The sequence below is a fragment of the Cinclus cinclus genome, chromosome 25 (assembly GCF_963662255.1).
Source record: "Cinclus cinclus chromosome 25, bCinCin1.1, whole genome shotgun sequence".
In the NCBI taxonomy this organism is placed as follows: Eukaryota; Metazoa; Chordata; class Aves; order Passeriformes; family Cinclidae; genus Cinclus; species Cinclus cinclus.
In genome coordinates, this window is record NC_085070.1 from 4,967,916 (window position 1) to 5,188,258 (window position 220,343).

The window sequence follows — 220,343 nt, forward strand, 5'->3', positions numbered from 1 at the left end:
CTGCTGTTTCTCACCTTGATGTGGCGGCTCCCGGGGGTTCCTCTCGCCAAGTGTGGGTTTTACTCCCCGCTCTCGTTAGGGTGGATTAGTAAATTATCACAGGGGCTGCCCGTGCACTCAGCCTTTCCCTCTGTAAACCAAACCCCACAGCCTCATATCCATCCATGTGGGAACATGGAAAACCTTGGCTCAGAGGAGCTGCAGACACCCCAAAATCCAAAGGTCTCTATCAGAATTCCAGGCTGGAAGAGGGGAGTCACTGCCCAGACGCAGCCACAGGTCCCCGTGGCTTTGACCTGCTGCAGCACAGCCCCATCCTGGGAGCCAAACCAGCTCCAGAATCCCAATCCCAGCAGTGCCAGGACACCCCTGCTCCTGCCAGGATCAAATCTGCCACTCCAGGACCACGGTGTTCCCAGCAGAGCATCTCCCAGGACGCAGCGCCAGGTCCGGCACAGCTCATGCCAGACCCTCCTTCCCAAACCATGCTCCCACTTCCCTGACTCCAACAGGATTTTGGGAGCTGGGAAAGGCCCTGGCCCCGCTCCCCCCAGCCCCCCAGGTGCGTTTTGGGCAGTGCTTCCAGCGCATTGCAGGCTCACAGATGCCAGATGGAAACTGCAAACTCATCCAGGATCTGCACCCAGGGGCTTGCTCCAGCATCTTCCCCTCTTCCCTACCCCCAGCCCCACCAGTTGGGAGTTCATCTGTCTGGATTTTCTCACCCACAGTCAGGGAAAAAAAAAAAAAATTGTCATAGAAAATGTGCGAGCACTGACATCTTAAGACAAAAAAAGATGCAGATTTCTCAACTGTTCACAGCACATTATGGAAATACATTCTCAGGGACTATTAAATATGGGATTATTGACTAGATGAGCAGCAGCTCAATGGACTGGCTTGCAAATATGTCTTTAGACAATTCTTAAAATGCAGATTAATTATCTAACAGACAAGAGTATTTTTTTTTCCTACAGACTTCCTAATGATCTGTTGCATAAACAAATATCCAGACAGTTTTGTTTGCGCTTATGGTGGCTGTGATGTTCTTCAATAACTAAATAGTGAATGAGGAGATTTAAATCTTACTTAACATCCAGCAGGAACACAACAAAAGGCATGTCAGTCCGAATCACTGAAAGCCACATCTCCTGAGAGACCCGTGGGAGGTCCAGCTGCCAAAAGATGCCAATTCCCAAACTCCTGATATTCCACAAAGCATTAAATTCTTGCCGTGTTTATGTCATTAAAACAACTGCATGAATGTCCATCATTAACCCCCAGCCCCTTTGGAAATGAGCAAGGCATGTTGGACTAATGAGATATTTTTCAGTGCTCTGCAGATTCAGGAAAATATCCCTGCTGGAATTCCATTTAAAGAACGTAGTTGAAGTTGGGGGAACCATTGCACTGAGCTCTGCCCTCACCTGCAGATTCCTTCTGACCTGTTAAACCAGAATTTTAAAATCCCATTTTGATGTGCAGTTTATCGTGGGTGTAACACGAGCACTGTGGTCATTTCCTCACTGAAGGTAATTAACTTATTTGCCAGCTCCCAACCCCTCCATTGCCTGGTGCCTTTTGTGATCCCTTCAAATGCTGTTTGCTATCAAACCCAACGCAAAGCAAGTGTGAAACATTATTATTCCAGCTTCACACCCACTTTCCCTCGGTGTGAACAATAATGCAAAGTGTGAGACAGTGATGAATGGGACCTGGAGAGGACCAGATGCTCGATGAGCATCAGCACAGGCTCTGCCCCAAACGTTTCTCAGGCTAAAAAGAGATGTGATAGCAGAGCTGCACACACAGTCCTGAACAGCAGTCAGGAGCTGGAGCAGGAAATGGGAAATAGGCAAAGGGCGAACAAGAAAACAGCGAGTAGAGGGACAGTAGAGGGACAGATTCTTTGATTATCCCATTTTAGGGGTGGAAAAAAAAAGCAGTTTTGGCGCATGTAAGAGTTTGCAGATCAGCAGTGGTTGCAAGGAACTGAGTTTGCAGCCCCTGGCTCAGCCAGTTCACCCAAAGCAAGGCACATTTAGAGCAGCAATTTGCTGCTTCATCACAGCCTACAAAGGCAAAGCTGCCCGGCATGGATCCCAGCAGCAGTGACAAGGAGCCCTGCAGTCCCCGTGTCTCTGAGCAGGGACAGAGAGCCATCAAACAAACCCTCAGCATCAAAACGCCCCACGGTCCCTCAAAACACAGCAACTCCTGCCACCCAGCTGGAAACCCTGTGCTTTGAGAGGGAAGTTTACACAGAGGTCAAGGCTGAACAAGGGGTGTTCAGGAATTCACCCCCTCCCGAGGGGGCACAGATGATCTCTGTTATCAGAGCCAGCTGTAGGAAAGGGGGACAGGAAAGCAGATTTTCTGCTGAAGCAGCTGAGGTGTGAGCACACAGATCATCAGGATGTGAGGTTCAGGAGGTGAAGCTCTTCCAGCAAGAGGCAGGCAGGGACCCAGGGATGCTCCCAAGGGGATCTGGTGTCACACAGCTCAGGGAGAGCTGCTCCCCACCCGTTCTTCTCCTCCTCCCCAACACACGCATCGTAACAGTCCCCAAAAGGTGAAAAAAAACGCTTTTTAAAAATAGCAAACTCTTTAAGGAGCGGAGCACATGTGCTTGAGTGGGTGGGAAATCAGTGTTATTATTATGACTTTGTGCTCACAGGGTCTGAGACCTCAGATGACTTTTTTGCGCCCTGCGAGGATTTTTGCAGACTCATTATAAACCCTGGCAAAGAGGGGTCACAGGAGAATTTCCATTAACTGGAACCTGGCTGGGGGTTGCCAGCATGATCTATGTCTCCCATTTATGCATCTACAGGGAGGCCAAGAGGAAGCTCCTTTGCTTTATTTCCACGTCATTGTGCTGATGCTGAGCTCACCAAATAAACAAACTGAAAAGCCAGTGGGGAAGCAGAGGGGAGGAACATTAGGGAAAAAAAAATACAAAATGCTTTGCCTGCCTGTCTCCCTCATGAAAGATGCAAATAAATTCTGCAGACTTTGAAGCCAGGAGATCTCAGCAGAGATGAAAATCCCCCAGGGCTGGATGGCTCAGCAGGTGAGGCACTGTGTGGGTATTTTGTGACAGAGCTGCTCACGTGCGGTGGGTACAAGGAATAAATATTGTTATGGGGATGAGAGCTGGCTCAGGGAGGTGCAATCCAGCAGCAACAGAACTCTCTGGGCTCTCCAATCACCCCCAGCACCGAGACACCAGGGACCCTTCCAACACGGAACATCCCCAAGGCTCTGGGCTGGAGGCACCACGGACCTGGGGAGGGAATCACCCCGGAGATGGACACCTTATCTCACCTCCTTCATCCCTGAGCCATCATCTACCCCTTGGAAAATCCAGGGGATGGCCCCACCAGGAGGTCAGTACTCAGCAAAGTTCCCCTTGATTGATTCCGAGGCAGCAATTCCAGTGGGATGCTGGCACAGACCAGACACCCAGAGCCCCTGCTCCAGCAGCAGCAAATCCCTGAGCTGGGAGGCTTTGGGAAGGACAGATGTCACTGCAGAGCCCTCTCTGAAGAGCAGAGAGGTGAAGAGAGTCCCGTGTGCCCAGCAGAGCATCCCCTGGGGCTCCCCAGCACCTGCAGCTCGTCCACACAGCCCAGAGACCTCAGCTGCACACAGTCCACACCAACTCTTCATGTCCCTGCGTATTCTCCTGCTAGAATCCCACAGAAACAGCCAGCATTCGTTAGTAGGGAAGGGTTCACTCAGGTTTTCCCTTTTTTTCACGTGCTCAAATCTGAGTTACACCAACTGCTGCTGCAGTGGCCGAACGGCCGCACGCTCCAACCCAGCAGCTTTCCCTCTTAATTCTTGCAAAAGCAACCCCTTCCTGTTAGCATGTTCACAGTCCCTAACCCAGCTCTGATCCATTTCCACCTCCAAATCATTAAAGATAATAAATAAGCCCAGCCTCAGTGTGAGGAACCTTCACACAATCACATATCTACGCTCCCATCAGCACTTGGCCATTACACTTCTATTTTCTGCAGCTTAACTAGGAAAGCCAGCACTGAACTCTGCCCCTTATCCCACAGCTATTTATTGCCCACATTCTGCTATTTATTTCCTAAAATAGTCTCTTTTGGGTGGATTTAATGAAATATCCAAATAAATTAGGCCCGTTGGAAGATGTTGAACTCTTATTTCCTCAGCCTCAGGAAGGAAGGTTTCCCTACTGGGCAGCCATCCTCTGCATATAAACTGTGGTGATTTGACCCCCAGGGATAGAAAATCCAAGTATTTGAGGCATAATTAGGTTCTCCCAGCAGGCACAGAAGCAAAAACTCACTTGCCTGATATCCCTGCTCTTCCTCAGGTTTGGTTTCTATACAGGCAGAGCGTGACAAAAATTCCTGCTGCACCATCAGGTCCCTCTGCCCACTGGGCTTCCTGCCTTGGAAATAGCCAGGGAGGAAGAGGAGGAGAAAGAAGGGGAGGCATCCTCCCCTTTATGTTTACACCTGCTGGGATTTTACATCTGATTTACGTGGGGTCTATGAGGTCTATGTCTCTTTGAACAACCCAGTCACTGCTGTTCCCACAGCTGGGCACTGCCAGCTCTGTCCTGCCCAGCATGGAAATGATCCTGGTTTATCCTCTGCGAGGTGTCCCTGTCCAAGGAATGAGGCGAGCTTTATGTTCCCTTCCAACCCAAACCCTTCTGGGGTTCTCCAATCTTCTCCTCACTACATTTTCCTCCTCCCTCATCACAACCAAGTCCCACATCCATTAGCAAACCAAATCTTCCAGAGGCACCAGGACAAACACAGAAATCCCTGTGTGTTACCACCACAATCTGTCCTTGCAAGCTCCATCCCATAAATGAAGTTATGATGGGCATCCTTAAAACTGCTCCATTACCTCCTCACACATTTTACACCTTCTTTTATCTCTCCAAGTCCCCCATTTTTCCTGTCAGGGAACCCAGGACAGCGTTAGTGGCTGCCCTGAGGTGACAAAGTGGAGCTCGGTGTCTCCTGTGCACAGGCACAGCTCCAGCAATCCCATAATCTCCTTTCTGGACAACTTTTTCTTCCCGGAGCTGCTGATACCCCACTGATTCCTCCCTCAGGTCTAAGCAACACCCTCCAAGCTGTTCTCATCCTGCTCAGCCACAATTTCACTGCTCCTCCTGTTCACACACAGCAAGAGGTGCCTTGTTTTAACAGATTCCTCACCTTTTATGTGCTGCCTTAGAAACCTCTTGCCCCAGAACAAGAAACATTTCTGAGGAGGCTTGCAAAACTTCTGTCTTGCCTTCTGCCTGCCTAGAAGCATGAAAAATAAATAAAATCTGACCCCAACAAGTGCTGCCCACGAAGATCTCTTCCCCAAAGTCAGTGAAAATCAATATCCACACCTTAGGAACATCAGCAAGCCTTTAAAAAGGGCAAGACATCCACTGTCTGCACATGCTGAGTTCTGAGCAAAACCAGAATAAAGCTTAGATTGCCTTCAAAAAAATGAAGTTTCTTGGCAGAGAGTGTTCTCCTCAGCCATGTCTGAGCCTAAGGATGTATCTGCTCCTTCATCTCTCTTGTCAGCCCTTGCTCCTCCTCTCCCCTGCTTTTCCTCCTTCCTCTGTTCACCCCAAAGCCTCTCCCTTCCACCTCCCCCAACCCAGTGAAAACACCCCGCTTCTCCTCCGGCCGAACCTCTCCTTCTGCCGTGTTCCACATGGAAAACCAGCGGGTTCCTCCATGAGGAACAGGAATCTGATCCCACCTGAGATCCCACAGCACAGCCAGGTGCTTTCCCACCAGAATTTCCCATGCAAGCAGCCAGGATTTAGCTGAGGATCCTCCCAGCTCCTGGGTGAGTTTGGAGTTCACCCTCTGCTTTTCCATCAAGCAGAGACATCAATGTGAACGCACACACACACACACAGAGAGAGAGAGAGAGAGGAGATGAGATTTCCTGGCACACTGAAGCTTTCAGGGTGGTTTGGACACAGCACTGCCCCTTCCTTGCCTCGCTGCTCCTTGGATGAGCTCTCAGAAGCCCAAGGTCCCTCAAATCCTGCCCCGTTCACCCCCACATTGCTGAGTGCTCCTTGGCACCGACATATCCAGACCTCTGCCAGCCCACATGACTCCTTGGCTGATTTTCCTTGCACAGCTTGCAAAAGAAACCTCCAGCAAGAAACTTGCACCAGCAGCAGCAGCAGCATCTCTGTGCCCCTCAAAGCTGCAGGCAGCTGCTCCAAATCAGCCACTTAGAACCAATCTTTTCAAGGAGATGTTCATGTCTTTATGCCAAGATTTTGGGATAAAGTCCTTCATTTTGGGGTTCACCTTCCTCAGGCAGCCTGTTCCCACCACACAGGAGCCAGATCACAAAGGGTCTAAGAGAAATGGCCATTTAAAGGAATTTTTTTAAAAGAGCCTTCTCCTTCCCTGCACTACCACTCTCTGCTCGGCACAGACTGTCAGCGGCTCCCTCTTCTCCCAAAATTCCAGATGTCTCATCCCAGGATATTAATTCCTGCCAGGTGCAGGGGAAAGCACCACCTGCGAACCACAGAGAGCCACACAGCAACTTTCCCAACTTCTGCCTCTGCTCATCAGGCCCAGCCCTGAAATGGAAACCGAGAGGGGAAGCTTCTGCCTCTCACCATCGATTTCTCCACGCAGATGGTTCCCTTCCAATCCCCAGCTTCGCACACATCGATACCGAAGGAGTCTCGCACCGAGACACTTTCAACACGCCTTGGCGCGGTGGGAGCCTCACTGCGGATCGCTTCTCCCCCTCCGTGAAAGAAGACAGAGCAAAGCACGGCAGGGAAAGCCCCGGCACGGCCACATCCCCTCCTACCTGCGAGCACACCCGGCTGAGCACCCCGGAGCTGTGAGGCTCTGGCAGCTCCTCAGCAGAGCCGGGGACTCGCGGGGGATGCTCCTGGCTCTCTCCGATGCCGTAGGCTCCCGAGTGGCCGCCCAGGGAGGCGGGGAGGGCTCAGCTCCCGGCTGCCCGCAGCGCTCACATCCAGCCGGGATGTGGCTGCCCGGAGGAAAGGCTGCCTTGCCTCGCCGAAACAAAGGGGTTTGCTCCTCTTGGGAGGGATCTACCGTGGTGCGGGGGCTGCAGGAGCCCCGTCAGAGCGGCCGGGATGCGGTGGCAGAGCGAGCTGAGCTGTCCCTCGGCATCCCTCGCTAGTGGCAGGTCCCCGGGGAGGCGGGCACGGCGCTGGATCCTCCGGCCAGCAGCACCGCCCCACGAAGGACACGCGTGTGGGGACAAAGCCGGCCCCACGGGGGTCCGGTTAACTCCGCCAGGGCCACAGTCTTGGGGTCTCGGTCCTTTAAAGCGAAAGAATCCAGCCCGGTGGACGGCGAGAGCCGAGCAGCACTTGCAGCATCTCGCACCTACGCAGGGCCCCGGCCCGAGCCGCAGCTAAACCAAACCGGAGTTTGGGCATAAATCAACCGGAATAAAGTTGGGCCTAGGATGAGGTTTTCTGCACGGAGTTTTCCCCGCACACCGCCCGGGCTCGGCGCTGCCGGTTCACCAGAGGAGTCTGCCAGCATCAGCCCCGCACGTCTGCGCACACCACGAGCACCTCAGCGATCCTCACGCCAATTACTGCCCAGCACAACTCCGCACAAACGCCTTCCAGAACAATGCACCTTTCCTTCCCCATCCACAGCCCGAGCGAAATCCGAGTTACGGAGCGTTTTCCTCGCCGCCACCGAGCGTGGCACGCAGGCTGCGAGCGCAGCACCCCCCGAGCCCGCGGGGAGCATCCCTGCCCGCCGCACCGGGAACCGCTCCCGGGTGATCCGCTCGAGTTGGAGCCGCACCGAGTGCCCCCCTCCCCGCGCTCTTTGAACTTCAGCTCTGCTAAGAACCCGAGCGTGGCGTTTTTCAACTCTTGATGCGCTAAAACACCGCAAAGGGCTGGTCCCAAAGTCCTTCAGCGAGTCGGGTGGCACCGGCCGTGTCCGGGGTGGGGGGCTGAATGTGAGCGGGGAGGGATGGATGTGACCGGGCAGGGATGGATGTGACCGGGCAGGGATGGATGTGACCGGGCAGGGCGAGCGGGGGACCGAGTGCCGGCCGGGGGCACCGCCAGCGAGCGGCGGCTGCGGCTCCGAGCGCTCCCGGCCCCGCGGCTCCGCAGCGGCGGCCACGGCTCTGCCGAGCGTCCCGCGGGGGTCCCGGGGGAGCCGTGCCCGCCCCCCGCCCCCGCCGCCATCCCCCCCACCCCGCACCCCGCATCTCCCCATCGCTGCCCGCGGCTCGTACCTGGGCTGGGCTCTGCCCGCGGCTGCTCCGGCCCCGCTCCGGCAGCGGCGGCCGCGGGTCCCCGGCGGCGGGCGGGGGAACTGCAGGGGGCGGGGGGCGGCTGCCGGGGCACCGGGACCGCCGGGCGGCGGAGGAGCCCCCCCCGCGGGCAGGGCAGGGGATGGAGCGAGCGGGGAGAGCGGCGTGGATGGAGGGATGAGAGGAGAGAGGGACAGGGAGGGATGGAGGGATGAGAGGAGAGAGGGACAGGGAGGGATGGAGGGATGGAGGGATGGAGGGATGGATGGATGGATGGATGGATGGATGGATGGATGGATGGATGGATGAGAGGAGAGAGGGACAGGGATGGATGGAGGGATGGAGGGATGGATGGATGGATGGATGGATGGATGAGAGGAGAGAGGGACAGGGATGGATGGAGGGATGGAAGGATGGAGGGATGGATGGAGGGATGGAGGGATGGATGGATGGATGGATGGATGGATGGATGAGAGGAGAGAGGGACAGGGATGGATGGATAGATGGAGGGATGGATGGAGAGCAGAGAACAGGAATAGATGGAGGGATGGGAGGAGAACAGAGGACCAGGATGAATGGAGGGATGTGGAGGTGGCAGGGGAGTGGGATGCATCAGGGGATACAGGGAGAACGGGGGGCTAAGGATGGAAAGAGGACCAGGCAGGATGGAGGGATGCAGAGGGGATGGGGCACTAAGCTGGACCAGGGGAGGCTTGGGATGGATCTCAGGGAAAGGTTCTTTCCCCAGAAGGTGCTGGGCACTGCCCAGGGTCCCCAGGGAATGGGTACAGCCCTGAGGCTGCCAGAGCTCCAGGAGGGGTTGGACACCATTCCCAGAGATGCCCAGGGTGGGGCTTGGGTGTGTGTGTGCAGGGCCAGGAGCTGCACTGGATGATCCTGGTGGGTCCCTTCCAGCTCAGCCTACTCTATGGTTTGATGATTCTAAGGATGGAGGGGACTGAGGAGGGAGGGCAAGGACCAGTGTGGCACTGGAATTATTGCTTTCAACTGTGACCAGCTTTCTTAACCCAGACTAAACGCCCCTGATTGGGACAGTTGAGTTTGGGAAAGCTGTGCTTGCTCCCCACACGTCCCAAATCCTCAACTGCCCTGGGATTCCCTGCCGAGTCTCTCTCCTTGTCCCCTCCCTGAGAAGGACACAGGGTGAGACAATTTTGCTCCCAGCTGTTAAAATCTTCATATTAAAGGTTGATCTCCTGGTACCCTGAGCAGCAACACAGGCTGGGAAAAGACATCAACCAGCACTGGGAAGCAGGAGTGGGACAGAGCCATCCCATGGTGTGAGGCTGGGAAATGCCAGGCAGGATCCTGATCCCCGTGATGCTCCAGCCTTTCCTGCAGTGCTGCAGTCCTGTCCTCCTCCTCTTGTTTGTTTGTAACGGCAAGGAGAGCAGATTTTAAACCATCAATTAATTGGACTCTCGCATTAAGAGCAATGAACTATTATTTGACGGAAATTCATCTTCCCCTCCTGCTGAGAAGAAACAAACTGGAGGAAAAGAATCAGCTTCACAAGAGAAAAATAAAACGCCTCTGCCTCAGAGACAAATTGCTCATGAGATACACAGGTAGCAGGCCTGGGGTGTTTGAGCTCATCCCTTTTACACATCATTTCCCTCAGGACAACAGCTACAAGTCAGTGGCTTTGTGACTGATTCCTGGGCCTTTGTCCCAGTGTCCCTGCCCAGCAGGCCATTCCCAGCATTTATTATTCCTGGAATTGATGAGCATTTCCCTCATCTGGGCTGCATCTGCTTCTAATTAACGCCTGTGGCCCTGCAGGTCCAGGTTCAGCCCTGCCTGGGTGAGCAGAGGTTTGGCTGCCAGAGCTGGGATTCCTCCTTGGCAGCCTCTGTGCCAGCTCCAGGAGTGGGAGAGGGACAGATCCCACCTCAGCTGAGCTCTGACCACACCTGGCCGGGCAGGGCTCCCCCATCCACCTTGATCCAGGTGGATTCTCCATCCTCCTCATGGCCCCTGCCTTGTGCCAGCACCCCACTCTCTTTTAGAAGTTTATTTTTTTTGTGTGTGTGTGTGGTTCAGATCTATTTCTGCCATATCCTCAGTATTTCATGCAATGATTGAATCCTCAGCTCTGCTGTTGTACACTTAGAAGGCAACTCAAGGAATTCTGGAGACTCAGAATTTCTCCAAAATCTCCATGGCATAGCACAAATCAGAGCAGGACCACAAGTTAAAGCACCCTGGCAGCCAACAGGGTGAGCTGGAAGAAGGAGACAGCTCCAGAAACTGCCTGCAAATAAAGCTGGTTTGGTTTGGGGGGGAAATAAACAGGATTCTAAGCACGAGAGAGAGGTTTCCAAAGTGCCTTCTGCTGGAAGTGTTACGTGGGGAGAGGAGGGGAGGAGGAGGGAAGGCACCCAGCTAGGTTTAAAATAGAGTTTGGTCATTTTATGAATGAGGTGATGTGACACAGTTCCCTGCCAAAGCTGGAGGGTTTGATGACCTAGAAAATGCTGTTTGGGGAAGGAGCTGTTGTTGATGTGAGGCTGCAAATCCGAGTGTTACGGAGCGGGTGGGATCCCACTCACGCTCAGGGCACTTGGAGACGGGGACGAGATGCTGAGGGAGGATTCCAGAAGCCCTGGGGGGTGCTCAGGGCAGGGCACCGGTCCCCCCCAGCCAGCCCTGGATGCTCCTTCCCGAGGAATCACTGCCAGGATGTTCCCTGAGGTCACCAGGGCACAGGGGGAGAGCAGCAGGGCTTGGAAATTGAGTTCATTGTCCAAAACTGCAGCACAAACCCATGGGGCCAGGGCAGGTCCAGCTCAGGGCAGACCTGTTTTGGGGTCTCAATCCAGACCCAAAACTGTTTTGGGGTCTCAGTCTAGTCCCAAACCTGTTTTGGGGTCTCAATCCAGACCCAAACCTTTCAGAGATCTCAATCCAGACCCAAAACTGTTTTGGGGGGTCTCAATTCAGAGCCAAACGAACTTTGAGGTATCAATTCAGACCCAAACACTTTATGGGGTCTCCATCCAGTCACAAACACGTTTTGAGGTCTAAATCCAGACCCAAACAATTTTTGGTGCCTCAATCCAGCCCCAAACCCCTTTTCCCAGCAGCAGGAGGGTGATGGAAATCCTGTGGTGCTGCACGTGGATCAATCTGCCCCAGTTTCCCCAAACTTGAGGCTCTTTGTTCTGGGAATAATCCCACAGCTCCAGCTCCTGACATCCAGGACAAAGAGCCCCCAGCAATGCCCATTGCTTCCCTATTTATCCAAGCAATTAAATTCCCTTTTCTCTCTCAGCTTCACAGAAAGGGGCTCTGATCTCAAACTGATGTGGAGGTGAGCAGTGAATCATTTTAAAAAACTGCTACATTTATCTTCATAGGTGGTTGTATTTCAGCAGAACAGCAAATAACAGCCCCAATGAAAAAAAAAAAAGTCACATTCAGGCAGAGCTGAGAGATTTCTTGACTGAAAATCAAGATTTGACTGAGACACAAAGAATAAATCTATTATGAGTGTGTTTCTTTTCAGCCAGGTTCATAACAAGTTTTTATTGGTAATTGAAGATTTCCAAATGAGATAATTTTATAGATAAGAGCTGCTCTGAAGAAAGCAGTGAGAGGAGCAAGTAGCCTGTGGTAGTTACATAAAAAAGCCCAGCTAATTATAAATATATATTTAGATAGCTCCAAGAAGTTGGTAGGATGAGTTAGATAAATAAGGAACATTTTGTGGAACAGTTTGTTTGCCTTCTCTTCCATGCAAAAAGGAAAATGTGTGTGAATTTCAACGAGCTGGAGAGTCAGGAGTGGCATCTGCCAAATCCTGATGCAGGATTTGAGAGGATATTCCTGGGCCCAGCTGAAGAGGCTGCTCCACACGCCCTGATTCCCGATTTGGGGAGCCTTTAAGTGCCAGCTAATCCCAGAAATACACGAGGGATTGGGGGTTTTAGTGCCTAAAGCTTCCCAAAAATGGATCCCACCCCCTCTCAGGTGCTGAACACGCAGTGAGAGAACCCTGGGACATCAGAGCACATAAAGAAGGTGTGGATTTAAGGATTTGGGGATTTTTGCCACTTTAGGGACAGGGAACAGAGGGTGGGAGCGGTGACAGGATCTCAGGGAGGTCACACAGAACATCTCAGCTGCCACAGGATCAATCCCTCAGACAATCAGCAATATTGGACTGATCATTTCCAGCCTATCTTTCCTTCCATCACACTTTTCCTTGCTCTTTGTAATTTTTTTTTTTTTGTTCTCCCCCTCGTAATTACTGCCATCAAAGGATGTTTTCTCCTCTGTGCATTCCATTCACACCCCAAAGAGAAAGGAAAGCAGTCATTTAATTGAGGCAGGAAAAAAAAAAATCCAACCCAAACCCAACCTCTCTTTGAAATGTGGGGAAAATAAAAGATGAAGAGACAAAAGATGAGGAGACTTTCAAGTGAGGAATGATTAAGAAAAGGGAGGAACGAATGAAATGAGTCATGGGCAGGCTGGGCCAAGGACTCGGGAGGAGACCTCTCATTTTTACAGCAGGTTCAGGGAATTCCAGCCAGCCCTGGCTGTGATTTTGGGGCTAATTCACCTTGGCAAAGAGAGGTCAGAGGTGCAGAGCCACCTTTTATCCCCGGAGCTGCAGAACTCCAGGCCTGACTTTTCCCATCAGCACAATGCACCACATTTCCCAGCTCTCGTAATTCCACGGAGAGTTCCAGCTCTCGGAATTCCAGCTCTCCTAATCCCAGAGAATTTCCAGAGTTAGGAAAGGAAAGCAGACGAGGATAGACTCAGGGAGATTTGGATGTGCCGAGAGCCCAAGCCCTGATTTTGTAAGGGAATTGCAAGCACGGAGCCCTGGAGGAGCAGCTGGAGCAGAGACCACGCTGCTGCCGTGGATTTTGGGGCAGGGATTGGTGCCTAAAGCAGAGAATGGGGTTTGCTGAGAGGGAGAAGCCAAGGCTGGAGTCATTCCCTGCTCCTTTGCTGGTCCTGGTCGAGCTCTCTGTGACTGAGCAGGGACATCCACGGCCACTGCTGTGCCTGGGGGGCTCTCACAGCAGCACAAAATGACTTTGGGGAGAATTTTCCCCAGTTTTCTGACCCAGTCCAACCTCACCAGAGCATTTTCTCTCAGCTCCCATCTCGCAGAGGGAGATGGATGAGGCAGAGCTCAGCAGTGACAGGGGCAGCTTTATTATGGCACAATAAAGAAATTGCAGAGGAGAAAAGATGAGTTCAATAGAAGCTGCAATCGAGGCTATTTGACTTCTGCTGCATGCACGCCCCAAAATGATGGTGATGAATCACTCAGGGGGGCTTCTGAAATGTTGTGAGACTGTTTAATCCAGGAGAAGAGTCCCCGACAAACCGAACAAGAAAAAAAAAAAATTAAAAATCAGTATTTGGAGGTGAAAGCAGAAGGCTAAGGGCAGGCATGGGGAACATGGAACAGTTCTGGCATGGAAATTTTTGGTGAAGAGCAAACAGCAGAACTGCCAGAGAAATGGGATTAAACTTCAGAGTTTTGGAAGATGGTAGAAGGATTTAAAAATGCCACCAAGAAGGGTTTAATCTCCCCCTCATCACAAGGCCCAAGCAGCTGGAGTTGCATCAAAACCATCTTTATAAAACTCGAGAGAAATGGGTTTTTTTCAAAGCGAGCTGACAAAAGAAAAGCACAAAGCTCTCTCCTCTAATTCAGAGCTGAGAAGTTGTTTCAGCACCAGAAGTGGGCTCTGAATTGAATTTTGGAGAGACAGAAGGAAGGGAGATGTGCTCATTAATATCCCAGCATAACAATAACCCCGGATAATGTGAATTATTGCCAAAGCTCCAGAGAGCTGAGAGAAATGGAGACTCACTCTGGAGCTCCACTCCACGGAGTTTATTCAGCAGCACTGAGTAAATATCAACAAGAAGGTTAAAATATTGATCAGGGGAGATGCTCCACGCTGAATAAGCTGCAGACATCTGGAAACAAACAAATTGCTGCAAGAAAGGAAGAGGCTGGGATATTTTGGGGTTTTTATTCTGCCAAAAGCCCAGCTCGATGATTTGCAGCTGTAAACTGCCAGCTGCTGATGAAGAGGGGGAGAAAAAAAAAATAAATTTAGCTTCCTGACTGAAGGAAAGGCTGGTGGATTTTTGGTTTGGGATATGGAGAAATGCAGGGGGGTTCAAGCAAGGAATGCACCTGAAACCATGGAATTTTTAAGGCTGGAAAAGCCCTTTAGGATCATTAAATGATAATATGAACCCCATCACCCACAGTGTCACCACCAAACCACACCCCCAGGTTTTTTGGGCATTTCCAGGGATGCTGACTCCACCAATGCCTGACCACCCTTTCCATGGAGAAATATCAGAAATATCCAACTTCAATCTCACCTGGAACAAGTCAAGGCCATTTCCTCTCATTCCTGATTTCCTTCTCCCAGGATTATTTTCCAGGGAGTGAGGAAATCAGTGAATGGGGCTGGAATCCAACTTGCAGCTCTGCAGAAAGGCTCTGAAATCCCTCACAAATCACAGCTTTATTTTCCTGCTTGGCTGCTCCTTTCTCCCTGCCTGACCTCACCAGTGGGGAGCTGAAACTGAAAACGGGATCAAAACTTTTCTGGCTCCTTCAAGAACTCCCCTGAGCCTCCTTTTTTTAGTAACAGGTGTCTAAAAATTTTGGAAGATTTGTTAAACCAACATTTTAACCCAGGCATATGCTTGGTGTTAAAGGCTCTTTCCCAGCTCAGTTTTGGATCACACTTTGAAGGAAACACATCCAAGTTTTTGTTGGTTTTGGTTTTTTTTTTTTGTTTTTTTTTCATTCTGGGAGTGCTGGGCCCAGCTCTGATGGGAAAACATTTCCCCCCAAAATGCTCAGCCCAACTGGCAAAGAACTCGTGCCAGGGACTGGACAATTTCCATCCTACACCAACCTCTCATCAATATTTTGAAAGAACAAAAACAATCTAAAAATCCATTAAAGAGTTGACAAAAAGAAAAAAAAAAAAAGGGGGAAAATTAGGAATATTTTTCAGCAAATACCAAAGGGATCTTTGCTGAGAGAACAAAAGGATTAAACCGTTTGTTTGTCATTTAGGGAGGTGGATAGATAGAATGCCACCCTAATTGCTCAGAAACCCCTGGAATCATGGAATGGTTTGGGTTGGAAAGGACCCTAAAGCTCCTATAATCCAAAAAATGACTCAAAATTATCCAAAAACGACTCAAAATGATCCAAAATGACCCAAAACCCACCTGCAATGAGTCCTTGAATCCCCCTCATGTCTTCTCTTGCCTGTGGAGAGATGAATTCCAGGATTGTGGATGTGAAACAACCCCAGAACTGCAGCACAGCTCTTCCCCATCCCCAGCTGGGATTCCAGGGCAGGAGCCACAAAGCTCAGATTTCTCAGAGCTGCTGAGTTTTTGAATCATTTATTTACATCAAGGCGGTAAAGGGAATAAATAAAATAACATTTAAATAGGCAAAACACGAAGAGCATCATTAGGAAAGTGTAACACAGCTCAGATTACCAATTATAATAAAGCAATAAAGAAATCTCTCAAGGAGCTTCATGTACATAATGCAGACAGGGAAGGGGAAAGGAAAAAAAAAAAAAAGGAAAAACTCCCAAGTTTTCAGGAATAAACCTGATTTGTTTTCTATTTTGGTGCTCTTAATTCATTTATTTTTGCCAGCTTGTCTGTCAGGAATCATCACCTTCCAGGGAAGCTAAAGACAGGAATGTCACCAATGCCAGGCATTCAGGGAGAGCAGCCCCTGCTCAGAAATCACCAAAATCTCAGCACAGATGTTCCCTGCTCAAAAATGCACAGGTTCCCTCAACAGCCGAGCTTTAATTTCACTTCTCTTTTACATTTCTGGGTCCGTCCCAGCGGAGGGAAAACGATCCAGCAGAAAAAAATGGGAATGCAAATCAATATTTGCAAGGTGCTGAGGTGAAGTATCCCATGGAAGGGTTGGATAGCAAACCTTCAAAACAAATTCCCTTAAAAAAAAAAAAAAGACAATAAATTAATAGGATCAATTAATTCATTTAACTGAATAATGGTTCTGGTTGGATTTAAAAGGACAAAGAAGACAAAAATGATTTGGGATTGGAAGCAGAATTTCCTGCTCAGGTTGAATTGTCTCAGAGCATCAGCTGAGCCAGTGGCAGCTCCTTGAACTTCTCCCAGCATTCATGAAATTGCTGTCTGTGAGCAGGGCAAGCAGAAATTCCTTAAACAGGGCAAAAATTCCCTTTATAATCTCACCTGGCAGCTGCAGGAGGGCCCCAGGTGTGCAGGACACACCGAGGCTTCAATTCCTGCAGGGAACGTCCTGAAGGATCAGCTCAGCTTGGGGCAAGTGGGGGGGATTTCTTTTCCTTTAGTCAATCAATTAATTAATTTATTAATGATTCGTGAACTCTGAGCAGCAAAAATACAATCGAGGTACCTCAATCTCTGCAAAAAATTCATTATCCCCCAAGGAAAATTTCCTTTGCCATCATTTGTCCTTTAAACACTCCAGGTAATTACAGCCAAACCACCCCAAAAAATCCACCAGACAAAGCTCATTTTCCTTTAAGCTTATTTAATGATATTTGAAACGCTTAAATTTTCTATTTCCCAGGTCCTGAAAACAGATTTCTTTTTTTTTTTTTAAGTGACCAATATTTAATTCCAGAAACATACAACCCGATCAGCTAAGTCATAAAAGAGCTATTTTACAAACATACATCTGGATAATTAGAACAATAAAGTCTTTTTAGACATTCAAACATGATCAGTAAAAATACAGGATTATTAATAAAGATTTTTGTGTATTTTTTTTAAAGAATACTTCCAGATTTTTTTTTTCTTCTCTTTAAAGTAAATCTCTGTTAAGAGTACATGATTGTATGTTGTACAAAGAAAATAAAAATATTCTAGTATGAAGAGAGCTCCACAAGACTTAATTCAAAATAAAACAGCAGTGTTTTGGCTGCAGTATCCCTTTTGCAGTACATCTGCTTGTCAGTTGGCACCTTTGAGGATGGGGAGGGAATCCAGGGATTTCTTTGGGGAACAGGGAGAAAAAACTGGGTACAGGAGAGTGAAATCTAACAGCAGGGAGACAGAAATCAGAATATTGAATTTTAGAACACTGGAACAGGCCAGCCTCGTCCTGCTGACCCCACCTCCCTACAGAGCAGGGGTGCTCAGGAATCTTCTGCAGGAAAAGGGAATTCCCACCCCAGAAAAATTCCATCTGAGCTTTTGGCTTGTCCACGAGCTGTGTGACAGCAGAAGGGAAACGACCTCTCAGAAGATGTTCTTATATCCCATCCTTGTTCCCAAAACAAGAAATTCTTGTTGTTCTATTCGGGGAAGGGGGAAAAGAAATGTTTTTGGGACGAGGGGCTGGGATGAAAAACTCCAGAGAAGTGTTTAGGTAAGGGAATGCCCAACCCATCACCAATCAGGGGTAAATTAAAATGAAAGATTAATTTTAATATAATGGGAATCTTATGGCTTAAAGGAGGAAAAAAACCGTGGGAATCCCAAATAGCACATTTGAGCTGCAGCTCCTTCCTGCAGCACGAGCTGTGTGGTGCAGCAGATGTGCCAGGGAGGAAAAAGGAATTCCCTGCCCCAATTCCAGGTGAAGGGATCCCTGAGCCACCATCACTTCCCTGTTGGTGAGGATGACCCAGAGCTGAAAGCACAGCCAGGACAGAGCCCAGAGCAGGGTTTATGTCACCCATAAAACTGGGGTCACACGAGCTGGGCTCCTCCAAGGCTCCTGAAGCTCTCTGTGCCCTGCAGCTGCTCCTCTGCCACCCCAGCCTGCCTCTGGGGGGATTCTCCCTCCATCCACCCCAGAAGTGACAGGGACACAGCTGCCCCTCACCCCAGAGGGTTACCCCAAGGCAGAATTTAGGGATCTGGGGCAAAATCCACTCCAGCAGGTAAAAACATCACTTCACACACACGCTGCATTCCCAGCTTCTCACTGCCACAACCACCAGAGGCGAGGCCAGGAACCAGCACAGACCTTGGAGTTCTGGCAGCCTGGAGAGACTCACCAAGGATTTTGTGTTCAACCACGAGCAAAGAGCAGGGAACACCCAGGTGTCCCCAAGCCCCAGGTTGGCAGCTCCTCCAGAAACAGCCCAGCCCCACCTCTGCTCCTCTTCCAGCACGTTCTTCCAAAGGCAGACTGAGCTCCCTCTGTTCTGCAGCTCAGGGATGATTTCCTGCCAACCACGGAAGCCTCTGGGAAGATTTTAGCCCACTGAGGTCACAGAACTGCTCCTGGTTTTGGAGTGGGACAGCGGGAAAGGGGTCCAACACCAGGTCTGGCTCTTGGCCAGTTCTGTTCTCTTCCTGGCAGAATGCCAGGCTGGGGGGTGTCAGAGGAAACTTGGATGTCTACAACCCAGGGAACTGTGGGGCTGAGGGGAGGAGAGCCCACCCTTGAGCTAATACTGACATTAATCCCACACAACAGGACAGCCCTTGGTGCATCCCCAAAACCAGGGAGCTGCTGGCAGCTCTGGCTGGTGATGCTCCTCAAGGAACGGGAATTCCTCCCCACCCTCCAAGGGCTCCTGGCTCCAACTCCCACACCAAAACCACCTCTGCTCCCTCTCCTGTCATCTGAACTCATCCCCCACAGGTTTCTGGGGGAGGAACACGAGCTGGGATTTTTCTGACAAGGGACAGAGTTGATTTCTTAGCCAGCAGCTAAAGGGAAAACGTTTGGTTTAGAGGAGCAGGAGGAACCTGGTGCTGAGCAAAGGCAGGCTGGTCTCACTGTCCATGGGATGTGCAGGGTGCTCAGTTTGGCTTCCTTAGAGAGCTTGAAACTTGGGAAGAAGGTGTGTTCCTCACACAGCTCACAGGAACAGCCCAGCCCAGTGACACTGGGGTCAGCTTGAACCACCCCGTGCCAAGCAGGACAGCAAAATTCATCATCACCCTCATCTGATACACAAAAACCCAGAAATCAAGGAGATGCCTAAAGCCCGGGGAAGGGGCAGTGCATGGATGCAGAACTCTGCTGTCAGATCCATCTTGTGTGAAATCCAGCACGGGGGGAGTGGAGAATGAATGGAAATGGGCTCAGGGCACAGCTCTGCCCAGCGTTACCCTAATTCCCATCCTGTCCCCATCCTGGCAGCAATTCCAGCAGCAAACCCCACCAGCACAGGACTCAGGAAGTGCCCAAGAGCTGCTTCAGCCTTCTGGGGTTGTCAAACTCCGTTTGGGTGAGAACACATTGGCACGAATGATTTAAAAAAAAATAAAAAGGAAAAATTCAACAACAACAACAACAAAAAAAAAAGTAACCCCACCCCAAAAAAACAACCCCAAACCCTACCCCGAGCCCTCAGCAAGACATACTCCAGGTACTAAAAGTTACTGGCCCTATAATCAGCAGTACCTGTGGCTAACTCCATGGCAGCCCTTTTTCATTCAGTAGTGAATCAGGGACAGAGCTGCCCCATATCTTTGAAACACTTCTGGGTTTGCATTTTTTCTCTCTCTTTTTTTTTTTTTTTTTTTTTTTGATCCAGAGAAGAGTTACAAAAGTGCTGCAGGTCCAAGTATTTTTATCACTTTACAAAGGAGACAATGATCAAAGCCAACAAAGTCAAGAAAAAAAAAAACAAAAAAAAAACAAACAAACAAAATTCAACCTCTCTCTCCTCTCCCAGCAAAGGAATGGGAAAGGGGAAAAGGAAAATTTGCCCATCTCAAGTGCCTGGCTGTTTAGTGCATGGAAAATTCCTGTTCCACACGTGGTGACATGAGCAATCCCCATGCAGCTAGTTGGATACAGACAAATTCCAGCCATAAATTCCATCCTAACACCTTCATGAGTAGCTCTTGGTAGTCTGAGTGCCAGCAGGGAGTGCAGAGTCCAGTCCAGTGAGGAAACACCTGCACTCAGGTCCCCCTGTCCCCTCACCAGGCAGGGTGGGCCACATGCAGGGGGTCAGAACTGTCACTACCCAAAAATAGAACCAAAAACAAAAAGGCAGATTAAAAAATTAAAATGTGCTTTTGATACACGGAATGAAGTCAAATAAATACATTGATTTTTTTTTTCTTTTAAATGTCTAAATACATTTTTTTTATATCCTACACCCAAAGCTCTGTACATTTGGTTTGGTTTTTTTTTTTTTCTGTTCTGAAAAAAAAAAAAAAAAAGAATTTCTGGTAGCAAGGAGAGGAGCAGAATAGAATAGACTCCCTCACTGACAAGATAGTGCAGATGCCCCACAGGAAAAGCACCCCATGCCCACTTTGCTAGAGAATGGTTCCTGTTTGGATGCTCCAAACCCTCATCCCAGAATCCACAGGGGAGACAGCGGGTGCTGTGTCCTGATTCTCTTCATCCAATCTTCAGCCACTCCTGGGAACACAACTAGCTTTTGTCTGAAGGAGGGGAAAAGGGAAGAAAAAAAAAAAAAAAAAAAGGGAAAAAGGTGGTGAGAGAAAGGGATGCACTGAGAGATGAGTGTGTGGCTTTGTGAGCACTCCTCCAGGCACAGAGCTGTTCAGTGAGAGCTCCACTCCCAGTTCCACCTCCAAACCTCTGGCAGGAGTTCAGAGATTCCATCTGGAGGGCTCCAGAGCCATCCCAGGGACAGCAGAGCCAGGCTCAGCATCTCAGGAATGTCCCTTTGGGAATTCCCATCACTCTGGCCTTGCCTGGAGGAGCAGCTTCCCCCTGGGATGAAGGTGTGGGGCAGCTGGAACCAACTCATTTTCAGTCCAAATCCCAGCCTGCTCACCTATTCCACCTAGTCTCTGCTTGCCAGGTTTTTCAGCCCACTCATATTCCATTAAAAATTAGTGGAAACTTTTTCTGAGCATGAGAGAGAGGCCTTAGGATTTCAGCTTTTTTATTTTTTTTCCATCTATCTGGAACCCTGCAGTTCTTTAGTGTAGAACTCTGAACTCCATACCCAGTGTGAGCTGCTGCTCTCCCATTTTGGGCACACACAACAATTCCTCTCCAGGCCTGGCAGTCAAGGACACCTCACTGTCCCAGCCCTGAGAGATGGAAACAAAAGTGACTGGGGGGAGCAAACTTGGGCTAAATGACTTCATTACCTGGAGCTGTCATTGGAAGATGAACCCCAATCTGCAAATGGACCAAACTTATCAAAGTGTGAAACCCTGTGAGCCATTGTCCATTTTGGGTGTAGCCCCTGGGGGCTTTGTCTGCCCTAAATGTACCTGAATAATTCAATAAACAGAACTGCTTTTTGTTCTCTGAATTTTGTCTGTTTTTAGGTAAGCCCAAAAAGGCATCACCTCCAACACTTGACTCTGTGCTCTGGGTTTGAATTTGGGGTGCTCCTACCTGAGTGCTCTCCTGTGGAGGCTGAGCCAGCCAGCCCCTGGCGTCGCAGAACGCTGTAATCCTCCTCAACCTCCTGCAAAACAACAACAACAGCCCCAAAATTCAACTGCTTCTCCATTTACCAAGCTAACAAAAGAGGGGTTCAAACAGGAAAAGAGAAGTTTCAGTACTGCAAACACCCAGGATGGAGTGAGCCCCCTCAACTCCTTTATTAGCAATACTCTGATTTCAGTGGAATTAAAGGCTGGCTACTGGATGTTTCACACATCAAACCTTCTACAGTTATTCTATAAAGAGAATCCCCATCCCAGGCAAAAATCATTTGGAATGTATAGAGCCTGAAGACCTCATTAGTGGTCAGATATCCTTGGTGCAACTGAGCATCTTCACTGGACACCATGAGCAGCAGCACACGAGAGATTTCACAGAATTACCAAGGCTGGAAAAGACCTTTGAGATCTTTTGAGTCCAACCTGTGCCCAAGACCACCTTGTCACCAAGTGCCACATCCAGTCTTGAACACCTCCAGGGATGGGCACTCCAACCCACCCACCTCTCTGTGAAGAGCTTCACCCTAATCCACATTCCTCAGGCCAATGTCTTGTTGAAAACTATTTTTACAGGCTTGTCCTATCCCTCAGTAATTTTTTAATATCAAAATCAAAGCAATGAAGAGCTCTCCAGTCCAGCAGAACTATTGGTCTGTCATGATCCACAACTCAATGCACACAAAACAGCAAAAAAGCAAAAGATTCTGCTTTAAAAAGGCTTCCAGGAGTAGGAGCCAGAGATAAAGAGAAACATTGCTGTGTTCTTGCCCATCAAAATTATTTTAAAACCTTCTTCTAACCCAACACTTAATGGGTATGGAAATAGTGGAAACGCTCAGGTAACGACCAAACCTTCTACGCGCCAGTAAAAATAATAATAAAAAAAAAATTTAAAATAAATAAATAAAAAAAGCAACGCACCTTTAGCTTCTCCAGGGCATCCTGGATGTTGTGGATGTACTGCATGAGCTGCACTCGGGTCTGCAGAGGGAGCTGGGGGCTGCCCAGGAAGGGGCAGGGCTCCTCCAGCCCCGGCCAGCGCGAGCCCAGCAGCTCCTCGGGGAACGGGGAGCTGCCCCCGTCCGAGCGGGTGTCCCTTGGGGACAGGGGCTGCTGCTGCTGCTGGGGACAGCCCAGGGGGGCTCTGCTGTGGGAGGTGCACTGCAGGACCAGGGCTGACACCTCCTCGTCCGTGGAGCTCTCCTGCACCGCGCCGTATCCGTCGAGGATCAAATAATTTCCTGCGGAGACAACGAGGTTGGACCCAAACGTTCCCCAAGGAGCTTCAGGGCTGAGGGAGGGGGGCTGGAGGAGATTTTCAGAGACAGAAGTGGGGGTGTCCCACAGCCCAGCTCCTGAGAAAAAGCATTTGTGAAAACCCCAAAGATTAGTGGAGACTCAGCAGGCTCAGGGATGGTTTTAACACTGTACATTGAAAAAAAAAAAAACAAACCCATAATTAAAGGGACAGGACCTGGACTCAATGATCCTTCTGGCTCCTCTCCTGCTCAGGATATTCTGTGAGTTCACCACCTCCCCTCCCACTTGCCCAAAATCTCTGTTTCTATAATAATATCTGAAAATCCTGCTCTTGCACTAATGGCACCTGACAAATCCAGCTGCTGGATTCCCCAACTCCAGTCCCCAGCCCTTGGCTCCAAGGATGCTTTTAGATGGGTGAGGTTTAAAACAGAGCTTGCTGATATGCTAAAAAGAGAAAGTAATTACAGCCAGAAAATGCTTTCACAACCTGCACCCAGCAATAGGAGTCTATTTAATGAATTTCTCTGCAATACTACAGCAAAGCCAGCACTGGGGACTCAGAACTGACTACAAACAGATCAATCTCATTCTGATGTCCCTGTACAGTTAAAAAAGTAAACAGTGGAAGAGGTGACAAATAAATCAGATGCCCCAAGTTGTTGGATCAGTTTTAATAATTTAAAATGTCTCAGTGAGAAAAACTATTTGCAATATATAATTGGAAAGCAGCATTGGGGCAGTCACAAATTGGCTTATGCACGTGGATATAATCCAATTTTAAAATAAGAGCTTATTTATGGATAAGAGACTTCTGTGGGGCTATTAGTGTTGAATCCACCTGATAGCAGCTGCTTCTACTACAAAATGCACACGAGATAAACCTCAGTTTCTGTGCTAAGTCTGGTGTGCTCAGGTAGCTGTCAGTCCATGTGCAGAACAATAATACAAATAATAAAATGATAAACTTTTAAGTGGTTCAGAGTGTGGCAAGGTTACAGAAGACTATTAAGAATGTAGAATTAATGTCTTGAGTTTCTTTCCTGAAGCTTGCTCAGGAAAAGGGCTTTAAAAAGCACTTTGCCTCCAGGGAAAACCTTTTCCCTACAGCTCCCTATAGGCAGTGAAGAGATAAAATGATCCAGGACAGCGACAACGGAGGGCTTGGCTTGTGCCTGGTGCCTCTGCAATTCCAGCCTGGCACAGGCTGCGTCCCCCAGCATTTCAGCTTCTCCTCCACCACGTGAAGAATTAACCAGGCTCGTGTTTGCACAGGGCTAAAATGACTCCTTGAGAGCTGGGAGCTGACTGTCCTGTGCACAGGGCTAAAATGACTCCTTGAGAGCTGGGAGCTGACTGTCCTGTGCACAGGGCTAAAATGACTCCTTGAGAGCTGGGAGCTGACTGTCCTGTGCACAGGGCTAAAATGACTCGTGGAGAGCTGGGAGCTGACTGTCCTGTGCACAGGGCTAAAATGACTCCTTGAGAGCTGGGAGCTGACTGTTCTATGCACAGGGCTAAAATGACTCCTTGAGAGCTGGGAGCTGACTGTCCTATGCACAGGGCTAAAATGACTCGTGGAGAGCTGGGAGCTGACTGTCCTGTGCACAGGGCTAAAATGACTCCTTGAGAGCTGGGAGCTGACTGTCCTATCAAGTGTAGAACGGAGATGGCCCCCGAGCGAGCCCCAGGCTCACCTGAGATCCGAATTTGCACCTCTTCCTCTTCCTCTTCCTCCTCCTCTTCCTCCTCCTCCTCCTCCTCCTCCTTCCCGTGCAGCAGCTCGCTCTCGCCGGCGTTCTCGTCGCTGTGAGCCTCCCGAGCATCGAAGAAATGCTCCCCGCTCTCCTCGGCCCCCAGCCCGTCCAGCTCCGAGCCAGAGCCCTCCAGGTTCATGCTGTCCATGGGCAAAGAGCCCCTGGCAGCGGGCTCTGTGCCCAGCAGCTGCACGGCTTCCCCCGAGGCCGGGCGCTCCGCTGCAGTCCGGGCGCCGTGCCCGGCCGCGGGCTCTCGAGTTCTGCCGAGGCTCCTGCCCTCTCGGGGCTGCTGCACTTTGCTGTCAGGGGGCTGCGGCTCCTTCCCTCTCTCTGTCTGGGCTTCCTGGGACACGCTCCTGAACCTGGGCACGCGCTGTCTGTCCTCCAGGGTCCCCTTGTCAGCCAGGCCGAGCTGCTGCACCAAGAGCTGCCTGAGCAGCCCCACTGCAAGGACAGGCAAGGTTCAGGCAAAAACTCCGGAATGAGATGGACAGGACCTGGACTCAGTGATCCTTCTGGCTCTTCTCCTGCTCAGGATATTCTGTGAGATCGTCACCTCCCTAAACGCTCGCCCAAAAAATCTCTGTTTCTATGAAGATGTCTGGAAATCCTGCTCTTGCACTAATGGCACCTGACAAATCCAGGCAACGCTCACAGGGCACAGGAGGGATTAGAGGAGACACAAAGGTCACCCTCTGACAGAGGTGTGACTCCTCTCCTTGCTCTTGGTTGGAAAAACAGGGATAAAAATAAATGTATTAAAGGCTCCAGCGTCGCTCCCCTGTTTTACCTTACAGTATGTCAGGACATGTTGCATCTCCTTGCAGAAAACCAAAGAAATTGTCTCCAGATATTATCCTGAGTGTCTGGGTTTTACCCTGCAAAGGAGCTCACAGCTGTGGTTATAGCAGGGGATTCCCAGCTCAAGGAAATTGGGAATATTCTACTCAGGTTTGAAATGACAGAGCAAAAATAAAAAAGAGAAAAAAATCCAAGAAACATTTTTCCTAAAATTCGATGCAAATTTATGCCTGGTTGAACTTCAACCCACATTCCTTTAGTTCCCAAATTATCCCAACCAAACACTTCGTAATAGGGACATATTGTTCCAAACAAAAACGTGCTGCTGTCAAGAGCCTCAGATTGTTCCTCCTCACCACAAAATGCTCTTGCAACACCCAAAAAAAGCTGTGATGTCACACAGCAGAGCTGTCACTCAGCTCAGGCTCTTGTCTCAATGTTGGAGAGCTGCTCTTTTAAATCCCAACACTCAGGAGATGCTTTAGGGTCACTAAAACTGTCCTTACACACCCCCAGACTAAGATTATTTTAGCTGTGGTCTCTTAAAACAAGTACCAAGAATATCTGTCCAATATTCAGAACTAGAAAAGAACTTTAAATCCTCTAAGAAGGAGAATAAATGGATTTAAAGATCTGAGAACTCTGAGACTGCAGAGAACTGTCCTTGCTTGGACACAGAAATGGGAGAGGCAACTGGGGCCAAGGATGTGAGAGTTCTGCATTTTGGTAAAAGCAGAAATTCCACAGACTCTTCCCTCCAAGTACAACTCAAGGACTTTGTGTCCCTTCCAGAGTTGCCAAGGAGAGATCTATGCATTAATGAATTCATTCGAATTTTAGGGAGTTATATTTAGGAGTTGCAGTGCCAGAGCTGATCCAGCAGGTTGCAGAGTCCTGCATTCCTCCTCTGAAAGGAGAGCAGAGGAAGTGATTAAAAACTTTAAAAACAATGATCTGTCCATCAGGAAAACCTCTCAACACACACAAATGTTGATCTAATTAGACCCAACCACCTCCCAAGTACTCAGCAAATCTGAGCCAGGGCTTTGGACATAAGTGAGATTAACAACTTGCAGGATTTTACCAAATGAAAAAAAAAGGAAAATTGTATTCTGCAACACAAGCAACATCTCCAGTTCTGCTCCAGTGCTGTGGAAGTAAGTCCAGGGCTGACTGCCTTGTCTTTAAAAACTGCTGACCACCAGTGGCACTGTGCACTAAGCTCTGCAACAGAATTTTGCCATCAAGGCACTTCATGGATGGTAAAAAATTCATTATCACTCTCGTTTGATACCTAAAACCCCTGAGAAACAAGGAGATGCCTAAAGCCCAGGCAAGGGGCAGTGCATGGATGCACAACTCCTCTCTGCCAGACCCATCTTGTGTGAAAGGGACACGGCGGGGGTGGATAAGGAATGGAAATGGGCTGTTGGAACAAACTCCACCTCCAGATCCCACCCCAGGGGCAGTGCCCGTGGGTACTCACAGTTCCTCAGGGCATCCTGTGCCCACTGCCCCTCTGGCACCGAGGCTGAGCTGCTGGCTGGGTGTTCATAGCAGGCAGAGGAGTCCTTCAGTGCCAGCTCTGCCTGCTGCACCTTCTCAAACTGTCCCTCAGCCCCCAGCAGCCCTTCCACCTTGGCCTTTTCTGACATGATGGGTGAAGACGACTGAGGGTTCAGTATTAAGGGAGACTCCAGGGCCATATCTTTATCTAGAGGACAGAAAACAAAAATTCAGGTGAAACAACAATAATAAAACTGCTGAAAAATCCACTCTGGAAACACTAAAATTCTTGAGTGTGGCTTTGGTAAAAGGCCAGCTCTTTCCAGGGTTAAAAAAAGACTCTCCCAACAGTTTATAAATCAGATGGAAACAGTAAAAGGTGCATTTCCAAGGAATTCAGCATGACTTCTCTTAATGGCTTGCAAAGAAACCATCCCCTTCCAGATAAATCTCAAAGCTGCTCTAGGATCCCCAAGCCCCCAGGACCATGGCTGGGCACTCCTGCACTCTGTGGAGCAAATCTCCTGCTCCCACCTCCCTGAATCCCTGTTTTACCTGGACTTTGCAGGCTGCTGGCAGGAATGTCATGCTGCTCTTTGAGCTTCTGCTGCTCCTCTTCTTCACGCTCCTCTCTGCAGGGAGGGAAGAACAAACACATCCTTTCAGTCACATTGATCTGCAGGACAATCCGTGCTTTGGAGGGCAAGTTTTGAGCAGGAAAAGGGGTGCTGGAGAAAGAAAAATCAGCTTTTCTCCTTCCTGCAGCTTTGACTTACTCGCCAGGGCCTGACTGAGGCAGTGGGATCACTCTCCTGCTGCTCCCCATCTTCACAGTTCCTGCCATCTGAGCTATAAGGTCCTGCCAGCTGCAGCAGAAACAGCAAATAAAACCATGCAGCAAGTGAAACAGAATGAGCACTTCTCTATTTAATCCTCTTAAATTCTGTTGATACTATTACTGCTCTTTTTTTTAACCAAAAGAAATGTCTTTTTCTAGAAGTTCTGTTACATTCAGTCCCCCCAGGAACACCCTGAAATCACCACAGCATAAAGCTCAGCTCACCTGGATGCTCTTCAGCAGACAGAAATGACAGACAGGACCTAATCACTTATCAGATCAATCAGTTAATATGTAAATACATAAAAAAATTATTTCACACTTCACTGAAGTGTGCAACATGCAACAACAGTCATGTATCCCACAAACACATCTCTCCCTGCATATTCTTTAGGAGAAAAGAGTTTCTCCCAATAAAACTTTTAGCCATGGAATCCAATTCCTGCACTGGGTTGTTTATGATGCCAGAATGTAAATCTGCAAATATCTCTGGTGCTGCATGACGATGAAGGATGATTTCTGTGTCTGATCTGGCAGTCAGGCCCAAAACAACCAGAATTTTAAGGGTAAATGAAAGAATTTTGGAGGTCAGGAAAGAGTCTGGAGAGCCAGTTGGGAGGGACTACTCATGGATGCTTCCTGCAGAGACCACCACGTTTCCAGCTAAGTTTGGAGAAGGAACTCAGGGAATTCATGGGATAAAGGTTTCTCAGGTCCAACAAACCCAGCAGCAGCTGGAATTGACCCCAGGACAGGACTTACACATTCTTCTCTGAGACAGTCTGTGCCACCAGCTCGTAGATGTGAGCCCCCGTTGCCGACATGGAGATGACGAAGAAAGCTTTGTTATCTGCACCAACACAGGAAGGGAGCTCTGAAATAGCTGCCAGGTCTCACACAGCTTCCCAAAAACCCCTAGAACAAGCCACAACCCCAGCCCAAAGCAAGGAGAAAGTCCATGAGATAACTCTCTAACACTGACACAGACACACTGACCTTGTCCTATCAAAGAAATGTGCCCTCAAAGGAAAAAAACCCATTTCAACCCATCCTGAAAAAGCTCCATTTCTTCTCTTTTCCCTTCTAATAGTTTCCAGAGTGCTCTTCCTCTTAACACCATCAGAGTACTTTCATTTAGAAGTCTATTTAAAACTCAAGCAATGCCTATTACTGATGCAAAGAAGTAAAACAGCTCATCCATACGAAGCACAATGTTGGACAACCAAGAATTAAGCCTACGCAGTTTTCCATGTTCTACTCTGCAAATCTACACAAAATCAGCTTCCTCAGCTGAGCTCATCTTTATTTTTGGCTTCTCTTTTTGCTTTCTCAGTGGGCTGCACTGACCTGTGGCCACCTGGCGAACCAGCACAGTGTTGAGTTTGATGATGGGGCTGAAGGTGTGTTTGCTGTCAGCTGTGGATGCCAGGATCTTGCTGTGGCACTTCAGCACCAGTTTGTCATCTTGTTTCTGCAGCAGCACCAGGATGTCCTCCAGCAGCAGGGTGTACAGATCTGCCCAGAGTGCAAAAAAAGCCCAGAACGAGTTAAATTATTGCCACCAGAAAGAAAGCAGAAAGCTGCATTTCTGATTACTCATGCAGAGGCAGCAATCAGTGCTGTGCCATCCCAGGCAAAGCTTGCAAATCTTCCTCGTGAAAACTCCAGCAGAAAGCTACAGATGGAATTGGATCAGCTCATGACTGACTGCTGTGTCCCTGCATGGCCCTAATGATGCTCCAGCACATTTCAGAATTGACAAGAATAATTTAATCAGCTCAGAGAAGCACACAGGCATTATTAGAGGTGGCAGTAAGAAGCATAATTGGGAGCTGCAGCAGAGCTTTTCCCTCCTCTCCTTCCCAGCAAACTCACCCAGAGCCAGGGCAGTGAGGGGATGGCCCAGACTCACCGATGGTTTTGTCACGATTCACTTTCCAGGTCAGGGGCCCTTCGTGGAGCATTTTTCTCTTTGTTAAATCCAGGTTCTGTCACCAGGGGAAAGAAAAAAAAAAAAAAAGAAATTTCTAGGGAAGCAAGTCATGAAAACACAGGGATGCCACAGGGACTCCAGTTTGGAGCTAAGCACTAAACCCAGACTGGGAAAAGAAACACAGAGCAGGGAACCCCAAATGTTGCCAGAGATGCTGTTGATCACTTTTCCACATGCCAAGTGCCACAGGGTGGGGAATTGTCCCACCAAGTCAAGCTCCTGGGACATTAGGATGTCACCTGTTTCCTAGCAGGAGTTTTTCCAACACCCCACGTGCAGTTCCAGCATTACAGCTGATTAATGCTGCAGCGCTCAATTTGCAAGTCAAGTGTGCCTACAAATTATTTACAAATCATCCCGAAGATCTGATGGGACTTGTAATGTCAATGGATTCTTCAGGCACTTCAGTGCTTGTGACATTTAGATCTGCAGGCAAGCAGAAGTGACAATTTTCACAATTCATCCCTTCCAAGTCTCAGAGTCTACAATCAATGACAGTGAGATTTCGTAGCTGCCATGAAGTTCTTCCTTTCCTCACTCAGTGCTTGCAGGTTTATTTGGGGAAGGATAAATGACACAGTTTTAGAGAAAAGATTTTTTATTTTTTTTTTTGTTTTGGTTCACACTGACTTTGAGGGAGATGGGGAAGCAACCAGCAGGTAACCAGCTTCCAGCAGAACTGCAGGGATTTACAGGAGCTGTGAAACAGAATATTTTAAATACTGGACTTCAGGCTTTACTTGGCTGTGTGGATCTCCCATGTTTTTGTAGAAGCTCTCCTTTTAAAGCCAATTCCACTGTTACACATCAGGGCTCTCCAAGGCCTCCCCAGTTCCAAGACATGCACTCACATGAGATAAATATCCACAATAATCTCATTACCCATCAGATATACCTTCTGGGATACAGTGGTTGAGCCTGCAGGCCATAAAGGTTTGTTGCACAGAGCTGACAAGCCTCATCAGCACCATGATGTGCAGAACTGGGCTGTTAGAACCACAGAAATCTTCAGGAAGGTGGCAAAACTCACATTTCTGAGACTAATTGCTTTCATTTTCATACAGAAATATTTATCTCCAAAGACCACTTGACTGTGCATCAGAAGCAGCACAAAGTGAACGACAGGGCTGTAAACTCAATTCACACAGGGCTGGTTTTAATGCTGTCACTCACCCTGAACTCATCCATCATGGGATCCTCTGACTGCTTCAAGTAGGAGAGGTCGAGTCGCCGCTGATAATCCTCCAGATGCTGCAGGAAATGTGAGGAGATGATCACTTGGAGCAGCAGAACTCCCCAGGGTGCAGCTTTGGTGCTGTCCCCAGCCCTGCAAGCTCACCGTGCCCCTCCCTCCCTCCCACCTGCTTGTTCTCTGACTCTTTGACAGCCTGGTTCACGTGGTTGAGGATCTGGCGACAATGATCTGCTGCTTTCTTCACCTTCTCCTTCTCCTCTGGCAGCTCTGCAAGAACAAAACCAAGTGGGACTGTGCTTCTCAGCCAAGGTTTGGCCAGTCAGCCCTCCAGTGCTGTCTGCTGACCTCAAATCAGACAAACTGCAGTTAAACTGACAAAGAAGTCTACCAACAAAAGCACTGCACTGCAAAAGTGATAAAAATGAGACTTGTGACAGGAGAGAATTCACTGCGACCTGCAGATCATTATACATAATACAATTGTTACTCTTCCTTTTTCAGGGCCTTGTGACAACTGTTCACAATAATCTGAGAAACCTAAAATCCTTACTAAGAGTACAGGCACAGGTGAACCCATCAATCCTCACCAGCACCAGCAGCCACACTGAGAACTCAGTTAACAGGAACATAAACCAGTACATCAAAGATAATGGAGTATCACATGCTTTCCTAATTAGGATTAGAGGGAACTTGTAGCTGCAGTCCATTTTTATGAGTAATGAAATTACTCTGCAGCAGGTATCAGATAGTAAAGCTGGGAAGGCATTTTGTGCTATTATTTATCAAATTTTTACCTGTTGTGCTGGAAGTATCTTTCAGTGTAACACCTCCTAATTAAACCCACCCTCTGCAAGAGCATGAGGACATTCTGTGCTGCTTTGGAGGTTTCACAGATTCACTTATTCACACTGATTTTCCTTTTTATTTTCCTAAGGAGGAACGAACACTGGATTTTTCTTCTTATTATTATTTTTTACACCTCCTGTGCAGAAGGCAGCAGTGAGGTCGCAATTAAAACAGAGAGAGACACATAAAATCAAAGTGTTATTTAACACATTTACCTAAAAGCACCTGCTGAGGTGGGTGCCCAAAGCCCAGTGGAAAGGCTTTACCTGTGTATTTAGCAATGTTATCCAGCAGAAGGGGGTATTTAGTCAACCTCTGCATCTCTGTGGGGATGATATCCTTGAGCTGCAGCCGCCGGCACAGGGGATTGCTCTCAGCATCCTAAATTTCAACAGCACAATATCTGCATTTGTCATTTTTATTAAGGCCATAATTACCTGAATGCACAACATCTATTCATCACTTAAACATCTATTACTTCACTTTCCAGTAATTAAATACAAGACAAGAGATGCCAAGATCTATCACCCAGACAACACATCCCCTCTCCATCTGCAATTACCCAGAGGAAAAAGCTCATCACAGCAGCAGTGCCTTCCTCCCCTCATTACTCCCCATGGGCTTGGGCCCATCCCCAATCAATCTCAGTCAGCAGCACCCAGGGAAAGCATCAGTTTGGGCTTTCACATCGCAGCAAAGCACAGGACATTTGTCAAGATAATCTCCCCTTGTACTCCCAGAGCTCCACCCAGCCTGTGCTAATGGAGATAATGTTCTCCTGCAAATGCCACAAGGACCCAAACCCCACTCGTGGCAGGCAGAGCAGCTGTGCAGCATCTGTCTCCTGCCCCTGGCACTCTGAGCACTCTGTCCCACAGATTTTGGCATCCTTGGGCAGCAGCCACCTTGAGGGAGGTGGCACCTCCTGCCTGGGACACCGTGTGCTGCCCACAGCTGAGAGTTCCTCCCTCCAGAAACCACCAGGAGAGATAAACACAGTGCTGGAAATGATCCCTAGCTGAAGGCAGCATTAGGCATGACGTCATAAATTAATGTCATTAATTACCAGAACTTTATCTAGGAGGAATGACTGGGCTGTGCTGAGGCAATGAAAACCTGGTGGAGAAAACTCAAGAGAGTTTGGTGGAGAAACTCAAAAGAGCCTGGTGGAGAAAACTCAGAGAGTCTGGTGGAGAAAACTCAAAAGAGTCTGGTAGAGAAACTTAAAAGAGTCTGGTGGAGAAAACTCAAAAGAGTCTGGTAGAGAAAACTCAAAAGAGTCTGGTGGAGAAAACTCAAAAGAGTCTGGTGGAGAAAACTCAGAGCTTAGGGGTAATAACTTAGAACCTGGTGGAGAAAACTCCAGGAGTCTGGTGGAGAAAACTCAAAAGAGCATGGTAGAGAAACTCAAAAGAGACTGGTAGAGAAACTCAAAGAGTCTGGTGGAGAAACTCAAAAGCCTGGTGGAGAAACTCAAAAGCCCTGTGCCAAACTCACCTGCACAAAGGTCTGGAAGCGTGAGTCCTTCTTCTGGCGGGACTTGATGACCTCCAGAGCAAAGGGCTGGTTGCTGCAGAAGGTGGCAGTGGCAAGTTTCAGCTTCTCCTCTGCTGCTCCACTAAACTGTGCCAGAAAGGTAAAAAAGCCAAGTTTAGACAGGCTGGAGCCACCCTGAGCAGGCAGAGCCACACGGGACTGAGCTCACCAGGGAACAAAGGAATTATTGACAAAAATGAGGAGTCGTTTCTGCCCTGGTTTAAGGCTTTGTCTTCCCAGAGGAGACCTTTACATCTCAAACTCTTCAGTTCACCTGAATCCACCCCTCCCACATCACAGAATCCCAGACTGGGTTGTGTTGAAAGGCATTTTAAAGCTCATCTCCATCATGGACACCTTCCACTATCCCAAAACATCCTTAAACACTTCCACGGATGGGGCAGCCAAATCTTTCCATCAAGATCTCAAAAGTGAAGTCTGCAACAGCACTATAAACTCCTAATTTATACATTCTAAGATTAGAAATCAGTATTTTTAACCATCCTCTAACTGCACCACAGGCAACACCAAGCTCACATTTCAGTGTTACTGAAATAAATCATGCCACTGCATTTTTCAAAATCCCACTCTCACCTTTATGTACCCAAAAGTACCTTTCTATTCTACCCACACATCCTAAGGAAATTATTCCTATGCTTTAAATGACTTATCTCCAGTCAGATGAAAATCCTCTGAGTTGTTCCTGCTTTCCTTCCCCCATCATCCTCCAGACCTGTTTTGGCTCCAGAACTCCCAACCCTTCAGCTCCCATTGCTGGGAATTACTTCTTCCAATCTCTGGCTCTATTGGTCATTCTATGACACATTATTCTCAAATATAAGAAATATTAAAAGAATTTTACCCAGGAGAGCAAATCTTCCCCAATTTGGCCAATGACAGAAGTCTCGTTCCTTTTTCGGACAGATTTCATCTGATCGTTCAGTGCAACTTAAAAACAAGAAAAAAAAAAGCAGATTTTATTAACAGTGGTCAAATTGCTGGTTTAATTTCCAGCATTTAACATAAAAGCTATTCTAGGAAAAGATTAGATTTGAAATAATTTTAATTAGCTAATAAACAATATCCTGCAACTTAATAAATGTAGAATATCTAATAAAATGTGATCTAACTCCTTTGCATTTGTGTTTCACCTGTCTTCAAATGGCCCCTAAGAACCATTCCAAACTTATCTTTCCTGAGCCTGAATATAATTTTTCTATAAACAGCAATAATGCAGAAGCCATAAAACCACACAAGTCATTATTCAGTGGCTGAAATTCCCATTGTGAGTAAATTCCCTAAACAATGAGCAAGCGCCACCCTTCAGAAACAAAGAGACATCAATCTTTAGAAAACTGGTATCTGCTCCCTTCAGGAACAGTTGTGCCATCTCAAATGCTGGCAAATAAATCTCATTACTCCTTTTATCAAGCATGAATCAACACAGATAAGGACAAGCAACACTGGACATGTGATTCCTTATCAAAATATCTTTGTGAATCAGCAATGGAACAAAAGCAGATCCAGGGCAGTGTCCTGAAGAATTCTGCTTTATCTCAAGCTCGTGTTCCACGGTCCCTTTGCTTCAATTTTTCAGCCACTGGAAGCCAGAATTCCAGCATCCAGCTGCTCCTACCATGCAGCCCAAGGATATCCTCCAGGTTGGAGAAGATTTTCCTCTTGTCACTGGAGCTGAGGATGCCCTCCCTGGTGACCCTCTGGTAGAAGACGTTGTGCAGGACCTTCAGCGTGCGCACGTGGGCTCGCTCCGTGTAGAACAGCTCTGGGGAGACAGGGGAGGCAGGATTGCAACTGAGGAGCCAGAGATGAGCTCATAAAGGGTCCCTCAGAAGCATTTCCCTCCCTGGTCCATATTCCAAGCTCTGCTGCAATTCCATGTTTGAATTGTTTGCAAAATTCTATTGTTTACCCCAAATCAACAGCGAGCTCAGAGCTCACAAATCCACACAGAGAATTCTGCAGGAGCTGCAACTCAAATCTGCTGAAGTTTGGGAGTTACATTTCCATCACCCTGCTTTCCTAAAAAACAAGCTTTTCTTGTTTTCTTTGATAGGACATATTTAAAACTGGCCTTTCAGTGCCTTAATATTGTTTAATAACCACTTGGTATTGCTTGTTTCTCCTCTGAGGACTGGATCAGACTCACCTCATGTTATTTCCCAGGAACAAACACAGGTTTCACACCTAAGAACTCTTCAAACCAAAAGTTCTACAATTTTCCAGCCACTACTTCACAAAATCAGTGAAGAAAATCCTAATTGTGAATTTTAAGAACTTCAAAGCTCCAGGGAAAGGTTTCAACTCTGAGCTTGGCCAGGTAGGAAAGAACTTCCATCTCACCATTTATCACTTCTTGACGCTTGATTTCGTAGGGTTTGAGCCCCATCAGCACCTCCCTGCTCACGAGCTGCTGCCAGTTGGGAGGGTCCATGTCCATGTCAAAGTCATAGAGCTCATCCTCACTCTGCACATCTGCAAAGCCAACACTGTCCATCCTGATGGGAGGAGGGAAAAGGTGAGCAAATTCCCATTTCAGGCAAAAGCTGAGTACATAAATCAGCTTTATGAATACACTGTCCCTGCCAGCTGGAGGATGTTTGATCCTGAACCTCTGGGCACATTCTCTAACTTTGCCCTTTACAGAGTGACTGCCTGTCCTGAGAGTGAACATTTTAATGACACAGATCCAATCATTTGCAGTCAGGTATCAAGGCAGTGAAAAGGGCAGGTTACAGTTTCTTGTCTCTGTTTGTCTGCAGGTACAGAACCAACAGCAAGACAGGTTGAAAAGGAAAACAAGGATATCTCTACTCCCTAACCCAACTCCCATCCATTCAAATCAGTGGATAAAGCAATCACTGCACTTCACTCACAGATCAAAGGGGAATTTTTGCATATGATTCACTCCACCTGCCCTACAAATGGCTGCCAGTGCCTGATTTCATGTGTTCTTAAAGAAAAAAGATCATGCAGACAACTGTGCTGGCTCAGAGCAATGAGCACTGCTGCAATCTGCTTCATAACCTCTTGAAATCCAAACAAATTCAGTCAAGTTCAGACATTTCCAGGCACACTCACTTGCGAAAAGGCTTTGGTGTTCCCATGTCAACCATCCTGGAAGGAAGGAAGGAAGGAAGGAAATCATCAGGGAAGCTTGTGCTTGAATTTCTCCCTGCTCAGACATTCAGCAGGACTTCAAAATGCTGGTCTGAGCTCCAAACCAGAGCATTTTGTCCCCTCCCCTGACAGTTTTCCATCACAGCACAGACCAAAGTCTCCTAATCTAACAACAATATTTTAACACAAACATCATTATAATTTTACGTACTAAATTTCAACAGCCACTGACACATTGACAAAGGAGTCTCTACAATGATCTTTTCCAACCCATTCCAAGATTTCCTGACTCTCTCTCAAGGCTCCCTCAAGCACCCAGAGTTACCTCTCTGATTCTCCCTCCTCCTCCTGCAGGTTTTCCAAAGGAGATGGGAACTCAAAGGTGGTGTTGGGTGTGCGGGGGGTGCCATCCAAGGAGTCACTGGCAGGTGGGGCTTCCCCAGGCTGCTTCAAACCTGGACACAGGATAAATGGGAAAGGTGAGGAACCAAATTAGAGGACATTAGAGAACTTCTCAGCCTCTCCAGAGCCTCCTGATTCCACCTCCAGAGCTGGAGGAAGTCAATTCCCAGGCTGCTATGAGCAACTGTCAGTGACAAAAGCTTCAGGTGACACAGGCTGGCACCTGTTGGGTTTTTCCTGTTGGATGATCCAATGCCACCGTGGCAGAACCCACTAACAACCACTGCTGTTCGTGGCAACATTCCCTAATTGAGGAAAGCTGATTAAGGCGAGGAAGAGCAGCTCTAATGACATCAAAGCGTTTCCCAACTGGCCCAGCTTGTTGCGTCAGCGCTCTGCACATCCTGTTCCCAGCACAAACACTTTACCCACTCCTCATGCCACCCTACCTGTGTCACTGTCCTTGCTGCCCTCTGGAGAGGCAAAGGGCCCCATGGCCAGGGGGGACATGGGGTTGGCAGGGGGGTAAGGGGCATCTGTGCCATCGCTGGAGGAGCCGCTCTGCCGCATCTTGCTGGACTCGGGGGGCTCTGGGCTCACAGAAGAGGCTGTGGGTGAGTGCTTGGGGTGCCTGGGCTTCTGCATCTCCATGGCCCTGCCAACTGAACAGACAGACTCATCACGCTGCTGGAAGGACTTCTCCAGGGCTGAGAGAAGCAGCATGTCAGGGGCAGGACAGGTCCTGAATCCAAACTGGATTTTAACAGAAAGTTGAGAATTGCTTAGTCCTACTGGAAATCAATCACTCAGTCCTACTGGAAATCAATCACTCAGTCCTACTGGAAATCACTCACTCAGTCCTACTGGAAATCAATCAGTCCTACTGGAAATCAATCAATCAGTCCTACTGGAAATCAATCACTCAGTCCTACTGGAAATCACTCACTCAGTCCTACTGGAAATCAATCAGTCCTACTGGAAATCAATCAATCAGTCCTACTGGAAATCAATCAGTCCTACTGGAAATCAATTACTCAGTCCTACTGGAAATCACTCACTCAGTCCTACTGGAAATCACTCAGTCCTACTGGAAATCAATCACTCAGTCCTACTGGAAATAACTCAGTCCTACTGGAAGTCAATCACTCAATTTTATCCCAAAGTGCCTCAATCACAGCCCAAAATTAAATTCCACAGCCCCTCAGGGTGCAACAGGGGTGGAAGGGAATTGGGAGAAGGGAGATTCAAATTCTCCCAAAGGAACTGGGAGAAGTGAGACCCAAATTCACAGGACTGGGTTTGGGTGAGGCAGGATGGGTGGGATGAAGTTTAGGAGGGGGGGGCATGGAACAAATAGGGCTTCCTGGCAGGAATTAGGGATTTTTAAAGGCAGCAGGGATTTTCTGTGGCTTTCAGGCCAGCAGGGCACAGGGGTTCCCTGGGCTGACTTACTTGCACTGCTGTCATGTCGGCTTGGCCTCCTCGGCGGCCCCAGAATGTTGGGGAAGCCTCTCCTCTTCCCTTTCTCCTCTCCTTCTTTCTCTTTCTTGATGCTCTGCTGCAGGTAAAGAAAAGCAAACTCATCACTCACTGCTTCAAATCCAGCTGTTTACTGAGATTTTAATGAATTCTTTAAAGCTGCAGAAGGGAGAGGACACGAACCTTCAAAAAGATTTCACACTGTTTCACCTTTTCACAGTTGGTGCAGAACCACTTGAAACTCTCTTAATATTTCAAAGGAAGCTGAAATGCTGATGAAAATAAGTAGCTACTGTGACCAGATACACCCCCATGCTGTGGGAGACAAGGGATCACACCCACAGGGATGAAGTTTTGGTGGAAATATTCATTATATAACTGGAAAAGTGGGGGTGGCGGGGAGAAGAGGTCTCCTGCATCGCAAACCAGGAGGGTTTGGGCAAGTTCTCCAGAAAAAACTGAAGTAAACAAGGCAAGAGCTTTAATGAGATCCTCCTGCGGTTCAAAGTTGTGTTCTATGAAACATTCCTCCCCCAAAGTTTTAATAACTGCAAAAAACAAGGTGAATTCAGGAGGTAGAGATAAAAGAAGTAATTCCAATTATTTCTAAATCTCGCCTCTGCCAACAGATGCAGAACCCAATTTCAGCTCTTAGGTTTGCTGTGCAGCTCAGCAATCCCAGATCCTCTTGGAACAGTGGAAAATCGGAACAGTTTTTAATTTTTTATTTTTTTTCCTGTAAAACTGGGGTTTGAATTGCACAAATCCAGCAGTACCTTGATCTTTGGCAGGAAACCAATCCGGCCCCGCTTCTGCTCCAGGTTCCGAGGCTCCTTGACTTTGACTCCCAGGTGCTTCATGTAGGTGAGGATCACATACTGCATCGTGGAGCTGCCAGACACACACAAAACACTGAGGCTGAAGAGAAATATACTGGGAAAATACATTGAATCAATAAAATTAAGGTCAAGTGCCAAGGTTTTATTGAGAAGTTCATTTTGAAATTAAAGTGAGCGATGAAATGGACGGAAATAAATTCCCACAGATATTGGAAAGGCTCAGCCAACATCAGAATTTGTCCTTTTGTAAATTATGGAGTAAATAAAGATGGAATATATGGATGGGGAGGCTCTGGCACAGGGTGCTCAGAGAAGCTGTGGCTGCCCCTGGATCTCTGGAAGTGTCCAAGGTCAGGCTGGACAGGGCTTGGAGCACCCTGGGATAGTGGAAGGGGTCCCTGCCAGGGCAGAGTTTGGAATTAAATAATCTTTAAAGTCACTCCCAACCCAAATCATTCCATGACAAAAGGCACAGAAGCCCAGGAGGTGAAAATACAATTTTGAGAATTACACAGAAGGTCCTAAAATTCTACACTAGAGCCGTATTTGATGTCACATTATAGCTTTGAGTTATGGTAAAAATAAGCAGCAGTAAAAGGTTACAGCAAAAAAACAAGTGGAGGAAAAGCTGCTCAGATAAAAACTGAACAGGACAAGGCACACACACAGAAAATAAATGTTAGAGCAGACTGAAGCAGTTACAGCACAAAACGAAAATAAACAGGAACTCTCAGTGACAGTAATTTTTAAGAAGTGGAACACAGGCAACAAACATCAGCAAAGCAGAGGCTGATGCTCTGAAGTGCAATGCTTCACGCCAGGGGACTCAGGAGAAGAGTGCTGGAGAACAGCCGGGAGAGGGCTGTCGTGTTCTATCAGCACAGCACAGCCTAACTCCCATTACCTCTTGTCTTCTTCCACAGGCTGAGATGTCATCCTACAAACAAGAAAGAGTTTTAAAATGAAACTCAAAACCCAATTAACACCCGGTCCCATCCCACCCAGAGCATCAGTAGTTGTGTTGAAGTGTCCTTTAGAACGCTCAGCAGTCCCAGCAGGGGGAGAAAATAAAATCAAGAATTGAAAATTAAGGTTCTGCTTTGGAAATTGGATTCAGCCCACATTCAAAAGGAGAAAACAGGTTGTGAAGCTGTTGCTTCTACAGGAAAAGGGCTCTGATCTAATAATGCACAAGCTGACAACTGCAGCATTCCCTGCACTATTTCACAGCAGCCTCCTGGACAGAGCAGCCTCCACTTCCCACCTGCCTGAGCCCTGCCTGTCATTACCCACAGGCAGGAACCCAAACACAGCAATGCCAAACTCCACTCCCCAATCCCTTCACCCTGCTTTTCCCACGCCTCACGCAGCACCTTTATCGCTATTTCTTATAATTTTTTTTTCTTTTTTTTTTTTTTTTTACCCCACCTTTCTCTTTGCTGTCACTTACAGGACCTCCTCGATTTTGGCAATGATCTGTTCTGCACAGCTCCTCTCCTTCTCCACGGCGTTGCGGTCGCGGAGCCGCTCCGCGTCCAGCCTGGTCAGCTCCCCCTCGGCCAGGGTCAGCCCCATGCTCCTCTTCTGCCTGCAAAAGGCAACAAGGAATACCCAACCTGGCACTCAGAAATCACGGAGAGGCTTCGAGGATGTTTAAAGCACCCGAGAGGTTTTATGGGATTGAAATCGTTCGTTACTGAGCTTGGCACGGAGTTCTCCATGTGAAAAAGTTAATTAATTATCAACTCCTACTCCATGCCTGTGACAGCCCTGTAAAGGGGATTATTCCCTGCCCAAAGGGGAGAGGGAAGGAAAATAGGGAAAGGGAAGGAAAAAAATGTAAGCTGATTATAAACACTATCAGTAAGAGAGATTTATACAACAGCACCAAAGAAAACAGACATTTCTTCACACAGCTTCAAGGAAAAAAAAAAAAGGGAAAGGGAAAAAAACCATATGAGCTGATTATAAACACTATCAGTAAGAGAGATTTATACAACAGCACCAAAGAAAACAGACATTTCTTCACACAGCTTCAAGGAATGAAGAATCCAAGCTCTAGGACTGCAATTGATGATTTGATTTAAGGACTGGCCACAGGGTGTATTCCTGGTGGATTCCTATCCAATCCAAGAGGAATTCTATGTCCCTCAGGTTTCCCTGACTGAAATCAAATATGAATTAAATGGAAACTCCCCAGAGAGCTTTTGGTACCTGAAATCTTCCAGGTTCCTCTGAACCTCTGGACAGACTTTGTCCTGCATGGTTTGGATGAACTGGCGGTGGAGCTCTTCAGGGAGCAGCTCTGGCCTTCTCCTGTCTGTGAGGCAGCAAATTCATCAATTATTCCTCTGGGAACAGTCCCCACCTTCAAAAATGACTTCAACAAAGTCATGTCCCTGAATTAACCCACCCTCTGCCTTTGACTCCCACAAACACAGCACCCTACCTAATTCCAAGGAGATTTCATCTGGAACTGGGACTTTCAGGTTCTGCAAAAGGAAAGAAAGGCTGGGAGAACCAACAGAGAAACCAGCACCCCAATAAAACACACAAATCCTGCCAGGGAATTCCCTCAAAAGCCAAAAACATCCAAGGCAAGCTGGTTTGAAAAGGGATGACTCCCATGGATGTATTAGAATTCACAGGATTATTTAAGATGAACATGTGGTATATAAACTTCTGTTGCAGTTTCTGGGAGTTTAATTCATGACAGCAAGGAATTTTCTCAGCTTTCTAACAAACACACAAAATTTCCCAATCCCTGGAACAGCCACATCAATACCCACAGCAATTATTAACTAAAAAGCAACACAGAAGAGCCAGAACTTGCTCACCTACCACTAAATTATTTCTCCTATCTATAACAAATCCCCTGGGATTTATTTTGTTACCAGGCATCTGAAGCCATTCATTTTCCTGCTAACACTTCAACAAAAACACTTAAAACGTTTATTACATTATTACATTTTATGAAGTTATTTATTAAACATTACTCAAGAGTTTTATTTTTAAAACTATTTCTTTCGGAGGGCTTTAACCCTCTTTATTGTTTTGCAGTTCAGGTGAGTGGAGAAAGGTCAAAGTCAATTTGCTGGATGGGTGTGAAAATGAGGAAAACAAGTGGAACCTACTGCAGCTCTGTCCAGGAAGAACTGATAAAACTCCAGGAAAACACGGCGGGTCTCTTTGGAGTTGGTTTGTTTGTACAGGTCTGTGTAAAGGTAGCACAACTGTGGGGAAAAGGAGGGCAAGAAATGAGATGAGAACTATGAAAACTCTTAATCTTCTTTCCAATATTTCAAGGAATTCAGCAGTGTTGGGCTGAAACCTTCCCCAGCTCCTCAGGGAGCTGCCCTGGCAATGGGGGGAGGAAAAGGGCTGGAAAAGGAGCACAGAGCTCAAACCTTCCCAGTAGACAACTAATCCCACACCTTGGGGTGGAATGAGAGGCTTTCAGGAGACAAATAATGATTTTTAAGCAGCCAGATGTAAAGGAAACAGTTATTCTTTTGTGTTTCTCCATTTATCTGAGGAGATAAATGAGGATTTATCACCCTCAGGCCTGCACAGGATCTGCATTTCCCTCCTTGCCACATCATGGCAGTGAGTGCTACACAAGATCTGGTGGATTCTGGTGAAGATTCCCAGATGTGAGCCAGGGGAACAATTCCAGAGCTTCTCACCAGTGCTGCAGGATCAAACTGGGACACCACGTGGTGCAGGAGAACAGCCAGGTGAGCTGGGCGGGATTTCAGGAGCTCGATGTTCTGGAAGCAGCTGCACTGCCCATTGATCTGCAGGGACACAGGGAATTACATCTGAATTGTTCAGGAATAAGAGAAAGGACGGCTAAAATAATTCAAGAGTAAATGTGCAGTAGCTCTGCTGCCGTGACAATAATTCAGGATTTAACAAAAACGAAAGGAAATGAAATAAGGAAAATGAATTTCTAGAAAGCTTGAAGTTTGGAGAAGAAAGAAAAAATAACAGACTCAAAGATGGGTATTGTCATAAACTCCCCAAATGTTTCTATTTGGAAAGATCAGCAACAACAACTGGATTCCCAAACCCTTATTTCACCATACAAGCACTCAGCAGAAAGAAGCAGAAACAGGGGAAGAGAACTCTGGTTGGTGGGGGAAAAAAAAGGCTGACAGTCATTCCCACATTCCCACCTGCTCCTGCTCCGTGTCAAAATCATCATCCTCTGCTCCAATGATCTGAGTCCCCACTCGGGACAGGGGACTTCCAACACTGGACTGGGAATCCTGGGGAAGAGAAGCAAGAAAAGCACAGGGCTGTGATTGTCCCTCCCAGTAAAACCTGGAGATGCTCTGATCATTTTAGTTCTCCAAAAACTCCACCTTGGATCCTACTCCCAAAAGCTTCTCCCAGACATTCCCAAACATCAAATCAGGTGGGTCAAGAGCAGCTGCATCACCTTGGAGCACACCAAGCACGTGTCACACCTGCCAAATGCCAGCTCTGCACAGAGGGGGAGATGTGGCTTTGGGAGGACAGGCAGGTGAGGGGCAGGAGAATTCAGGAGTCATCCCAAGGATGATGATGATGATGTGTTCAGACAGCTCTGCACTTCCTGCTGAGCTCCACTTGTAGCCCTGCTGGAAATGCCAGCCCCCAAATGAGTGAACATCCTAAAAAAAAGGCTGGACTCAAGGAATAAAACACGGGCAAGTGCTCTCCTTATTCCAGGTCCAGCTGTTTTACTGCTGATTAGGTACTGCTCGCCTCTAAATGGCCCTGCTCTTAAGCTCCATAAACATTTACTCAGCTAATTAACTTTCCCTGCACCACTTTAATTGCATTTTATTTTCTAAAGCAAAGTTCAGGCATGCTCCGTTTAGAAAGTGGGGGAAAGCAGCAAGATTTTAATGGGCCTGTGAGAGGAGATGATGTTGCGACACTTTGATGTTTTGTACTCACAGTATCCTGAAGCTCAGCCTTTTCTGGGCTCTCATCTGGATAAATCCTCTCCTTCAGGCCACTGCGAGGACTCTGGGAAAGAGGGAAGTTCAGTTCTGGTAAGTCTCAGCAAATCCAGGAAAGGGAGAACTGCACAGTGCAGTCTGTCAGCCACAACAGCCAAAAACTTCTCTTTTCTCACAGGAAAAGGAGGTGTGAAAAAACAGAGTAAAATCTGTGTCCTTTTGTGCACAGTTAAACTAAAAAACCCCAAAGCTCAATGAATGCAGAAGTTTTGGTCAGAAATCTGGTGACAGTGAGTGACAGCAGAGCTGTAAAACCCCCAGCCCGTGGATTTCTCCCTGCTCTCTCCACCTTTTCTCACAGTTCTCTCTCTCCTCCCATCTTGTTCAGGAAGCCCTGCAGAGCCTTATTTGCAAAAACCTCGTGCTGCTGGCTCATCTTCAGCATGTCCAAAGGTTTTTCCAGCCAGGCTACTGCTCAGGCTGTTGCTCTCCAACCTGGCTTTTTCCCAGCTGCAGAACTCTTTCCACTTCCAAAGGTTTCTTTCGCCCCTGATCCTTGAGTTTCTCAGAGCTGGATTGAAAAGCTGGAACGTTTGGTGTGCCAATCACCTGCACTGATCAAATCCCATCCCCAATGCTGCCAGGATGATGATTTATTATGAATTTTGTTGTGCATTTATTAAGCACAAACACTGAGCGGGATCTGGTCAGATTTGGAGTTGAAATGTTTCAAAACAGAGTCGTGGATGCTCCCATCTCACCCACCTCCCTTTCACTTCCAGCTGCTGGGACACATTTAGCTCTCACATCCTTAAGTTAATCAACAAACTTAGGCCAAACCCAAGCAGAGAGTCTCAATTCCCCTGCACTAATCAGATAGTGGCTTAATTAAGGATGAGGCACCAAGGGAGAGCACAGATTGATAACTAATGAGTGAACACACCAAGAGCTTTTGCTGGTGGCAGGAATTGAAGCTGATTTGGTTGAAGGAAGGCTGTTCCTCACTTTCAGGGCAAGCTGCCTGGATCTGAGTCATGGTGCTGTAGTTGGGATATTCCCTTCAAAGATGTTCTAATTGGCAAATAAGTTTTGAGCAGGATGCTGGCTTCCATCTTTCTCTGTCTGGTTACAGGATTAATGCCAGGACCATCCAATCCTGGATAAACCCCCAATATTTACTCTCTCCCAGTCTCTAACACCAATCCAATACAGGTTTTCACAGGGAAAAGGTTTTGGTGGGCACTGAGGAGTAATGCACAGAGTTACCCAGGACAACACACACGAAGAACTAAGCCCAAATGCAAGAGGCAGAGAAGCAGAGCCCTGGGGCTGCCCCAGACTCACATCAGCAATGTCACTGTTGGGTCTGGAGGGGCTGTCACCACTGAAATCCAGCTTGCTGCCACTGTCCCCACTCTCTGCCTCCCCCTCGCTGATCTGCAGCGACTCTGACACAGACCTGGAGGACAGGACTCCATCCTGCAAAGATGGGAGACAGCAGAGTACTTCAACAGACCATCCTTAAACACCAGGTAGCTCACATCACTCATAAAAGCTTCTTTATTTATCTAGAAACAGCTGCAGTGCTTTTCTAAGAGAAAACAACCACATTTTCAACCAAAACAACCAAATTTTCAGCACGTTTAACACAGGGGAAAAGGGAAAAATGACACTGCCTACATTTGGTTTTTTTCCAAAAGCGCAAACAAAACTGTTTCAAGCTTCCAAGAATGACTTCATGGGTGTACTTTAAGTTGCACTGACAGATAATAAACACATCATTGCTTGCACTTGTTCTTAAAAGCAGTTTTTTCAGAGATGAGCTGAGAGCCTGCTGTAAAATCTACTCCACATCCTGATGAAGATGACAGTGCCAGCTTCAAATCTCAGCTCTAGAGGGTGCAGCCTGCCTGTCCAAACAACTCCAGCTTTCCCAGAAGAGCATGAACCCCCAGGATTGTGCCTGGGAGCACTCCCCAGAGCAGGCTGACCCCGTGGTACCTGGGAGCAGCCCGTGGCCTTGGACAGCTGCTCCTGCAGCTGAGGAATGTGTTTCTTTGCCTCCTGGATCTCCTTGAGCCCACGGGTGGAGGGGGTTCGGCTGTACTCCTCCTGCAGGAACTGCAAAATAATTGTTTGTCTCTCTTCAATTAACACCTGCACATCTGCACAGCCAAGGAGCTGCTACAGAAAAGTCTGCTCCACACAGCTCTGCTAATAAATTGTGATTTAACAAGCCTCCTTTGCATCACTTCCCCCAGCTCTCTCCAACCTGCACAACTCCAGGTACCTGCAGCCTCTCCTGCTCCTTCTGGAGCATCTTCCTCAGAATCTCCACCTTCTGGTTGTGGACAATGTTATTCTCCTCCTAGGAAACAGAGAGATATTAAGGTAGGGTTTGCTGGGGGAGCTGGGCAGATAAGGAAAATGGACATGTACATCTTCCACCTATATCCTAAAAACAGGCTCTGAAAAGCTCTGTGAGAACCAACTCAAATTTCCAACCCTATCCTATGTATTCCTTCTTAATTTTGAACAGCTATCGACAGTTCAAAAACCTGCATTTTTATTATCTCAGATAGGACTGGATATTTTTACTCACAAAATGCTTTTTTACAAGTGAATAAATACCCACTGACAGGACAAACATCTCACTGACAATTTGAAGTGCAAAAAAAAAAAAAAAAAATCAAGCCAAAACTTCAAAACTTGACTCCATTTCTCCTTTTGGAAAGAGAGTTTCAAAGCTTACCCCCATGAGCACTGGGCTGGTGATCCTTTCTGCATTCCCTGACGTGCCAGGCGAGTGGGGGGATGCCATGATGGGAGACATATGCCCAAAAGCTGCCAGATCCACGTCAGAATCCGCCAAGGGAATCTGGGGCGACCCTGGAGGGCGCCCCTGGACAGTGAGAGCTACATAGGAACCTGCTGTGGGGACACAAGGACAGGCACAGGTCACACACCTGGGGACACCTCCATGCTTCTCTGCTTTCCCTCACCCTGGAGACAGAACTCACACCATTCCTCCTCCAAACCAGTGAACTCGAGAAGCACTGCCTGCTTTAGAAATCTGTTTAAATTTCAGATAGTCCAAAAACTTTCATGAGAATCAGCCCTTATAAAAACAAGCAATCCAGTTTGCAGCCCAGCAGGTTACATTTCCAGAATAAACCACGGCAGGCTGGAAGGAACCACCACCACCTCCTTCTTCATACAAGAAAATCCACCAGGAACGTATTTCCTGTAGTGCTGTGCAGGCATCACACAGCCATGCACATTAAATACCAGCCCAGCTGTGGTATTTAAGGTGGAAATAAAAGATGGGAAAGCAGCCAGGCAAGGCTTGGTGATAATCCAAACATCAGGTTAAGGAGAAGCTCCAGGAGAATGTATGAGCTTCAATTCAGGATGTCAAAATAATCTCAATTTCAGCTCCCTGTTTCACAAACTCCCTTTATCTCTCAGCACTGACGTCACCCTTGTCACTTGACAGGGCCCTTGGAATGATGCCTGTCACACTTGAAAGGTGACAGAAGAGCCACCTGCCTTTACTTACACTTGATCAGCTTGACCACCTCCAAATGGTTTGAGTGTGTTACCAGAGTCCCGTTCACCTGGGCAGGGAGGGGAGAAAATTCAGTGTTTGCCTCCTGATTCCCAAGCAATTCCACACATTCCACAAAAGGCACCAGGAGAACAGCAGCATTTTCTTCTCCCCCATCTCCATTACTGCCTCTTTCAAGACATTACCAGATAAATAATTTATCCTTCTAACAGTTTATCTCAGTGAGCAGAGCTCTGCAAAAAGAAAACTGCACACACCAGAAGAACTCAAGCAAGCAAAGTTAAAAAAAAAAAAAAAAGATAATCCATCTCTGCCTGGGCAGAAAAACAACAGGGTAGCTAATTTAATTCATTAATTGCAATGCCTGATTGAAATCCCAGCTCCATCTGTGTCAGGAGCTGCTGCAGCATTTTGCAGCAATAGTTTACAGAGTCTTTTAAATTACTGACTTGATTTCTTACTTGCTTTGTCTAAAAAAGAACATGGATGTGGGAGCAGTTAGGGGGAAAACAACAGTTCAGGCAGCCTGGTTAGTTACAGTCATTATTAACAACTCTACTTTCCCTCTCTTCTCTGCCATTTCTGGTTTTATTGTATTTGTGACACGTGAACCTGGCAGGATGTGAAATTTGTCCATAGAATTCTGAAATGAGGATCTGGAGGAGAGTCATCCCCAGAACACTGAAGCTTAGACCATTCCCAATGCCAACACCACAGCAGACACATCAATGCCATTTTTTCCCCAGAGAAAGAGCTCATTTAAGACAAAGGAGCCATTTCTCTCACAATTTCAAAGCTCTTACCTTGATAATTCTATCACCTGTCTGCACTCCAGCCCGCATGGCTGCTCCATCTGCAGAGGCAAGAAATCACTCAGTTCCCGTTTCAATACAATCATTTATAGCAAAAATGGTTTTAAGACTTCTGTAAAACATGCAAAATACTCCTGCACTCAGCCAAGCTTCCTCTGCCAGTAAAATCTCTGGGTATGGAGTCTAGAGCAGTTTTGCTTTCACCTATCACTGGATACAGCAGGACACGATCCCACCACGTCCCAAGGAGTCATTTCCTCCCCCTGGGTCAGCTCCAAACCCATGGGGTCACAGAATCACAGAATGAACCAGGCTGGAAAAGACCTCTGAGATCAAGTACAGCCTATGACCCGACACATCCTCATCAACCAAACCACGGCACTGAGAGCCACGTCCAGTCTTGTTTTAAACACAGGGGATGGTGACTCCACCATGGTGACTCCACCACCTCCCTGGCCTGGTGATTGCAGTGTCCAGTGAAGAAGTGAAGAAGATTTTTTTTTTTTCCTGATGTCCAACCTAAACTTCCCCTGGCACAGCTTAAGGCTGTGTCCTGTCCTTCTGTCAGAGGAATAAATTCACTGCATCCCTCCAGCTCTACCCTGACCTTGCACATCCCTTCCCAGCCACGCCACCCGGGAGGAGTTGGGAGTTTTCTGCTCCAGCTCACATGCATTTGCAGGATCCCCATGGAGAGCTGGCAGGTTTGGGGGATGTTCTCACCTTCCTTGACAGACTGCACAAAGACAGGGTTGTCCCCACTGACCGTCAGCCCGAAGCCGTTCTCATCCCTCTGGATCACCACACACCTCTGCACCAGGCCTGGGGAGACACAGGGGACAGGGCACAGGAACACAAAGAGACACAAGCCAGGCATCAGTCCAAAACCTTATCCTCCAAGATAATCACAGAGTGCTCAAAGGAGCGGGGACAACACAGCACAGGGAAAATACAGGAGAGACAGGAACAGGGCAGCAGGCCAGAAATGGAGAGGGATGTCAAGACAGGTCAAGCTTATTGCTCCAGCTACACAAAACAGAGATGCAGACAGCTCTGGCACATCAGACACAACCTGAGGGGAAAGCAGTTTTTAAAAAAGAGCAGCAGTACCCACACCAATGAGCAGGATTTCTTTAGTCTGCATTAATGGTTCAGAGGGCTGTCAGGTCCTGCTGCACCACCAGAAACACCTCACAGCTTCTACAAGCTGCTCTAAAACAGAAGGACAAATCCCTCAGAGTAATATGAGAGATTTGGGTTAAACCAGATTTATTGATCAGGAAAAGTTCTCCCAATTCTCAGCCAAAATCTCCTCCTGGGGCACCTTCTGCTCCAGGTGAAATATTGCACAGAGCCAGAACAGCAGAGGTGAAGCACAAGCCACACTGAACTGTCCTGAACAAAACTTCTGAAATAAACATCAGGCCAGGGCCAAAGTCCCAGGAGATGAGTTTGAATGTGCCCCTCCTTTAATCTGCTGTGAGACATCAAAGGCAACTTGTTTTGTTTCCTGGTATACTCAGTATCATGTGAACTCAAATGCTGTTGCACAGATAAATTCATTTAGTAGGTGCAGCACTTGGACCAGGTGGAATGCTGGGGATGTCTTTTGCTCACCTGGAAATGAAAACAGGGAAAGACAAAGCACAAGCAAGCAGCAGCCCTGGCATATTCCCTGCCAAGCACTTCCCCAGGAGCAGCTGCAAAAAGCCTCCCACAACAGAGCCCTCATCCTGAAAAGTGACTCCAGGAACTCTGTACATGCTCCTCTGATATTCTTTTATTTCCATCACCCTGATTTCTACCAGCTTGCTTTACTTTTCCATTTCTAAAGGTACAGCAGGCAAAATTCCTACACTGGCACCAGGAGAAAGAAATCAGAGCTCTCCCAAATCAGATTCCAAAACTGCAGCAGTTCAGTTTGGTACGGAGGGAACAGGAGAATTGGGAAGATGCTGTCCCAGCCAGACTGGCTGCTCTGGAATGAGCTTTAAGCTATGGATGGTACCAGAGCTGGGAGTCACTCCCTGCTCCCAAACGACCACAGCTCTTTTCACTTCTCTGGAGCAACTCCCCATGGAAATGAGGAGCCTCAAGAGCCAACACTGCCTGCCCAGCCAGTGCTGCTGTCCTGCACCGTGGCACGGATGAAAATGGCTGTGGCAGCAGTGGAAAAAGTACTCCAGGACTTGTGCAGCACTGTCACATCCCAGGAATTCCCGTCCTGCCATCAAAGCAGGAGCAAAGCTTGGGATACCTGCCACCTGCAGGGCTGGGGAAGGGATGGAAAGGAACCTTTCACCCCAATGAGAAGGGAGGGAAGGTGTCTCTCCCTCGTGCACCTCCCCTTCTTTTATACGACCAAGCTTCTTGAAGTCTCACTTCCCAAGAATGATGCCCGGGGCTGGGGTGTGGGAACTGGTGCTGTTTCAGAGAAACTGCTCCTTTCCAGCTCCCTGCCAGCCCCACAGGTCCATGAGTAAGGCACTAAAACTCAGCTTCTCAATCAGCAGCACTGGCCTTGTTGAAAGCCACAGGAGAGCCCTGGGTCTGCTCTGCCACTGGATTTCTTTTTCTCCACAAGCAATGATCCTTGCATCCACTGGTAAGATTCCTCCTTGGATGAGCCCGATGCCAAAGCAGCGTCCATGCAACATAAACTGACCTGGCACAGCATAACTGAATTTAATTCAAGTTTATTCAAGCTAAACTCTTTCACTCCACAAGCTTCAATTTCACCCAAGACCACCTTATAAATTTAAAATGGAGGAACAACTGAAATTAGGACAACTGGATGTGAAATTAGTCCATAATTGTTTTTTCCTGTACTTGTTTCCTTCAGATAAGGGACAAACACTTAACCCTTTTCCTAATCCAATATAAAAGGCTGGAATGAGGTGGGGGAGATACCAAGCTTGACTGAGATACACTTTATAGTGATTTTAATGAAGTTATCTGGAAGTTTCCCAGAGATAACACTGTGACCTGCAGAATCAGATCAGCTCTGAGAGCATCCCCTGCCTGAACCACCCCTCGAGTGCTTTTACTCTGCTCATTTTGAAATATCCCACCATGGTATTTCACTTTTTTCAGCTGAAACTCACCGAGTATTACAAAGTGAACAGAATTTATCACTGACAATACTCAAAATTGAATCAATAATCATCTTATCCCCACTTTTGCTTTCCTTAACAGAATCTTTATATAACGAAGTGAGGAGGCATCACTTAACTATGCTTTGAAATCAGACTCTGTGCCTTGAGTGGATTCCTAAAATTCTGGAGGAATAATAATCCATTTTTATGGTTTTTTTGTCCTCATGGAGATGAAAATTCCCCCAAACCCACTGATGTAGCTTCAATCCAGGAGTACCACAAAGCAGCCAAACCTGTGCTGGAGTTAAAGAGGTTAAAACTAAAAGTGAAAGCAGAGAGAAAAACTGCAAGGAAAGCTGAGAGGAGCTTCAGTAGGTGGCACTCGTCCCTCTCTGTTCTCCAGCCCTGCTCCAAGAGTCTTTGGGATGGTGGAAGGGCAAAGTCTGCACTTCTCAAGGTCACTGACACCCCAAGGCCAAAAGAATTGTCTCAAACAGCCTGGCCAGACACATCTGGGCTGTCCAACAGCTTCTCTGGGTAGCTCATTTTTATTTTTTCCTCTTCTCCACATCCTATTTGGAAGTTAATTAACAAATCAAGGGATTTCTTTAGCTACAGCTTCACTTCTAAAATCTGACTGAGGGGATGAGAGACAAGGATGGATGGATGGATGGATGGACAGGGCTGGGGACAACCTGGGCCAGTGGAAGGTGGCCCTGCCCATGGAATGGCTGGAACAAAATCATCTTTAAGGATCCTTCCAACCCAAACCATTCTGGGATTCCATGGGATGTCAATTCCATCTCCCAAGTATGCAGGAGCTGAATTTTGGGAATTAAAACTTTCCCTGGGGGCATGAGGCCACCATAGGAAAATGCAGTTTAATAGAGGGATTTGAAATTAATCATTCCATAAACAAAACAAAACAACCAACCAACAAAAAAAAAAATCAAACAAAAAAACCCAAAAAACAAAACGAAAAAAAACACCCTGAGGAGACTAAGTCTCAATTTAAAAACATCTCAAATCTGGGGTTTCAAAACAAAAACCATAAATTATCACAAAGTTGGAGAAAATATGTGAAAGAGTTTGTGTTAAGTCCAGGCTAATATTTAGGCCAGAAATTGATGATTGATAAATATAAAGGAAGGTATTTTTGGAGAGTAATCAAGTTGTGAGGAAAAGGAAAGAGAAACTGATGCCTCACCTAACACCCAGAAAGGTAATTTCAGTTTTAAGTTCATTTAAGGGATGAAAATACTACTTTGAAAAAAAATATATTAAATATCAAGGGAGATCATGGCACTAATTAGCAAATTACAGCATAACCAACTACACTCATTCTCTCTGCCAATAACCTGAATTTTGTTGAATATACAAATGTGAGATGGTTTGGTTTATGAATGAAAATACCTCACTGACAGCTTCATGTCACTATAAATTCATTTCTGTCCATCAGAACAATTTCCCTCCCTGAGCACCCTGGCCCCCCAAGCCATTCACACACTTCAAAAAATTCTGGCTCCTAAATTCAAACTTTCAAGAGGTGAGAACAAACAGCCACCAAAGCCACACCTCCTCTTCCTGCTGTCATTCCAGCCTTCCCTATTATTCCCTTTCCAGCGGCCAGCTCCCATCCAGTCAACAGTGAGGAAAATATCAGTGCAGTATTGCTACTTGGAGGGTTTGGAATAGTTTGGTCCCTTCCAAAGCAAACAGCAGAGCTCTGCACACATTCCAGAGAAAGCTGGGAAAAGCAGACAAAAGGCAGGGCAAGGCCACTGGAAGGGAAGGATGAGTGGGAGCTGCTCGCAGGGATCCTGGCCATGGGGACAGCACCTGCAGGAAGTCAGAGCTCACCTTGGGAAGCTGTGTTTGCTCCTGGCACTGGTGGAAAGCCAGGCTGGCTCAGAGGGATAAACACAGAGATGTCCCAGCAAACCTTTCCTGTCATTAACCCACAGCACTTCATGGGGAAGAGCACCAAAAAGGAGCACGGGGAATCTGGCTCTGACTAACCTGGCTTCAAAACCACAAAATCATCCCCAAATCCCTGCTGTTCCAGCCCTTCCCTGCGAGGGTGGCAGCACAATGACAAGCTGCAGCAAGCCAGCTCTCCCCCAGACAGGTTTCCATCAAGGCACCCTCCAAAGCTGTTTACAGCTTCTGAAGGAACACTCTCACACCCTGAGGAACGTGACTATCATATTACTTGGCTTTTTTTTTTTAATTAAAAAAAAAAAAAGCATGTGATTCACAATTCCAGGGGAAGTGAAGGGATCTCACAGAAAGAACAAGACACACCTCCCAAGACTGCACCAGCTTTTCCTAACATGCCTGTATTGGTTTAAACTCTTCAGGGCTGGTGTTGTTTGGTTGGTTTTTAGTGTTTTTTGCTCTGACAGCATCACTTTGTATTCCAGAGGTGGGTTAAGAAGCTGGAGCACAGCCATGAGCACCTGGCAGTTTTACTCCAGTGGAATGATAAAGCTGATGATTCTGGAAGAGTCACTGCATCCAAAATCCAACAGCAGGTTTAGCAGCAGCAATTTTCTGAACAGATTAAAATCAGAAAGTGTCACAGACTGTTTTAAACATGAATTTAAAAAATGCAGTAAAGGAAAAGGAAGGCAAACTCATGGCTGGAGTCAGGACATGCACACTTGGAAATAAGAAATGCAGCCACATTCAGCTCAAGTCCAAGGGGCTGAAGATGCTGATAGCATCCAAAAAATAACTTGTGAATACTTATCACCTTCGAGATTCTAAGGCCTGAATGCAAATATCTACAGAGACTGCAAGTGCAGTAAGTCATTAGAGCATGGGGAGTGTCACAGCTCCAAGACTGACCCAGCTGGGAAAGCTGAGGGAACACACAGGCCCTGCATGGTGTAGGGACAACATCAGGATGTGTGGGATATTCCCACCCCAAGCTTCTTATGGGGCATTTATTGCAGCCAACAATCCCAGGAGAGCAGGGTCACATCCTTCCACTTAATTCAATTCTTCACAGAGACATTCTTCCATTTCCAACAGACAACACCTACAAATAATGCAGGAAGGTGAATTTCTCCCTCCAACCTGCACGGTGAGAACGTGGCACAGATTTTCCTGCAAGCACAAACCCCTTTGGGAGCTGTGTCCTCCCTGTCCCAGTGACACCTCCAGAGTGGCAGGTTTAACATTTCCCAGCCACTAGCACACGACAAGGTGAGAACTGAAGCAGGATGGAAGGGCAGTCCCTGCTGCAGAGCCAACCATGCACATCAGGGGAAGGGAAAAGCCTGGGATTCACAGACAGGAAAAGCAGGAGCTGCCCAGGGGGAGCTGCAGCTTTGGCTTACCATACGTCTCGGATCTACTCTCCTCAGAACTAGACTTTGTCTTCTTGGAGGAGCTATCTGCACGAGAGCAGGAGAAAAGGAGAGAGAGATATAGAAAATATGGAGACCAAACATGAGGAAAAAAAATAAACTTCATGAAAAAAAAAAAAACAAACAAAAAAACACAGACTTGGATTTATTGGGTTAAATCGTGCAAAACACAAATAAGATGTGAACAAAACACAGGTGGAGCACTTGGAATAAGGGGTGAATAATACATGGAGACACAGGTAACAGCACACAGAATCTGTTACAGGAGCCAGGACACAACCAAAGGAGCTCTCTGCAGGAACCACAGATAAAAACCAGTCCAAGCACAGGGACTCTGGCAGTGTTTACCCCAGAGTCAATAATCAGCACAGCCACAGCAGTTCAGCATCCCAAATTCACCCCCTAAAAAGAAATAAGGTTTTCTGCAGGCTGCAGTGCAGAGTTCCCCTATCAAAGCATGGGGCCAGGTAACAGCTCTCAACGCTGGAGTGACTTTCTGTAAACTAAGATTACAGGATTCCTGGAGTTTGTTTCTGGAGAAATTAAATTCCTTCTACAAAATGAGTTCACAGCCTGAGACCTCCCCCAGCCTGAAATAATTTTACATTACCTATCCCAAAGCACAAAGGAAAAGCAGATGAGCACTAAACCAGGTTTCTTCCCCTTACGGGATGTTTTTAACTGGCATTTAAAGCCCATTTTCATTTATTTTTGTGGACTCATACAGCCAGTGGCAGAAACCATTTATAAACATCAGCCTTGTGCACAAAAAAAAAACCAAACACATCCTGCAAGTTGTGCCCCCCTTCCCTTCACCTCTCCTGTGTTCCCCAAGCCCCAGGGAAAAGTCTGGATGCACAGACAGGAAAAATGCACCTTGCATGGGGCCAGGAGGCTCAGCCAGGAATTTCACGAGTAGCACTGGGTGAGTTTCCAGAGAGAACAAGAATCCTGTGTGCACTCTCTTTGCCTAATTTAACTAAAATAAAAGTAGGATGGCAAATCCTTTAAAATGAAGTGTTTATCTTCAAATGCATCATCACCTTGAGAAGCACAAATTCACTTTGCAACTGGCAGAGAGGGATCAAAATCTACTGAAGAACAAAACAAACTCCCCAGAATTAAAACCCCAGCAGGGAAACCCAGCCCAGCACATCTCCAATTTCAGACTTCACTCAAGAACTCCTCACAGCTAATTACAGCCTTTGCCTCCTGACTTTGCTGCAAGTGGAAGTTGTTATAATTATTTACTGATACACCAATCCAGGTTGATTATGAGGGTGTTTAAAAATCAAGCCCACGTTCATTTCAGTGCCCACATTGCCTTTGCAGAACAACACAGCTCTGAAAACCACATTCAAATCATTTTTATGCTGCTTCCCAATGCTTTTGGTCGGGTTTTTTCCTTGAATTTTGGGACTTTACCTGTGGGATCGAAGTCGTGGGTGCTGCTGCAGCGTTCAACCTTCTGCTTCTTGTCAGCTGGAGACTCTCTGCTCAGAATGCTGCCGTGTCTGGGGCACAGAAAAGCACAAAATCCTCAGCCCAGAGCCCAGAGGAGCTGCCTGAGTGCTCACACAAACCTCACCCAGCTCTGCCTGCTCACCAGAAATTCAGATTAAAACCTAGGCATCGAGTTCGCTTTAAAAATTTATTCCCAGGTTGAATTCAAAGGGAAAATGATCTCCCCTGCAATCTCTGGGAGTGGATCCAAGGTTCCAGGAACAGTCCTGGTAACCTCCAGAATTGGTAACAGCAAGTGCATTCCCTTTATCACTCAGCATCAGCCCATATTTTATCTAAAGAGCCAAATAAATTTAATAGGAAAAAAAAAACCCCTCCTGAAATCTTAAATCTCCCAGCAAATTCTAAATAGCTCAGCATGGCAAAATTAAAGATTTAGAATATCCTCAGAAGGGAAGCACCTGTACATCCTGTACCAAGTGTCCCTTTCCTTCCTTGACCATCTCAAATCTCAGGTAAGACGAGCCCCCAGCCATGTCACCCCATGCCAAGGACACCAAATAAATCTATTTTTTGGCACCTTATCCCCATCTGGATATTGATTTCCTCACATCTGCAATACTACAAACTGTGTTCGTGTGTATATATATATATTTTAAACTTTTAAAAGCATTCCCCCTGCAAAAATGCTGCATCATAATTTACAATACAGATAAAAAAGCAAATTTCAGAAACTCACCTCGAAGGTTTTTTGAGAGGAAACCTGAAAAGAAAAAAAAAAGTTTAATGATCTTTTATTTTTCAGTATTAGGTTTGATAGCAACATTAGTGCTTAAATACAAACAGTTATTTTACACTTCTGTGGTACCTGCAGAAAAAAACAATCTCTATTTTCATGGAACTCCATGAATTTGCCATCTTTGAAACAAGTGCAACAAAGCCGAAATTAAATCACCTATTCCAAGGAGTTTTATACATACAGGTAACAAAAGCAATAAATCCCAAGCTGAAGGGAGAAAAAAAAGTATATTTGTATTTTTAACTGAGGAAAACATGGGATTTTTGAATCCAGGATTTTTTTTCCCTTGAACTCCTGACAGAACAAGGTTGGTTCCATCCAGCTCAAGGCACTAAAACTTCTATTCTGATAAAACACAATTATTTCCTCCTCAGACTTAAAAGTTCAGCTCCATTCCTACTCCATTTATGTTTTAGATCCTTCAGCTGGATCTGTGTAAGATTTAGAGCTGTGTAAGGCAAGAACAGGTAACTTCAATCACTTTTTGTTCCCAATGAAGATTCTACACATGGCTTATAGCTCACAATTTCCCTCTCTATATATAATAGTTATTTTTAATGCATTTTCTCCTATTTATACACATTTTTCAACAATTGCTAGGGTGAGGGATTAGAGGGAATAAAATTCAAGGCCACACAATTCAAACACCACAGAGATGGCCAGGGTAATAAATGACCATTTAGTTTTTAATTACGTTTTTAATTTAAAGACGCTCATTTGTTCATGAGCAGCAATCCCCAAGTGTGGATCAGGAAAGGACAACAGGAGATGGACAAGGAGCAGCTCCAAAGTCAGGCTTAGGTGAGAGGAGGCTGGAGCCAAGGAGGGTTTGGAATCTCCTCCCAGATGAGTGAAAGGATGAGAGGGATGGGCAGCAGCAGGAATTTCTCCATGGAAAAGTTTGTTGGGCTCTGCCAGGGAGGTTTGGAGTGGCCATCCCTGGAGATGGCACTTCTGAGCAATGGCCCCATCCCAACACACAGAACCAAACTCTTCCCCAAAGCGTTCCAGAGCATTACAATCAATTCTAGCAGCACAAAACTGCCCCAGATGCTCCTCCTGTCACCTCCTCCCTCTTCTTTCCTCCTGGACTCCCCCTGGAGTGGCCCAGGCAGGAAAAGCTCAGTGCTGAAGCTCCAGAACTCCTTCCCCATTACCTGAAAACCAGAAGTGGCAGCACAGAGCCAGCCTAACCCCTCTCAAGTGTGGATCCACCCAGAACTGGCCAGCTCCCACACGCCAATGCCCTGTGCAAACATGCACTAATATGGAACTCCACAACGAGCATCTGATGACACATTAGGCAAGGGAAATTAAAATGTTGTCTGCCTGTTCCTGAAAATAATTATCCACAGCGAGACACTTGCCATCTTTCAGATAACAGCATCGGATTTAGCTGAACTACAACACCAGCTTCCAAATTAAGGGAGTAGACGGGGTCTGTGATTGCATAAACAGCAAAAAGTTAATTAACTGAAAGCAAGAGGTGGTAGTCCTTCCTCCTCCCCCCAAAAGCTGTTTTTATCTTAGAAGTCTGGGAAATCCTGATTCAAGTAAGAATTATCCTCTCCTCGTTCTGCTCTACCTGCAAAGCCACATCTCTTTAGCATCTCATCCTCCCATGTACAGATTTCAGCCAGTGAAGCCAGACAGCTTCCCAAAGGAAAAATCCCAAAGGAAAGCAAACAAAATTCATCTCAGGCCAACCTGCCTGAACACTGAGCAGCCAGCAGATGCAGCAATCAAGTGTTTCACTGAAAAGCAGAAGAAAAAAAAAAATCCAGGGAAAGATAAGAAATGATGCTTAGGAATGAACTGCACCCCATTTTTTTATCTGATGCATCTGAACTTTTGAGCTGCATAAAAAACCCTACCACCACTGGTAAGTATTTCAATGAAGCATTTTAGTGACAAACTTTATCCTCCAGGGGTTCTTATCAGCACCCAGAACTGCAGGCTCTGCTCCTGCAGCAGCAGGCAGAGTTTGTGGAAGGCACAACGTGAGCTCACTGCTGTACCTTTTGGGCTGGTTCCAAGCTCCATATTATCTGTGAAACACAAATGTCCTATTTTCCAGGTCCAGAAGTTGTGTAAAACCTTTCTGTTTATTATACCTAGGCTAGTGATTAATTCTTTAGGAAGGAACTTTAAAGTTTCTGCAAATAAAGCAGTGCTGAAAACACTCCAATTTTTTTCTGTGCTTTGACGTTACCGGTGACTATAAAATTCCAGTGGGGTGGGAGCCAAAATCCCCTGTTCCTAACCCACAGCTGTGCTCACAGCTGGATGGTACAAGGGGTCAGGATCCAGCTGCCTCTGGAGAATCCTCCTCCCTGGAAAAGACCCAGCCCAGGGCTGTGTCCCCCAGCCCAGGCAGCTCCAGGAAGGGCTGGAGCCCCTTGGCCACCCTCCAGCTTCCTGAGGTTCCTTCTTGTCCCAGGTAAGCAGGGAGGGAGGCAGGGATGGGAGCAGGAAAGGAGGCAGGGAGGAGTTGGGGAGCAGGGATGGAGGCTGGGATGGGTTGGGAGCAGGGATGGAGGATGGGATGGGTTGGGAGCAGGGATGGAGGCTGGGATGGGTTGGGGAACAGGGATGGAGGCTGGGATGGGTTGGGAGCAGGGATGGAGAATGGGATGGGTTGGGGAACAGGGATGGAGGATGGGATGGGTTGGGGAACAGGGATGGAGGATGGGATGGGTTGGGGAACAGGGATGGAGGCTGGGATGGGTTGGGAGCAGGGATGGAGGATGGGATGGGTTGGGGAACAGGGATGGAGGCTGGGATGGGTTGGGAGCAGGGATGGAGGCTGGGATGGCTTGGGAGCAGGGATGGAGGCTGGGATGGGTTGGGAGCAGGGATGGAGGCTGGGATGGGTTGGGAGCAGGGATGGAGGCTGGGATGGGTTGGGAACAGGGATGGAGGCTGGGATGGATTGGGAGCAGGGATGGAGGCTGGGATGGGTTGGGAGCAGGGATGGAGGCTGGGATGGGTTGGGGAACAGGGATGGAGGCTGGGATGGGTTGGGGAACAGGGATGGAGGATGGGATGGGTTGGGAGCAGGGATGGAGGCTGGGATGGGTTGGGAGCAGGGATGGAGGCTGGGATGGGTTGGGGAACAGGGATGGAGGCTGGGATGGGTTGGGAGCAGGGATGGAGGCAGCAGATCATCCCAACAAAGTCTCTGGGTGCTGCACAACCACCACTCCACATCTCCTGCCTACTCTTTGCCTCACAAGTATTCCCTAAAATCAACAGAGTACGAAAGGGATGGGTTTTGTCCAGCCAGGCTGAAAGTGAAGCTCTCCAGCCCCCCAAACACCTCCCCTCCTGGATCTGAAATCATTCCTGGGTAATCCCTCCCCTCTTGGATCCTCCCAGATCTGAAATCATTCCTGGGTAATCCCCTCTTGGATCCTCCTGGATATGAAATCATTCCTGGGCACAAGTTAATGAAATCACAGAAAGTTTGGGTGGAAGAGTCAGGTGAGCTGAGGTAACAACACTGATCCTTGCTGGGAGCATTCAGTACCACATCCTTCCCTTTTCCCATTTCCCTGCCTGAATACCACCTGGAAGACATTCCTCATTTCCCAAACACGGTGTCACTACAGCAGGAAGCAGAGTAAAAATGGACCAAACCAAATCAAAGCTCACAGAGCTGCTCCCATGAGTTTATCTGTGCTTCAGTGCAACTGATCTTCACTTGGAAATAATACTAAATTTGAAAGCAGCCCTGAAAATCCCTTCACCGTGTTACAGCACCCAGCACAAGATAATTCAAATTAAAATATATTTCATCTCCTACTGTAAACAGCAGCAACAAGGCAGAGCAGGGTGTGGTGAACAGCTGGAGCCTTAATTCCAAATGGAGCTGGCAAGTTTAGGCTCCACAATAAAACCCCTGTAGACATTTTGTCTGATAACTGATGAACATCAGCACATTTCCAAACGAGTTGTTCCACTCTCCCAAATACCAGCACCAATTAAAAGCCAAGTCAGATTTTTGTTTTTAAAATGCTGGGTCTGAATAATTTGAGTCATTTAAATGCATCAAATGACTAAAAGTGTGTCTTCTTAGTCATGCTGCATTAGGAAAATCTATTTAAGTGAGGAAAATACACCTACAAGTAGTAACACCGTGGATTAAACATTGTATTTCAGGTTAGCTCACACATATGCACCACCAGTGCCTAATAACCACCTTGAAGCAAAGCAGAAAAAGGTAATTTGAAGACTTAATGTGTCAAAAAAACACCAGAACAGGGAGGATTCCCAGCTTCCAGCAGTACAAAGCATTCCATTCTAGCCCAGGAGGTTGAAAATATAGCTGACCATAAATAGCACAGCATCCAGATAACCATGCTGGGGCTTTTTTTGTTATTTTTTTTTTTCCTCCACTACTAAAATATTGCCAGAATTCAAGTATCTGCTATCTCCAAAGCTGATCAAAGAGAAAAATATTTTGATTCAGACAAGGGCCTCAACCTTGGAAATATTTATTCATGTGCCTAACTTTAGTTTCAGGACTGCTAAAATGCCTGAAATGAAGCTTGTGTGTGTTTGCCCTGTGCAAGGAGAAATTACTCCAACTGGTGCCCAGATGAGTAAGAAATGTTGTGAAACCCATGCAGAAGAGAACAGTCAAAAACTGCTTGCTTGACAGAACTAATCTTTAATTAGGAGATGAACAGTTGCAATAGAAGCTGCTTCAGTGCTTTATTAGTTTCATTTAAATAAGATGTTGCTCGTTGCAGAAAAACCCTCGGAATGAAGTATAAATTTCAAAGAAAAGCAGCCAACATAACTGATCATGCTAAATTCAGGAGGAGAAACGGTCCAGGGTTGATTATGGGTTCTTTTGACACATTTAGAAGAAGGGGAAAACCAAAGTTACCTCAAAGTCCCCCCAATAAAACCCCCAAACTCTGGCTTTTTCAAATTTCATCCTAATTCAGGAGGTTTCTCCCAAGCCATGAGTTAATGAGAAGCCTTTGGCCACCATCAGCTCCATGGATTTTGGTGAAAAGTGATTTTAACTCGCTTAGAATTCCAGAATGGTTTGGGTTGGAAGGTCCTTAGAGCTCATCCTGCCATGGGCAGGGACACTTCCACTATCCCAGGCTGCTCCAAGCCCCATCCAACCAGGCCCTTGGACACTCCCAGGGATGGGTGTTCAAGATTTTGGGCATGCTGAGTGGGGTTGTTCTCTCCTCTTCTTCATACATCCCCAAACAGATCGTGGAAAAAACAAAGTCTGTTCCTTGGTGACAGGTGAAAATCAGTGAACAAGTCTGGGACTATTCCTAGTGCATCCAGCCCCTTTAATACCCATTAAACTTCATTTTCAACGCCCTGACTGGATCTCACCGACAGCACTCAGAGAAATTATGCATTTTTTGCCTAAATGTAGGAGGTTTTAAGTACCCTGAAAGCACAGTAAGCATTGACATAAATGCTATTCTGCAAACAACTCCCAGAATTTCATCTTGGAAGAGACAGAATGAAAGAAAAACAAGGAAGGGGGCCTGTCTTCCAGGGTTCCAGAGGCACAGATCCACCAGAGCAGGTTTTTAAAAAGGTTTCAGGGGAGAGCGCTGACACGCAGCAGCACCAACACGACCTCTCCACGGAGCTGAAGGCAGTTTTGTGTCCCAAGGGAAAGGGCAGGGGGCACTGGGAGAGCCAAAGGAGCCGAGCAGGTAGCAGCAGATGCAGGGGAAGCACGGATGCAGCAAGCAGGAGAAAACACAGCCAGCAAGTGCAGCTGGAAGCACATCAGCCACCCTGGGACAGCCCTGATCCAACACATCCAGTCCATCCAGCTCAGCATCGACCCTCGGACGAGCAGCTTGCTGCTGGGTCATCTTTTCCACTCGTCAAAGCACAGAAGTTCAGGAAACCACTGAGGGTTTTTTCCCAAATTTAAAAAAAAAAAGGAAAAAAAAACCCAAACAAAAAACATGTCAAGTGATGGCAACAGATTGGACACACGGAGCAGGGAAACAGGGATCCAAATTGGGAGGATTTCTGGGAGCTGTCAGAGCCTAGGGATGGATTTTAGGGACTTGCAAGGAGGCAGGAGGGAGGGAGGCACTGCAAGCTCCATGTTATTTTTGTGGGAGTCCGAGGCAGGCAGCACAGCTGACGCAGTGACTCATGGAGGAATCCTCCCTGGCATTATTAACCCTGCACTGCCCACGGCTCCACGGACTGGACTCGCTGCCTTCAGAGCAGGAAAATTTAGGGAAGTGATTGGAGAGCCCACAGAGCCAACACCTTGTGTGTCAGACCCCCCTGAACATCCCCAGCAGCCTTAGTGCTGCATTTGCTTTAATAAAGCATCAGCAAATGCCTCCCACTCAATATTTTATCATTTTTCAGGCCACTAATGTCTCTACCCATAACCAGAATACACCTTTCAATTTTCCTTTTAGCAGAGAAAATGCAGAATAGCCAATAGAGCCCATCAGCACATTTCCTGATGGATCAGGAGATGGATCAATGCAAGGGACTGGTGCCATGGCAACCAACGTGCTGAGCAAAACACTTAAACTAGGCTAAGATGAATCTGATAAAAATCAAAGTCTGGAAGGCTGGCAAGTTCCATCTGTAAGATGGGGAGGGTCAGGACTCCGAGGGGGAGGTATTTCTACAGGGAACGAGAATTCCACTGGTGCCTTGCCTTCACAGGATGCTTCCTCTTTGAGCTTCAAAAAATGAAATATCTATATACAGATTTCTCTTTCGTTCTTGTGGTTGGCTCTGGGTGAGGGTTTCATCAAGAGGGGTGAAAGAGAAGGTGGTAGCATGAGAAGGGAGCAAGAAAAGAGGAAAAGGAAACCAGCTTAATATTATGAAAGAAAAACAGAATACGAAGATAAATCTTGCCCATAAGACAAACAGCAAGAATTTGGAAATTTTCCTCCACACACATGGAATTTCCTGATGATACAGGAATGCATCATCATACTACATCCCATAAAAATGACAAGCAGGCTACTCTGGGTTTACTACAGCCAGCTGTAGCTCCTTCCTCAGTGTCCTTCCCTGTAAAACCCTGAGATGGGAAGGGTTTCAGTCTCTCTGTGAACATCTACCTTAAGAAAAGGAAGAAGTAAAGCACGTCCAGAGAAGCTCCATCCACAGTTCAGTCATTCAGCCCCAGCCCAAGCAAGTGCCCCAGCTATTTTCCATGACACAGGCACTTGGATTTTTCCAAGAGCTGATGTCAGGGCTTTTCATGGAGAAAGAGCTGCATTTACTGGGCAGGCAAGGAAGGAGAGCTTCCCCAGCAGCCATTCTCAATGTGGCCTTTGTGCTGCTCTGCTGCTCAGGCCAGGACCCTGCAAGAACTTTGAGTCCCTGCAGAAACTCTCCAGAGGGGAGGGGACAGAGACATTTCCATTTCCAGTGCTGTTCTTCCACTCCTGACTGACTTCCAAGGCTCAGAAGCAGCAGCAGCTTTTCCCTCTGCACGCCCTGAAGTTGTCACACAAGACCATTTATTGTTGACTATCCCTACAAGGGGCTTTAAGCAGCCAAACAAATGAAAACTGGAGAGGGGGCACTGGAGGGAACATAAATAAACCAGGTTGCTCGTGTTTCCTTAATGCTGCCTTTAGATTCGGCCTAAAAGCAAGATTTGAGTAATAGGGATAAGGTTTGGCCACTGAACGTAGCTCAGAGCAAGCACAAAACCTGCTCAGAAATTGGTGGGGAGCAGAGGTTGCCAAATCCCAGGCGATTTCCTACTGGTTTCCCAACGTGACTGGTTACAAATTACTGAATCTCTCAGTTTTCACCTCTGGGAAAGAAAAAACTGACAGCTTCGAAACGGAAAAAATTAACCACCACAAATGCTGAAAGAGGCCAAGTGTTTTTCTAAAAAGACTTCCAGAAAATGTTATCATCACAAAAATTCACCCATGGCAGAAAAGAAACATTCAGGATTCTCTCCCTTCCAAGCTTTTACTGCATGACCCATTTAACACAAGTGACCAGGTACAGGAGAAAGGTCAAGCTTGTGATTTCAGAAGTTATGACCCAGTTTTCTCACTCGTTTATTTATTTTGAAGTAGGCCACAGACAAATATTCCCAGGCCTAGAGAGCTCAAGCTTCCCTGAAGCAAGAAAAAGCTGAAATACGCAGTTTGGCCATACCAGAAGAGCCCCAAAACATTCAATTTTCTCCATATTTTCACATCATCTTTGCATCCTGAGCTTTTGCTGTTTGGAAGAAGGGAAGGAAGAGGGGTAGAGCACGTTTATTGTGATTTATTCCTCCAGCTTTCACTTCTGAAAAATCCTTTTCAACCCCTTTGCCCACAGCCTGAAAGAATCAAATCAAGCACCGGGGTTTCTTGTGCAGACAGGGCGTGGAGTCCAAATTAACCTGCCCTCCCTAAACTGCAGCTAATTACAGGGAAATGAAATGTTTGCTTTGCTTGCCAATAATTGCAATGCAGAGCTGGCTCTGTGGCAGCAGCATCGCTCCTCCTCCACAGAGTCTGCAACAGCTTCCCACTGAACTGCCCCAAAAAATCAAAGCAAAAAGACAATTTTATTTTCCAAGCAGAGCAGAGAGACCCAGAGCTGTGGAGTGCCACGGGATTTGCTTTCACCTGACACACACACACACACCCCCAGGGCTGGGATCACTTGTGCTGCCCCAGCGTGGGGAGCAGTTTTTGCATTTCATTAGGCACCAAGCCTAGTTCCTTATTAATGCCATACCCAGCTTGTGGTTCTTATGAGCCTGGTGTGGAAACAGTCCTTAAAAACAGCAAAAGACAGCAATTAGAAAGGGAGGAGAGAAAAAAAAAAGAAGAAAAAAAAAAAAAAAACCAACCCCAACACACAGCACACGTAATACAACTGGAAATGTAGCTTTCAAAATAGCGTAACGCTGCCTCCAATTAGGCTGCTTTAAGTTTTGCAAATATATGTACAAGGTTCAGAGGCACAGAGGAGTATTTGGCCCAGAGTTCACATTTCTGGGGAGTGAGCACAGTTGCCTGGCACAGGAACACCACACCTCCATGATCTGGAACTACTGAGAGTGTACTAAAGAACCTGCAAGAAGACATTTATTATTCCTCCTAGGTGTCTTTCAAAGGGTGTTTTAAAGAACTGACAAGGCTGAGCTGCTCTTCTGCTCCTCAGCATTATCAGCTTTGCCTGGCTTGATGTGTCCCTGGCCACCAAGGTGAGAGCAGAAGAAAGGTTGGGAGAATTGGGATTGTTCAGCCTGGGGAAGAAAAGGCTTTGGGGTGACCTCACTGTGGTCTTCCAGGAGCTGAAGGAGCTGCAGAAAAAATGGAGAGAGACTCTTTACAAGGGAGAATGGCTTCAAACTGGCAGGTGTAGATGGAATATTGGAAAGGAATTGTTCCCTGGGAGGGTGGGCAGGGTGCCCAGAGCAGCTGTGGCTGCCCCTGGATCCCTGAAGGTGTGGAAGATGTCCCTGCCCATGGGACTGGATGATTTTTAAGGTCCCTTCCAGCCCAAACCATGCTGGGATTCTGTGATTTCCCCTGGCACAGATGTCATCATGACCTGACATCAGCAGCAGCACCTTCCCCCATGAGTTTACACATTCCTGAGGTACTATCAGTTTGTCTGACCTACTGCACAACCCAAAAGTTTCATTAAGTTACTCCTGTGACAAACGAGGTCAGCAGGCACCTTGCCTTAATTTACATTTTCCTTCAGCCCTCCTTAGGTTGTTTGAAAGGTTCACGTGCATTTACTGCTCTGGAAATGTAAGCCAAGACTTGCCTGCTCATCAGAACCAGCAGTTTATGAGCTCAAAGCTAAGCTGACACTCAACCCAAAAGCATTTCCAGCCCTGCCTTCCCTTCTCCCACTCAGTGATAAACCTTTGGCCAAATTATACTCATTCTGCATGGGATGTGCAGACAACATCCACCCCTCTGACCTCTGCAGAGCTTCTAAATATTTCCCAGCTGCCATAAACTAATTTACAGTTAATATGTCTAAAACCACCCAAAGGCAAAGTGTTCCCAGTGGCTTAATTTACACCAGGGGAAAAAACTGGATCCACAATTTCAGGAAGGAAAGCTGCAGCACAGAGAGAATCGAGAAATCATTACCACAGTGTTGCTTAACCTGTACAGTGTATTTTTAGCTCTTAGCCCTTCACAGCTAATTCTGCTGAAGTTTTACTCCTGTAGATACAAACACCAAGGGCAACCAAACTATTTGAGCCTAAATTCCAAGTATGCAACTAAATGAGTATTTCACCTTGCTGGCTTCCACACCTCCCAGCAGGGTTTCTGTCCCAGCATTTGCTCCGATTTTAGAAGCATCCACTGAAGTTTCTCCACCATACATTGCAGTTTTCCAAAAAAATGAAAATGTGATGTGAGCTGAGCTATAAAGAGATTAGCAGTGCTGTGTACTGGAGTTGAAGGTATGTCAGTTGTTTAAATGGCCTAAGAAAAATAAAGAGGGTTCTGGGATATGCAAACCAATTATTTCTCCCCTGAAATGCTGCTCTGGTCCATAAAACACAAGAGAAAAGATGCACATAGCACACATTGCATGAGGAGGAAAAAAATGTACACAGGCATTTGTGGCATGCTTTGCTCCTTCCCGTTTCATCTCCCCTCCATCTCAGCTACAGCATAAATCCAGAAAGACTGACTGGGAAGGATTGGAGCAGAACACAGGATCAGGATTTCTCAGCAACATCAAGCCCTGTTTCTTCTACTGTAAAATGGAAGATAAAAATCCAGAAGTGAAGGTCCTTGTAAAATGGCTCAAGATCCTGCGAACAGCCTGTGAGTCAAACTCAGAGCTATTAATAATCCTCTGGATGTGTTTGCATTAGTATCTGCCTCTTGGGTCTCATAAAATAAATAAAAATACAAGCAAAAGGGGGTGGTGAAAAAACCAAACAAATGTTTAGTCAGGAAAGCTCCCAGCTGCTAAAAGGTGACTGCAGCAAATTCCCCAAGATGTGGAAGGGGTATGGAGATAACCAAGGCAGCAGAAACAGCAATGCCACATTGGAGTTGTTTCCCCACTGGGTTCAGTGACACCTCCAGCTCTTGGTGCCTCCCCCTCAACAGGAATGATGATGAGAACTGCCAGCTGCATTTACATTTCTATTTAAAAACAAAAAAAAAAAAACAAACCCAAAAAAACCCCAAAAAACAAATCCCCCCATCATCTCACAGCCTTTCTACATCACAACCTCATATATGAGTACAGAACACTGCATTTTCTCTCATTGCTGATGGCTGTCACTGTATCAACACTGCCTCAAATCTGTCCACACCATCATTGTGACGGATACAATTTGTTTAAATTTTAGAACACTTTACAATAAAATCAATTGATAAAAACAAATACATCAGTGAAAAATGCATTCAGAAAATAAACCCCACCCAAAACACTCAAGAGATGGTTGCTTGAGCACCACCAGCTAATTTAACACCAACATGCATAACACAGCAGCTTATCAAAAATCACATTCCCTGTGGCTGGTGAGGAGGGTCTCGTATGGAATTACTGGGAAATGAAAAGAAGGGAGTGCTGCCAGCATCTACATCTAATGCATCTTTCCAGGCTGTCAAAACCTTTGTTCTTGAGCTCAGACACCAAGACACAGATTTTCACAGCAAACATATTAAACTGGCCATTTTCACAGCAAAAATACAAAGGAGTAACTCAGGTTCACACAACAGCTATTAAAAGAGGAAAGGAAAAAAAAAAAAGAAGACAAACCTCCCCTCCCACCCTTTTTTCCAGTAGATATTAAAGGAAAAATCCTTTCTCTCTGCTCTGCATTCAGGGAAGGTATTCCTGGCTCAGGGAATAGGAACAAAGGCTCTGTATTACCTGTTCCACACGCCAAAGTCAGCTGAGCAGGGACATCCCAAAAACCTATTGCCAGGAGGAGTGCTCTGATCCCAAATCCTCCCCAGGGAGCCTGAGCTGCCCTCTTTGGAAGCTTCCCGGGGTTTTCAGGCTTCTCCTCGGGTATCCTTGGGAGGAATCTGCCCGATTGTTCACTGACCACTCCTGGGAAGGAAGAAACTCCACCTCTTCTCTCCCACCTCCTCCCAGACAGCATCAGCTGGGGCTGCTCATGGGCACAGGGACAGCAGCACCACGGCCAGCCCACAGCACCAGGCAAGAGGAGAGACAGAGAGACAGCTGGGACTTTAAAATCCAACATTTCCAGCTGTCCTGAGGGGCAGAAAATACAAATATATATATCTATATTCATGCATATGTAGTGCATGGATATGTTTGTTCTGTATATGCACCTACACTTATATACTTATGTATCTGTAGTGCATGGATATATTTCAATATATGCACCTATATTTATAAATTTATGTACAGGTAGTGCATGGATATGTTTGTTCTGTATATGCACCTATACTTATATATTTATGTACAGGTAGTGCATGGATATGTTTGCTCTGCATATGCACCTATACTAATATATTTATGTACAGGTAGTGCATGGATATATTTCAATATATGCACCTATATTTATATATTTATGTACAGGTACTGCATGGATATGTTTGTTCTATATATGCACCTATATTCATATATTTATGTATCTGTAGTGAATGGATGTATTTCAATATATGCACCTATATTTATAAATTTATGTACAGGTACTGCATGGATATATTTCTGTATATGCACCTATATTTATAAATTTATGTACAGGTAGTGCATGGATATATTTCAATATATGCACCTATATTCATATATTTATGTACAGGTACTGCATGGATATCTTTGGTCTGTATATGCACCTATATTTATATATTTATGTATGGGTAGCGCATGGATATGTTTGTTCTCTATGCATCTGTATGCTCGCATATATATAAATATATATATAAAAATATAGATTTGTGTGCATTCCTGCCATGAAATCCCAACAGTGATCCAAGGAGCTGCATCACGAGGCACAGGAACAAAGGCTTGGCAGAGGGCACAGAGATTATTTTTTTTTTCCCCCCCCTCAATCCACTCCCAGCCTTTCCCAGGGTCACGCTGGGCACGTTTTGGCTTTCGGGGCATTCTGCAACGTGTGACACCTGGAAAAGCAAGAGCCCAGCAGCAGGAAAACACACAAAAACAAAACATACAGGAAAACACAACCTCTGGGTTGTTTCAGGAGTGGGGACGAGGCAGAAGGAAGCGCTGCCCCTCTCTGCCACGCACAGAGGAAAACTCAGAGGTCAGACCAGGGGGGCTCGGAGGTTTCTGAGCTTCCCCGAGTGGTGAAGCCCCAGGGAAGGATTGCAGGGTGAAGGGGCTGTTTTCTTTTTCTGCCCCAATAAGCTAATGGAGTTTGGGAGCAGTGCTGGCGGGATAGAAATTTCTTCACGCTACACTGTCTGTTTGTGTTTGATTAATGTAAATCTTCCCAGGGCTCCGAGCACGCCCCGGGCTCTGGCTCTCCATTAACAAGGGGCCAAACTGCCACGTCCAGACAGAGCAGGGAAAAACCAAGATCTCTATTTTAGTCCTTGCCATAAACCCCAGAGAACTCCACCAAACTCATTTTCGGTGATTTGACTTGAATCACCCTACTCCTTGTTAAACTTCCCTCCCCTTCCCAAATCACGAGGCCTATTAAAAAATGAAACTGCAGCAAACCGCTTGAACATATTAATAAGAGTTATTTTCTTTTTGCATTTCCCCAGTTCTCATGACCAAATTTTTTTAGCCCGTCCAAGGGATGCTGGTACCAAACATCATCTCCAAGCCACAACTGCAGCAAGGCTGCAATTACCCAGAAGACAGGAAGCCAAAGAAATCAACTCCTACCCCTCCATCTCCCTGCTCCATGCAATAATTTCCCAGCCAGAACTTGTATTTTCCATGCTTCTCCCTTTTCCAGTGGCACGCATTATCATTTTCAAAATAGCAGAGGGCTCCATCTCATTGGTTCCTATTTTGAAACGTTTGCCCAGCTCCTCAATTTTCTAGGAATTTCACAAATCAGAAAATGTCAGCGTTCCAGAAGAAAATGGTAAGCAGAGGGAAGGAGAAAGCCAGGCCAGGAGCAGCTCAGATCCTCCCAGGAACACCCCTTCCTGTCACAACCCTTGGGAAGAACAAGGGGAAAAATGATCAATATTGGGATTTTTTAACCAATGTGGAATCACAGAGGCAAGGAAGCCAAGGAAAGGGGGCTGCAAATCCCAGAGCAGGGCTTCATATCCAGTTTATTCGTGCCTGAGTGAGAATCACATGCACAAACAGCCTCTGCAGAGGGTGAGGGTGTCAAAACACAGATATTTTTAAACTTGGGTTACCTTCTAAAAAATCAAGCATTTCCACATTTTTCTCCCTAATGCTCCTCATCATCAAGTGAAACACAGATGGGACAACCTGACAGATCAAGCAACCTTAATTTACTAAACATAAAATTTTGGTTAAAATATTGATAGTTCTCATTTCCCAGTTGCCTGCCTCAGTTTACCCTCACCACCAATTTAAGGTTGCAGGTTGCTTTACAATCATAAAAATATGTAAAAGACTATAGAGTATTATGTATTATTTTTAACCTATTTGTGTATTTTATATATTTACTATTTTTAACCTATTTATGTATTTTATATATTTATGTCTTCTACATATGTATTTGTGCCACACACACATACACATAATATCCTTTAAAAAACCCTCAAATTCATCCATTTTAACTGAAATATTTAACTTGAAGTTATTAAAGTCAGTGAGGAGGAACCAGGAATACAAAAGGAATATGCTTCAAGGCTTTTAACTCAGAAGGGACATTTTCAATTCCCTGAAACATAACAGTTCTGTTACTGGCATGAGGACTTGGGAAAATAAATACATTTCTACCATAAAACAAGTTCAAAAGAGTCAGAAATGGATATTGCAGCTTCTCTTTGTTATAAAGAAGTCAAAGAGACTTTGAAGACTCCAAATAAATCTCAGGCTATCAGGAAAAACATTTAGTATAAAAAAAGGACTTTAGGGCACAGGCATGTAAAACTTAACTGCTGTCTGCAGTTTTTGGGGTTTTTTTTTTTTTTTTTGCTTATGTCGATAATTAACTTTCAAAAATTACAGAATTAATTTTTATTTCTATTTTATCTACAGTTTTTTTTGGGAGAAAACAGCACAATACATCCCTTTTAAGTGCAAACCAATGCAGCTGCCAGGAAACAATGTAAAAACAAGAAAAGATTCAGGAATGGAAGCTTCTATCTTGCTTCCTGCTCTGATTTCCCAGATTTCCTTCCCCCAGTATGTTCAGTCACAGGACATAATAAGAAAACAATTTGGAGGAGGGGAAAAAAATGACCATAAAAAGCAAGAGAAGTCTGATGCAATCAGGTTTTTAGGAGAAATTAGAGATAGCCAAGAAATGGTGAGGACTGGAAATGGAATATCACTGTTTTAAATCCACAGGGATTCCTGCAGTCCTGCACAACAGCAGGGAAGGAGGATAAGGAAAAAACCCCCACAAAACTAAATAAGAAATTTCTCTCAGGAACACGGGAAAGATGGGGTAGTGAACAGCTTATTTAGAGAGTTGTGTTTGCCAATTTAGAATAAAGAATAACAAAATGCATGAAAATTAAGTTAAATAACTGCTTCTAAAACACCACACAAGTTCCAAGCTCGAATATCCCACGTTACACTTCCCAGAACTTTGAAATCTCTGTGGCCCATCCTTCTTTTCCAAGGAACAGCAATTCTGGTCCCCAACATTTTGTGTTGAGGAATTCCTTCCTCCACGCCAAGCTCCTGTCCTTGTTGAATCGCAGCTCTGTGCTGCTCAGGCTGGGCTATGGTAAATATTTACAGAGAATTTCCAGACCTTTACCCCAGCAAGGATCCAGGCCTGGGAACAGCAGAGCTTCCCAGAGCTCCGCAGGGTGGAAGGCGCGTGGTCCCCGAGGAACGGAGTCCTCAGCCCTGTGGAAAAGATCCAGGACGAGCTCAGCATCCCATCCTGCCACGAAATCCTCAGCCTCCAGCTCACCAAACTCCCAGGATCCAGTTTGGGATGCAGGAAGGATCTGGAGGCTGCCCCTGCATCCCTGGAAGTGCTCAAGGCTACGCTGGAGCAATCGTGGGAAGCGTCCCTGCCCGTGAGACAAAATCACCTTTAAGGTCCCTCCAAACCCAGCCTAGTCTGGGATTCCATGTCGTGACATTTGAGCCTCACTCAGAATTTCTGGGAAGTTCAAACAGGCCTGGATTTAAAAAAAAAATATATATATAAAAAAAAAATCTGTTCTTGACAAAGAATTCCATACAGTCACCACCAGGATATGGGATACATGGATTTTTAACATGCATTTTTAAGCAGTGAGTCCCTAACACTGTAACACGTCACTAAATAAATAAAAAGCTTGCCAACACATTTTATTAAAATGATTTTATAAAAAATGATCAGTGAGAGAATGGCTGCCCAGTTCCCCCACCAGAATACCCAAATAGTCCACAGAGCTTTGTATTAGCACTGACCCTCGTTCTCTCCCTTTTCTTTGGGCTCAGAGAAATTTCTCATTTCTCTGAGAAATTTCCCATTTCTCCTATTTTATGTCAAGGAACAAAACCCATCCCACACATCCTAAATAAACAGGACTGCTATGGGGTTTTTTTTGAGAGAAGGTGTAAATATAAAAGTACAGACAAGAAGAAATGTGAGAAATCTGACAGATTGCAGCAAGGACTCAGAGTCCACTCAATGGCCTACACCTTTTGGACACATCTGAAAATCACCTGAGTGTTTTCAAGCACAAAAGCCACGGCCTGGTCTGTCAGCACATCCCACAAAAAGTTATAAAGGTGCTAGAGGCACAGAACTACCCTTTAATCAAGCGTGGGGGATTTTATATTTTGTTTTTTTCCCCCATCAAAAAATACTCTTGTGTGTTGTCTCAAAACCTTTTATTGCTCTCAGCCACATACAAGCAAAAAAGGACTGAGAAATTGTCTCTCTGCCTGCTCTGGATATGTTTTATGGAAAGCAGGAGACCACCTGATGAACAAATGAGTTAATATTTCATTTGAGTATCCCAACTATGCTGGGTTACATAAGAGGCAGTGGAAGATAAAGACACAGCAGCTTCCTCTCAGGAATTTCTGCAAGCCAGAGGAGACAACTTAAGGACAGCTTAGAGCAGATAAAATAATCATTTTCCAAACCCACTGCTTCACACAGACAAACCCTGCATTACTTCAGTTCCTTCAATTACTGGAACTTAGCTGGAAAAACAGAAAACTGAGGTAAAGGAACAGGAAATCGGTTTTGCAGTAAAAAAGGAGATCAGCAATTGAAGTGGGAACGTTGTCCAGATCAGCCATTCTCCCTTACATCAGAACTCATCTTTGAAAAAATAAGTGATAGAAGTCTGTGGCACCTTGTGATGTACAGAAAATATCACAGATATTTTTGGCACTGGCAACTTATTTGGGAAAGCAATGCACACACCAGAATTCCTGCAAACTTTCAATTTTCAAAGCATTTTGCTACATAAGAGTTAAACAAATGTTTTTAGGATGGAGATGAGAATGCGTTAAGAAAAAAAATCCCTCAATTTTTCAAGTACAATCACGGGCTGTAGCAGTCACTGAGTGAAACCTGCACAGCACCAGGGAAAATTCAAACTGCAGCTGACACAGAAGAAATAAAAGATTCAATCACATACAGAAGTACTACCCACAAAGGAAACAGCAAAGCTGGTTTAGACAGGGGAGAAAGTGGTGGAGCGAGTGAGTGGGAAAAATCAACTTTATTGCTGGAGATACAAGTCAGTTTATTATTTAGGATGATTCACCACCCAAATGCTGTGCTCTGGACAAAACCCACCTCCTGGGCTGCAGGCAGCTCAGCAAAAAGCCCAGATCAGCACAAGTTAGGATTAGACTGGCAACCCAGTTTAGAGTCAATCATTACAAGGCTGAACCACAGCTGTCTGCTCTTAATGCACGGCTGCATTAACCCTCTGCAAAGTGCTTTAAAAATCAGCCCTCGAAAAAAAATTAAAAAAAAAAAAAAAGAGAACACGGAATCATTTAAACTTTCAGCACTAAATTTTAACTCTGCACATTTGCTGCTAATAGATATTACTGCAGTGATCTAAGCCAAGAAAAGAATTACAGCAAATTATCATTTTCTACTGTGTCACACAACAACCAGCTGAATAGCTTCTACAGACAGTAATTAAAATCAGAAAGTTCTGGTACAAATATGGAAACTGATTAAAAGGCAGCTGTAAAGTCTGCTAAATCTGTGATAAAAAAAAATAAATCTGCAAAAGCAAAACATGAAAGATCTTTTATGAAAGAGAACCCTCTTTCAGTTTCATTGTCTGGGCTGACTTCTGGCATAGGAAAATGGGTTCTATGGAGCTGCATTTCAAAGGTCACGGAGTTTCCTTCCTTGATCTTTTACCATGAGCAATTTTAGAAGGCATTAAAATGTTTCAGAACAGCCTATCTAAACAAATTTTTGCTTATCCTGTCATTGAATTAAGTTCAACCAATTCCAGTAAGTCTGACCAAAACAAAAAAAAAATTTTTTTAAAAAAGCCCCCCCCAAAGCAGCTCCAAAATATAATTTTTAGGCCAGCCACGAAACGCAAACTTGAGTCCATGCCAAAACAGCATAAATTAGATAAATAATAAATTTTAAAGTTATTATTTGATAGCCAACAATTTGAAAAGAGAGCTGTGAGAGCTGGGAAACTCCATTCACTAAGACAAAATCTATTTTATTCACAGCAAACTGCCCAGAGTTGTTAAAACTGTGCATAATTCAGAGAAAGATAAAAAACACAAGACCAATTCCATGGAATTAACACTGAATACCTTGTTCTGGGCTCACTCCAGGGCTGGGAATTGTCAGCAGTAAATATTTTCAGGCCTATAAAACTCTATGAACTGCTCACTATTTGTGGAGAACGAGGGAAGGAGGTTTCCAAACAATTTTGCAGGTTCTTTTAATTCTCTATAAACTTCATCCCGCCCCAGTTTTACAGAGCAAAACATAAAGGGACTCAAGGACAGGATCAACATCAAAATGTTGACCCCAGAAGCAAGTCAGGACTGGATTTATCATTATTCTATCCCACACCTGCAGCCTTACAGCCCAAAATTCAAAAAGCAGGGAAGAAGAACCCAAGTAAAAATGCAAGGCAGCAATAGCTGCACTCACAGCTCCGGCCTCTTAAAAGGCAGAAATCCACTTTTTAATGCATTAAAACACACTTTCATTTTCCCAGTGCTTCAGTGCAACAAAGAACACACAAATTTAGAGTTCCCAGTGTTTCTAGGTACTGTTCATGAGCCCAACACCAATTTATCTCACCCAAAATTCACTTTATTTCTGACTGCCTTCCAGCCAGTAGATAACCCACAGCCTTTTCCAGGGCTCCCCCTTCCCCTAAAGCCCAGCACCAAAGGCACACACAGGGAGGAAAGGAAGGTTCCAAACCTTGCCAGGAAGTTTTATTGTTTAATTCCAACCCTGCACCTGCCTCTGGTTTGAGATTCCAAAGTAGGAATGTTCACACAGCTCATTGCACCTCCTCAGTGGGGCCTGGCAGCTGATTCACCTGAATTTTTTATTATTTACTCACAATATATTTGTACTGTGCTGGACATGAGGTGCTTCCTGCTCCTCTGAAGGGCAGAAATCAGGCAAATTTTAACCCAGTGACTGCTTTCCAGGTAACATTTGATCATCAAATAGACAGCATGAAGGGTTATTATTTCTGTTTCAACAGAGCATGCACATAGTTTACCTACAGAGAGTTGAATAAAAAAGAAAGCTGCCTGTTATCAGCTAGATCAGAGTCACCCATGCCTGAAAAAAAAAAAAACAACCCACAACTCTTTCACTGCTGTCCTGGCAAACTCTAAATGCCAGAAGAGCCCTTCCTTTCCAATTTCCTCTGTATCAACAAAATACATTAATCACCCATCAGTTGTTCACAGTCAGATATCTCACAAAATGTTGTGGTATCACCAGAACCAGCAGCTGAGCTTAAGAAATTGAGATGGTCCAAGCTGCCACATATGCAAGAAAAGTGTAAATGTAAGAATTAAGCACTGGTCAGCAACAGCATGTCAGTGCATTAAATCCAAGGGAAATGCAGTTTTCTCTCAGTTCAGGAACTCCTCCCAAGGTATTTTCTGCAGCAGGGAAACCACCAGGATGCCAGAGAAGTGCTTTAATCTAAAGCAAACATCTCCACGTGATGGAAAAGAGGGAGAGGGGGAGAGCCCAGGCAGCTCCTGAGCCTACAAGACAAAATTCATTTGCTACTGGGCATTTCCTCCTGCACATTCCCATGGAATTGGCCATTGGGAAACAGATCCAGGAATGCTGCCACCAACCCCAGCACGACAGAGAATATTCCCTAAAGCCCATGGGGAACAAGCTTCCCAAATATTTGAGAGGGCTTTTCACTGCCATACAGCTCATCATTGCATTTTACATTTATTCTAATTTTACTGGCCAAGTGATCCAAATACAACTCGGAGGAGAAGATGAAGAGATTCCACATTTAAATTTACAACTTAAATAAGCAAGTCACAGTCCTTGTTTGAAGTGTCCAGATTCCCTCTGTGCTCATCCCCACAACCAATTACAAACTACCTTTTTTATTGAACAAAAAGAAAAAAAATAACAACAAACCCTACCTCGTTATTTGCATGTTCTTTGTTATTTTTCTCCCTCTTTGAAATGTTCTTTTGGGGCAAGTTTTTGATCTAAAAGGCATACAAAAATGAAAACCCTAAATCCCTAAAGCAACATTTTGGGAGGGGGGAATATATTCCTGAAAATTATATATATATTCCCATGGATTGTGCCTGGATTACCAGGGCCAGAACACAACCAGATTCCAACCCAAAAAAAAAAAAAAAAAAAAAAAAAAAAAAAAAAAAAAGAGAGAGAGAAACCAATTTATTTTAATTATAAACTTCAAGTTTCTTGAGATCTTTGCTGATCAAATCCCATCAGTATTCCAAGAATCAGCCTGGAGATCTGAAGAAGCCATTTTCTCTGGATATGGAGAGAGACAGATGGAGCAAAATTTTCAGCACATTCTGAGTTGCTGTGATGTTCCTGTCATTGCAGCCAGCAAGGAAGCTCAGCTGAGCTACCAGGCCAGGATGATTATAAAAACAGGTATTAATTTTAAAATTTAAAAAAAAAAAAGAAAAATTAAAAAGAAAGGAGTGGGAAGGGACAGGTTCTTTTCATCTGGCTGAATTCCAGGGATAGGATTTAGAGTTTTGCAGGCAGCCCAAAACTCAAGCGTGCTGCAAAGCTGCCTCTTCTCCTCCTCCCAGCTAAGTTTAATTTAATTCTCTGCTTCTGGGAGAGGCAAGAGCCTCCCCCAGAATGCCTGAGCAGCACCCAGGGACTGTCCCCTCCTCCCAGAGCCCTGCTGAAAGAAGGGTTTTTTCCTGCCCTAAATCCAGGATTGCGCCTGCATTGCCAGGGCCAGGTGCCCCAGGACAGCAGGGAGGCCAAGGCATGGGGTGAGCAGGTGCAGACACCAAAAAACACTGCTGGAGTGCCACTGGCGAGTGGGAAAGCTGATAATGAGCCTGCTGAAAGGCAAAGGGAGAGGAGGTCAGGGTTTGCTGTGCCATACATACAGCTGAGGTTGCACTGGTTAACATCCAAAGCAAACACCACTCCAGCATTTACAGCCAGCACCAACATTCCTACATCTTTCCACACGGTAAGAAACAAGTGCTTGCCTTTTTTTATTTTCCCCTTTTTCCTCACTATTTCATTCTCACAGCAATTTCTGTAACGTGAGTTACCTAAATGTAAAATTCGGGGCTTCCAGTTGTTCTCAGAGGGGCTGCTGTGCTTGGCAAACAATATTTAACAATCCCAAGTATTATCAAATCTAACAGCAAATCACCCAGCACTGAAGTATCTAAACCCATGCTCTGGAGATCAGATATCCAGACAGATAACCCAGATATTTCAGGGAATAATAATCTAGAGAGCTCTGCTCTGTTACATCATTAGTTCCAAATTATTGCAAGGTAAGGCTTTTACTGCTGATGGTTCGCAGGAGTGCAGCACCTGCACAGGAGTTAATTTGGGCACCTTTGGACACATCCCCCAACCAAAGCCAGTCCCACCAGAGCATCCACCAACCAAAGCCAGTCCCACCAGAGCATCCCCTCACCAAAGCCAGTCCCACCAGAGCATCCACCAACCAAAACCAGTCCCACCAGAGCATCCCCCAACCAAAGCCAGTCCCACCAGAGCATCCCCCAACCAAAGCCAGTCCCACCAGAGCATCCACCAACCAAAGCCAGTCCCATCAGAGCATCCCCCCACCAAAACCAGTCCCACCAGAGCATCCCCTCACCAAAGCCAGTCCCACCAGAGCATCCACCAACCAAAGCCAGTCCCACCAGAGCATCCCCCAACCAAAACCAGTCCCACCAGAGCATCCCCCCAACCAAAGCCAATCCCACAGGAGCTGTGGAGGGCTCTCAGTGCAGGATGCCCAGAGCACCCTCCCCAGCCAGGGCAGCTGGGGCTGTTGGGTTTGCTGAGATCAGATCTGTGCCCACAGGAACCACTTCCGCTCCCCAGACCGCAGGGCCTGAGCAGGGCAAACCACAAACCTATCATTTGGTGCCTCCCGACAGGCTGCAGCAACAAATTGCCAGCTGGAGAGCTGCACTTCAGCACCAGGAGAGCTCTTTTATCCCTGGCACATGAGGATTCCCCCCATCCTTACATTTAGGAAGTCCACATGATATAAATTCGCTCTCCTTTACTGCAGTTCCCCCTGGATATTTGCCAAAGCTGATGCTGCTGCCTCAGTCAGGATGGAGTGTGCTGTAGCAGCAGGGAAAATCCCTCTTCCAAATCCCCACGACAGCAGCTCACTTTTGGCTGAGGTCACTGCCTCATTTAGGACATCACATAATTATAATTTTTTTCCAAAGCAGAAAAACAAAAACCCCATCGACACTGAGAAGAACGCTGCGTTCTTGCTCGTAAGCACCAGCTTCAAAAGGCACTCGGCAGAAGAACAGGAATCACCACGATACAGCCCAAACACTGCCACATGGGACCAGCTGCCACTCAGAGCAGCCTCCTCAAGGGCCAGACAGGCACTCCCAGACACTGAACGTGCTCCTGCAGTCCTGCACAGCCAGGGCTTTCTGCCCTGCAGCAGCAGCTCCTGGCCCTGGAGCTGCCATGTGCCTGCCCGGCACGGGGCAGGCAGGAAACCTCTCTCCTATCTGGCAGCTGCCACCAGCTCTCCCATTACTCTCCCTCTCGCTCACTTCCTATTGATTTCTCCTGTCTCGCACTGCAGCTTTTTCCTATTTCCTTTCTCTGCTCGCTCGTTATGGCTTCCCTCCTTTAATTCTCTCCCTTTCCAAGCTTTCCATCACTTTTCTGGCAGCTTTGATGTCAGAACCCTCTTTTGCATCTGGGCACAGCAGAGAGGCAGCGGTGCCCCTGTGGCACGGAGCACTGAGAGGAGACGCCTTGTCTGAAGTGCTGCCAAGAAGCTGCACCAGCAGCCACTATCATAACAGGCTAAAAAAGACTTTCAAGCAGCCATCAGATGCTTCAGGTGAGCCTGCAGGTTGAAGCTTGTATGTTTATGGGAGTGGTGGACTCCCAGTCCTTTGGCTGTCTCACGTCAGTCTGGTGCTTTATTAAACACATGGGGCTTTTCCTCCACACTGGGAAATGCTTGCTCAGGTCAATCCAGGTCCCACCTAAGTTTTCCAGCCCCTCTCCAGCACTGGAGCTCACTCAGGACTCTAGAAAAGAGGGTTTGACTCTCCTTAGGTTGCTGATTCCACTTGGGAAGTCACTGCATGTGATACCACAAACCAGGATTCACAGCCTGCAAATAATTTCAGGACCAGCTTCTCACACAAACAAGAGTAAACTGTGCTGCTACTCACAGATTAAATAAGAAACAGCACCTGAATAAGATTCAGATTCCCACCAATATCCCTGAAAATTCCCAAAACATATTTCAAGAGCTCAGGACTAAAACCAGTTTGAGTTTTGCCCTGGCAGCCACAGTTCTTTTGCCAACTGAGAGCAACCAAGAACTGCCACAACATGGAGATTCTCTCTTAGGTTGTTTTAGCATCAACATTTCAACTTCTTTGTACCACCAAGAGAGGCCCTGCTGCTTAATCCACAGAGTTCAACTTTTACCCAGCCCTGCTCCCTGCCCATAAAAGGTTTCTTTTTTGGCAGAACTGAGCCCCGAGTGCCACGTCCAGGCCAGCACACACTTGTGACCATGCCCCTCCTGCCAGGACATCTGACAGCATCCCAGGGACTGACAGCACAATGATCCACATCACACCAGAATTATTCCAAGGACAGAAATCCGTGCTGTGGTCTTTTCCACTTCAGGAAAAGGTGGAATCTCCTCTCATCTGCTTTTCCTGTGCCAAAGCAATTCCATGAAACGCTTTTGCCACCAAACATCCCAACCTTCCAGCTTTGTCAAAACAGAGCTTAAAATAGCCCCAAAGGATCACATTTTAGTGTTTGCCAACAAATGTAAACAGCAATGCTTCTTATTTACCATCAGGCTCTGCAAGAAAGGGTTCCTGCCCATGGGCCTCAGAAGTCAAACAGACACAACACTGAAAATCCTCAAGGAAAGGATGCAGGGTGATAACAAAACATCCAGACCATTTGTGAATGTCACAGGCTGAACACTGTTTGTTTGGATTTTACTATTTATACTCATGCTTACATTTGAAACATAAGGACGCTGTTTTTTCCTGCCATTTTAATGTATTTATTTTTACATGTTTTCTTTTAAAAGAAAAAAGAGTAAACGTTGTTTCTTCCTGTCTTTTTCTTAGTGTGCTGTTACTATTTTGTATGTATCCTGCCTTGTATTTTATCCCTTTTGCATTCTTAATCAAACACTGCACGTTTTACATCCCTTTTCATTTTACTAATTCCCTTGTTGCTGCTTCTCCTATCCTTATTTTAAGCCCTCTCTTCTGATGTTGAGATATTGCCACCATCCAGGCTCCTGACCCTTGGTTTAATCAAGCTGAGACATGAACTAAGACTTTTATTCTTTAAACCTAGTAATTATCCAGAGCAGGCCCACAGAACACAGCATCACCTACCTGAAAATAAGCATTTAAGTCTATTTTCCATTAGTGTTATTGACATCTCTTACACAGCAAAATCTGCTTATCTCAAAGCAGATAAAATATCAGGGGGAGTGCTTAGGCAGAGGAATATCTGGAATGCTACAAGAAGCATTTTTACAGCAACCCATCCACTAGAAACTGGAGGATAATACAAATGGGATTCATTAATAAATCTCCAACTGCTAATTTTCAGAGGAAAGGAAGAGATACTCAAGGAGAAGCCTGGAGGGTGAAGGCTCAAGGCAAGAGGCTGAGCTTATCTTTCAAGCAGCACAGCCAACATACCTCCCTGGAGACCCAAAGGACCACCTCGAGGTGGAATGGAGAATTCAATCTCCAGACCAAAACAAACACTGCTCCTCTCCGAGACACTCTGCAGAACTGCAAACTGCAGCACAGGGCTGCCCAGGTGGGGTGAGAATTAGAACCACGAGGGGTAAAGGATGCTGCTCAAAATACTACTGGAAAAAAAATAGGAAAACAACATTCAATGTCAAAAATCCTGCTGGTTGTACTCCGAAGTTTCCTGGGAAAACAGAAGTAGTCACTGAAGTTACTCAAATTCTTCACACGCAAGTTCACTGGGAGACCCCACTGCAGAAATAACCAAATAATCCTAGTGTCTAGCCATGAAATGTGGAAAATAACTGGCACAGGTGTTTGTACCACCTTCCCCAAGCAAATTCATCACTGCTCTGCACAGCCTTAGGATGATCTGCCAAAATCTCCAATGCCTAAATCGCTACTTCTACAATAAAACATCACTTCTACACTAATCATTGCTTCTACAAAACCATCACTTTTCCAACAAGGTCCAGAGCAGCTGTGAGAGTGAACAGAAGATTCTTTGATTTCCAGCAGGACAACTGTGTCACTGCTGTCACCCTCCAGGACCAAGGAACTCTCCTCCCACACAGGTCATGGAAGCCAAAAGACACCAATGAACACCCACGAACTCCACCAGTGACCTCAGCAAACTCCTGCTCCAAGGGTAAGCTGCACTATCCTCCTCAACCATCTCCAGCTAGGACAGCACTGAGCCATTACTTTTGCTGCTAAATTCCTGTAGATTGTAGGCCAGAATTTTGAAAATCCTAAAATTGAAGGAGCCAGTATCCCAGTATCTTTCCTAATCCATCCATCTGAAATGTTAAAATGTCATCAACAGGAGTTCTGTGCACAGGGAGAATTATACAATTGGGCTCACAGATGAAGTATCATTCCTGCCTCCACCCAAATAATCACAACGCCCACAGCTCTACTCAAAACTAGAAAATCAAGCTCACCTCAGCTCCTGTCTCCAGTAAAAGCCCTAATAAACTATGCAACATCAAGTGGTAGCATTTGTGTCCCAGCCAGCAGTAAACACCCCAGACAGTCCTCTCTTCTGCCAGCCTCAAGAATGGCAAAATAAAACATGAATTTATGCACAGACTCTGTCAAATGCTAATTTCCAAACATAGTGAAGGCACAACGATGAAAAGCCCCACTCACAGACTATTATTCTTTTTAATCCTTAGATGTCGTGCTGCAGTCCATTTTCCATAAATACTGGATTTACAAGCTCTACTAATTAAAAAAAGCATGATAATGACATCTAACTAGTCAGTGACACTAAGGTGTTACTTTTTGTGCAGTCCTTACCCTGCTGGAAGAAACAGAACCCTTTTTCCCCACCACGCAGTCAAAGAATTCCCAATTACTACAGGGACTTCCAAAGAGCCAAAGACAGGGAAAGTGCATCTAAAGCAGATAAGAAACAATTAGAGTCTATTTTAATACCAAGTCAGGAGCAAATCACCAATTAAAACTTCTCAAGGGTAATTATGTGTAAATTCTACCTCTGCTGTTTTCCAATCATAGCAACAGAAACTACAGCACGGTTATAAATAAAACTCATTTGCAAGCAACTGCAGAGAAGAGTCACCAGTTCCTCAGCGAGGTCCTGCGAAAGCAAGAGCCTCCTTTCTTTTATTGGCCTTTAATAAACAGAAAGAAACCTAAAGCAAGTCTTGCAGCCGTGCAATTGCTCAACCCTGAAGTGTGTTTGGAACGGTGACAGGAAGAAAAATACAGTTAACTCCGAGAGTGAAAAAAAATTAATGGCACACAAATGTTTCTTTAGTGTCATAACAGGATACAGCCGAGCTCGGGCCGGCCTTCGGTGGCCAGGCAGAGGCTGGAAATGGCTGAATTTTGGAATTTCAGCCCGGCCCCAGCGTGGCCTTGGGAAGAATAAAGGCCTTATCTCACCCGGCCATGTGTGGCCGGCCATGTAGAGCACACAGCAACGCCCAGAGCTGGCCAGTGTCCGGCCAGGAGAGCTGCACAGGCTGGGAACACTCCAGCAGGAACAGGAAAACTCCTCCAACAAACCCTGCCAGCCCTCAAAGCCTGCTATCCCCCCGCCACAAACAGCACCCAGCAACAAAAATCCAACCCAGCATCAAGCGTGCAGCCAAAAATAGATTTTTTGTTGTTGTTTTTTCAGGCTAAAAGATATGGGAAATCGCCCCTAAATCCTGAGCTGGATGAAGCTCAGTCACCTGACTGATTTTAGATACCTTTAGGATAAGAAAGGTCCCCTGGATGTGCAGATCTCCTTCCATCAACCATCAAGTCGAGCCAGATGAGCAGCTCAGGGATGTCTACCTCAAAGTCTTACTAAGCTCAGCAAGAGAAATGCCACCTTAGGAGGCCTCTGAACAAATACAGCACAGCTAGGAGAGGATTAAATTAAGAGGGTGTAAATGTTTACAAACATAAAGGAGCAGAGCAATAAGGCTGGAGATGAAGAGTTTGATACGATCCAATGGGCACCAGGACTATAAAGAAAAAAAAAAAAAGCAGCTGACAAAGTAAAAGAACATCCTGAGGGGAAGAAGGGGAAGTTAAATCAGTGTTTAACTCTCTCAAACCATCAGCAGCCACACGAGGCACCACGGCTATCCTGGAGAACGTTTTGCTGATGTGTTTTTAAGACTCAAGTGCTACGTTAGGAGATAATTTTTTGTCTGCCTGCACCCTTTATGTGCTCCCCCAAATGCTGATGGGGAGCAGCGTGTGTCAGGAGCTCTTCCACCAACTCTGAACAGCCATTACACTCTCAGGAGCCTTCACATCTGCTCTTTTTTGTTTAAGGCCTGGTATTCCCCCACTCCCCCAGGCCCTGACTTCCCTCCAGAAAAAGACACCAGAAAACGATGCTGCTTTGGGAGTTCTGATAACAGAATCTGAGCATAACCACTACCAGAATTAACTGGGGTAAGGTTTAGTCCACAGAGAGAATGAGCCCAGACACATCCAGATATGAACTGGCCTGACTGTGTTTCAGCAGTGCCAGACACTAAAATCCATTCAACTTTCCTGGGAAAGAGAACAAAAATAAAAGGGGGGAGAGGAGGAAAGGAAAAAAAAAAAAAAAAGAGGGGAGTTAATAAAAACATCATTTATCATCCTGGCTCCAGAGCAGCACTAGAAATGGCCATTCACACACTCCTAATTTATATATTTAATGGTTATCATGACATCATCAACAAAAACAAGAGACATAAAATATGTCAAGGATGAGACAAGTGCAACAACCTGGACAAGGGAAATGTGACAGCTGTCAAATTATTATCTCCTTGAACTGAAGGGACACCAAAGGAAATATCTGCTGTCTGTAACATGGATTTAGACAGCTCTATATATGCAAAATGTAAATATGTAAAGCTAATATGGAGAAAAATCCAGGCCCAAGCTACCCTATTATATTCCTAATGCTATCTGGCACAGATGCAAGCTGGGTTTTTCCAGTTTAAGGCAATTCCCATCTCAATCCCACCAAGGAAGATGACTGACAAACACAAAGAGAATTGGACATGTCAGATGATTTATACCACGTAGATCTAATGACAGTGGAAGCATCAATATTATTTATATTGCACCTGCTTTACATTCCAAGCTTAAGAAGCAGATCGTAAGAGGAGAAGAGGCTCCCTGGGCCTGAAAGGAAAAGGGAATGTTCTGCAGGGACAAGAGTGATCAAAAACCATCCCCTCCAAATCCTGCACAACCCTGGGGATGAGGAGGAATGGCAGAGATCCAGAGGATGGGACAAACACCACCACCAAGTCTGGGGTTCTGCTGAACAGTTCTGTCAGGGAATAAACCAGAGAATCATCAGAGAATCCCAGAATGGTCTGGGTTGGGAGGGACCTTAAATCCCATCTCATTCTCATCCCCCTGCCAGGGGCAGGGACACCTTTCACCATCCCAGGCTGCTCCAGCCTGGCCTTGAACACTTCCAGGGATGGGGCAGCCACAGCTGCTCTGCACCCTGTCACCACCTTCTCAGGGAACAATTCTGCCCTAATAACCAACCTAACCCTGCTCTGAGCTTGAAACCAGTCCTTCTTGTCCTGTCGTTCCAGGCCTTTTAAAATAGTCTCTCTCCATCCTCCTTGTAGGCTCCTCCAGGTCCTGGCAGGACACAACAAGGTCACCCCAAAGCTTCTCTTCCCCTGGCTGAACCACGACCACGATTTTGTACCCCAGAGCTGGGGCTGCTTCAGGCCAGAGGTGAAAAATAGTGACAAGAAGAGATCCAGTTTCCCCACATTTCCCCAGAAATCTGAGGGTTGTGGAGACAGCTCCTCACCTGACATTAAAAGCCCTTTGATCCAAAACCTTAATGGAACACCAAACAGCAACATCCTCCTGACATGACAGAGAGCAAAAGGAAATGAGACTTTTCTTTATTTGGCTGCTCCAATTCAATAATGGAAAGTATTTTGTTTTACTAACAAGTAAATTAAATTCCCTGTTCTCGTGCTTTTCCCTTCCATGCATCACTCAGCTGCTTCTTGGTATGAAAATCCTGTCGTTCTTTTTGATATCATGCAACTGCCACAAGACATATGGCCTGAAGTACGCAACAAAATCCTCACAAATCCACTGAAAAGCCTTTTTACTGTCATTGCCTTGCCTGGCACGGAGCAAAACATCCTGCAACTCAAGAATCATTCATGCACTGCAAAAGAGAAAATTCTGCTAGTACAAACTATTAAATTAATTGCCAAGATTTAATACTCTGTAAACAGTTGTAAACACAGATTGTACACAAGTCTGAGCTCTCTCAGAGCTCTTTAGACTGTGCTTTGAGGACCTGTGAAGTCACCAAAAGGCCTGGGTTTAAGTGAGAACCACACTCAGACTCTTTCCTGCCCACACTAAAATCGGTGAGCTCAGGCACCCAAAAGCATCATTGCTCCATCCCAGCCCCAGCTCTGCTGCTGTGCCAGAACTCCTTGGTCATGAAAGGCCAAAGAATCCTTTGCAACACACACATTCACACCTTAACCACCAAACAGACACAACTTTTTTTTTTGACGCTGTAGCTGTGAAAACCATGTTATGTATTTTTATCTTTTATTCTCATAAAAAAATCTGAAGACACTCATTCCACTCATTTGTTAAGATGTTTCTCACTTTACTTTTTTCTTCTTCTGAAACATCCCAGTGCAAACAAGAGAACCCCAAAGGAAATGAAAGGCACCTGTAGAGCAGCCCAGAGGCCTGAGCAGGTATCTAAAGGCAGGTTCCTGCTAAGGTAGACACCAGCAGACATTCCTGCTTGTCAACTATCCCTCCTGCCCTCACCTGGAGTGACCTCTCTGCAGTACTTGACCGAAGGAGACCCAAGTGCATCCTCAACACGGCCTCTGAGTTCAGGCTTGAGCTGGAGCCCAAATTCTGGTGGCTTCTCCTGCTTCATCTCCTTGCAGGACACTTGCTTTCGGTGTTCCCCGCAGCACCAGCCCCTCCTGGGAGCTCAGTTACCACCTCTGGCTCCTACAAAGTCAGCCTGGCAGGCCTGAAAGCTGTTGGACTTGAAATACTCCGGTTTCAAAGTTAACCCAGTTCCTTTGACAGTCAAGAAACCCTTGGTTCCCAGAACCTCTTGATTTAATCCTGCTTTTCTGATCCCATCTGTTACTGAACACAAAGTACCTGAGCTCTGCAAATATTCACGCTTCAAAAAAAGAGAGGAAAAAATAAATCAAGGAATCTCATTTTATACTGACCTGTCCGTGATTGTGGACTGTGTGCCACTCATTGGAGCCTTTGGCAAGAAGACGTATTATCCAATTTACATTTTACTCTTATTGCAGGAATATGAACGAGGCTTTGCCCCTCACATGCACCGAGGTTCAGGATCCAGCCTTGCTCCAGAAGAGGCATGCACAGAGGACAAACTCAGTTCAAGGGCAGGAGACGGGAACAAAAAAAAACCAAGAAAAAAAAAAAGAAAAAAAAAAAAAACAACAACCAAACCCAATCCAAAACAACTCCAAAACTCTTCTTGCAGTCACACAGAATATCCAAACCACGGAAGTGGGGGATAAAGGAAAAAAACTCCCAACAAGAAAACTCCGGCAACAACAACAACAAAAAAAATATAACAAAACAATCTCGTTGGACTCGGGGGTGGGGGGAGAGGGAAAAAAAAAAAAAAAACAATAAAAACCTTTCCAAGAAGCAGCCGATGGTCCCCGGCGCGGGCAGAGCGCGGGGCCGTGCCCGTCCCCGCCGGGCTCAGCGCTCGGGGGGCGGGCGGCGCTCCCCGCCCGCGGCCGGGCCCATCCCCGACCCCCGCCCGTGCTGTGCCCGCAGGGGGTCGGGCAGGGCGGCCGCCTCTAGGCCCGGGGCTCCATCCCCCGCCGCTCCGCCTCTCGCTCCGGCCCGGGACCCAGCGGGGCGCTGCGGGCTGGCTGCGCTCCGCGCTCCGCGCTCCGCTCCGGGATCCCGCCCCGCTGCTCGGCTCTGCTCTTCTCTGCTCGGCTCGGCTGTGCTCGGCTCTGCGCTGCTCTCCCGGCCCGCTGGCGGCCCCGCTGCGCTGCTCAGAGAGGCGGGAGCGCCGCGTCCGGGGGAGCCTGCGCCGAGCCGGGCCGGGCCGGGCTCGCCCCTCCCCGGCGCCTCCGGGGGGCTCGTACCTCCGGCCGCCCCGCCCCGCCGGATCCCTCCGCCGGCCGCCCTCCTCTTCCTCCTCTTCCTCCTCCCTCTCTGCTCCTCTTTCCCCTCCTTCTTCTCCTCCTCCTTCTCTTCCAACCCTCCTCCTCCTCCTTCGCAGCCCTTCCCCCGGTCCCTGCCGAGGCCTTTTCCCTTCGGGAAGCCTTTTCCAGACCCGCGGGCCGTTTCCTTCCCGTCCCCGCTCCTCCCTCACCCCGTGTGCCTGCCGAAGAGCTTTCACTGCCCCCGCATCCCTCACCCGCGAGGTTTCCCTTTTCCCCTTTTAACCTTTTTTCCCCTTTTTCCCTTTTTTCTCCGTTCCCCAGCCGTGCCGTGCCCGGCTTGGCCTCGTCACCAGCGCTCGGAGCGGGGAGCGCCCGCGCCTCCATCTCTATGGAAAATATGACACCGGCGAAACTTAGGGCAGAAACAAAATAAATAAACCGCGGATTAAAAGAGCAGAAGTGCCCGGAGCTGTGCAGCAGAAGCCTCAGGCAATTCCCGGCTGTGCTGTTTGCTCCCAGGCCTTTCGTGGCCCTCTTGTCCAGTTTCCCTGCATTTCCCACGCACGTTTCATCAGGAATTTTTCTCACTGGTTAAGGTCGCCATAAATCCAAGAGCAGGTCCCTCCCTGCACGTACGTTCAGAAACACGGCGGCCAAGGGCCTGTTCCTGCTCCCTTTCAAAACCCCCGGTATGAAAAGATGAGCCACGCAGGGTATTCGGGCATTTACATTTCAGCAGGCGTGGATTTCCCTGTTCTCAGCCTGAACACAGAACACGTCCCTGCTGTAACTCCCTGCTGTTTGTTCCGTGTACGTACAACACAGAGAGAAAAGCCTGTCTGAAATCTGCACAGAATCCCAGAACGGTTTGGGTTGGAAGGGACCTGAAAATTGATTTTGTTCCAAACCCTTCCACTATCCCAGCTTGCTCCAACCTGGCCATGGACACTTCCAGGGATCCAGGGGCAGCCACAGCTTCTCTGGGCAACCTCACCACCCTCACAAGGAAGTATTTTTTGCTAATATCCCACCTAAACCTACTCTCTGTCAGTGTGAAGCCATTCCCCCTTGTCCTGGCACCACAAGCCACTTGTTCTCCAACACCTGGAAATAACATCTATACCCGAGAACTTCAGGAAACTTCCATGCTACTCCTCCAGAAATTAAAAGCTCATGAGCAGCACGGATGTGGAATGAAAAGCAGGATGTCTCCACTGCCAGTAATTCCTTCCCCCTCTACACAAAGGAACCTGTGGAACATCAGTCTCCCCCAGCAAATGCCAGCAGACTAAAATAACCTTATTAGCTAATCCCAATCATCTAGGACACCACGCTTCTTCCCTTTAATTAATCTTGCCAGGATATACTTCAAAGCTGGGACACCAGAGTTGGAAAGAAGCTGGAAAACAGGCTCTGGAAAGTTGGGAGCAGCTCCCTGGCTGGGCACACAGGACCATACCTTGCCCGAAGCTACATCCAGGCCAGTGCTGCTCTGGAACACGGAGCTTTTCCTGCTCGGAGGGAAGTGAACGTGGATCAGGAAGCCAGCAGAATGTCTGAGAGCCTGAAGAATTTGTTATTTTGATGAAGTTCAGAGCAAAGAGGGGAAGCGTGGGATGAAATAATTTTCTACGTGATACTTCACATATATACGCAGGACATTTATACTTCCTTTTTTGGTTTCCTTTTGGGGAAAATAAAGGCTTGGGAAAGAAAGAAAGAAAAAAAAGTGTGGGAGTGCAAGACGAGCCACGTCTGCCTCTCCTGCAGCTGTGTGCAATACAGTCATCGGTGGTGATGAAGTGACTGAATGCCTCCATATATCTATATTTATTTATTATATATCTCTTTATTGCATCTTCTCTGCAATAAATCCCTCCCTGCTTTTAACTTTGGGAACATCGAGTACTGTGCCTGGAGAGGGGAAGACTCCTGGGAGATCTGATTCATGGCAGGCCCAGCATTTGAATATTGGGCCTCGATGTTTTTTTATTACTTTAATTATATTTTATTGTGCATGACAACATAACGAGAACAATTAGCTGGAGGAAATCCTAAGACATAGATTCTGAAACCATAACTGCTTCGCTTTTCTGCAAAAGATGATTTTTTTTCTTTTTCTTTTTTTTTTGTAGGACCTGGCTGCATACTTAGATAAAGATAGATGCCTATTTGTGATAATTCTGTTTTACAGCCTGAAATATGGGATGAAAAATCAGTAAGCAATTATACTGTGCCCATTAAAATATAATTTGTTGTTGTTGTTGTTGTTGTTGTTGTTGTTGTTAGCTATGAAGTTGTCACTTGGCCTGAATTTACACACAGATCCATCCCATGGCAGGAGGCTTGGAGCAAGATGATTTTTGAGGCCCCTTCTAACACAAAGCCATTTTGCAATTCTCTAATTAATCTCCTCAATCTGTTTTTTTAGTCCAGAGCAGAGCTAAGCAGGACCCTGAAGTAGGTGAGTTTAATTCCTATGGAGTAAAACTTCTTATTTTGCCTTAAAATAAAGATCAGATCCTTGGAGGTGCTTTATAGGGGCTCCTGTAAAAGCAGATTTCTAGAGAAGGTGTTGAGCGAGGATCCTTTGGCCAAATCCTTCCTTTTCTCAGCCTCGCACCGAGGAGCTGTTGCCATCTGCTGGGAAAGCCTCGAATGGCTCCTCTAACCTGAGCTCCCGGGCAGGTAAAAGGTGAGGAATTTGGAAAAAAAAAAAATAGCATTTCCAAGCGCTTTGGGATCGTGAAGCTCTGGAATGCTCTGAGAGGGTTTGCACTGCTGTGAGCTCAGCATGAACAGAGATAAAAATCAGCAAAAAGTGATGTTTTTATATTTTAAGTGTGGATAAATAGTGCCTGGAAGCATTTTTTTCTTTCAGAAAAAATTCAGTTTGCGTTTCAGATGGGATGATCAGCTGAGTTTCGCTGAGCTCCACCACAAAAATCAAGTGCAATAAAGCCTCTTATGCTCCTTACAAGTAATCAATTTAAAGCCAGTGAGAGAATGCTCAGGTACTTTGAACTGTTATTTTCGCTCACTGCAAATTGCTCAGCCAGCTCCTGTTTTTCTGCTGCTTTTGGAAACCAGCTGCCAAACCTTCACACCTTGGAGGGGAAAAGCACATGGGAAATTATTCCCAAGTTCATTTCCCAAACGTGCCTAGAAATCTGTGACTCCTAAAGAACAGAATCCCAGAAAACACAAATAAATTTGTTCTGTGCTCCACTTTTCTGTGCAATTCCCAAGCCTTTTCTTCATTTCCCTCCTTAAAATGGGCACCAGATTTGCTCCCTACAGCTTGTCCTGCACTCTGAAAATGCTGGAAATTCACCCAGGGTTGGTCTTGGGACACGATGCTTTGCTGATTATGAGATACAGAGAGCCTAATCTAGCAGAGCTTCTACGGTGACAGCTTATTACAGTTCCTAAATCTGGATAATCCACGGGGCAGTCAGCATTTTTATAGCACTAAGCTTTCCTTCCATATCAGCAGAATGAAAGCAGCAACCTTTGGAAGGACAGATGAAACCACTGGACGCTGCTCCCTGAGTTTTCTTCTCTTTCTCCATCCTCTGGCTGGAGGGGGGATTAAAAAGAGGTAAAATCTAAAGAAATGGAGAATAGAATTTCTCATCACATTTGAAGACTGTGGCATTGGACAGATCTCAATCTTCTGACTCAAGACACTGTTCAAACAACACAACACAACACAACTCTGCTGAAAACCTGTGTTTTGTAACATTTGAGAAGCCGCAGAAGCTGAGACTTTCTTCTTCCCATACAAAATTATCTACCTGTAGACCTTCATTACTTTACAGAAGCTTTTCCATGTACCTTGATCTGTTATATTCCTTCTTCTAGTAATTTTCTGAGGTAATTTTACATTGTCAACTCATCAGCTGCCAAGCTGCCCCTGGAACTTGAGGCAAACAAGGCATTGATTTCTTTGGACATGGCAGACCCCATGGTATTAATGTAATAGCAGATTTCAAAGACTTAAAATGCTGCTTTTACATCAGTGCCTGGACTACTGCTGCAAGGGAATAAAGCTGTGAATATAAAAAAAATGCAGTTTTTTCAAGTACAGATAAGGAGTTCAGCTACAAAGGGAGGGCACAGGACTGAAAGGGGAGGTTAATTTTACAAAGCTCGACTGCAGGACCAGCAGGAGAAGCAAAAGGCAGGCAGCAGGGTTGCCTCTAAAGAAATAATAGGATGATAGAAAATGAAATTAATTGGGTGTAGAGGGGCAGATTTCACTTTTCACAGACAAAGCACATCTGACCACTGATAATGCCAGATTTTGTCACTTCTGAAGACACGAGACCTGTGAGACACCTGCAGCTCTAAAGCAAAGCTTCAGAACTCTGCTGTACTTTCTTCTCTGCTTCTGGATCTACCTCAGAGGTTCAACAAAGTGCCAGCAGAAATTCTTGCAGGCCCTGAGACCCCTCCACCCCCAGGCTGGGCTCTGTAAACACAACATTTCCAGAGGGCTCAGTGCTGCTCAGCAGCTGCTCCCCAGCGTTGGAGGGTTTTAAGCTGGACTTAAGGGTTACATGCAAACAATTAAATTGGCTTAACTATTTATAGAAGCCAAAACTTTTGGTGTGCTGGATCTCTGGTTGTGATCAGCAAGCAGAGTGCTTGTTTACCAACACAACACCACAGAGCTTTCCTAGGCAATAATATTAATTTATGAGTGAGAAGAGCTCACTGCGTGGAAACACAGGAGAACCTTCTCCCATGGCACCCAGGGCATGGCAAATAAAGGGAATATTTTTGCTCCATCCTGCTGAATCACTGAATTTTTGAGAAGCCCTCCAAAACCATCACGTGCAATCTGTGACTTAAGAGCAGCGCCCAAACAGAGAAAACCAATTCCTCATATAATTAAATAATCTTTATTTTTATAAAACATAATACAAAGCATCTACACCATTCACTGGTGGAACATTAGTTGCTATTACACAGTAATTCAGACACAAGTTATTATTTCACACTAGTTCTGCAGTTTCCTCTCACAGTTTGCTCTAGCCACTATGGACTAGCCTGAGGACAGCTCGGAATTTGTACTTTTGGGTCAGTGATTCTATGCTGGAGCCCACTAAATGGGCTCTGAGGCCTTTCTCTGCCTCATAAAGCCATTCCTAATTGCCCTTTTGTTTTCTTGTTTGCCTTCTAAAGCCTCAGAGCTGAGCGGTGTTCTCCTTCTTCCCAACCAAATTTACCCCCCCCATTCAGAAAAGGGGACCACTCAACCCTTGTATTTCAAAAACACCTTCAAACAGGTGATTCACAGATACTGCAGTCCCTGCCATCCTCATCCACCCGGGCAGGTAAGGGCTGTGACCCCATAAAGCTGCACCCCAAACCTCAGCAAAGGTCAGAGCCCAAACCCTTGGTTTTCAGCAGCTCACCGGGAATGGCCAGTCTGTTTTCACCTCCATTTCTCCAGGAGCTGCTGCTGAAATCCCTCATTCCCTGCTCAGGCTGGTGCCTGAGACTCTTTTGGCTCCAGATTCCTACAGTGCTGACCAGGGAAAACCCAGCAGACACCTTTTCCTCAGCTTGGGGTTCCCTGTGAAGCTGCAGCAGCACAGCTGACCTTTATGTGCACGTCCAGCTCAGTCCCTGTGACTCCTGCCCTTAAAGCACCTTTGCTAAACACCTCTCTCCTTGCTTTTGGGATGCTGGGAAGTGCCCAGTTCAGGTGACAAAGCACTGCTGATGGCTCATAGCGGGAAGTGCTTCACTCAAAGCAACTTTTATACAGCACAGAGTTTGTTTTTATGCAAACCGCCCAGAATTCATCACAGGTGGCTTGGTGCTAAATGGAGACACCCTACGAGGTAGGCAAGACTGGACCCACTTCCCAAAGTGGGTTAAATTGAGGCAAAAAGGCTCCTGGATGTGCTCAACAGAGCAGCAGAGCTGGGGAAAAGAACCACCAAGCCCCAACCAGCCCTTCTGGTCTCCTTTCAAGGCTTGATAGTGCTGAATGAGTCAAGTTTCCTTTCCAGGACCAGCTCATCAGTTGGCTCTGCTCATCTGAAGGGTTGTTTTTGTTTGGTTGGGTTTTTTTTTGTGGGGGGGGGGGGGTTTCTTCAGGTCTTTGGCTGCAGCAGGCAAGGCTCAAGCAAAAAGGGGTACCTGAGCTGCAATGGAGGCTCAAAGGAAAAGCTCAAAATCACAGCAACAACAAAGGAACAGTTTAAGAACATGCAATGAAATAAACTCCAGAAGCTGCCAACTGGGCATAGGTTTCCCCTGCAAATGGGACCAGATAAGTAATGCTTATTTTTCTCCCAGTCAGGTATTTTTTGGGGTTTTTTGTTTTTGTTTTGCTTTTTTTTTCCTTAAAAAAGACCAGATTACAGGCCTCTCACTTCTTTAATAACTAAGTAAAATAAATCTCTCTAACCCTCTACATGTTCACTTTTATCAAGTGACTCAGACCCAGTCAGAGGGAAATCAAAGCCCAGGGGTCAAGGCATTAATTCAGATGAAGGAGAGCCAAGGTCAGTCTGTGGCTTCCACAGGGCAGATTCTGGGCAACCAGAAATCCCAATTTGGATTTGGGGCACAGCAAAAGAAATGTTGATGTTCTGGAGACAAAATCAGGGGCTTGGCTCATCAGCAAGAAAACCCCTGACTGGCAAATCCTGATGGGGCTTGTCAAAATGGAGTGTGCTGGTTACCCAGGGAGCTAAAAGCAGTGTTTGTAGAGGAGTTTTAACAGTCAGGGAAGAAGAGGGAAAAATCACGAAAAAATTTTCCCTTCTGAGTCTGTGTCTTTGGGTGCATTCACAGAGCACCTAGTCCTGTATGGCGCCAGTGCTGACTAGAGCTTCTGGACACTACAAAAAATAAGTTATCAATATGTTAATAAATAAGTTATTAAAAGGAGTTAGGGTAGGAAACAGCTACCTACCTAAAATACTGATTTTTCTAGAGTGTTGCTGTAGCTCAACCACCAAAGTAGTTTCTCCCAGGGGAAACAAAGGGATAATGATCCAAGTGCAGATTACAACCATCACTTTGCATTTATATAGCACCTCTCAAGTAAAAATCTGAAAGTGCAAACAGATGGAGCAGCTCCATCACCCCCAAGTCACAGAGGGGGAATTAGGCACAGAGTCTGAGTTGTGTGACTTGCCCAAGGTCACACATCGAGGTGGTGGAAGAGCCAGGAACCCCAGCTTGGATGCAACACTAGAACACTTCTTCCTACCAGCATGAAGAGTCACTCTAGCTGCCTAGACTGCACAGGACGCTGGACATGGAGACCTAGTGTTACCTCCTCCTCTCCTCCAAGATCCTGAAGGAGTTGGCTACAGACATCACTATTTACACCTGCACTGCTGGACTAGTTTAGTCTATAAAAGTAGCCCTTCTTTCCCTCCTCGTTCAGGCTGTGCTTACGTACACACCGAGCCAGGTCCAGTGAATCCGTGGCACAGCTCCGTGGATTTCAGTGGAGTTATGCCAGGGATAAATTTGGCTCCAGCACTGCTAACGTGCGTTGGCTCCTCTCCCGACAGTGGCATTTCAGGCACGGTGCCCCTCCTTGCCAGCCCGTGAACTCGAGGAACTCTTTGCTCAGCGCCCACTCAGCGGCTTTTGAGATGCCCGTTGGTTTTCAAGCCCAGCTCGCGGCTCCTGCGGCTCCTCCACTCCTGGTACTTCCTCATGCTCTTCCTGCGGGCGAAGCGGCAGATGCTGACCATGAACACCCAGGACACCACGTACATGACGACCCCTCCCATCTTGATGTACCAGCGCGGCCTGGGCGAGGCCAGCTCGCAGTACATCAGCCAGGCGCCCATCCCGATGCGCACGCCGGTGAAGAGCACCACGAAGAGGAAATCCACCACGTCGCCCGTGAAGGTGTGGTAGCGGCCCAGCTCCTTGAGGAACCAGCGGGCCTGCAGCAGCGGGTTGGTGATCTCGCTGCCAAAAATGACGGCGTTGACGTCCGCGGCCGACTCGCCCAGGGCCAGGGAGGCGGCGATGCCCACGATGCTCACCAGGTGGTGGGCCAGCATCAGGGCACCCTCCGTCTGGAAGTACACGCACCAACACAGGTCGAAGATGAAGTAGCCCAAGCTAAGGCACAGCCCGTGCACCTGAAGGGTCGTGTTGGGTAACCCTGAAACATAAAAGCAGAGATTTAAAGTGTGGAGGTGCCAAGCAGGATGTGAGGCAGGGAAGGGGGATTCACCTCTGGAGACAACCCGGCCACAGAAGTCCCCCGAGTCACAATGCCACAGCTGTTAGGTTCCCGTTACCATACCATAAATCTTCTTCTGTGCTGAATATTCTAATTTTCACTGACCAATCTAATACAAGATACAAATCCTACAGCATTTACACACAGCCTATAAGAATCATTACATTGCCACGCTGTGTTACATTTTAAACCCTAAAAACTCCTCTGTGGACCCTTCTGCCAGGCTGGCAGGGTCTGCTCTGACCCTGGAGCTGTGTGCAGGCACAGGGAATTGTTCACTCCAGAGGGGATCACTCCCAGCTGCCCACGCTGTTGTTTTCAGCTGTTCAGTAACTCAGGTTTGGTATCTCAAAGATGACTTTCATTTCAATCTCGCTTATAGTTTCCATATTCTCAAAATCTTTTGCCAGGTAATCATATTGATAAGGTTTTCCTGATTGATCTTCCCGGACATTAGTCCTGCAGCTGCACACACGCAACGGCCACACAAAAGTCACACACTCTGCCAAACTGCAGCTGGGGAGGAGCATTACACCAGCAAAATACAGTACCAGGCTCTCCATTGCTCTGGGGCTTTCCACCATGAAGTGGCCGAGATATGGCTGCAGTCATCATCCCTGGATGATGGGCCGGGGAATGGGGCGGTGGAGAACCCCTGGGGGAGGTGGGATCAGGGATTTCCTCACTCACCTGGGTGACTCAGGGGCCAGGGGCCATCGATGAAGCCGATGTAAGCAGACAGACACGTGGCGAGGATGCCGTGGGTCAGGGTGACCAGCCTGCAGCTCCACTCGAGGTTCCGGTGTCGGTAGCGGTGGCAGAACCATTTGTAGAGGCAGAACCAGGCCAGCAGGCTGCAGGCTGCACGCAGGGGCAGCGGGAACAGCATCCTGTCCTGGCAAGGGCCGGACACACGGCATCAGAAAGACAAAGGGAGCATGTGGCAGTGTCAGCACAACCCAGCACGGCTTTGCTCTCTAACTATCCCAGAGTGTGTGCAGAGCTGCTTGCTCCTGACTGATTTTCTCTGTGTGAAAACAATTTTATTCTCCTCACTGCAGACTACATTTCATCCTTACTGGCACCGGAACCTCCAAATCTTTTAGATGCAAAAGAATAAAAATCTATGTCCATAAAGAATTTTTTTTTCCTCCAGCAGTATTTCTATCTTCCCTCACACAATGTGCAATAATCTCTCAAACAAGCAAAAGACAAATTGCCAGAACAAAATTACAGCACATAAACACTTGCTAAAACCCTCCAAATACACATTACTCTTCATGGGAAGGCATTATATGAACATGTGTGTCTCACCACTCCTGAGCATTCAGGGAAGTGTAACAAAAGAAGCCGAGTCAGGCTTTGGGATGCAGGAGTTTCCAGTTGCACCACTGGTACCTGCTGCTCAACTCTGGCCTCACTCCCAGGGCTGGGGAGCACCAGAGGGACTTCATGGGATGAGGAGTCAGAGCTGCAAAGCCCAACCTTCCTGTTTGGCCTGTTGGAGCATTCCCAGGAATGACTGGAGGCTGAGTAAACAAAACCATTATGTTTTAATGGGCCTTGGGAACACGGGGAGATGAAATAAGGATGGGATTAACTGCTCTGAGCTGGCATTTCCATTCACATCCCTGTGCTCGAGGTCTGCACTCAGAGCAGATAAGGGAGGGATAATTCTCATGTGACAAAAGGGATTGACCAGCTGGAGAAGGCTGGTGGAAAGAAGTTGTAAAATTACTGAGGTCTTTTCCACGCCGACTCCTGAAAAAGATGTCTCCATACCCTGGAAAAAATCACAGAACATCCTGAGCTGGAACTCACAGGGACCATCCAGTGCAGCTCCTGGCCCTGCTCAGACACCCCAAAATCCCAGCCTGTGCCTCAGAGCGCTGTCCTGGAGCTCTGGCAGCCTCGGGGCCGTGCCCAGCACCCTCTGGGTGAGGGAAAAACCTTTCCCTGATCTCCATCCCAAACCCTGATCCAGCTCCAGCCATTCCTTTAGGAAGAAAGCTGGGGTTTTTCTTCCAATTGCACATCAAAAATCAACATTTAGTGGCTTTAACTCAAAGAACGTAAATATGTATTAGATATTGGGAAGAAATTTTTCCCCATGAGTGAGGAGGCCCTGGCACAGGGTGCCCAGAGGAGCTCTGGCTGCCCCTGGATCCCTGGAAGCATCAAAGGCCAGGCTGGAAGGAGCTGGGAACAGCCTGGAATTGTGGAAGGTGTCCCTGTCTGGGCAGGGGCTGGGACGAGATGATCTTTAAGGTCTCTTCCAGCCCCAACCATCCTTTGATTTGTCTTTAGCATATGCTCACTAGAAAGGCCAATTTAAAGCAGCAATAATTACAGAGCAATAAATAACAAATAATTCTATACAATATACATATAGCTAGTAAATAATCAAATAACATAATTATATATAAAACTATATATTTCCCTATATATTATTTTATATTGTTGCATATGGATAAGCATATATAATGTATAAGATGTATACATTGATATTAATGTAATATACTATAATGTAATATTATATTAATGTAGAATATATATTATATCAATATATACTATGTATACATTAATAGAATATATATATCAAATTAATAAATACTATGTATACATTAATATGTGTATATATCATATTAATATATACTATGTATACATTAATAGAATGTATATATATCAAATTAATATATACTATGTATACATTAATAGAATGTATATATATATTATAATATATACTATGTATACATTAATAGAATGTATATATATTCAATATACATTTTGTATTATGTATCTACTGTAAATAACAGATATTATAATTCGTATCACCGGCAGCAATGAGGCCCTGAATGAAAGCAGCCTCTACAACAAACACACGTGCCTAAAACCCCCGAACAGCCCGAAAGCGATTAAAAACCAGATGGGCACATCCAGCAAAGCGCCGTTATCCCGTTATCCACATTTTTTTTTTTTTTTTTTTTTTAAGTCCAGTCGGAAGATGGAGGAGCTCCCGGACCGTACCAAGAGCACGAAGCGCAGCCCCGGGTACCGCCTGCGCACACCCGCCCCATCCTCCCGCATCCCGCGGGATGCAGCGACCCCGTGCCCATCCCACCGTCACCGCCGCATCCCCTGGGGACAGGGGACAAGGACAAGGGACAGGGACAAGGGACAGGACCCTTCCCCAGCACCCACCTGCAGGGCCGCGCTGCCGGAGCCGCCCCGGATCACGGAGCGAGCAGCAGCGGCCGAGGGGCACCTGGCGGCCGGGAGGAGGGACGGCAGGGATGGGGATGAGGAGGAGGAAGAGGAGGAGGAAGAGGATGAGGAGGAGGGACGGGAGGAGGGAATACGGGCGGCAGGATGGCGACGAAGCCGCTCCGCACATCCCTCCCTATTGCATCGTGGAATTCCCGGAGCTGGAAGGGACCCACCAGGATGATGAGCCCAGCTCCTGTTCCTACACGGACACCCCAAAATCCCACCCTAGACCTCGGAGCCGTGTGCCAAAGCTCCTGGAGCTCTGGCAGCCTCGGGGAGCCCGGGCAGTGCCCAGCACCCTCTTTTCCAAATATCCCACCTAAATCTCCCCTGGCACAGCTCCAGCCCTTCCCTGGCTCCTGTCCCCGGTCACAGAGAGCAGAGATCAGAGCCGTGCGGAAGCTGCAGACCCCACATTGTCTCCTCCAGGTGAAACCAGGTAATCCAAGTGTTCTCAGCCACTCCAGCTCCCAGGTCACGTCCCCACAGGGCACACGGAGGGAGCAGCGCTGTCGCCCAGGGCCACAGAAACCAGTCCCACACCCATCCCCGCCTCCCCCATCACCCCGCGTGTGCCGCAGAGATTCAGGGCACCAAGCACGCCCGGCCTTTGCTCTCCTCACACCTGATGTGAGCAGAGCCTTCTGCAGAGCTCCAGAGCTGTGTCAGTGCAGCAGCAGGTCCAAGGTGACACCCCCCGAGGGGTTTTGTCCCCCAGAATGGAGCAGTGCAGCGGCCTGGGAGAGCTCACACCCTGCCCTGGACGTCCCCTACAAAGCCCAGCAATTTCTGCAGGCATTCAGCGCTGCCCATTCTCTCTCCTGCCTTCCACATCCCACATGCAGGGTTTAAGCAGGACACCTAAAACAACTACAAGAGTTCCTCCGCCTTTCCTAAATTACTGTCAAAACAAGCTCTCACACCCAAAAACACGGGGTTGTTTTTTTTTTTTTTTAACCTTTTGAAATGCACACAGTGGGAGTGGCCTGACCTGCCTCTTCCAGCCCTCATAATAAGTGCCTTCAGCTGGGTATTCAACCAGATACAGATCTTACTTTTCCAGTTCAGGCCAGGTACAGGTTCCTACTGCTACAAAATACTCATCCTCCTGCTATTTCAGCACATCCTCATGAGCATTAATAGTGCAGCTGCTTCTCTGACAAATTTGAGTTCTCCCCCTGCTTCCCTCCACCATTGCTGGCCCTCCAGTAGCCTCAGTAATGCCCGAGATGGAGCTGGTTTAATATTTAGCTCAGGATCAAGAAAAGCGTGGATGGATGGGAAATTATGGGACTGATGTTTTCACATTTAGGAGCATGGTTAGATGGAATATCAGGAAAAAAATTCTTGGCTGTGACAACGATGAGGAGCTGGGATGGAATTCCCAGAGAAGCTGTGCCTGCCCTGGAAGTGTCTAAGGCCAGGTTGGACGGGGCTTGGAAGAAGCTGGGATAGAAGCAGGGGGTTTTTGGAATAAGATGAGATGATCTTTAAGGTCCCTTCCAACCCAAACCATTCTGAGATTCTATGAGCAGCCAGGAAGAAAAACAGAGAAGTTCACAGAGAGCCCTAATGAGGCACAGATCATTTAACGCAGGAGGTGGGACACAGAGAACTTGTGGGTTGTTTTGTTTCTAGCACAAACTATGCACAGTGAGGTGCAAGGCAGCAAGTGAAACCATCTCCCTGTGGATTGTACCAGAAGTGAGGTGCAGCTTTATACACCAATTTTCCTGTTTGCTTTGTGCAGTCAGCCATTTCAATGGGCTGTGTTGCACTGGCTCGTTTGGTCTGCAGATGAACAGAGTTCAGCAAAACAGCTCAGGGCAGGAACCTCTGCAAAGAGTTGTTTGCACACCGCTGCCTCATTTGGTACAGCCACAGCCTCCCCCAGCTGCACATCCTTTCCTTTGCTCTCCTGGACCTGTTCTAACCAGAGCTTGCAGCACTGAAAACCATCACAGATTGTATTGATTATTTTACCCACACTGGGAAACTCTTTGTCCACAATTAGACTGGGAATAAACAAGAACTGGAAACCTGGCAGCTCAACAGGCTGTTACTAAAACTCAGCTTCTGTGGCTGTAAAAGCCCTCAAGGATATTTGACAGATAAAAAACAGGCACCTCCATGAAAAATCACATTTTTTAAAATACGAAATACAGTGGGATAGCGGAGCTGGATGTTTCTAGCATCACATTAGAGGGCTTAGCACTACAATTATCCTTGGGTGAGATGTGGCAGATGAGAACCTGAGGGCACTTATTTTGCATCAAACCTCCCCAGGTAGCTCTGACTGAACAGAAGCAATCTGGGTGCACTGGGGTACTGTCCCAATACTGTCCCTCAGCTGCAGGGAGAGGTTTTCCTCATTGGAAGCCAATCCAGGCTCTCCACTCCTGACAGCAGAGTCCTGGCCCAGCAGGAACAGGTTCCCAGTCAGAAACAGCCACTCAGTGGTGACTTAGGACATCTTATAGTCCCCAGGATGTTCTCATGCTTCCCCCCAAAAAAACCACAGACAAGTTACCCTGCAACCCTTCTGAACTGAGCATTGCCCCAGTGAAACCCAGCACCAGAGAGGCAGAGAAAAAAGTGAAAGCACCCTGGGATGTAGGAGACCATGGCCAGAATTTAAGTCATTGTGTCCAGCAAGAGCAAACCCCTCAGCTTGGTGGTTCTCAAGCTCTCTGCAACACTGATTCATTGGCAAAGCAGGTTGTGGCTGCATTGCTCACAAACCTGAGCTTCAGCTGAGCCTCACCTGCCCTTCACAGAGCTCCTGGCTCAGCCTGGGCTCATCTCCTCTCCACCCCTCTCCTTCCTGAACTGCACAAAGGGAATGAACCTGTGATTTTGGCATCCTTAGTCTTCCCTCAAGCCCCTTTGCCTCAGCCCTCACTCCAGCTGCCTCCTCAAGGCCCAGAACAAAGGAACATCACAGCAATCGGTTCTTTTTTCAAAAGAGAACATGACTTTATTGGAAGTCCCGTCACTCAGAGGAGTTTTTGGAAGAATACAGTGAGCCTGGCAGGTGCCCACACCTCAGGAGGCCACTCTGGCTCCTGCTTTCCTAAAAATATTGGCCCAGGAACTTGCCCCGGTTCACAGCTGCAATGCTTTCAGTGGCTGTGTCCAAAGTGAGGTTATTTCAGGTTATTTTTAATCGCTCCAGACACCTTGAGGAGCCCCAGCCAAAGGCTGATATCTGCCCTGAACAGAGCTAAATTCGGTGAGATAAAGGCAGTGGAGGAGCTGCATCCCCACTGCTACCCTCCCTCACCTCTGCATTTGCTTCTCAGCTCTCAGTGAGGCTTTTGGAGGAGACTAAATCTAAACTGCAGCTTTGGACAGAGGGAAATTCATATTAAAACCCCAGGGAAAATGTCAGAATGTGATTCTGAGAGGTAAAGAAAACAAGAGAACTGTTCCATGCTGGTGTGGAGCAGATGTCACACCGAGATCTGCCTAAACATTACTGTCACCCCTGGAAATAGTCACATATTTGACTTATTAGCCATTAATTCAGCTTGAGTGGCTTCAGCCAACCCCAGAACAGAAAGAGCATCCAGGCAGGCTCTTCACTGTCCTCCCTCTCCCACAAAAAGCCTGTTTATTCTTTTAAGCAATCCCAGTCCAGGCCAACACCTGCTCACGGAGTTTATTGGCACAAGTCTAATTCCTGACTCTTGTTAGAGAGGGCCTGAGTCAGTCCCAGAGAAATCACTCTGCTCTGAGATCAGCACCTGCCCAAATGGAAGCATTAAAAAAAAAAAAAAAAAAAGAGTATAGGAAATGTGTCATTAAAAACAACGAGGTAAAACATTGCCTCACCTTGAGTGCCATCACACTCTCAGGGGACAGCTCCACTACACCCCTGCAAGCACTTCAGTCTTGTTCAAAGCAAATACTTGAGTATTTAGCCAAGCACATTGTCCAAATCCAGGATTATTAAAGCAGGTGAGGCTCAGGAAATCTTTGCCAGGTCATGCCCCTTACCCAGTCCCACTTGCAGGAAAATGGGATTTTTCATATCTGATTTTCTCTACACTGTCAAATAACTCTGCATTGGAAATGAGGACAGAACATGCAGACTGTGCAATTACTGGTTGCAGACTGATCAGCTCTGGCATTGCCAGCCTCCTTGGCTCTGTACCATTGCTGGGCAAGTCAGGGAATCATGTCGGGCTCCTCAGGCTTCCACTCAAATCCCTCTTCTCTCAGCTTTTCCATGTTCCTAGCAGCAATCCATCTCCTCCAGGAGCAGCAGAAAGTCAATTCCGTGTCATTTCAGGAGTTCTTTTCACAGGAACAAGTTCCAGCATCCAGGCCCCAAACCCAGGGGATTGTCCTCTACAACCCATTAATGAGCAGCCAAGAAGTTTCCCCAGGTGCACTCCTACCCCTGGAAAGAATCTGTGTCCAGAGAAGGGGATTTTTCCCACATTTTCCTCCTGACAAAGCGACAGATTTCAACCATGAACCCCAAGGACACCACGTACATGGCCAGGCCCCCAGCCTTGAGGAGCCAGTTGGGTTCGGGGGACGTCACCATCCCATACACGATCCACGCTCCTGCCCCGATCCGCAGCACCAGGAAGAGGAGCACGAAGAGGAAATCCACCACTTTTCCCAGGGAAGTGTGGTAAGAGCCCATTTCCCGCAGGAACCAGCGGGTCTGGAGCAGGGGGTTGGTGATTTCACTGACAAACACCACAGCGTTCACCTCCGTGGCTGATTTGCCCAGCCCCAGCACCAGGATCATGCCACAGATGCTCAGGGTGTGGTGGAGCAGCATCAGGTCCCCCTCGGTCTGGAAGTACAGGCACCAGCCCAGGTCAAAGATGAAGTAGCCCAAGGTCAGGGACAGCACGTGGATCTGGAGAGGGGTGTTTGGTGAACCTGGAAAGGAAGATGGGCATAAGCCTGGGGTCTTAGTTAAGATATTTTTCTACTCTACAAACCAATACAGGTCGCTTCTCTCCTCCTAAATTTCCAGCCTTATCCAAGTGCCAGGAATTAGGGATATTTGGTTCTGCTTCCCCTTCACACCCCAGCCTGCCCAGCAGGCCCATCCCATCCTGCCCTAATGCTGGCCAGGGGTTTAAGCACAGAATCACCAACAGGACAGGACTGCTGTGGAACGTATCTCGAGCTGCTTTATTATCATTTTTCCCTCCAAGCATCGGTCTCGTTACACAGCTGGGACAGCAGGAAGATGCCAGCAGCTCACATCCTCAGCAGCAGCCACAAAACGTGAGGCTACAACACATTTCAAAGGTTTTTTGAACAGTCACAAAAAGCAAAAGCATATTGACAGTAGTTCTATCCAACCACTATAAGTACATGTACCTTTGGTTAAAACAATGCTTGCTTATTTCGAATGCAATACCTATTTGTAAGCCATTAAAATACAAAGCACAGAACTCCATTACTAAGCTTAGACCTTCCTACTATCTTGCTAGATATACTTTTCTGCAGCTTAGAGAGTTATTCTAGCAAAGCATTAATACACAGACCATTGTTCTGTTTGTCTTTGTTTTCTACATCTCATAGAACTTTTCTGCTGTCGTGCCTTATGCTTTCTGCTTAACCCTAATTGCAGATTGCTGTCTCTGAGGCCTGCTTCCTTGCAGCTTTCCCAAAACCCTCTGATTTTAAGGATTCCCACACCGTCCCACTGCTAATTCCTTTCTCCTTCCAGCCTTTTAGAAAAGCCAGACCTCCATCAGCAGCACAGTCTGAGATTTAACAATGGAAACCAGGCAGCAAAACCCTGCTGCCAAATGTCAGGAGTTATTACACCCTTCAAGATGGGAAAGCACTTTGTTCTCCATGCATTGCTACGCCTGATGCTGCAATAAACTCAAGCTGCCAACCTGAAAACTTCCAATTTGTACGTGGACCAGCCCAAAAAAAAAAAACCAAAAAAAAAAAAACCAAAAAACAAAAAAACAAAACCAAAACAAAACAAAAAAAAACAAACAAACAAAAACAAAACAAAACAAAGAAAACCCACCACAAATTGAAAGAACAAAAAGACAAATAGTGAGAAGTGGTGGAGAAAGAAGCAGCGGAATTAAATCAAATTTAACTGCAAATACACACATCTGTAATCAGCCCCCACCTCCCCCTGTGACAGGTGAGCACAGGTGAGACTGCGATTCCAAACATACCTGCGTGGGTCAGAGGCCAGGGGCCATCCAGGAACATGACATAGCCAGAGAGGAAGGTGACAAGGAGCCCGTGCAGGAGGGTGACCAGGCGACAGCTCCACTTGTAGGAACGCCGCCTGTTCCAGCGGCAGAAGCAGCTGTAGAGACACAGCCAGGTGACAAAGCTGCAGGTCACCTCCAGGACGATGGGAACCATCCTGCTGGACACGAAGGGGCAGCGTGAGGAGGGCAGCAGCCCCTCAGAAATCCCTGTTCATCCCGACCATCCTCCATACCCACCCCAGCACATCCATGGAAATCCCGGATGGGGTGGGGAAAAAAAAAACCCACAAACGACAGAAACGAGCAAAACAAACCTTGTACCCCTCCCGAAACGAGCAAAACAAACCTTGCACCCCTGTGGGTACAAGCACCGCGCTCTCCCCAGCTCCCTTAGCACCTTCCCCAAAATCCCAAACCCGAACGGGAAAACCACAATCCCAACCCTCCCGCTGCCAAAGCGCCTCTGCCCCTCGGGGAGCAGGACATTGAGGGGGACCAGACCCCATCCCCAGCTCGGCACGGGGGTGGGGGAAGGACCGGAGAACCCCAAATTCTCACCCCGCTCCGGCTCCGCGCTGCCGGCACCTGCGCCCGCCTGGGGCTGCCCGGCTGGGGAGGCGGTGCCGGCGCTCCCGGAGCTTTTTATCGTCCCTTCCTTGCCCTGCCCAGCCCTTCCCAGCCCAGCCCTGCCCGGCCCGGCCCGGCCCGGCCCGGCCCCCGCAGCATCCCCCGAGGATGCTCCGCTGCATCCCCGCTCGCTCAGCCCCGCTGTACCTGCCCCGGAGGCGGACAGGGATGCGCGGAGCGGAGCTGCGAGCCCCGGGGCAGGGCTAGAGCCGGGGCAGGGCAAGGGGAACGGGGCGGGGGAAGCGGGGACCGGAGCTCGGTACCTCCGCCCAGCCTCGGCTCGCCCGGCTGGAGCCGTCCCAGACTTTGTTCTGGCGTTTTCCTCTCTGGTGATGGAGAATAAAGGTGGATCAGACAAGTGGGGAGGTGTTGGTGTCCTTTTTCTCCTTGGTATTCTTTTTATCTTTTTTTTTTTTTTCCCTATTGTTTTGCCGAGTTTCCCGGAGTCTTCTTTCACTCTTTCTGCCAAAAGGGGGAAACAGGAGCACCTTGGAGCTGAGCGCAGGGAGGGGAGGCTGAGGCAGGACTCGGAGCTCGGGCCCGGGGCTGGGAGTGGTGCCGGACACTCGGTGCTCAGGGAGCTGTGCCACAGAACGTGCAGAACAGGATGAGTGAGCCAGGAGCTGAGCTGGGGCCAAGTTCAGGGCTGGGAGTGAGTAACCAGGACAGGGCTGTGCTTCCTCCGAGCCCTGCCAGCCAGCTCGGTGTCAGCACTGTGTCATTCCTGACTCAGTCTACTTTAAAATCTGATGCTGTGGCCCCCAAACAACCCAAATTTTCCTTGCAGCCAGAGCTCTACACTGGGTGTGAAACCACAGAGAGCACAAGACCCTTCCCAGGGAGATCTGCCGTGTGTGCTGCACTGCACAGGATGCTCCTATGAGTTACGCATTCAAATATCCTTTTAACTGGATCATACATTATAGGTTGCTCTTCTCTTTGAGCTAAAACTTGCTAGGTTTTGTTTCCTTTCCCAGCATTTTCAAGCAGGCAGGGACCCCCAGCACAGAAAGGAGGTCCCACTGCAGTTTGAGGATTAATCCCTGCTGGCACCTGTAAAACTGAGCCTGAATTTAAGCTGAAGTGTTTTATTGGGCTGTTAGGATCCATGCTAATTCTACCAGAGCTGGAAATCCCAAGGCTGTGAGCAGCAGGAATGATGAGGGAACTTGGTGGCATCACTTGGGCACTGAGAAATGCTCAAAGTCTCCCTTCAGGCCACAAGGAAACCTGGGAAGGACAAGGAATATTCTCCCTCTCCTCACAGGTGAAAATCAGGGGAGGGAAGAAATGAACAATAGAAGAAATTAAATACCAGCAACAATTAGTTAATTTTCCAGCCCTCCCCAGCCTTGCTTGAACTTGGGCACTGCTAAATGGGAATGTTTGAGCTCCTGGTGTGCAGCTGGAATTGCCACAGCAGCTCTGCTTGGAGAAGGGCAGGGAGCACAGGGATGGCTCAGGCACAGGAGCTGCTCTGGGGACAGCTCAGGAGGTCACTGACTTCTCACCGGGAGCAATTGCTCCCCTCATTGTTCCTCTGGGGCTGTGGGAGGTGACTCTTGCTCCTGGAAAGCTGGAATTTCCTGCTCTCTTTATTTCCAATCCCTTAGATGCTCTCCTGCGAGGCTGGAAGCATTCCTGGGTGGCAGGGGAACAAAGCTCTTTCCCTTCCAGCTGGAGCTTTTTGTGGAGCAAACAAACTGCTGGTGTTTGTTTTCCCACTCAGGGCCAGTTTATCAATAAATCCCAGGGATTTGTCTCCGTGTTTATAAACTTTGTGCAGGAGATGAACCCTCAGGATGTATTTTCACAACGCCTGGCACAGCTTGGCCTTGATCTCAGCAGAAATATTCACGTGCAGGTGCTGTTATTCAGCTTTTAATACATTGGTGATTTCCCTCCCAATTTTCAGAAACATTATTCCAAAATTCATGCAGGTGGGAACTAATTACTTGGAGGAATTCCTGAGAACCAAATGGAATAATTTGGAACAGTAGCCGGATTTGGATCTTAATGTATTTTCTCAAGGCTCTAAGAGCATATGGATGTACAGTAAACTGTAAACAGATTATTGGAAATAGCTGATTTAACTTCATTTTTGGTCCCTTTTGACCAGGAGCCTCACAAAGCTCTGCAAGTCTGGACCAAGCCACCTGACTCTGAAGGCAAAATACAAATTACAGCTCAGCTCCCAGGAGTTAATTCAGGAATTCTCGGGTAAAACGTGCAGGCCGAGGTTATGAAGACAATCAGTGCTCACTGTTGAAATAACTACTGATTATCCATGAAATAATCTGACATTTTCACAGTAGAAAAGAGCTGGAAACCACAGCTGTGCTGAGGTTTGGGTTAATAAATGTCCTCGGTGATGGGTGGCAGAAGAATCAGTTGTGATGTTCCTTATTCCCCAAATTCTGCTGTTTGGCACAAATTGAGCACTGGGAGAAGGAAATAGGATTTTCATCACCACTGCCTGTCAGGGATCAAGTCCTTTCCCCAGGGTCATGCAGGAAATAAAATAAGACAGAGTAGCCCACAGGTTCAGATGGGTGTTTAAACTTGTCCTAATTTGCTAATCTTTAAATATCCAGATCAGCCAAAAATTAATTAAAAAGAAAGGAAAAATAAGAGTGGAATTGTAACCACAATTTTCTTGTTGATAGGCTGTGAAAATGGACTTTTCCTTTGGAATCTCATGGAATTCCCAAACACTTACACACACCACCCTCAAGCAATATTATGTGAATAAAAAAAAAACAGAGAATAGAAAATAAATTCCTTACAGCTCAAAGACCAGAAGGCACCTCAATAACAGCTCGTTGTTATTTGGTATCAGCTAAAACCCGAAAAAAGAGGAAAAGAAATTAAAGAAGAGAAGGTCAAGACTCATCCTTATCACAGTAAATCAACAGAAATCACAATTTTCCCCAAGGTTTTCAGCAATAACAAGACCGGGACACAAATTTTGCAAAAGACAAATTTTTTTTTTTTGGTTGGTTGGTTGGTTTTTTGTTTTTTTTAAAAGGAAAAAATAAGAAGACTCTAAAATACTTAATTAAAAAAAAAAAAAAAAGAAGGAAAAAAACAAACAAAAAGCACCTTTAGAAAGGGAGCAGGAGGCGCAAAGCAAGTGGATGGGGAGCCTGGGGAAAGCCAAGGCTCCCACCCAGCCACGGGGCTGCGGTGAAATGAACTCAAACCTCGGCTCAGTTTGGGGGCCGTGCGTGACAGGAACAGCAGGAGGGACCCTCCTTCCTTTTTTTGGGGAGCTCTGGGCCAGGATGGAGACAGAGAGAGACAGAGGAGAGCCCTGCCACAGGAGCCCTGCCCGGGAGGATGCGCGACAAGCGGAGGAGCCATGCGAGGACAGCGAAGCAGGGGCTCGCCCCGGAGGGACAGCGGCACCGTGGGGAACTGGGGGAAGGGGGACAAAGTCACTGTGGGGCCGGGGGAAGAGGGAAAATGTCACAGTGGGGGCTCGGGGAAGGGCTGGGCTGCAGTTTGAGTCCCTGCGCAGCCCCGCTGCCGGCGGTTCCTGGCGCAGCCGGCGCTGGAAGGCACTGGAAGGCACTGGAAGGCTCCAAGCATCGTCGGTGGTGCAGAGCCTGGAGGCAGAGCTGCTCTCCCCTTGCTGCAGGAGCTCTCAGTGGAGGTAGGTGGGTTGGTTCCATCGGTACCAGGAGCTGCTGGGGACATGGAACGACAAAAGTTTCACCTGGGAGTAAAAAAACGCCCGAATTTCCTTGGGCTCAGCACGTCCTGCGGGTTACTCGGCAGGCAGGCTGGCATAAATCACATCCTGGGGAGTGCAAAAATCACACCCTGCCTCTGCTCTCACAGCCCCTGTGCAGAGCGCTGCCTCCCAGGGACACAGCTCTCATGGGTATTTCCATTCATATTCCAGCCTCAAAACAGCATTCCCATATCCAAGGCCATGGGAAGAAATCAGAATTAATGTTGCATTACAGCAACTCCCCTTGTTTATAAACAAGATCATCTTCAGGTGCTACCTGGCTTTTTTTCCCCCCCCTTAATCACAAGAGATTCTGTTGGAAAAAAAAGTTGTGTTTCATTTTAATGTTTCCACTAAATTAAAGGCAATAAAAATGCTACAGTTAGATGTAAATCATGACAGGGGGAATCCAGAAAGCAGAAATAATTTCTCCCTTTTTTTGTGTGTCATAACATTTTGAAAAACACCTTATTTTTCCATTTAAAAAAAAAAAATATTCCCCGATCTTTCCCAATCCCTGCCTCTATAACAAAACCTCACTCCAAGCGACAAATTCTATGTTACAAGGACAAAATAAAGGGAGGGGGACTCATGGCACAGAGTGACCCAAGCAGCTGTGGGTACCCCCCTCCTAACTCAGCATCCTTGAGGTGATGCAGCAGAAATCACAAATGCAGAGCCCCCAGGAAATAACCAGCAGGGCTCTGAGCCCTCTCATCTGCTTTATTGCTTCTGCAGCCTCTGAAGGTAGGGGCAGAGGTAAAAAATTATCTTTGTTTTGCCACTGTGGAAGAGTTGCTCACAGCAGAGCTCTGCGGGTGGCACTGCAGGAGAGAAAACTGGCAGTGGAAAGGGTTACCCAAATATAAACCTTCCTCTCTGCTTCCTTCACACAGGAATCGGGTGAGGACAGTGTTTCTAATAATTTTGGGGTGGTTTTTGAGTTGGTTTTGTTTTTTTTTAAACCGTCACAGTTGTTCAGGCAAAACTTGATTGACTATTCATTTTCAAGCAATAAAAAACCACCACATCCTGAGAATCACAGAATATCCTGTACTGGCAGGGACTCACCAGCATCACCAAATCCAGCTTCTGTCCCCTGCAAAGGACACCCCAGCAATCCCACCCTGTCCCTGAGAGGTCACACACGAAGCTTCACACATTGCTGGAATCTCTAAGAGCTTTCCTGTTCTTCCTGGAGGTCCCAACATTTTCCCCCCATGTCCTGGGTTGGTTTGGGGTGGATTTTTTTTTTTTTTGGGGGGGAGCGGGGAGCTGCGTCTTACCCTGAAGAGTTGAAGCCAGAAGAGTTCATGGCAGCTTTGGAGTTGCTCTGGGCTGTGCCGGGGCTGCTGGCATGGAGGGCACTGCCAGGGGACGAGGGCCTGCTGGAATTCCCTGGGGAGCACGAGGATGTCACTGCGTGGGAGAGAGCACCCTGAGCCTGGGATCTCCTCTCCCTGCCCAACACTCCCCCCGAGCCCTGTGCCCATCCCGTGGCTCCTCTGGTTCCCTGAGCTGGGGAAGGTGGGGGACCCCAGGAATGTCCCCTGTTCCTGTAGTTGGGAATCCCAGGTATCCACAGAGATCTGACTCTAACCCACCCCTTATCTGGCTCCTCTGAACCCCTGAGCTGGGGAAATTGGGGGACCCCAGGAATGTCCCCTGTCCTTCTATCTGGGAATCCCAGGTCCCCAAGGAGATCTGATTCTAACCTACCCTTTTATTTGTGCCTGGCTCCCAAACCTAAACCCCCAGCCTAGGATTATGCTGGAGATGTTATTTTGCTCGGTGTTTTCCATGTTTTTATCCCACCCAACAGCAAGTCTGGGCTGTTCTTATCCCAGCTGTGTGGGGACGCTTTCCCTGGCCAAAGCCAAGGGTCTGGTGAAGATTATCCTGCAAATGTGACCCAGAAATGGAGGGGTCAGGGTTAGGAGGGAGGAGGAAGGAGGGAAGGGAGGTTTCCCAAGGCTCACCAGTCCCGGGCATGGTGCTGTGCACTGGATTGACGGAGAGGGGCCCCAAGGAGCCTGAGGTAGAGACCTAGGCAGGACCAGAGGCAGAAGGTGAACACTGGGGAGTGGATAAATCACGTCCTGCCACTCCTTTCACAGCCCCTGGGGAGTGTGCTGGCTCCCAGGGACACAGCACCCACGTCTGGGGGCTCTCATGGGTGTTTCCATTCATATTCCAGGCTACAAACAACATTCCCACGTGCAAGGCCATGAGAAGAAATCAGGATTAGTATTGCATGTGCCTGACACTCTCCACATCCATCTGAATTTGTGGATCAGTTACAGAAAAACCTGAAATGATCCTGTTTTCTAGAACTCTCAAGATAAAATTGTAGGAGCCACTGCCCTTTGGATGTCCCTTGGGGAATTCTCAGCCTGAAACGTCTCAGCTCCCTCTGGTTTTGGGCACAAAAAAAAAAAAATCCCAATATCCTTGAAGGAGCTTAATTCTCAGGTGACAATTGGCAATTTGGGAGCTGTCATCCAAATTAACATTTATTCCTGAAGGCAGCACTCTGTCCGGGGAGGCTGATGAGCAAGGGGTCACTTTGGACAGCAGTCACAGGGAAATTCTTCACCCAAGCTCCTGCTGTGGCAATCCAAATGTTTGTTTTGGGGACTAAACAGGTTGGGCCAAATTTCCCATGATGTTTTCCTGCCTTCTGATGGAGAATTCCAAAACCCAGGAGATTTTTAGATAAAATTCAGACTGCCTCCCACCTCTGTGCTGCAGCACTGAGGAGTGTCCTGCCACTTTTAAATGGCAAAGCCACCAAGCAACTCTTAAATGAAGCAGCAGAAATGCAGCTAAATTGATACCAGTGCATGCAATCCTCACACCCCATTAATTTTGGAAAGATTTTCTTGATCAATCTCCAGGGGAAAAGCTTTGGGGTAGCACTTAGATTTGAAAAAATTAACCAACAATTAAACCAATCAATCCCTCCTAGGAAATGTATCTTTTCTTTCTACGGTTTTCAATAAATAGAACCATCGCTTAATTAACTGTTATAATTTAGTTGATTGGATTTTGATGGATGGAATAATAACCAATGCTCTGGAGCAGATTCCATTCAGGGGGCTGAATGCCAAGTCCCTCACCAGTCTGGAGTTGTAGATGGGTGATTTGATGGGGGATGGCATCGGGCAGCTGATCCGCTTTTCCTTCTGGCGCCGGTTGCAGAACCAGACCCGAACCACTTCCTTTTCCATGGAGAGCTGCTCTGCTATCAAGGAGATCTCCTCTGAGCTGGGCTTGGGGTTCTGCTGAGAGAGGCAGGAGGTTAAAAAACCCCAAAAAAGCACAATGAAATCTGGGAATTGGGTTTGGGGTTCTGCTGAGAGAGGCAGGAGGTTAAAAAACCCCAAAATCACAATGAAATCTGGGAATTGGGTTTGGGGTTCTGCTGAGAGAGGCAGGAGGTTAAAAAACCCCAAAAAGCACAATGAAATCTGGGATTTGGTCTTGGGGTTCTGCTGAGAGAGGCAAGAGGTTAAAAAACCCCAAAAATCACAATGAAATCTGGGAATTTGGTTTGGGGTTCTGCTGAGAGAGGCAGGAGGTTAAAAAACCCCAAAAAGCACAATGAAATCTGGGATTTGGTCTTGGGGTTCAGCAGAGAGAGACAAGGGGTTAAAAACCCCAAAAAGCACAAGGAGATCTCTGAACTGGACTTGGGGTTCTGCTGAGAGAGACAAGGGGTTAAATACCCCAAAAAAGCACAATGAAATCTGGGAACTGGGCTTGGGATTCAGCAGAGAGAGACAAGGGGTTAAAAACCCCCAAAATCACAATGAAATCTGGGAATTGGGCTGTGGGTTCTGCTGAGAGAGGCAGGAGGTTAAAAAACACCAAAAAGCACAAGGAGATCTCTGAAGTGGGCTTGGGGTTCTGCTGAGAGAGGCAGGAAGTTTAAAAAGCCCCCCAAAAACACCAAGAAATCTCTGAACTGGACTTTGGGTTCTGCTGAGAGAGACAGGAGGTTAAAAACAACCCAAAAAGCATCAGGGGCTGCTGGGAGGACACGGGTGGGGTTGGCTGCAAGCTGGGGAGGGGACAAAAGCTCAGAGTGATGCCAAGGGTAAATATTTGGGTGAAAGATTATGTTCTGTGAACCACATCAGCTGTGCCAGAGTCAGGGAGGAGTCACAGCTCCTGCCCCTGTGACTGCACAAATCACTTCCCTCTTGGACCCCAACAGCACCAAAATCAGGGCTGGGGTCACCTAGACCTGGTGGCCTTGTCACTGTGCAGGGGACAGGAGCTCTGGGTGCCGGTCTCAGAAAAGTCTCTCTGTTCCCCCAGCCCTCATTTAGAAAGGGAAACAACAGAGCCCACCCTGCCCCCTGAGTCATTGATTTCCATCCCTTTTAGCTCTGTGGGGTTTGCTCAGCGTTGGAGCTCAGAAATGTCAAAGATACCTGGCACGGAGATGCCAGGATAATATTCCCATTACAGAAAATGTCTTCTACCAGCTAAAAATGAGCTGCTAAAATGATCTGATGATGACTGGGCAAGTTTTGATATGAGGGAGAAACCAAGAAAAAAACCTCAGAAACAGTTTTGATTTGAGAGATTTCCAGTCACACTTGAGCCCTATTGATTAAAGCTCTGATTGATGTCTGCAGTGATTTTTCTTGAAATTCTTGGAGCTTAAAAAGTAGAAAGGCTCCACTTCTGAGCGGGTTCAGGAAAAATATTTGGGGCAACAAGTTCTGGGGTCTCACAAGAGCTGCTTAATGGGACCACAGAGTTCTTGTGATATAACTGCAACTCAAAAAGAAAAGACTCGGGGGCAGAGATCAGCTTTGGCCCAGTGGGTGATAATGGGGAAATGTGGTGCTAAAACTGTAACTCCCTTATTGCAACATTCAACCAGGAAATAATTGGGAATTTCTTTGGGTTAAACACTTTTCCTGCTAACTCCTTCAAGCAATTTTTAATCTGCTGTCAAATAATGGGGAATTTCTTTGGGTGTAACAATTTTCCTGTTGCTTCTTCAAGCATTTTCTAACCTGCCGTCAAAAAAACACCCCCAAAAACCTCTTCTCTTGAGAGGAGTCAGTGCTACAGGCTTGCAAATGCCAGAAATGATGGAAAGATTTTTTTTTTCCCCCTCACATCTTGGAATCTCTTCTCCAGTGTGGAGCGGATGTTGGTCTCGATGCTGGTCCTCTTCTTCCTTTTCCGTCCAAACATCTCGTTCACTGAGGGGTAGGAATTGGGGGTGCTCATGGAGGAATCCAAAGGAGCAGATTCTGGGCGAAGAGGGAGGGGAAAAAGACAACCAAGAGGATAATGAGTTCTTTTCATTCCCAGATACTCTCAGTGAAGCAAAGGTGCCCTCTAGAATAGATAAATTGTTCCTACAATGTGGATCCTCCCTCTGGTGATGATTAAAATTGCTCCAAATCCATCAATGAGCTTGTCCAAATCAAAGAAGAAAAAAAAAATGTTTTAACCCGTATTTCCTCTGTGAAAGGAAAATAGCCTGCTCTGATGAGGACCCAAGAGTGTTCCAACAGTTTAATTTCACACAGAAAAGGATGTTGACCAAACCATTTGCCTTGGGGTGGCTGAGATGTGACCAATGGCTCAGACATCCTGAAGGGCTGGGTGGAGCACGAGGCTGACGTGAGGTCAGCACGGGACACCAGCCCAAATCCTGCTGCCCCTGGGAATTCCCCCATCAGTGAAATCCTTCCTTTTCCACCTGCCCCTCCTGGGCTGGCCCCTGAGCACCTCAGCAGCTCCTCTCTCTTTTTTTTTTTTTTTTTTTCCCCCCATCTGGCACAGGGAGGGGCTGAACAGATTGGGGGTTCCTGACTGGATCTTCTCCTGCTGGTGGCATTTCTGCTTTGCTGTCACCTACCTGCATCACTGAGCCACTTCTCCAGCAGGGGTTTGAGCTTGCACATGTTCTTGAAGCTCAGGTTGAGAGCCTCGAAGCGGGAGATGGTGGTCTGGCTGAAATCATTGCCGTAGAGCTTCCCCATGGCCAGCCCGACGTCACCCTGCCAGGGGACACCCAAATCCCAGCCTGAGCACAGGGAAACCCCTCCCAGCTGTCACAGCCCCCCTCAAATGACAGAGTCACAGGGTTAAACAGCCCGGGAAAGACCTTTGAGATCATCGCGTCCAACCTGTGACCCAGCATGGAGGGGTTTGACAGCTGGACTGTGAGCCAAGCTGAGTTAGGAGAAGGAACAGCAATTAATGAACCCCCAGTGTATCCATAGCCAGGAAGAAAACAAGGCTGTTAGCATGGAAACTGATTTTAAAAGATACATGAAGGATTTTTGTAGCTAGACTACAAAGTAAATGCGGCCACGTGCCTTATTAACTTTTTGCAAAGCTTTTGCCAAATACATTGACGCCAATGGCTTTGCACCAACCAATATAATCAGTTGCTGTGGTGAAGTCAGTGACTTACACGCTTTATTAAGAGTATATGCCAAGGAACCACGGTTGTTACTCTGTTCAAGCGAGCGTGTGTGACATCCAAGCTGACAGTGACAGCCCAACACCTCCTCACCAGCTCAGCCATGGCACTGGCTGCCACGTCCAGGCTTCCTTTCCACAGTGACTCCACTGCCTCCCTGGGCAGACGATTCCAGTGCCCAATCACTCTTTCAGTGAAGAATTTATTCCTAATGTAGCCTAAACTTCCCCTCAGGCTGCTTCCAGTCTTGTTTCCATGACCTGCCTGCCAGGAAAAGGGGATTTTTTTTGCCCCCCAGGAATCTGCTCCCACCCCTGAATACTGGAGAAGGTGCAGCTGTTGAGGTTATGATGGTGAGGTGTGAGGAAGAGTTTGTCTTTTCGTGCATTGGGAAAGGAATGCTGCACAATAACCCACATTTACGTAACCCAGGCTTTCCTCCATCCACACCTCTGCCCCAAACTCCCCCCATCCCCTCCCTCTCACCTGTGTGAAGCCCAGCTTGATCCTCCTTTGTTTGAAAGTCTTAGCGAACTTTTCCAGCTCCTCCAGGTCGCTGGGCTCCTCGGAAGCTCCTGCTGGGGTCAGGTGCTTTGCCACTTGCAAGTGCTGGGGGACGTCCAGGTGAGGTTCAACCGAGGAGCCAGGGAGGCCAGAGCGACCCACAGCCTGTCCAAACCACCCCAAAACAGATGCTCAGAGTCACAGAAATAGAGAAGCACGCCGATTTCTGTGCCTTTTGCCCTCCCTAAAGCAGCAGGTGGAGTTTAGCACATCTCAGGTGTGTTCTTACCTGGGAGGCCAGGCTGGGTCCGGGCTGGGAGAGGAGGAGGCTGCCCTGCTGCTGAGGGAAGGAGAGGAGGTTTGGCTGCAAAGCTGAGGAGAAGAAAAAGAGAATTTGGTCAGTGAACACCCCCGGGAAAGCTCAGAGTGGGAAGCTCCATTTGTTATTTCTTGCCCAAAATCCAAAAATTTCAGCCTTTAAGAACCTGTCTGGTTCTGAGCTGGATTATGAGAAAGAAAAGGTTCTTCCCATGGTTTTTTCAGCCTGCAAGGGATTATTCCAATAATGAGAGAAGTGAAATATCTCATTTGCTGATCCCTGTAACTCATCATGCTCAGGCATTTTAGAGACCTCTAATCTTGATTTTAGGTGCCATGCAGCAGAGAATTTTCTACATCCTTCATAGGGATCTCTCTCAGTGCTTAATCATTGTAGCTCTTAGAAAAATGGACATTTCCAATGTAAGCCCTTGTTGCTCTAACTTTCAGCCACTTGATCTTTTAAAAAAAAAAACCCTGATCCTCCAGTTAATCTTGTGAGCCCTCCCACTCTACTCTCAATTCTACATTTCATTTTCAAATGTCATTTGGAAGCCCTCTGACCCTTTCTTTCTTACCCTACTGTATTTCAAATAAATTGAATTTCTTTCAGAACGTTGGAGCTGACACAAAATGATGAAAGGAAAAAAGAAGGGAAATCCATAAGCCCAACAAAAACTGGGATTTATGGGGGCTGTGTAATTGTTTAGTTGACAAACAGCCAAGTACAAACCTATATCTCTTCGAGGGAATGTCCTACAGGATTAGGTTGTGTAGTTCCCTGGAAATTTAGTTGGTATCGAGTCCATTGTGAGTGAAACCTATAGAATTTAGTGAGGATTTATAACCTTGCTCAGAGCAGTCAATATATTTAATTGATTATAACTGACAATTACAGGGAAATCCATAGAAATGTATGAACTTCTGCTAATAAAAGGGTAAACAGATAATCTCCAGAATCTATCACTCCCTCTCTCTCTCTCTGCCTTTCCTTATTTAATTTAGATCTGCTGTGCACAATCCCATTTATTTACTTAGGCTGGGGTTGGAATAAGCCTTTCCTAACGCTGGAGCAACTCAGAATTTCAAATCCTGGCTGGTAATGAGGTGCACATTTTTACCAGCGCAGGTAATTAATCACTGCAATGGCTTTGCCTTGGGACATGGCAGATGCTCTGTCATTTGGAGTCTTTAAAATCATGATTGAACACCTCAGCTCCAGCTCCCAGGGAAATGAAGGGCTGGATTCAGGAATCACCGGTCTGACAGCCGAGATGAACATTTCAGCAGCAATATTTAGGCTGACAGGTATCCCAAAATCTCCGTGGCTGCTCATTCCCACCTTTACAGAGCTCTCCCACCCCTGACTCGGGTGCATCAGGATTTGGGCTGCACAGGGGATGAGGAATAAGACCTGGGAATTTATCTGACAGCTTCAGAACACAACCAAAGGAAAATTCGTATCCCTATTGGAAATGTTCAGCCCCCAAGCCTCGAAATCCATTTATGGACCCACAGTCCAAAATCAGGAGACACTCAGGGCATTCCCTGATGGCCTCAAGGACAATCCTGGAATATTTTCTGCCTTCCTTCAGGAGGAGGAAAATTCCACTTGAACCAAATTCCACAAAACCAACCTGAGCCTTCCCTTTCACTCCCCACTGGCTGTGCACGCACGTGGCAAAAGGATCATTAAAACCTGGTAATCAGCCAAGGAAATGGAAATGTCCTGCACAAAAATCCAGCTCCTGGCCAGAATATCCAGTCCTGGTCAAGCCTGGAACTACAAGGGGTGACAACAAAACATAGCTGCCAAAAAAAAAAAGTCACTGAACAGATAAATTCTAATCTATTGAAGGCAGCAAGCTCTGTTTTGCAGTATAAGGTGTTTATTATTCATGAATAAAGGCAGGCAGCAAGGAATAGATTGTCCTGACTGTATTTCAAACAAACTAATTCAAAATTATTTGTAAATATACATCAAGTATCTTTATCCATCAGTCAGAGTCTTTTGGCAGAGAGGAGAATTTATATGTTGTCAGGAAGAAATAAATTTCCCACTTGCTTTTGGAGTGTGTGAACCAGTGGGTTCAAGCTGCAGAGATTTAAGGTTATAATCCTGAATTTTAGTTCATGGGGAGGGAGCTGTGTGCTGGGATAAATCAAGAGCACAAGCAAAGGATCCATGTCCCCTTTGATCTGCCAGGTTATGAATTAAAGCCCCAAACATTCTCCATCCACATCCCCGGGGTGGGAGAAACTCTGTAAAAACACTGGGGGTAAAACCAGAATTACTCAGGGACTTTCTCAAGCACTGAGCGAGCCCTCAGTGCTCTCCTGGAGCTGATTTCTCCTCGTTTCAGGAGCAGGGAGACCTTTCCTGCCCTGTGGAACACCCAAACCTCTCACACTCATCCCAGAGCTGCTCCTGGCTAAGCTGGACCAGTTCTGCTCCTTCCCTGGATTTACCCTCCCTCCAAGCAATCAGCCCGACCTCTGAGGAGCTTTCTGGAATTAATGAGGAGCGGGAGGGAGCCCGGGCGGGCTGGCTCTGCTCCCCAGGGAGCAGCTCCGTGGTTTTGCTGGAGCTGTCCCGAATTCCAGGCTGGCATCCCTGCCTGGCCCCAAGGTGGCACTGGTGGAGCGCACAAGGCACAGGTGCCAGCAGCATCTCCAGCCTGGATGTTCCCACGTGGAACTGGGATCATCCCAGCGTGGGAACAGGCAGCATCACGCTGGGGAAACCCGACTTCCACGAGAAGGGAGGTTTTCCCTAAATATTTATCCATTTCTGATGCCTTAGGATTTTTAGCTTTTCTATTTTCCTATATCCTTTTGTAACCCTGCAGTTCTTTAGTGTAGAACTCTGAACTCCATACCCAGTGTGAGCTGCTGCTCTCCCATTTTGGGCACACACAACAATTCCTCTCCAGGCCTGGCAGTCAAGGACACCTCACTGCCCCAGGCCTGAGAGATGGAAACAAAAGTGACTGGGGGGAGCAAACTTGGGCTAAATGACTTCATTACCTGGAGCTGTCATTGGGAGATGAACCCCAATCTGCAAATGGACCAAACTTATCAAAGTGTGAAACCCTGTGAGCCATTGTCCATTTTGGGTGTAGCCCCTGGGGGCTTTGTCTGCCCTAAATGTACCTGAATAATTCAATAAACAGAACTGCTTTTTGTTATCTGAATGTTCTCCGGCCTCTCCTCTGTTTTTAGGTAAGCCTGAAAAAGGCATCACCTCAGCTTTTCTTTTTCTTACCTTGTTGTCCTGCCTGGGACTGGGACAGAAGGAACTGGGGGACTGACTGCATGTGCCCAGGAAGCAACACCAGCTGCTGCAGGGTGTGGAGAGAACTCATGTCCTACAGAAAAAAAAGCAAAGGGAACAATAAAACTCAAGGATTTATGCTCCTCACACATCCACCCTGAATTTGTGTAATTTGGGGCTGCAGGTCCAAAAGTTTCAGGTGTAGAGGATTCTGTGCATACAGAGACATCCATGTGGAGAAATGTCCACTTTTCCTTGGAAAAGTTAACTCTTGATGGCACTTTTGAGCTGCAGATCCAAAGGTTTCAGGTGTAGGGGAAGAATTCTCACTGGATTTTGGGAATTTGGAGGCTGGAGAGCTGCAGGTCCAGAAGTTTCAAGTGTAGGAGAAGAATTTGGTGCATACAGAGACATCCATGTGGAGAACTGTCTGCTTTTCTCTGGAAAAGTTAACTCTTGATAAAGGCATTTTTGAGGCAATCAAACTCTGGTTGTTAGAACAGTGAAATCTCTTGCATTTCAGTTTCTTCAGATTAAGTATTTCCAGAGTGAACTGCCTAAAATCACACATCAGATTGCAGCAGGCTGTCCCAGGTGCCCAACTCTGCTTCCCACAGGACTGTTCTGAAGACTGGGGGAAATTGAAGAATCCCTAAATTGTATAATGGATCTGAATACCCCGTGAAGGAACGAGGGAAGGGATTACTGAGCATCTGCCTGGCATCCAACTCCCACTAGAATGTAACAAGAGTTAAGTGATGAACTCCAATTTTTTTTTTTTTTTTTTTAACTTAGGGAAAAAAATAAAAATCCCTCGAGGAATTAATTTCTTCCCTGGTGTAAATCAATTTGAGGCAACAACAGGCTCAGATTAGGTGTTAATCTGGTCTAGAATCCTATCTCCAACAATGGCATTAACCAGACACTCACGAATGAGGAAGAGCAGGGCTAACATTATCAAACACTTCCCCACGGTGCTGGCTCAGCCTCCAATTATTTCCAATCCGAGGCATTTCCTGACCATGGGGTTGTTTCCCTCGGAGGAAATCTCATCCCAGCACGTGTCCAGTCTACCCTTGAGCCCACGAGGAAAAACCGAGGAGGAAGATGAGGATTCCCTTTTCCAATTCAGCGTTCCTCACCCTCTCGGGTTCCATTTCTGGCCAAAGGAATTTGGGAAGGGGGTCAGGAGCAGCCTCTTTTCCTGGGATCCTGAGGAATCCAGGATCACTCACCCCTGCGATTTGGCTCCCTGGCATCATGGATGATCCCTGCACGAGGTGACCCGACCGAGGGGGGATGGCAGATTGCAAAGAGTCGCTGAGGTCCTCAGTTTTAATCTGAAAAAGAGCAAAGGAATTGTGGAACGAGGGAGCAGGGATGAGCAGGAGCAGTGGGATCCAAGAGGCTGCAGAGGCTCCTCTCAGGGAATTTTCAGCTGTTTCCATCGCTGGAAATCAGGGTCATTCCACACTCCTGCTCTCCACTCTATCCCATGGACAGTTTTCCTGCTCTGCCAAGCCCAGAGCCCCCTTTAATTTCCTCAATTAGAAAACTTCAGGAAACAAGCAATTTCAAGCAGCTTTTCAAAGTTTAAATCCTTTTGTGGAGTTTTAATGAAGACAAGAAGCAATTCCCTTTTCCAGATCACAGCTCAAGCCCCGATAGGAGGGCTGGACATGGAAAACCTCGCATTTTCCCCTGCACGAAACAGAATGGTACAAGGGGATGGGAAATGGTAGGTCATGGAGTAAAAGACCTCAAAAAAAATAAAAGCAGAGCAATCTCCCAGACTTGAAAACACAGCACTCCAGGCACCAAATGCATTTGTTCCATTTCTAGCAAGAAACAACAAAAAATTTGCAAGGAAAATTCTCCTTCCTCAGTTACAAGCTGTGGAAAAATAACTGGAAAACTTCACAGGTGTTCAGTGGTCTTTTTGAGCTACTTTAATGTTCAAGCAAAGTTCTTGCCCACAAGAAATTAATGATTTTTAAGTCCACATTCTTAGGAGAAAAAAAAAAAAAAGTGCACCCAGGGACCAGAACTGAATCCCTGTTTCTGGTTTATTCCACAATCTCTGTGTTCATTTGTACTACTGCTAATACATTACTAAAAATTAATTTATTAAGAAGCAATAATAATAAAAATCTGTTCCAACTATTGTAGTAGGTGAAATATTTTGGTAGCGCTGACTGGGACAGGAGGGAGGGGAGGATTTTGGAAGTTTTTAGGTTAATTCCTGAAAGGTGAGTGAGGAGTGTCCATGCACAGGGGACAGATAAAAGACACACAACTCTTCTCCAAGAAAAGACTGACCCAAACTTTTCCTCAGCACGAGAACACCCTGAACAAGGATTATTCCTCATCACAGCAAGAAGAGCCTCTAATTCCCAAAAACTGGAAAAACCAGGAGAACTCTACAAAGGACACGGCGTGAAACTCCTGAAGATTCACCATGACTCCTAGGACTGAACGTGCCCAGGTCCCAGCAGATCCCTTCCAAACCCCACATCCCCCGAAGATGGGGTCTTTGCCCCACTGATGGGGCCTTGAGGCCCTGCAACCTCCTGCCAGCAGAGGGGAACAGGAAATCCAGCTCTACAAACACCAACCCAAGCGAATATTTTGGGGTTGAAGGAGCTTTTCTGTCCATTTGAGCAAAGCAAAGAAACACACGGAATAATTTCAGCTGGAAGAGACCTCTACAAGCATCAAGTCCAAGTTTTGATGGATCTCCATGAGAGGAAGAAAGGGGAAAAGGGGATCACGAGAGGCTCAGCAGCTCCAGAGCAGGAAGCTGCAAGGTTCCCCTCTGCATTTTGGAAGGTGCTGCTCGGAGGGAAGGTGATTACAACACCCCCTTTCATTAACACTCGAGCTCTGGACACCGCCGAAACTCGTTTTGCAATAATCCCAGCTCCTTGCAACAAGAGGTAGACATGCTATGAATTCCAGCTCTTTCCTACCTTTCAGGTTGGCATGATCATCCCTCTTAGCCTGGCAGGGCAAAAAAAAAAAAAAAAAAAAAAATCAGGTGGAAAGATCTCCTTGATCGCTATCGACAGCGATAAGTCACTAAATGTCAGGCAAAAAGGCTCAGGAGGACACCCCGTTACCCCTGAGCCATCCAGTCACTCCAGGCACGTGGATTTGTGGATGTTCTTTGCATTAAAAAGAATCCATCAGAGGCAAAAAGAGAAAAAAAATATTTAAAAAAAAAATAATAGCGTTTGTCTGCTTCATCCAAGGCTGAGCAGTCCCAAGAAATTAAAGTTTTTGTCGTCTCAGAGAGCCGGGCTCTAGATCCTGCCTGAGCTGTGATCCCGCCAGGAGTGGGGTGTTGAAGAGGCACGAGCCATTTCCAAACTGAAATCAATTTTTCCAGCTGCCAAGCGGGACGAGCTGGCGTTGCTCCAGGGAGAAAGGGGTGTGTAGCTGCATCCCGGCATGGCTGGATGTGAGAACGGGAGGTGGGTTTGGCAAAGGACCGGTTCCCAATTTAAAAACAACAACATCTCCCACTGCTCCTTCTTTCCCCGGCCCTGGAATTCTCCCTCCTGCGCAGTGGGCGGGAACCCGGGGTTTGTTCTTGACAAATCTTTCTCCCCCTCGCACCTATTTCCATTGGGTTTTAGCTCAAATTTACCTCGCCCTCCTCTTCCTCTCCCCGACAGGCCTGCAGCTGGCTAATTGTTCATTAGCAGGAGTTCGGGAGCTATCCAAAATTTTGGGGATGGTTTATGCAAATCCCGCTCCTTCGTTTTTTTTTTCCCTGGCTAAACCGGCAATATTGCCAAGTGTGCATTAAAAAAAAAAAAAAAAAAAAAAGAAAACCAAAAAAACCCCAAAAAACCACACACATTGTGGGCGAGGCCACTAAATATCATGAGACTCCCTTAAAATAATGTAAATTTCAAATTAATAAAATGAGGGGAGGATTTGCCTTCTCCTTTCCAGTGCATCAGCCTCGGATTTGCAGAAAATGCCTGCAAGTACGGGAAGAGTTTTCCTTGAAGAACCAAAAAAAAAAAAAGTTTAAAATTATGAAATCCTCAGAGAATCACCTCGTGGGGGTATTTGATGGGAGCTCTGCTGGAATACTGCAAGTGAGAAACAGTGATTTATGTAAAACCAGGAGCAGATCCCACTGGGATTGTTCAGGATCTTGGTTTTATAGGATGATCATGGATGGGGAAAGAGGAACAAGAAGCCATGGAGAGACTTTTCTCCCATTGAATTTAACTCAGAAAAATAACAGTATTTAAGGAAATCAACCTGGTCTGGTGGAAGCTTCATTGCCCCATGGCACGGGGTTGGAATGGGATGATCTTCCAACCCAAACCATTAAAAAAAAAAAAAAAAAAATCCTGAGCAGGGCAAAGAGCAGGACCTGCAAATCCCCACGGCTGAGGTGAGGTGTGGGGGCTCTTGGCTGTGAATCTCCAGCACCTTCCTCACCTGGGGCCAGAGGGGAGGCCCAGGGCAGGGCTGGGAGCAGGTAACGGCAGCTGGAGGCACCTCTGGGCCAGGGCAGGAATCACACTTGTAAATCTCAAGTGGATGTTTGGATGTTTTCACAGCCTTGAAACAGGGTCAGCCCCCGAGCAAGCCAAGTGAAAAACACAGGAAGGGTGACTGGGTGGAAAGGAGAGAGTCCCTTCCGTAGCTGGCTTGAACAGCTACAAGGATGGATGGTTTCTTACCTATCTCTGGCCTAAACACGAAAACAAAAAGCAAAACAAACTAAGAAACACATTGAGGGTGATGGAAAATGATCAAAGCTCTGGAGCCTGCTTGCGTAACTGATTTGTGGAAGGTGTTTCATAAACATTTCATAAGAAGGAGAATTATGAAGAAAACATCTCCCAACCTGCCTGCAATTACTGCACAAACTCTTCCTTACCAGTAGGAAGAAGGGGAGAGGAAAAAAAAAAAAAAAGAAGAAGAAAAGAAGTACATCTGTTTTGTAACTGATCTGTGAACTTCTGGCAAACGCTCGGCTGGTGAAAACATCCTGCAGACATCTTGCAGAGCCATGGAAAGCCAGGAAATTGGGAAGATTCTCCTGAGCAGCTCTGCTTGCTGCTGTTCCCTTCAGATGGAGCAGCGTTGGGTTCCATGGTTGGATCCCGCTGGCTGGGCTGGAGCCCTCCCCGGGCCATCCCAGTTCAGGGATAATCTCAAGGTGTTCCCCATCTATCAAAGCCCAAAGCAGCCCCAGAATGCTCCTTGGGATGAGCTCCTGCTGTGACACACGCAGTGCTCCATCCTCCTCCTCACTCAGCCACCAATTGGGAGCCTCCAATCCTCTCCCCAGATCCAGGTCTGGATTTGTGGATTTGTCTCCTGTGCAAGCCCTGCCAGCTCTCTCCAGCACCAGTTATCAGGCAGGAACCACATTAGTGGGAGATAGAAGACAACTCTATTTGTTGTGAAGCTCCTACTTCACCAGTGACCTCTTTGAAACACAATTATCTGCCTCCACATCTGCCTTATCTCACCGAGTTTAAGAGTTTGACTCACTCCCAGCCCTCCACAGCAGAGGGAAGAGGAGGATCAGGTGCACTCAGAGGGTCTGGAGCACCTGGCCCTCGTTGAGAAGGAACAGCACAGCTCTGAGTCACCCCAAAACGCTTTGAGTCACCCCAAAGTGCTCTTCAGCACAGCAAGGCTGCCTCGAGCTGCCCCAAAACCCTTTGCCTCGAGCCCAGGGAGGAGGTTTTAAGCTGGAAACAGGCATTAAGCTGGATCCAAGGCTCCTGCAGCTCCCTGAGCCTTCCCACCTTCCGATGGCGTAAGTGCTCCGCCGTGAATTACCCGCACACGTGGGCCCCATAAAATAAAAAACACACTAATAATAAATTATGGCAATAATAGTAGTAGTAATAATGGGGTTGCAATTACTATTTCCACATGTACTATCCTGCACGTACGGCAGGGCTTAGCAGACACCTGGAAAGAAGGCAGAAAACCTTTATGTCAATGCCACAATATTCACCCTGCAACATTTTTATCCCAGTGAAGGCTGGGAATTTTTGGAAGCTGTCAGCATGACAGAAAAGAATTCAGCATAGGATTAACTCCTGAACAGGCTCTGTCTTAAAGCTCAGCCATGGCAGCACGCTGGAAATTCAAATGCAATCCCAAACCTCAGCACACCTGCATCACGCTTCAGGTGGCCTTTGAGTTTATTAATTGAGGTCTGATCTGATAGGGTTTATCCTCAGCTTCAGCTCCGGGTGCAAATGGTTGTGCTGGAGTCAAAGTAGGGCTGGGAAGTCAAAACTTCAGGATCAACCAAGCTGCACTCTCGACAGGAGAAAACAAACACACACAGCTTTTGTGGGCTCTCTGACACAGCTCTTCACTCGAATTTTTGCTTCCAAACAAACAGGGAAGAGAGAGAAATCGTCCCCCCCCCCTTGCTGTGCTGAACCTCAAATCATCACCTGTGGCACAGGAGCTGGACAAGGGAGAGGGGAAGCAAAGGCAGAGGTGGGGAGAGCACCTGCCCTGCCTGGCCACGCTCGGGGTGACACCTGCTCAGGTGGGAGTGTCCTGGCCAGGGCTGCTCCCACCCCACAGCCTCGGCAGCACGGAGCCTCAGACAGCTCTCAGGAGGTGCTCTGTGCTCAGGGGGCACACGGCTGCTGAAAACAGACTGAAAAAGCAACTTAGAGCACCTTCCCTCTTAGCACTGACAGTCAGGCACGTGGCACCTTCCCTGCCAAGGCCTGTGGGCATCCCAAACTGGGAACAGTTGAGCAGCAGGCAGGGGGAGATGCCATCTTCGGGGTCAGAGTGGCCAGAGCCTCCACTCAAAGCATGGGAAATGATTTTCCCACCATCAGGGCTGTGATTTCTCCCCTGCCTCCCTCCCAGGACTCTCCCTGCCCCTTCCTCACCCCCTGCCCCAGCCTTCCCTTCCCGTGGGTTGCAGTGCTGCTCCCTGCACCTCTCTCTCTCTCTCTCTCCATTTCACTTGCCCAACTCCCAAACCTCTCCAGAACTCCACCTCTGCCTACACCTCCGTGCTTATCTGCTCTGCTCCCACCCTGGGCTGCATCCCTGCCCCTTTCCTTATCACCCTGATTTCACACACACCACTCCATGGCTTCTCCCCTGCCCTCCTGCAAGCTCACACAGGTCCCCTGGAGCCCGAGCACGTTCCTGTTCCACTCCAAAGTTGCCTTATTGGGATTTTCTGGGCTGAGAATCTGCCCTGCATGAAAAATGTCCTTTCCCCCCCCCCCCCCATGCATCCCTTGCCTATAGGGAGGAATCTCTGTTTGTTCAGGACTCTCTGTGCCTTCTGGCAGCGACAAATGCAAACACCAGGCACTTTGTGCATATCCCTGGATTAGTCATCCATGGGGAGAGTGTCCACACAGCCCAGGTAGGGACACACTTCCCACCACACCCCGCTTTTAGGGGGGATTAACTTGGAATCAGACTGGCTCAATCACAGCTCCAGGGGCCTCTCTCCTTTTGGTCCCTGGCACTTTTGGCACTGGCTGTCACACCCAGGGAACTGGGACACGAGAAGAGCAGCTGGAGGATTGCATTAAACACAGCAGGCAGCCTAATTAAAAGAGAAAGGGAGAGTGAGGAAGATGGGAGAGCATCACACAGGGCTTCATTTTGGGTGGGGGGATGAAGTCCAAGGGTTAGGGGAGCTCAGAGCCAGCTCTCTGCTCCCAAGCCATGCGAATTCCATGGTCTGGGAAAAACAGGCAGGAGGGTTCCCTGCTGGATAAACCCACTGATCCCACACGGAGCAGCTCAGCACCTCTGGGGAGGGAGAAAGTACCCTCTGATGTCCAAAATTAAAGCCTTGCTTGGAACCCATCCGTGCAGGATGGGTGCAGGGCCCCACCCTGGCTGGGTGGTGCAGGTTTGGGGTGAATTCTTGGAGCTCAGCAGATGAAAGGCCTCCAAGGATTCCCAGTCCTCTCCTCATTAGTGGTGACTCCCTGAGAGTCACATCCAGGCACAGCAGTTTGTGCCACTCAGCCCTCTAAAAGGTGCTGGGCCACCTGGGTTGTGGCTGGCCAGTGACAGCCGTGCCTTGGGCTGAGTTTCTGTTGTGGAAAACAAATTTTGTGACCCTTCAGACGGATCCGTTCAACTGGGGCTTGTCCCTTGAGAGCACAGAAAGGATGAGCAGGGAATTTGCACAAAGATCTCTGCCTCTCCCTCTCAGACAGATCTGAAACAGGTGTATGAGGTATTTTGCCAAGGAAACAGGTGTAGGGATCATGTAATAGATGAAGTTTGCCCTTTAAAAGCAAGAGGGCAGGAGGATGGGCATGGACTGCAGCTGGATGTTAAGGAACAGATAAAATCCAGCCAACTCTGAGTTGTTGTCAACAAATTAATTCAGTGGTTTCAGTCCACGTCTTGAGAAAAACAATTAAAAAGGCCAAATCCTTGCTCCTAATTGCGTTCCCCTTTCCCTCACAAGTTCCCCTGGCCTGTTTTGTTTTGGAGTTCATTCCCAGCAAGCTCACCCGGGGTGCCAGAACAAAACCAGCCTGAAGAAGGGGTTCCTCTGCATATCTGTCCTAAGCAAAGCAGGGCCAGATTTAGACACAGAGGACTTTCCCTGGAGCCAGGGCTTTCTCTGATGCTTTCCCAAAGGGCTGCATTTCAATGAGGAACCTGCACGCAAACAAATTTATGCAATCAGCCTGTCCCTAGGACAGAGCAGGGAGACTTCAAAAGGGAAAGGCCAGGGCAGAGCTGAGCTTAGATCCAGTGTCAGGTGAGGCAGATACACGGCCAGCCCTGATTTCCAGCCAGGGGAGGTTCAAGAGATGAAAAGCAGATGCAAGGCTTAGGCTGATCCCCTGGGGCAATGGGGAGAAGAGAGAGTGAAATCTGAATTGATCCCCAGAGGGGAGAAGGAAGCAGGATGTGAACCTCCCATTGAGAGGAGGGCAAAACAGGACTGGGATGGAAATCTGGAGGGCAGACTGAAACCTGAGCTACCCACAGGGAAAAGCCAAGCAGGAACAGCAATGACATCCAGGGAGCACATGAGATTAGGGGGAGGTGGGAACAGGGAGAGGAATGAAAAACTATGAGAGAGATCCCCGGGGGGAGGGAAGCCCTGGTGGAGCAAAATTAAATGTGCAGAGAGTTTTGCATCCCAGATATTAATAACAAACTACCCAGCGAGCTGGGCCCTTCTCTGCACCTTCAAAAGGACGGAGGGGAGGAAGAACTTGTCTGTGGTTGAGCACAAGACGATGAATCAGAGGATGGGAGTCCATAACCCAGCTCTGCCAGGGAGCAGCCCCTGGATTTTCAATGCACCCCAATATCCACGGGCAACTGGCCCATGAAGCATCCCCTGATCCCAGCTGCAATCGCAGAGCTCAGCATCTTTGAGAAGAGCCAGCGAGTCAGGCTGTGCCTGCAAGACACCTCCCCACCTTGCAGAGGCACCAAGGGATGCTAAATCCATTAGCACAGAGCCTTCAGACGTGTGGGTGGAAGGTACCAAACAAGGTCAGGGTATTTATTAATGGCACTGAAAAGGAGCCACCAGGGATTTCACATCTCAGGTGCAGTGCGCCCACTTTGAATTTCTCACATCACGTGCCTACAGGACATCAGCTGTGGAGCCCTGAGATAACTCACCCTGGTACCTCAAAGCAACTGCTGGAAATCCCACACAAACCTCAAAAATCAAAGTTTCTTTGGGAAAGGACTGTCAGGTTTGAACAGAGCAGGGAGAGGAGTCAGACAAGGAGGTCCTGAGGGAAGGGAACCCCTTCAGCACCTCTCATAAGAGAGCAGGGCAGTAACACACAGGAGGCTGGATCTGGCTTCAGAAAGGAGGAACTTTCCAACAAACTCAGCTGAAAAGGCTTTCTAGGAAGCCTGTTGGAAATCTATGTCCTTACTACAGCCTTACTGCAATCAGGGGATTGGCGTAAACAAGAACAGCAAAGAACAGGAATAAAGAACCAGCAGTAAAACTGAAGCTGGGCCCTGCTCAGGCACCTCAGCGCCTGCTTGTCTTAAACATTGTCAAATCTCCCAGCCAGATCACCTTCAGACTGATGATAATGACAGGTTTGATAAACAAATGACAGCCTGTCCTGCAAGGGTCAGCCTTTTGTTGGAATGAAGAGTGCCTGGCACATCTGGATGGGGAGCAGAGCTCCCATCCTGCCCAGCTCTGCTCACACAAAAACCTGTCAGCTTTATTGCAGGAGGGACATGTTCCTTCCCAGCTCTGGAGAGGAGCCCTCATTCCCTCCTCTGGAAGGAGGAAAGCTGATCCTGCATTCCTCCCTGGACCAACAAGGTCCTGCCATCACTTCCCAGCTGGAAAAGCACTCCTGGCTCAGCAGCTGTGCATTCTCCTCCTCCAGCTGTGGATGGATGCACCTCACCAGGAGCTGGGCTCAACCCTCACACCACTCACACAAGCCCTGGCACCTCCCAAAACCATCAGCCCTCCATCCATGTGTGTATTCCAGCAGGCAGCATTATCCCAGGGCTCAGCTCCAGACACCTGGCTCTCCAGAGCAGCTACACAAACAAACAATCCAGTATTTCCTAAAGGCTGAACGGGGAATTAAACCCAACCAGACCTGGGAGACCGCAGCACCTGGGCAGGATCACCACATGGCAGCCAGGAAAAGCTCCCAGCCCAGCACTCCCAGCCTTCGTCCTGCTCCCATTTGAGGCAAACTGGGCTTGGATTTTGCCAGGAAAAGGCAGAGTCACTCAGATCTGTCCCTGCCACGCTCTGGCCACCATCCCGACCCATCAGGAGGCAGATGGCTCTGTGCAGGCTGCCAGCACCGAAGGTGAAAGTTTATTTCTGTGCCTTTGCATTTCCCTCGCCATAAACAGGAAACAAGCAGCATTAGACTCGCTAAATAAAAAAGCCAAACCAGATAGGCAAGGCTGAAGATGCTGCTTTTTCCATCCACACCCTTTTCCCTCTCATTCACATACAAATTACTGTTGCATCCAGGTGGGAGGAGAGTTTGAAGAGGAGAGGGAAAGGTGGGGAGAGAGAAGAAAAGTTTGCCAAATAGGCTGAGGGATGAGAGGCAGCTTTCTCATAAAGCGCAGGGCTGACCCACAAACTGCTAGAAAACCTCAAACTCCGCAAGAGTTTGCCTCCCTCCCCGTTTGCAGGGTGAGAGCAGCCCCAGCAGGGAGCGGGAGGCAGGGAAGGGGTCTAACCAGGTCACTCCACCCTTCCCATCCCGCCTGGAGCACAACACGGCAGGGAGGGAGGGAGAGAGGGAGGGAGGGAAGCAGACCTGAAATGTAGGCCATCTACAAAGGCTGGGGGAGAGGCTTAAACGATGTGAGATTTATGATCTTCAAAGTGATTAGAGCCCAGCACTCCAAATAAAGGCAAAGAGAGATCCTGCAGTCAGTTTGGAGTTGGGTTTCAAACCATCCTGCCCTGGCTTCGGTTCGAAAACTTGAATTGCAAGCTAACGAAAAAGGGGGGGAAAAAAAAAGACGCCCAAAACCAACCTCAAACCCCAAACCAAATTAAAAAACCCACCAACCTCCACCCCTAATGAAAGAGCACAGCACCTGATTTTACATGAAAACACTTTGATATTTCCAGCTCTCCTCTCTTCCTTTTTTCTCCGTCAATTGAAATCTATTTGCTGAATTGAGGATGAATTCACCAACAGCTGAGGTCAACCCTAAATATGAGTGTGGAACCCGTGTGTGTTCGGGCTCCTGCTCATTTAAGAGAATAATTTAAAATAACAATAATTATTTTAAATAACAATACTTTCAAATAGTAATTATTATTTTAAATAATAACGATTTAAAAATCACTCTACCCATGGCCTCGGGAGGGCCAAGAGAGGGAGACAAAGAGCCACTGGCACAGGCCTGTGTCCACTCAGGGACTGTTCCATCCCCATCCCTGGCATCGCTGCAAACTGCTCTGGTGGACTCTGGGACATCAGCGCAGATCAGAAATAAAATAAAACTATTAAATGAGCTCATTCACAGTCTTTTGCTTTTAAAAACTTGCTAAATTCCCAGCTAAGTTGGCTACTCAGTTACACAGACAAGCTGGAATAAATGACTTGGATTTTGTGGTGCCGTTTTGGTGAAAGGAGGAAAATAAAAGTGGAAGTGCTGCGCAAAAAAAAAAAAAAAAAAAAACATAAAACTATGATTTGTCTTTAGGAAGAGGATATTTCTACTGGCTGCCCCCACAGCTCCCCCAGCAGCACTCGGAGGATTGCAGAGGATGGTGGGTCAGATCAGCAGTGGGTGTAAATCAGCATTGCTCCACCACCTCTCCTCCTTTAACCCCAGCCCAGACCCAGCTCCAACACCTCTGTGATGTTGCCATAGGAGAAGTTTGCAGCGGGTAACGATTCGTGCTCACTTCTATCTGCAAGGAATTTCCTTTTATCACCCCTGGTGAGCAGATTGGATTCTTCTCCGGCCATGCGGAGAGTGAGCCCGTGCTCAGGGCTGGAGACACAGGGCTTTTTGTTTGCAGCTGGGGATTCCAAAATCCTGGAAGATGGATGAGCGTGTTAAGACACCTTTGATAGGAAAGGGAGACCCACCCAAAGCTGGAGCAGCCAAAGCAAACAAACAAACAGCAGCGTGGCTGACATTTGTCACCACGGGAAGCTTGAGGGACAAAAAAGCCCCGTGGAGAGGGTGCAGCTGCTCACAGGGAGCCTTTGGGAAGGGTTGGAGCCCTTGGATTTGGAGAATGCACATTGGAAGTGGAGAGGTTGCTGTGCCAACATCAGCCTCAAGTCTGTGCAGGGAGTTACAGCCCCTGCTGCATTCCTGGCTGCAGCTCCCATCCAACCCCTACAATCCTGCAGCAGGGCAGTGTTTGGCCCTCCAGACTCCTCTATGCCTTTCCAGGGCTCAGCCCAGCTCTGCTGGCCACAGGAGACCCCAGTTCTGGGCTCAGAGAGCATTTTCCTAAAATCTCAGAATGGTTTGGGCTGGAAGGAACCTTAAAGCTCATCCCATGCCATCTCTGCCACATCCAGGACACCTTCCCCTATATCCCAGGCTGCTCCAAGCCCCATTGTCCAGCCTGGCCTTGGGCACTTCCAAGGATCCAGGGGCAGCCACAGCTGCTCTGGGCACCCTGTGCCTCCCCACCCTGCCAGCAGAGCTCCTGTGCCTGCACAGATCCAGAGGGCTCTCACCTCCTGATGGGGCACTCAGGGATTTTTAGAGACACACAGGAAGATCTGCAAGCACTCATTGAGCCAGGGAATGCTTTTAGCTGGACAAAGCAGGGGGAGGAGAGCACACACAGCAGGGACACGGCCCCTCAGCTCCTCGCTTGAAACTGGGGTTTGCTTGCCCCATAGTTTTATTTGCTGTCCCTTTCCCTGCTGACTTGCTGACAGGAATTTGACCTGCACCCCAAGACCTCAAACCACCTCATTTTTAGTGCTGGCTGACACTCCTGAGTCGGCCCCGTGCCTTTGTCCCTGCACACCACGGTGCTGCCACTGCCAGTGTCACAACACTGGGGCTCTGGGGAGGGATTTGTATCCTTGCCACCATAACTGAGGTGCTTTTTGTTTCTAAATGATGATATAAAAAAAATGTACAAGCCAGAAAACCCCGCAAGCAAATGGTCATTTAAAGGAAGTCTGTAATTAGCTGAACTTCTATGAATTAGGGAGAGGGAAACCAGAGGTGTAATCTGTCATTGTATCCCACAAGGGGAACTGGGAAGAAGTTCTGTGGTCTGTTTAATGGCAGCTTCTGACCTAAGAGTTTTTATCTCTTCACAGGACCTGCAGCATGATGAACAGGTAAAAAAACAGCCATTCCAGAAAGGAGGAGAATACCTGGGAAGCCAGGGAGGATCTTACCTGCCTGTTAAAGTCCAGCCCATTCTGTTCGTTCCCTGCAATGAAACAAAGAGAGAAACATCTCAGTATTAATGACGGCACTGGTGGGAGCTTTCCAGAACTTAGAACACACATAACTAAAAAACTGGCCCTGGGAGAGCAAGGAGAGGAGGAGGAAGGTGCAGAAATGGAGGGGTGAAGGCTTCTGCAGCATTTAGATGGTGCCAGCCTTTGCTGAGGGATAATGAAAGTGTTCCTGGCCAAGGGTGGGGGAAACCTCGCTGAGCACGAGGGAGATTCCAGCAGAGGTGAGCTGGGGGACATCACAAATCTCCAGGGAAATGCAGGGCTAGCTGTGGGGAAGGCCAGCAAGCAGGTGGCCAGGGCTCAGGATCTTCAGGAACCCGCGTGGCTCCGGGTAATTACGGGATATCTGGAACACAGGGTGCCGTGGGGTTGTGCTCAAGAGGCGTCTCCTTGATTCCAAAAGAGATTGGCAGGCACAGGGGGAAAAAATCAGACAGGTTTCAGCCTGAAGGTACCGCACAGGCCCTCACTCATTCCCCTTTGATGATAAACACCCCCCCTTCCACCATCACACCTGCCAAATTCATCAAGAACATCACAGAGCAAAGGTTGTGCTCTCCACAGATCTGAATGCTTTAAGGGATTCCACGAAGCTCTCAAGCTGCAGAGGCAACCCCAAGACACCCCTTCCCTTTGCAACACATTCCGCAAGCCATTCCCTGCCAGTCCAGCCGAGTTTGGGATAAAGAGCCTGGAACTGTTCACGTCCCACCAGCACAACCCCCCAAGGCCTCCTGCTCCTGCTGTTTTTTCCAGGATAACGTTCCCCATGAAGCAGAGCCCTGTGATCTGATCAAGCTCCAACACATTGTGTTTTCCAGCAGTTCAGGGCTCCTGCAAAGGGCTGGGAAGTGCTTGGGAGAGGCTGTGCAGGCAGGAGGGCAAATCCAGCTCTCCCATGGACTTTCCTCAACTGAACAAGTCTTTATCCCATCCCAGCACATGTTTTCCACGCACAGAGTATTCCCAGGTGAATCGGCGTGGATCCTGAGGGGGAGTGTGCTCGGTACAATTATCCACGGATGGCAAAATACTGGAGAGTCAGGGATAACAGAGCTTTGTGGCTGTTCTCTGCTGTCTAGAAACAGCCCTGGAGATTTAATCTGTGACATTTAAAAAGCACTGACTGTGGAAACAGAGCTGTGGGACTGTGCAGTCAAGCAGGGCCACGGCAGAATGAGCTGCTGCTCCCTCAATTTGACATCTCCTCATCCTCTGCACCCCAACCAGCTCTGAACTTCCCCCAGATTTGAGATCTGCTCCATCTCCTCACCATGCACACCCCAGCCAGCTCTGAGCCCTCTCCCCCAGCCTGGCTGCATTTCTGCCCTGCTCTCCCTGCCTTCCTCCCAGCCTGCTGTCTCCCAGCTTTTTCCCTCCCCAATCACAGTCCTTTATCTTGTTTCTCTGTGTAATTCCCTCGCTCCAACCCCCTCTGCTCCCTGTCCAGCTCTCTCCAGCTGCTCCCTCCCCAGGAATGGGGTTCATTCATTGTGTTCCAGCTCTGTTCCATCCCCAAAAGCCAAGGAGGGCACATCCAGCGATGGGAATGCTGATAGTGTTAATGGATGATCACAATCAGCATCCACACACCTGAGCAGGACTGCGGGAGCATCTTCAAGGCCTGCAGTTTCTACCTTTGAAATCCCCACAGGCATGTGGGGGGTGTTAGATGCGATCTGGAGGCAGCAGCTGAAGGGAAGCAAAGCCAGGAGGGAAGGAGGAAATAAAAGTTCCCAGCTGCTAAAATAGAACAGGAAGGAAAAGGTAATCTCCTGGTTTCTTGGAGACAGGAGTTTCACTCACGTTCGGGTGAGCGGCGTGGTGATGAGGCAAGCTCCAAAGAGCTGCAGGGGAATCCCTGGGTCCCAGTGATGATGGCTGAGTCACCACCATTCACCCCAAAACTTGGAACCCTAGAGGTGCAGCTGGAGCTTCCCTGCACAGCCCCACATCCTCCAGCTCAGCCTCTCCCCGTCCCTGGCTTTGCCCTCCCTCCAAAAGCACGAGCAGCTGACACACCTGGACCTTTTCTTTGTGCCTGCCTCTCCTACACAGGCAGACACAGCATCCTCCAAGACCCTGCAGATCAACGGGGAGGGGATTTGGGAGCACTCCGGCCAGGAATTCTGTGCCAGCTGAGCAAATATTGCTGGAGCCTGGCACTGAGTGGGGTGTGTAAGTCTGGGAGAGATGCCCTGAGCTGCCTGGGCAGACAGAAGGAGCACCAGAGGCCATTCCTGTACCTATCTCAGCCTCCCATCTCCCCGGGATGAATGGCCCTCTGGAGGTGACTATTCCTCCTCACTGACTCCAAAGGGACCCAGGGGCAACCAGTTCAGCCTTAGATGTCCAAGAGGGAGAGATTTAAAACTGGGAGGGGTGATTTCTGCTCCCAGTGGTTATGTAAATGGGAGCTGGTTACACAAATCTCTGCAGGACCAACCAGTGTTTGGGCACAGATTTATTTGCAAACAAATCTGCCCCCCCCCCCCCCCCCCCTTTTTTTTTTTTCTGTTTCACTAAATGTAAAATTCAAGTTATTGCAACTGCGAGCCAAGGTTTGGCTGTGATAGGGATAACAACTCTCCTCTTTCAGTTGAACTGTAACTTTCCTACAAATGCTTTATAAAAATAGCCTCAGTTTCCTCCCAGTTTCTGTCAACATCAGGACTCACTGCAGTAGTCATTTCTCTCCTTGAAGGAATGAGCTGTTCAAACAATCTGCACTTAAGATTTAATCTTTTCTAGCTCCAGGAGATAAAAAGAAAGAAAAGTGTAAGTGGCAGCAGATTCTCTCTCCTGCTGCAAACTGCCAGAACTCCACTCATTGTAATGGAGCTTCAACCCATCCAACAATTTGATTTTTGCTGCACGAGCCTGACACAATGGGATCCAGAACCTCCAGAATCTGCTAGATCAGTCCTCCCCTTCCTGAAATTCCAGCAGGCTGGGGAAGCCCTGGGATTTCAGTGGGGAAAGGCTTCTTGGAGCCTTTTAATTCCCTGCAGCTCGCCCATCACCAAGGCTTCACCCTGCTATTCCTGGGTGTTTGGAAAAGCAGTGATAAGCTCAGCTGGCTCCCCCAGCCCAGCAGCCCAGGGTTGTGCTGCTCTCCTTGGTTCACCTGGTAGCTGTTTTGCATAGCCCTGGCATCAGATCTGGTGCGAGTTTGCCTGGGGAGGTTTCTCTGGGGATGGGAGCAGCGCAGCAGTTCCGGGCAGTTCCCCCCACCCGCTGCCATTCCCCCCTGGAAAACCCAAGGTGAGGGATCCACGGAGAGCAGAGCTGCAGAGCCAGTCCAGCCCTGGAGGATAAAAGCATCCTAATGGGGGAAAAGTAAAATCAGGGTGGCCTTCATCTTCACACGGGCGGCCACAGGCTGGTGTCACCTCTAGGGAGTGACACGTCTCACCTGGCCACACCAACAGGGCTCATCCCTCTGCTCATGTGTGCTCACCCCAGCTCTGCAGGGACAGGGGGATGAGGAGGTGACCCCAGCCATCAGCAGGTGCTGGGGAATTCCCACAGGGAATCAGTTTGCTGCTGTACATTCGGGAGGTTAATAGGGAGCAGTGCCAGGCAGAGGGTTCGGCTGCCTGGGCTGAGATCGCTGAAATTTTAGGTGCCTCACTGGGAGCCAATTGCTCCAGGCTCCCTTTCCAGCAATGCAGAGGAAGCAGGAGCTTCCAGAGGGCAATTCCTCTCGCCCCCGAGATAGATGGCACAGGGATGAATCAGCCTCTGGAGATCCCTGCTCCCGTCAGGGACTGCCTGGGGTGAGCAGGTCAGGCTGCAGCCTCAGAGGATCCAATATCTAAAATTAAGATTAATCTCACCTATCCTGGAGATTTTAGCACTCCATCTGATGAAACACAATGCCACGGGAGACTGGCCTGGTGCCTCTTGCAAGGGGCATTTCTGATAAATTCACGGTTCAAATCCCTCACCTCAAACAAGGTGTGAAGTTAAGAGATTGCCCAAGTGCTGGTAAAGAACGTGGCAATTACTGCAGCTATAACCAGTACTTGTCTCACAAGCTGTAAATGAAGCCAAATGCTCACCTGTGCCGAAGGAATAAGCAAAACAAGACATTCAGCACAAAATACTCCTCAGGATTTCCACTGACTTCGGAAATTCAGGCAAAAACCAAGGCAAAACCTTCATGTTGCTGTTCCCAGCAGCCACAGCAGCCACTTCTCCAGAATCAGCAGGAGACCCTGACTGCTGGGAGCTCACTTAAATCACCTTTTCCCTATGGAGTGGCCACCCCTGATTCCTTCCAGCTGCTCCCACCAGCACTGGGGGGAGCGGGAGCTGCAGCTGAGCAGCCACCAGTCAATTCCCTGGATTCCCACATGCCCTGCTGGGATGCTTGATGCTCCCAAGGTACTTCAAAAGAGCTTTATTGAAGTGTGAGCAGGATGGGGTGTTTTTGAGGCAGCCAGGTAGGGCTGCAGTTTTAATCTGAAGACACAAAACCCCCAAACCATCTCCATGGAGCATCTCCATGGGAAAGCAAAGGCTGGTGAGCAAAAGTGAATCTTGTGCTGACTCAGACAGCTCCAGACTCCAGGGGAAGCTTTCCTTGAACACTCCAGTGCTTCGTTTGGCTGGAAACCCCTGGGTTATAAAAATGCCTTCCCTTTGTCAGCAGTGTCTCAGAGAAAGCCCGTCCCTGGGTCCCTGTGCATCCTCTCCATGTGGGGCAGGGCGAGGGGAGAGCAGGACAGCGAGTGTGGGAGACCTGGGCACCTTCCAGAAGGAAACCCGAGGGCAGCAGTTGTTCCCACGGAAAACATTTCACCTGCAGGTGCTGGGAGAGGGCAAGTCTCTTCTCCTAGACCAGAGGCAAGAGGGAGATCAGACCAGCTCTTCCTTTGCCCCTCTAATTCAAGTCAAACCAGCCTTTTGTTCCCCTTTCCCCTCCCCATCCTTTTTTATCCTCTTCCATAATGGGATATTTAAGGGAAAAAAAAAAAATATAAAATAACCCAACCTCAAACCCTAATCACCTTCATTTGAATTTCAAATATCCCCCTCCTGGCCTCCCCCACGCCCCAACTGACTCGGAGCTGGGAATATGGAAATTTCTCCTGCTTGCCTTAAATGTGGCTGTGCTATGAAAATCATCAGCCTTATGCAAATCCCGAGCAGCCCCAATTGCCATAGCAACCAGCTGTTTCCAGCCCAACTGCTGCAGCTTTCATTTACCCGGGACTTGGCCTGGGGCTGTGCATGGCTGCAGGGAGAGGAGACCAGAGAAATCCTGGAGGCTTTGAGGAAAGTTTCACGAGGGAGAGCCAGCCTTGGGGAGCAAAGGCGTAGCCCAGGACTGAGATCAGCGTGGGGCCGGGACAGGCCAGGTTTCCTCAAAAGACTTTAGCCTGGCAAGCTGCTTCCAGCCCGAGCTGAGGAGGGAACAACAAAAGGCAGAAGGAATAAAAAAAAACGCTCCCAGAAAAAAAAGGGAAAAAAAATAATCTGGGAGGCAGCATGGGGTGAGCACCCCCCAGCCTGATCTGCCATCCCTTACCTGTGCTGGATCCTTTCACCTGAGTTAGAGGCTGGCACAGAGGCCAGAAGATCCAAACCTTATCCCAGCACGATCCATCACCTTCCAAAGAGACTCTACCCCGTGGGAATGTCACAAAGATTCGCCTTCCCAGAGCCCAGCAGAGGTCGGGGCTCTGTCCTGCCCTTCCCTGGGCACACAGCTCGTACCCTGCCAAAAGGTGTGAGAAGAGAGCAGGACTCTCACCTGGGAGCTGAGGGCTTCATTCAGCTCGTGGCAGAGGCAGACTGAGGCAAAGTCTCTGATTTTCCATCTGCCCTGACACGGATTTAATGCAAAATGCTTTGGCACTGGGAGGGGATTTGGCTGGGGTGGAAGTTGGGTGTCCAGTTTCAGAGCTGCTCTGTGCCAGGGGACCCGAGGTGTCCTGCAGCAGCACTGGAAGGTGGGGATGGAGGGGGACAATGGCATCCGCAGGGATGGGTGTCACAGCAGGGTCTCCTCAGAAGGGACACTCAGGAGCAGATGTGCCACAGCCCCTCCGTGCTGCTTTTCTCCAGGTTTAAAGGGAAGGGTCTTTCTCGCTCCCAGAGAGAAGACAGCTGGGTCAGTGCTCTCTGCAGGGGACACTGAGGGCAGAATTCACAGGTGCCTGACGGACAGCTCCAATCTCTGCTCTCTGTGACCCAGGGAACGGCAGGAGCAGGGGAATTTGGGATGGATCTCAGGGGAAAGTTCTTCCCTCAGAGGGTGCTGAGCACTGCCCAGGCTCCCCAGGGCATGGGCACAGCCCCGAGGCTGCCAGAGCTCCAGGAGTGTTTGGACACCACCCCCAAGGATTTGGGGGTGTCTGAGCAGGGCCAGGAGCTGCACTGGATGATCCTGTGGGTCCCTCCCAGCTCAGGATATTCAGTGATCCAAAAGCACTCAGAAAAGTCACTGAGATAACCTTGCTCCCATGGCCACCAAGGGTCCAGATCTCCACCAACCCACCCAGCCACCCTCCTGTCCCCATCCCCTCCAGCTCCCAGGCTCAGCCACAGAACCACAGAACCACAGAACCACAGGATCACAGGATCACAGAACCACAGGATCACAGAACCACAGAACCACAGGATCACAGAACCACAGGATCACAGGATCACAGAACCACAGAACCACAGGATCACAGGATCACAGAACCACAGGATCACAGAACCACAGAACCACAGGATCACAGGATCACAGGATCACAGGATCACAGAACCACAGGATCACAGAACCACAGAACCACAGGATCACAGGATCACAGAACCACAGAACCACAGGATCACAGAACCACAGAACCACAGGATCACAGGATCACAGGATCACAGAACCACAGGATCACAGAACCACAGGATCACAGAACCACAGAACCACAGGATCACAGAACCACAGAACCACAGGATCAGAGAACCACAGGATCACAGAACCACAGAACCACAGAACCACAAGATCACAGGATCACAGAACCACAGGATCACAGGATCACAGAACCACAGAACCACACGATCACAGGACCACAGGATCATGGGATCACGGAATCACAGGGTCACGGGATCACAGAATCACAGGGTCACGGGATCACAGAATCACAGGGTCATGGGATCACAAAATCACAGGAATCATGATCACAAGATCGCAAAATCACAAAATCACAGAATCACAGGATCACAGAACCACAGAACCACAGGATCACAGGGTCACAGGATCACAGGGTCACGGGATCACAGAATCACAGGAATCATGATCACAGGATCACAGAATCACAGGATCACCAGACTGGAAGAGACCTCCAAGACCATCAAGTCCAACCCATGCCCCAACACCTCAACTAGACCAGTGTCACATCCAATCCTTTTTTAAACACACCCAGGGGTGGTGACTCCACCCCCCCCCACCCCCCCCGGCAGACCATTCCAGTACTCGATCACTCTTTCAGTAAAAAACTCCTTCCTAACATCCAACCTAAATTTCCCTTGGCACAGCCAACCTCCCCATCCCATAGGGCACCCACATCCCCTCCCAGTGCCCAGCTCTCCCCACCCTGGGCTGCTGGCAGGGCCCAGCTCCCCGGGTTACAGGGTGGGGAGGGAAGATGCTCGAGGTGCCTGCAGCTATTCGGTTCCCCGTGCTTGTGTTTGAAGCGCTTCCCTATCGCCCTTTTTGTAAAAAGCTTTGGCTTCCCCCCCATAGCCTCAACAGATGAAATCAAAGGGAAGTAGCTCTGCTTGGTGTAACCTGTTTTGATGGAGGAGATAACCGGGGAACAAGTGTCTGACACAAACAAACAGACAGACAGGGGCAAGTCCCACCTCAGCGTTCTGTTGCATCAGATACCGAGGGCTTAGATAAACCACAAGAAGGGGGAGATCTCTGCCCCCGGGGCCGCAGGACCAGGGGCGACACTCGGCAGTGCCAAGCCCCCACAGTTCCCATCAAAAAAATCAGCGCGGAGCTGGCTGGCATGGCTTTCATCAGTTTAAAAAAGATGAAAAGAGCTCGGAGCCAAGCAGAAAACTCGCTGCTCTTCGTTACCCCCCATGGAGGCTCACATGGGAGCCCAGCCCCGATGCCAAGGCTTGGATCCACGCAGGGAAAGGGGAAAAGCACCCAAAAACCAGAGGGATAATCCCTGATCAGCCTGCCCTGCATCCCCAGGGTGATGGGGATGGCAAACCAACCCTCGTGCCTGCTCCCCCTCACACACATGGTTTAAAAAATTCAGAGCTGAAGGAAAGGAAGGATTCGTATTCGCAGGGCTGGGCAGTGAGAACCGGTAGAAATTATGTATTTTTAAATAATAATTTGTAAAAATGGCATAATTTCACTGTAATCGGCAAATTTGGGATCAAAACCCCACAAGTATTCGGGAGACTATATATATATTTAAAAAAAAAAAAAAAAAAAAGCCCTGAAACATTTTCTATTAAATTGGTGTGGATGAAAAGAAAGAAAGAAAGAAAGGAAAAAAAAAAAAAAGCACTGAGCTCTCCAAACCTCCTACGAAAGGTGAACGATTTTAACAATTTTCTCAAAAAAGAAAACCCCCACAAATATTTCAAACACTTTCAAAGTAAAACAATGCCCCAAATTACCCTTTTCCCCCCTTTCTAAGCCTGGAATTGGCGGGGATATGAAAGGATGAGATTATGCTGCTGCTACTGACACTTCCCATCAGATCTTTAGGCATCAGTTTTAGATCAAGGGCTTGGTTTACAAAAGCATTTCGGTGCTTAATTCCCACTTTTTTTTTTTTATTTTCTTTTTTCTTTTCTTTTTTTTCCCCCCTCGTCCAAGTTCTTGGAGCCAACCTGTACCTTTTGCTGATGAAAAAAAAAAAAAAAAACAAAAACCAAAAAACAACCCAATAAACGTTTGGATACCTGCACCTAGGAGAATTTCTAGGTCTAATATTGTTAATTTGGTAAGAGACCTCTCCTTTGGTGGGGGGGGGGGGGGGGAGGATCTTCCTGCGGATTGCCTTAATTCAGTAGGAAATGGGAAATTCAATTAATGAGTCATCAGAAAACACACGAAGCCTTTTCCCACATGAAGCAGGTAACCAAAACACGCCGCTATTAGGAGCTGCAGTAAATATTCCTCTAACAATGCGTGCAAAGGAGCACCAAAACTTCCCGGGAAGCTCAGCACAAAGACAGCTTTGTTGTTTATAAACAGAAAGGAGAAAAGCGAGGGAACAACGCTGGGAATATTTGGGTGAAGTAGCTGAGTTCCACCTTGGACAGGTGAGTGAGGAGGTGATGCCACCCCCCAGGGTCCTACAAGGTGTCCCCAAGGGTGACAACCTCAGGACAGGCTGTGATTGTGCTCCCCAAGAATCTCCCAACCCTCTGCAGTGTCTCCTTTACCAGAAGAACCTGAACAGACAAAAAAAAACCAAAAAACAAAAAACCCAAAAAAAGCGATTTAAACAGGTTCTTTGTGCCACTCTTTGCAAATGAAGACGATTTACTCGTCCTGATTTCCCTGCTTGATTTGAAGGCTCCCAGAGAGTGCTGCCTCGAATACTTTTTTGTTATTTTCAAACAAATTGACTTCAGTGCTCTGCTTTCTCTTCTCAATTGCCACTAAAATGAGGCACTGCAGCTCACGCTAATGGCTGTCTGGGATGCTTAAACTGAAAAAAAATAAAAAAAATATCCATATTTTACCCAACCAAATGCGCTGCCAGCTTTTGGTTTAGCATTTCTGACTCCAACAGCAGCAGCAGCCAGAGCCTCCCACTACATTTAATAACAGCCAATACCCGAATTAAATCCCCATTTTCCTTAATCTTGATTAATCCTGCCACCCATCAATGAGTGCCAAATATTTCAGGGGGTTCCAATTCCCAATTTAAGGCCCTGTAACAGCTCCTGGGTTTTTTTTGGAGGAGCTTGGGGAGTTGGGCATGTGTTTGTTTGTTGCTTGTTTATCCCAAATCCCAATTTGGGGTGATTTGAGAGCCCCGAGCAGGAGCTGAGTTGGCCAAAGTCAGTCAGAGTTCATGGATGTGAACAGAACCAGATTGGATCTCTATTTTAGATTATGTCAAATAACCCAGTTTAGCAGCCAAAGCATGGAGGATTTCTAAATCAGGGGGTGGGGTTAGTCCCTTTAAAACCCACACTTCCCAAAATCTCTTGTTTTTTTCCCGAACTTATCTCAAATTTTATAAGAGGAAAATCATTCCACGCAAAGTTTTCACCTGCTCTTACACATCCCCTTGGCCCAAGCTTAGGGTTCTTCATTACTCAGAGAATATTTGATTCTTCTACATTTTCCTCACCAGTTTTTGTTTCGAAAGGTGTTGATTTCTAAGATATAGCACAGCTTTTAATTTGCTGTACCTGGTGGGTGCTAAAATGATTTCTTATTGTTGCTCATTTGCCTAAAAAGGGATGTGACCGTGGCCCTTTGGGAAATTACAGGGCTCAGGCCTTATATTCAAATCTCACTTCAGGCAGCCTGAAAGCACAAACCTGATTTTTCGGGTGCCCGTTCCACCTCGTGATGGGCAAACCTGGCAGAACCCAGTGCTCACACCATCACTGGCATCCTCGAAGGATCACCCTGAGCCTCACCTTGCCAGATCCAAGGAATGTCGAGGCTCCGTGGAGGAGCTGGAGCAGCATCAGGTGTGAGGTGAGAAACCAAATCACTTCGCCCGTTTCTGCTGGGACTCCCGAACTGGATTTGATTATTCCTAAAGTCCCTCCCATTTTTACATGGGCACAGAGCCCTAAAAAGGCTGTTTTCCCTGCTGGCACAGCCCCTGTGGTACAGAGCTGAGCTCCAGGACTGCTCCAAAGCCATTACTGCTGTGGCAGAGGCGTGAGCGAATTTCTGTGTCAAACCCGCTGAGGACATCAGGGAGGCACTCAGGGATTCGCTGCTGTCACACACAAGGGATCTTGCATCGCTGATCAAGATACCAGCGCAATCCTAGCCCAGAGCACATTCCTGATCAACTCCCAGGCTGCAAGAGCCGAGAAAAAGCACGGGGAGAAACTTCCAGCGCCCACATTCCCCTTTTTTTTTTTTTTTTTTTCCCTTTTCTTTTTTTCTCCTCGCTCTCCTGCCCCTGCCACCCCAGACCATCCTTACCTGGCTCCACCTGGTCAGGTTCGTGCCGGGTGTCTGTGGAATCTGCAGCATCCCCGCTCATCTTGATCTCTGGAAAAGGAGGCACAACTGATTTTAATAACAGGTCACAGTCCCAGGCAACAGGCACATGTGGCTTCCACTAAACAGCACAAATGAATGTGTGTAATTATAATAAACCATCAGACTTTCAAATTTCTGATTCCTCAACATCCAGGCACTAGAATATTCATCAGCTCTGAGGATGCACTTTCCCTCCTGTTGCTCCTTGCAGCCCCCCTCACTCCTGTGCCCCCTCCCCAGTTTGCTGTGGGGTTTTCACCCTTCTCATCCCTCCTCAGCCACAGGATAAAGGGGTGGATTCAGCACTGGGAGCTCCCCAGCCCTGGTCAGGCTTCCCAAACCTGCTGTGGTGGTCTGGCTGTGACACCATCCTCCCACACCTGCAGAGGTGGGGATCCCTCCAGCTTTCTCCCAGATCCTTTCCCTGTCCTTCAAGATGGCTCTAACTCAAATTGTTTTCCCCACTGCCTCTATCTGCACTTTATTTATCCTCTTTTCCGTCACATACAGGTGTTCACAACCCTCCAAAGCCACCCAAGATCTTCCTTGTCCCAGAGTGTTGTCCCCAACCCCTCCAGCTCCTGCATATTCCCAACCCCATCCTCACCCACGCCAAGAAATTTGTTATTTACCCTTGAAGTGATGACTGCCACCACACCCGGGGCCACTTTCTCCTTCGGGGACAGCTGCAAGAAAAAGTGGGAATGGTCAACTTCACACCGGGCTGCTCATCCCCTCCTTAAAAAAGGCCAAGGACACAGAGATTGGAGAAGTGGGGATATCTATTCAAATCCATATGGACACCCCCTCAGCTTTTCCACCCTTTCCATGGGAATTTTAACTGTTTCCACACTAGCTGTGGGGGCCAAAAAAAAAAAAAAAAAAAAAAAAAAAAAGGTAAAAAATGAGATAATTTTTTTTATTATTTGAGTTATTTGCATGTTCTTCCTGCAGCCAATCCCGGCCACAGACTCTTCCCATTTGCATCTGGGAATAACAACAGCGGGGAAGCTGGGCCAGTGTTTGCTGTGGTTTTGCCAGGGTAGGGAAGGCAGGTGGAAGCCACCTAAAAGCATCATGCAAACCTTTTCCTCTTCCCCATATCCACCTTTTGTTATTCCCAAACAGATGAGAGCAGCCCCGTTGGATTTTTATCCCCATTTCCCTCTTTTGCTCCCACCAAAACAGGCAGGGCTTTGTGCGTGTGCAGGTTTTCTTTTCCCATATTCAAAGTTCTCCTCGTGTGCAAACAGAAGATAATCTGCTTTTTTGGCCAAGATTTCACAGCTTTGATCAAGTTGAAAGTCTGAAACTTTCTCCAGCAAATGAATAAAGGTAGAAGAAAAAAAAAAAAAAATCAGGATTTTATAACAGAGTGCAGAAACTTTCACATACTTTAGAAACTTCCTCTCCTTAAATTATATTAAGGAGTGAGAGGGAGAAAGGAGGGAGAAAAAGAGTTGTGGTTTTTTTTTTCCCCTTCAAATAAACCCTGTGCAATTAAGACATGAACATTTAGTGGGGCTTCTAAGCATTTCTACTGCAGGAAGAGTAATTACCATCAGCTATAAACATCTTCTTGTCTTGTACCACTGCCAAGGGACCCTAACTTAAGCAATCTACAAAGCACAAAGTTTTACTGGCTGCCAAAATGTATTAAAAAAAAAAAAGAAATCAAGTTCTCATAAAATAGAGGAAGGAAAAAAATCTAAAAGCTGCAGAAGTTTGGTGCTTCCTTTGGTGAGAAAGCTTGAAAGCTTGTTAAAAAAAAATAAAATTAAGGAAAGAAAATATTGAATTCCCCAGAGAGAGAGAGAGAGGTGGACCAGTTCAGACAGAGCTGAGGAAGGACAGACACAGAAGCAGAGCATGAAAAGCTCTGTCCCTCCTGCAGGAGTGACCCCCACAACCCTCTGCCATTAAAAACTGGGCTGGGTGGGGAGGGAAGGAGGAATTGCTGCTGCAACTTGATTGCATATCACATGTTATCCACCAGGTAAATCCCCTCCTCCTGCAGTCGGGAGATAAGAAGATGCCCTGGGATTCCCATGCACAGGAATTTTATTTTCAGCGACATTCAAATCCCCCCTATAAATGTGCACGCATTATTACAGTTTGAGTATCTTCTAGGCAAAAAAAAAAAAAAAAAAAAAGGAAAAATAAGCAGGAAAAAAAGGAAAAGTCTGGTTTAGGATAGATTTTGTATCCCTATGGACAACAGTGCAGCACCAGCACCCTGCAAGGGATCCTTGGGAACAAGGAGCAGAGACACACAGAGCAATTCTTTCTTATCTAATTGCAGCCAACACCTTTTCATGGACACTCAAGACCCTTCCACTACAACCATCTTTGACCCTGCTCCATCCTAACAAACACCTTCAGGCAGGGCAGGCTGGCAGTTCAGCTCCTTCCACACAGCTTCACCAGCTTAGCAATACACACAGGATAATCAGGCTTGGAAAACAAACACAAAAAAACCTCTCTGGGAAAAATAACCCAGCTTAGGACTGCCTAACTCTTAACCACAGCCCTATTAGGAGCCGCCACTGTGGCCTGGGCCATATTAAAAATGTGCTGCTCTGCCCCAGCTCCCAAGCAGAGCTGGGGTAGGGGCAGGCTGGGTGGTTCAGCCAGACCAAAGGAGCTCTGCCAGTGCAGACACTTCTCCGGGGATATATCTGCATCTCTATTTTTGCAGAAACAAACAGTGTCAGCAAATCAAGCCTTTCCCAAGCCCTCATTCCCCGTAGCTGTTGGGGCATGGGCGAAGGGTGAACCAGCCTGATGGTTTTCAAAGTGGAATCCCATCGTGGAGGAGGGGGAGCTCGGCTCGCCTGGGAGCATCACCCCGAGATTTCTGGGCTTTGGGTGCCTGAGCCCCTCTGGAGGCTGCAGGGAGGTGAAATATCCAAAATGCCTGGGGAGGGGGTGGTGGCAGCCACCAGGGAAGTGTCTCAGCAGAGAGCAGGGTGTGTGGAGCCTGGGCAGCCCCCCGGGAGCTGCATGTTCTCCTAAAATCATTAAAGTTGGAAAAGACCTCCAAGATAAAAATTGGGGTTAAAGCTGAGCACAACTCTGCAAGAAGCTTGTTACAGAGGGGTCTCAAAGCTGCCCAGGGACCCCAAAACTGAACTGCTTTTGTACAGGGCTGAAAAAACCCTCTCCCACCTGCGCTGGGCTCCTTTCCCTGCAAAAAGAGTCCTTAAAGCTCCGGCCTTCCCGGGGGACGATTTGGGGGAGTGGAAGCACCGCACGCACCCACAGCTCCAAATCCAACCTGGGAGCGATGCCACTGGCTCTGACAGAGGGCACAGTATCGATCTGGGGAATCTTCTCATGAAGAAAGAGTCGCCCACAAGCCCGGTGGATGGGTGGATGGGTGGATTGGAGCCTGCGGGGGACCCGTCCCCAAGAGACACCAACACAAGCACACCCAGAGCAGGCGCTCCGACCAGTTGGGCTCACACCCCGAGCCAAGACCACGAGCCTCCCTCCGTGGCAGCCTCTCCTCGTGGCTCCCCAGCCCACCCAGGCTGGCCACAGAGGCATCCCAGAGCCGTGGAGAGGTTGGGATACAGCTGTGGAACAAAGTCTTTGGCCACCTCTGCCACGCCGCTGACACCGGGGGAGGTGGCGGCATTGCTGCAGCTTGCCCTGCAGGCCTGTCTGCGAGCCCACGGGCAGGCAGGGCTTGTGGAGGGGCTACCAGCCCTGGGCACAGCCCCCTAGGTGTCCCACAGGAGTATCCCAGGGAGTGAGCCCGGCACGGACTGATGGATGCATCCTCCCCTCCAGCAGAGCGTTTTGTGCCTCACAAAGTGACCAAAAGTCACTAAGGGGGCACGTGGCTCCTGTATCCCAAAACCCCACTGCCTGCCCCTGCCAGGACAGGGTGTCCCGTGTGCTACCACGCTGCTCCAGCTCCAGCACCTCCCTCAGCTCCGAGTGCCCAGGGATGTGGTGCTGCCCCTGGGACTGGGCTGGGCAGGGAGAGCCGGGGCTCAGCACAGCTCCAGGGGTCTCGGCAGGGACTGATGGCTCGGGGGGGATGTGAGAGCGCCTGAGCTGCGCCTCTGGGTCAGAGCCCCGAAGGAGTTCCTGAGTATCGCTGTTCATTCATTCCTCACTCAACGCAGCCTCCCTCAGCTCCCTCCTCATTCACTTCTCCCTCCTTTTTCCCTCTTTGTCATGAACTTCTCTCCTTTCAGCCCGTGTCCCGTCTCTCTCTCACACACTTCCCTCCACCTTGCCGCATCCCTCCGTGGATTTATCCCTTCTCCCTCCTCCCAGCTTTATCTCTGTGACAGGCACCAAATACTCATTTTCCAGGCACCCAAGAGCCCTCTGCGCTGCTCCCTGACCCCCGCCGGGGTTGGCAGCGGCAGCGCTGCTCCCACATTGTGGGCATGGCTTGGCAGCCCCCTAAACAGATCAGGGCAGCATCCATCCCCCGCCAGCAATGCGGGCACATCCCCAGGCTCCCCAGCGGGAGAAAAGAGGAGGGAAAAGAGCGAGGAAAGGTCACGGCAATCAGAGCAAGCCCATTTCCTGCCCGAGCCCACGGCCCCGGCTCCGCGGTGCGCTCCGTGCCCTTTACCTGCGTGCACGGACTCCAGGTTCACCATCCTGCCGGCGGGGGGAAATCCGCGGTGTGCCCAGCCTCCTGCCGTCAGCCCCAGGTTGCCAGGGGCTGCCAGTTTGCCCTCCCTCCTCTGCCACCCGCTGCCTCTCGAACCGGGCGTGGGTCCGCTGCCGAAGGGACCTAGAGCTCCATTGCCTGTTGCCATGCAGGGCCAGGTGAGCATGCGGCGGGGTGCCACGCCTCGCCCCACCTCCGGCTCCCTCGGGTGCCCTGACACCCAGCAGCTTGGCGTCAGGCCCATGCAAACGCTGCCATTTGCATATTAGTAACTCGGGAATGGATGAGTCCCTGCAGCGCTGCCAGGCTGCGGGGTGGGGTGGGAAGGAGGGCAGGAAGGAAGGTGCTGAGCTCCGCCCGCCCTCGGCCGGCTCGGGCGGCACCCGCAGCACCTGCCCAAAGCTCTGCTGTCCCCCCTTCTCGGCCCTGAGCACCTCCGGGTGGGCAGCACCCCGAGGGGAGGTGTTGGAGCCAAGGAACAGCGCTTTGGGGTCACTCTGGTGATCCTGGCCAGCCACGGGAGCAGCCCGTGGCATTGGGGCTGTGTCCCCTGAGCTGGGCTCAACCTCGGTGCTGAGTGAAACAGCACGAAAGGGAAAGGTAAAAGCATCAAACAAACTTGTCTTGGCTGGCGATAAAGAGCAGGGTTAGGGCTGGCACATGGAGACCCTGCCCGACATGTGCTCCATCCTGGTCCCCTAAGGACAGGGGACAAGTGGCAGCCAGCCTCCTCCACCTCATCCCTGCTGTTTCAACCTGCAGTATGTACCAACTTCCAGGGAAGCCAGGCAAAGGAAAAAAAATCCCCTAACGTTGGCTTGTTCTGCAGAAAGCAGCCAGAGGCCAGAGCCTCAGCCCACGCTCCGTGCTGTGACAGGGACCGAGCCACCCCAACAGAGCCAGAGGCGGGTGCTCCCTGTGCCTGCCTTGTGCCACCCTGGTGACCCCAGCAGCCCTGGGGACACCCGTGTGACAGGCCCGAGCTCCAGCGCTGCTCCAAGCCCTGCCGAAAGCGTTAACGCTCAATTAGTAGCTGCCAGGTACAAAGCTATCGCACCTCCATCTCTCCCTGGGTAATTCACGTTCCAGGGCTCTCGGCTTTCCCACATGCCGCTCTCCCTCCCTGGAAAGACAGGTTTCTCCGAGGGGATGGGTGGGCGGGCAGGATCTCCAGCCTCACCTCCAGCCCAGTCCGGAGCGACGGGGCTGGAGCTGCCCATGGTCAGGGAGGGCATCCCCGGGGCATGGCAGGAGAGGGCGGAGGAGCTCAGCCAAACTCTAGCAAGGAAAAGGTGGAGGGAAGCTGGGGGTTCCCGGGTCACACTGACATTTATTTCCAGGGCAGGGGACATTCCAGAGAGGTGGCCCCGACACGGGGCGCTTGGCACGGAGCTCCTGGAAGGGCTGGGCTCTCCGCGCAGCCCTGAGCCCTGCGGCGTTCCTGGGCAGCTGCCGCCCTCTTTTCGAGTGTTTTTCTCTGGGTTTTCCCCATCCTGAAGACTGACGTGATCGGGTGCCTTCACTGCGTCAAACAGGAATTTGCTGGTGGCTCCCAGCCAGCTCGGAAGGTTGGCGACCACGGGAGCTCTCCTTCCCCCACATCAGAAAACCTTTTATTCACCAACCGGGAGTTTCTCTTCTCTTCTCTCTCTGCTCTCCCTGGCGCTTTTCCCGTTCTCCGGAGCCGACCAGGAGGGCGGCTCTGCCGGGTGGCATCTCGAGCCGGACAGGGATCCCGGGCATCCTGCGGGCAGGGATGCTGTCCCAGCCACGGGCAGGGCACCAGTGCCCTCTCCTGGCCCCAGACACAGCTGGGAATTACTTTTTTCTGGCTGTTATTTTGTGCTCAATGAAACAGCGGGGGAAAAACATTAATATTTAGGTGGTTTTCTCCCCAGATAGCTGGAGTAGCCAAGCCCATCCCCTTGGGTGCCCTGAGCTTTGGTGATGTGCAGGAGAAAACGCACTCTCCTCATGAAAAACGGGATGGACCACAGCATCACCACTTTCTGCTGTAGAAATGAGAGTATCAGGAAAAGCAGGGTTGGTTTTACTCTGATCGCTGCTAAAATCTCTCCCAGACACCACCAAAAGCAGTGGGTTTTTTTATTTATTTTCTTTGTTGTTGTTGTTGTTGTTTTTGTTTTTGTTTTCCCTGTGGTCATCAATGACCTATCCCCTCTCCTCCCTCGCTGCCGGCACCGTGTTCTTCCTCTCCTGCTGCCGAAGTTCGTTCCCCTCTTGGAGGGAGATAAACTCTGCAGGTAGCACCCGATTTATGGGGGACGGCCTTGGGACGGGCCTTGGAAGCACAAAACGCTACAAAAATCTCCACCGTGCTCTTCCGGCAGGGCTGGGGACACCCAGCGATCCTGCAGGGACCGGCTGGACCACGAACATCCCGACATCCCGACATCCCGACATCCCGACATCCCGACATCCCGACATCCCGAAGCCGGCCGGGCACAGCCGCGCTCCGCCAGCACCCACTGCTGGAGGCGAGGGAACTGCACCGGCTGCCGGCCACTCCGGAGCCTCGGAATGTGGAAATAAAGGCCACGGAGGCTCGCTGGGATGTGCCCCGACGCTCCCAGAGCGAGCCCGTGTCCGTCCCAACATCCCCGTGCAGGGGAATGGGCTGCGATCCCTGGAATCCAACCCCACCCTGCTCACAGCCCACCTGCCCCAGAGCTGGCTTTAACCCCAAGAACAGGCACACAACCCCGCGGTGTCCCGCTGCAGCAGGAGCCGAGACAGCAGAGAACAAATCCCTGCTCCCCCATCCCCGGAAAAGGGTGAATTGTTGGTGGGAGAAGCGGAGAAATGCTGAAGTGTTCGCCCCATGCCTGCATTCCCCACACTAGAGGGAATCAGAGCTCCACATTTCTCCCTCCAGCAGCCACCGGCAGCTCTGAAAGTGCCTCCCCCATCAGCTGGAGCTGCAGAGGAGTTCACCGGGAATGCTCACCGCAGCCAGAGAAGCCTCACGGGACCGCTGAGCAGCCCCCAAGAGCTGCTTGTCCTCATGGGTTTATCCAGCAGAGCTCAAGCTCAAAGCTCCCACAGCTTGGGATGAGCCAAGCTTGTCCTGTCATCTGAAAGGATGGGGTGTTCGAGGTGCAGCAGCACCTTGCTGAGTCAAAAATTCCTGCATGTTCTTCCCCAGTCCATGGCTCTTCACCAGGTGCAGGTTTGAGACTTAACCACAAAGGAACAAATCTGAATTCACACACAGAGTATCATGCACATAGAAACTTTTAGGCCAAGGATGCTTTTAAAAATCAGTTTATTTTACCTTACAAATGATAAATATTTTTGCTTTAAAATCATTTCAAGTGTGTTTTACTTCATGTCCCAATATTAAAATACCTTTCCCTTCTCCCCCCACCCCCTTAAGTGATCGATACAAAAATAATTGTGACCAAATTTTTTCTTTCTTCTTTTTGCAAAAATTCCTGTATTTTAGGCAAAAAGGCACGTCGTGAAGGCTTTTCACCAGGAGGCACAGGAGTTCCTAAAGACCCCAAGAGCTTCTCTCCCCTCTGTGCTTCTCCTAATTTGAGTGGAAGAGGACACAGAACCAAGCAGCACTTCCAGTGCTTTTTGTCTGATCCCTCCAGGAATATTCCAGGCCCAAGGACAACTTCAGTGTCATCCTTGTTTAACATATGGGGGAAACCAAGGCACAGCAAAGCAGTACAGTTATTTAAGAGCTTCTTGTGAATAGCTGGCAGAGCAGGACATAAAACTGGACGTGGATGTAGAATCCTGTCTTCTTCAAAACCCACCTGGGATCCTCCTCTCCCCTTGCAGCCACAGGGTTATGATGGTAATAATGAGTTTCCAGATGTTTATTTCTTAGTGGAACAGTCACAAGACCAACACAAAAAGCTGGGCCTTCACTAGTCTATGTAGGGATTAATTCAAGCCCAAATTACCAGCCCTTTAGGGGCCCAAGATGCTGGGCTATATGCCCCCGGTGCATCTTCCATCCACAGGGGGATATAACAGCCAGTCAGGCACTGGGAAAAGCTACAGGCAGGCTCTTGCTTTGGGTGGGCTTCAAACCTTGCTTGTTCAGGGGCTGTGGTCCCAGAAATCAGCTGTTTCCCTGTGGCTGTGTCACCAGGAGGTGCTGAAGGCAGCAAAGGGGGTTCTTCAGCGGCAGAGATGTTTGGCAACCCAGGTCAGCAAGATCCTTGCCCTGCCCGCTCAGCTGGAGGCTGGGAAGCGCCCCTTTGAGCTCCAGAGCAGGGCAGCACACCCCTTTCCCTGTGCTTCACCCCAAAACCTGCATCTCCTGCTCCAGGGAGCCAGAGCAACACCACCCAGCCAGCTGAGCCCGCCTGTCACAGCACCAGGCAGCGTCAGGTGGGGAGGGAGGCACAGGAGGCCGCAAGGAAAGGCACACACACAGAGCACAAGGCACCACTGTGAACAGCATTCCTTCTTCGGAGCAGCCAGCTCCCTTGCTGGGGCAGAGCCGCCCCCGAGAAGTCTGGCTTGGCTCTAAGTTTCCTCATCCCAGAGGCAGAGCTGCTTTTGAGGCACGTAGTAATCGAAGGTGTAGCCCTTCTGGCAGCTGCGGATGCCGCACTTGTAGGAGGACACCTTGCCCCCGGCGTCGCGGCTCTTGCAGTACTTGAGCATGCAGGGGTACCACTCGATGCTCAGCGAGTAGCTGCAGATGCAGGGCTTCCATCGGTCCGGGCAGCGCCGGCAGCGCTGCAGCTCCGGCAGGTCCGAGCCCTGCGGCAGCACCTCGAACATGGAGCCGTCCACGCCTGGGAGCAAGCACACACACAGCTCAGCACCGAGGGGAGAGGCAACGAAGCCGTGCCCATACAGCCCCCGGGGTGAGGAGGAGGTTGGGCAATGTTTCCAGGAGTTGTTGGGATTTAAATCTGAATGGGAACCACTGGAGAAATAAAAAGAAAACCCCAAGGAAAGCGAGGTTTGAGCTCTGTGGCACAAACAGAGCTCAGGGTGGAGGGAAGACAAAGAAAAGAGCCACCAGAGCCATCCCCACACAGTCTCCAGGCTGAGGAGGAGGTTTCCAGGAGTTGCTGGGATTTAAATCTGAATGGGAACCATTGCAGATACAAAAGACCCCAAGGAAAGCGAGGTCCAGCACTCCAAACCGTGCTGCAGCACCTCAGATATCCCTAAGGTTGCTGCCATGAGATAAAGCCGAAGGAAACAGCCACCAACAGCAGCAGTGGTCTCTTTGCACAGTTCCCCAGGCTGCGGAGGAGTTTGGACAGGGGGTTTGCAAGGATTTAAATCTGAACAGGAACCACAGGAGAACAAAAGACCCCAGAGAGAGTAAGCCAAAAGACACAAAACCAGCATCTTTCCTCTGGGTGGTGGAACAGGTGAAAGGTTACTTTTAAAATCCCAAATTAGGTTCACTCGGGGAGTGCCAGCAGGAGGAGTGAGATCAGCTAACACACAGGCTGACACAGGGTGACACACGTGCCTCAGAGCCAAAACAGCGGGTGCTGATCCCCAAAAACCTGTCAGCAGCCAACACGGCACCATGGCAGCCCACCGACAGGAGCAGCTCCAGTGAAACCCAGGGGAACTCACCTTTCTCCAGCCAGAACTTGACATCTTCCTCCCGGGTGTAAATGGCCTCCTTGGCCTCTGCACAGACGTTGTGGATGTGAGAGCTCAGCTGGGCTGCCTTGCTGAAGTTCACAGCCACATCCATGCTGAGATGCTCCAAACCTCGCACCTCCTCCGCCTGCCTCACTGTCCGGGGGTTTTTCTGCAGAGGAAATCATCAGAACTTCAATGCTGGGTGCATCTTATTCCTTACAGCACATTGTGATGGGGTGCCAACATCAGGTGTGAGAACAGATGGGCACCTGCATCCTACCTGGGGGAGAGGCATTTTAAAATAACCCATTGATACTGAAACCACGAGGTTTTACCATTGCCTGTGGTGGTTTTACCATTGCCTGTGGTGGTTTCTCCATGTTTTGCCCTGAAAAATGGTCCCAGATCAGTACTGGCTTCATTGTACAGAGATTTTCACAGCCACTCACCCACCCCTGACACAAATTAGGCTGAACTAAATCACGACACAAACAAGGCTCCACTAAATCTCAAGTGCTTTACTAGAACAGGATCAGGAACTGATGAACTCTGTTTAATACCAAATGCCCCAAGCAGAAGGGGTGGTCAGAGGTGGGTCGAAGATCTGAGCAGCCAGGCAGGTGCCTGGGAAGGATAACTCTGGGAATTCCTGGCCGGATGGGAGGATGGAGCCCCATACCTGCCGCAGCTTTGCCATGGACTCGCTGGGGATGATCTCGTTGCGGTGCAGCCGGGTCACAAAGCAGAGGGCCTGGAACTGGCTCTGACCCCTCTCCAGCTCCCCGAGGATTAAGGCACGGAAAATCTTCACCTCCTGACAGAGAGAGAGAAATAACAAGAGTGAGAGCTGCAATCTTTGGCATCAGTGAGGTGAACTGAGAGGTCGGGGTCAAAGAGAAAGGCTCCAGACCAAAAACAAAGCCAAAGGTCTCATACTTGTGCTACCCGAGCACAGGGGTGTGATCCCAGCTCCAATCCCACCCCAAAGCCCGCAGCAGAATCCCTGGTATCTGTGGAGAATTGAAGGGGTTTCACAATCCCACTGTGGTAAGGACAAATTGCTGCCAAGGTCACATCCCACATCCAAGAGCTGAGGGTTTCTGTGCTTTCCCAAGAAGGGAACCAAAGCTCCAAGCTCATTTGGTTTAGCTGAGCAAATATCACATAGCCATTATCTTCATGCCTTACTGAGTAAGCAGCCCCAAATTTCCTCTGCTGCCTTCCCTCACTTGCTTCTTGACAAGTGGCATCCTGGAGAAAAAGTTACTCATCCCTGAACGTGTGGAACAAAAGTGAAAATGAAATTGTTAAAGGCAGAAGGAGCTGTTATGATCAGCTGCAGATGACTTCCTTTTCTGTCCAGGTCACTAATTTTGTCATTTTATATGACGTGACATGGATTGCAGTCCCTTCCAGAACCAGCTTGGAAATCAGTCACAGCTACTTCATGTAGAGTCACAGAACTCCCTGGTGAACAGCAAAGCCTCCCTGTGTCCTGCTCTGGCACCAAACCCTGATTTCTTCACAGGGATCAATCCCTGGCTCTGGCTTCAGAGGCACTGGTGCCCTCTGTGGGAATCTGCCATCTCCTGGTGCCAGCCCATCCCACTCCGAGGGCTAAGCAGGACTGGAACAGGGGGAGCAATCCCTGCCTTTGGCACCTCCTGCAGCCAAATCCCTCCACAGAGAGCTGGGCAGATGCTGGGGCTGGAGAGCAGCAGGCAGAGCTGTGCCAGCTGCTCAAACCCCTCTCCCCCTGAGCTGTTCCTGCTGGATGGCTCACTGCCCTGGCCTCTCCCAGCCTCTCTCTGCCCCAGAAGGGAGCATTTCTCTTTTCCAGCTGAGCTTTCCTGCTCAAGGAGCTCACTATTTATTTCCTACCTTCTCTTCCATGCCCAGAAGAGAAACAGGAATGTCATTCAGTGCATATCTGGACAGCTGCAAGAATGGCATTTCCACCCCAGGATGGGAGAAATCATCTTGCTGGTGCAATTGACTGCACAACGAAGCTTGAGAAGAAAGAAATTCCAAAAATTCTAGTGAAATTGCTATGGAATCATTACTTTTTCCGAGAGATTTAATGGGGAGATGTCCCACTGAGGCACTGGCACCACTGGAACAATCCACATTCCCCATCCACATTTAGTCCCAGCTGCCTTCCAGCTTCCAGCTGGGAGCTCCCACAGCATGCAGGGCCCATGGATGAGCAGACTTAAACCAGGAGCTGACTCTGGCATATTTCTCAGCTGTGGATTTAATTCTAATTCCCTTTGAACAGTCTGGGAAAAGCAAGCAGGGATAGCCACGTTTTGCATTCAGGCCGAAAACCTCCACAGGCAGGAGATTAAAAACAGTGCAGCACTTCCCAGGTTGGAGGCAATTTTTGTAAAATGAGAACGTGCTGAGCAGCTGATTAATCCTCCTGATCCATCCATTTAAGAATTAGCCTTCAGCCAGCCTGGCTCTTTCCTCCTCAGGGCTGATGCAAACGAGGAATTCACAACTCCCTCTGCCCAAACTCCAGGTGCCAGAGATTTCCAGAGCATTTGTTGACACCAAGGGAGATGCACTGGGACAGGCAGGGGTGGGCTGGGTTGCCAGCATTGAAACAGCTTTTTAAAAACTGTTTTTTCAAGGATCTGGCTCCTGTAGCACGAGTTGTTCTGAGGGAAGAAATCCCACCTTTACCTGGATCTGAGCAAAGCCAAAGTGACCACTCTGCCCTGAGTCTCTTCCCTGCTCTGTCCCAAATCCTTGCTTGGCTTTGACCCAGCTCTCCCTGCAGCCCCAGGTGGAACAAGACCACACCACACTGCTTAGAAAACTTTCCAGAGGGAATAGAGCCACCAAAGCTTTTCGTCCTCACAGAGCACCTTCCCCTGCCCAGCCTCCTCACCTCTTTCCCGGCAGGAAGAGCAGTGAACCAGAGCCAAGGTGGGTACCCAGCCAAGGCAGCAAACAGCACCTCTCACTCTGGGTTCCTACAGAACTTCCCAGGAGGAAACAAGTCCCAGCAGAGCAGGGCAGAGCAGAGCAGGGCAGGGAATGGCAGAGCAGGGCAGAGCAGAGCAGGGCAGGGAATGGCAGGGCAGGGCAGGGCAGGGCAGGGAAGGGAAGGGAAGGGAAGGGAAGGGAAGGGAAGGGAAGGGAAGGGAAGGGAAGGGAAGGGAAGGGAAGGGAAGGGAAGGGAAGGGAAGAGCAGGGCAGGGCAGAGCAGGGCAGGGCAGGGCAGGGAAGGGCAGGACAGGGAAGGGCAGGGAAGGGCAGGGAAGGGCAGGGAAGGGAAGGGCAGGGAAGAGCAGGGCAGGGAAGGGCATGGAAGGGCAGGGCAGGGAAGGGAAGGGCAGGGCAGGGCAGGGCAGGGCAGAGCAGGGCAGGGAAGGGCAGGGCAGGGAAGGGCAGGGCAGGGAAGAGCAGGGCAGGGCAGGGCAGGGAAGGGCAGGGAAGGGCAGGGCAGGGAAGGGCAGGGCAGGGAAGGGCAGGGCAGGGAAGGGCAGGGAAGGGCAGGGCAGGGAAGGGAAGGGCAGGGCAGGGAAGAGCAGGGCAGGGAAGGGCAGGGCAGGGAAGGGCAGGGCAGGGAAGAGCAGGGAAGGGAAGGGCAGGGAAGGGAAGGGCAGGGAAGGGAAGGGAAGGGCAGGGAAGGGAAGGGAAGGGAAGGGAAGGGAAGGGAAGGGAAGGGAAGGGAAGGGAAGGGAAGGGCAGGGCAGGGAAGAGCAGAGCAGGGAAGGGAAGGGCAGGGAAGAGCAGAGCAGGCACTCTCTGGATGAACTCAGGGCAGGGGCGTGGGGAATCCTCAGCCCTGAGTGGGTGCAGTGACAGCTGGGCTTTGGGTTTGGGTGACAAACACTCCAGGGAACAACCAGCCCTGCAGCAAGGCCACAGCAGCTCCTCAAGGCAGCACGGAAATCTGTGCTCCCAGCTCCCAAAATCCCACGGTTGCCTGTTCCTACCAAAAGCACTTTTCCAAGGAGGAGCAGGGAGATCATCCAGCTTTTTCCCTCCTCACCCTGTCCTCAGCCAGAGGCTGACATCTGCAGGGTGAGAGCAGCTCAACCCCCCTGCCTGGGGTTTATTCCAGCAGGGATTTACAAGCCTGTGTGGTCCAGCTCCCAGCCCAGCAACGATTCCACGTCGAGCGGAGCAAACCAGTTCCCAGGGAAATAAATCATTTCAGTGCCTTCCTCCCTGCAGCCCATTCAGCTTTCCTGCCAGATTTCTCTCCCCTGAGGACATCAGGGCTGCTGTGGGGACCCAGTTTTGTCTTTGCAGTGGAACAGGCAAAGGAGAATGTGCTGCTGGGGACAGGGGGTGACACCAGCACTGCGGGGCCCAATTCTGCACACTGTCAGCAGCCTCTGCCCCAGGGAACGAGCACAGCTGGACAGAATTCCATGGGTTTGCACAGCACAGGGAACTTGGTGTTGCATCCACACTAGGGCCAGGCCAGCTGAGCTACCTTGAATGCGTGGGGATTGTGGTTTTTAACCCCTGCCTCTGGAAATGGCTGGAATGAAGAATTTGAGTGTGCTGCCTCTTCATGTATCTATAAAGGTGAATCAAGGATGTGCTGGAGAGAGGGGGAATAAAAAGCACATTTTCTGAGCAATAAATAAGACTCTACAGAGTAACAAACACCAGGGTGTTTTAATGATCCCTCTCAAAGACTCCTGAATGTGCCTCATTTCTTACTTTTGCTTTCTGTTCAGAGAAGAATCTATTTTCCAAATCACACAGATAAAATCTGTGGTCAGATGCTTTCCTGCGTCACCTGGTGATTTGTCACCTAACACGTGGCCCCCTGGCATGAGGAAATTCTGACACCACCACCCCAAAACACCACACAACAGCTTTGTTAACACAAAGGACTGGCAGTGCAAGGGTTAAAACACTACCCGTACTTCCTCCCTTGCATTTCTAATCCCAACTTTTCCAGCAATCAAAAGGGAAGAGAAACTTCTCTGTATCTTTGTGCTGACCTCGAAATAAACCCACCCACTTTGTTCTCAGGCCTTGTTTAACAACTGGCAACATCACTCCATTCCAACCAGACACAACACTCAGGCTTGCTGAGCCCCCTCTTTTTTTTTTTTTATTTTTGCAATATGTTTTATGCCTGACCACTGAAAAAGAAGCGTTTTCATTCCCTTCTTTCAAAGTGCAAGAAAAGAAAGGGTCACCCCTGCTCTGCCCAGAAAACATCGAGTCCCAGTTTGAACTCGCACTGACCAGTTTGTGCTGTACCAAAGAGAAAATAACCTGGTGTGCTCTGAGGACACAGCTCCTCCAGGTCCAGCTCTGGAGGGCAGAGCAATGAAAATCCCAGCCCTGCAGAAGCCCCAGGCACTGCTCAAGTCCCACCAGTGTCAGAGCAAAGCAATGAACAATGATCTCATTTAACTCCTTTCTTCTCCAGCCCCTGATCTGGCAACCACAAATTGCCAGCAGAGGAAAAAAAAATAAAAAATAGTAAATAAACCCCTGACTTTGGACAAACCCCCTGCAGTTTAAGCCAGAGGAATGGAAAAATCATTTGTGGAAAAACCCCAGCATCCTGGCCACATCATCAGGCTCAAGGGCAGCAGATCAACAACCCCAGCTGCTTCTGGGAACGCTCAGAACCCCACGACCTTCAGTGCAGGGAGAAGTTGTGTAATTTTGGGGAGAGGAGCAGCGGGGCAGAGCAGGGAACTGTCTGGGAGCAGCTGGAGCAGGTCAGAGGGGGAAGCCTGGCCAGGCTGCTGCCTGCTCACACATTACTCACCTCACCACAAAGCCAGCTAGCTCCCGGCTCCTTTATGTTTCCCTGGCTTTTCCCAGCTATTTTCCAGCAAATCCATGGAGCAGAGAGAGTCAGGCCCCAGCTGCCCTAAAACTGAGGATTAGGAATGCATTTCTGCAAGCCTGCAAAGTCCTCCAGGGACCATCACTTCCAGCAGGGGCTGAGGAGCTCAGGATTTAACCTATGGACTCAAAACACATCCAGGGAGCCCCAACCCAGAAGAAACTCAGCTCTAATAAGGATGGGAGGGAGAGGAGATGAAACTCACACTCTGTCAGGTTTGTGGGTGAACTCTGAGCTCTCAGGAAGAGCTAAAGTGCAAAATGCTGAAAAAAAATCACCAGCTCAGCAGAGGTCACATCCCAGGTTCCCAAAGGACCTGCCTAGAGAATCTGTAGTAAGTTTGGATTTCTCTCGCCTGGGAATGTACAAGTTTGCAATCTCAGCCTTCAGAGCCCTTCCTAACTTCCCTCTTGTGCCATGGTTTGCAAATATTTAATATTTTCTCTAATAGGAGTCACAGGGCTGCTTCCCTGCACACGTGCTGGAGTATTTGAAACATGCCACCACTTCCAAAATCACCATGGCTTCTGCTGGCACCTCAGAGAGGAAAAGGGGCATTTGAGGAGCTTGCAGGGAGACTGAGATTGAAAGGGGAAGAGGCACCAGGACAATCCCTGGCAAAATAAAAAAAAAGGCTCCAAGGTTCACAGCAGGCTGGGACACAACACCTTCCTATCTCATGGGTCTGGGTTCCTCCTGCTGCAAAGCAAAGTCCACCTGAGCAAACAGTCTGGATGGGAGGATGGAATGAGATAAAACAGCCCTGCCGCCCTGGGAAAACTGCTCTTCCCTGGGCAGTGGGAAACTCCCTGCATCCAGCCAGGCTTGGCATCTCCAGGCCCATGAGACATGTGGGGTTTGGGGCTTCAGCTCAGCAGCATCACCTCCCTGGGAGGGAGCAGAGGGTGCTGTACAGCAGGGCAGCGGTCAGCCCCAGTGACAGCTGCCAGCCACACACCAGTCCCCAAAAACAGCAGGAGCCCGCCTAAGGAACTACCCGAACCCCACGGCATCGTGGAGACAGATATCCCAAAGCTCCAGCAGAGCAGGGACACCCCCACACCGGAGCCAGGAACCCGAGATCTCCCCAGCCCAGCCCCTCCTGCCCTGACCACGCTCTGTGCCTGCCTGTGCTGAGCCTGCCATGCAGAACTGTGAGGAATTGTGCAAAACTGTGAGGAATTGTGCAAAACTGTGAGGAACTGTGCAAAACTGTGAGGAACTGTGCAAAACTGTGAGGAATTGTGCAAAACTGTGAGGAACTGCACAAAACCGCCCTGCTCACAGCTCAGCCCAGGAGCATCAGAGCTGCTGGACTCAGCTGGGAGACTGCTACCCATCCTCACTGGGATTTTTTTACCAGCTGTTTCCAGCGTGGAGGCAGCACCGGGCATGGGGGTGACACGGGTGGGGACAAGCCTGGTTAACTGTCCTGGAGCTGTGCAGGACAGCTCAGACAAAGCCCCCGACGCTGCGAGGGGATGGATGGACTTTTCCCCGTGCATTCCGAGGGCTCTTCCACGCCTCTGAAACTGTTCTGGCTCCTGGACCCCCAGTCAAGATTCCCCAGATTCCGAGTGGGATGGACCCGTCGCTGGAAGGAGGACTGAAAGGATCGCCATCCCCAGCGCTAATCCCACGAAAAGCACTCACAGAGGGCGCAAAAATCCCTGACCAGACCCTCCCGCGAGGTGCCAGGGGCCAGCGCTCCCATCCCGCCGCCTTCACCCTCCGGCAGCCCCGCCGGGAATCACCGCGGGACCCCGCGGCACCCGGGGATGCTCTCCCAGTTCCATTCCTGCCCGAATCCCCCTGGGATGCTCTCCCAGTTCCATTCCTGCCCGAACCCCCCGGGGATGATCTCCCAGTTCCATTCCTGCCCGAACCCCCCTGGGATGCTCTCCCAGAACCATTCCTGCCCGAATCCCCCGGGGATGCTCTCCCAGTTCCATTCCGACCCGAATCCCCCGGGGATGCTCTCCCAGATCCATTCCGACCCGAATCCCCCGGGGATGCTCTCCCAGTTCCATTCCGACCCGAATTCCCCGGGGATGCTCTCCCAGTTCCATTCCTGCCCGAACTCCCCTGGGATGCTCTCCCAGATCCATTCCTATCTGAAACTCTGGGGATGCTCTCCCAGTTCCATTCCTGCCCGAACTCCCCTGGGATGCTCTCCCAGATCCATTCCTATCTGAAACTCTGGGGATGCTCTCCCAGTTCCATTCCTGCCCGAACTCCCCTGGGATGCTCTCCCCGGCTCGCTCCCTGCCCGAACCTCCCTGGGATGCTCTCCCCCGCCCCGTACCTGTCTGAAATCCGCCGTGAGCGTGACGAGGGCGCCGTCGGCCGCCTTTAGCTCCAGGCTGACGCAGTCAGCCCCGCTGTCGGCCTGCAGGCTCTCCTCCGTCACCTGCCCGCCGGGCAGCCGCACCCGCACCCGCAGCTCCGCCCGCGCCGCGGGGCCGGGCAGCGGGGCCAGCGCCAGCCACAGCAGCGCGGGCAGCGCCGGCAGCCGCGGCCGAGGACCGCGCATCCCCCCGCCTGAGCGCAGGGCTCAGGGCAGGGCGCGCACGGGGCGGGGGGCGCGGGCGGAGCGCGGAAGGCGGCGGGGGAAGGCGGCCCCGCCGCGCCCCCGGCCCCGGCCCCGGCCCCGCGGGGGTGCCTCGCTCGCCCGGCTCATTCAGCGCCCGCTCGGGCTCCGTCCCTCCCTCCGTCCCTCCGTCCCTCCCTCCCCGCTCGGGCTCTGCCCTCGCCCCCCGCCCGTCACTTCCCCCCTGGACCCGGGACGGCCCCGCCGAGCAGCGCCCGCCCCGTCGTTAAAGGAACAGCGCCGGGCCGGGCGGGGCGGCGAGCGGAGGGCGAGCTGTGGGTGTGCACACGGAGCCATCGCCCAGGGTACGCGTGGGTCCATGATCCAGAGCCCCGGGTGTGCACAGGGAGCCATCACCCAGAGTGTGCACAGGGATCCATCATCACCCAGAGTGTGCACAGGGATCCATCATCCATAGTGTGCACAGGGATCCATCACCCAGAGTGTGCACAGGGATCCATCATCACCCAGAGTGTGCACAGGGATCCATCATCCATAGTGTGCACAGGGATCCATCACCCAGAGTGTGCACAGGGAGCCATCATCACCCAGAGTGTGCACAGGGATCCATCATCATCCAGAGTGTGCACATGGATCCATCACCCAGAGTGTGCACAGGGATCCATCATCACCCAGAGTGTGCACAGGAATCCATCATCCATAGTGTGCACAGGGATCCATCATCACCCAGAGTGTGCACATGGAGCCATCATCACCCAGAGTGTGCACAGGGATCCATCATCATCCAGAGTGTGCACATGGATCCATCACCCAGAGTGTGCACAGGGATCCATCATCACCCAGAGTGTGCACAGGGATCCATCATCCAGGGTGCTCACATGGATCCACCCCCCAGAGCCCTGGGTGCTCATGGATCCATCATCCACACCCCCGACCCCTTAGATCCATCATCCACAGCCCCACACAAGCGGATTCACCATCCAGAACCCAGTCCCACACGCACGGATCCATCGTCTGCAGTCTGGGCCCCACAGATCCATCCCCCAGAATCCCAGCCCCGCACACATGGATCCATCATTTGAATCCTGGATCTTTTTCCCGCAGCCCTGGTCTGGAGAGAGGCTCTGTTCCTGCCTGCTCCACGGCTCTCCCACATTCCTGCTGTGTTTTTCACCCCGGGTCCCCAGCTGGCTGCAAAATGCCCCTGGAAAGGACAAGGGAGGGCAGCGTTCAGGCTCAGCCCAGCTCAAACAATGGAATCACTGAATGGTTTGGGTGGGAAGGGGCTTTAAAGATGACCTAAAGTTCCACCCCCGTCTTAGGGACACCTTCCACTAGCCCAGGCTGCTCAGAGCTCCATCCAAGCCAGCCTTGAACACCTCCAGGCATGGGGCAGCCACAGTGAAATACACTCAGAGCTGTCTGGATGTGTTCTAGCTGTGAACCAAACGACATCGATGTGGTTCCTCAGGCTCCCAGTGCCATAGGTCTGGTGTGAACCACGCTGGAGGCACCCCTGCCCCCGAGGATGGGACTGGGACACCTTTAAAGCCTCTCTCGCACAAATGAGGGACCTGTGCTATTTCAGAGCCTGCAGCTCACTCTCCAAACGCCCCCAGTCTGCCCTTCCCGGTTCTGTGATCATTTCCAGATGGACGGATGCTGCTGAAGGGCCCCTTCGATTTCAAAAGGTCTCTCTGCAAACACAAAGGTCACTGTGGCAGCAGGATCAGAGAAAGAGCTTTGCAGGAGGAGCACAGAAATAAATGGAAACAACCATTTAAAGCCACGCTTCCAGGCAGGGAGATCACTCTTGTCCAAATAGTGCTTTTTATGTTGCCTCACACAGGCTTTAACCCTGAATTTTCACAGCTCCCCTCAAGCAAAATTGGCTCCTTGAAACGTTGTTTTTTTTTTTTTTGTTTTTTTTTTTCCAGGACAATAGCAGTGCTAAAAATAAGAGAATGAAAAGTTAAGAGGTGCAAAAGGGGGAGGAAAGCAATGGCTCAGCTCGATACAAAAAGAGAGGGAGGGCCCACAAGGTAGGAAGGCACAGATAGATCCCCGTGACAAAAGCTGCAAAAGGAGAAGGCCCCACTCACACAGTGAATTTATTCAGAGGAGATTATGCAAAAATCCAGGAGGATCCCAGCAGGGGCTGGAGGGAACAGCCATGAGGTCAGTGGGCACAAACAACCCTTAGAAGACTTCCAGTCCAGAGCGTTCTCCTCATCCCAGATCTGGAATCCACATCCCTGGGGCTAATTCCGGTTTCATCCTAGCCCTGGGTGCTGGGGTGTGAGAGGTGATTTGGGACTGTCCCTCGCTGTGCTGCTGCAGCCAAGCTGCCTTGGAGTACGTGGTGTTCTTTTCCTCTGGTAGCTCCTAGAGCAGAGGAAATCAGCAGTTTGGCTCAGGGAGCTCTTCCCGAGGCTCAGCAGCTTGCCAGGAATGCTGGAGTGCTCCTGCAGATTGCAATTCTGACCTGGGAACTGTGGGCTTGATCCCAGTCCCAGGGATGAATGGACACACAGATATACAGAAAGATATACACACAGAAATACAGAAAGGGGATTAAAAATACTGCCAGGCAACAGAATTAAAGAGCAAGGATCTGTTTGGGAGATAGCAAGGAGCAGAAAAACAATCAGGGAGCACAGGAGGGACAGCTTTGCTGAGATTTGAAAGGGACTGGAAGCTGCCAAGGGACAGAAGGCTCAGCAGGTGACAGTGAAGAGAATTCCTGAGGAGCAAGTGAAGCTCCAAGACTTTGGGACAGGTCTGAGTAGCCAAACCAATGTTTCACTGGTGTCTATCAGCTTTTCTACCTCTGCTGTTTGCAGGATGGATGGGACCTTTCCTGAAGCCCAGGGAAGGTAAAACGTTCCCCAGAGCTCAGTGCACCCCTTGCAGGATGGATGGGACCTTTCCTGAAGCCCAGGGAAGGTGAAACACTCCCCAGAGCTCAGTGCACCCCTTGCAGGATCAGCCTGACTGAATGTTAATGATTTGGGCCAAGATTTTCTGGTATGTGACCACACTGCAGCTTTTTACTGGGAGAAAACTGCCATTAAAATACCTCAGCCACGAGGTTAAGGGGGAAAAAAAAAATGTGCTGCTAAAATCCTGGCTGGGCTTTGCTGTGAAGCTCCAGCATGTGGGAGCAGGGAGGTACAATCTGACACAGGGCTTGCCTTGGTGCCTCTGTCATCCCCGGGGAAAACCACATGGATTTGGCCAAGCTGCAAATCTTCACTGCCTCTTCTTCACCTCCCAGCTTTGTTTACACAAGCTCCGTGTCACGCTGGCACCGTGGAAAACCACGAAGGGATCCGTGCCCACTGAGCCTGGGCTCAAAGACTTGCTCAGAGCCCTGGCAAAGGAAGGAAAAACAAAGCAGAGGGTGTGAGAGGTGCTGCAGCATCCACACAAAGATCTGCTTGCAAGAGCCTTTCCTTACATGCAAATTTTCCAGGCAAACCAAAATGTTTGCAGCCACCTCATCTTCACCACTTGCCACCCACTTGCTGTTGTGTGAATGCTGCCGGGGTGATGCAGAAATACCTGCAGCATCTTCTCCCTTCACCCATTCCAGGAATGCCTCTGGCTGGTCTGGTGTTGGACCCTTCCACCAACTAAAATAAAATAAAACAAAATAAAATAAATCATCCTTTCCCCTCTTAATCTAAATGTTTTTTATGCAGTCAGGATCTCCAACATCCTGAGCACTGGAGCATTTAAGAGCAAAGAAAGTGAAGGCCCTTTCCCTTTTCTGTTTCACCCCAAAGTGAGTAATCAGCCTATCCTCCAGAGGCCATTAACATCCAAAGTTTCCCTTCCCATGAAGGAGAGACCAATAATTACTGCCACTTTCTCATCAGCTTACAGTAAAGCTGTGGCCAGTTTGCTTTATTATGAATATGAAACCAAAGTATCCCAACCACCACAACAACACATCAAAGAGGGAGGATGTTTGTTGTGAACCAGCTCCTTATTCTGAGAAATAATCTGGGTGACTCTGGGCTGGGGGAGGCTGAAAAATGGGGAAGAAAAAGGCTAAAAACCCTCTTCCATCTCCTGCCCTGCCTGTTTGGGGTGGCTGCAGGGGAGAGCAGCCCCACAGCTCTGCCAGGTCTCAGTTCCTGCTGCAGAAACACCTTCGCCCCTCTGGTTCCCCTCAGAGTGCTGAATCAATGACCTCAGGGATCCCCCGAGAAGCTCCAGCTCCTCCAAACTGCCTCACAAAACTTCTTTGCCATTCCAAATCTCCTTTGCCTTGGGCATCAGGGGCAGAAATTCCGAGCAGGAGCTGCCCTGGCTCTCAGGGAAGGGATACAGGAGCTCTGTGCCCCTACCCTAAGAACAACAACGAGCCTTGAGCATCCAACCCAAATCCTCCCCCTGCGAGGTGATTAATTAGGTTGTGTCTAATGAGCACCCCAGCTCGGTCAGGCCATGGAGGAGAGGGATGGAGCAGCACCAAAGCTGCTGCACCAGGCTGCTTTGTCAGTGCCACATGTTTAACGCCAAGTTCTGCTCGTTCAGAACACACCAGGAGTGCCCACAAAGTCGGGAAGCAGCAAAACGCTGGCCCTGCTGGAGCTGGGAAGCAGGATGGAGTTGGATGGAGGGGCTCTGCCTGTGGATCACCAGGGTTTTCTGTCCCCTGCCCTGGCCCCTGCAGGTTTGTTTCCCTGGCTGCACGGAGGAGAGCTCTGTGCACGCTCAGAGCTCCTTCCAGCGCTCTGGGAGCTGCTTGCACAGATGGAGTTCAAGGCAGGAATGTGAAGCCAAAGGGGAAGAAACCCAGACTTTTGGTTGTGTTCTGCAAACCCCACTCAGCTGTTGTCCAGAACAGCCTGAAAGATCTGGAGTCTTCCAAATTAAAATCCACCAAGAACAAGCTTTCGCTGCCTGCTCAGTGCCCGAGTTTCTCATTTTGTTTACTCTGGTGTTAATCCCAACTCAAGCTGGTGTAACTGAGGTCAGGGGTCAGACCCAGATGTTCTGCCTTGAGCTCTTTAATCTCCCATCCTTCATTTTTCATGCCAAACCACTTTTAAAGCTACACGAAAGAACCATCTGTGCTTTTTGAGGGATTCAATCAGGGCAAGTATTTTGGGGAGCTGAACACACAAAACCCTGCTATTTGCTATTGTTCCCAGCACTACAGAACTGAAAGAGCTCAGGGAGAGTTAATTGGATTTTTTTTCACTCTCCTGGTCCCCCAACTTGTAGAGTAAATCCCAGCTATTATCAGGAATATTACTACCAAGGACCTATGGCTTGATCTGAAGCCCTGGGAAAGGATTTGTGTTGTGGTGTTGAGTGGAGAACTTACAGTTGCAGAAAGGAATCAGGCTTCAAGTCATTTCTCGTTAATTAAAAGCGATCCCTCATCCCTTCGGAGTGTTCCTGCTCCCCTCCTGAATGCCCTCCTTTCCTTGGCAATTACATAAACCAAGCTTGTGAATGGGGGTGAAAAACAGCTTTAGTGGCTTAGAACAATGCCCAGCATCTTGTGGCTCTGACCTGGTTACCACCCCATTCTCTGTCCTGGACAATTAAGGGGTTGAGCAGTGCAGCAGCCTGGGTGTAATTAAATGAGCAGAGCACTGGGAAGTTCATTGAGTGCTTTAAAGCTGCTGCAGATGCTTGTCCTCAGATGTTGTCCTGATTAGACACATTAATTGGGATTCCACACTCATTGCTGCAGCTGCAGGGAGGGTGGGAAGGGCAGGAGGGGAAGGGCAGAAGTGGAGGAGGTTTTGGGGAGTGCAGGGGGAGTTCTGCCCCATTTCTCCTGGATCAGTTAATGAGAAGGGACTAAAGAGCACAAGCCTGGTGCTGCCTGGTCCTGGTGCAAGAGGGAAGTGCCACAAAATGCTAATTCTGAAGCACACACCTTCACAGCACACAGGCCAGGTGAGGATCCCTCACAGGGCTCCCAAAGCCCTAAGAGAGAAATCCTGAACTGTGGGAGCTGGTGGAGATCACCCATCCAAAGCTGGGCTCCCCTTTCTTAGGAAGGCCATGAGAGCTGCAAGGATCACGTGGAAGGGGTCTGGTCCACCAGGAGACACTTCAGAATTCCCCCTGATGGTGTGGATTTGGAAGTACAAGGAAATCATTGGAAAAAATCTCCCTCATGGTCAGCATTCCTCCTTGCACGAGTGAAAGCTCCTCTGTGGAGGCCTCCTGTGGCAGTGGAGATTTGGGCAGGTGCCTCTTTTTTGTCCTGTGCTGAGGGCAGGAGTTGTACCTGAAGAGTGGAATTCCCATTCCCTTTGTGTTGAAGTCAGGCTCGGTGTTCCTCATTTTCCTGCTCCAGCCCTTTTGTGCCCTGCTCCCACAGCCCTGCTCCTTCCCTAACATCTGGATCCAACTCCCCTGCTCCTTCCCTAACATCTGGATCCAACTCCCCTGCACCAGGATCTCTGCAGCACATTCCTCCCTTCCCTCCCTCCCGCCTCATGTCCTGCTCACAGAGGGAATCAACACCAAGAGGGGGAGGTCAGAGAGAGAAAAAGGAGGACAGGGCATGATGAAGATGTTGGGAGATGAAATGTTTTCTTTTCCTTTGCTGATCTCAGCTCTTGGCCTGTGTGGCTCTCAAAGGCTGTGAAAATACAGGAATCCCATTAAAACCCACCAAAAAAAAGGTTTTCTGAAGCTGCCCCCATCCCTGGAAGTGTTCAAAGGCAGGGCTTGGGGCAGCCTGATTTAGTGGAAATGTCCCTGCTCGTGGGACAACGTGACTTTTAATGTCCCTTGCATCACAGACTGCCCTCAGTGGGCAGAGGGAAAACCTTGCAGCCCCTTCCAGGGATGGGAAAGGTGTGGAATGCTCTGCAGGTGTCTCCCACAGCCCAGCCCCAGCGCCACAGCTGGGGGAGTGGAAATCCCTGGGCACCAAGAAAGCTCCGTGCAGTATTTTGGGAATGAAGCAATCCAGGAGGTGCACGTTAATTAAATGTTCATTAAAGTCCATCGGCTCCTCAGCGTGTTTGGAGATAAAAAAGAGCAAGCAACTGCTCTGAGTCCTGGATCATGTTCCCATGAAAGCAACCAAATATCCTGCTGGGAACATCTGAAAAAAAAAAAAACCAAACAACAAAAAAACCAGCCCCCAGGGACAGCCTGCCATGGGGGGAAGGAGCTTTCATATCTTTTCCAACCCAAACCATTCCAGGAATAAAAGTGGTGCCTCTCCAAATGTCCCTCCACTCCTGAGGAATCCAGGCAGGGAGATGCTCTCCACCACATCCCTGCTGCTGCTGGCTTGGGAGGGGTTAATTTAAACCAGCAGAGTTCAGGCTGGAATTATTCCTGTGGAAATTAAAGGGGGGAAAAAAAAAAACAAAACAACCAAAAAACTCCAAGTGGTGAATTTTTAATTGGGAGGCTGACCGAATAACAGATAAAGCAATGCCTGTGTGGAGTTAATATCCTTTAAAACAAAAAGGATGTGAATTTTCCATGCAAGGCAAGCCTGATGTGAGAGATCCTTGTAAATCTCAGTGAAGCCCTCAAATTCTAAAAGGATATAAATCTAATTAAAGTGATATAAATCTAACAGGGGAAATACACTGTAAATCCAGCCAAAATGATATCCATCTAAGGAAAGCAATGCAAATGCACCAGAAACACCATAAATAAAATCAAAGCAATATAGAAGATGTAACGGAAGCAATCTGAACCCTAAATCAAGTGCTATAAATACAGCAGGATGATCTAAAACTAATTAAAGTGATTTATAAAATGGACATTTCAAGAAGAATCACGGCCCACCGAAGAGGAGAGGAGCTGGAGAGGGGGACCAGGAGAGGTTTATGAGCAATGAAAACACCAAGAATCAACCAAGGTTAAAGAGCTGCTGTGCTCCAGCTGCAAAAAGGGTCAGGGAAGCTCCTCTTCCCCACAGCTCTGAATCCCATTTTATCCTGACCCACATTTCACAGGGTAAGGCAGCGAAATGGGGATGGTTTTGTGGGGTAAATGGTGAAAACAATGCCAGGGGAAGCACAGAATCTTCCAGCTCAATGTCCTGGGGGCTTTGGGGGATCCTGAGCCAAGCAGGAATTTGTGGGAGCTCGGGAGAAATCAGCCAGCACAGCCCTGACATTTCCCCCCCTACTCATTCCCAACCCAAATTTTCCTGTGCACAGTGAAACAACAAAAAGAAAATGAAGGATTTGGGGATTTTCTCCACCCTCCTTCATCTCCTGTGTTTAAAGGCAGAACTGTCCCAAATCTGCTGTCAGAGACAGACACACACAGTGGGGACTATCTTTGCCTTAAAGTGGAAAAATCTCATTTGTAGTTTCCATTTTCCACCATTTGTGCATAAAATAAGTTCCTAAAGGTCTTTCTATTTTTTTTTTTCCCACTTATGTGATGCAATAATTGACCTGATCTGGCCACAATCCAAATAATCATAATCAATAATGCTGTTTGTCTTTGGGGGAGGGAAAAAAAAGTCAATTCCAGAAAATAACCAGGTCTGCTTAAAATTCTGGCTGCCTTTAGTGAAAAAAAAGTATTTTCATTCTGAATAATAAAATACCCTCAGTTCAGCTTTACAATTGTGCTTTTCCCTTCCAATCTTCCTCTGAAGCACCATATTTTTTATTCTTGCAATTCCAACATTTTCTCATGCTTGAAAGTCATTTGGCATTTGAGCATCTGCAGTGGCCTGAATTTCTTTTATTTATTTATTTATTTATTTTTATTTTCCCCAGAGCAAAGGAAAATATCTATTTTGTGGAAACTCACTGGGAAGCAACAACCCCCTCCCCAAACTCCTAACCCCAACAATTTATGTTCAAAAATCAGCCTGGAGGAAAATGTAAATATTTTTCTGGCAGATTTCACTGGAAATATTTCCTGTGCTTTCCTGAAACATTAAGGCAGGATTCGGCAGCCACTGAGTAAAAAAAAAAAAGCAAAAACAAACCAAAACCAAAAAACCCAAGTTAACCAAAATGTCGATTTAATTTATTTTTGGACAGATGGACACCTGGGGACAGCATTTGTGTCAATGGGGTCTTAAAACTAATTGGAAATAGTTTGGTAAATTATTTATGTTATGTTATGTTATGTTATGTCATATCATATATCATATTATTCTCATAAAATCATTGGGATCAGCTTGAAACAAACAGCTGGAGATGACCAGGACAGAGACACTTTTGCCATCCTGTCTCTGGTTTAAAGTTCCTCCAGCCAAACCTCCCAGAACTCATTTCCTGGAATTGAGGACGTGGGCAGAGCATCAGCATCCCCAAAAAACCCCAGATGGATTCAGGCTGGAAGGAATGAGATGGGACTCTTGGAATGAATGAGTGAGCTGGGAATTGGGAAGTTGGTGACGGAGAGCTGTTGCACAGCAGAACCAGTGCACAGTGGCACACGGCTCAGGTGTGGCACACGGCTCAGGTGTGGCACATGGCACAGGTGTGGCACACGGCTCAGGTGTGGCACACGGCTCAGGTGTAACACAGGGCTCAGGTGTGGCACACGGCTCTGGTGTGGCACAAGGCTCAGGTGTGGCACAAGGCTCAGGTGTGGCACATGGCTCAGGTGTGGCACACGGCTCAGGTGTAACACAGGGCTCAGGTGTGGCACACGGCTCAGGTGTGGCACAAGGCTCAGGTGTGACACAAGGCTCAGGTGTGACACAGGGCTCTGGTGTGGCACAAGGCTCAGGTGTGGCACATGGCTCAGGTGTGGCACACGGCTCAGGTGTAACACAGGGCTCAGGTGTGGCACATGGCTCAGGTGTGGCACATGGCACAGGTGTGGCACACGGCTCAGGTGTGGCACACGGCTCAGGTGTAACACAGGGCTCAGGTGTGGCACACGGCTCTGGTGTGGCACAAGGCTCAGGTGTGGCACAAGGCTCAGGTGTGGCACATGGCTCAGGTGTGGCACACGGCTCAGGTGTAACACAGGGCTCAGGTGTGGCACACGGCTCAGGTGTGGCACAAGGCTCAGGTGTGGCACAAGGCTCTGGTGTGGCACAAGGCTCAGGTGTGACATGTGGCTCTGGTGTGACACAGGGCTCAGGTGTGGCACACAGCTCAGGTGTGGCACACGGCTCAGGTGTGACACAGGGCTCAGGTGTGGCACAAGGCTCTGGTGTGGCACATGGCTCAGGTGTGGCACAAGGCTCTGGTGTGGCACACGGCTCAGGTGTGACATGTGGCTCTGGTGTGACACAGGGCTCTGGTGTGGCACATGGCTCAGGTGTGGCACAAGGCTCAGGTGTGGCACACGGCTCAGGTGTAACACAGGGCTCAGGTGTGGCACACGGCTCAGGTGTGACACAAGGCTCAGGTGTGACACAAGGCTCAGGTGTGGCACACGGCTCAGGTGTGACATGTGGCTCTGGTGTGACACAACAGAGCCTCCTGCTCTTCCTGGGCTCTCAGGCACCTCAGTTATGTGAGAACAACGAAAAGCCTCTGGATTATTGGAATAAATTCTCCTGGGATTGTCCTTCTGGGACAGATTTGACACCAAAGGAGGGTTTTACCTGTGCAGCCCTGCAATCCGATTTGGGGGAAGGGTCCCTGTGGGCACAGGGGGCAGGATCTGGCTCTGGGGACGCACACAGGGATCGGCCCCAGCGCTGAGCAGGGATTCCCAGGTACCTGTTCCCATCCTGTCCGGTGCCGAGTGGCTGCGAGCACCCCGCAGACAGACGGACAGACAGACAGACGGACACCGAGATAATTGTGCTGCAGCCAGCAGGAGCCCTGGGGGCACGGAACGCTGCTCTGTGCTGTGCCAGGAGCCTCGCTGGTGGCTGCAGGAGGACAAGGGCTGGCCAGGACAGCCTGGGGGACAGGGACAGCACCTCAGGGCCCGGGCACCGTGCAGCTGCTCCTCGAGAACAGCTCTGGATAATGCTGCATGGAAACATGGAAATCTCTGCTGGGTGAAGCCAGCGAGCCAGCAGATGGGAGGGGGTGGAACAAAATCCATCCTGTGCCTGTTCCTGAAGTCCCTGCTGCAGCTCCCACACCCTCCTGCACCTCACAAACCCTTCTCTTTCTCTCAAACCCTGCTCCTTTCCCCAAACCCTGCTCCTTTCCCCAAACCCTGCTCCCCTTCCCCAAACCCTTCTCTTTCTCTCAAACCCTGCCCCCCTTCCCCAAACCCTGCTCCCCTTCCCCAAACCCTGCTCCTTTCCCCAAACCCTGCTCCCCTTCCCCAAACCCTGCTCCTTTCCCCAAACCCTGCTCCCCTTCCCCAAACCCTGCTCCTTTCCCCAAACCCTGCTCCTGTCCCCAAACCCTTCTGCTGTTCCCAAACCTGTTTTAACTCCCAACCCCTTCTGTAATTAGCAAAACCTAATGCAGCTCCCAAACCCTGCTGTAATCCCCCAAACCCTGCTGTATTCCCAAACCCTGCTCCAGCCCCCAAATCCTGCTGTAATCCCAAACCCTGCTGTAATCCCAAACACTGCTGTAATCCCAAACCCTGCTGTAATCCCAAACACTGCTGTAATCCCAAACCCTGCTCCAGCCCCCAAACCCTGCTGTAATCCCAAACCCTGCTGTAATCCCAAATCCTGCTCCATCTCCCCAGTGACGTTATCCCAACGTGTGGCTCCTGGAATCAGTCCAGCCTCCCTCATCTCTGTCTCCCCAGCTCAAGGCTGATGTCCCCACAGGCAGCGAGATGGAGGCAGGCCAAGGGACAATCTGTTCCTCGTTGAGGTCATCCTGCAGTTTGCTGCTGATGTGGCATTTGGGGGATGGAGCAAAGCAGAATCAAATAAATAATCCCTTCCTCGCCTCAGATAAAGCAGGAGGAGCACGAGGCCAGCAAAGGAAACCAAAGTCTTCCAGGTGACCCTTTACCCTGCTCCCACAGCAGCTCCAGCTGGGCACAGTATCAGGCTTTACGGGAATATTTTCCATATCTCCAGTCAGCCTTTCCAAAGTTTTTTATTATTATTATTATTATTACTTATTTTTTAAATTTTTTGTTGTTTGGTTGGTTTTTGTGTCTCTCCCAGTTCTTTCAGAGCAGGGGCTTTCCCCCAGCCCTGCTCTCCAAACTCTCCCTGCTCCCCAGATGAGCTGCTGTGTCATTTTAATGACCCACCTCAAAGCGCAGCTGCCGAGTTCAGGCATTTTGTCGGGTTCTGGTGAAAAATCACAGCTGTCTGAGAGTTTCCTGTTCCCCTCACTCGCCCTCCTCCCTTTAAGGAGGTGAGGAATGCAGGAATGCAAAAACTGAGAAGCCTCCAGAGCTGGGAATATTTTTCTTCCTTCCAGCCCAGCTTCTGCCTTCCCTTTCTGTGGCAGGTGAGAGAAATCAGCAGCACCGTTTGAGAAGCCACCCCAAAAGGAGACTCAAATCCCAGAGCACCGAACCCTCCCTCATGAAAAGCCTAAACTCTGAATTTCACATATCAGAGGTTTGGCTGGAGCTGTGACTCTGGAGTTTGGGATGTGCCTTCCTGCAGAGTCAAACCAGTGGGCTCCACTCTCAGATAGTGACTCAGGGAAGCAAAAAAAGCATGAAAGGAGACAGCAAGAGGGCTCAAGAGCTGGAATCAAACAAAGCTGCCAGTGGGAATCCTCCTCTGTTTGCCCAAAGCTCCGTGGCAGGAGCTCAGGGATTGATTAAGGACAAAACAGGATGCTCCTGCTTGTGGCTGCCCTGCCAACCACTTCCAGGCCAGGCAGACTTGGAGCTGAAAGTGCCAGGCTGGAGAGAATCCCTCCTGCTGCTGCTGGGTGAGGAATTTCCTCTTGGCTCTGAGGAAATCTGCAGCCCAGGATTAATTGAGCGGCGCCTCGCACTGCAGGAGAAGTCACATCAAATTCCCTTCACAGCTCAGGAGTGCCAGAGAACACGAATTGCTGGCTGGGATGGAGCCAAGGAGGGGTCAGGAAAGAGAAGCAAGGAAAGAGAGACCTTTTTTGTGGAGATAAGAGGCATTAAGCACAGCGGGAGGGAGGCAGAGCCTGGGGCACTGGGCTTTGCTTGCTCAGAGCAGAGGCAGGAGGGAAAATGCTCCTGATGTTCATGGAAGAGAAATCTCCCCTTCCCTCCTTCCCAGGGACACTCCTGAATCTGCTTTTGGGACTGTTTGGGATTCCCTGGCCCTGCCCTAAAGCTGTTGCCCCCCAAGCCAAGCCATCCCAGGAGGTGAGGAAGGAATGAGCCCATGGTCCAGCTCCAGGACACCACCCCAGCAACCCCTGAGTCAGGATTTTGGCAGTGTGGGGGCTGCTCCGTGCCTGCTGTGCTCAGCACAGCAAGGATGGGGCTGGGGGAGGTGGGAAGGGGATGGATTCCCATTCCCTGGCACCCAGGGCTCCAGCCAGGCTCTGATTCCCCCAGCCCAGCCCTGGAACCACGTTTAGGATGGGAACCACTTCATCCCTTCTCTCCTGTAACCTCAGCCAGAGCCCTTCCCCAGCACCACGTGGAGAACGTGGCTCTGTTTCAAGGGACAAAGTGCAGGAGTTTCTCATTAACAGGGAATGAAAAGTGCCTGCTGGGATCCAGCTGCGCCAGCTCCCTCTGAGGAGGGAGGAAAAGCGCCCAGGGGGAAGAAAGAGGTGGAAAAGGAAATCAAAGCCTCTCACTCAGAGCTCTGAGCCTTGTCCCTGCACTCCTTTCCCTTTGGACTCTGCTGGTCCCACGCTGATCCCAGCTTGTCCTGCTCCCCAGATCTTTTGGGGGATCACAGCTGGAGCAGCCTTGACCTCCGTGTAAGCCCCAGCACAACCTCTCAGCACATGGAACACCCACCTGGGGCTTGCCAGGTGCCCTGAGCCCAGGCCAGGATGCTGGGACAGGGGAGCAGGAAGGGCACTGCCTGCCCAGGGTGTTGAGGAGCAGAGAAAAGGATGAAGAGGAGCAGCCTTACCCCCAAAAAGAAGAAGCTGAACTGTGATTCCCCTGAGGCAGCTCCCAAAGAATTTACCCGACATTCCAAGAAAAAGGCCTCTCATTCCAAGAAAAAGATCTTTTTCTTTTCTTCCCCCCCCCCCCCCCCCCCCACCTACGGAGTTGGCTGCAGAAACAGCCTCTAACTGCACAAGAGGAAAAAAACCCATATTGTTGGGGAGAGCCCACTCCTGCCAAACAGCCTGAGCCACATGGGCCAGGGCTGGGAGCAGGAGTGGGACAGGCAGGGAATGAAGTGGCTCTTTATGTGGTGGCCGGGCTGGACGGGGCTGGGGGTGATGCACAAGCAGCAGAACTGGAAAGGTCAAGTTTCCCAACAGCCCAAAGAGAGGGATCTTCCTTCTGGGGGAGTTAAAGGGGGATAAGGAGGAGAATGTGAGCAGCAAACAGGCAGAGGGCCCCTGGGAGAAGCTCCTTGGGCAGCAGCACATTCCCAAGGCACGGAGGTGAAGGAGCAGAGATGGGGATGGCTGTGGTAGAGACGAGGGGAAGGAAAGGGAAAAAAACCCTGAATTTGGAGCACTGCTTTCCTTCCACTGCACCAGACAAGCCCAGCCCCAGGAAAACTGTTTGGGATTGTTTATGGCAGAGGGAAATCTGCTTTGCTTTCACCCCAGCACACATCCACCACTGCGGCTCCCCCAACCTGAGCAGGGACCTCCAGCATCCTCTCCCCCTCGGGAAGCTCAGGAGCAGAACCAGCTCTCCTTGCCCTGTGCTCTACCCCAGCAGGGGCTGCTGCTGCTGGCCAGGGTGCCCTGCCCATCCTTCGTGCTGAGGGTGAAGGGCAGGTTGCAAAGAGACAAAGCCCCGATCCCATTGCCATGGAGATGTTAATTCAAGCCGAGTTCAAAGGAAATTGTTCCAGCTAAAGCTAACAAGCCTGGCAGGAAAGCCCTGCTGTCAGTTGAAAGGGGCCAGCTCCTCGTAAAAGGGGGAAAGGAGGTGGGGTCAGAAAGAGGGGCCCCTGCTCCAAACACGAGCTCCAAAGAGATCCGGAGCTGTTCCCGTGGAGCAGAGCCTCCCCCAGCAGCGGCACAGCAGCAGAGGATGCCAGGCAGCACTCCCGGCACAGCTCCTGCAATGCTGCCATGTGGGCATAAAAGGCAGGGCAGAGAAAAAGGCAGGGCAGAGAAAGGAAGAGCAGAGAAAAGGGCAGGGCAGAGAAAAAGGCAGGGCAGAGAAAAAGGCAGGGCAGAGAAAGGAAGAGCAGAGAAAGGCAGGGCAGAGAAAAGGGCAGGGCAGAGAAAAAGGCAGGACAGAGAAAAGGGCAGGACAGAGAAAAGGGCAGGACAGAGAAGGGCAGAGAAAAGGGCAGGGCAGAGAAAGGCAGGGCAGAGAAAAGGGCAGGGCAGAGAAAAGGGCAGGGCAGAGAAAGGCAGGGCAGAGAAAGGAAGAGCAGAGAAAGGCAGGGCAGAGAAAAGGGCAGGGCAGAGAAAAGGGCAGGACAGAGAAAAGGGCAGGACAGAGAAAAGGGCAGGACAACCCTGCCTTGGCACTGCAGCCAGCCGGGGTTCCATGGAAGTGTTGCATTTGGTGTAATGATTAATTCTGGCAGGCCCGGCTGCTGTGAAAGGTTGGGCTCTGTTGTGCTGTCTGGGGACTCTCAGAGCTGGGGGGACGTTCCCAGCCCCTCAGAGGATGGGGAGCACTGCCCTGGGCTCAGCTGGCATTGCTGGAGGGTGAACAGGTCCGTATGGAGCACCTGGAGGGAAGGCAGGGGTGCTGTGCCCACCTGAGCAGGGATGCAGGGAAGGCAGAGCCCACGGTCTGGGGTGGACAGAGAGTGCAGAGCTGCAGGGTCAGAAAACAGCTCTGAAAGGGATGATGAAGCAACCAGCTGCCAACCCCTTCCCCTGCCCTGCAGGAGCACTTTGAACACCTCCCCTGAGCCAGAGCAGGAGCAGACCTGTTCGGTGCAAGATCTGGGGGGTTACGAGCAGCACAGCTCAGCGCTGGAGATGTGAACTGTGGTTTTAAATTAGGGAAAGAACAAAAACCCCACAGTCAGGACAGGCTCTTCCAACTGAGCTAGGAGATCTTCCCGTCTGCTCCTGCAGCGCCAGGAGGAGAATTGGTGCTGGAGTGGAACTGCTGCCTGCCAGCCAGGGCAGCGAGAGCAGCTTTTATCTGGAGCAGGCAGCGCTGGACAAAGTCCTGGCTGGCAAAAACTGACCATGAAGGGGTCTCTGGACACTGCTGGACACTGAGGTGCCTCTGGGCAGCACAGCTCACCTTCCGTCCCCCATTTCCCTCCCTTCCATCCCCATCCCTGGCTCCCTGCAGCCCCTGCGCGCTGTGCAGGCTCAGATGTGCTGCCAGGGCAGCGGTGGGGAGCAGCAGAAAGCGCTGACAGTGAGGCACTGCTGCGGCTCCCGCATCCCACATCCCGCTGCCTGAGCAAGGCTTGGGCCCTCTCCCACCTCTTCCTTTGCTTTCATCCTCCCCAGCTTCCAGGCTGTAGCTCGAGGCTGCAGCTGCTGCAGAAAAAAAAGGAGATTTTTGCTAACTATTTCTCACAAATTCAAGCAAAAATGTTTTCTCTATCCTTAACTTTTTTCTCCCCTTCTTTCCCCTTTTCCTGCCACCTCTCCCTCGCCAGCTGGCTCCTCTCCCCCTGTGTCACTTCAGGGGCTCCCTCCTGGAGCAGTCCTGACTTTTGGCCTCCTCAGCGACGTGCCCGAGCAGGAGGAGAGGAAAGTAAGGAAAAGGGGAAGGACAGGCTCGGGTTTCTGGCTGCTTTGTTCAGGGAAGCAGAGCAGACCTGGATTTGCTGGGTTTGGGAATAACAGCAGGGCACTGGAATCGCTCTGCCCCTGTAATCTCTAACTTGGGGTCACAGCTCACTCATGGCCACGTGGAAGGAGGACACAGAACCAGGGCTTGGATCTGGAGAAGTAATCTCAGGATAAATCATATCACAGCTGCCTTCCTCAAAATAGAGAGGTTTTTCCTTCCTCCCCCCCGCCCCGCACCCAAGGCTCTACCTACAAGTTAAATTTTTTAAGAAAACAAAAACAACCAGTCAGAAAAACAACATAGGCAGTCATAGTTGAATTCGTTTTCCATTTATCTGTAATCTCAGCTCTTCTTCCCTGAAAAATTTGCTCTGACTGTGAGGGTGGGGAGTGCCTGGCACAGAGCAGCTGTGGCTGCCCCATCCCTGGAAGTGTTCAAGGCCAGATCGGAGCAACGTGGGATAGTGGAAGGTGTCCCCACCCCTGGCAGGGGTGGACTGAGATGGTTTTTGAGGTCCCTTCCAATCCAAACCACTCCAGGATTCTGTGACATCCTGCTGAGGAGTGAAGCAGCATTTCTGCATAAATCTACAATAATTTCTCCCAGCTCTGTCCCCTTTTCAGCTGCAGATCCTGAATTAGGTGCTCTGACCCTGTGATATGCTGAAAACCCTGCTGAAGGACTCGTGGTTTCCCCCACTCTTCAGAACCAGAGGAAAAAGGTTTTTTGTTTTTTTTTTTTCCCCCAATCCTCCTCCCCAGTGAGCAAACTCTGAATTTTGCCTCTATCAGGAACTTGGCAATTTCCCTTTGGGACCTCTGCCTGCACTTGCCCCACACTCAGCCCTTTCCCCACTGATGGTTAAACCCTTGTGAGGCAATCCTGAGACTCATCCTTACCCCTTTGTGATTGCAAAACATCACCCATTCTCCCCTCCACGCTGCCCTTTTTGTTCTGCACCCAAAGAACTCGGGGCTGGTTCTTTTTACTCAGCCTGGTTTTTGACAGCTGATTCCTCCACACACCGACCTCTGCTCTCCCTGCTGATCTGGCCTGTTTCTCCATCCCTTGCAGGCATTCTGATGACTCTTAGCATCCTTTTGAGGTGGTTATTCATCCAGCTGGAACTGGAAAACTCCTTTGGAAGGTGTCCTCTCAAACGACTTGAACTCTGCTTGGCTTTGTCTTTATTTTCTGGATTTTTTAAGAAAAACTGCGATCGTTCCTCTGAGGTCCTGAGTCCAATTTTCATTCCTGTGGATTTCTCTCCACCAGCGAGGATTTGCCTATTTGAAATCGAGGATCTTGTCTGCAGGCTTTGTTTGCCTTTCCATTTCATTTTCTCTGAATCAGCAGTTAGTCTCTGAATCTGAGGCTGCTTTCCTGCTGCTCAAACCCCAGGACAGGGCAATGCCTTTCCTCACCAGTCCAGTGAATGCTGCTGAGGAAATTCACCTCTAGCCCATGCCAGCAGAGATTCCCTGCTGTTATTAATGTCATTGCTTTTCAGGACAAATAAGAGACTCTCTTCCTAAGAACACATTTTCTCAGCCTGTATCAGGTGAATAATTTTGCAGAATTCTCTTTTCCACGTCCCAGTTTGACCCTGGGAATGCACAGATCCCCCCCCCTCCCCGACAGTGCCAGGACCAGCCCAGCTTTCTTTCCTCACTGATCTTAAGCCTTATAGATTCTTTTTACAGCATGTCAGGACTTGGAGGATTCTCACTCTAAAGCTCTGTATTGCCCCTTTTACTGTACATCCCTTCAGGGAATCATAATGATTTCAGATCTGGTCTCAGAGTGCTCCTGCACTTCATCAGAGAGGTGTAACCCATCCTGTGAGAGCAGGGCAGGCTGCAAATGGAGAGGAAATGCAGTTCCCTGAATGGACAAGACTTTAACTTTTCTCACATTTCTAATCACTCTAGCTTAAAAAAAAAAACAAAAAAAAACCCCCAAGATTGCAGTTAAAATTTTCTCTCAGTCTCCATTCAGCAACTGCTAGATAAATGCAAAGAGCTGGTGTGGACACAGGGCAAGAGTGCAAAGCATCCTGTGCACCAGCACCTCGTTTTAATGTGGGCCAGGGCTTGTGGAGTGATACAGAAATTATCTCCAGCACCATCACATCCCTGCAAGAAACCAAAGCAATCAATGCACAAGACGAGGGGGATTTTCTCCCACATTATATTTGAGCTCCTGTCTAGAACTCTTCCCTTTCTCCTCCCTGAGCTGCAAAGCTTTCCCCAGCCTGCCCAGGCCAGGGGATGGTGTTTGCTTGGCTCAGCTCTGGCTGCTGCCAGGAGCAGCCTGGCAGGCTGCACACACCTTTGGGGCCATATGTGGTGTTATTTACTCGGGGAAAGGAGGGGAAGACCTATCTTTGTGAAATAGGAGCTGAGAGGGAAGGGGAGCGGGGTGGGATCTGAGCAGACACCCCCAGCCCATGGCAGGGGTTAGCACAGAGCTCTGGAGGGAGCTCGGGCAGGAGGTGAGGGGCTGCACCACAGCCTGGTGGTGACAAGGATTTGGACAGGCTCCTGGAATCGCTGCTACCAGCTGGGAGACTAATTTAGTTTCTGTTCTTCGCCCCTTTCTCCCCACCCTCCCTCTTTCTCTCTCTCAATAAGGGAGGAAGGCGGCCAAGGGCTTTGCTCCAGCCAGGCTGGGTCACTCAGAGGAGGAGGAAACACCAGGGAAAGCTGGAAGGGTTTCCTCAGGCTGAGCTGAAACGCTGAAGAAGAGCACTTGAAATCCCTGCCAGGTCCTGGCCTGTGTCCAGCATTACCTGGGGTGGAGGGGAGCAGCCCAGGGATTGCTCTAAATCCACAGCAGTGGCAGGGAATGAATGAATGAATGAATAAATGAATGAAAGAAAGAAGAAAGAAACAGAGGCTGAGGACGTTGAGTGTTCTGTCATCTCCTCTGCTCTCCGACTGGTGCCCTGCAGCAGCTCCACAATTCTGTGATCCCAGCACAAGCAGCCCCTTCCCCACCCAGCCCTGCCACTCCTGATGAGAGCTGCTGTGCCACTGGAGGTGCCATCCTCTGCAAAAAGACATCAACCCGGCTGCCTGGCAGCCCGGAGTGTAAAAATCCCTCCCTTGGCAGCTCCTGCCGCCTTATCTCCCTCCCTCAGCCAAATTCCAGGTTAGGAGCTGCACAAAGCAGCCGTGATGAGCTGCCAGGATTTTAATGAGCAGTTCCCACAGACACCTTCCTGTAATGAAACTCGGCCGAGCAGGTGCACGGTGAGCTCCCAGAAAAGGGAGCTCTGTTTGCTCCTGGCTTGTTCAAACAGCAGCAGGTACAGAAATCCTCCCTCTCGAGCATCACTCGAACCGGAAAGTGGCTTTGTTTGGCAAAGGAATTGTCGTGGAGAGCGGTTTGCTGTGGGATGTTTACACGGTGCTTCGGAGGGGATAAGGAGTGTGCTGATAAGATAAGGCAGCAGCCGGGGATTTCAGCCGGGAGGGAACGTGGGGATGGAAAATGGAATGGGATGATGGGATGGGATGGGATAATGGGATGGGATGGGAGAGCCAGGTGTGCTTTGCAGGCTGTTTGGGAAATACCCTCTTGCACCCTGCAGGCACAGCACCGCTCCCTCCCGGACCTTCTCTTAGGGTCTTTGCAGGACAATAAAACAGAACTAGGAGAGCTGTGATTTCCAGGGTTTCACCCCCGGGATGGAATGTGGGGTGTTTATCCTGCTGTAAAGCCAACGGATCCTTTCCCAGCATGTGGGACATTCCAGTGGGGAGCAGGGGAGGAAAGGGGATTATCCAAGCCCCAGGGATCCCTGGTACTGGGTACTTTCCTGGATTCCTCCTGGAAAGGAGCCCTGAGGGGGATTCTGAGCCTGCTGGGATGGGCATGGAGCAGGAGCAGCACATGGAGAACCTGCTCCAGCACAGGCTCCCCAGGCATGGCTGCACGGCAATCCCCGTGGATTTCCCCCTTTCCCAAAGCGTGCAAAAGCCAGGAGGATGACAACCAATATAATACACCGGAGATGGACCCATCCCTCCAGGTCCAGGCATCCACCTTCCCACCAAAACCATGGAATTGTGATAACACCCCCTGCCCCTGCTCAGCTCCAGGCACCCGCTCCCATCCCAAGCTGGAGAGGGACTGAGCTGCCGTGTTCTGGAGGGATTTTCCAACACGCCCGGAATTTTGGGGCCCCTGACACCCGTGTGTGGGCCACGGGGGACACCTAGCGGCTGGCAGCCCGTGCGGGGTGTCCTGCCCCACAGCACCTCCTCTGCTGGGCACAGCTCTCCAGCCTCTCCCCTCTGCATCCTCTCCAGCACCCTCAACTCCTCTCTCCATGTCCTTACCTGCTCTCCATCTCCCATCTCCATCTCCTCTTTCCATCTTCATCTTCCCTCTCTGTGTCCTTTTCTGCTCTCCCATCTCCATCATAATTTTCTGGTCTCCCATCTCCCCGCTCCATTTTCATCTCCCCTCTCTCCATCCCATCATCTCCATCTCCATCTCCCCTCTCCTTTCTCCATTCCCATCTCCCTCTCCATCTCCAAGTCCCCTCTCCATCCCCCTTGCTTACACAGATTCCCAGATCCCAAGAAATCCACAAGGCAGGGATAATGACTGTCCTCGTTCCATACCTGAAAGGGGAAGGGCTCAGCACCTGTGGCACAGCCAAGCCCTGGCCCCAGCAGGATGTGTGGGGGATCCCTGGAATGCTCCATGGGGTGGGAATACTGCTGTAGATGGTCAGAAAGGAGGAATGAGCACCTCATGTGTGCTCCCAGGCACAGGGGTGGGCAGGATAAGCAGAGCTAGGATGAGCCACAGGATGCTGGAGGAGCCTGGCAGACAGAAGTGGCACAGGGAGGGAGGGATTTGGGATCTGGGATTTGGGATCTGGGATTTGGGCTGCACAGCCAGCTTGGAGAGGCCTGGGTGGATGCTCAGAGGGTCCTGCTCTAGGAAAAAAAACACTAAAAGTGCCCTGGGAGCAACACCTCCACTCGTGGTTCACCTTCCCTCTCTGCACGGGCAGGATGCGAGCACTGAGGGCAAGAAAATCTGAGCACCAAAGCCTCAGGTGAGAGATGTGAGACCCTTCCAGCAATGCCCACCATCCCTGGGTGCCAGCATGTCCCCCTGCCAGGGGACTGCCCCAGGGAGCCCCGAGAGCACGGGGAGCCCTGGAATGCAGGGCCAGGCCATTCCCTGCTCCAGCGGGGAGCTGCAGCTTCCTCTCCCAACCTTCCAACATTCCTCCACCCCTTGGCTCTCCTCCCCATGTGCCAGCCAGCCCCGGGATGCCACACAAGGCTTGATGGAGCCTCCAACTTGCATGAAATTAATGTAATAAAGGCCGGGCAGGAGAGCAGGCTGGGCTCCCACAGAGCCAGGCTCCCTGCCCTGCCCAGGCTCCAGGTGTGCCCTGCCCCTGCACAACAAGCAGCATCCCTTCCCTGCTCCCTGGCGTTCCTTCGGAGCTGCCTGGGAGTCTCCCCTGTGATTTTTCCCTCTTTCACAACCCTCCCACCCACGAGGAGGTGTGATCCTGCTGGAGGAGCAGGCTCTGCACGGTGGGGAGGCAGGAATGCAGGAGTTCCTGGGCCCCCTGGGCACTTTCCAAAGCTCCCATGCAGCTGCACAGGAGTTCTGCAGCCTCAGTGGCCACCCTGGCGTGCAGGGTGACAGTGTGGGCGATGCCAGGCCCCAGGCTGTGCCCTCCCTGCTGCTGGCAGTGCCCAGCCTGCTCCCTGCACTTTATTTTGGGCATTTCACTCCCCACACAGAGCTGCTGCAGTGACAGAGCTGCCACCAAGTCCTGAGAGAGCTGGCACACAGCAAATCCTGCCCTGGAGGGCTGGGGAGAGGCTGGATGGGCAGGGATGGACAGGGAAGGATGGATAGGGACAGACAGGCTGGGATGGACAGGGATGGACATACAGGGATGGGCAGGGATGGACAGGGAAGGATGGATAGGGACAGACAGGCTGGGATGGACAGGGATGGGCAGGGATGGACAGGGAAGGATGGATAGGGACAGACAGGCTGGGATGGACAGGGATGGACATACAGGGATGGGCAGGGATGGACAGGGAAGGATGGATAGGGACAGACAGTCTGGGATGGACAGGGATGGACATACAGGGATGGGCAGGGATGGACAGGGAAGGATGGATAGGGACAGACAGGCTGGGATGGAGAGACAGGGACGGACAGGCAGGGATGGACTTTGGGGTGCAGGGGACTGTCCGGGCTGGAGCCCTGGAGGGAGGCAGGAGCAGGATGAGGGGTGAGCTCCCTGCCCTGCACAGTGGGGTTGAAGCAGACACAAAGGGGTGTGGAGGGAGCCCATGAGCTCAGTGCCACTGACGTCAGAGCTCAGCCTGTCCCCAGCTCCTTTCCAAGGCAAACATCAGACATTTTCCATCCAACGCTGCTTCCCTCCGATGCCAAATTTCACTCCCATTCCTGCAAGCCAGGGCTGGTGTCCACATGCTCCCGCTGAATTCCAGATCCCTTCCCAAGCCTCCACCACAGAGCAGGCCTGGCAGGAGTAGATAAGGGAGCTGGGAAGAGAAGCTGTGTCGAGGACTACCTGATCCCATTTCCATCACAATTCCAGCCACCAAACCCTCCCTCTGTGCTGCTGCCTGGAGAAAAGCAACCTCAGTGTCCTGACCTGCTGATCCTGCTGCTTTTTCCTGGAAAAGGGGATGGCACCACACACACACACACAGACACAGAGCTGTTTCCCAGGCACCTGCCACCACCCTAAAGCCAGAGGGTGGGATTGGGCTGCAGAGGGATAATGCTGACCCAGGACTGCAAGCCCAGACAAGGCAGCTCGGTGCTGCTGCTGCTGAGTAAGAGTGTTGGATGCAAAACCCTCCCCGAGGTCTGGTCCTGACCCTCCACCTGCCTCGGCTCCTGTCACCTTATCCTGAATTTATTGCCATGAGTAAGGCAGCTTCAGGCCCCAAGTTCATGCTCTTATCTAGACTTCGTATTTATATTTGTATTTGTCTCCCAGAATTGCTCTGTTTTTTTTCAATATTTTTCCCAGTGTTTTCCCTCTTCCCGCTGTCTCCCCCCTTGTCCTTATCTCGTATTTCTCTTGCTGCCCTATTTTTTTTCATTCTGTATTTGCAGTGGGAAGGGAGAGGGGAGTAAATCAAGAGCCACATGTGCAGGTACACACACGGGCTGGATATTTGTCATGCTCAGTCACAGGGTGAATAAGTGTCCTTGTTCCAACACGTTTTCCCATTTCACTTCCCAGGGGCTTTTCAGAGCAAGAATTCCTGTGCACAGCCACACACCAGGGCTGAGCTCACTCTCCTTTGCTGTACATGGTGGCCTCACTCCTCAGGACTTTTCCCTCCTTTTCCTGATTTCCAGGAAGCCAAAGCCCACCCAAAGCCTCCCTGCAGGGCAGCTGGAGCTCCCCGGGTGCTGAGCTGGCTCCAAAGCAGGGCCAAAGGCACTGATGGGGGTTTCTGTGCAGGGCAGGAGCCACGGGAGCAGGATTGTCTCTGCATCCATGGGATTGCTGAGCCCTGCTGCCCTGGGTGGGTGATGCCTCCCATCCCTCTGAGCCTTCTCAGGAGTCAGATCCCACTGGAGGCTTTCCCAAGAGGTGAAGGGAAATCTGGGGGGACACTACATGTGCTCTGAGCAGTGAAGACATCGGCCAGAACCCCTGAGCTGACCCCAAAATCCATGACTTTGCCAACATCCCCAGCTCCTCACAAGCACAGGGAGGGGAGGAGGCACTGGCCCTTCCTCATCCTCACCTGTGCTCTGTCCCTGCCACCGTGCCAGGCTGCCCAGTGACCCTGAGTCACCCAGGGAGGGACAGAGCCACAGTTTCTGTCCCCAGGGCAGGCCAGGGCAGGGAGTGCTCCGTGCACAGCTCTCTTGCTGGACCATGGCCTGCAGGGCTGCTTGGCTTGGGATTGCCAAATCCAGAAGACTTCACAGGATTTCACTGTTAACATCTGGCTGCCCTTTTCCCTCTTCACCTGCCCTCTTCCCTTTGTTCTACTTCTCTTTCTCCTGGTGTTTCCCCACTTTCTCTCCAGGCTGGGCTCTTTGAGTCACAAATCCCCTCAGCTCTGCTGGCTGCACTCCTTGACCTCACCAGGGAGCTGGACTGGGAGCCTGGGGAGCAGAGGCTGCACTGAGAGGGAATTGGGGAGCAGCAGAGATGGTTGGAGAGCAGACAGGGAACCACAGAGGGAAGGGAGAACTTCTGGAAAGAGACTGAGGAGCAGCAAGTGGTGAAAACACCCTCTTACCACCCAGAGACTCTTCCAGCTCCATCATCTGAATATCCAGGCTTGTCAAGTCCCTCCCATCACAAAGTGGTGCCCTCAACCCTTCCCCAGCCTGGATCCATCCCACATCACCTCTGTCCCAGTCTAGGACCCCAGAAGGACAAGCTGAACTCCTCAGAGGGAGCAAAGCTGTCCCTGTGCCCTGCTCCAGATGTGTCCTGGGAGCCTTTCCCATCTGCTGACACTGCTCCAGAGCTCCAGTGCATCTCACAGACCAGCAAAAGAAGCCCTAGGGGGAAAAAAAAAAATCAAGTTTTTAAGCAGTGGGACAGGGACAAAAAGGTTTCTGTTTGGGGATTTCCACTCTCTGGATTTCTGGGAAGCCAAAGTTTCCCAGCTTTGGCAAGCTGAAGTTTCCTGAGGCACAAGATGGAGATGGCATTCCCCAGCTTTGCAGCTCTGGATGCAGGGAATTTCTTGCTGGGATGCAAATCCAGAGAGAACTAAACTAACAAAGGGATTCCTGGTGCTGGAGGCAACAGCAAACTATGCTGGAAGTTATAATTTCAGATTAAAAAGAGAGTCCTCAAAGGAGATCCTGAGGACCACAGACCCTTGACAGCAGCTACACCTCAGGACGAAATATTTGTGTGGAAATAAAACGTCTTGCAGCCATCCAGACCTCAATACAGTCAGTTCTGCCAACTGCAGGGCAAATAAATAAACAATAAAAACAGAAGAATGTTTTATAAGACTTCTACAGCCCCCTGAAAGCATGAGATTCTATAAACTATCAGTTTCACATAACTAATCTCTCTCTTGCAGCTTGCTTTGTTCCCAAGGATCCCAAAGCACTTCAAAGAGGCTGGAGCAGAACAGAATCTCCATCCATGAAATCCCAGCTCCAGAGCCTGAAACCTGCCAGCGACCACAGTCCCAAAGAGCCAAAGCAGATGGCAAGAAACCTCCAGTGGTCCTTTTGCAGTCCAGCTGAGGAATGTCTCTCCCTGACCCCAGATGCTGAGCTGGTGTTTTAGTGCTGAGCACACACCTGAGAGGGGCAGCCAGCTCCACCCAACTTCCCCCTCTCCACCTGGCCAATCTCCAGTGAAAAGGAGGTGGGAAAGAAAACAAAAACTCAAAACCAATGACACAGAAAACAAGTTAATCATCAAAGTGTGTGTGGGGGGGGGGGAATCCTTCCTGGCCTCAGCAGGCAACCAGCAGAAGCCTTGAAACGCAGCTTTAATTAATTAATTATAAACAATATGAACATGGTGCAACAAGCCCTGTGAGCACGTCGAAGGCATGCAGGATCCTCTGCAGTTATGCAACGTGTTGATGGCTGCAGAATCCTGGATTCTGGGATCCAAGGCTGCTCCAAAGCCTGGCCTCTGCCCCTGTGGTGCACCCCTAATTCCCATTATTTTTAATGGAATTTTTAATGGGCAAATTCACCCTTTTGGATCCGACATTGGCCTTTAGCTCAGGCTCCCCTCTGTCTGTCCTCTAATTAAATGCTGAGCTGTCGTTTTGCCCTTCAGCCTTTCCAGACTCAGCACAAGCCCTGGGAAGGGGCTGTCCCCCAGGCTGCACAAATCCTCTGAGCTGTCACACCCTGTCACTGCTGCGCGCCTCGCCCAGTATCGCTCTTACACAACGGGGCACTCGTCCCCTGCCTGCCACTTCTTCCAATCATTGAGATTCCCCATGGTCCTGCTCATAGCCTGCAGGCCTGGTTTAAGCCCTGGAAGGGTGTTTGGCCTGTGTGGTACCCTGGAGGAGCTCCTCGGATGCTCACAGCATCCTAAAACTCCAACTCCTGGTGTAGGAAGGCAAATCCTGAGCAGGATTTGATCACAACTGAACGAAATTCATCCCCCAAATTACTGAATCCTGTTGGTTCAGCTTTCTTTCCCTTCACCCCCTGATCTAAGACACACAGCTGATGGTCAAATCATCACAAACATCTGGGCTTCACTTTATGCCCTATAAATCAAGTCACTCCCATCTAAATTGAATCCATCTCATCTAAATTGAGTCCATCCCATCTAAACTGAGTCCATCTCCCATCTAGACTGAGTCCATCCCATCTAAATTGAGTCCATCCCGTCTAAACTGAGTCCATCTCCCATCTAAATTGAGTCCATCTCATCTAAATTGAGTCCATCTCATCTAAATTGAGTCCATCTCACATAAGCTGTATGGGGAAGAGAAGGCTCCAGGGAGATCTCACCGTGGCTTTCCAGTATTAAGGAGGTTTATAAAAAGTAGGAGAGGGACTTTTTGGATGGGTAGATAACAACAGGGCAGTGGTTTTACACTAAAAGAGGTCAGGGTTGGAACAGATGTTTGGAAGAAATTCCTTACTCAGAGGGTGGTGAGGTCCTGGCACAGGGTGCCTGGAGCAGCTGTGGCTGCCCCATCTCTGGAAGTGTCCAAGGCCAGGCTGGAGTAACTGGGATAAGTGGGAGGTGTCCCTGAACATGGCAGGGATGAAATGAGATGGGATTTAAGGTCCCTTCCACCCCCAACCATGAAATCACAGCCCAGAGTCTCTGCAGAGCTGCCCTCTCTCCCAGGAGAGCCCCACTGACCCACCTGGATGTGCTGCTGCCTGACTGATCCCCATGAGAGCAGCACGGAGCCCTGGACTCGTTCTGCCAGCTCTGCTGTCACCCTGGGAGCTGCTTTCCTGCCCTGCCATTGCCCAATGGTCCCCACGTGGCTCCAGGATTGATCTCGGGGCTCGGAACACCCCGGCTGCACCTCGGTGTTGCATTTCTTGGCTGGGGATTTATTTCACGTAAAGGTGGAAGAAATGAGAAAGGGCTGGAAATATGAAGGATGTGCAAGGCACCGTGGATCAGTGGGCAGAACACGGAGCAGGCAATTACCAGGAAGGTTCCCTGCTCCTGCTTGGCTCGGAGTTGTGAGAACCAGGGCCAGTGAATCATGGGCTGGTTGAGCTAATTCTCCCTGACTCCCCATGACTTCATCACTGGCTGCTGTTTGAAAACCTGCTCTGGAGCCTGTCTAAAGGAGTGGCCCGGGGTTGGCTTAACTGTTTCTGTTCTATTTAGTTTGAAGTGGACTCAGTTTCTTTCACTTTTTCATCCTTCGGAGATTGGTTTTCCAACACCAACCATGTGCAGCGATATTGTAGAGTGGAAATGTTTTGGTACGAGCAATGAAACACCCAAACTTTTGGGTACAGTGACAAAATGAAATTCTAAACAGCAGCAGCAGCAGCATCCTGAGGTATTCATAAAACAGAGCAAGGATTTAGAAGAGTCACAACCATGAAAAATAAGAGGATGCAAAAGATGAAAAATAAGAGAGTGTGAATGATAAAAAAGTAGGAGAAAGCAAAAAGACTGTACAGCAATTTCAGGGGGAAAAAGAAACTTTCATTTTGCTGGAAAATTTGTCATCTCCCCAGTACATGCCTCAGTTTTCCTAATTGCTACGTGGGGTTACCAGCCCAGACCTATTTTGCAAAGGTGTTGTCAGGTTTAATTTGCGAACCTTTGAAAAGCTCTGCCGAGTCCTGGAGATGAAAGGCCCTGCAGATGCCACCCGTGGGTGTGTGCTCTGAGTCACAGGCACAGCCAGGGACCCGTGTGCTGGGACAGCACCCGCCAGGGGACACTTGTCCTGTGCAGGGACCAGAGCAAAAATCCCAGGGGATGCTCCTACAAAAATGAACTCATGCTGGAGGCAGCAGGAGCCACCCCTGGGAGGGGCAAAGATAAGGAGATGTCCAGGCTGGGCTGAACTTTGGCTCCTAAAGTGCCTGGGAAATGTTTGTGTGCACAAATTGGCACCTGGAATATGAGGTACCCAACACAAGGAGGATGTGGAAGTGTTGGAGCAGGTCCAGAGGAGGCCACAAGGATGATAAAGGGCCTGGAGCCAGGCTGGGAGTTGGGAACATTCAGGTTGGGAGTTGGGAATGTTCAGGTTGGGAGTTGGGAATGTTCAGGTTGAGAGTTGGGAAAGTCCAGGCTGGGAGTTTGGAATATCCAGGTTGGGAGTTGGGAATGTTCAGGCTGGGAGTTTGGAATATCCAGGTTGGGAGTTGGGAATGTTCAGGTTGGGAGTTGGGAATGTTCAGGTTGAGAGTTGGGAATGTTCAGGCTGGGAGTTGGGAATGTTCAGGTTGGGAATTGGGAATGTTCAGGTTGGGAGTTGGGAATGTCCAGGTTGGGAGTTAGGAATGTTCAGGTTAAGAGTTGGGAATGTTCAGGTTGGGAGTCGGGAATATTCAGGTTGGGAGTTGGGAATGTTCAGGTTGAGAGTTGGGAATGTTCAGGTTGGGAGTTGGGAATGTTCAGGTTGAGAGTTGGGAAAGTCCAGGCTGGGAGTTGGGAATGTTCAGGCTGGGAGTTGGGAATGTTCAGGTTGGGAATTGAGAATGTTCAGGTTGGGAGTTGGGAATGTTCAGGTTGGACATTGGCTGGGAGTCGGGAATGTTCAGGCTGGGAGTTGGGAATGTTCAGGCTGGGAATTGGGAATGTTCAGGCTGGGAGTTGGGAATGTTCAGGCTGGGAGTCGGGAATGTTCAGGTTGGGAGTCGGGAATGTTCAGGTTGGGAATTGGGAACGTTCAGGTTGGGAGTCGGGAATGTTCAGATTGGGAGTCAGGAATGTTCAGGTTGGACATTGGCTGGGAGTCGGGAATGTTCAGGCTGGGAGTCAGGAATGTTCAGGTTGGGAATTGGGAATGTTCAGGTTGGGAGTCGGGAATGTTCAGGTTGGGAATTGGGAATGTTCAGGTTGGGAGTTGGGAATGTTCAGGCTGGGAGTTGGGAATGTTCAGGTTGGGAGTTGGGAATGTTCAGGTTGGACATTGGCTGGGAGTTGGGAATGTTCAGGCTGGAGAAGAGAAGGTTGTGTGGAGACCTCACAGCACCTGCCAGGATCTGAAAGGGCTGCAGGGAAGCTGGAGAGGGACTCTGGATCAGGAACTAGAAAAGAGAAAATGGATTCAAGCTGCAAGAGGGGAAATTTGGGTTGGATGAAAGGAAGGAATGGTTCCCTGGCAGGGTGGGCAGGCCCTGGCCCAGGTGCCCAGGGAAGCTGTGGCTGCCCCCAGATCCCTGGCAGTGCCCAAGGCCAGGCTGGACAGGCTTTGGAGCTCTCTGGGACACTGGAAGGTGTCCCTGCCCACAGCAGGGGTGGCACTGGATGGGCTTTGAGGTCCCTTCCAACCCATCCCGTGATCCTGGGATTCACTCTGGATTTGCAGCAGTAAAACCAAGATCTAAAAACTCAGTCCTTAACCTTTTATCTGCCTCACCTGCACCAAAACCTTACCAAAGCATCAGGAAAGCAAACCACGGCCACCTTTGTCCAAGCCAGAGCTCTTCCTTGGGATGTTTTTTGTTCCTCCAGGATTAACTTTGGCTGGAGCAGCTCTGCTGAGTCTCTTCAGTACACGTGAGAACAGCAGCCTCCACCCTGCAGTATTTTTAATTACTTGGAGACTTACAGGACTGTTGATGTTCTAAAGAACAGCTCAGCCCAGCAAGCCAGGGGGAAAGAAATGCATTGATGTCAGGCAAATTTTTCCTTTATGAAATCGGGTCTTAAAAAACGGCATTGCCCTTTCCTGAGCTGGGGAATGAATTCTGACTCATGAAAGGCTGTGGGCCTATTAATAAAAAATTATTAATGAAAGAAATGCCCTTTCCGAACAACCATTATCCAAAAAAATGCAGAATGCTGAGGCATTTTTTTTATAAAGAGAGAGTTGTAAAGACATGCAGGCAGCACGAGGGGCTGGATCAATGAGCCTGTGGCCCAGAAAAAATAATTTCACTTTCTTTTTCTCTCTCATTTTGCATGGACAAGACCTTTAGAAACTGCATTTGTAAGACAGGTTCTTTCCTTCTTTTATCAGATCCAGAATTCATGCGGTTCCTGCTTTGCCTCTGTTTCCTCCACACCTCAAAAAAAAAGCTGGAAAATGCAGAGCTGGACTTTTACTCAAATCCCTTTCAACGGGGGGGGGGTTCCCGGTGGATGTTTAAGGAGATTTTTTACAGGTAAAAACCTTCTCCAGCAGCACCACTGGGGCGTTCTAAGAAAACTCAATTAAGCACAAATTTCTGGTGTGGTTAATTTGCACCCTGGGCATTCATCTCAGAGTTATCTCACTGAAATTCCGAGTTTAATCTGAAGGGATGGGAAAGGAAGATCAACCCCATCCTGTAGAAGTTGCTGGAATCCACCAGTGCTCATAAGGAACTTATTTTCTCCTGAAATCATCTGTGATTCCAACAAGTGAACATTTCCTAGGAATTCAGCTGCTGAAAACAGATTGTTTTTAAAACTTCTTCATTTCTTTTCTCTAGCAAGAGATATTTTGACCATCTAAGGTGCAAAATGGTTCCTCTTCCAGGTGTGTTCCTTTTCTGAGGACATTTATTGGAAGAGCTATGTAGGATGCACCTGAATTTTTATCTCAGAGCACACAGTGGTGGTTTTATTTCACCACTCGATTTTTGGAGATTGTGTGGCCTGTGGGAAAAGCAGGGCCAACCAATTTTTTACCTGTTCTGATCCGTGGCTGGGTTATTTCCAGGTCTAGATGGACAGACCTTGCACAAACCCAAAATAAAATCAAAATAAAGATAATAGAGCTGTTTAAACCCAGTATTAACCATGAATTTCTCCTCCCTCCTGAATGCAGCAAACCCTGGGGGGAGCCTGCTTGAAGAATGCTTTATTCTAGGCGTTCATTTTAATTACAACCATAATTATTTTGGTGCATGGCTATGACCCAGTTAAGAAACCCACCTTGGGCATCTCGTGGTCTCCTCAACCCTGCCCATCTCTGCAAGGAGGGAACCTCAACTGCTGGCCAAATTATTTTTGAAACAAGCGGTGGAACTGGTTGCTACATCTTAATGAAAATGATTTTTTTCTTTTCTTTTTTTTTCTTCTTCTTTTTTTTTTTTTTTTTTAAGGAGACATTTCTATGTATATAAACAGCCCTTCCTCACCAACCTGGTTAGACAAGAATGTTCTTGGGTGTGGACTGCCTTGTATAATTAACTGCACAGCTGGAGCTTCTGATCCCTCAACGTCTGCTCCTTCCTTTCCTCCTTTCTTTCCCCCTGCATCCACCTGGGCGCGATCTGGGCGCGCTGCTCCTCCTCAGGAGCTCGGGGTGCGTCACCGGGCCAGAAAGATTTCCCTGCATTCTGCATTCCAGAGCCATTCCTCGTCGAGACCACGACCAGGCAGAGCCTGCCTGCCTTGGAGGGGGCTGAGAGACAGGACTGGAGCAGAGCAGCGAGCAGAGGAGCCACTGACCCAGTTGAGGCCATGGAAACGGGCAGCACAGCCAGGACAAACGGCACCGCCAGCAAACCCGAGGACCTGAAGAGCCCAACTGCCCCCAAGAAAGAAGAGGAAGCCAAGAAGGCCACGAGCCCTGGCGGAGGCGAGAAAGAAGCTATAAAAGGCACGGGCGGCGCTGTGTTGGAGACAGGGCAAATCAAGAGCTCCCTCTTCTCTGGGAGTGACTGGAAGAGGCCCATCATTCAGTTTGTGGAGTCATCCGACGAGAAGAGGTCAACCTACTTCAGCATGGACTCGGCAGACTCCAAGAAGATGCAGTTCACCAGCGGCCAGATCGGAGACATGAGGAGACCGGCCCTGAACTTCCCGGAGAAGGGTGACCTCAGGAAGTCCCTGTTCTCCTTGGATTCCAAAAAGAGCTTCCTGCCTGCTGACGGGGAAGGGAGGAAATCCTTGTTCTCTGCGGGGCAGATGGGGGACCTGAAGAAATCTTCCCTGCCGCTGGTGGAGACGGGGGATCTGAGGAGACCCTTCAACAAGGCCGACAGAGCCGCGGGCTCCCGGCCCCGTGTGAAGCTCGAGGATGTTCTCTGCGACTCCTGCATCGACAACAAGCAGAAGGCTGTGAAGTCCTGCCTGGTGTGCCAGGCTTCCTTCTGCGAGCTGCACCTCAAGCCCCACCTGGAGGGAGCGGCGTTCCGGGACCACCAGCTCCTGGACCCCATCAGGGACTTCGAAGCCAGAAAATGCCCAGTGCATGGCAAGACCATGGAGCTGTTCTGCCAGACAGACCAGATGTGCATCTGCTACCTCTGCATGTTCCAGGAGCACAAGAACCACAGCACGGTGACAGTGGAGATCGAGAAGGCGGGGAAAGAGGTAATTTTATCCTCCTTTTATTCCTCCTTTTCTTCCTGCAGATCCCAGTGTCACAGCACAGTCTGCAGTCCCTCCTCGGGTCACGCCTGGGATGGAATCCCGGGATGCAGTGGGGGAGGATGGGAAGTGTTTAGTGGAGAATTGACATTGCCTGGCTGCTCTTTCCATGGGACTGTCGTTCTCCTGATCCTGGCTGGAGCAGCGCAGCGCTGGAGTTGTGCTGCAGGCTGGATCTAGGGATGGAGAACCTGGTTGCCAGCACACCTGACTTCCAGCAGAGGCTGAATCCAAGCCCTAAATTCTGAGTTTTTAAAAATATTCTTGAGTTTTGACAGTGTTTGTGTGGGGTCAGCACCTCCAGAATACAAACTGTCAAATCAGTGCCCACTAAAGTTACTCAGGGGTACTAATAACTGTTGAAAATTGCTATCTCAGCTCCTTAGAATGAGACTAGGTTTTGTTTTGTTTTGTTTTTTTCTCGTCTGTTGAGCCACACCTATGGAAAGAGTCTTCTGAAGTTTAAATGGAAAAAAAAACAACAAAAAACCAAACCCTGGTGCAAGCACAAAACCTGATCATTTCCTCTGAAGTGTTACAACAGGTTCAGAGGATGGACATCCAGGGAGATTTCACTAATGAAATGTCTTTCACCTTTGTTTGCTCAAAGACTCCTGTTGTTTGTTTTCTGGGTGGATGGGGACGGTTTCACTTGTTCTAGCAAAAAATCAGAGTATCGCTACATTTGTTGCTGCACATCCCCGTGGTAAAAGCAGGACCTGGAAACTTTCTAAGCAGACAGGACAGGAGAGATGCCAAAAAGGAGACCTGTAAAATTATAATTATATAAAACAACGTGCCTGGGGTCACACAGTCAGGACCTGGAAGAGCACAAAGATCTCCTAAACCCCAAACCAGCGCTGTGATGTGACCAGGCAAACACAGGTACCTGCTGTGAGAAATCCTGGAGTTCTCTTAATGGGAAGAACAATTTTACTCTTTCTGAGGGGCTGGGAAGATTTCTCTCATCAGGCTGAAAGAGCATCTTGTGTAGAGCTTATCTCTGGCTTCTCTGGTCTTTTCTTGCCGTGTCATCTCCAGCTTGCAGCCTCGCTGGAACCAGACAAAGCCTTTTCCATGTCTCAGACAGCCTTTCCCAAATTCCTGCAGGGCTTGCCAGCCTGCTGCTTGTTCCATAATTGCCTTGTCCTTGTGGTTTTGATGTCAGCCCTGAACGCTGCAGAGTTCTAACATAAAGCCCTGCCTGGTGTCTGTGGAGGTGTCCAACTCCAGCCTAGGACAAGGTGAGCAGCTGCTTCCTGAGGAAGCAATGCTGTTCAGATCCTTCCTCCTGGGGCTGGAGACACCTCCAGCGCCTTGATTTTAAAGACACAGCCATGGATGAGCAGAGAACTGGGATTTAAATGCTCTTTGATTCCTCTCTCAGAGTCCTTGTGCCACCTTTAGCTCCTGCACCGGCTCTGCTGCTGCTCAGCCTAAAGGATTTAGGATTTATCAACATGAATCATGCCCGTGTGCGAGTTTCTCCTGACAGCGAGTTTGATCATGCTCTAACTCGAGCGAGCATTCACTCAGACAAAAACAATTAGCACCAAAGCTGTTGCCTACAAATGTTTGTTCCCACCCCTGATTTATTCACCAGAGGTGGAGCCTCAGCAGGAGCCGCGAGGAGCAATGAATATTTCCAAGTCCGTGTAACACCTCTTCTTATCAAATCAGCCTGGCTGGAATGTGACCACTAACTGGGAGAGTGGCTGGTGCTGCTGTCCTTTTGGAAGGGACAAGCAGCAACCGCACACCAGGTCATCCCTATCCCTGCCCTGCTTCCCCAGCTTGGCATCCCAGCAGCTCCAGAGTAGCTTTAACACCTCCAAATCCATTCTGCCCCTGGAGTGGTGACCAGAACAAAGCTGTGTCCAGACAGAGCCCTTCACACAGTGCTGGATATCCAGGATTTATCTGCCAGGATTCCTTCGTCCCTGGCTCTTGTGTGACTCCAGAACTGGAGAGGATTCCAGAACTGGAGAGGATTCCAGAACTGGTGCTTGTTGTGCTGCGCTGCCGACCTGGGAGCTCAGAGGTCTGGTGGCACAAAAAGGTCACAGAATAAACTTGGTTTAGGTACCTCTGCCCTTCAGTTCTGCAGATTGAATTCACATTTCAGCCTGTCTTTGCTGTGGGCCTGTAGGGAGGAAAGGAGCTGTGCTTTAGAGCTGGGAAAGCTCCTTCTGTGAAATTGGGAAACCCTGCTTGTCTCATGGAGCAGACAGAGAAGAGAAATGCAAACAAGCCAGAACACAGAGACCTATAGTTAGGGCAGTGCAAAGCCTGATATCTCTGTCTCAGACAGAGAACGCAGCAGCATCTTCCACTTTCCAGGAGCCTGGGGTGAGAGTCACTCACCCCCTGTTCCTGCTGAGCAGACACAAGTGAAAGGCACAGGGACTCAGACAGAGACATTTGTCCTGACTTCCCACCCAGTGATATTTGCGTATTTTACCCAGCAAACCTTTAATGCTCTCCCCAGATCCACTTTGCATTCGTTTCCTGCTGCAGGTTTAAAGGAAAAGTAACAGTTTGCACCAGAACCGGTACAAACCCCCCCCCCCCCCCCCCCCAAAAAAAAAAAAACAGCCAAGAAAAGATCTGTGGGGCTGGGTAATAACCACTCACACCTGAAAAGTGAGAATGCTCCACAGCAGCTTGTACAGTCCAATAAAAGAGGCTTGATTTATCAGCTCCCCCTTGGAGCCAGCATCCTTCATTCTGAAAGGGGATCCTCCATCCCAAACCTGTTTTACGGGGCTGCTCTCCAGAGGAGACAACTTCACCTGTGCCTACCAGTCCCAGAGCTGTAAATAACCTGGCATTACCTTCCAGCACCAGCCTTGGTGCTCAGCATGCCAGGGCAGCTCTGTTGGAAAACATTTTGATTTTTTTTTTTTTTTCTGTAATTCTTTATTTTTAAAGCCAAGTTCACTGTGGGTACAGGGAACTGCTGTGCAGGAAGGGGAGCTGGGTGTTCATCCTTCCCACAGAGAAGCTTTGGAAAGAGGGGGGATTTCACAAAGGCTGAGCCAGGCTTTGAAGAAAACCATCCACAGAGATGGATCCAGAGGGATTCCCATCCCTGCATCATTCTCACCGACCAGACAGCAAAAAAAAAAAAAAAAAACAAAAAAAAAAAACACCAAAACCTCGGAAGGGTTTGGGGGCCATTCTCACTGCTGCAGCGTGGCTGTGAGATTTTATCTACACCAACTGTGGTTGCTCTGTGGACACAGCTCAAAATAGATGCTCTTTCCCCAGAATTTCCTGCAGGAAGGCCACTCTTCCCAGCCGGAAATAGGAGTAAATTTGTCTTTTTGCCCGAATTCTGCATTAATCCTCTACACTGAGGACAGAAGCCAGGGAAAATCCACTTGACTGCAATTTCTCAAGGAATTCTCTCCAAGCTGTGCAGAGGGACTCAGCTTCTCCAGTGGCATTTTATGGAACGCTGGCAGAGTCTCCAGATGTGCCAGCTGAGATGGGAAAACGCAACAGCGAGCCCAGCAGAAATCATGTCTCAAACAACTCCCCGACATTTCAGCCACGGCATCCTGGCCCTGCACTGGGACAACGAGTTGGAGCAGCACTTCTGCAGCTCCCACATTTCCTTTGGATGCTGCTGGCAGCTTAATTAGCAGAGCTCTCCCAGGCTGGGGACACAGGGGTGTTCCCAGGGCTTTCAGGGCGTGATGCTGCTTGTGCTGCTGCTGCCTTGCACAAACCACTTGCATCATCGTGCAGGTCCCATCTTCTCCCACCTGCAGGTCCCATCATCTCCCACCTGCAGGTCCTGCACAGCACCAGGGCTGGGTACATCTCTGCACCTTTGCGTGTCCGCTCTCAGCTTTCACTGAAGCCTCTTAACTGCCCTAATTAACTGAGGCTCTAATAGGAGACTCAATCTTAGCTTGAAGGTTGTCGGTGCCTTCATTTCTCAGCCTGCTGTCCTGGATTTCCTGGATTTTTTTCCCCACTGTTCCTGTTATTTCTGCTCTGGAGGGACCCCCACCATGGGGGTTTGCTGTATTATCTCTCATGAGGGTCTTCTGAACCCCAAATCTTCCAATGGATTTGTTCTGGATGGTCCATCAAGGATTTTTGACCCTGGAAAATATGAAGACAGATAAAAGTTTTCTCTTAGGGAGTGAAGTTGAGGCGCTGCCTGTCCCTAAGACCTGTGCCCTCCATACTGTGACTATATATTTGTGATATACAGGGCAGCCAAAGCAACCTTCCAGACAAAAATAATTGAAAAAAAGGTCTTAAAACCATCAGGAAATCTTATCCTGAACCCTTGATGTTGTACTCCACCTCCTGAGCACCCTTCTGCCATGCCACCAGTTTTTCCACTAGTCTAGAGACTCCCTGCACCTCTCTTTATCCTCCCCCCCCCTATTTTTAGGGTGTTGTTTTGTAGTATTTATTTAATTTTTTGCAGTACCCCACAATGACACCTCCCTTCACCTCCCCTGCCCTTGCTGGAGTCTGTGCTGGTGTTTTCTCCTTTGCCAAATCTGGCTAAGTGTGGGATTTGCATCCTGGCTATTGGGACCATCTCTGTAATTTCCATTTGCAAGTCATAAATCTCACTCCAAATTGTGCCTCTGCTCTTGAATGGTTGTTACACCCCACACCACCTTTCTGGGGGATGGTTGAATTGCTGAGAGTTCAGGATCTCTTTCAGAAATAATAGCTCCCAAAATTCCTCTGAGACCCATCTTAATTAAAAAGGACTATAAAATCCTAATATTGTTATCACCACCTTCCAGCCATCACCTGATATTTTTTTCCTGTCATTTTCTCTGCAAATCCCTTGAGTTTGGGAGTGTCTACATGGTTGTGAAAGTTCTGCTCTTCCCCAAAAATTCCTTCCAGTCTTTCTCTGTAGGATTTCCCTCACATTCTCATATAATTCCACAGGATCCTCATATAAGGACATCCTGATTTTTTGGGGATGAGGAGGGAAATAATTGGTCTGGAGATGAGCTTTGTACTTTACAAACAACTCATGCCACGTGGATGCAGCTCTGGGGCTCAAGGAAACAACTGGAGTTTGGGTGTAATTTCTCACATTGCTTAATGCAGTGGATAAATGGATCTAAAATATTTTCATCTCATTGCATTTCCCTGCTGTGCAGAGTCTTGATGCACAGGGCATCTTCCACTGCAGGTGGGAATGGAAACCAGCAGGAATTCCTCCAAGTCACTGTCTTGAAAATGTGAAAATTACGGGATCAAACTCCTGTCTTTGTTCTTTCCATCAGTAGCAGAGCAGACTTTCTCATCTGGAAGCCAGTGGGGGTTCCCTGGTGAAGCTGTGCCACAAAATCCTTTCCTGTGTGCCCTGAACCCCTGGAGAGGGTGACAATCAGCTCGTGGCAGCGTTCAGGCCACTACTGAGGGTGTGTGGACAATATTTAGAAAGTCAGTGCTCTCCTAACTCCTAAAAACAATGTGAGGATGCAGCTTTTGTGGCACTGACACACCTCTGAACACACTTCCCCTTTTTCTTCCCACTATTTTTTTTTTAATGTGTTTTATCAGGCAAGAAAACCATCACCCAATCATTCTCCCTGCATAAACAGAGATTTTCTAAATGGGAACAGCTGGGGTTGGTGGCTCTCGGAGCAGCTGTGCTGGATTCCAGCTCCAGAGGGTGTTCAGACACTTGACTGGCACCAGGACAAGAGCTCCTGTCTGGGCTGGTTCACAGCTTCTTCCCTGCTCTTCATTTTGAGTGGAAGAGAGCTGAAAGTGTTTAAATTCTGATCAATATAGAGCCAGATTTTCATGTTCCATTACATTCCTGGATGGAGAGCTGGAGTGTGAGAGTGCATTTAGCCATCCATGCCTCTAATGGTGAGAATTTAAGTGGTTTGGGTTAATCCAACGATTTTCCAGAAGATCCCACATGAACAGCAGGTTCTCTGGACTCTCCTGGCATGACAGAACACAGGGAATTTCTCTGGAATTCCTCAACAGCTCTGGGCTGGGTGTCCCACAGCCAGATTGCCTCCAGCCATGGCCCAGAGCAACCTGCAGACACATGAAATGCAGAAAAGCACCAACAAAGGCTGGGGCACGATCTGTGGGGCAGGGATGGAGAATGGGAAGGACCCAGGGAGGGGTTGCTGGAGTTAACGGGGCAAGGCTTTGTCAACATGAAGGTCCTGGGCTGATCCAGGGAAGCAGTGCGTGGTCTCCACAGCTGCACTGCCACGAATTCCTGGGCAAGTCTCAGCTCTGAGCTTCTCCGGGAAGCCACTGCACAACGAAATGCAAATGAATCCCAGCGGATTGCTGATCTCAGCCAAGCAGGTTGACTACACCTCTTCCCTCCTCCTTTTGTGGCTTTTCCTTTTCTCTCTCTTTTTTTTTTTTTTCCAAGCATTCCCCAGCTCCATCGCTACATGAAAGCTCTCAATTCAGAGCAAATTAATCCACAATCCTGTCTAAACAGAATTCCTGCCGGAGGCATCATCCTCTTGTTGCAACACTCGTCAAACGTCATTCCGTAATTACATGAAAACTGTTATTGCTGCACAGGCACACCCTGGGCTGGGCCCTGCTCTGCACACACAGCTCAATTTTGAAACAGCTGCCTTCCCCTGGAGCTCATGACTCCCATGTGATTAAAAGCAGCATCCTGACAGCCTGGGAGGTGGGTGCTGTGCTCTGCTGAAGGAGCTGAGTCTGCTGGGATGGTGCCCGCTGGCAGCTCGTGATGCCCATGGCAGCCTGGACCTCCCCGCTGCTGTTTGCAGCTGGTTGGAAGGGACCACCCTCATCCCCAGCTCACCAGGCTCCCTCCTCTCCCTTCTCCTCTCCTCTCCTCTCTGCAGGCTGAGCTGTCGCTGCAGAAGGAGCAGCTGCAGCTGAAGATCATCGAGGTGGAAGATGAGGTGGACAAGTGGCAGAAGGAGAGGGACCGCATCAAGGTGAGCTTGGGATGTCCAGTTCACCTCCTCCTCCTGTCATCGCCGATTTCTTCTCCCCTCTGCCACATCCCTCTCCTTTCCTCCAGTTCTTCCTCACTCCATCCCTTCCCCGGCCTCTATCTCATCCCTATCCCGAGCTCCAAGCCAAATCTTGGAAACAACAACTCCCACTGAAGTCATCTTGCGACATTCCCTGCGGGCAGATCAAGCCCTGATACAAAACCTGGCACCTCCCTGCTCTGGCTCCTTTTATGGCCCTTCCATCACCAGTAGCCAGGCAGATTTAGAAACAAAATCCACAAATAACCTGCAAAAGGGCTCTGGGTTGCCCAAGCTGGGATAAGACAGCGGGACCAGATGAATTTACCCCAACAAACATCTTATTTATGGTGGAACAGCTTATTTCCATGCTGAGAGAGAGCTCCTTTATAATTCTTGCACCGTGGTAAGGGTTGGAATAGAGTAATGGTATTATTTTTTTCCTTTATAGCCTAACTGAATAAAGCAGTGAAAGCACAAGTTGGAGACACCCCAGAAAATTTGCATAATATTAACAGGCAAAGCCATTCCTCTCCCTTTTATGTGGTGCAAGCACATTGGCTCACCAGCTCTGCTTTTCATCTGCATTATTATTATTATTATTATTATTATTATTATTATTATTATTATTATTGGAAACCTGACCTAGAAATTTTGACTCTCAGTATAGTTACATCCCCAGTCCTTCTGAGGAATATTTCAGAGGCACCTCGAGGTCAGGCCTTTAAAAAGTGTTTCGGCACCTCTCATCCTTTGAAATTGTGGGAATTTGCTCCTCAAATTGTCCAGGAGCCAGAACCCTGATTTAGAAGGTTGCAGAGTATTTTTAAGTGCATGAATTGAAATAGGAGAAATTCTCTTACCTCTGGGAAGGCAGTGGCCCTTTTGGATTGCATGCATGTGATTGCTGCAGGAACAGGTATTGCTTCTCTTGGCACAACTTTCCTGCAGCTGAGACTTGCATAGCTAGAGTTTCCATACCCTAAATGCCGAATCCTTGGATTTATCCCCCTCTGTGTCTCTCTGTCAGCAAAGAACAGGGTAAAATTTTAATATTCTCTTGCTCCTCTTTCCTGCTGCCTCCTCTCTCTGCTCCTTCCCCATCCAGAATTACACCACCAACGAGAAAGCCACGGTGGACCAGCACTTCAAGGAGTTGATCCGTGACCTGGAGAGGCAGAGGGACGAGGTGAAGGCTGCCCTGGATCAGAGAGAAAAAATCGCCTCGGAGAACGTGAAAGAAATCGTGGATGAGCTGGAGGAGAGGGCGAAGCTGCTGCGGGAGGACAAGGAGAACAGGGAGCAGATCCACCAGATCAGCGACTCCGTGCTCTTCCTGCAGGTGACAGAGACCTCATTTCCCTTTCCTTTGTCCCTGGGAGGATGGGATTTGTCCCAAAGGCAATCCCAAAGAAGTGTGAGCTGTGTGAACCTTCCCCAGTTCTCTGTACACCCATGGCAGGGGTTCACCTGCACATTTGGAGCTGTCTGTGCTCTGGGAGGTGAGGAGTGGACTTGGACATGCCATTGGTTTTTACGGATGGCTGCAAACCATGGATAGAACATCTCCCTGCCCATCTTCCCCGCTTTCCTTTGCACTTTTGGAGTCTAACATCAACCAGTTCCCTCAGATTCAGCCTCCACACCTTTAGGCTCCTCATTAACTGTGATCCTTTTCTTTATATTTTTTTTTTTTTGGCAGGAATTTGGGGCTCTGATGAGGAATTATGTGCCCCCTCCATCCCTCCCAACCTACAGCGTGCTGCTGGAAGGGGAGAGCATGAGCCCATCCATGGGGCTGCTCAGGGATGACCTCCTCAATGTCTGCATGAGGCACGTGGAGAAAATCTGCAAGGCAGACCTGGGCCGCAACTTCATCGAGAGGAACCACATGGAGAATGGTAAAATATCCCAAATATTCCCCTCCCCTCCCTCCCTGCTTCCCTGGGGTGATGAGGATGATGAACACTCCCGATGAGGAAGAAAGTAAGCAAAGACCTGGGGGAAAAGTGGGAGTAGCAACTCCTGTGGCTGGAATTAATGCTGGAATATGAGAGCTGTTAGAACATTAATTCTGGGAAATCAGAGTTATTCTGTGTGGGGATGGAACCAGTTGAAGTGCCAGGGGTTTAGGGTATCTCATGTAGGACACCAAACTGCCCCCACTTCCCTGATTCTTGGTTCATTTTTGGGTTTCATGTTTAGGATTTAATGGGTTCAGCCACCTCCTGTGCAGAGCCCAGAAAAGCTTCCCTTCCCTCCTGCCCTGTGCCAGGCTCCAGCAAGCCCCTGGAAGTTTAGCAGGACATTTTCCAGGAGGGGAAACTCCACGGATGTGCTGAGGAAGCTCAGTAAAGGGCAAAGGCAGTGGCACGAAGGTGGATGTGGGATGGCAGAATTGGAATCCTATTTGTACACTCAGTTAGCAAAATTGGTGTGACATCAAATATTACAAGAGCAGGGTTCCATCAAATATTACAAGAGCAGGGTTCCAGCCTCTGCTTGCCTGGCTGGAACACCAAATACCCTGCAAGCACCTGTCACTGGAAAGGAAACATTTGAAATCTAATTTTCCAGTTAAAAAGGGCTCCATTTGGTTGTTAAGCAACAACTTGAGCTGGAGTGACTCTGATCATAATCCCTGATCCACCTGGGAGAGATTTCCTGCCTGCCTGCCCTGATCCAGGCTGCTCCCCACACTTCAGTGATGTTTAAGGTGAACAGAGAGGTCACAGCCAACACCACAGCACCAAAATTAATCTTTTAGTTTTATAACCCACTTCCTCACAATTAGCTGTGAATGAAGAACTTGTCTTGCATCAGGCTCACACCTAAGATTAGGACAGGGCACCACAACAGGGCTGTGCTGTCTGCACTTCCCACAGGCAGCCTTTGGAACCCTGGGCATGTTGCCTAATCCTAGGGAATGACCTCTTGCCCCAGGAATAGCAGGGATGGGAATGAGTGGTTATCTCACCTGGATGCAATCTCTCAGTCGTTGAGGAACCCCAGGCACCAGGACAGCAGTGGGTGATGTGAGGATAAATGGCACCTTGCTCCTCCAGGAGGATGTGGGAGTCCAGAAGGTGCAGGAATAACCTCGAGGAACAGCTCATACAACACAGGCAGCTGAGGGGCTCTGCTGCAGATCTGCAAAATCACTGATAATTCACTCAAATGCACAGTATTTACTGGACACCCCTCCTCTATTAATAATTACACTGTCCAGAGCCATCATTCTCCATTAGACATGAATTAAATAGATCAGATCCCTCTGGACCAGCCTTTCAGGAAGGTCAGGGATCCCAAAGTGCTCAGGATGCACAGCTAGAAACAGGTTTTAAAACTCTCCCTGCCTTTAAAGTAGCACCAGAAATTGAAAATTACTTATCTTTCAACGCTGCAACGTTCCTGTTGAAATTCTCAACACTTCACATGCTCCAGAATTACTGAGAAACTTGACAATAACTCAGTATCAATAGATGACAAACAGATATCTAAAAATCACTTCTGTGCATGTTCCTTTCTTTGTCCACCTGGAGCTGTGCAGAATTTCCATCTGCTGGGCTGGGTTTTGCCTCCTGAAACATATTCCTTGGCCATTTTTAAAACCCAACAAGGTTCTGCAGCTGCTCAGTTCTGGCAGTTCAGGATAAATCATGTTTACTTTTTGATTCTTTTAATTGGGGTCTCCTCCACGTTCTTGACGCCTGAAGCCCTCATTGTTATTTGAAATCCATGGAATTCAAGGGCCAAAACCATTTCTAACTCCTGCCAGAAACCTGGGTACTTCCAGGAGCTTTACCAGGGACACAGCTTGGATTCTGCCCTAATGAAAATTTGGGAACAGGAGGGAAATTTTATTTATGGCGAGTCCCAAGAGCTTCAGAGCTCTCCCATCTCCAAGCCATGGTTACAGATGAAAGAGGGCAGCACTCTGCATCCAGTGGCTGCAAGGGAATTAAATCCATTAAGGAACTGTGGAGTTATTAACTCGGACTCCCCCTGAGTCACTGCAACAAATTCATTTGCAGCTGGCTTGATCTTCTACTGTGAAAAACTTCCCAGGAAGAAATATTATATTAATGGAATGAAAGCTGCTTAATAGCAGACTCCAAAGGGAATCCATGTCCTTTTAGTTGTCATAACAGGTACCTGTGTGGTGAGGAGAAAAATAATCAGGGAGCTTTAAATAGCACTGAATAAATGGGAGAAATAAAATAAAAGTTTCTTCAGTGACATGAGACTCAAAGAATGGAGCTATTTAAACATGAAAACCGAATTTACTTCCTGGCAGAGAACAATAGGTTCATAGAGGCCTTCAAAGAATGCTTTTTATGAGCAAGTATAGTGATAAAACCTCATTTCCTGTGAATCAGGGTCAGAAATCCTAACCCAGGCTGTGTAGGAGTAAGTTTGATCCATGAAACTGGAACTAACCACCCTTGTCCAAGAGTTTAGAGCTGTTTGCAGCTCAGCTTTAGCATCTCTCTCTGAAAACTGGAGAAGCCAACCCATGTAACCCTCCCAGAAGTGTTTTCTGGAGCTTTAAACAGTGGCAGTTCTCCATCAGCCAGCCCTGTGCTCAGGCTGAGCACATAAAAGGAACCAAACTCAAACTTTTGGAGTCATTTTTAGCCACACAGCCGTGTTTTGGTAAGAAAATGCCTCAGCCCTCAGGTCTCCCGATGGATTTTGGAAGATCCTGTGTTTGCTGTGAGGATGAATGCTTCAGCTGGGCTCTGCCTCTGAGGGAACTTTATATTTTAGACTCTGGGCAGCTCCAGAACTGCTTTAGCTCACGGGCAAGGATTCCACAGGGGATTAAAGACCACCAAGGTGCATCCCCGAGCTCATGCCCTGCTCTGCCTCCCCAGGGGACCACCGCTTCATGATGAACAACTACGAGTGGAACCAGCCTGACAACCTGAAGAGATTTTCCATGTTCCTGTCTCCCAAAGGTATGGCATCCCAGAGGTGGGCAGGCTCCCTTCCAGCCCAGGAAAGGAACTTCACTGATGATGTCTCCCAAAATTTCCTCTCCCTCACATCTCAGATCCATCCCTCCGCGTGTTTTTTTCTCCAGCATACAGAGCTTTGACAAGGTTTTGCCTCAAACCAGGCAGAAAAGGTTCTCAGTTTGATGGGGAAAAGCTGGACTGACTGAACTCTATCCAGGAGTGAATATAGGGGAGTTTTAACATGGGTTACCAGGATAAAATCAGTGCTTCTCTCCATCCAAAGCTTATCTCTCTGTGCCATCAAGTGAAAGGTGCACTAAGCATTAAGATTTTACTTTCACCACCAAACATAATTTTTCCTTACAAGGAAAGGACAGAAAAGGTGAGGAATGTGTCCTATAAAAAAAAAAGAAAAAGCAAAAAAAGAAAAAGAAAAAAAAAGCAGGAGCCTGGAATTCCTCCCTGAGCTTTGACAAGAGCTCTGGTGATTTGTTTATGTCCCACTGGTTGCGTGGCCACTGCAGGATGAATTTTTGGAGTGAACCAATGTTTCCAACACATCCAGCTCTAAAATCACAGTTGGCATTCCTAAACTGGCATCCAGAGCAAGGAGCTGAGAGTGCTGAAAGCCCAGGCAAGGCATGGAACTGAAGAACAGGAAGGGTGGCATGGAACAAGTACCCAAATTTCAGCCCTGCCTGGGTTTGCCAGGTGTTTCCAGCTGCTGTTCTGCAGACAGAGGGTGGGCAGGGACAGGGACAGGGACAGGGCAGCAAGGAGCAGGGACACTCCCTGAGGGCACATCCCTGCCCTGTGCTGGGGTTTCCTGAGCATCACCCAGACCCCAACGCTGAGCCCTTTGTCTGCATTGCTGCTGTGCCCTTCTCCTCTGCCCTCAGCCCACGCCTGGCAGCTCCCTGGCATCTCTGAGGATGTTGTTTGGAGCAGGGCTGGCATTCCCATTCCAGTGCCAGCAGGACTTGAGCAGGGCTCTTTACAAGGTCAGGGGCAGAGGGGCCTTTTTTTAGGGTTGGGTTTGTTTAGGGTTTCCAGGCCCTGGGCTATCAGGGAAATTCTGCTGAGACCAAAGACTCAGCCCTGCACCCAAAAGTTTCCAACCCTGAGGGAAATGAAAATCAACTCTTACGCTGCACAAGCTAAGCTTATCTCTGCCCAAAATGTGGGGCTTTCAGGTGGAAACAGCCCCAAAGGCATTTAAGGAGCGTGGCAGGGAGGAACACTGGACAATGTCATCCCAAGTGTGTCTGGGGCAGGGATACTGGCCAGCATGGCAAGAAGGAAGGGGGAAAAAGGAAGAAAAAGCCATTTTGGCAGTGGCACAGCATGGTCAGTGCTGTCATGAGTGCCTGAGCTTCCCTCTGCTGCTCTCTGGAGCTGCTGACACCTGGGAGAAGAGGCTCCAGCTGGGAACCTGAAGGTCCAGGAGGGATCTCCAGGCACTGCCAGATCCATGTAGTGATTTGTGTCCAGAGCAGAGTGAGGGCTGCACATTCCCCCTCTTCCTGCTGACTCTCCAAGCACTGGGGGATGGCTTATTCCACCTCCACATCGGTGTTTTCCTGGAAACACAGACAATGCTGCCTTCCCAATTACTCACTCTGTGTTTTCTATCAACAGAGTGACTGCGGCCAAAACAAGCAAGGCCATGATTGCACACAGAGCCTGTGCTGAAAGGGGAATTGAGCAGACCCCAGCAGGCTCAGGGCTCAGGGGTGGCAGGAAGGATCCAGCTGCTGGAACCACGCTGAGGGGGATTTGGGGAGCAGGATGAATCAGTAGGCAAAGCAGGAGACGTGACCCACTTGGCTTGCAGGCTGGCTAGCCAAGGATTACCCAATGAATAATGCAACATCCCCATCATCATTTCACTCTCTGGAGCTCTCTGTGCCCTCTCACTGTGGCATCAAAGTCCAGCAGTGCAGCTGATTGCATCTTTGTTAAAGAATCCCAAAAAAGTGAGGGGAAAAAAAAAAAGCGAGGACCACCCTTTGCATTTTGTAACACGCTGGGAATCCTTCAATATCTCATGGCAGCTTTGCTACACACCCTGTTTCTGGCTAGGCTGGGTCACTGCAGATTCTGCCCCAGGCCACAGTGGAAAGTCTGTTTGCTGGATTGAGGAATGCTCTCTGCTAATTACAGCTGCCCAAACTGAGGAACTGCTTGGATTCCAGCTGAACCTATTGGTTTTTAAGCCTTGCTTAAATTCAAGGAGAATTCCGCTGTGTTGAGTTTCATAATAAATGGCTTCAGACTGAAGGAGAGGAGGTTTAGATGGGATATTGGGAAGAAATTCTTCCTGTGAGGGTGCCAAGGCCCTGGCACAGAGAAGCTGTGGCTGCCCCTGGATCCCTGGAAGTGCCCAAGGCCAGGCTGGATGGGAGCACCCAGGGATAGTGGGAGCTGTCCCTGCCCACGGCAGGGGCTGAAATGAGATTTTTTTTAAGGTCCCTTCCAACCCAACCCATTCTATGATCCAATATTTGCTTGCAGGGATGACAGTGATGAGGCAGAAGGGGATCAAACATTTCAAACACTGCCTCAAAGACAGAGGAACAATCTGTTCAACTGCTCCATGCTTCTTTCTGTCCTCTCCCACTAAGGTTTCTTCTCCTGATGTGTCAAACAGTTTGGCCAAAGCCAGGAGAAGGTTGGAAAAATCATCTTGAAAGTGTTTGAAAGAAGAGTAGAAGGGACTCAGGCACACGGAGAGAGAATTGTGTAAACAGAAACACTTCTTAAACAGAGAGGCAGCCCACAGGATGGCAGCAGAGCAGCTCCAAGAATCCATCTTCTTTTTGCTTTACTGGGAGCCCAGTGCCTCCCAGAAGGGCTGCAGCAGCACCAGTTTGTGTCCTGGTGGAAGCCTGGGGCACACGGGGCTGGGATTTGTTCCTGTCCTGGAGTCTTTGGAGCTCTGAACCCAAACTCTGCCTGCAGAGCGCTCATGTTGAGTACCCAGCCCTGAGCTGGCAATTTCCTGCAGTCCCGTGGCACTGAGAGCTCTGCTCGCTGCGGGACAATTCCCCCATTCCCCCTTCCCTATTGCCCAGGGATAAAACCCAGCTTTTCTCTCTGCTGCCTGGGCCCAGATCTCTGTTGTGGGGCTGGGGACCTTTTCCTAGAGCAATGCCAGGTACAGGCCTCGTCAGGAGCCCACTGCTGAACTGGATGCTCTTGTTTTACAGCCAATTTCAACCCACGGTCATGGGAATTTTCCTCCTTCCAAGCGACCGAGGAAACACTTGGTACGGGTAATTCCGCCTTCAGTGTGAGAGGATCTAACCCCCCGTGCCACAGCTTTCTGCCTGACTAACCCCCCTTTCCTGCTGCCCCTCCTGGCTGCCCTGGCACCTGAAAATCCCAGCGCCAGCTCCTGCTGGGCTAGCAGCGCTGCACACACCCGAGCCCAGGCTCTCAGTGCCATGCTCCGAGGAGGGAGAGGCATCCCTGGCTCTCCTTGTTCGCAGGGAAAGGAGGTGGAAAACACAGGAGGTGGTTTGCAATGATCCCCAGGCGCTGAACATTCAGAACACTCCGTGGAGGTTGTGGCAGAACCAGGAGGAGACTCCAAACACTCCCAGCCAGTCTCAGAAGCACAAGGTGCTTCTTCCCATCACACCTTTCATTAATAAGTTCTCAAAGACACAGCCTGGCCCACGTTCATGCCTTTTATTCCCAGATCCCCATCTTCCTTTTCCAATATTCTCCTCCTTTGCTTCGTTCCTACAAGGTCCAGCCTATCCCCTGGTGCTGGAAGCAGCCAGGGCCACCGTGCCTGGGGAGCTCTGGTGACTCACAGCCACACCTCAGCCCCTCCTGCTTTCCACGCCACAGGCAGGGCTGTGTCCCTCTCATCTCCCTGCTCTTAGATTCCTTCTGGCAGCCAGGACCTGACCCCCAGGAGGGGAAGCTTTCATGTCAGTGGGGTTTGAATGAAGCCTGCACTGCTGGGAGGCAAAGGGCAGTGCTGGAGTCATCCCTGCTGCCTCTGGAGGTGCAGGGAGCTGCTGCTCTGAGCCACACCTGCACTCTGGGGCTGCAGGAGAAAGGCTCTTCCCTTCCTGGAGAGCTGGCATCACCTCGCACCCGCACACAGCTGCCTTTTGTCCCTGAGAGAGAGAGACAGAAAAGGGACGGGGCTGTCCCTGCCCGAGCCCCCGAGCCAGGTGAAGGCAGGTGTCTGGAAATTCTGCTGAGACCACAGCATTCCCTGCAGCCCCGTGGAATAACACAACCTCTTCTGTCTTCCAGTAGGCAATGGCACTAAGCTGCCTTTTCAGTTCTCCTCGGTGGGACAGAATCCGCCCGGTGACTTCAGCAAACAGTCTGATGGGAGCCTCTTCACCAAGACCGGTACTGGGAACTGAGTATTCCCCTTCCTCCTGCCCCTTCTGGGGTGACACACCCCTTAATCCTGCTCTGCCTTCCTGGAGCAGCCCTACACCTTGGCCTGCCTGCCGAGGACTGACACCTGCCCAGGAGCGACTCTGCTGAAGCAGGGCAACAAGGAGTGATAAAAAAAAAAAAAAAAAATTAAAGTTTTATCTAGGGAACAGGTGGAGGGATTTTTAATTTTGTTTGTAATGGGTAGAAATAAATTCTAGATGATTTTTGAGGAAGACACCACGGCCATCTGCCCTTCTAGTGTCATCACTGAAAAGTAACACAAACAGTACAACCTTAAAAAAAAAAAAAAAGAAAAAGAAAAAAAAAAAAAAAAAAGCAGGAGCTACCTGTTCTTATTCACCATCTGATCACCTTCTTGTCACTGCCCACCAGAGGTGGAATGCAGAAGCTGCCAAGCAGAGCCAGGTGTGATTAGCAGGAGCTGGTGGGGCAGGACCATGGTGTGATGCTCTGGTGTGACCCTGCAGGGCTGGGCTGGGCTGCTGGAAGGGGCTCGGGGCTTATCGAGCTGCCAGAGGAGCTGCAGGAACCTCAGGCTCAGCTCTTTGCACTAATTAAACATCCTGTAGTGCTCTCTGCGAGAGGCAGAATGCTGACTTTGGGACTCGGCCTGAATTTAATTGGTCTGATTGCATTCCACCTCTCTGCGTCCCTCAAACATTTTAATTAGCCAGGCCTCCTCTCCTGCCTTTTCCTGCCTGATTGGGTGGTGGAAGAGGCATCTGTCTGAGGGCTGTCTGTGTGTCCCACCCCGGGCATGGCTGCATTTCCACGTTGAGCAATGCAGGACTAATGAGGTGGCACTTCCAGTCCTGCTGCTGCTGCTGGGGACAGGGGGGTGGCAGTGGCAGGGGCTGACCCATAACTGTGTTTTGTGTTGTCACAGCCTACCCTTCCATAGTGAGGCACCAGTCTGCAAAGGTGACGCCACAAACGTGGAAATCCTCCTCCAAGCAGTCTGTATTGGTAAGAAAAATAACTTTTTATTTATTTATTTATTTATTTTCCTTGGGCGAGTATCAGCCCGTTCCGGGGGGCGGGGGGAGGCTTCAGGAATAAGGGTGGGTCCTTTGGGAAATAAAAGCTTCAACCCCACTGCTCCTATTCAGGATGCGGATTAACCTCCCCAGCTTTCACAGCTCTGATCTGTGCTGTAAAAATGCTATTTTGAAAAAGGTTTTGGTCTAAAATTTGATGCAGAATTTTGTGCAAATCCTGTAAAATGATACTGGTAGGAATTTTTCCCCCCTGCAGGGGTGTCACCCACTCTGTGACATCCACAGTGTGTAAAGGACACCAGATACAAACACATAAAAATGCCTTGCTGGTCACGTCCTGCAGTGGGCAAATGCAGGATCAAAGATGAGGGGTCAGAAATCACCACAACATCTCTGAGCCACTTTTTTCACACTGATCATGATAAGAGGCACAGGGAAGTGATGTTTTAGGGCTTGTTGTCTCAAATACACAGCCAGTTAATGCACTGCCTCAGGAGCACCAAGTTAATCTGGTTTTATTCACACTGCACTGCATTAAGGCCTGACATGATCTGAATTAAGATTGTCGAGCTTTTGCTACCACAAATGAAACATTTTTAAAGTTTTTTTTTTTGTGATTTTTGGCTGCACTTTTGTGAGAGATGAATTTCTGTTCCGTGGAAATGAGACCTGTCGGAGCTGAGAGCATTCCCACACTCAGGGAAACACAGCAGGTAGAAAGTGGCTGCCTGAGAACTGCAGCTGGATCTGCTCCATTTCCAAGGCTCCCCAGGAGCTGAATTCCTGTGCAGGGGATGCTCCTTGGAGGATTCTTCCAGGAAATCCAGCCTGGAGCCTTTGAAGGTGCTGCAGCAAACCAGCAAAATTCTGCCATCCTTTCTGCCTTGGGTTTGACTCTCTAAAACATCATCACCCACATCCACTGTGTTCCTGGTGATTTTTCCTTAATCCCCATGGAGAAAATCTGGGTGGCTTCTCCCACCATCCCTTCCCTGAATCCCTTCCTCTCCCATGCACACATCTGTAATGACCATTTCCTTTTTATAGCCAATATTCACCACCCAGCCCTGAACCCAACAATTGAGCTGATAAATACAAGCATTTAAAAGCACCAAAATAGAAATACACACTCCAGGCTGCAGCATCTCTGCAGGAGTTTTTATGGTCTATTGGGCCAATAATCTGGCTTTTAAAATAGCCTTAAATGTGTATTTAAGCAATATACATTCTAAAAGGTCTGTAAATATGAATTTTCACCAAGGACTGTGCTGTTTAACAAGGAAAGTCTTTTTCTTGCCCAGGGAGCTCTTTTAAATGAAGCCCCCCCTCTTTCATATCTTAATTCTGATGGAAATTAAAGCCATAAAATGAAAAGGATCTCGACAAAAGGGAACATGGAGCAGGAGGTGCTGAGCAGGGAGATGGGCTGGGGTTGCTCTGCCCATAATTCCTGCTGTTCCTGATATTAATTAGGGCTGCACTAAAAGGGGTGCAGAAGGTGGGAGAGACCCCACAGAGAACAAACCTAAGGCAGACTGGGCATTAAAACCACCATTTTTTTCCTGAATTCTGTGGTTATTCCTTCAGTGGTGGGAGGATATTTCCACCCAGGTTGGAGTTTGTGCAGCCAGTGATGCCAGCAAATAAATTGGCTCCTGTTTCTGCAACACGAGGCTGCACGACTTGGCCACGTGTTGCTGGTTGAAATGGGGCAGATCAGAGTGGAATTCCAGGGACAGGTCCTGCTGGGGTGAGATTCCCTCAGGGATTGCAGCAAACAGAGCTGGAGAGGCAGAAAATGCCAGTTCCTGTTGGTTCTGCCCCATCTCTCCACTTCCATTTCAGTTTACACAAACACCGAGTGCTGCAGTGAATTCCCATGCACAAGAGTTTGGGGTTTGCCAGGCAGAGAGCACAAATAAACCCCACACAACTTGCATAACTGGGAGTGTGACAGCTCCCCTGAGCTGTCAGGTTAGTGAGCAATTAAAACACACTGACAGAAGCATAAAAATAAAGGTGACATTCCCCTTCTTCCAAAAAAAACCTCTCTCATCGAGCCGTGAGTCACAGTCTGAGGTTTTACATGAGGCATCATTTGGCTCGGCAGCGAGGGCCATGAAAAGCACGTGTGTAAATCAAAAAAAAAAAAAAAAAAAAAAAAAGCCAAGTTATTTGCATTTGATGTCTCCAGCACGTCCAGGAGGTGAAGGAGGCAGTGCTGCTGTCCAGCAGGAAAAGCTGGAGGAGCTGGGGCAGGAATCTGTAAGGTGTGGATGGATGGGCGAGTTGTAGGAGGTCAGGAGAAGGAGGGGGGTCAGACTGACGTCCCCAAATTCTGCCTTGCAGTCACATTACCGCCCATTCTACGTCAACAAAGGCAACGGAGCCACCTCCAACGAGGCCCCCTGAGCTGCTGAGGATTTCGGGGGGAGCTGGCAGCGCTCGGAGTGGACGCTCAGCTGCGGATTGTCACGGATGTCCCCGCTCCTCTGCTAACCCTACTGCTCTAACCTCTGCCAGGGCAGCTGCAGGAGGGAATGGCCTCGCCCTGAGCAAACCAGGACTTTTCCCCAAGTCACCCGCTGGCCTTGAGAGCTCTGCAGGCCTTAACACCCTGTGCTGTCCCTTCTTTGTCCCCTCCCTGTCCCCAGCTGCTCTGCCCCTCCTGGGAATTGTGGATGCTTGGGTGGCACCCCCTGCTAGGCAGCTGTCCCCTTGTCCCCAGAGCTGTTCAGTCCTGGTGGAGGTCCAGAGCTGGGTGTTCCCAAAGCCCTTCCCAGGCTCGAGCTTTCCCTGTGCCTCTCCACCCTGGGGACACCCAGCTCTCTCTGGGCTCAGATCCCCTGGTGGCACCACATGTCCCCGGGGTGCTCCATCAGCTCAGCTCTGCTCCTCACCTGTCAAAAAAACCCAGCAGGATTTTTCCAGAGCTGCTGGAGGAGGCCAGGGAGGCTTTGCAGCCCATTGAAGTGCCCCTCCAGCCACACTTTCAAATTAAGAAATAAAAAGCAAATCCATCCTAGTAATACAAGATTGATTAGATGCCATAGGTGCTGGGTGCTTTTCTGGTTTGTGGTGGTTTTTCTTAATTCCCCTAAACCAAAATTGATTTATATACTGTACTTCAGGTATTTTATATAGTTTTTTTTTTCCCCTGCAGTAGGCAATGAGAATTACTGCCACAGCTTTTTGCTCAGGATAATATTTTTGTATTTGTCCCCTGGACAGATGAATCACATCCAGGGCTGGAGAACCATTCCATGATCTCCCTGAGGTGATTTTCCCTCTCTGTGGATGAGCTGAGGGGTTCAGTCCATGCCATGCAGGGGGAGAAATGGAAATAAGAGCCCTCAAATGATGAAAATCAAGACCTGACAGCTCCTTTTCATGGTTTGCTCTATTCAAGCAGTTTTGGAATGGCTTTGCCCCACTTTTTCCTGCTTGCAGCACCTTGCTGAGGGAAAATTCCTGAAAATTCCTTCATGGCTCATCCCTTCATAAAGATCCTCATGGCTTTTTAACCCAACACCTCACCCAAAACTCTTAGGGCTGAATGTTGGTTGCTCCACAGCACTTGAAATGTCACTTTATGATGGTTGTTTTTTGTTGTTTTTTTTTTTTTTTTTTTTCCCATAAAGACCAGAGGGGGAAGGGGCTGGAGTGGCAGGGCAGGATGTGACAAAAGGGATGTGAAAAAAGGGAATGGAATTGCTGGAAAAGCACTGAGGGGTTTGAGGATGTGTGTGAAAGGATAAAATCAGCCCCCTCCAGGTCTTGCTGTCT

The 220,343-nt window shown here is 49.0% G+C and overlaps 6 protein-coding genes across 10 annotated transcripts; 1 reads left to right on the forward strand and 5 right to left on the reverse strand.

The window, feature by feature from the left end:
• Nucleotides 1-19,887: 19,887 nt before the first annotated feature.
• ARHGEF12 (Rho guanine nucleotide exchange factor 12) lies at nt 19,888-89,067 on the reverse strand. 2 transcript variants are annotated; one of them, XM_062508771.1, is made up of 41 exons: nt 88,634-89,067; nt 57,312-57,335; nt 56,534-56,622; nt 55,079-55,135; nt 49,363-49,461; nt 48,631-48,680; nt 47,819-47,876; nt 47,012-47,190; nt 46,550-46,627; nt 46,261-46,380; nt 45,604-45,738; nt 44,255-44,326; nt 43,486-43,578; nt 42,994-43,104; nt 42,442-42,540; nt 41,757-41,799; nt 41,522-41,627; nt 40,758-40,895; nt 40,212-40,244; nt 39,245-39,359; nt 38,442-38,547; nt 37,439-37,651; nt 36,913-37,042; nt 36,549-36,584; nt 35,811-35,965; nt 35,086-35,232; nt 34,312-34,397; nt 33,411-33,536; nt 32,180-32,294; nt 31,234-31,334; nt 31,046-31,123; nt 29,792-29,867; nt 29,227-29,394; nt 28,642-28,729; nt 27,818-27,907; nt 27,597-27,673; nt 27,022-27,249; nt 24,675-25,178; nt 22,639-22,958; nt 21,668-21,740; nt 19,888-20,733 (listed from the first exon to the last, which is right to left on the reverse strand). In XM_062508771.1, exons 1-41 carry the CDS (start codon nt 88,663-88,665, stop codon nt 20,723-20,725), a joined length of 4,659 nt encoding a protein of 1,552 aa, XP_062364755.1. In that variant the 5' UTR covers nt 88,666-89,067; the 3' UTR covers nt 19,888-20,722. The 2 variants fall into 2 exon arrangements, with proteins under 2 accessions (XP_062364755.1, XP_062364754.1); XM_062508770.1 differs by lacking the exon at nt 88,634-89,067 and adding an exon at nt 78,066-79,573.
• A 5,323-nt stretch (nt 89,068-94,390) lies between these two features.
• On the reverse strand, nt 94,391-105,002 carry LOC134053504 (TLC domain-containing protein 5-like). 3 transcript variants are annotated; one of them, XM_062508506.1, is made up of 3 exons: nt 104,901-104,937; nt 98,490-98,689; nt 94,391-97,718 (listed from the first exon to the last, which is right to left on the reverse strand). In XM_062508506.1, the coding sequence occupies exons 2-3, from the start codon at nt 98,686-98,688 to the stop codon at nt 97,180-97,182; spliced, it is 738 nt and encodes a 245-aa protein (XP_062364490.1). In that variant the 5' UTR covers nt 98,689; nt 104,901-104,937; the 3' UTR covers nt 94,391-97,179. The 3 variants fall into 3 exon arrangements, with proteins under 3 accessions (XP_062364490.1, XP_062364489.1, XP_062364491.1); XM_062508505.1 differs by having other exon boundaries at nt 94,392-97,718; nt 98,490-98,694; nt 104,901-105,002; XM_062508507.1 differs by lacking the exons at nt 98,490-98,689; nt 104,901-104,937 and adding an exon at nt 98,351-98,372 and having other exon boundaries at nt 94,392-97,718.
• LOC134053506 (TLC domain-containing protein 5-like) lies at nt 103,985-107,882 on the reverse strand. Of its 2 annotated transcripts, none has more exons than XM_062508508.1 (3): nt 107,843-107,882; nt 107,243-107,439; nt 103,985-105,968 (listed from the first exon to the last, which is right to left on the reverse strand). In XM_062508508.1, exons 2-3 carry the CDS (start codon nt 107,436-107,438, stop codon nt 105,466-105,468), a joined length of 699 nt encoding a protein of 232 aa, XP_062364492.1. In that variant the 5' UTR covers nt 107,439; nt 107,843-107,882; the 3' UTR covers nt 103,985-105,465. The 2 variants fall into 2 exon arrangements, with proteins under 2 accessions (XP_062364492.1, XP_062364493.1); XM_062508509.1 differs by having other exon boundaries at nt 107,243-107,442.
• A 3,675-nt stretch (nt 107,883-111,557) lies between these two features.
• On the reverse strand, nt 111,558-152,232 carry POU2F3 (POU class 2 homeobox 3). Its single transcript, XM_062508600.1, has 14 exons — nt 151,947-152,232; nt 147,982-148,035; nt 147,290-147,358; nt 136,078-136,112; nt 123,439-123,543; nt 122,195-122,297; nt 118,901-118,983; nt 118,594-118,776; nt 117,538-117,679; nt 116,787-116,923; nt 114,767-114,928; nt 113,627-113,693; nt 112,934-113,066; nt 111,558-111,597 (listed from the first exon to the last, which is right to left on the reverse strand). The coding sequence occupies exons 1-14, from the start codon at nt 152,230-152,232 to the stop codon at nt 111,558-111,560; spliced, it is 1,599 nt and encodes a 532-aa protein (XP_062364584.1).
• Nucleotides 152,233-156,497: 4,265 nt separating this feature from the next.
• OAF (out at first homolog) lies at nt 156,498-165,964 on the reverse strand. Its single transcript, XM_062508822.1, has 4 exons — nt 165,737-165,964; nt 158,269-158,403; nt 157,578-157,758; nt 156,498-156,772 (listed from the first exon to the last, which is right to left on the reverse strand). The coding sequence occupies exons 1-4, from the start codon at nt 165,962-165,964 to the stop codon at nt 156,498-156,500; spliced, it is 819 nt and encodes a 272-aa protein (XP_062364806.1).
• Nucleotides 165,965-197,642: 31,678 nt separating this feature from the next.
• TRIM29 (tripartite motif containing 29) lies at nt 197,643-218,969 on the forward strand. The gene is made up of 9 exons (XM_062508683.1): nt 197,643-199,121; nt 206,033-206,128; nt 207,276-207,509; nt 207,870-208,068; nt 211,045-211,128; nt 214,338-214,403; nt 215,404-215,505; nt 216,446-216,525; nt 218,907-218,969. Exons 1-9 carry the CDS (start codon nt 198,267-198,269, stop codon nt 218,967-218,969), a joined length of 1,779 nt encoding a protein of 592 aa, XP_062364667.1. The 5' UTR covers nt 197,643-198,266.
• Nucleotides 218,970-220,343: the final 1,374 nt, after the last annotated feature.

What these genes read in the sequence shown, in the direction of transcription:
- ARHGEF12 (XM_062508770.1), bottom strand. Translation starts at nt 78,145, where the DNA reads ATGCCTTTTAGATCAAAAACTTGCCCCAAAAGAACATTTCAAAGAGGG. An exon ending in CAGGTGATAGAATTATCAAG is followed by an intron (nt 47,877 to 48,630) that starts GTAAGAGCTTTG and finishes CTCCCTGCCCAG; the next exon opens with GTGAACGGGACTCTGGTAAC. An exon ending in GCTTCCAGACCTTTGTGCAG is followed by an intron (nt 32,295 to 33,410) that starts GTGAGTTTGGCA and finishes GTTGAAATTTAG; the next exon opens with GATGCTGAGAGCAATCCCCT.
- OAF (XM_062508822.1), bottom strand. Translation starts at nt 165,964, where the DNA reads ATGCGCGGTCCTCGGCCGCGGCTGCCGGCGCTGCCCGCGCTGCTGTGG. An exon ending in TCACGGCGGATTTCAGACAG is followed by an intron (nt 158,404 to 165,736) that starts GTACGGGGCGGG and finishes TCTCTCTGTCAG; the next exon opens with GAGGTGAAGATTTTCCGTGC. An exon ending in CAAGTTCTGGCTGGAGAAAG is followed by an intron (nt 156,773 to 157,577) that starts GTGAGTTCCCCT and finishes GCTTGCTCCCAG; the next exon opens with GCGTGGACGGCTCCATGTTC.
- POU2F3 (XM_062508600.1), bottom strand. Translation starts at nt 152,232, where the DNA reads ATGGGCCTGACGCCAAGCTGCTGGGTGTCAGGGCACCCGAGGGAGCCG. An exon ending in GTCCCAGGCAGGACAACAAG is followed by an intron (nt 118,984 to 122,194) that starts GTAAGAAAAAGA and finishes TCTTCTCCTCAG; the next exon opens with CTTTGCAGCCAAACCTCCTC. An exon ending in CCATCTACAACTCCAGACTG is followed by an intron (nt 113,694 to 114,766) that starts GTGAGGGACTTG and finishes GGTCCTGCCTAG; the next exon opens with GTCTCTACCTCAGGCTCCTT.
- LOC134053504 (XM_062508505.1), bottom strand. An exon ending in CTGGCCCCTGAGTCACCCAG is followed by an intron (nt 97,719 to 98,489) that starts GTGAGTGAGGAA and finishes TTTATGTTTCAG; the next exon opens with GGTTACCCAACACGACCCTT.
- LOC134053506 (XM_062508508.1), bottom strand. Translation starts at nt 107,438, where the DNA reads ATGGTTCCCATCGTCCTGGAGGTGACCTGCAGCTTTGTCACCTGGCTG. An exon ending in CTGGCCTCTGACCCACGCAG is followed by an intron (nt 105,969 to 107,242) that starts GTATGTTTGGAA and finishes CTTCCTTTCCAG; the next exon opens with GTTCACCAAACACCCCTCTC.
- TRIM29 (XM_062508683.1), top strand. Translation starts at nt 198,267, where the DNA reads ATGGAAACGGGCAGCACAGCCAGGACAAACGGCACCGCCAGCAAACCC. An exon ending in ACTCCGTGCTCTTCCTGCAG is followed by an intron (nt 207,510 to 207,869) that starts GTGACAGAGACC and finishes TTTTTTTGGCAG; the next exon opens with GAATTTGGGGCTCTGATGAG. An exon ending in CCTCCAAGCAGTCTGTATTG is followed by an intron (nt 216,526 to 218,906) that starts GTAAGAAAAATA and finishes TCTGCCTTGCAG; the next exon opens with TCACATTACCGCCCATTCTA.